This window comes from Bos mutus, chromosome 8 (assembly GCF_027580195.1).
Source record: "Bos mutus isolate GX-2022 chromosome 8, NWIPB_WYAK_1.1, whole genome shotgun sequence".
In the NCBI taxonomy this organism is placed as follows: Eukaryota; Metazoa; Chordata; class Mammalia; order Artiodactyla; family Bovidae; genus Bos; species Bos mutus.
Window position 1 is genome coordinate 54,539,689 of NC_091624.1, and position 288,358 is coordinate 54,828,046.

A 288,358-nucleotide genomic window follows, 5' to 3' on the forward strand; every position below is an offset into this window, starting at 1 on the left:
CAGGAGCACCCAGGGAACATTTTGGGTGCTAGTCCTAAAAGGCAGGGAACAGCAGATTGTCACTCTGTGGACAAGCTTCTGATTGTGTGAGAGGTGAGTTGCTAGCTTGTCTTCAACCGCTTCTCCTTCCTCTCAGGCACACTCAGTTCTTCTTCAGATAAGAAAGGGAAAAGAAACCGGAGTGACGCTGAGACAGGCAAGCTGTATACTTTGCATAATAGAAGGAGGACATGTGTCTAGCTACTTCTAATTCCCAGCAGCATGTGTTGTTCTTCCCTTCAGAAGATCATTCAAGGCAAGTTGGGAGTTGTTGATTAGAAAATATAAATATCAGTGTGTATGTGTATACACACACACACACACACAATGGAATATTAGTCAGCCATTAAAAAGAATGAAATCAGGCGCCCTTTGAAGCAACATAGATGACCCAAGAGATTATCAGTTTATCAGAGAAAGACAAATATCTTATAACATCACTTATTGGTAGAATCTAAAATTTGACACAAATTAACTTGTTCTTGAAACAGACTCACAGACATATAAAACAAACTTATGGTTACCAAAGGGAGAAGAAGGGGATAAACTAGGAGTTTGGGATTAGCAGATACAAACTACTATGTAGAAAATAAACAAAAAGGCCCTACTGTATAACACACGGAACTGTATTCATATATCTTATAATAAACTATAATGGAAAAGAAAAAATGAAAAATCAGTGTCAAGGTACAGAGAACACACTAGTGGTTACCAGTGGAGAGGGCAGCGGGGAGAGGCAAGACAGGGCTTGGGGAGTAAGAAGTACAAACTATTACGTACAAAATAAATCACATACACGGATATACTGTGCAGCACAGGGAATAAAGCCAATATTTTATTATAAATATAAATGGAGTATAACCTTTAAAAGTTGTGAATCACTATGTTGTACACTTGAAACTTACATAATATTGTAAACCAACTGTATGTCAATAAAAAAAGAAAAATGTAAATGTCAGGATGTTGAGGAAAAGGTATGTAGTAGGGGAATGAATAGACATGAAGCAGAGTTCTTTGGATACTGCTAAATGCAAACTCAGACTCAGTGTTGTGCTCAGTCCTCAAACAGTGGCCTCTGGCTGATATTTTTCACACTTCCTGGGCTTTATCATACTGCAGATACTTATTTGGGTACTTGGGCTTCAGTCCTTTTCTAATGATTATTTTTTTTCTTTTTTAAGTATCATTTCATCCAGCTAGAGAACCACAAGCACAGAAAAACTCAAATTGTCTAGAAGTTTAATTGTGTTTTCCTCAAACTTATCACATGTTTATCCCCACCCTGACCTCCATCCTTTTTTAATTTTTCTGATAACTTATTCAAGCATATTTTCCCTGGAACCAACAGTGAATACATCCCTTACAAACCTAGAATTAACTAATGTTGAAAATTTCTCCAGGCAACATTCCTCTGATTCCAACAGTCATATAGCAAACTCCGATTATGAGCAAAGCATCCCGTTACACACTTTGGAGAACATGAACACATGCCAGCCCTACGTTTTAGTTATCTACTGCTGCACAACAAATTATTTCAAAACTTAGCAACCTATTACCTCATAGCTTCTGTGACTTTGGAATGGAGAAGAGGCTGAACTGGGTGGTTCTAGCTCAAGGTCCCTCACAAAACTGAAAATCAAAGTGTCTGTAGGAGCGGCAGTCGCTACAAAGTTCAGCTCGGGGAGGACCCACTTACAAGCTTACTCACAGGCGCCTTCCCACAGGGCTGGCTCTTCACTTCTCCATGTGGCGTCTCATTCTCCAGGGCCTCCCTGGCAGGACAGCCCAGGTTGGAATGAGCTTGTTTGCTGAAAGGGACCCCTTCCAGGGCCCACGAGTGGGCTCTTGTCTAACACTCGCAAATGAATTATCCGAGGAGACATACACACTGACAAAGCCAAAGACTTTGCTGAAAAGAGGCGCTAAATGGGACAGCAACAGACTAATGGAACCCAAAAGAATTGCTCTGCCTCAAGGCTGGCCGTCTTAGGTTTTATGGAGGTGGGGTTAGTTTCACGTTGTCTGGCCAATCATCATGCCTGTGCCCATTCTGGTCCAACTCAGGGCCCTTCTGGTGGAGCACACGTGTCCTCACCCAGGGTGAGGGTTCCTGGGTGGTTGACAGGGCCAACAGGCTGGTGTCTCCACCCTCCTTTTGGCCCACCCTAATTCTTCTGGTCCTTTTTTTGGCGGCGACTTGTCAGTTCCTTGTTCTTTATTGGGACCTCATTATGAGCCAATTTATCACATGGTTCGGCTTCCCAGGTGGCACTAGTTGAAGAACCTGCCTGCCAATGCAGGAGACTTAAGAGATGCAGGTTTGATCCCTGGGTCGGGAAGATCCCCTGGAGGAGGGCACAGAAACCCACTCCAGTGTTCTTGCCTGGAGAATCCCATGGACAGAGGAGCCCGGCAGGCTATGGTCCATGGGGTGGCAAAGAGTCTGGCACGACAGAAGTACTGCAGCATGCCTGCATGCACGTGGTTATTTTCCTGCCTGGCCAGGGTAAGTGGTTTCGCCCTACAGTTCCCTAACATTTACATGGTGGTCAGACTGGGTAGAAGGGGTGATGAGGCAGGAAGAGAGAGGAGAAAGCTGAGAAGAAGAGGAGGGATGGAAGGAGTGAGAGAGAGAAAGAAGAGGGAGGCAAGACAAGAGAATATGACCAAGATGGATACCAGTCATTGTATAACCTTATCTTGGAATTGACATCCCATTGCTTCTGCCTCAGAAATAAGCCTTACTTAGACCAACTCACACTCAAGAGGAGGAAAACAAATGTGTATCATTGAGGGCCATTTTAGAGGCTGCTTACCACACCCTGCCAGACTCCACATCATGGACACACATACAGTTACAGCAGATGAGAAGACATTTGACAGAGGTAGAAGGGAAATGGTCCGAGGCAGTAGGAAAAGGAGAATTTAATTTCATTTGGGGGATGCTGGAAAGGCTTCTAGAAAAAAGAAGTATCTGACCTGGGTCTCAAACAGACCTCAAAAAAAGTCATGTCAGGCAGCTGGGACAGCTACAGCAAGTAAGTGGTCTGGGAACTGAGCAAGCATCAGAATTACTTGGAGGGCTGGTAAAAGTGCAGATCAGTTCAGTTCCGTTCAGTCGTTCAGTTGTGTCTGACTCTTTGCAACCCCATGGACCGCAGCACTCCAGGCGTCCCTGTCCATCACCAACCCCCAGAGTTTACCCAAACATCTCCACTGAGTCAGTGATGCCATCCAACAATCTCATCCTCTGTTGTCCCCTTCTCTTCCTGCCCTCAATCTTTCCCAGCATCAGGGTCTTTTCCAATGAGTCAGCTCTTCTTATCAGGTGGCCAAAGTATTGGAGTTTCAGCTTCAACATCAGTCCTTCCAATGAACACTCAGGACTGATCTTCAGAATGAACTGGTTGGATCTCCTTGCAGACCAAGCAACTCTCAAGAGTCTTCTCCAACACCACAGTTCAAAAGCATCAGTTCTTCAGCGCTCAGCTTTCTTTATAGTCCAACTCTCACATCCATACATGACCACTGGAAAAACCATAGCCTTGACTAGACGGACCTTTGTTGGCAAAGTAATGTCTCTGCTTTTCAATATGCTGTCTAGGTTGGTCATAACTTTCCTTCCAAGGAGCAAGTATCTTTTAATTTCATAGCTGCAGTCACCATCTGCTGTGATTTTGGAGCCCCCAAAAATAAAGTCTCTCACCATTTCCACTGCTTCTCCATCTATTTGCCATGATCTTCATTTTTTGAATGTTGAGATTTAAGCCAACATTTTCACTCTCCTCTTTCACTTTTATCAATAGGCTCTTTAATTCTTCACTTTCTGCCATAAGGGTGGTGTCATTTTCATATCTGAGGTTATTGATATTTCTCCTGGCAATCTTGATCCCAGCTTGTGTTTCATCCAGCCCAGCGTTTCTCATAATGTACTCTGCATATAAGTTAAATAAGCAGGGTGACAAGATACAGCCTTGATGTACTCCTTTTCCTATTTGGAACCAGTCCGTTGTTCCATGTCCAGTTCTAACTGTGCTTCCTGACCTGCATACAGATTTCTCAAGAGGCAGGTCAGGTGGTCTGATATTCCCATCTCTTTCAGAATTTCCCACAGTTTATTGTGATCCACACAGTCAAAGGCTTTGGTATAGTCAATAAAGCAGAAGTAGCTGTTCTTCTGTAACTCTCTTGCTTTTTCAATGATCTTGTGGATGCTGGAAATTTGATCTCTGGTTCCTCTGCCTTTTCTAAAACCAGCTGGAACATCTGGAAGTTCATGGTTCACATATTACTGAAGCCTGGCTTAGAGAATTTTGAGTATTACTTTACTAGCGGGTGATGAGTGCAATTGTGCAGTAGTTTGAGCATTCTTTGGCATTGCCTTTCTTTGGGATTGGAATGAAAACTGACTTTTTCCAGTCCTGTGGCCACTGCTGAGTTTTCCAAATTTGCTGGCATGTTGAGTGCAGCACTTTCACAGCATCATCTTTTAGGATTTGAAATAGCTCCACTGGAATTCCATTACCTCCACTAGCTTTGTTTGTAGTGATACTTCCTACATGCAGTAGGAAGTGCAGATGGCTGAGTCCTATTTCCAGTTTCTAATTCAGTAGGTGATGGAGGAGGCTTGATCATTTGCATTTCAGGTGAGGCTGATGCCCTACGTCCAGAGACCACACTTCAATAAACTCTAGCTTGAGTAAGGCTGGGAAGTGGAGCCTTTTAGGAAAGTAACAAATAGATCTTTTTATTTGTCAATTTGGTCTGATTCAATTAGTTTCAAGATCCTGTTAGAATCAGTAGGAATGAAAGGCATTAGCCTTCCAAAACTATCCACTTTTAGTGCTGAGAGGGATTCAGAGAATATAAAGCCATCATATTATAAATGAGGAAAGTGAGGTTAAGGGATGGGCTCAAACAGATAGTGAGAGTTTTCTTTAAAGTCAAGTGGATTTCTGTGGCTCTCTAATTCAATGGCTCCTGAAAGAAATAGGCTAGAGCCCTCTTCCTTTAGAGTGTGAGTGCTTTCTACATGAAATGAACTAATGAGTTTGTGATCCACTCTCCCAGTAGAATACTCACACTCTATAAAATGCATGTGCCCATACTTTGGTACGGAAGGAAGGCTAAAAGAACTCTCTGAACACCTCTGGGTCCATTATTTCTTGGGCAAAAGGATAATGTAACTCCTGCCTGACTTCTAGCAATGAGATGCCTTCCCCAACTTCTGCCCTCTCTTAGCCTTTGCAGTCCTTTTTCTTTCACAGGGCCACAGGTGTACGCATTTGGTGGCCAAAACTTCTTTGCAAAACTTGGGTTTGGTGTGCTGTTTCTTTTTAAAGGCTAAATAATTAGTTTAAAAAAAAATCTAATGCAAACTGGGATGAATCTATCTCAGTTCTTGAAATATGCTTTCTTTGGAAAGAGGGTAATGAAACCCTGCAGTTTGTTCCATGTAATGTGTGCACAAAATTAGCTTGATGCCTTTGTTCTGCTGTCTGAGCTTTTGTTACCTTTTATTTGACTGTACTTAGGGAACAGTATGAAGACATTTAAAAGAAGGGAATCTCATTTCCACATCCAAACATAAGTGTTTTTTAATCACTATTCCCCTATACCTTCGACTTCCTTTACTCTCACTCTTCTCCCAGTTTCCAGCCCTCCACCCTACTCTGACATACATTCTTGCTCCAGAAGCAGAAACAAAGATCCTAAAGGTAACTGAACTGTAACCTCTTTGCACTTGTGGTTTTTGCACTTGCTTCAGCACAGGTGTCTCTTGAACTGTGACATTCTGAGAAGTCCTAAAGCTCATCAACCACATTTCCTCCTAAGAGTTGGACCTGCCCTCTGCTGTAACCCTGAATGAGAAGGTAATCTACAAAGAGACAGAGGTTAGCCAAAACCTCACAACAGCTTCAGTCACTCAAACTTGGTCTCTGAGCATGTGTTGGTTAACTGGCATCAAGGATACTGTGTAGCTCATGTCTTCTTGCAAAGCTTAGAGGTGAGAATGCAGCAGCTGCTGCTGCTGCTGCTGCTAAGTCGCTTCAGTCATGTCTGACTCTGTGCGACCCCATAGATGGCAGCCCACCAGGCTCCACCGTCCCTGGGATTCTCCAGGCAAGAACACTGGAGTGGGTTGCCATTTCCATCTCCAATGCATGCAAGTGAAAAGTGAAAGTGAAGTCTCTCAGTAGTGCCTGAGTCTTAGCAACCCCATGGACTGCAGCCTACCAGGCTCCTCCGTCCATGGGATTTTCCAGGCAAGAGTACTGGAGTGGGGTGCCATTGCCTTCTCTAAGAGGTGAGAATAGCAAACTGTAAATCCACTTTATTTGTTGCCTTTACCAATTCAACCACAAATTGCTTCCTGTTCTCCCACTGAGCACCGTTTAATGAGCTCTATCAGGTGTACAATGGAAGCAGTCAACCTCAGAGGCAGAGACAGCACATCTCGTGAGCAAGCACATAGGTCCTACCCTGCCTTTCCCACTTCCCAAGTCTTTGGACTTGACCAAGTTATTGAACATCTCCAGGCCTCGGGTTCCTCCACTGGACCTTGGTTTCCTCAACTAAAATGGTGGTGATAAAATGGAGTTTAAAGATCATGGCCACTATGTGAAAATTCTCACTATCTGTGTGTATACTTTAGTCATCTGATACTAAGCAGGTATTCAATAAACAGTAGTCATGATGAACTGGACAGTAAATTAAACACATGATTTTTCTCTCAAAGAAGCTCACAGTCTTCATATACATTGTTATTGAGTAAAAAAAAAAAAAAAGTCAAAAATGGAGTGACTTATGCTACATCCTGCATCACCAAACCAAGATTTATTTACAGTTTTGGTCCCTCCCAGAGATAGAATCTTAAACCAGTCCATCAGGAATCACCTAAATAACCCTAGTGAGGTTACCTGCCTGACAGACCCCTTGTTGTTGTTCAGTCACTAAGTCCTATATAACTCTTTGCAACTGCATGGACTGCAGCACACCAGGCTCCTCTGTCCTCCACTATCTCCTAGAATTTGCTCAGATTCATCCATTGAGTAGGTAATACTATCTAACCACCTCGTCCTGACAGACCCCTGACATCCCCTAAAGGAAAGTGGCCTGGCCACAACCAATCCACTTTTTGTTCCTGCTTCCATCTGCTTACAAAAGTCTTTCATTGTGTGCAGCTCCTTGGAGCTCCTTTCTATCTGCTAGATTAGATGCTGCCCATTCCATAACTTCTTGAATAAATTTTTAAAATTTAATTGCTTAATTTTGTTTTTTTAACACTGGCATGATTTGAGTTTTCGTTGGCTCAGACCCACTTCTATGTATCATATTCTCATTCCAGGTAAACTAGAGAAATCCAAATTTACCAAAACATTACACTCGGGTCAGCCTCTGACGTAAAAAACCTGTGTTGCCCTGAAATACCCCATGTGCTTTTTCCAATCAACACCAAGTTGTTAACAACAACATTATTTTCTAAGTCATTAGTAAGGAACTGTCAGAAAGGAATTACTCCTATTTTCTGGGGGTTGATAGAAAAAAAAAAGAATTAAAAAATGTTGAAGGCTGAAGCATCCGTCACTGATATAAATTCATCTGAAACAAAGATGACTTAAACAAAAAAATCTGTGCTGCACATAGACAAGGAAAGAGACTTTGGCTGCAAAATACCACCCCTCCCCCCACCATCTTCTCTGGGGAGACTCATGCCTCTGCCTGCTGTTCATCAATCAGCCTTGATTTTGATGGTGTGATTTTTAGTCAGCTGCCTTGATCATTTTGGCACAGACAAAAATCCTTTAAAAAATGTTACACTTCATCAAAGTGTATCATGAGACTTCACGGTCATTATCTCAATGGCCGCTCTGATGTGCTACAATTGGCAGAGACACAAACGGTAGGGGGTGTGTGAGAAGAAAGCCAGCATTTCGTGTGGAAAGCTGGCAAGCCTCGCCAAGCTTCTGTCAACAACTCCGCGGTCTGATCCGATGCACTGAGCGTGCTGATGATGCTCTTGTTTCTGGAGGAAGTAAACAAGAAAATGAATTCCACCGTGCAACACAGCCTCTTTGTATCTTCAAAATGGTGTGACTGGACCAGGGCCAACCGCGTTGAAAGTTTGGCCATTTATGTCATCAAGGCCCCGGTACTGATGGAGGCTTTGATTACGAGTTGGACCAGCTCTAAGACCCTTCAGGGGCAGCCACGCAGCAAATAAAGGCATTGATTGGTTGTTGGGTCAATCTAGCCATAAGGGTACAGAGCATAGCTCTTTTGAAAAGCCTAATGGATTAGCTACACAACCAGTCCCACTATAGGCCTTATTTTTCAAGTAACTTCAGGCCAGTTTTCCAGCTTGGCAGGGAACAAACTCTTCCTCTAGAGCAAGCTTCAGGGCTGTTCTTGTTATCAATAGTGGGCTCCAAGGATTAGACACAGCGGGCTTTACAATTTAATGAAAACAGCTGTTGAAACAACAATTAAGGCAAACAATAGTTTGCCTGGAAAACTATTAATTATGTAAAGTTATGCAGAAAGTGGAATACGCTTTTATTCAGGGCCTTCTACAGCCACCGAGCTGCCTTCCATTCCAGGGCTCTCAAGTGTCAGGAAGTGGGGGTGCTGGTAGGAAGCGGCTACACTGCCTGTGGAGTGAAATGTAAGCAGAGTTCCAGGCTGCCAGTTTGCTGCAGAGCAAGTCAAGGGTAAAACATTCAGGCAAAGAGTATCAGTTAAACATATATTACCTTGGGTACCACGGATCTTTTCATATAAACTCAGAGCTGTGTTTTCACAGGTTATCTGAAATTCATTTTGAGCCTTGAGGTTGGGATCTCTACTTTTACTTTAAAACAAAACAAAACAACATATTTCTATCATATGCCTCTTTTGGGGCCTCACCCTGAGGAGTTATGAACAATGGCATTATTTTAAAAGTTGTTAGTAAGGACTGTCAGAAAGGAATCACTCTCCAGGAATTGGTGGAGTTCCTTGTCCTTAGGAAAAAGTAGGTTTTCCTTCCATTAGGATGGTCCAACTTGGACTCTCAATCACTCCCCATCTACCTCCTCCCCCAGAACAGCTCTCCTTCCACTTTCTCTGCTTGCTGGGGCTTTTAAATTCATTGCTTCTCTCTTTGCAATTTCCACCCTTGACTAACAGTGCTGGGAATTGACTTATGGCCCTTCGCCTACCCTGTGTTCCACATCTCACTTTCCTCCCCATACGGGAATCACCAAGCCAAGAAGTCCCATTAAGAAGGTTATTAACTGTACACATAAACATTGCCTCCTGCCTACAGTTAGATTTATTTCTCATCACTTCCAAGTAACTGGCTTTAACACTCTTTCCAGCACGCCCAACACCTTTTATTTGACTATACTGTTTTAGAAAGGCCTTTGGGAATTTGGTTAATTTCATGCTGCAACTTATTAAGAGGGATTTGACACTCTTTGATAATTCCAATAAACCATTAGTCAAGTCTCACTCCCTTCAGGGAAAGAATGAACACTTTATTAGTCAAAGGGTCTCTATTCTAAACATGTCACCTGAATTTAGTAGGGCATCTGTGCTGAAATGAATGCAATTGACTTTGTGATTGAAAAGAACTTTCCTGGAAACTATAAGAAAGTTGTCATTGGCTATTATCAGTAAGATAGCATCTTTTATTTTCCTGAAATTCTCATGAGGTTCCCCTGTGTATTTTGAAACAATCCAGTGAATTTGATTTACTAACCTGTGAATGTTAATAAAATAAACAGCACACACACCAATACACACAAACTTTCTCTAAAGTTCTTGATTTAGCCCTTTCTTCCATCCAGGACAAGAAATAGAATACACAATAATCTCCTTTCCTTCTACAAATAGTTTAAAAAATCTTGAGAGATCTTTATCTCTAAAAGTCCCCAGAACATAATTGAGTGTGCAAATGAAATTCATTACTAGGGTCACAAACAATAATCCAATTAACATGTATTTGCGTAATGCTTTCAAAATCATTCTAAACCCCAAACCACCTTCATCTTCAAAGCAGAACTCAAAACAAGTACCACATCCCAGCATAATCCAGTTCACACGTTTGCACTGGAGAGTACAAAATAGCATCAAGATTGCAAAAATAATTATTCCAGTTATCCAGATGTGATTTTTCAATCATTCTAAGAAATTTTTTTTAGCAGTTCTTATTCCGTGGCACCACTCACAGCTCTCATGCTGGCGCGGGGCTTACATCTCTTCATTATTAATTCAGCTCATGGAGCTTAATTGGACAAGGCTAGAGCGAATTTGACAAACATCACAGCAGCAGAAAAAGCAATCACTCTTTCAAGATGAAAATTTGTTTGATGTCTTACTGTGTAACTCATTTACTCTCCTCAGGAGTCATGTGACCTGAATGTTAATCAGCCATTGATTGGTTTCTCTCCTTGGACAGTCACGTGACTCGAATATTAATGGGCTGGCACTCGCTAGCTGTACTGTTAGGCAACCTTGTGATTGGCTGCCAGGTTAAGATACGGAGATAAGTGGGTGCTTGATGAGCACTTGACAGAACTTCACAGAAAATTAAGGCCCTAAAATAGCATGAGAAAGTCTTGTCAAATCAAGCATGATTATCATTGAATGCTTAAGGAATTCATCATCTGCATGAAATTGATACACTTCAGCACCAGCAGGCCCTGTAGTCAGCAGGGACTCATCAGATTTTTATTTATATGTGTTCACCAAATCACATTAATTCTGAGAGCTAAAACATGCTAAGGATGAAGGTTATTTTCTGTTCAATCTAATTTATCTATGACAATAATCATCACTAATAATGTGTCAAATTGGATTGCAGTCATTTTATGCATGCATGCTGATTTGGAAAATAGTGTTAAACCATCCTGCAGTAATTAACAACCGGTAAAGGTATGCCAGGCCTGAAGTAATCAGCATATCTAGATGGAAAATTAAGTTTTATAGAATGGATTTATAGATACATATCCTTATTTAATTCAGAATATAAATTATTCCTGGTAAAAGCCGACATCATTTTTATAACACCATTAAGACCAATAACGATTGAGGGACTTGCATCCCTAATTTGCTCCATCCTTCATTTTTTCTCTCATTTTCTGTGGTTAACTTTCTAATGGGTGTCACTTCCTTCTTGGCAAGTCCTCATTTTAGTTGGGTTTGGTGGAGCTAAGAGATGAATGAATATGCATTGGTTTAAGTGTTAATCATGGATGAAGGACTCAGCATCATACCTCTTAACACACAAGGCTTTATAATTACTGGCGGGGGGGGGCGGGGTGTGTGGAGGGGTGTTGGGAGGTAGGCGTTAGGGAGAATACAAAGGGGATGGTGGGGAAAGACTTTGGCCTTTTTGCTGTTTCTCTATTATTTCTTCTGGCAAAGGGACAATGGGAAATTTTGCAGATTAACTCATAAGAGATTATTGGTTCTTGGGGAATCATTTAAGCCTAAATTGCTTTTGTGGAAATACCTTTTATGGATCAGAAGTTGTGTTGTTGTTGTTTTAAATAACCCCTTGGTTTATGGAGTATGGGGAGTAATGAAATCTTAAAGAAACATTTAAACCCTTTGATGAGTGTGGCTAAAATGTTTGAGAGAACCATCACACTTCCAAAAGAAGAGCAAAATAAATACAGATAAATTGTTATTTCTTTCCCACCACTGTCCCCAACCCCCATCTTAATCTCCTGAGCGACCAGGACTGCCCTGACTCTCTCCCCCCTCGCTCAGGAGGTCTCTTTATTGATTAAATGAATCTGCTCCAAAGGCTGGCTCCCAGGCTCTTTGATCTAATCCGATCTGATTTTATCCTATCGCTTCAGCAGGACATCGGGGAATTAACAATAAGCAGCTTTACCACAAGTGTTTAATAACTCAACACAATCTCCTTATGGCTCCGAGCTGCTCATGCTCCCATCCAGTCCAGGCAAACAGTGTAACAGATTGGCCATCCCCCCTGAACCTGAGGAATTTTCATGCACTGTGAAACTAATCGCTTCAAGTTCCTTCATAAATCACATAAAGCAGATTTTAGCATCTTAACAAATTGAAAAAAAAAAAAACACAGCCAGTAGAGTGGGGTGGGGGTAGGGTGGCAGAGAGGATAGGCCCTCCAGCTAAAAGAGGGTGGGAGACTGGCAGGCAGTATTACAGTGGGGAAGGGCAGATGTAAAATAACTTGTCTTCTCCTGCAATATGTTTCTCATCTCCTTAAATTTGAACATGAATGAAATAATTTGAGCAGGCTCAACCCTAACAATGCTCCAAGCTCACAGTGACCTTATTACTTTTTTTTTCCCTCTGTGATGGAAACGATGTGGTTTCAACAACAGGCCTCTTATTGTTGTTCCTATGACAGCTCTTGAAGTATGCAAGAAGCACACTATTGAACAAGGATTGTACGTCCTGCGTGATGCAGACAGCTGAGATGTTAGGCTGAAACGGTATGTCCCCTGGCTTTCAAACCAGGGTACGTGCATAAAGGGGCGTCTTAAATGATCATTCAATTACAAAATGCTGTTCTTGAAATGCTTTTTTTTCCCACCCAGGGCTGTCCAGAAATATATCTCTTTCTGTAAATTGTAGCTGCAGAACGGAGCAATATCTTACTCCTCTCAAAAAGAAAAAAAGCATCGTATCACAAGCACAGATAGTAAAGGTGATTCTCTCCTTTTGTAAGGCAGAAATTTTGATTCAAGGGCTCACCCCCATGCCGGCATAGACAGAGCTCGTGAGGAGCTGGGAGGCGAAATGGGCTTGTGAAAGCTGCCAGATTATTAGTGCCATGGGGAAAATATCACTCTAGCAGTAATCTAAAATAAAACATCTTTCAGTTGCTCTATTTAATACCTACCGTACATCAGAATTGCCTATAAAAACATGTTTCATAACAGAGAAACAGCCCTAGCTCTCCACCTCAGTCACTGTTCTCTCCATTACCCTGGCAGTTCTGCGATTTCTCGCTACATCAGCAGAGTAACGAAGTACCCTCTAACTGAACATCTGGGGGCAGCAGGAATTTTATGACTCAGGTTCAGGCCAGCTTACTATTACTACGGTAAGATCTTTTTCCACATCCCCGGGGCCCAGGGTTCTAACACACTCACATACAACTGGATGATTCATTATTGCTTTCCTAAGTAAACGCATCTATTTTTATATACTTCTCCATCCATGCCCATTCATCAGCATTCATACAGATTTTCCCACCATTACATGAGTTCAATATTTTTGAGACACCCCCACCCCTGAAAACAATCTACTCCAATTTCATGATCTACTCAATATGGAATGGAACACTAGCATGAATAGTGTTATTTTTTCCTTTTGGGAAATGACTCTTGTGTTACTTTTTTTTTTTCCAGATAAACTATGTCATAACAGAAAAATCCCTGTGAAGTTCTCCAAAGAATGCTATGCTACTTCCAGACCCTGCAACTATAATTATGCCTTGCATAATTAAGCCAGAAAGAACATCCCCTGCCAACTCTAAGCACCCCTGTTTACATCAAAAAGCAATAGCAAAATGTACTCTAGAAGGTTCTGGCCAAAGTAATTGAGTGGGCTGCCTGAGCCTAGCGCTGCTTTCTAAATATTGTCCCTGGGTTAGGAACTGGAGGGACAAGGAGGGAGGGAAGCACGTAAGAGAATGCGCCAGAGGCCTATTGACTTTTCCTGCCTGGGAATGATGTCATGGAGTTCAGTGACATTGGGGGCTGGTGTTGACTGAAGTCTCATGGCACATTCGCCCAGGTGCTTCTACTGGGGAGCTTCAGACCTGTCGCTCCATTACGTGTTGGCCTTCATATGCTCTGAATCCCTGAACTCACATGAAAAGGTTCAGAGCGTTAGGCCAGGGTGTAGACACATTCTTGACATCGAGGAGTACAAAGAGGATTCTTCTGCTTGCAGTTCAATCAGTCTTTCTTTGGAGCTTTCTTTGTAGGTTGCTGCAGCTGGAACATGAAAAGAGAGACACAGACAAACAGAGAAAGACAGAGAGACAGAGAAAAAGAAAAAAATAGCAAGGCACCGAGGAAAAAGGGGAAAAAAAAACAAACCCAAAACCAAACCAAAGCCACAAACTGAAAAAAAAAATCCCTATAAAATAGAAGTGTATTATGTTTTTGTGTATTTTCGAAATGTAGCCAAACTAAACCATTAAATGAGGATTTTGTTTCACAGAGTCTGCAAACTATTCAACGCTAACCCACTACACCAAGAATGTGGTGCCAACCAAAATATGTCAAGATTAGTAGTACTCAATAAAATCTCAAAACCAAATGACATGCAAGCTGTATTTCATGATTAGAGTGCTTCCTTATGTCAAGAACATACATATTAACTTGTTTAAACACAGCGATGGGCTGTCACTCTGTTTGTCAAAAGCAGAGGAAGGAGAATCTAGCGCTTCCCAAACCCATCCAGATGATGCTTCACACTTCCTGTCTTCCTGGCAGACAGCATGGACCCCATCCAATTAATCTCTACATCTGAGATAAGAGGAACTGAAGGAGAAAAGGGAGAAAGAAGGGGAGAGAGAGAGGGAGAGAGACCACTTCCCACTTTACCAAGTCAGGCAGTAAAAGCAGGATTTGCAATTGCTCTGCTCAAGGCCCTAATACAGTAGAGAACTGGAATTAAAATAAAAAATGCTTACTCTTTTCTGTCAAATCACCAAAATTATAAAATACAAGCACCTTGAAGCTTTTTTTCCTTAATCCAGAGAATAAACATTAGCATAAAGCATTAAGGTCTACCAAGGGCTCTTTTCCCTCACTGAATCCTCAACACTCTCCTAGTCATATATATATTATTATCCCCATTTTGGGCTTTCCAGGGGGCACTCAGTGGTAAAGAATCTACCCATCAATGCAGGAGATGCGGGTTCGATCTCTGGGTTGGGAAGATCCCCTGGAGAAGAAAATGGCAACCCACTCCAGTAACGTTGCCTGAAGAATCCCATGGACAGACAAGTCTGGTGGGCCACAGTACATGGGGTCACAAGTCTGTGACTCTTTGAGCGACTGGACATGCAAGTACATATCCCCATTTTACAAAAGAGAGATGCAGTGATATGACCAAGCAGCTACTCCAGAAACAAAGAAAACCAGAGCCTGCTCACACTCCTGTTTCAAGCCACTAATCCAAATGGGAACTACACAAAACACAGTGTCCCTTTCTGCCTTGAAATGTGTGAGTTTGAGCAGGATTCTCAAATGTAGAGGAGTAATTATCTCATTCTCTGTCACCAGCAACGAACTGCTGTGCGCTTCTACTTGGCAGGAGGATGAAAGGGAAGCTGTTCTCTCATTTACAAAATACAGTAGTAAGATATGTGATTATGTTAGGAACACTTGAGAGGCACCTTTTGGTTGAAAAGGAAACACTAAAGCCTGCTTCATTTGTTATTTGGGTGCTTTTTCACTTGTGTGAGCCTGGCAAACCCCCATCGGTGCTAACACAGCCAAAGGGGCTGCTCCCGCCACAGACTGGAAGCTACACCTGCCTCCATCTTCTGCACTCAGCTGTCCCCCTACACCCACACAGCCTTGTTCTCAGGGGCCCTCTTAGTGCCAGGGTATCGCTGCCACCTTGTACCTGCCTTGGGGCAGGGTGGAAGAGAACTGGAATCCAAACCAGTGTCTCCTCTGACATAACCACAGTCTGGCTCCTTCCAGTAAGTCTGCCCTGCACACTGCAACCTGAAGGGGCCAGGGTCACCGAAATGTGGTGGTGATGCCCATTTCTACGCACTCTGACGTCCTCCTTAGCCTGATGAGAAACCAAGCCTTTCAAGATCTGGGCACTGTCTGACATTCCGGCTTCATTTCCTGACGCTCATTCACATGCACTTGACTCCAGCCATGCTTAACAGATGACTTCTATTATGGGCTGAATTGCATCCCCCCTTCATATGGGGAAGCCCTAACCCCTCAGTGTATGAGAATGTGACTCATGTATTTAGAGACAGGGCCTTGAAAGAGGTAACTAAGGTAAATGAGGTCATATGAGTGGGCCCTAATCCAACATGACTAGTGGCCTTAAAAGAAAAAGAGATAAGGATACAGGGAAAAGACCATATGAGGACACAGTGAGAAGGCACCTGTCAAGCCAAGGAGAGATACCTCAGAAGAAACCAAACCTGCAGACTTCTGGACTTCAGGCCTCCAGAACTGTGAGCATATTAATTTCTGTTTGTTTTAAGCCACCCCATCTGTGGAATTTAGTCATGGCAGCCCTAACTAACTAATAGCTTTTCATTCAAAGCCCTGCCATGATCTCTCATATGGCCCTGGAGTCCTGAACTCAGGTCCCTCTGCCTGGAATGCGTGTCCATTGAATATTGGCCTCATGGACTCCTCTTCATCTCCAATGTTCAATTCAAATGACAGGTCTCCTCCTCCACGAGGCCTTCCCAAATAACCATGGGCACCCAATAAAGAGCTCCTGTGTGATTACACAGAGGCCGTGATGTACCTCTGTTATGTGGCCATCTCCCAAACTTATCTCATGGCTTGTCCCCTAGTAAACAGTGAGTCTCGTGGAAAAAGGACACCCTCTTACTCACCGCCCCAGCCTAGCACAATGCCCATTAGAGAGAAGTCATTCAATTAATGTTTGATGAAAGGACAAAGCAGGGAGTGGAAGGAAGCAGCAACAGCAGTAGCAAAAATAACTAAACCTTATTGAATATTTACTATGTGCTGGATGTTAGTCTAAATGCTACACTTGTATCAACTAGCTTTATCCTCCCAACAAACCTATGAGGTAAATAATACTGATATCCTTATTTTACTGGTAAGGACCAAGGCAGACCAAAATAAGTAACTTGCCCAAGGTCATGCACAGCCGGGGATTTAAAACTATCTGGCTTCAGATACATCTAGAATGTCCAGGGACATTCTTAAGAGAATGTCTTTCAAGGAGAACTGAAAGGAGAAAAGCAAGAAGATAGGAACAAAAGAAGGAAAGAAATCACCAATTGTGTAAACTTGGGCTAGATACTTAAATTCTTTGGAACTCAGTTTCCTCACCTGCTTATCTCAGATAAGTCTCAAGTGAGATAATACAGGAGAATACATTCTAATTGCAGAGAGCTGCAGAACTACACAGCCTCTATTTTCAGTAGCCAGAAGTCAATGAAGTAACCCCACAGGCCTTTGACCTGAGAATTTTCAGGTAGAGACTTCTTCATGGATAATCCTGAAGAGATAAATGCAAGGCAGAGAAGAATGGGGTAGTCAAAGATGAGTGTTGCAAAGAAATACTTCTCTGCCTCCCACCAGGGACCAGAAGTTTCACCGCCTTTTTCCAGACCTCTAGGAGAACTGGTTGGATGAGATGGTTGGATGGCATCACCGACTCAATGGACATGAGTTTGGGTAGACTCCAGGAGTTGGTGATGGACAGGGAGGCCTGGCGTGCTGCAGTCCATGGGGTCACAAAGAATTGGACACAACTGAGCGACTGAACTGAACTGAACTGAAGGACAACTATTCCTCCCTGGTAATCTCTTTGCCTCCAGGGCCATGCATTCCAACTGACCTGGTGGTGGAGGGTGGGGGAATGGGTGTGGTAGCGGGGGGCGGGGGGGTGGGAGGGGGGTGGAATCTCTCAGGATACCCTACAAAGGTGCTGCCTCTGATTCAGAAACCACAGATTACATCCTTGAGAGGCTTACAGATCAATGTTGTGTTGAAATTTCAGTTTAGTAATTTAGTTTGCTGAACTTAGTTTGCTGGATTCTGATGTTACATGTGGGGTGGAAGAAGTTCCTGTTTTATTTTCAAAGTGGACTTTTCCGTTTGGGGTTTGCTTGTTTTTTCAATACTGTCTTCAATGGAGCATCTTCATCTCTCTTTTTTTCTGTGATTTAGAAATGCACTGAGCATGAAATAAGGACAAATACAACCTGGTAAGGAAACAGGTTTTGTTGTTCTTCACCTGCAAAGACTCCTCTTCTTTGGTGGTTTTCAGATGACCTACTTACCTAGGCAGGGAGAAAAATGGTTAAAGCACTAGGAGGAAATCAACTGTAAATAGAAAGTCTATGTTTATAATCCCCTCCAGAAGATTCCGCCTTCTCCAGCCACTGTAATCAACCCTGTAGTATCAAGTGAAGGTTCTTGATTATCTCCCTGTGGCATTATGTCTCACCACATAGCTGATAATAAACGGATAGATTATCAAACAAGATTACAGCTTTAGCAAATAAATCATGTTTTGTGTTGAGAGAAAATGCTTACTATCCCTATCTACCTGGCTAAATATTTACATATTACAGGCTTTCTAGGGTCTCTGTTCTTTCAAATCTGATTTTTTAAAAACAAGACAAAGGTTAAGTTAACAAAAAGAGAACACGCTGTGCTTCAACACCAAGCTACATGCACCTCTGGGAGAAAACAGGTGCTGCCAGAAAAGTAGGAATAAATCCAAGGCCTCAGGGGCTGGTTAGATCAGTGGACACAAGTGATAAAAAACTGACCTGGCTGTGTTAGCACTGAATCACTTCAATCATGTCTGACTGTTTGTGACCCCATGGACTATAACCCATCAGGCTCCTCTGTCCATGGGGATTCTCCACGCAAAAATACTAGAGTGGGTTGCCATGACCTCCTCCAGAGGATCTTCCCAACCCAGGGGTCAAACCTAGGTCTCCCACATTGCAGGCAGATTCTTCACCAGGGACGCCCCTAGGAGGAATTCAGATACCTACTTTAAAGGGAACAGGGAATTCTCTGGTCCAGTGGTTAAGACTTTGCCTTCCAATGGATGGGGTGCCAGTTCGATCCCTGGTCGGGGAGCTAAGATTCCGCATGACTTGCAACCAAAAAAATCAAAGCATAAAACAGAAGCAAAAAAAAAAAAAAAAAAGAATATATAATAGGCTTTATTTTAATCATGCATTTCTGAAGAGACTCTTGAAAACTAAATAATTTTGAATAAACTCATATGAAAGATAAAAAAAAAAAAACAGAATCAATCTTGTAACAAAGCCAAAAGACTTTAAAAATGATCCACATTAAGAAATAAATAAATAAAATAATAAAAGGAACATAAATGAAAGAGAATAGAAATCCAAAGTGTGCTTGCAGCTGTGTGTGTGTGTGTGTGTGTGAAAGAGACAGAGAGAAGGGGAGAAATGGGCTTGTATAAAGTTTCACACTGGCCTGTTGCTTTATACTTTCCAAAGCCCTTTCTCCTTCATTGAATGTATTCTTCCTTTTGTCTCCCCACAACCCAGTTTCTCCCTGTTTTTCCCAATCTCTCCATTTACAACTGACACAAAGAGAGGCCTAGGAGAAGATATACGAGTTGCAAAAGGACCTGGAAAGCAGGCCTCAAACACAAATTTTCTGATTCCTGATTCCGATTTCCTCTCTACTCCAGGGATGTTCTCCTGAAGGACAGAAATAGCAGAGATTTTATTTTTTTTTTAATGCTTTGTGTAGCCATATTGCCAAATCTCAAGTTGAATTACTATTAGGTTTAAGACTTATAGACAGAAATGGATGTAATATAAAATAGGAAACAGGAATTTTAAAATGCCTATCTTTCAAGAGAGGGAGAAAGAAAGAGAAAGTGGCTTGGGAATTGTATACGGGGGTCAGTTTAAATTTGTTACCATGCCAGGGAAGAGGAGAAAGCATGGATAACCAACCTGACTAGTGGTGGAGCAAGTTATTCCAGATAATCTGACTTCCTTCTCTTAATGACAGATCTCACAAACCCAGCAGGGCAATGAGATGGGGCTTTCTGCATGTGAAATTCAGAGAAGTTCTGGGTTTCAGTGTCTTTCACCTGCCACACACAGAATAGCACTGGGCTGACCTTCATTGCAAAGGAATTTCTATTCAGCAGTCTGGGGAGGTCCACAAAAGCACGAGGGCAAGGTTGCTCTGCACATCTCCCACCACGTTGTCATGGGGCCTGTCATCTTCCAGGCAAACGGACCGGAGTGATCCTGGAGTGAGAACGCTGCCTTTCGGGCACTGCCCGGGGAACCAGTGTTCCACACACACACGTTCAATATATACACCGATGCTCCACACACATACATGCTACTAATGAAGATTCTCAAGTGACAAAATAATGAACATAACACAAAATAAAAATATAATAATATATTTCTCTTTTGTAATGGTATGTCATCTATGAAACTTATCAAATAGAAACTAGTGAAATCATGACTTTTCCCTTTTAAAAATTAGAAATGTGAAAGGAGATAGAAGTTTTAAAAATACACGGAATATGATAAACCATACATTTCAAATTATCTAGTTTTATATATAAATATCAACAGTGAAAATACATGTTACATCCCCCACAATCTTCCTTTCCCCATTTCCAGAAGGATTTCCTCTATAGTGTGTGTCTTTCTAGTTCTTTTTCTACTTTATATATATATATATGTGCATGCTCAGTAGTGTCCAGCTCTTTGCAACCCCATGGACTGTAGCCCACCAGGCTCTTCTGTCCATGGAATTCTCCAGGCAAGAATACCAGAGTGGGTTGCCATTCCCTCCTCCAGGGGGTCTTTCTAACCCAGGGATTGAACTTAGGTCTCCCCTATTGCAGGCAGATTCTTCACCATCTGAGCTAGCTAGGGAAGCCCATTCTTGCCTGGAGAATTCAAAGGACAGAGGAGCCTGGGAAACTACAGTCCATAGGGTCATAAAGAGTCAGACACAACTGAGTGACTAACACTTTCACTTTTATTATAAATGTTTAAGTATTACATGTATTTAAGAATAATTAAATAGATATATTTTATACATAGTTTTTGTCACTTTATTATTATTTGTTAATATTAAATATGAACGAGCTTCTCAAGTTAGTAGACAGAAGTCTACTTCATTCTTTCAATCTTAGCATTCGAGAATATGTACCACCATAAATATTAAGTATTCTCCTACTGATGGACATTTAGGTCATTTCCAGTTTGGGGATAATATAATCAACAATGTCATAAACATTCATGTGTGTACTATTTTGTGTACATTGTGGAAATGCTGAATTGAAAGAAATGTCTGGTTTTAACTGCAACTCGTTCAGTTGTTAAGTCATGTCTGACTCTTTGCAAACCCATGGACTGCAGCACACCAGGCTTCCCTGTCCTTCACTATATCCTGGAGATTGCTCAAACTCATGTCCATTGAGTCAGTGATGCCATCCAACCATCTCATCCTCTGTCACCCTTTTAAACTCCTGCCCTCAATCTTTCCCAGCATCAGGGTCTTTTCCAATGAGTCGACTCTTCACCTCAGGTGGCCAAAGGATTGGAGCTTCAGCTTCAGCATCAGTCCTTCTAATAAATATTCAGGACTGATTTCCTTTAGGATTGACTGGTTTGATCTCCTTGAAGTCCATGGGACTCTCAAGAGTCTTCTCCAGCACCACACTTTGAAAGCATCAAAACCTCAGTGATCAGCCTTCCTTATAGGCCAACTCTCACATCCATACATGACTACTGGAAAAACCATAGCTTTCACTATATGGACCTTTGTTGGCAAAGTGATGTCTGTGCTTTTTAATACACTGTCTAGGTTTGTCATAGCTTTTCTTCTAAGGAACAAGTGTCTTTTAATTTCATGGCTACAGTCATCATACTCAGTGATTTTGGAGCCCAGGAAAAGAAAATCTATCACTGATTCCACTTTTTCCCCATCTATTTGCCATGAAGTGATGGGATCAGATGCCATGATCTTCGTTTTTTGAATACTGAGTTTTAAGCCAGCTTTTTCACTCTCCTCTTTCACCTTCAAGAGGCTCTTTAGTTCCTATTTGCTTTCTGCCATTAGAGTGATATCAAATGCACATCTGAGGTGTAAATATTTCTCCTGGCAATTCTGATTCCAGTTTGTGATTCCTTCAGCCCAGCCAGGCTAGTACTGTTGTTCAAATAATTAGCTACTGACAATAGATAATGCTACCAACAAGCGAAACAGAGCATATGTATTTCTACTTCTTTAAACTTTGCTGTAAGGACCCTGCAGTTAATACAATAATTCATCACTAGAAATTATCATATTTTATCATTTAATAGCATTTTTAAAAGAAATATCTGTTTACGTTGAATTTTACCTTAATCTATGTTCTCAGTTACTCTGTTCAATGGAAAACTTAGTCATTGGCATTACAAAACTTAATCCCCAAAATACCATTCACCACATAAGCTTCATGGACTACTGTGATGAAGGAAATAAAAGTCTGAATGACTAGTTTTACACACTGATATCTGTAAGATGACAAGTAATATATTATCCTCTCTACTTTTCTCACCACCATCTCCTTCCCCTTAAAATTCCTTGTCATTGAAAAGGGAGAGAACTAACTTCACAGAATCATATTCAAACCAAGAAGAAGAATTCTTTGTTCATATTTCAAATCTTCTGCAGAAAACGTGTGCTTTTTAGATCACCCACACCATTTCTCACTAGCACAGCCTCTTGAATGACTAACAATATTCAAAATAGAATGTACAGATCGTAGCTGCTAAAAGGCCAAAAAGAAGCAACTGTGTATAGCAAAGTTTTATTAGACAAATTAATCAAAGAATGTTATGTGGGTAGTTATCTTTGTCTATAAAAGGGAGGGGGTGAGAGGGACAATGAATTAAAGGGACTCTACAGCCATTTTCTGTTCATTTGCATACTGTAGAAAACTTTTACACTGAGAATGTGATCATACATGATTGTATAATATTTAAAAATAGGACAAATACCACAAACAAACAAAACAGAATGTTAACAATGAAAGGACCATTAGAGATGATCTAGTCCCAAATTCCTCAGTTGGGGTGAAATTGAAATTTGAGAAAGTAACTGACACACTCAATTGCAGAGAAATTCAGTCTCCAACTCCTGAAAGTGTAAGTGTTAGTCACTTCAGTCATGTCCAACTCTTTGCAACCGCATGGACTGTAGCCTGTCAGGCTCCTCTGTCCGTGGAATTTTCCAGGGAAGAATACTGGAGTGGGTAGCCATTCCCTTCTCAAGAGGATCTTCCTGACCCAGGGATCTAACCCAAGGTCTCCTGCATTGCAGGCAGACTCTTTACCAGCTAAGTCAAGAGGTGGGAAGTAGTGCAGAACTGCTCTGACAGCAGGCAGCCTCTCTTGAAAGAAAAACAAGAGAAAGATGCCAGGGCTTGAAATACGAATTAATCCAGAAACCAAATAGGAAGACTTTTGTTCATATACTGGAGGAAGTAAAGAAATATACCCACTATATTCCTATAACCTAGAAATATTATTTTCATGTGATAGGGACTGAATCCACAAGCAATCTTTCAGTCTGCTGTTTGGCAGAATCCAAAAAGCGTGAGTTGCAGGGGGAACCAAAAGAGATGAAAAAGATATAAGGATGTGAGCATGAACGATTCTGTGTTCACAGACTTCTCTTCGTGTGCCCATACTCTCCTTAGATAAAAATCAAAACGGTATCTAACAGAACAATAACATAATACCATCAAACTATAAATACCAAAGTTAACTAAAGTTTAAGTTTCACATTTACTGAAAATCTAAACAAACTCCTTGATAATTAATCTCCGAAATGTATAGCTCTGCTTCAGATATGGGCACATAAATTATAATAAAGAACGTTGGTATGCAATTTGATTCTAAGTGCTTTTTAGTAAAGTACATAATGATGCATGCTGAGGAGATGCAGGTATATTTAATTGGATATCATTAAAATAATGATGTGTGTTTAAAATAATGATATATTAAAAAATTTTAAATGTAAGTGACTGAAGAACATGTAATAAAAAGTCAAAGCAGTAACTACTTTTTGATTACCTGATTATTCACAGACCTAATACCTTTCACTTTAACAAGTAACACAGTAATGCTGTAATAGTGTCACACTGGAGGGATCCAGGGAGCCTGCCGACAACGTGGGCCTTTGCTTCCCCCACTGCAGAGTGTGCTTCCAGGTCTCTGCTTAGGCCAACTTCCTTCATCAAAAATGATTTCTTCCAAGAAAGGTATAATTGATAATTGGTGAAGCTGGAAAATGGGTTCATAAGGGTCAGTGTATTTCTCCTTTTCTATTTATTTTATCTGCATTGGGTCTTAGTTGTGGCACGTGGGCTCTTCATTGCATCATGTGGGGTCTCTTGCTGTGGTGTAAGGGCTCCCTAGTTGTGGAGTGTGGGCTCAATTCCTACGCAGCATGTGGGATCTTAGTTCCCGGACCAGGGATCAAACCTGCATTCCCTGCATTGCAAAGTGGTTTCCTAAACTCTGGACCACTAGAGAAGTCCTTTCTGAATATATTTGAAATGCTAATTAATGGGGGAAAAAGAAGTTTCTACATTGGAATATAGGTTCTATAATGTTTGATAATTTTGTTCCTTTCCTGATGCAAAGGACATCACTTATTAATGTATCTGTGCATATACTGGTTCTTCTGCATGATACTCCCTTCAAATAAGTGGACAAATGTACATTTCTAACTCTTCAGTTCAGTTCAGTCACTCAGTCATGTCCAACTCTTTGTGACCCCATGAATCGCACCAAGCCAGGCCTCCCTGTCCATCACCAACTCCTGGAATTCACTCAGACTCATGTCCATCGAGTCAGTGATGCCATCCAGCCATCTCATCCTCTGTCGTGCCCTTCTCCTCCTGCCCCCAATCCCTCCCAGCATCAGAGTCTTTTCCAATGAGTCAACTCTTCGCATGAGGTGGCCAAAGTACTCGAGTTTCAGCTTTAGCATCATTCCTTCCAAAGAAATCCCAGGGCTGATCTCCTTCAGAATGGACTGGTTGGATCTCCTTGCAGTCCAAGGGACTCTCAAGAGTCTTCTCCAACACCACAGTTCGAAAGCATCAATTCTTTGGCGCTCAGCCTTCTTCATAGTCCAACTCTCACATCCATACAAGACCACAGGAAAAACCATAGCCTTGACTAGATGAACCTTTGTTGGCAAAGTAATGTCTCTGCTTTTGAATATGCTATCTAGGTTGGTCATAACTTTCCTTCCAAGGAGTAAGCATCTTTCAATTTCATGGCTGCAGTCACCATCTACAGTGATTTTGGAGCCCCCCAAAATAAAGTCTGACACTGTTTCCACTATTTCCCCATCTATTTCCCATAAAGTGATGGAACCAGATGCCATGATCTTAGTTTTCTGAATGTTGAGTTTTAAGCCAACTTTTTCACTCTCCTCTTTCACCTTCATCAAGAGGCTTTTTAGTTCCTCTTCACTTTCTGCCATAAGGGTGGTGTCATCTGCATATCTGAGGTTATTGATATTTCTCCTGGCAATCTTGATTCCAGCTTGTGCTTCTTCCAGCCCAGCATTTCTCATGATGTACTCTGCATATAAGTTAAATAAGCAGGGTGACAATATACAGCCTTGACGTACTACTTTTCCTATTCGGAACCAGTCTGTTGTTCCATGTCCAGTTCTAACTGTTGCTTCCTGACCTGCATACAGATTTCTCCAGAGGCAGGTCTGGTGGTCTGGAATTCCCATCTCTTTCAGAATTTCCCACAGTTTATTGTGATCCACACAGTCAAAGGCTTTGGCATGGTCAATAAAGCAGAAATAGCTGTTTTTCTGGAACTCTCTTGCTTTTTCCATGATCCAGCAGATGTTGGCAATTTGATCTCTGGTTCCTCTGCTTTTTCTAAAACCAGTTTGAACATCTGGAAGTTCACGGTTCACGTATTGCTAAAGCCTGGCTTGGAGAATTTTGAGCATTACTTTACTAGCGTGTGAGATGAGTCCAACTGTACGGTAGTTTGAGCATTCTTTGGCATTGCCTTTCTTTGGGACTGGAATGAAAACTGATCTTTTCCAGTCCTGGGGCCACTGCTGAGTTTTCCAAATTTGCTAGCATATTGAGTGCAGCACTTTCACAGCATCATCTTTAGGATTTGAAATAGCTCAACTGGAATTCCATCACCTCCACTAGTTTTGTTCGTAGTGATGCTTTCTAAGGCCCACTTGACTTCACATTCCAGGATGTCTGGCTGTAGGTGAGTGATCACACCATCATGATTATCTGGGACAAGAAGATCTTTTTTGTACAGTTCTTCTGTGTATTTTTGCCACCTCTGCTTAATATCTTCTGCTTCTGTTAGGTCCATAACATTTCTGTCCTTTATCGAGTCCATCTTTGCATGAAATGTTCCCTTGGTGTCTCTAATTTTCTTGAAGAGATCTCTAGTCTTTCCCATTCTGTTGTTTTTCTCTGTTTCTTTGCATTGATCGCTGAAGAAGGCTTTCTTATCTCTCCTTGCTATTCTTTGGAACTCTGCATTCAGATGCTTATATCTTTCCTTTTCTCCTTTGCTTTTCACTTCTCTTCTTTTCACAGCTATTTGTAAGGCCTCCCCAGACAGCCATTTTGCTTTTTTGCATTTCTTTTCCATGGGGCTGGTCTTGATCCCTGTCTCCTGTACAATGTCACGAACCTCAGTCCATAGCTCATCAGGCACTCTATGTATCAGATCTAGTCCCTTAAATCTAGTTCTCACTTCCACTGTATAATCATAAAGGATTTGATGTAGGTCATACCTGAATGGTCGAGTGGTTTTCCCTACTTTCTTAAATTTAAGTCTCAATTTGGCAATAAGGAGTTCATGATCTGAGCCACAATCAGCTAACTCTTACCCCTGGTTAAATAAGGCCATCCATAAAGATGGATGCTTGTTATTTCGATGTCTCCCACCATCTTGAGTTACTCTTTGATCTCCTTCCTTGATCACCGTGTTTCCTGCATCAGCTCGAACCAATGAGTCACGTGTGCCTCATGCAGGCTTTCTCAGATGAGCAGGTGATGAGCTACCCTACTGCCCAAACATCTCATTACCTTCTGTCCTCCTCATCCCTGCTGTGACCTAAAACTCAGCTCGGTTTAACTCCCTGCAGGATTGTATGGGCAATTAGTGTCCTTGAGCACCCCCTCAACTCTATAATTCATGATCTTGGAAAAGCCAAGTGGCTTGGTTAAACTTTTTTTTATTTCTGCTTACATGACTAAGCTTCTCACATTTAAAAGGGGAAACTACGCTTATGGTGCCATATAACATTTCTGAAAGATAAAAACAATATTATACATGCTCTCTATACTTCTTGCTTTACTTGTTATGTTTAATAATTGATAAATTATAACCATGCTCGTAAATAATGCTCAAAATTCTCCAAGCCAGGCTTCAGCAATACGTGAACCGTGAACTTCCTGACGTTCAAGCTGGTTTTAGAAAAGGCAGAGGAATCAGAGATCAAATTGCCAACATCCACTGGATCATGGAAAGAGCAAGAGAGTTCCAGAAAATCATCTATTTCTGCTTTATTGACTATGACTAGCCTTTGACTGTGTGGATCACAATAAACTGTGGGAAATTCTGAAAGAGATGGGAATTCCAGACCACCAGACCTGCCTCTGGAGAAATCTGTATGCAGGTCAGGAAGCAACAACAGTTAGAACTGGACATGGAACAACAGACTGGTTCCAAATAGGAAAAGGAGTAAGTCAAGGCTGAACATTGTCACCCTGCTTATTTAACTTATATGCAGAGTACATCATGAGAAACGCTGGGCTGGAAGAAGCACAAGCTGGAATCAAGATTGCCAGGAGAAATATCAATAACCTCAGATATGCAGATGACACCACCCTTATGGCAGAAAGCAAAGAGGAACTAAAAAGTCTCTTGATCAAAACGAAAGAGGAGACTGAAAATGTTGGCTTAAAGCTCAACATTCAGAAAATGAAGATCATGGCATCTGGTCCCATCACTTCATGGGAAATAGATGGGGAAAGAGTGGAAACAGTGTCTCACTTTATTTTGGGGGGCTCCAAAACCACTGCAGATGGTGATTGCAGCCATGAAATTAAAAGACGCTTACTCCTTGGAAGGAAAGTTATGACCAACCTAGATAGCATATTGAAAAGCAGAGACATTACTTTGCCAACAAAGGTCCATCTAGTCAAGGCTATGGTTTTTCCAGCAGTCATGTATGGATGTGAGAATTGGACTGTGAAGAAAGCTGAATGCTGAAGAATTAATGCTTTTGAACTGTGGTGTTGGAGAAGACTCTTGAGAGTCTCTTGGACTGAAAGGAGATCCAACCAGTCCATCCTAAAGGAGATCAGTCCTGGGTGTTCATTGGAAGGACTGACGCTAAAGTTGAAACTCCAAGACTTTGGCCACCTCACGCAGAGTTGACTCATTGGAAAAGACTCTGATGCTGGGAGGGATTGGGGGCAGGAGGAGAAGGGGATGACAGAAGATGAGATGGCTGGATGGCATCACCAACTCGATGGACATGAATTTGAGTGAACTCCGGGAGTTGGTGATGGACAGGGAGGCCTGGCGTGCTGCGATTCATGGGGTCGCAAAGAGTTGGACATGACTGAGCGACTGAACTGAACTGAACCATGTTTTCACTAGCTTGACACAGATAATCTGGACTTGGGAAAAATCATTTTCAAAAACGTCAATTCCTCTATCCGTTAAGTTTTATGGCTTCACCACTTGATCTTAAAAGTGACTGTGAGGTAGAAGCATCTTCTTTTCACAAGCTTGTATAGGACATCCAGCGAACAACATACCATGGTAATAAAGATTAGTAAACTTTTGGCATTATTTTGTCTTATAATAACTCAATATCAACTTATATGGACTACAATGTCAAGCTTTTGATTATTTAATGGTGATGATGCAATTTATAAATTGCATTCCCTTATTCCTGTTTTTGTTCACTCATCTTCTCTTTACTTTGTTGCTCAATATCATTATCAATGGGGCTTCCCCGGTGGCTCAGTATTGAAAACAATCCGCCTGCAATGCAGGAGACGTGAGTTCAATTCTTGGGTTGGGAAGATCCCCTGAAGAAGGGAATGGCTATCCACGCAAGTATTCTTGCCTGGGAAATCCCTGGGACAGAGGAGCCTTGCGGGCTACAGTCCATTGGGATGCAAGAGTCAGATAGAACTTAGCAACTAAACCATCACAACCATCATTATCAACTTTAGGAAACAAAAGGCAAAAAAATAAAGGCAGAAAAAAACACAAGCTAACCTATAGTATCCATTTTAGCATCTCTCCAATAAGATTGTTTGAAGGGAAACCTGAAACAATTGACTAAAATAAAATCTCTAGAGTTTGAAAACCCATGCACAATCACCCTTCTTCCGATGCTAAAAGCAATGAGGGAGTTGATTTTATATCCCAAGTTTAACAAGATAGCCACGAAATCCAATTCCCAAATACTGTGACTGAATTTTTATAAGATTTTCCAGCTAACATGCTTATATAAACAAGTACCCTGAGAGTATCCAGGATTTGACTGGATGTCTGAAAAATCAGAGTCTACATCCCACAAGAGTGCTTGCATTTTGAGATCTTACAAAGGACAGTTAAAAATCTAATTAACTAAAACATAATTTTTTATCTTTAAAAATTAAAAATTTAAAAAGACGGAGAAGTCTCCTCTCTGCAAGTTTTAACATTGCCAACTCAGTTGTCTTCATATTTCTCCCTGTTCCTTCACTTCCTTCTTGCGTACCCACTATCACTGACCCAGATCTCCTCCACCAGATTTGTGCATGACAGAGAATGGGGAAACACAAGGAGAGCAACGAAGGGTGAGGATGGATGACAAGAGCCAACAGCAACTTTGAGGGCAGGATTTAGAGATTAAGCCACAGGCTAAACACAATGTGGCCAAACTATTTTGCAGTTAGTGGGATTTTCTTCATTGTCAAGAGGCAGGAGCCAAACTTTGGAACATCACAGTTTTCCCAAGACTTAAAAGAAAGATAGCCTTGATCACACACATTTTCTTGGAATGTTTGTAGGTTAGAACTGATGATCTTCCCCTGGATGGACTTACAGGCCAAAATGCAATCAAGCTTAGGAGCTTCTGGCTCCAGTCACAACTGCAAGTGAGGTAAATACAGATTTCTAAATTACATCTTAGATCTGCCAGTGTATTCTCTGCTCCCCACTTCCTCCTCTGCTCGAACTTTGAGATTCAAATGACAACTCCATATTCTTTGAGGTACTGTAATCTAAGATTTTCTAAATCTCTAAAGCACAAGAGAAAGTATGCATGGGTCAAAATATGTTATATGTTATGCAAAAAAAAAAAAAAAAACCTTTCCATTAGGGAAAGCGATGAGAGGTTTTTAAGCAGGATAATCATAAGACCAGATTTGGTTTAGGAGGATAGTTCTACTGATGGCAAATTCTTCCAAAATAATGTATAAATTTAATACAATTAACATAAAAATCTCAACAAGTGTTTTTGAGACATGATACAATTATGCTCAATTTTATTTGAAAAATAAAATGTGGTGGGGGTCGGGGGGTAGGCAAATCTCTGCTACACAAAAAAGTAAATATATAAATAAAGGAGCCAAGAGGAGGACTTGGCCTGTCAAATATTAAAACTCATTAGAAAGCTACCAGATTCAAACCAACAGAGCATCTTTGCTAAATTTGTAGTCAAATTGAAGGAACAGAATAGAAAGCCCAGAAACAGACCCAAAATTAAATAAAAATTTAGTATATGACAGTGTTGTCACCTCAAATCATTGGAGAAAGGTTGGATTTAAGTATAAATAGTACTGAGGAAAGCTAGCCAACCATTTTAGGAAAAATAAAGTTCAAAACACTGTCTCACACCTCATGCCAAAGATTTTCCTTAAAAACAACTATACAAGAATTCCCAGGTGACCTCGTAGTTAGGATCCCAGGCTTTCACTGCTGCGGCCCAAGGTTCAATCCCTAGTCGGGGAACTGAGATCCTACAAGTCATGTGCCATGGCCCCCCCAAAAACAAACAAGCAAAAAGACACAACTATACATCGTGACGGAGAAGGCAATGGCACCCCACTCCAGTACTCTTGCCTGGAAAATCCCATGGACAGAGGAGCCTGGTAGGCTGCAGTCCATAGGGTCACTGAGAGTCGGACACGACTGAGCAACTTCACTTTCACTTTTCCCTTTCATGCATTGGAGAAGGAAATGGCAACCCACTCCAGTGTTCTTGCCTGGAGAATCCCAGGGACGGGGGAGCATGGTAGGCTGCCGTCTATAGGGTTGCACAGAGTTGGACACGACTGAAGCGACTTAGCAGCAGCAGCAGTATACATCGTGAAACCACAACAATTAAATGATACATGATCAAGGACTTACTTGGCAACTCAGCGGGAAAGAATCTGCGTGCCAATGCAGGAGTCATAATTTCAATCCCCGATGCAGAAAGATCCCACATGCCTTGGAGCAACTAAGCCCCTGCACCACAGCTACTGAGCTTGTACTCAAGAGCCTGGAGCCACAACTACCGAAGCCTGCTCATCCTAGAGCCTGTGCTCCACAACAAGAAAAGCCACAGCAATGAGAAACCTGCCCACCGCAACTAGAGAGTGGCTCCCACTTGCCACAAACTAAAGAAAATGCTGTGTAGCAAGAAAGACCCAGCATAGCCAAAAATAAATAAATAAATACAATGTTTACATAAAAAAATTATATGTGATAGAGAGCCCTATTTCAAGTGAATCCTTCAAAGAAAGTAACACAAAGAGATACAAGTAGAAAAATAATAGAAGGATGTTCAATATAATTTGTGAAAGCAAAATAACTTGAATGGCTTTCAAAAGAAAATTATATAAGCAAATTATAGTACATTCATATAACAGAATAATATAAAACCACCAAAAATGATGTCGCTGTGTATCTATTCATTCAGAAAAATAACATCTATTAAATAAAAAGGGATGTCACCAAACAGGATTATATTATAATCTAATTTGTATATATATGTGCATAATCATAGAAGAATATTTAGAAGGATACACACTGAATTTTCATTTGGTAATAGGATTGGGTTATTTAACAAAAAAGTATTACCTTTGTATTGGGAATAAAATATAAAAGAGTTTGCATTTAGGGATAAAAAAAATAAGATCAGGTCAGTAGTAGTTTGAAATGACACTGGAATAAAGATGACTGATGCTAATTTAGGAAGTTGCTGCAAAATTTTTGGTGATAGCAGATGAAAACCTGAAGAGGGACAAGGATGATGAAACTGAATCTGAGAAATATTTGGGTGGTAGAAGATGTCAGAACATGGTGGTCAACTGGACTTTGTTACTTGGTTGTCATTTAGGATGCCTAGAACTTAGAAAATAAAAAAGGAGAATACCACTGTATGATAGGGTAGGTGGGCAAGTCAACAGATAGACCTAAATCGCAGATCTACATAAATTGCAGGACTCTATGGGTCAGCTGTCCAGCAAACAGTTGGAAATAAGAAGCTGGAAACTGAGACATGGAGTTTTTTAGTATAAGCATACTGGTGGAAACCATAATCAAGGTTTATAAAAGCACCTGTAATTCTCTAGGGAAAAGGACCTCTGGGTCTGCATTGCTTCTAGAGCTCTTATCCTACTAGACTACCTTTTCCATTACGTGGGCTTTTATTTCCTTACATCCTAATCATCCAGTTTTCTGTATCATTAGGATGCTCACTTTGTCACAGTCTGGCTTAAGTAACTGCCCATCTCTGCTCTTTAAATCTTTCATTGGCATCCCATTTCATTTAGAACAAAATCCAAACTCTTGGCCAGGATCTACCATCCTACATATCTAGACTCATGCTATTCCTATCATTTTCCCCACTACTCACTATGATCTTGCCATTCCAACCTTCTTTCTGATCCTTTAATACACTGAGTACTTTCCCATTTCAGAGCTTTGTCCATCATCTTCCCTTTGCCAGGAAGGTTTTTCTTTGCCTTGTCTCACGACTGACTCCCTATATTTCAGACCTCAGCTCAAACGTCATTTCCTCCAAGGGGCATTCCCTGACCTTCAACTCTAAAGAACTACTCTCTTCTACACGTGGTCACTCTACCACACCACCACATTGTATTTCCTTCACAGAACTTACCTCTACTGAACATTATTGTTACTTGTTTATTGTCAATCTTTCCTTCTAGAATGTAAGCTCCATTAGAGAGATCATGTCACTCCATCACCTGTAATAGAGCCCAACACACAGCCACACAGCAGGCTTTCAAGTCTGTGGAATAGCTATAGAATGACATAATGATAAATGAATGAAGGATTGAGGCATTTACAGTAAGTAGCATGTACAGTGGAGAAGGCGATGGCACCCCACTCCAGTACTCTTGCTTGGAAAATCCCATGGATGGAGGAGCTGGTGGGCTGCAGTTCCTGGTGTCGCTAGGAGTCGGAAACGACTGAGCAAATTCACTTTCACTTTTCCCTTTCATGCACTGGAGAAGGAAATGGCAGCCCACTCTAGTGTTCTTGCCTGGAGAATCCCAGGGACGGGGGAGCCTGGTGGGCCGCCGTCTATGGGGTCACGCAGAGTCGGACACGACTGAAGCGACTTAGCAGCAGCAGCAGCACGCACAGTAAGTAGATTTACTATAAATGCTCCGTGGGCACAAAAGCACTGGACACGACTTAGTGACTAAACAACAACAAACAACAAAAGGCACTAGAGCTGCAGTCAGAAGGCAACGTTACTTGGGCTCAGTCAACCTCAATTTCCACATCTCCAAAATGTAGCAACTTCAATTTCCATATCTCTAATACGTTTACCCTGCCTATGCGTTAGTGTTGTCATGAGACTTCAATTCTTCATTCATTCATCAATAAATATTTCCCAAGTACTTTCTACGTGATAAGCACTGTGTCCATCATTGTATTCACAGCTATGAAAAGAAGTTTAGTCTAGTGGCACAGAGAGTTAAGTTTGTAACTTAACTCTCTGTAATTTGTAAGAAAATTACAAATGGTACAGTTCAGTTCAGTTCAGTCCCTCAGTCATGTCCGACTCTTTGCGACCCCATGAATCACAGCATGCTAGGCCTCCCTGTTCATCACCAACTCCCGGAGTTCACTAAACTCATGTCCGTTGAGTCAGTGATGCCATCCAGCCATCTCATCCTCTGTCGTCCCCTTCTCCTCCTGCCCCCAATCCCTCCCAGCATCAGAGTCTTTTCCAATGAGTCAACTCTTTGCATGAAGTGGCCAAAGTCTTGGAGTTTCAACTTTAGCATCAGTCCTTCCAATGAACATCCAGGACTGATCTCCTTTAGGATGGACTGGTTGGATCTCCTTGCAGTCCAAGGGACTCTCCAACACCACAGTTCAAAAGCATCAATTTTTCAGCGCTCAGCCTTCTTCACAGTCCAACTCTCACATCCATACATGACCACTGGAAAAACCATAGCCTTGAATAGATGGACCTTTGTTGGCAGGGTAATGTCTCTGCTTTTCAATATGCTATCTAGGTTGGTCATAACTTTCCTTCCAAGGAGTAAGCATCTTTTAATTTCATGGCTGTAATCACCATCTGCAGTGATTTTGGAGCCCCCCAAAATAAAATCTGACACTGTTTCCACTGTTTCCCCATCTATTTGCCATGAAGTGATGGGACCAGATGCCATGATCTTCATTTTCTGAATATTGAGCTTTAAGCCAACTTTTTCACTCTCCACTTTCACTTTCATCAAGAGGCTTTTGAGTTCCTTTTCACTTTCTGCCATAAGGGTGGTGTCATCTGCATATCTGAGGTTATTGATATTTCTCCCAGCAATCTTGATTCCAGCTTGTGCTTCTTCCAGCCCAGCGTTTCTCATGATGTACTCTGCATAGAAGTTAAATAAGCAGGGTGACAATATACAGCCTTGACGTACTCCTTTTCCTATTTGGAACCAGTCTGTTGTTCCATGTCCAGTTCTAACTGTTGCTTCCTGACCTGCATACAGATTTCTCAAGAGGCAGATCAGGTGGTCTGCTATTCCCAACTCTTTCAGAATTTTCCACAGTTTATTGTGATCCACACAGTCAAAGGCTTTGGCATAGTCAATAAAGCAGAAATAGATGTTTTTCTGGAACTTCTTGCTTTTTCAATGATCCAGCAGATGTTGGCAATTTGATCTCTGGTTCTTCTGCCTTTTCTAAAACCAGCTTGAACATCTGGAAGTTCACAGTTCACGTATTGCTAAAGCCTGGCTTGGAGAATTTTGAGCATTATTTTACTAGCGTGTGAGACGAGTGCAATTGTACGGTAGTTTGAGCATTCTTTGGCATTGCCTTTCTTTGGGATTGGAATGAAAATGGACCTTTTCCAGTCCTGGGGCTACTGCTGAGTTTTCCAAATTTGCTGGCATATTGAGTGCAGCACTTTCACAGCATCATCTTTCAGGATTTGAAATAGCTCAACTGGAATTCCATCACCTCCACTAGCTTTGTTCATAGTGATGCTTTCTAAGGCCCACTTGACTTCACATTCCAGGATGTCCAGCTCTAGGCGAGTGATCACACCATCGTGATTATCTTGGTCGTGAAGAAAGTAGGTAAAACCACTAGACCATTAGGTATGACCTAAATCAGATCCCTTATGATTATACAGTGGAAGTGAGAAATAGATTTAAGGGACTAGATCTGATAAATAGAGTGCCTAATGAACTATGGATGGAGGTTTGTGACATTGTACAGGAGACAGGGATCAAGATCATGAGACAGCAAAAGAGACACAGATGTATAGAACAGTCTTTTGGACTCTGTGGGAGAGGGAGAGGGTGGGATGATTTGGGAGAATGGCATTGAAACATGTATAATATCATATATGAAACAAGTCACCAGTCCAGGTTCGATGCATGATACTGGATGCTTGGGGCTGGTGCACTGGGACGACCCAGAGGGATGGTACGGGAAGGGAGGAGGAGGGGTTTGGGATGGGGAACATGTGTATACCTGTGGTGGATTCATGTTGATGTATGGCAAAACCAATACAATATTGTAAAGTAATTAACCTCCAATTAAAATAAATAAATTTATATTTTAAAAAAAAAAGAAAGAAAAAAAAAAAAGATCATCCCCATGGAAAAGAAATGCAACAAAGCAAAATGGCTGTCTGGGGAGGCCTTACAATTGCTGTGAAAAGAAGAGAAGCAAAAAGCAAAGGAGAAAAGGAAAAATATAAGCATCTGAATGCAGAGTTCCAAAGAATAGCAAGGAGAGATAAAGAAAGCCTTCCTCAGTGATCAGTGCAAAGAAATAGAGGAAAACAACAGAATGGGAAAGACTAGAGATCTCTTCAAGAAAATTAGAGATACTAAGGGAACATTTCATGCAAAGATGGGCTCGATAAAGGACAGAAATGTTATGGACCTAACAGAAGCAGAAGATATTAAGAAGAGGTGGCAAGAATACACAGAAGAACTGTACAAAAAAAGATCTTCACGACCCAGATAATCACGACGGTGTGATCACAAATGTTATAGCTGTTATCAAAAAGACGACGCACAGAGTGCCAAAAGAGCACATGAGAGAGGCACCAAATTCATCCCCAGGTAATCAGAGAAGGGTGAGTATCAGTAGAAATCAACTTGGCAAGGCGAAGGCCAGGGAGATAGGTAGGCAAAGAAAGAGAAAATAGTTCAGAGCAGAAACATTTGCAAAGGCCCAGAGTCAAACAAGGTCAAGGCATATTGATGAACTACATGTCACTCAGGAAGGCTGAGACTAGAAAGTAAGAGCGGTGGCAAAATTCAAGGGTTGAGCTCTAAAGAGAATCTAGATCCTGATGGGCCTCAGCACCAGCATGGAGAATTCGGAGGACTTTGGCAGGACCAACACAAAGAGGTGGTGGTGAAGTGGGGAGGATGATTAGGGCATGCCAGAGATGAGTCTGGAAACAGGGAGAAGCCCAATCAGAGAGGGCTTTGGATGTCATGTTTAGGAGTTAGACTTTTTACTACGGGTGATGTGGAGCTACTAAAGAGCTTTAAGTGGGCCAATGGCCACTCCAGCATGGAGGAAAAATGGAGGAAGACAAAATAAGGGACTCAGAGTTGTTAATGAAACTGAGAGAAATAATGGGTGGCTTGAATTAAGAGTAATGAAGTTGATGAATCAAAGAGATGCTTAGGAGAGAGAACTGATTGAGTGTCAAACCATGTTTGGAGAGGGGCAGGGATCAGCATGTTGAGGGATTCCACTCTTAAGTCTTTAGTAATAGCAGTCTTTCTAACTCAGAAAAAAGAGAATTAATGGGGCAGATTTCCTTAATGGTCTATACATTTTCCCTAAATTTTAGATTCTGTCTCCGATTATTTGTAAATACCTGGCTCAATAGAATTCTATGCTTAGTGATTGTTTGAGATGGGGTTGTCCAGGAAGCAGACTCTAAGACAGTTTAGTGTGCAGGATGTTTATTAAGGAGTTTCCTTGGGATTAACGCCTGTGGAAGGGAAGTGGACTCAGGACTGAATGAGGCAGAAATCAAGCACAGTATAGGCTCCATGACAACCTTGGATAATCTCACAAGGAACTCTGGAGCTAAACTGGCCTGCCAGAGTTGTCCCATGTTGGACTGAAATGGCCAGACCTTTATGTCTGTCTCAATCAGTCACTGGAATGTTTGCTGCAGGTCAGGTAGTCCCTGAAGTGGTTAGTAACTAAGAGTGGGTGCAGCTGAGCAGCTGGGTCAGTAGGTTCTTCATTGAAGGGAGATGTGGGCAGGCACCTGCATGTCACAGGTGATTGTAAGTCTGTTATTTCAATCCATCAAGGCCCTCAGAGGACACCCTGACAGCTCAGAAATATGCCACCCTGAACAAGTATGAGAATTTCTTCCCTTCCTATACTCTTTGAATATGTATTTATTGAAGATACCGTTTGTGTCCGGCACAGTGTTAGGCATCAGTTCAGCAAGTGAAAAACACAGGAACAGCCTTCATGGAAGTGATAATGCAATGAGGGAAACAGTTTTTTAGTAAGAAAAATATTGTACAATTAGTGTACTTTTCCAAAGAGAATGGAAATGAAAGAAAGTGGAAAACATGGGTAACTGGAAGGAGTCTCATTACATGGAGGGGCCAGGGAAAGCCCCTCTACAGGTCACCTACATTCCTTGGTTTGTGGCCCTTTCATCTCAAGTCTCTGGTGTGGCCTTCTTACTTCTCTGACCTCCGCTTCTGTCCTGTTAGCTTCTTACTCTGACTCTATTTCTGTCCCATTCATATAAAGGCCCTGTAATTACCTCTAGCCCACACAGATAACCTTCCCATTGGAAAATCCTTAACCTAATTCCATCTGCAAAGTCTCTTTTGCTATGCAGTGTAACAGATTCACAGGTTCAGGGGTTAGAGTGTGGACAGGCTTGGGTGGGGGGCAGAGGGGGGCATTACTCTGCCTACCATACTCAACTTCCTCACCTTTAAAATGGGTATAATAATAGGACCACTTTAGACAATTGTTGAGGAAATGAAATTCATATCAAATGTTAAGGGCACTGCCTACAACAAAGAAAACTCTCAATAAATGGGAGTGGCTATTTGAATCATGCAGATTTCCTTATCTATGCTACCTTCTTCCTCCCTAGTGTTTCTGCCTTAGTTCAGCCCCTCCTCATTTTTACTTTCCATAATCATTTGCTGTGTTCAGTTCTGCCTTCTTATACATACATCCCAGGCATCCCTTGTGACTCAGACAGTAAATAATCCACCTGCAATGCAGGAGACCTGGGTTCAATACCTGAGTTGAGAAGATCCTCTGGAGGAAGGCATGGCAACCCACTTCAGTATTCTTGCCTGGAGAAGCCCCATAGACAGAGGAGCCTGGGGGGCTACAGTCCATGGGATCGCAAGGAGTCGGGCACGATTGAGCGACCAAGCACAGTATACATACATCACTACACACCCACAAATCCAAGCCATGCTTCAGCAGTACGTGAACTGTGAACTTCCAGATGTTCAAGCTGGATTTAGAAAAGGCAGAGGAACCAGAGATCAAATTGCCAGCATCAGTTGGATCATCAAAAAAGCAAGAGAATTCCAGAAAAACATCTACTTCTGCTTTATTAACTATGCCAAAGCCTTTGACTGTGTGGATCACAATAAACTGTGGAAAATTCCTAAAGAGATGGGAATACTGGACCACCTGACCTGTCTCCTGAGAAATCTGTATGCAGGTCAAGAAGCAACAGTGAGAACTGGACATGGAACAAAGATTGGTTCCAAATCTGGAAAAGGGTACGTCAAGGCTGTATATTGTCACCCTGCTTATTCAACTTACATGCAGAGTATATCATGCGAAATTCTGGCCTGGATGAAGCACAAGCTGGAATCAAGATTGCCGGGAGAAATATCAGTAACCTCAGATACGCAGATGACACCACCCTCATGGCAGAAAGCAAAGAAGAACTAAAGAGCCTCTTGATGAAAGTGAAAGAGGAGAGTGAAAAAGTTGGCTTAAAACTTAACATTCAGAAAACTAAGTTCATGTCATCTGGTCCCATCACTTCACGGCAAATAGATGGGGAAACAACGGAAACAATGAGAGACTTTATTTTTGGGGGCTCCAAAATCACTGTAGATGGTGACTGCAGACATGAAATTAAAAGACACTTGCTCCTTGGAAGAAAAGCTATGACAAGCCTAGACAGCATATTGAAAAGCAGAGACATTACTTTGTCATCAAAGGTCTGTCTAGTCAAAGCTATGGTTTTTCCAGTAATCATGTATGGATGTGAGAGTTGGACTATAAAGAAAGCTGAGTGCCGAAGAATTGATGCTTTTGAACAGTGGTGTTGGAGAAGACTCTTGAGAGTCCCTTGGACTGCAAGGAGACCCAACCAGTCATTCCTAAAGGAAATCAGTCCTGAATATTATTGAAAGGACTGATGTTGAAGCTGAAACTCCAATACTTTGGCCACCTGATGTGAAGAACTGACTCATTGGAAAAGACCCTGATACTAGGAAAGATTGAGGGCAGGAGGAGAAGGGGACAACAGAGGATGAGATGGTTGGTTGGCATCATCAACTCCATGGACATGAGTTTTAGCAGGCTCCGGGAGTTGGTGATGGGCAGGGAACCAAAGCACACTGCAGTCCATTGGGTCACAAAGATTCGGACATGATTGAGTGACTGAACTGAAAACTGACTGACACACCCACACAGACCAGCCTCCATACCACCACCAGAAGAGAACCACAGTGATTGTATTTCATTGACTCATTCACTTAGTAGAGATGTATGGGGTATCCACTAAGAACCATGCACCTACCATCATTGTCTCTATGGCCAATTCCTATGTCAGCAGGACATCTTGAGCCAGGTATTGAGTCCTGTTTACCTATTTAATAGTCCTGGGCTGCCGCAGGTGCTCCCAAAGGCCTGTTGAGTTAATAGGCTCATCTAGTTAAAGCACTCTATAGTTCTATGATTCTTTAAGGATAGAAGTCCTATTAAATTCTCATCAGAGGAACATATTTGAATTATTTTTAAAGCTGTTGAGGTGCTGTAAAAATTTATGACTGTAGCTCAGTGCATCCCCAAGAAGCCTATACCTCCCCACCTCCAGAGGCCTCCTTAGCAGAAATGCACTGGGACAGTGGGGCGGAGAGGGCATGGGTAAACTGTCAGATAAGCAGGCTTCAGAGCAGATGCTTCTCTGCAGCTTTTAGAAAGGAAAATCAAGTGACCCCGTGATGTGGCTACTATTTTGGTTAAGATATATTTTCTTTCTTTCAATGTAATCTCATTTCCTCTCTACCACCAAAGGGGGAAATAAAAACCCACACAAGATACCAAGAAGGGCCCTTCTCTATGCTTCCCATTCAAGAGTGTCTGCCAAACCAATTAATACCTTCTGAATGTTATCTCCCTGCTATGTTAATGTTATGTTAATAAATGCAATTAAGATAACATTCAGGAGGTGTTAATTGGTTTGGCAGATGTACATGAATAAGAAGCACAGATATTTTGCTTTCCCTATTTATGGAGGCAGGAAGTGACACAAAGTTGGACAAAAGGAAACTTAATTTGCCTCCAGTCTCTTCTGATGCCACTTAGGCCTTTTCTGTTAAGTAATATATGGGACTCTTAAAAATGCTAATTTAGATGGCATTACAAAGATGAAGTGATTGTCAAATGTTGCAAAAACACTGAACTTGTCTTTGGCCACAGGAATTAACTACATGGTATTTACTCTCGGTAAAACATTGTATATGCCATATATGTTATATATATATGTATATATACATACTCTTTGTTTCGTGTGTCTATAGCATATATGCAAATAAGCTCTCATGTTAATCTATAAAGCAGATTGCTCCAGAGGACTAATGCCTAGACTATTCTTGATATAATTAGTTATTTAATATATTTCAGTGACTTAATGTTCTTTAATTTACAATAAGATGGTAGCTTTTACTTTCAATATACATATATATACATTAATGTACCTTACTTGGCAAAATAGAGGTTTTCTCTGAAATTTATATTTATATAAATTTATACAAGTATAATCCCTGGTGGCTCAGACCTGGGTTCGATCCCTGGGTTGGGAAGATTCCCTGGAGAAGGAAATAGCAACCCACTCCAGTACTCTTGCCTTGAAAATCCCATGGATGGAGGAGCTTGGTGCAGGCTACTATCCATGGGGTCACAAAGAGTCAGCATGACTGAGCGACTTCACTTTCACTTTCATACAAATATTTATATTTATTTATAAATTTGTACAGTCTTGAAGCAAAGAGATGTTCCCTTGTGTTACATTATATCACCATCAGGGTCTCTGTGTTCATTTCTGGAGCTTGGCATTTGCCAGCGCATCACACGGCCTTTGGCAGACTTAGTCTTCCCAGGACCTTATCAGGACACACCTCAGACAAGAGCCCTCTAAGAGCTGAGATCTGAGAGGATGTCAAAGCACATCAGGGTTTCCATTAGGGTTCCTTCCAGTCCCGAAGGGCAAATTATCAGAGTCTACTTTGTGAACCAATTGGGCAGAACTAAACTAAAACTAGTTTTCAACCTGGACTTCAAAACAAATTGGAGGTACATTACCTCCATTCTAAGGCATCATCTATAAAACGCACCAGCTCGTTAATAAGGATTTTCCAGAGAGGTGGGGAAAGGAAAAGAGGAAAGAAAATAAAAGGAAGAAGAAAGATTCCATAAAATTTTATATTTATTGCAAGACTGAAGTCCAATTCCAGAAATGCTAAAGTGTGCATCTCAAATTAGAGTGTCAGGTAACCTCTAGAAAAACAGATAACAGTAGGTAGCTAGAACATAGCCACTGCTTTGTTTCCAGTGGATTGTTTAGAGCCAATATCTGTTTCATACTTCCATGATTCTTTGCTATATGCCTATCTATAGTCCTTAATTGTCCCTTCATCACTTTTCTCAATGTAATTTTCTTGGATCTTACATATAGAATAATGGGACTGTTTCTAGCTTTCAATCTGTGAGTATGGGTAATTTCTTAAGCAATAAAGGGTCATGACTGTTCTCCAGTGAAAATAACTGAAGATTGTTATGAAATATGCTTCTAACCTGTGTGCATGTTGCAAAAATATGTTTGTGATAGAATCACTGTGGCTCAAATTCTCTAGGTTTTAAAATCTTGCCCCCTACCCCCGTCCTAAGGCTAAGGAGGTGGAGGAATACTCCTGACTGCAGTGACACCGACTCAGTGATTTGGGACAGTCTGGTGAGGGCCTAGGCTTTGGGTGACTCTGGAGTGGCAGTGAAGCCTCGACACAGATTTAACTAAGAAGTGATTTCTAGATGATTCTGCTGTACCTTTAAGGTGAGGGTTGCTCACAGTGGGCACCTTCAGGCACCTTCAGGCCTGAAGAGCTCAGAAGGCCGCTCAAAGATTCGATCCTGCAATAAAATCTCATTCTCAAAGCAGTGTACTCTGGTCCAGGGTTGACAAACATTTTCAGTTAAAAAAATAAAAGCAGATTATACTCACTTTAAATTATTTCTATGTAAAATTATTGCATTTATACTATGTGGCAGAGATTGCAAATACATTCTATCTGAGGATAATAGGCTGGATTGTGTCCTTCCAAAATTCATAGTTTGAAGCCTAACCCCCAATATCTCAAAATGTGACTGTTATTTGAAGATAGGGTCTTTAAAGAGATAATTAAGCTAAAATGAGGCTATTAGGGTAGACCCTAATCCAATCTGACTGGTGTCCCTGTAAAAGAGGAAATCTGAACCCACAAAAGAAGTACCAGGGATGTACATGCACAGATAGAAGGTCACATGAGGACACAGAAAGAAGGTAGCCATATGTGAGCCAAGGCAAGTGGTCTCAGAAGAAACCAAACTTGGACTTCATCTTGGACTTGCATTCTCCAGAACTGTGAGAAATAAACTTCTGTTGCTTAAGTCATGAAGTCAGTGGAACTTGTGATGGCTGCTCTAGCAAACTAACACGCTGAATGATTGCTATTGGCTGCCTTAAGCACAAAGTTAAAAAGGATTCTGGTGTGGCAAACATGGGCATGGGAAAGGGAAGAGTGGAACACATGCTAGATTTTTAGCCATCCTTACTCCATGGGGAGGAATTGAGACATTTGATTACCTGTAAAATACTTATCATCACTCATGACACATAGTAACCAATGAATAATTTTAACTATAATCATTATTATTTTAAGTTTAAACATTTTTTTAATGAATAGGTCATTCAATGAATAGCATGTAAATCTTCAACTCCAAGGCTACTTGGTCAGTGAGAAAAAAAACACACACACAGGCACACACTCATTCCTGCAGGCTGCCTGCTTTAGTCAACCATTCCACCACTAATCCTGAAAAATCACTGCTCTGTTCTCCATCGCTATAGCTTTAGCTTATAGCTTATCCAGAATGACATATATAAATGGAACCACATCATATGTAACTTCTTGAATTTGGCTTCTTTCACTTAGCAAAATGACTGCGATCCATCCAGGTTGTTGCATGTATTGCATGTATCAAATAGTTCATTCTTTTTATGCTCAGTAGTGTTCCATTGCATGAAATGTACCACAGTTTGATTATCCATTCACTCATTAAAGGATATTTGGGTTGTTTTAGATTTGATTAATTTTGAATAAGGCTGCAATAGGTTTTTGTGTGAACTTAAGTCTTCAGTTCTCTAGAGTAAATACCCAGGAGTGGGATAGCTGGATCATATGGTAAGTATATGTTTACTTTTATAAGAAACTGCCAAACTGTGTTTCAGAGGGGCTGTATCATTTTGCATTCTCATAGCAATGCAGGAAAGTTTCAGTTGCTCCATATAAGACCTAGTATTGTTAGTTGTTTGTTTTTAATTTTAGTAATTCTAATAGGTGTGCAGTTTATATCATGATTTTAATTTGTCTTTCTCTAATGACTAATGCCTAGTGATGCTGAGACTCTTTCCCTACACTTACCTGCCACCAATGTGTCTCTCTTCTGAAATATCTGTTGAAGTTTTTTGCTCTTTTGAAAACTAGCTTGCTCCTTTCTTATTGTTGACTTTGGAAAGTTCTTTATATATCCTCAGTCCAAGGTCTTTGTCAGACATATAATTTGCAAATATTTTTCTCCCAACCTGGGACTTGTCTTTTCATTCTCTTAACAGCAATTTGATAATGCATAAGTCTAAATTGTGATAAAGTCTACTTTAACAACTTTTCTTATGAAAATCTTGCTTTTAGTATCATATTTAAGAATTCTCTAGCTACCTTAAGCCTACAAAGATTTTTTTCCTAGGTTTTCTTTAAAAAGTTTTATAACTTTATGATTTGCATTTAGTTTTGTTACCCATTTTGGGTTAATTTTGTACAAAATGTGAAGTTTAGGTCAAGATTCAATTTTTTTGCACATGGGATTTCAGTTGTTCAGCACAATTTTTTGAAGAGACTATCTTTTCTCCATGGAATGGCCTTTGTATCTTTTTCAAAACTCAACTGATTACAATTCTATGAGTTCATTTCCAAAGTCTCTATTCCACTCCACTGATTTGTATATTTATATTTTCATCAACCTCTCATTGTTTTAATAACAGTAGCTTTACAGTAAGTATTGATATGAACGAAGTCTTCCAACTTTGTTCATTTGCAAATTTCACTGAATATGCTCCTTTGCCTTTCCATATAAAATTTAAAATCACTTTGCCAATAAATGCAAACATGCTTGCTAGGATTTTTTATTGGAATTGCTCCAAATATATAGATCAAATTAAGGAGAATTGACATCTTAAGTATATTGAGTCACTGAATCTTCTAATCCATGAATAGTCTTTTTATTCATTTTATCAGTTTTAAGCATACAGATCCTGATAAATTTATATATAAATATTTACTGATTGATTTGGGGTGCTATTCTAAATGGTACTAATTTTCAATTTTTGTTTATTGTCATTACAGGCATACCTCAGCAATATTGTGGGTTTTGTTCCAGACTAACCAAAGCCAATGTCAAAATAAACCAAGTCACATCATGGTTTTTTTTGTTTCCTAGTGTATATAAAAGTTATATTTACATTAAACTGTAATCTATGAGGTTGTCAATAACATTATGTTTAAAAAAAACAAGTATATACCTTAATTTAAAAATACATTTTGCTAAAGAAAGCCAACCATCATCTGCGCCTTCAGCAAGTCTTAACAGTGACATCAAAAATCACTTATCACAGATTGCCCTAACAAATACAATAATGAAAAAGTGTGAAATATTGTGAGAATTACAAAAATGAGACACAGAAACATGAAGTGAGCAAATGTTACTGGAAAATGGAGCTGATAGACTTGCTCAACACAGGGACGCCATAAACCTTCAATCTGTAGAAAACCCATCTGTGAAGCACAATTAAGTGAAGCCCAATAAAACAAAGTATTCCTGAATAGAAATACAATTGTTTTTGTATTTCAATCTCATAGCTTGAGACCTTATCAAATTCACTCTTAAGTTCTAGGAACACTTTTGTAGATTCTTTGAGACCTTCTTCTTAGGTAATAATTTCATCTAAAAAGTTTTATTTTCCATTCTGAATGCATTTTCTTTTTCTTGCCTTGTTACATTGACTAGGAGTTCCGTTATGAATGTTCAGTAGAAGTGGCAAGGCAGACATCCTTACCTCATTAAATATAAAGTTAGCTACAAGAACCTATGGCCCAGGTTAATCCCTCATCAGGGAACTAAGATACTGAAAGCCACGTGGTGCAGGAAAAAATAAATTAAAAAAAAAAAAATTTCCCCTTGAAAAAACAAAATCCTGTATTTTAAGTTATGTAGACAGGAAAAATGTAATTTCTAAAACCTTTCCACTAGTCAAGTTTAGTGTAATAAAAAAAATTTAATCTCCAGCACTGGAGACATCATGCTGCTATGCTGCTGTGTATGTGCTCAGTCATGTCCGACTCTTTGTAACGCTATGGGCTGTAGCCCACCAGGCTCCTCCATTCATGGCATTTTCCAGGCAAGCATACTGGAGTGCATAGCCATTTCCTTCTCCAGGGGATCTTCCTGACCCAGAGATTGAACCTGCATCTCCTGCATTGGCAGGCAGATTCTTGACCACTAGCACCACTGGGAAGCCCTGGAGCCATCATATTTTCATTTTGTAGTCAACTGGATAAATTTTCTTTCATTCCACCTCTCAGAATTTTGTCCTTTTGAAGCAAGCATACAACCCAGGCTTGACAATGTTGTCTCTCATTTAACAATCAATTTCAGACTTATTCTTGGCAGTTAACAATGACCTTGCATTGCTGACACATTTCAGTGTGTGTGGCTGTGTATGAAATATTGCTATTTTCCTATATTGCTCTCCCCTTGATCATCAATCTTGTCTTGTCTCTTGCTCTGCCTTGCGGCTCTGATTGTTTTTACTCCTTTGAAACCAACTGAGAAAAGTAGGTCCTAAAAGAACAGTCTACCTTTCTAGTCCTTGTTGCCAACTTAGAAAATTTCCAGTTTCTTCCTACCTGAATATTTTGTTTTGTTTTGTTAAGATATTATTAATATTTTCTTCTGATCTAGCCTAGACTAATCAAGACAGATCCACCAAATCGTCTTCCAAGAGGAACACCCCAAAGTTTTTGAATGCCATAATGGAAGATAGCGCCTATGAGCTCAGTCATGTCCAATTCTTTGCAACCCCATGGACTATAGCCCGCCAGGTTCCTCTGTCCATGGGATTTTCCAGGCAAGAATACTGGAGTGGTTGCCATTTCCTACTCCAGGGGACCTTCCCAACCCAGGGATCGAAGCTGTCCCTTATGTCTCCTGCACTGACAGGTGGATTCTTTACCACTGTGCCCTGTGCCACCTAGGAAGCCCAATGGAAGAGCATGAGGTTTTAAATAAGAACCACTGCTCAACCCCAGCCCAGCCCACATTTTGCATCTGTCACACTGTGGTAGGCCCTAGAAATGCAAAGAAAAATATCTGGTGTGTGATGGATTTTGCAATGCACTGCCATACTCCCTTTCAGGAAAGGAGGTGCTATCCCAGCTGTAGAAAGTGATGTCAGCAAATGGTCTTCAGCTGCCAGTCTCTGCAAGGACTGCTTCAGTGATGGAGCTGCCTCCTCCAATGTCATGCCCCTTCCTGGGGCAGCCCATGCCCAAAGACTCAAGAATCACCAGCAATTTGCTTCAAATAAAACTTACTAGAACTAAAAGAACCTAAAAGAACTAATAGAACTTAAATTGAAGACTTTTCTTCCTAGCTCTTTGGAACTTGTTCTTTCTTTCCTCCAACAAGGTAAAGGATACTCAGCCACCCCACGCCAATTGAGAACAACTCTGAAAGGGCATTCAGCCCCAGAGCTCTTCACGGTGTTGAATGAGGCAGCTGGGTTTGCAACAGGATTTCTCCCTTGACCCACTCCTGTTTCCTCCTCCTTTCCACAGGTGTTGATCCCAAGGATGCTCCTGAATACACATCTTGTACACTAAAAAGAAGACTCTTGACAGTCCCTTGGACTGCAAGAAGAGCAGACCAGTCAATCCTAAAGGAAATCAATCCTGAATATTCATTGGAAGGACTGATCCTGCAGCTGAAGCTCCAATACTTTGGCCACCTGATGCAAAGAATGGACTCATTGGAAAAGATCCTGATGCTGGGAAAGATTGAGGACAGGAGGAGAAGAGGGTGACAGATGATGAGATGGTTGGATGGCATCATCAACTCAATGGACATGAGTTTGAGCAAACTCCGGGGGATAGTAAAGGACAGGGAAGCCTGGTGTGCTGCAGTCCATGGGGTCACAAAGAGTCAGACACGACTGAGTGACTGAACAACAACAAAACTAAAAAAAGAAGTCTGTCTCAGAATCTGCTTCTTGGAGAATCCAACCTGTAGTACAATTCTTGAAGCCATGAAACAATTTTAAGGTACATTAGGTAGACAGATGATTTCAATATCATATGATAAACACTAGGATAAATATGGGCTTCCCTGGTGGTTCAGTGGTAAATACACCTGCCAGTGCAGGAGACACAGGAGACGTGGATTTGATCCCTGGGTTGGGAAGGTCCCCTGGAGGAGGAAATGGCAATCCATTCCCAGTGTTCTTGCCTGGGAAATTCCATGGAAGAGGAGCCTGGCAGGCTACAGTCCATAGGGTCACAAAGAGTCAGACATGACTTAGTGACTAAACAACACCTACACACAAAAGCTATGGAAAGGAAGGAGGGAAGGGACAGGTAGTTCAACCAAGTGGACTCAAGTCCTACCGGAGAAGAAAATCTCAAGATTATTTCTAAAGGCTAATTAGGCTGTAACCAAATATTGAAGAGGGAACAAATAATCCAGATAGAGAAAGAAAATGCTAAAAGCAAACAGCAGACAGATATCCAAGGAATCTGGATACCCAGGCACCCATGAAGAACCACCAGCAACTTCGATCTAATAAAACTAATAGAACCTAAGAGAACAAACAGAACTTACATTGTGAACTAGGGATTAGCATGAGATAAAGTTAGAGAGAAAGTAATTTAAGAGCTTGGTCTTGATCCAGTAGATAATGGAGATTTTTCTTCCTAGCTCTTTGGAACTTGTTCTATTCCTTCAACAAGCTTTACATGTTGGTCCTTCATGAAACTTACTTTCATTCAGTAGGAATGCCTTGAGAAACCTCGTGTCTTATCATAATTCAGAATCTAGATATGAACATCCAACTCAGCATCTCCACTCCAAATGGCCTACAGGAATCACAAACTCAGTGCGTCCAAAATTAAGTTCCACCTGACATTCTAACACCTCATATTTCTGAATTCTCTACCTTGGTGAATGTTAGCTCTGTCTACCCAGTTGCCCAAACTAGAGTTCTAGGCATCAGTCTTGATTTCTTTCTCTTCTTCATCCTCCTAGTTCAATTCTTCAATGTCTCCTATAAATAATATCACTTTAATACATTTTGGATCATTCTGTATCTACCACTACTTCCTGAGTTCAGTAACAACTGGCTAATCTGTCTCCAATCTTACCCCTTTCAAATCTATTTGCAAACAACTACAAGAGTAATCCTTCCAAAATGCAAATCTGCTCATGCCAATCCTTGGCTTAAAGTTCTCCGGGGTCCCCATAATCTTTGAGATGAAGTTCAAAGTCCTTAAAACTCTTCATCATCTGACCAGTGATTTCACAGTTTCTGCTTCACCCACACTAAGTTACTTTAAATTCTTCCAGCTCTTATACTCCGACTTGCTTTCAGAATGTGCACCGGGTTTCACTCAGAGCCTGTCTCATTTTCCTGTCTGTCTCTCCTCTTCTCCTTCCTTTTACCTGACCATCTTCTATCAGGTTTTTGGGGCTAAGCTAGGTGTTAATTTCTCCATGGACTTTCCTCTGCCACTCTTATTCCTATCATGAGATATGTGCCAGATTCACAATTCTATTAATTTGGTTCACAATTCTATCAACTCATACTTACTTCTCTCTATCACGAGATTATATTGAAGGCAGAGAACACGTTTTATTCATTTCGGAATTCCCAACATTTAGCATAATATATAGCACATAATGGGGCTTCCTGATTCCTAGGTTGGGACGCTCCTCTGGGAAGGGATAGGCTACCCACTCCACTATTCTTGGGCTTCCCTGGTGGCTCAGATGGTAAAGAATATGCCTCCAATGTGGAAGACCTGGGCTCCATCCCTGGGTTAGGAAGATTCCCTGGAGGAGGGCATGGCAACCCACTCCAGTATTCTTGCCTGGAGAATCCCCATGGACAGAGGAGCCTGGCGGCTTACAGTCCATGGGATCACAAAGAGTTGGACCCTACTGAGCCCAGCACAGCACAGCACAGCATGACACATAATAGTTCACAATAAATATTTTTCAAATGAATGAATGAAACAGAATTTGATTTTTAAATACACATTCTGATGGCAATGTGGGTTACAGTTTCAAGAGGGAACTTACTGGAGGCCAGGAGACAGGTTTCAAGAAGTAGTAATGACCTAAACCAGAAAAGTGGGAGCAGAAATTAAGAAAAAAGGAGCTAGAGAGAGAAACACCTTGGAGGCAGAATCAGGAGAATTGGTGATGGGGTGTTGGGGGTGAGAGAAAGAGTATGGTACAAAATGATGTCTAGATTTCTGACGTGGCCATTAAAATAGTGATATGTTAACTGATTTTATAAGATAATAAAGGGCATAAAGATGTGGGTGTGATAAATTCACTCAGGGTATGTTGAGGGTGAGATATCTAGGGGAAATTCAGGTGGAGTGGTGGAGTTATATGGACATCAACCTATAGGATGAGGGGAGGAGTAGAAAGCATACACGGGATGGCACATAGGAACAGTGCAGGCAAGGAGGTGGAGCAGAGTAGGAACTCCCATTTTGCTACAGATTGTGCCGAATCTCTTCCTTTTGCCCTTTCAGATCCACTCTCTGCCCAGTCCCAGGAGACTGACTTATATTGAGGACTCCAGTGGGCTTCTATGTCCTCTGGTTTTGTTTGGATTTAGTCAATATGGGAGCCCACTACTATATACAAGGCGAGAAGAGTGAAGGCTGGATATTCATTCTCCAGCTTGCTCCTTGCTTCATCACTCCACTAAATGTCACAGCAACTTTCAGGTAGCTTCCTTATACAACTACCTCACCAGGATCTAGGAGGTGCCCCTCACCCCATCAGACCCAGGAGTGCTAATAAGTCACATGTTCTTAGCACTGGCCATTCCTAGGCCACACACACTTTGTAAACAGCCCCTTCATTAAATTCTCCTCAATTACCAGCTTGAATGTGTCATCCATTTCCCAAACAGACCCTGAGTGATACACAGGAGATCCTAGGAAAGAAAAGGACAAACGAACTAATCTGATAAACTAACTAAATGCAAGTGATTTAGTGGATTACCTTTCTGAAAGAGTCTTCTCTGAAAACTAAAGGAATAACCCTAATAGCAGAAATTCAGGTACCTAAGGCAAATGAGTAAGTGGTTGGTAGCCAGGATGACTGGAATGGGAAAACAAGTCAGAGTCCCCCAAATTAAATTTCAAGGAGGCACCTTGCAAAAGGCTAAACAGCTGTACAGATGCATCCCTTGTAGGTGTCCCTGGTGACATGGGATCATATTATAATAAACTGTGAGACTTAATAATGGCAGGGGTTACAGATAAATGGATATAAAATGCTGGTGGGTTCAGGAATGGATCTAAATGCACTACATTCTTGCCGACTTAGTGACACCCACCCAACCTGAGTCCAATAGCTGGGCATCAAAATAGAGCAAAAGAAATGTAGAAATTTTAGGAGCAATTCAGTTGTCTACTCCTGTGGAACCACAGATTAATAACACATATACCTTGCATTAAAGAAGGGATTTTGATAAATACATATGGCTTCAACATTATTTTTTTGAAAGCCAGACAATGGCCTTTCTTGAGGCTCCTCAAATGTATAATACAGGCCACTTCCAACTCTGCCTCAGTTCTGTGGCATCTTCTTTCACGTCTGAATTCTCTTGGCCATCTTTACTGCTCCACAGTTCATGAGAACCCTCTGAAGCAATTCCACTTGACTCAAGGCAGCTATTGTCAAAACTGTAACCACTCAGCAGTCCTTACATGGCTAGCTTGTTTACAGAAAGTGGCCAGATTGCAAATTTAATTTTTTTTCTATGGTTTATCCAATCAATCCTGCCAAAATGCAGGGAGAAAGAAATAATGGTGGCTACTCAAGAACAATTAAAACATTAACAGGTTTGGAAAGAGACCTATTAGTAACACAAATATGAAATACTTTTGATATTGACATTCAGGTCGTTAGAACCTAATGTTAATCAGGCCATTAGAACTTTATATCAACTTACCAGTTAGGCAAAGAGGGACAGTAGACCCAGGGCTGTGGGTTGATTATCTCAAATCAACAATCTAAATAAAAAAGAAAAATTCCAAACTCAGCAATAACCCAAGAGTTCATCTCTTCTAAATAGGAAAAGGAGTACGTCAAGGCTGTATATTGTCACCCTGCTTATTTAACTTATATGCAGAGTACATCATGAGAAACGCTGGGCTGGAAGAAGCACAAGCTGGAATCAAGATTGCTGGGAGAAATATCAATAACCTCAGATATGCAGATGATACCATCCTTATGGCAGAAAGTGAAGAGGAACTAAAAAGCCTCTTGATGAAGGTGAAAGAGGAAAGTGAAAAAGTTGGCTTAAAACTCAACATTCAGAAAACGAAGATCATGGCATCTGGTCCCAACACTTCATGGGAAATAGATAGGGAAACAGTGGAAACAGTGTCAGACTTTATTTTTGGGGGCTCCAAAATCACTGCAGATGGTGACTGCAGCCATGAAATTAAAAGACGCTTACTCCTTGGAAAGAAAGTTATGACCAACCTAGATAGCATTTTGAAAAGCAGAGACGTTACTTTGCCAACAAAGGTTCGTCTAGTCAAGGCTATGGTTTTTCCAGTGGTCATGTATGGATGTGAGAGTTGGACTGTGAAGAAAGCTGAGCACTGAAGAATTGATGCTTTTGAACTGTGGTGTTGGAGAAGACTCTTGAGAGTCCCTTGGACTGCAAGGAGATCCAACCAGTCCATCCTAAAGGAGATCAGCCCTGGGATTTCTTTGGAAGGAATGATGCTAAAGCTGAAAGTACTCTAGTACTTTGGCCACCTCATGCGAAGAGTTGACTCATTGGAAAAGACTCTGATGCTGGGAGGGATTGGGGGCAGGAGGAGAAGGGGACGACAGAGGATGAGATGGCTGGATGGCATCACTGACTCTATGGACGTGAGTCTCAGTGAACTCTGGGAGTTGGTGATGGACATGGAGGCCTGGCATGCTGCGATTCATGGGGTTGCAAAGAGTCAGACACGACTGAGCGACTGAACTGAACTGAAACTGCTTCTTAATTCACTAATTTCTTACATGATGTCCCTGACAAAGTCACTTGTTAACACAGTCAACATAAACAAATTGAGCACCTGCCAAGCATCATTTAATTCCAAAGAACTTTGGTTGCTACTTCCGAGGAACTCACAACACGCCTGTTCTTGAATGCTGACTTTCTAACATAAATCGTTAACATCAAGGTCTCTTGAACAGGTGGCGCTAGTGGTAAAGAACCTGCCTGGCAAGGCAGGAGACATAAGAGACACAGGTTTGATCCCTGGGTTGGGAGGCTCTCCTGGAGAAAGAAATGACAACCCCCTCCGGTATTCTTGCCTGGAGAATCCCATGAACTGCGGAGCCCTGCGGCTGTGGTCCATAGGGTCGCAAAGAGTCAGACACGATTGAAGCGACTTAGCACACACTCTTGAACAAATCTGCCTCCATACAAGTTCCAAAAGAGAGAACAGTTCTGTTTTCGAATATTTTTCATAAGTAGTTATACTTCTGTGCCACCCATTTCAATCTAAGTCTCTCTTAGGCAAAATATACCAAGTTTTTCCATCACCTCTATGCCTCAGTGTCCAAACCACTCATGACCCTGGTGATACTCCTCTGTGCACGTGTGTTCATCATATCCCCACTTGGGACTTCCCTGGTAGTCCGGCGGTTAAGAGTCTGTGCTTCCATTGCAGGGAGCATGGGTTCAACCCTTGGTTGGGGAATTAGGATCTCACATACCTCAGGGTTCTGGGAAAAAAAATCCCCTCTAATGTGAAGAGCTCAAACTGGGAGATACTTCCAAGATTTCTTCGGCTACAGCATGGGCACTGTATTTTCACTAATGCAGCTACAACCCCTTGACTTTTAAAAAATTCTCCTGTGATTCTATTATATGAGTATGGCTTTGGAGTCAGACCCCAATTTATATTGATTGATAATTTTGCAATCTTAGATAAGTTACTTCACATCTCTAAACCCTAAAAAAAAAAATCACCTGTGAGACATATACAAGTACTTTTTTGTGGGTGAAAATGTATGACATATGTAAAGTCCCTGGCACGGTATCCAATACCTAATAAATGCTCAAAAACCATTAACTAGCGCTTTTAACATGACTTCTACTTTCACAGATGCATTCACTGTTTTCCTTTTTCCCTAATAAACTGACACCAAATCTAGTACCATCTATCCTGTATTTAACTGATTTTCTTCCTGTAATTTGACTTCACAGTTTCCTATCATAACAATTCATGTTTTCATCTTCTTGTCCCAGTTTATTAAGATTTTCTCTAACTTTTGAATTCTATTGTGTTGCACGCAGATTGGATAAGCCTGACCTTTAAGTCCTCATCCAAGTCACTGATAAAGCTGTGACTAAAGAAGGACCAAGGACAAAGAGCCCTGTGACATGCGAGGAGCCTTTCATCCAGGTTTACATCCATTTCCACTTTTCATCAGTTGTTTAATGAGTTGTGAATAGAGCTTACTGCACTGACATCTGACACACATTCCTTCATCTTTCCACAAGAACATCCTGAGAGAAAAACTGAGCTGATAAATTTGTGCCTGGCATCCCCACATCTATTTGCCGAGTAACTCCATTAAATAAGAAAATGAAATTTGCTATGACTTAGTGAATTATTACTGGCTCTTGATGCTCATTTTCTTTCCCAATTATCTGTAAGTCGTGTCTTTAATAATCCATAATTTTTCTTTTTCTCTTTCTCCCTCTTTGTGGGAGGCCAAATAATGCCCCTCCCCCACAAGTACGTGTGTGCGTGTTGTTACTCAGTGGTGTCAGTTACTCAGCGTTGTCTAGCTCTTTGTGACCGCATGGACTGTAGCCCGCCAGGCTCCTCTGTCCATGGAATTCTCCAGGCTAGAATACTGGAATGGGTAGCCATTCCCCTCTCTAGGGGACCTTCCTGACCCAGGGATCGAAATCAGGTCTCCTGCATTGCAAGCAGATTTTTACCATCTGAGCCACCAGGGAATCCCCTGCCCCCCAACCACCCCCTCCCCCACCCCAATCCCCCAAGTATGTCCATGTCCTAATCCCAGAACCTGTGAATTTGTTACTTTACATGGCAAAGGCGTGATTAAGGTTAAGGATCTTGAGATAAAGAGATAATCCTAGATTGACCTGGGTGTACCCAATCTAATCACATAAGTCCTTAAAAGCAGGGAACCTCTTTTTCTGGGTGTGGTCAGAGGGAGACCAGATTTCCTAATACTTAGATAAAGAGTCAGAGGAGTGCAATGTTGCTGGTTTTGAATATGGAGGAATGGGACCACAAGGCAGGAGAACAAGGCAGCCTCCAGAAGCTAGAAAAAGCAGGAAACAAGTGTTTCTCTGGAGTCTCCAAAAAGGATTTGTAGTTTAGCTAACACCTTGATTTTAGCCCGTTGAGAACTGTGTTGGACTTCAGACCTTGAGAAGTTTAAAACAGTACACTTGGTAAGTCAGATGTGTGTGGGAATTCATTACAGCTACAGTAGGAAGTGAATACCTCCTCCTTCTCTGTTGTAAATGTATACTTTGAGTCAACATAAATTTTTCTTCAAATTCACTTTTGGCCAGTTGGGGCTTAATCTGTCCAAGGCATTGGAGCTCAGTATGTTTGGTGAATTACAGGAAATCATAAATCTCCTAATAATGAACTATCTTTATAGCTTTATTAATGCAGGTAACAATGAAATGTCTCCACATCAAAACTCAGAATGCTTATCATCACCATAACTAGCAACTGTATCTCTTGTTGAAAAAAACCTAAAGTTCTTCTTGTCTTTACTCCCTTACTCCTCTAAAGTAATTTAACAAAATCAGGTGCAGTTTTACTGAACATATTCTATCCTTAAAACATGTATAATAGTGTTATCATGGAAACTACCTTTGTGAGCCCGAGCCCAACTCTCACTTAAGATTTTTGTGACTTTCAGGAAATTCCCTGGTGGTCTGACAGTTAGGACTCCATGCTTTCACTATGGAGGGCCTGGGTTCGATCCCTGGTTGGGAAACTAAGATTCCACAGACCACACCACCTAAAAAGAGTTTTGTAACTTTCAATAGTCACTTCCATCTCTCTGCACTCTGGTTCTCATATCTAGAAAAATAAGGACATTAGACAGGATAGTCTCTGAGGTCTCTTTCTTCCTCTCAATTGCTGTGTTCTATGAGAGTACAGACCCCCCCAAAAAAGAAGTCCCTGTTTCTTTGCTGAGGGATAAACTAATTGAAGTTCAGTACTTCAATCCTTTGTTCATGCCAGTCCTCTACATGAAATGCACTTTTTTCTCCTTTATTTTCTCTTACCATTTATATCTCCAGCTAGTACAATCCTACTCTGCTTTCAAGTTCAAAATCAAATGCCACTTCTCCTGAAGTCTTCCTTGATCACAGCATCAGGAGCTCATCTCGCTCTCCTCTCAAACGCCCCAGCACTCATTGCCTGCCAGCTTATCACAGAGTATTATTCTTTTCTGTTGCAATGTCTTGCCACTCCAACTGGACTGTCGCTTCTTGAGGATGGGGATCATGCTCCTTGTTGTTTCCTCACAGCAGGTGTTGAGTATATATCCTGCCTTCTCTCCTATCAGAACAGAAGCGGTAGCCTACTCTTTCTGAACCCTTTCTCCCCATCTTCCAATTCCACCCCTCTGACTTCTCACAGACTTAGTGACATCCATTATCCTCCATCTCTCTTTTTCCTTCAACTTCTCTTCCAGCCTCAGTCCATTAGCTCAACTATCTTCTACTTTTAAAAAAAAGAAAAAGTTCTTTTCTCAGCTCCATGTCCAACTCTAGTTACATCCTTGCCGAATTTCAGGAAGGAGTTAAGTCATTCACAATTACTGCCTCAGCTTCTTCCTCTCTCATGACTCTCTGTGTCCACTCCAGGCTTGTTTCCATCCCATCATTTCAATGAAGCATACTTCCCCCAAGGTTACCAATGTCCTCCAAGTCATTACAACCATTAGATACTATATTTATCTTCTAGGCAGCATTTATACTATTGACTCTGACCTCCTTTTTAAAACACTATCTTCCAATATCTTCCCATGATTTTATACTCCTCTTTCTGCTTAGATGTTCCTTTGGTCTGCACTGCCAGCTTCCTTCTATTATTCACCTCTTAAATACTTAACTCTCTTAGAGTTATGTCCTACACCCTCTTATGCACTTGGTCTACAAGGTCTCTGTAAATTCTTTCAATCCCCAAGATTCCAAATGTCATGAAAAAGCAAATTATAGAGAAGTAAAGTCTTTGCTCTCCAGAAGTTTATATTCTATTGTGAAAAAAAAAAACAGATAATAGATAAGCAGACTAATAAATTAGAAGATAATTTCATATGGTAAAAAACTAGACATAAAAAATGTTTGCTTACAGAGATCATACAACAATAATTTTGTGTGTGCATGTGTGGCCATGTCCCATGGCTTGTGGGATCATAGTTCCCCCACCAGGGATCAAACCTGGGGCCCTGGAAATGGAAGTATGGAATCCTACCCACTGGACCACCAGGGAATACCCATAAAAAAATAAAATTAAAATTAAGTTGCTAATCAACAAATGTAGGACTCCTAAAATTCAAATCGACAATTTTAATTTAATGGGACATGTACAGATCTCCACTCTATCCCACAACCTGAATGTGTTCTTGTGCAGGCTCCTCTGAGTCCAGTGTGTTGATGACCACATGCTGTGTAATGACTCAGTGCTTCCGCCTCTTGTCTCCATTCAACTACGCAGAGCCTTCCTTCATACATCCTGTGATGAAGTCATTTGGCCTTCACTTGGTGAGAACAATCTTCACATATTAACTGCCTCTATGTGTGTTTTCCAAATCATTTGTCTCCAACAATTAAAGTGGCACTCCCTGGCACCTACAGAAATCTCAAACACAGACAAAAATACAGGCCCTGATAGCACACAGCAGCTCTCTGTTAAGTTGATCATCCAAAGGAATGAAAATATGTTGATAGTCATTTATTATTATTACCAAAATGAAAACACAAAATTAAATTCTTGCAGAGAACTCAAGGCCCCTTGAAAATACAACTGCAGACTTTCAAGGATCTTCAGACCCTAATTTCAGAAATATGAATGATGAGAAAGGTCCTTGACTTAAAATCAAAAATTGCAAATACATATTCCAGCCTTGACATTTATAACGAGTGGGCCTAGGCTATTTACATTACAGATTTGTTAGAAAGATTAAATAAAATCATAGTACTAAGATTATTTGTGAAATCATGTTTACAGCATTTTAGAAAATATCTTAGCCAGGTCTTCTGAAGACAGGATGAGAGTAAGCAGTGGGCTAACACTGTATCGGGAGTGATGGAAAGCAGAGGAGGAAAGTAAAGCAGAAAGGTTATAGCCATTGTTTTGCAATAACTTTAAATAGAGTATCACCTATAAAAATACTGAATCACTATGTTGTACACTTGAAACTAATATAATAGTAAATCAACTATTCTTCAATTTAAAAAAAATAAAGAAAAGCAGAAAGGTCTGTTGTTCAGCAATCACAGATAGGAATCCTGCAACCTTCTTTGCCTTGTTAGCTGTTTAGGTTACAATCAGAAAATATTATACTACATTTTTGCATTTAAATTATTTCTTTATTTTTGGCTGCACTGAGTCTTCGTTGCTGTGTGGGGGTTACTCTCTGGTTTCAGCGCACAGGCTTCTCATTGCAGTGGCTTTTCTTGTTGAGAAGCACAGGCTCTAGAGCTTGATGGCTCTGTAGTTTCATCGCACGGGCTTAACTGCCCAGTGACATGTGGGATCTTCCCAGACCAGGGACTGAACCTGTGTACCCCACATTGGCAGGTGGATTTTTAACCATTGGGCCACCAGGGAAGTCAGCTATATACTCAATTTTATTATTTTAAAAATAAAGCTATTCTCTCCCTCTCCCCAAATTCTTCCTATAAATAGAAAGCATAAAACCTTTTACTCTTAAAGACTATTTGGGGGTTTGTTTTAGTATAGTCTTATATTCCAATTATGGTCATGTGTACACGAAAGTATATTTGCTAGAATTTGTTGCCTGACTTGACAGGCAAACCTTGAGAAATGCAAACATGATGGCACACACGTAATGCAAGACATCTTATGCAAATGGTCCCAATCGAGGCAAAGCCCCATTAAATTAAAGAAATAAAACAGGTTTTGGAAAAAGCTAAAAAATATAACATCTGAAGTGTCTAATTGCCCTGGGTTCACCATGTGTATTAATCTTATTTAACCTGGAAAAGATAACCACAGTGAAAAATATCAAAAGGCCTGCTCTGTGTCCCATCATTTTTTCCACCCAGCCATTTTGCAATTTTCACTTCCAGGCTCTGTGCCTATTTTTAGACATTTAATAACACCTAGTATAAGCCACTGCATGTTAGGCATGAATTAATGAACAGTAATATCTAGCCTGCTGGCAACATATTGTGGCAGGGAGAGTCAGGCAAGATGGGTGGTGGAAAGAAAGGAGTATTTTGTGCAGAAGACTACACCAGAGACCTGCGTAAAGGAGCAATCTCTTAATGTGATTTTCAGACACCAGTCAGGAGAAGAAGGCTCATCCTGCCTAAGGGGCTTAGAACGTTCCACCCACCATCAGCACCTGGAGAGGCAGTCACCTCAGCAGGATGACAATGATGCCCTTGAACCTGTACAGAGGGAACTCCATCAGGCCAGGGGGCCACTGTGAACACAGCTGTCCTAGTGGGTTAGCAGAGGCAACATTCAGAAATAAGAGCTTTAAGGTAAAAAGTGGATGTCTCACACCAAACCAAATAAAATGAAAACAGTGGAGAGTACGCAGAAAAAAATCCAGTCCAGACAAGCACAGAAAATTCCCTTAGACACATGAATTTACAGTGGTCACAGCATCTTCTAGGAGGAACCAGAGGTAAACAAAAAATTCACTAAAATCCCTTACACAATAATGTATATAAATAAGAGTGTAAACTACTATGTATTTGGTTTATTTAAGAATGTGAGTTGAGTCATTCTCAATATTTTGCGTTCTTAGGAGTCCCAAGTTAAAATGAATGAATGAATGAATCCTATGGTTTTTGCCATATATCCATATCTGGATTAGGTTTTTAATTTCTGGCTTATATCAAGACTCTGGTTGCCAAGAATCAGATAAGGATTCTTTTCAGATCTCTGTGGAGTTATATTATATATAATATAATTATATATATTATACGTATATATAATTGTAGGAGGGAGGCAACAGCATGGAAGACCCCTCTGCTGGGTTCCTTCCTGCCTCCCACCACCAAACCCACATATAATTAATTATATTATTGATTATAATAATGTTATATTAATATTATATAATATTAACCTCCCTTCCTCCTTCCAAGAAAGAAACTCCCTTCTTGAAACTGCTGCTTTCCACATTCCAAACATGGGGTTCAAGAGAGCTGAACCATGTTCTTAGCTGATCCCATCCCACTGACACAATTAACTAGACCAGGCTGGGTCCCTGCCTAAAGTCAGGACAATCCTCTCCTTCCCTAAAATATTTCTATCTGGAATTAAGAAATAAAGTCAAGGCCCCTTTCGTGCTCTATCCGACAACAGTGAAGCTCAAGGTCTACTCAGAGAGAGGGATATGGACACAACCACAGGGAGCAGAGAGGAAGGCAGAGGGAGGGAATTCCCATAGCACTTTGGCTCCCAGTTTTATTGTTTTGTTTTGCATTAAATTTGACTGCTTCCTTGTCTTTCCCAAAGGATGACTTTTGATCCTGCCTTCAATTTACTTAAAACACCTCAATATTCTCCCAATAAACCCTTCCTTTCTGCTATACAAGTTCAATTTGGATTTCGGTTGCCAGTAACCAAGGGGATCCTGAGTAACAAGACAATATATTATTATCTCATTCTTCAAAGGATGAACATGAAAATGTACAATAGCTAAAGGACTGGTGGTATTCCCAGTTACACCTTTCTTTTCTCTAACCTTGATAGGTGGCTTGCCGTAAGCTTAATCTCAAGAATTAGGCTGATATCAAAGTGAAAAAAAAAAAAAACCCTTCACATTGTTATACCACACTAATGAAAGGATAATCGCTGTAGGCAATAGCAGGAAACAGTAAGGGCTTTCAGAGGTCTTCTTTCTTTCATTCTTTTTATATCATTATATTTTTAAAAATCCTTTGCTTCTGAACTTTTTGCTCCACAGGCAGTGCAGCTGGGAAGCCATGGGTGGTCCCTTCCCCTCTCCCCAGGACAGCCACAGATGACTTGTCTCTTGGTCAGTGCCCCTAACGAAGCAGGGTCCGAGGCTGGGAGAAATCAAAGGAGCTATTTTTACAAAACAGGGGGTTTTTGTGCATGCTGTGCAGAGACAATCTAGGACTGTCTGGCTGGAGCTGGGACATCTGAAACAATTGTAGGAGGGAGGCAACAGCATGGAAGACCCCTCTGCTGGGTTCCTTCCTGCCTCCCACCACCAAACCCACAAATCAGAGGAGCACAGAGACATCAGTGCCCAGCTGGTTCAGAACAGCCTTTGGATCTTCCCTGGGAGACAGATTTGGGAAGCAGAAAGTTTTTGCTTTATTGGTGGTAGCTGTTACTGTTGCTGTTGTTTTTAGGAAACCTTAAGACAACACAGCACCACTTGACACTCCCCACTGTGTCAGTGCTTGGGAGGTAAGGACAAAGCACCAACCAAGGTGAAAGTGTTAGTTGCTCAGTTGTGTCCAACTCTGACTCCTACGGACTGTGGCCCGCCAGGCTCCTCTGTCCATGGGATTTCCCAGGCTAGAATACTGGGGTGAATAGCCATTCCCTTCTCCAGGGAATCTTCCTGACCAAGGGATTGAACCCAGGTCTTCTGCATTGCAAGCGGATTCTTCACCGTCTGAGCCACCAGGGAAGACTTGGTTGACCTAGCATCCCCTGACCTGGCTCCTAACACAGAGACCCATCCATGGTGAATGGGTCTGTGGGACTAAGTGCCACCCAGCAGGGCAGGCACCACCCTATCTGCTGCTGAGGCCCACACAGCAAACTATTATTTTAAAAAAAAAATCTGAAATCTTCACCACTTCTCTAGCCAAGCCAGTCACATGCACCCCACCTCCTCCTCACAATCTATACCATTGTCCCTCCCTTGCTGTTTGGCGGGGAAGAAGTATAAAGGCATTGCAATTCAGTGCCTGTTCCCCTTTCTTTGTCCTTATTGGTGGGCGTTTTCGGCAGTCTGAAGACTGGCCTGAGGTTAGCCAAGTGAACTCTAGTGGGTGAGATTTCTAGCTGTTGTGTGTGTGTGTGTCGGGGCGGGGTGCGGGGGTGGTGGTTGGGGGTGGGGTGGGGCGGGGTGGTCCTTAACAAATACACACTAAGAATCATGGAAAGAAATGCCCAGAAAGAACCCCTTCACAAGCAGGCCCTCTCTTCTGCACCGTGGCAGAAAGCATGATGCCTACACAGACAGCGTGGCTGGGTTTACAGTTACACAAGCCAGGCTAATTTTACAATGTGTCACTGAGTTAGTAGAGTGAGGATTATGATTATTTTTTATCATTAAAAATACTTTTGCTGAGTATGAAAATCAGTGAAGGTGTTTTATTATTTGAGCTGTAGTTAGATCCACTGTGTATTGCTTTTCACTGCTTTTAAACCCTTAATCAAAGATTTCATAGCCTTTGGGCAGAATCTTGTGGGTTATTTCACAAATGGGCTCCTGGATATGTTAACTGTGACTTTTAAAAGCTGGAATTTATAGTCAGGTGTATATTGTTTCCCTTAAAGCAGTTTCCTGAGGAGACAACAGTAATGCTGAAATTGTTTAAAGTCTTCTGGTTCCTCCCTAAGCACTGCCTAGAGGAAGAGCATGTGCTTTAGAGAGAACTAGACCTAGGTTTGAATTCTCACTTTACCACTCACGTGCTGTCTTATCTGATAATTAACTTTTCAGCCTGTGCTTTCATCTGTAAAACAAGGTTACTAAAACCTACCTTTCAGGGTTGTTGAGAGATTTAAAGAAGATAGTTAATGCAAAGCCCTGGTATAACTTGGGAAACGTATAAAAGCTAAATAAATAGTTACTCTAAAGCTTGCCTTTACAGCTGGCAATGCTTTTAAAAATATCCCCAGTGGATACAACCTTGGTTTTCTGGATTTTGAAATGGACAAAACTTCTTTAAATTTTTTATTTATTTCCAAGTCTGTTCCCATGTGGAAGGTGATCACCCTCCATACCAATTTTGGTCAGACATAAAGTTGACCTCTTATGTAATAACGCTGCCTTGGTTGTATTACTTGAAAATTGGTTCTGAAGAAAACTGCCAAAGAGAATTTCTGAAAGTGGTGGCATGGCCTTCCATGGTGATTATTAGCTTCTACTTCAAGTCTACACAGCTTTATCTGCTATGGCCCCTTGATCCCACCTAGAGTCTCAGATGCACAGTCAGTCCAGTCAAGGCCACTTGGCTTACCATTCATTTGGAGGCCTAACATTCCATTTCCACATTTACAAGGGTTGGATTCCTGAATGGGCCCTGCAGTCACTCTGCTGGCAACCAGATCAGGTGCCCAAGAGTGATAAATGTTCCCTTCTTAAGAAGCTGCTCTTACCTTCCTCTCAACATTGACCCAATTTCAACCAGATTCTTCCCAGTTCCCTGTCCTGAGAACTCAACTTGCTGAGACCTTTCTGTTCCCCCCAGTTCCCTGATCTCCCTCATGCATGTCAATTCTCCTGCCATTTGAAATAGGTCCTGCTATATAGAGGGGAGAATTCCTGCATGGAAATTTACCAAGTTCTTTTTTTGCAAGCAGTAGAATCAAACTCTGGCTTGTTTCAACAGAGTAATTTATTAAAGGATATTGAGACTTGACAGGGGATCAGAGAAGGCTGGACAAACAGGCTCAAGAAATGGGAAAGAATAAGACATTGACCAAGACAGAGTCCTTCTGGTGGGAACACCGCTGCCACCATCACTGAATGCTGGACTTCATGGCTTGAACCCTACCTCAGCACGGAGTATCAGATGCTGACTTGCTCTAAGTGACTGTCACTATACACCCCAGAAGGATCTCCACTGTGCCCAATTCCTTGCATAAATGATTTCAGTCTCAGAGTCTGAAGGGGGGTCAATTTGACAGGTTAATCCCTGATTACAAGCTGATGGCTTAGCTTTGAAGAAGCCCGAGAAGGTATCTTTGGCATTTTCAGGTTTTACCACAGGTGCTGCTGCTGCTGCTAAGTCGCTTCAGTCATGTCCGACTCTGTGCGACCCCATAGACAGCAGCCCACCAGGCTCCCCCGTCCCTGGGATTCTCCAGGCAAGAACACTGGAGTGGGCCGCCATTTCCTTCTCCAATGCATGAAAGTGAAAAGTGAAAGTGAAGTCACTCAGTCGTGTCCGACTCTTAGCAACCCTGTGGACTGCAGCCTATCAGGCTCCTCCATCCATGGGATTTTCCAGGCAAGAGTACTGGAGTGGGGTGCTATTGCCTGCAAAGGACAATTATCCACTATAGGTGTATGGTAACTAATTATCCATAATAACTAAATATCTACAATAAGTAATTACCCATGCACTGTCTGCTTTGAAGAAGACATCCTTTCTAATGCCATAAGCTTTGACACATTGGGATTATTAACATTTGAAACACATTCCTGGAAAGCCTTAAAAGAGTTTATACCTTTAGTCTTAGAATGTTCATTTCTCAGCCACTATAACGAGCACATAATGTGAAACAGACTAAGATTTCTTCAAAATTCAGAAATAGATAAACATAACAGGAAGGTAGTAATGCTCACAATTGGTAGAAGGTAGAAAAGTATTTTTTCATTTCTACTTTCTAGCTTTTTCAGATTATTATTACAAATGAGATGTATTACTATATATTATATATATGTATATATATACATATATAGTCATGTACATATATACATATATATATATATATATGTAACCTTTAAAATATCCATTTCATTTCCTTACGGTCACTCTTGATATAAGAGTATATCAATTAAGTTAGCTCATTCTAGATTTTGAAAGACTAAGAGCCACATAGTCAAATGCAATGACCCACACAGTTATCAAAGTCACCTTAGAAACAACTGTGGGTCTTTGAGTATGGGCTGGGTATTAAATGATATTAGGTGATTATTTGGAGAAATGTATACTGAAGTCACAATGTCTACAATTTAATTTTCAAAGATGAGCAAAAATTGTGTAAAGGAAATATAGTAAAATATTAAGGGGAGACATAAGTGAAGTATTAAAAAGATCAAGAATAAGCAGACAGAAAAGGGAAAAGGATGATATAAAGGATGCAAATATTAACCAGAAGAAACACAGCGTAGCTATATTAGTATCAAAGTAGTCTCTGAAGCTGGAGAAGGAAATGCCAACCCACTCCAGTATTCTTGCCTGGAGAACCCTGTGGACAGAGGAGCCTGGTGGGCTGCTGTCCTTGGGGTCGCACAGAATTGGACACAACTGAAGTGACTTAGCATGCATGCATGCATTGGAGAAGGAAGTGGCAACCCACTCCAGTATTCTTTTTTTTTTTTTTTTTTAGTCAATTAACATTTTATTACATATTTTGCCTGGAGAATAAATTTCTGATAATACTATTCTATGAGTGGAATAAAGCACCGAGAAAATACATACTTTCAAAGACAGAACTTAATATATTGCAAAATTCTAAATTATAGCAGGTAGCTCAGTGTGCTTTCTTAATGAGATGGCATGCATGTCTCTTAATGAAAGCATCAAAAAATAGAACTTTTCAATAAATGTAATTATTACTATTGTCACTGTTATTGTTACTTGTACTACTCCTCTCTGATCTCTTCTATTTCATCACTGGGTACTTCCACCCATATTCTACACTTCAGGCATGCAGCTCTAAAGTTGCTAAAATACCTTTAGTTCAATATCCTTCCCCATCTTAAGTGTTTGCAATATATAGTCTGTACTCTGGTGGGATCCTTCTTCATCTTCTTTCCTTCCTTCATCTATATTTTCAACTTAAATTCTGTTTCCTCAGGGAAGTTCAACCTTAAATGCCTGGAGAATCCCAGGGACAGAGGAGCCTGGTGGGCTGCCATCTATGAGGTCGCACAGAGTTGGACACGACTGAAGCGAACAGCAGCAGCAGCATTCTCTGAAGCAGAAAGAATTCCTAGAGACAAATGACACTTCATTATGAGAAAAAGGTTACATTCACAAAACAGAACAATTCTAAGTTTGTATACACCTAATAACTTTGCCTCCAAAAATATATACATAGCAAAAACTGAAGAGAGAAATGAATCCATACTTTTAGTGAGAGATTTTAGCACACATTTTAACCCTCGGGAAATAACAGGGTAAGCAAACAGTCAAGCCAAAAAAAATCAGCATATCAGCAAATACATATGATTTGAGCAAGATTAACACACAGTGTGACTGATATACAAGGAACATTCCCACCAACAACTACAGAAAACGATTCCTTCTTCAAGTGCACTTGTAGCACTTGTAAAATCAATGAATGCTGGACAGCAAAGCAAGTCTCAGCTGCTTTCCCAAGACTGAAATCTCACAGAATCTGTTCCCTGGATATTGCAAAGTTATGCTAAAACACCAGTAAGACTGTGGACATAGAGGGGGAAGGAGAAAGTGGGACAAATTGAGAGAGTAGCATTGGAATATATACATTACCTCATATAAAATAGATAGCTAGTGGGAAGCTGTTGCATAACGCAGGGAGCTCAGCCCAGTGCTCTGTGATGACCTAGAGGGGTGGGATGGGGGAGGGGGGTGGTGGGATAGAGACTCAAGAGGGAGGGGATATATGTTTACTTACAGCTGATTCATACGTTGTATGGCAGAAACCAATACAACACTGTAAAGTAATTATCCTCCAATAAAAAAAGAAAAACATTAATATGAATAGAAATATAGATACCATTAATAAGTTAACTAGAAAGTCCACAAATATTGGAAATTAAAAAATACAACTCTATCTTGGGATACAAAGAAGAAATCACAAAAGAAACTAGAAAATACCTTGAACTGAATAATAAAGAATAAATCAACTCCTCTAAGATGTTTCATGCTACACTAGGCTGCTAAACAAAAGATAGTCAGTTTTTGTTTAGAACAGTAATATTTCTCTTATCCGAAAGAGAGATATACATGACCAGGTAAAAAATATCAAGGTCAACACTAAGAAACATGAATTCAAACTGCTTCAAAAAACAAGGGCCTAAAATTAAAAAAAAAAAAAATGCCTATCTTTGGACAAGTCCTTAATTTGCCTGATGTCAAACAGTACCAAAGAGCTGGACATGACTTAGTGACTAGACAGCAACGAGACAGTATTAGGAAGGAAATTAGTCTGGCTGAAAGGTTCAAATGCATTTTTAATATGCATCTGATGGTGTTAATTCAGATTCACTAACCAGTACTTCTCTCTGTCAGAGCAAAGAGCAAGGAATAACTAAAGCTCTTTGGCTGAGTAACACATGACAGTACCGGAAATGTCACCCAGTGTAGATAAAATACGACAGAAGAGACGCTGTAAGTCTGAAATAGACTCAGAGAGCTTTAAACTAAGCATTTCAATAACCTGCACCATAAGGAATGAGTCCCTTGGTCAGGAATTTAGAAAAGAGACATTTGGTGTCTGTTTCAGGCTGCACATTTTCAGGGAAGAAGTCTGTTCTACAATCGGAACTCCTAATTTGAGCTCCCCCACAGATTACATGGCTTCCCTTGTGGCTCAGCTGGTAAAGAATCTACCTGCAATGTGGGAGACCTGGGTTCGACCCCTGGGTTGGGAAGATCCCCTGGAGAAGGGAAGGGCTTACCCTCTCCAGTATTCTGCCCTGGAGAATTCTATGGACTACAGTATATGGGGTCGCAAAGAGTTGGACGTGACTGAGCGACTTTCACTTTCACTTTCACAGATTACACTGTGTCCTTGGGCAAAGCATTACACGCAGCTGATCTTCGTGAAAGAGGGTGTACATCAAACATAATAACGCATGTGGATGTGCTTTGTAAACTGTAAAGGGCTGCCTAAATGTTAGTGATTACTCTGTTATAGTACTGTCCCAGCTGAACTTTTATTTAGGTCACTGCACAAGCACAAACATTCTTAGAAAGTTTTTTGAAGTAACCGCTTAGAAACTGAACACTCCTCTCTTCTGTACTATACCACTTCCTGTCCCTTTTCAAATTCTCTCTTCTTTGCAAAGAATTCTCTCTCTCTCTTCTTTGCATTACTTCTGTAATGACACTAACAGTGGTGGGTGAACGGAGCATATAATAATGTGGCAGACTCTGTGCTGTGTACTTTATACATATTATTATCTTTATATACATTAAACATACATAATATTATATATCTCCAACTCTTAAGATAATCTTTCAAGATAGAGACTTCAATTGGTAGCATTTAAGCCTGGGGTAGGGGTGAGAAGGGTGGCCTGAAGAAAAGAGGTGGTATAAACTACTCCTCTTTTTAAAAAAATACCAGGGAGTGGAGAGGTGGGACAAGCACACACATTTCAAGAAGGTTCCTGGAGTGATCTGTCTTCTCTGGTCTTTCATGAAAGGTTAAATTACTAGGTTAGTTAATCTGATCAAACTGCTAGAGAGAATAAAATTTGCACTTATATCCAGGCCCCTGCTAGCAAACTCATGCTTTCTGTACTATATCTTAACAAATCATATAATATAAATTTAAATTTATTTCTACTTCTTCATCATTAGGTAAATGATCTTTGTAGAAAACTTCAACTAGATAGCACAATTCCATCTGTAAAACAAACGTTAAGATCTAACTCCCGAGACACTGATGTATAGAACAGTCTTATGGACTCTGTGGGAGAGGGAGAGGGTGGGAAGATTTGGGAGAATGGCATTGAAACATGTAAAATATCGTGTATGAAACGAGATGCCAGTCCAGGTTCGATGCACGATACTGGATGCCTGGGGCTAGTGCACTGGGACGACCCAGAGGGATGGTATGGGGAGGGAGGAGGGAGGAGGGTTCAGGACGGGGAACACATGTATACCTGTGGCGGATTCATTTTGATATTTGGCAAAACTAATACAATTATGTAAAGTTTAAAAATAAAATAAAATTAAAAAAAAAAGATCTAACTCCCAGATTACAATAAATAGGCAGAATAACAGAAATAAGTTACATGACACCATAAGGAATCAGACAAATCTATCAATAGAATTTTATATGTTCTATAAGATGATGAGCCTGTGCTTTTCAAAAAGTTGATGTCATTAAAAAAGAAAAATTAGGGGAAGAGTTCTATATTAAAAGAGACATGGGGGAATTCTTTGGCGGTCCAGAGGTTAGGACTCCTCACTCTCACTGCCAAGGGCCCAGGCTTACATATACCCTGATGTGGGAACTAAGATCCCACAAGCTGTGCATCGAGGCCAAAAAAAAGAAAGACAAAAATCAAATTAACGTGTGAACCTTTGTCTGGAGAACCAGGATTTGGTGAAGAGGGCATTAAAAGACATTCTTGGGGTAATTAAAGCAACCTGAATGTGAAACAGACATTGTATAATTCTATAGGATTGGTACTAATTTGGGGGCAGCTCAACTAAGTTAGGTGTGATAATGGTATTATGGTACCTATGAGAGTGCACTGATTCTTGGAGATGCACGTTCAGTTACTTAGAGGCGAAGCATGAAGTCTGCAACTTTTAAATGGTGCAGAAAAATGCATGTGTGTATACGTAAACATATGCACATATACACACACAGATATAATCACACAGAACAAAAAATGTTAACAGTTGGTAAATCTAGTAGATATGAATGTTCATGCTACTGTTCATTCATGTTCTATTGTAATTAGCCTCTAATTAAAATAAATAAATTTAAATTTTTTTAAAAAAGGAAAAAATAAATAGACAAAAAGACTATTAGCTTCATCAATGTAGGACTGAAATATGCCAGTGCCCAGGTAGAGTGCCTGGCTCATGGAAGATGCTATAAATAATTGTTGAAAGAAGAAGTAAGTGGGGAAGGAAGGAAAGAAGGGAAGGAGATGGGGAGGGAAGAAAAGAGGGAGAGACGGGGGAAAAAAGAATGCCCTCCCTCCTACCATCACCCTGGCACCCCCAGCATGAGTGTGATGGTATACATCTTTCAGGACTTTCTTCATCCCAGGGATAAATCCATTTTTTAAAGTGCTACATTTGTAGAATCATCAGGTTTTAAAACCCAAAGCACCCTGGGGACCATCCACACCCTAGTACAGTTGAATAAACTGAAGCCTCAAAGCAAAGTCACCAAGGTCACGTGGCAGGGCAGTCACCGAGCCAGAGTCCTTGGTCTCACGACCAAATTCACATTGCGCTGTCTTGCTCCCATCATTGGCAAGACTCTTAATCTGCCTATTACAGTTTAAATGCAAACCCTACAAAGAGCCGTACTTATTTACCTTTCATTTCACTAAAGGAGAAGTTTTACACAGAATAGCAGTTTTGAGGACCTATCAAGCTTGTGGAGGGCTTCCCAGGAAACCCTAATGGTAAAGAACCTGCCTGCTAATGCAGGAAACAAAAGAGACGTAAGTTCGATCCCTGGGTCAGGAAGACCCCCTGGAGGAGGTCATGGCAACTCATTCCTGTATTCTTGCCTAGAGAATCCCACGGACAGAGGAGCCTGGCAGGCCATAGTCCGTAGGGTCTCACAGAGTCAGACACGATGGAAGCAACTTAGCAGGAGCAGCAGCAAGCTTGTGGAAGTACAATTTCTTAAATGTTTAAAAAGTAAAAACTGATGTCATGCAGTGTGCTAAGAGCTTCCATATGCATTTTATTGTGTTTAGTTCTCCTAATCGTGCCATGAGGCAGGCATTATATTTTATAAAATTTATTCCCTATGACCTGCCTCTTAGGTTAAAAGGTAAAGATAATCTCAAAGTAGAAAAAGCAAGAAAAGAGAAGAGAAAGGAAAGAAAGAATAACAAACAATTGGATATGTCCATGAACCTATGAGCATTTAATAACTGTATCTTGGTAAAATAGAATAATTATGCATATAGTCTTGTGATGATGAAAATTAATAAAAAGAAAGGCAAATTCACATGTCCAATAATAAACTGGCTTAGTAAAGTGACAAATCCTATGATAAATTATTTGATATGAAAAGAAGTTTTGAACACCAATTAGAATGTAAGTATTCAGAAGTTAAAATTTTCTAATAGGTAAGCATATATATGCACCATAATTTATTAGATAAAAGATAGCAATGCTAATGTAATTCATTTTAGGCTCAATAATAATATGTGTTTCATTCATTATGTCTAGCACGCCCGTTAAAAAAAAAAAAAGAAAAACTCTCCTCTCGCAAAATGAGCAAAAGGGGAAAAATGACAATAAAAATTGAGAGGAATGCTTTCTAACTGGTTTCCTTTTTTAAAATACAAATATTGGGGCTTCTCTGGAGCGCCAGTGGTTAAGACTCCATGCTTCCACTGCAGGGGGCAGCAGCTGAATCCCTGGTCCGGAAACTAAGATCTTCATGCCATGCAGCATGGCCATGGCCAAAGAGATAATAATAATAAATAAAATAAAATGCAAGCATTCCTAAGAAAGGTAATGCAATGCAATCTTTCCCAAACAACTTTAAGGCAGATGAATTTATCAGAATTTCCTAACTACAGATACTAAAAATCATGGTTACAGTAGGGACTCATAGGACAAGTTACTAAAAGGTGAAGAGAAAGGGGGAGAGGCAGAAACAAAAGATAAATGTTATTTTCTTAGCAAAATTCACCTGGGGGCTCATGGGAGAAATGGTTAATTCCAGGCAGGGGGCAGAGGAAGCACAAGATGAGTCATTTGCTATAGAAAGTAAGGTAGTACTTCAAAGCATCATGAAAACATGTCAACAAAATAAAATAAAAACAGATCGAAGGGGCTGGCCAAATCAGAAAATTTGAGCATCAAAATCCAAAAGGACAGAAATAGATCATAACCCATTGAATACCATAAGAATCCATAAGTTTGGACTTAAATAAGGAAAAAAAGAAAATGTGAAGAAGGAAAGCTCTTCTTTATAGCAAAATGACAACTAATAAATCTAGAAGTAACATCACTAAACAGTGCAAAGTAGTCAAAGAGAAATTTTACAGACAGAATATTGACATAGTCTCAAAATACCTCCCCAAAAAACACTTGTAATTTACCAGGAGAAAAGCTGTAACTTCACAGTGGAGAAAGCACCTGAACCAAGTGATCAAAGTTAATATTAATGGACTTCGGTACCCCTGTTATGGTACATTGACAAGGACAGGGCTTCTTCACCTCAGTGGTATCTCTGCCAAAAATATATAACACAGGTCTAAACATGAAGATAAACCCAGTCAAACCCAGAATGAAGAGCCTTCCCCTGCACCCTGACAAGAAGGACAAAGAAAAATAATGGGGTATTGATCTGCTTTTTTTAAAGTGTCAAGTTAGGAAGACAAAGGCTTAGAAACTTTCCCAGATTACAGGAAACAAAGGAGATATTACAACTCAGTACAATGCACTCTCCTGGACTGGATCTTGGTCTGGGGAAAAAAAAATTAACTTGTAAAAAGTTATTGGGACATCACTGAGATAATTGAGAAAATCTGAATTAAAATTTGGACTATGGCTTTTATCATGTTAAAATATCTTATTTTGATAGCAACCATAGTTGTTAAAGAGAATGTTATTCTTAGACAAATACCAAAATATTTCAGAGTAAAGGGTAGGGTGTCTTCAATTTACTCTCAAATGGGTCAGGAAAGAAACAGAGCGTGCAATGTAAATAGATTTGTAGAAACAGAGGTAGTGAGTGCAGCAAGATGTAAATAAATGTGAATCTCAGTAAAGGGGATTTCTTGTACAATTCTTGAAACTTTTATAGAAATTTGAAACTATGTCAAAATAAAAGTTACCAAAATGCTAAAAGAAAAAGTTTTCTGGGATTGACTTGACCATACACAATTTCCTAAGTCTCAACTTAAGTGACTGATAGGACCAAGTAGGAAGTTGTTGTTGTTTAGTCACTAAGTTGTGTCCAAATCTTTTGTGACCCCATGGACTGTAGCCTGCCAGGTTCTTCTGTCCATAGGCTTTCTCAGGCAAGAATACTGGATGCGTTGCCATTTCCTTCTCTAGGGGATCTTCCTGAACCAGGGATTGAACCTGCATCTCCTGCATTGGCAGGTGGGTTCTTTACCACTGATCCACCAGGGAAGCCCAAGTAGGAAGCACAGGATGTAAAAATAATGTCAGTTCAGTTCAGTCGCTCAGTCGTGTCCGACTCTTTGAGACCCCATGAATCGCAGCACGCCAGGCCTCCCTGTCCATCACCAACTCCTGGAGTTCACTCAGACTCACGTCCATCGAGTCAGTGATGCCATCCAGCCATCTCATCCTCTGTCGTCCCCTTCTCCTCCTGTGCCCAATCCCTCCCAGCATCAGAGTCTTTTCCAAAGAGTCAACTCTTCGCATGAGGTGGCCAAAGTACTGGAGTTTTAGCTTCAGCATCATTCCTTCCAAAGAAATCCCAGGGCTGATCTCCTTCAGAATGGACTGGTTGGATCTCCTTGCAGTCCACCTGCCAAACCAAACGCTGCTTGACAGATAAGGTAAAGCTGATGTTAACAGAAATACTGTTAAAAGTTCTAAGGTAGAACTTTAATAAAGTTAAAAGTTCTGTACTAACTTTTTAGACCCAGGTTTTCTTGACATGAAAGGGAATAACTGTTCCCGAACCATCACAATGAAATGGGTAGGAATAAATTCAGCCATGTTTCTTTTTGGCCTTCTAATTCAAAGTCAATATTTTAATAATTTCTTTGACTCTCCAGTTGGTTGCTCTCAAGCTACAAATGGATCACCACCAATATGTAATTAAAGGAGAATAACAAATAGTTTGAATATAGATCACACAGGTGCTGATTACAAAAGCAAATGTTGTAGCAGAAGATTAAGCTCCCAGGAGGCTGGAGGTGTGCGTCTCTGCTTATTGTCATCATAATTCATTAGTGGTTGAAGTAACACTGAGATCAATATTCCTGCAGTCACAGGAATGAGAAAAAATGATTAGCACCAAAATAAGCAACAAAGACAGTCTCAAAATATTTCTCCTTACATAATTAACTAACCAGTCATTGTCATGAATTTTAAAACTGAGATTTTCTTAGCTGTTCCATGTTTAAGAAGTGGCACAGCTTAAGGGATCTTGAAAAGAACTATTATTCCCCTAGATAAGATCATATGCAAAAAGAATGTGTGAGGTCATCTTTTATCCCTTCATCTTCGTGGTACAGAAGTGGAAGGGAGGATGCTGGGATATGGTAAATAGCACAGAAGGCCATACAGCATGTGATGGTTTCACAAGTTCAGTCCTGAAATACACCTGAAGAAGATGTACAAGTAAGCCTTTGGTAAGATCTGTGTCTCAACCACTGGTTCCAATGCAGATTCCTGGGTCCCAGTTGAGGGGCTCAAGTTCATTAGGACTGTGTTTGGAACGAGGGATTCTGCATTTGTAACAAGTATTGCAGGGACCAGTCCTTGAGAAATATTAAGAGAGACAACTAAAAGGAAAAAGAGAGAGAAAGAGACAACTGTAACTGTTTTTATGAATTTAATTACTGTAAAACAATACTTACCGTGTTAGGGTAGTAAATACACCTTCAATAAATTGACCAGTATAGATAAAACGATACAGAGAAGCTTATGGTGATTCCTAACCCCCACCCCCAATTCCACCTCTTAAGAAAGTTGTTTTAAAGATTTTTAAAAATTAATTAATTTATTTATTTATCTCTTTTTACTTTTGGCTGTGCTAGGTTTTTGTTGCGGTGTGGGCTTTTCATTGCAGTGGCTTCTCTTGTAGCAGAACATAGGCTCTAGGGTGTGGAGCTTCAGTATTTGAGGCATGCAGACTTAGTCGCTCTGTGGTATGTGAAATCTTCCTGGACAAGGGATTGAATATGTGTCCCTTGCATTGGCAGGCGGATTCTTAACCACTGGACCACCATGGAAGTCCTAAAGACTTTTGCTTTTAGTTCCTCTGGTTGTAAACACCCCCCTGACTTCCCCTAATTTAAAAAAGTAAATACTGTTCTTTTACAATATACTCATATTTTAGAAAAATTAGAATAATGCATATTTGAAGTAGTGTAATTGGCCTATTAGGTAAGTACCAATTTTGTGCAAAATTTGAAATAGTTTAAGACTTGCCAAGAGTAATCAAGAATTGCATAATTTAAAGCTAGCAAACAACGTGTATGGCAGCCGTGTTTATCTGTGTGGCCATGTGGCATGCCACTCTAGCCAGTAATCAGAAGAACAGTGGAACTTGTAATTACACACTCCTTGATAATGAAAATTTGTATATGACAATTTTGGTGATTGGCTCCTGTCTTCCTGCAGCCGGCTCACGTTGGTCATTTCATTAACTCTGCACTAAGTTGGTCCCACACATTACATGACGGGATGTTTTGTACCTCAGTTACGAAGTTACAGCAGAGTTTTACTTGCCTCTGCCATGTTTTAACAGGAGCCTGTAAACCATGCTGCTATACAAACGTCTAGAAGTAATTCAAGGGAATTTTATATTATTTTTAAGGATTAATTTAAAAATAGTTTTTATCCTATAACCAGGTCATCTAAGCTTTCATCCAGTGGGAGCAAAATCCCAATTCTGAGAATATATTCTTAGGGAAGAGAAATTAGATATAATAAAATACCATCAAGAGGCCACATGGCCATATACTATGCTATGACTTTTGGAAAGAGTACTCTGTGGAATAATAGAGATAATTCTGAGAAAAAACTTAAAAAGCATTAAAACAGATATGACTTTGTTTGCAAATATAATCTTATAACTGGACATGGATAATGGAATGGGAAAAAATGCCATGACTACAAGATCATCAGCACTATAATGTGTCCTTAAGATTATTGATGCCTATAAAAAATAACTCCTGAATTACTCATTCTTTGAATATATGGGGTGTTTGGAAATTGATTCCTCTTTTCAATTTCTTGGTTATGAATGGCCTTCAGTTACAAAAGGTAAACATTTAGCTCATTCACATTATCTTCTTCTTCCTGCCAACTCCTCCCAGTTTGGGGCAGTTGTCATTATTTTTAAGTTTTGTTTTGGTTACCCTTGTAACTTTAAATATTATGTCATGCCTCAATTTCTCTTTCTAAAAACTTAAATATCTTTGTCTTGTTCCTGATCTTAGGGGGAATGCTTTCAGTTTTTCACCATTAAGAATAAGGTTTGCTCTAGGCTTATCATATATGGCCTTTACTATGTTGAGGTAGGTTCCTCCTACCCTTGTCTTGTTATAGAAGACTTGACTTCTCGTTATAGAAGTTGAGGATGTCAGTGATACTATTCTTCTCTTCATATTTCCTTCAGTTTGCACTTCCCACTTTCTGTGAGCTTCATAGTATAAAGTTTAATGTTTGCATTTTTTTGGCGGCATAACCAAGATCTTCCTTACTCTGTCCTTAGGTTGACTGCAAGGGTTTAAAGCCAAAATACTTACATTAAGATTATGTCAACACCATGCACTGCCAGGCTAAGGAGCATGTTAGAGTTATGAACATTGCCCTCCTGCTCTAAAATGGAAGATTTTGTATTATACTCTAATTCCATTTCCTGTATTAAGACCCTTTCCACCTTCTTTCTTGGATAATGTCCTCATTCTCTTTAATATATATTAAAGTAACTCTTAAGAAAGAAGTCCTGGGAAGTAAACTTTCCAAGTGCTGGTTTATGTGAAATTTCTATATTCTACTCTCACAGTTGAACGACAGGTTGGCTGAATATACAAATTATTTTAAATTCAACTTCCCCCAGAGTTAAAAGGACCACTCTATTGTCTTCTAGCAGCCAGAGATATTAATGAGAATGTGGCTGCTCAATTTTAATTCCTGAGTCGGTGGCCTAATTTTTCTCTCTAGAAACTTTTAGAAATTTAATTTATTCTTAGAGTTCTAAATTTTTACAATGCTGTGTCCGAGTTGGTTATCTTCTCCGTTGGCTGCAGTTGGTCCTCAGTGGGCTCTTTTAATGTAAACATATATGTCCTTTTATGGGAAATTTTTAAATATTTTATCTCTAGTCATTTTCCTGTTATCATTTTCTCCATTCCTGAATCTTATAAATATTTAGCTGCTGTATTTCCTAGACTGGTTTTTGTATCTCCTCTTTCTTTCATACTTCCCCTCTGTAGTGGAGAATGTTATTTGTATCTCAACACCTTCTTTACCACAGTCATCTTCTTTGTCCACATCAGCTGATTAAAATAAGAATACCTGTTACTAACGACTGTGTCAGCCTGGAGCAGAACCTTAGTTTTTACGACTCTGAGTGCCTCATTGGAATCATGTCCACCCAACTGTTGATCTAGGTGGCATCCTCTTGGAGTGTTGATGCTGAAAATGAGGGGATGGAATTTTTAAAAAAAGAAAAAAGAAAACAAACAAATACAAAAAATCTTAGTAAAGTCCAATTGTGGGTATTGCTTTCCCCTCTTCCGACGGGCTCATCACTCTCTGCTGGTAAAATTAAATTGGTCTAACATAATTTGCAGTTCACAAAATCATGTTGATTACTACGCAGAACCTTGTACTCTTCTAGATGTTTGCAAATTGATTGTTTGATGATTTGCTTCTGTATCTTCCCAGGTATCCAAGATAAACTGAATAGTCTATAATTACTACAGTTGTGCTTTTCTCTGTTTAAAAAAAAAAAAACTCCATCTGCAGATTCCACTTGTCAGGACTTTCTCCTGTCCAACCTTCGTTTTCTAAAATAAAGGCTAGTGGTCTTGCAATTACATTTGCCAATTCCTTAAGTGCCCTGGGTTGTAAGTAATCAGGCCCTGCTGATTTGAATGTACTGAGCTTTCTGAAGAGCTCTTCAATCACTTCTTTCCCCTTGTTTGCCTTTGTATCTCCAATAAGATAGCACTTAATCTGGTTTAGTTGTCTTATCATTGCTGATTAAAAAGGAAAAAAAAAAAGACTAAAAGCACAGTGAAAGCCTCTGCTATTACAGTTATTTGTTAATAGATTTTGTTTAGCAGTACTTGTTAATAGTTTCGCTAATAGTTCAGTGGTCCAATTTGCATCCTATACATTCCTCCTGTATTCTTCCTTCCTTTCAACCCTCCCTCCCTTGGTATTTCTTTCCTTCTTTCCTCCCTCTCTCTTCCCACCCTTCCATTAAACTCTCTTTTTCTTAAATTTCTTATAGAGGGTGAGGTAGGGGAAAGGAAAGGGAGGAAAAACAAAAAAGGCAAAGAACTCCACATAACTTTATGACAGAGACATTTACTAATCCCCACATATCCATGTGCTTACCCCAAATTTTCCAGCATCCTTACAGTTCGGGCAAGAGGCATATGACTAGTTCTGGCCACTAGGAACTTAAGAGTCATGAGTTCCCCTTGCCCTCTCTCCTCCTGCCCAGGTGATCTGGAAGCCAAATGTTCCTAATGACAGACCAACAAAACGCAAGTGGCCTATAAGTCATCACTTGGTGACCAAGACCGCTGAGTCATCACTGGAAGGCAGTGGTCCTGGAGAGCCATCAGCCCCCCAGAGGCTCACACATTAAGCTGCTAAGATTTGGGGAGGGGGGAGTATTTTTGCAGCACCATCTACCTTATCTTCACTAATACAGTACCAATTTCTGGATTAGTCAGATTAGGTTTTGCCAAGGGAACAAATTAACCCTGAAATCTAAGTGGCTTAACATAACAAAGGCTTACTTCTTACTTGTGGTATGTGATTAGCTAGTCTCCAAAGAGGGCTCCCACTGACTCTTACCTCCTGGTAGTCACACCCTTATCTTAGTCACCTGCTACTCCATCTCTGCACTGATCCCATGACACACTTTAAGCAAGAAAATGAAGCAGAAGCCTTAGGAAATCTTGACAGCCTCTGCATTTGAAGTCATTCATGATATAAGAACTCTGAGCATCCCACTGCAAAGAGAGGCCATGTGCAGATGGCTGGAGAATGCAACTCAATGTGGAGGTGCACTTAGGTGTTAGACCTTAGCAAGAAGGTCATTCTCAGTTCAATCCCAGTCAAGCTTTCCAAGGATTCCAGCCCTAGTCATCCCAGGTGGCACAGTGGTAAAGAATCCTCCTGCCAATGTAGAAATGCAAGAGATGTGTGTTCTATCCCTGGGCTGGAAAGATCCCCTGGAGTAGGAAATGGCAACCTACTCCAGTAGTCTTGTCTGGAGAATTCCATGGACAGAGGAGCCTGGAAGGCTACAGTCCATAGTCACAAAGAATGAGACACGACAGTGACTGAGCACAGCACACATGAAACCCTAAGTGAGAAGAACAGAACTGCCCACTTGGGAAGAATGGAGGGAAGAGACAGGGAGTTTGGGATGGACATGTATACATTTCTATGTTTAAAACGGATAACCAACAAGGTCCTACTGTATAGCACATGGAACTCTGCTCAATGTTATGTGGCAGCCTGGATCGGAGGGGAGTTTGGGGGAGAATGGATACTTGTATATGTGTGGCTGACTCCCTTTGCCATCCACCTGACGCTATCACAACATTGTTAACTGACTGCAGTGCTCAGTTGCTTGGTTGTGTCCAACTCTTGCAACCCAGGGACTTGTAGCCCACCAGGCTCCTCTGTCCATGGAAATTTCCAGGCAAGAATACTGGAGTGGGTTGCCATTTCCTCCTCCAGGGGATTTTCTGGACCCAGGGATAGAACCCTTGTTTCCTGTGTCTCTTGCATTGGCAGGCCGATATTTTACCACTGAGCCATCTGGGAAGTCCATACTCCAATGCAAAATAAAAAGTTTAAAAAAAAAAAAAACAAGAACTACCCACTGGAGCCCAACCAACTCATAGAAATGTGAGATACAACAATAAATTGTTTTAAGTCATCCTGTATAGGATGGTTTGCTGGGCATTAGTCACTAACAGAAGCAGGGCACACATCCAAGGTTGGTGTACAGGGGTTGAGCTCCACACAGCCCCTCATGGAACCATGTGGATACCAGTTCTACCGTCTTGTATCTGCACCAGTGGGAACATGTGACCTCCTTTACCAGAGAGGTGCACAGGCAAGGGAAGAGAGGACTGGGGGTTGCATACCAACTTTTAAATGCTTCTTCCATCTCTTTTCCCAGTCCATTGGTCAATGAGGAATGTGGGGGAGTAAATGGAGAGTCAAAGGGCATTAAATATCTCTGCTGCAGATCTTACCACCAATATTTTTTAATTGATTTTATTGGAGTATAGTTGATTTACAATGTGTTGGATTCTGCTGTACAGCAAAATGAATCAATTATACATATATATATGTTGTTCTGGAGAAGGCCCTGGCACCCCACTCCACTACTCTTGCCTGGAAAATCCCATGGATGGAGGAGTCTGGTGGGCTACAGTCCATGGGGTCTCTAGGAGTTGGACACGACTGAGCGACTTCACTTTCACTTTTCACTTTCATGCATTGGAGAAGGAAATGGCAGCCCACTCCAGTGTTCTTGCCTGGAGAATCCCAGGGAAGGCGGAGCCTAGTGGGCTGCCGTCTATGGGGTTGCACAGAGTCAGACACGACTGAAGTGACTTTGCATATGTTGTTCTTCAGTCACTAAGTTGTCTCCAATTCTTTGTGACCTCATAGACTGCAGCAAGCCAGGCCTCCCTGTCTATCACCAACTCTCAGAGTTTGCTCAGATTCATGTTCACTGAGTTGGTGATGCTGTCTAACCATCTCATCCTCCGTCACTATCTTTCCCAGCATCAGGGTTTTATCCAGTGAGTCAGCCCTTCTCATCAGGTGGCCAAAGTATTGGAGTTTCAGCTTCAGCATTAGTCCTTCAAATGAATATTCAGGCTTGATTTCCTCTAGCACTGAATGGTTTGATCTCCTTGCTGTCCAAGGGACTCTCAGAATGTACTCCAGCACCACAATTTGAAAGTATCAGTTCTTCAGTGCTCAGCCTTCTTTTCTGTCCAGCTCTCACATCCCTACATGACTAGTGGAGAAACTACTAGTTGTTGACAAAGTGATGTCTCTACTTTTTAAATACACTGTCTAGGTTTGTCATAACATTCCTTCCAAGGAGCAAGTGTCTTTTAATTTCATGGTTTCAGTCACCATTTACAGTGATTTTGGACCCCAGGAAAAGAAAATCTATTACTGCTTCCAGTTTTTTGCCATCTATTTGCCATGAAGTGATGGGACCAGATGCCATGATCTTAGTTTTGTGAATGCTGAGTTTTAAGCCAGCTTTTTCACTCTCCTCTTTCACCATCATCAAGAGGCTGTTTAGTTCCTCCTCACTTTCTGTCATTAGAGTTCTGCATATCTGAGGTTATTGATATTTCTCCCAGCAATCTTTTTTTAATTAATTTTTTTATTGAAGGATAATTGCTTTACAGAATTTTGTCGTTTTCTGTCAAACCTCAACATGGTTCAATTCAGTCGCTCAGTCGTGTCCGACTCTTTGTGACCCCATGAACTGCAGCATGCCAGGCCTCCCTGTCCATCACCAACTCCTGGAGTCCACCCAAACCCATGTCCATTGAGTTGGTGATGCCATCCAACCATCTCATCCTCTGTCATCCCCATCTCCTCCTGCCCTCAATGTTTCCCAGAATCAGGGTCTTTTCAAATGAGTCTGCTCTTCGCATCATGTGGCCCAAGTATTGGAGTTTCAGTTTCAACATCAGTCCTTCCAATGAACACTCAGGGCTGATCTCCTTTAGGATGGACTGGTTGGATCTCTTTGCAGTCCAAGGGACTCTCAGGAGTCTTCTCCAACACCACAGTTCAAAAGCATCAATTCTTCAGCACTCAGCTTTCTTTATAGTCCAACTCTCACATCCATACATGACCACAGGAAAAACCATAGCCTTGACTAGACATACCTTTGTTGACAAACAAATGTCTCTGCTTTTTAATATGTTGTCTAGGTTGGTCATAACTTTCCTTCCAAGGAGTAAGCATCTTCTAATTTCATGGCTGCAGTCACCATGTGCAGTGATTTTGGAGCCCAGAAAAATAAAGTTAGCCACTGTTTCCCCATCTATTTGCCATTAAGTGATGGGACCGGATGCCATGATCTTAGTTTTCTGAATGTTGAGCTTTAAGTCAACTTTTCCACTCTCCTCTTTCACTTTCATCAAGAGGCTCTTTAGTTGTTCTTCACTTTCTGCCATAAGGGTGGTGTCATCTGCATACCTGAGGTTATTGATATTTCTCCCGGCAGACTTATCTCCAGCTTGTGCTTCCTCCAGCCCAGCGTTTCTCATGATGTACTCTGCATTTAAGTTAAATAAGCAGGGTAACAATATACAGCCTTGACGTACTCCTTTTCCTATTTGGAACCAGTCTGTTGTTCCATGTCCAGTTCTAACTGTTGCTTCCTGACCTGCACAGAGGTTTCTCAAGAGGCAGATCAGGTGGTCTGGTATTCCCATCTCTTTCATATGAATTCTATGAATTTTCTTATGATTTTATGAATCAGTCATAGGTATACATATATCCCCTCCCTTTTGAACCTCCCTCCCATCTCCTGCCCCATCCCACCCCTCTAGGTTGATACAGAGCCCCTGTTTGAGTTTCCTGAGCCATACAGCAAACTCCCACGTTACGCTTTTCATATATCTCACCCTCTCATCCCCTCTCCCCATGTTCATAAGTCTGTCCTCTATGTCTGTTTCTCCATTGCTGCCCTGTAAATAAATTCTTCAGTGCCATTTTTCTAGATTCCATATGTGTATGTTAGAATACAATATTTATCTTTCTCTTTCTGACTCACTTCACTCTGTATAATAGGTTCTAGGTTTATCCACCTCATCAGAACTGACACAGGAGTGGGATTGCTGGGTCATATGGTGGTTTATTCCTAGTTTTTAAAGGAATCTCCATACTCTCTTCCATAGGGGCTGTATCAATTTACATTCCCACCAACAGTGCAAAGGCGTTCCCTTTGCTCCACATTGTCTCCAGCATTTATTGTTTGTAGACTTTTTGATGAGGGCCATTCTGACTGGTGAAAGGTGATATCTCATTGTAGTTTTGATTTGCATTTCTAAGCTAGTGGAGGTGATGGAATTCCAGTTGAGCTATTTCAAATCCTGAAAGATGATGCTGTGAAAGTGCTGCACTCAATATGCCAGCAAATTTGGAAAACTCAATAGTGGCCACAGGACTGGAAAAGGTTAGTTTTCATTCCAATCCCAAAGAAAGGCAATGACAAAAAATGCTCAAACTACCACACAATTGCACTCATCTCACATGCTAGTAAAATAATGCTCAAAATTCTCTAAGTCAGGCTTCAGCAATACGTGAACTGTGAACTTCCAGATATTCAAGCTGGTTTTAGAAAAGGCAGAGGAACCAGAGATCAAATTGCCAACATCCGCTGGATCATGGAAAAAGCAAGAGAGTTCCAGAAAAACATCTATTTCTGCTTTACTGACTATGCCAAAGCCTTCGACTGTGTGGATCACAATAAACTGTGGAAAATTCTTCAAGAGATGGGAATACCAGACCACCTAACCTGCCTCTTGAGAAATCTGTATGCAGGTTAGGAAGCAACAGTTAGAACTGGACATGGAACAACAGACTGGTTCCAAATAGGATAAGGAGTACATCAAGGCTGTATATTGTCACCCTGCTTATTTAACTTACATGCAGAGTACATCATGAGAAACGCTGGGCTGGAAGAAGCACAAGCTGGAATCAAGATTGCCAGGAGAAATATCGATAACCTCAGATATGCAGATGACACCACCCTTATGGCAGAAAGTGAAGAGGAACTAAAAAGCCTCTTGATGAAGGTGAAAAAGGAGTGTGAAAAAGTTGGCTTAAAACTCAACATGCAGAAAATTAAGATCATGGCATCTGGTCCCATCACTTCATGGGAAATAGATGGGGAAACAGTGGAAAGACTTTATTTTTCTGGGCTCCAAAATCACTGCAGATGGTGACTGTAGCCATGAAATTAAAAGACGTTTATTCCTTGGAAGAAAAGTTATGAGCAAACTAGATAGCATATTGAAAAGCAGAGACATTACTTTGCCAACAAAGGTCCGTCTAGTCAAGGCTATGGTTTTTCCTGTGGTCATGTATGGATGTGAGAGTTGGACTGTGAAGAAAGCTGAGTGCCGAAGAATTGATGCTTTTGAACTGTGGTGTTGGAGAAGACTCTTGAGAGTCCCTTGGACTGCAAGGAGATCCAACCAGTCCATTCTGAAGGAGATCAGTCCTGGGTGTTCTTTGGAAGGAATGATGCTAAAGCTGAAACTCCAGTACTTTGGCCACCTTATGTGAAGAGTTGGCTCATTGGAAAATACTCTGATGCTGGGAGGGATTGGGGGCAGGAGGAGAAGGGGACGACTGAGGATGAGATGGCTGGATGGCATCACTGATTCGATGGACGTGAGTCTGAGTGAACTCCAGGAGTTGGTGATGGACAGGGAGGCCTTGCATGCTGCGATTCACGGGGTTGCAAAGAATTGGACACAACTGAGTGAACTGAACTGAACTGAATAATGAGAGATGTTGAGCATCTTTTCATGTGTTTATTAGCCATCTGTATGTCTTCTTTGGAGAAATTTCTATATAGGTCTTTTCCCCATTTTTTGACTGGGTTGTTTGTTTTTCTGGCGTTGAGTAGTATGAGCTGCTTGTATATTTTGGAAATTAATCCTTTGTCAGTTGTTTCATTTGCTATTATTTTCTCCCATTCTGAGGGTTGTCCTTTCTGGTCTTACACTTAGGTCTTTAATCCATTTTGAGTTTATCTTTGTGTATGGTGTTAGGAAGTGTTCTAATTTCATTCTTTTACATGTAGCTTTTCAGTTTTCCCAGCACAATTTATTGAAGAGGCTGTCTTTGCCCATTGTATATTCTTGCCTCCTTTATCAAAAGTAATGTACCCATGGGTGCATGGGTCTATTTCTGGGCTTTCTATCTTGTTCCATTGCTCTATATTTGTTTTTGTGCCAGTACTATACTGTCTTGATGACTGTATCTTTGTATTATAATATGAAGTCAGGAAGGTTGATTCCTCTGGCTCCGTTCTTCTTTCTCAAGACTGCTTTGGCTATTCAGGGTCTTTTGTGCTTCCATATGAATTGTGAAATTTTTTGTTCTAGTTCTGTGAACAATGCCATTCGTAATTTGATAGGGGTTATTGACTCTGTAGATCGCTTTTGGTAGTACAGCCTTTCTCACAATATTGATTCTTCATACCCAGAAACATGGAATATCTCTCCATCTGTTTATGTCATCTTTGATTTCTTTCATTAGTGTCATAATTTTCTGTGTACAGTTCTTTTGTTGCCTTAGGTAAGTTTATTCCTACATATTTTATTCTTTTTGTTGCAATGGTGAGTGGGATTGATTCCTTAATTTCTCTTTCTGATTTTTCACTGTTCAGTTCAGTTCAGTCACTCAGTCATGTCTGACTCTTTGTGACCCCATGAATCGCAGCACGCCAGGCCTCCCTGTCCATCACCAACTCCCGGAGTTTCATTGTTAGTTTATAGAAATGCAAGTGATTTGTGTGTATTGATTTTGTATCTTGCAACTTTACTAAATTCACTGATTAGCTCTAATTCTCCCAGCAATCTTGATTCCAGCTTGTGATTCATCCAGGCTGGCATTTCACATGATGTACTCTGCATGATCCATGAAGGGGATATAGACATATAGTCACAATTTTTTTAGATTCTTTTCCCATATAGGTCATTACAGAGTACTGAGTAGAGTTCCCTGTGCTTAACAGTAGGTCCTTATTATCCCCCTAGGATTATAACAAGATTTATCCAGGAGTCAGCCAACTGGCTTTCCCAAAATTGTAACCAAGGGTGTGCAAGACCAGCTCATACAGCTCAGAGTGTGTGCTCACAATTCTGCATTCTGTGATGCCATGTTGGTAGCTTGAAATCAGCCATGGTGGAAATACTTACATCACAGAAATTGGCAAGTGCTATAAGTCAAAACCCTCCTACCCCCTGGATGAGCTGGTTGTTAAATATTTACCAGACCACTGGTCGTACATAATTCAAAATATACCTATTATTCAGGCTGCCCTATATTCACTTGTTATAGGAAGAAGTTTGAAAACTCACCATCAATGGTCTTATCATTTTATTTCACATATCAAATAACAGACTGAACCTATAAAGATTTTTGTACAAACCTCAGTAACCTTCATCAACAATAAAAAAAAGACAGCTTGAAGTTGTCTATACGTAATCAGAATGTGCATATTTTTATAGTTAACTTCATTCTGGTACAGTATTGAAAATGCTGCTATGTAGTAGGCATAGAACATACCTATTTTCAGCTAGCATCAACAAGGATTTTATCATTCCAGTAATTACTGTATCTAATAACACTATCTTAGGTACTGACTCATTCTGGAAGCTTCAGTATCTTTTAGGCTTTAGAGATTATAAAACCAAAATCTTTTCTTTTAAGTCTTGCTGAAAGAGTTGATTCAGCTTCCTGTTCCAGGTCATTGACTCATTCTCTCCCAGCCTTCACCCTGCACACACACAAAGAAAGGCCATCAATAAGGTTCAAGCTTCTATTATGGAATATAAAGCAATAACGTTTGAAATAGCACCTTGGAGGCCTGAAGGAGTTAACACATCTTTCAGTAGTGCCTACTTTACAGCTCTGGAGTATTTTGGACCCTGAAAACCTGGATTATTATTCATTCAAAAAAAAAGAAGAATCCAGTTAGAGGAAAAACCTCATTCACTAAGCAATAAAGGATATGCTTGCAAATAACTTTTGAAAATAAGATGACCGGAAACTTTTTGCTATAAACAGCAGGGATTTGAACTTAATCCTCACCTAATTATGTGGCAAAATAAAAGATAAGATGGTTCCAGAATCAAGGACACAAGTCAACTTCAAAATGCTGTTTCCTGGGCAGAACCCAGTGAGATCCCCTATGGAAAAATTCGATCTTTGCTAATCAGAACAGGAAGAAAAAGAAAGAAGTCTCACTGTATCTACCAACCAGTGTATTTTTCATCACAACCCTGAGAATTTTCTGGGAACTCTGAAACCTTTCTGAGTTTTAGAGATTATTCCATATGTTAATCAAGGTTCTTTTGATTATAGTATGACTGATTTTGTTTTCTAAAAATGTCCACATTAATATGCATTCTGCTAACTGCTAAGTCACTTCAGTCATGTCTGACTCTGTGCGATCCCATAGATGGCAGCCCACCAGGCTTCCCCATCCCTGGGATTCTCCAGGCAAGAACACTGGAGTGGGTTGCCATTTCCTTCTCCAATGCATGAAAGTGAAAAGTGAAAGTGAAGTCACTCAGTTGTGTCCGACTCTAGCGACCTCATTGACTGCAGCCTACCAGGCTTCTCCGCCCATGGGATTTTCTAGGCAAAAGTACTGGAGTCTGGTCACATGTTATTCTCACTATGTGATGGTAACATTCCTTCATTGAGAGGCAGCAGCCTTTTGAGCATGGGTGGATCTTTGTATTGATAACTTCCTCCACAAATATTAATATGATAAGGTGGATATAACACCACATGACTTGGGAAACTAGGTTATAAAAAGTGATACAGCCTCCACCTGGTCCTCTCTCCTTGGGTCTGTGCCTTTGGAGCCCTAAGCCTCGAGGGGAAAGTCCACATACCTTGAAGCTACCATGATAAAGAGACCACAGATGGATAGAGAGATTTCTGCATAGCTCCAACTCTTGTAGTACCCAGCTGCTTGAGTCTTTCTAGGCCAGGCAGTGAAGAGTTCAGGCAATTTTAGCCCCTGGCCTGCAAGCTGCACTCACTGAAACCAAACTGTAGCGGAAACAAGCTGTCCATGCTAAGCTCTGCTCAGAGTGCAGGTTTTTAGGCAAAATAAGTGTTCTTATTGTAAGCCACTAAATTTGGGAATGTTTTTAAATCAATTATGTATTTATTTTTGGCTGTGTTGGGCCTTCATTGCTGCGTGGACTTTTCCCTAGTCGTGGCGAGTGGGGCTGCTCTTCATTACAGTGCGTGACCGTCTTATTGTGGTGGTTTCCCTTGTTGAGGAGCACAGTCTCTAAAGTGCGAGGGCTTCAGCAGTGGCAGCATGTGGGCTCAGCAGCTGTGGCACACGGGTTTTGGTGCTCTGAGGCATGTGGGATCTTCCCAGATTAGGGATCGAACTTGGTGTCTCCTGCAGTGACAGGTAGATTCTTTACCACTGAACCACACGGAAGCCCCTGGGGGGGTTTTTGTTACACAGCCATTGTAGCCAGAACAGCAAGTAAGAGAAGCCCCTCGAGTTAGCATTATCAAAATAGTGGAGGTTAGAGTATAAAGGTTCCAGAGCAGCCAATGGCTGCCCAGAAGAGGCATGGCAGGGTCTCTGGATGGGTTGAATAGGAACTCAATTAGAAAAGCAGCAGAAGCCAATCAGCTACTTTGCTCCAGCGTCATCTCTTTTTCTCCTTCTGTCTTCTTCTCTGGTCTCTTACTTCAGGGCCCTCACCTGTCGCCCAGAACACCTGCTTCCTTCTCTCTGCAGTCAGAGTTCTGACTGCCTAGGGTGCAATAGCACAGCTCTTGAGTTGTGCGTCCTTGATTTAAGAGACCAGCCCATGCTAACTAGCATCCTTTCATTCCAGTGGTAAATTCCTGGGAGAGAGGATCTAATTGGCTGGCCTTGAGTCACATGTCTGCTTCTGGTGCCTTCTGTCAACTGGGCAAGAGCCACATTGTACCAACGTGGCTGCTACTCCCAATCCCCAACCTCCTGGAGAATTCTTAGAAGGGAGGCGCAGAGGTTTCCACATATAATAGGCCTTTTTAAATTCTTGAGTCTTAGAAGGCACTTTGGGTGTTTTTTTGGTTGTTGCTGTTTAGTCACTATTTTTAGCTGTACATAAAACTCTACCATGGACTCCCTTTTAATTGGCTTGTTATTTCTTTACAGACCTGCTTAAACAGCCTCCTCCCCATTCTCATCCCAACCTCATGGTGATCTGAAAGGGTCCTTCCGGATCTCTACAACAACAAAGGAAGTGGAGGAGGTTGATGTGACCTCAAGGAGACGGGATTCAATAATTAATCTTTTCTATTTCATTTTTATTTTTTGAGGCACAATTTCTAATGTGAACTTAACTCCTTGCTTTCCTACTTTTAGCTGTTAGGCCTCTGAGCAACTGGGCTGATTAGACATTATGGAGGCACTCAGGGAAACTGAGGATACTTGATGAACTTTAAAAACTTTCCTTCCGTTAACAATTTCCCTTTACCAACTATGGTGTTAAAAAGTCAGGATAGAGGTTATCCCCCAGGAAAGGAAAGACTCCTTGGAACAGAGCCTGGCCCATAGGACACAATGTTAACTCTTATTGCTATCACTACCATTACTATAAGTGCTATTAGGCTGTAACAAAATAAAACGAAAAAGCATCTCTGTTCCTGCCTTTTACTATTCCATCCACTCCAGCTCAACAGCACCTACAACAATTCAGCAGGCATTGGCTGATGGCCTCTATGAGTCAGATCCACACACAAAGACCCTGGAGGCATATTTCTGGCCATTCTGGGTCCCCTACTGCAGAGACTGACAGTGTCTGATGGCCGCATCCTTGAAAGGTTCTGTGGTTCATTTCTTCCCTGGGTCACTGCTGGTGCTGTTCAGAGTTTTACACATTCCAATCCTGAGCCAGGGCGAACCTAGGGAACTCCCCTGGCTGGGTTTCCTTGGTAGAGCCTGGCCAGGCGGGGAGGTGAAGCAGGACTGATCTGCTCCGTGTTTGTGCTCTGTGGCAGTGGTTGTGTTGTGTTTTCTTTCACCGCGGCAGCAGTCAACTTTACCTGAATAGAAACACCCTGTGCGGCCCTTTGTAACACCAGTATTATTTTAAGGAAACATAAGGAGGTGGGACAAAAGAAAATGGCCATTAATCAGAACTCCAGTCCCACACAGCACTCTCCACAACAAGGTGCCTTTAGAACCATCCATGTTGAACAGTTGTCTAGGGGTCATTTGTAACCAAGGCACTGAGCAGTGGACAGGACCAAAAATGATTAGTTACCTCCTTTGGGATTCATGGTCACTGCCGTCCCCAGTGACTCCTGTTCTGCAGCTTGCTTCTGGCGCTGCACCGACAGACAAGCCAGGAACTCACTGAAATGAAATTGGTGAAAAACGTAAGGGAAACACTGCTTCTATGTAGGCACGCCTAATGCTGTAATGACGGTCTAAGCCCAAAATGAAAACAAAACAAAAACACCATGACACTGAAGCAGTGTTTTTTCATTTATTTTCTCCCTCCCTTCCTGAATAAGCAGCTTCCTGAGACCACCTTGATATATATTCCTCTTCCCTTTCAGATACACAATTGGGTGTTTCACAGCTTGGTTTCCTCCTGTCCTCACCTGGGCAGGTGCACAGCTAGGGAAAAGGACCAGGAGAGCCGGGAGAACAAGGGCTGCAATTTGGTAGGGAGCAGTAGATCCCCCATCCCCTTCCCACTGCACTGCAGCCTTGGCATGTGGGGGGGGAATCTTCCCACTTGGTTACTTCCAGGCAGGGTCATCAAGTGTTTAAGGGCATGAACGCCCAGTCAAAATGCTTGGGTTTGAATCCTGGCTCAGTCACTTTTCTTAAAGTTTGACCCCTCTATTGCCTCAATTTTCCCATCTATAAAATGGGAATAATAATACCACTATTACAAGTACTTCCTAGACTTGTGGTGAGATTAAATGAGTTAATATCTGTAAAACAAAACAGAGTCTTGCACATATTAACCACCCAATAAATGTGAGCTGTTACTATTATTATCACCTTGGAATATCTCCAGATCATGGCACAACATCATTATATTATATTATCTCCAAGCTGCATACCATAAAACCACCAATGGGCAATCATCAGCTTGTCCTTTTGCTAGTTTAGTTCCTAAACACTGTCATGTGATCCAAGGTGAGACACCTTGGGCTGACTTAAGTCAGTGAAGACTAACGTGAGGTTCCAGGATTCTATTTTGCCAGGAATCCTAAGAATACTTCCATGGGAATTTTCAGATACACAACTACAGACACTCACTGTAGCATTATTCATATGGCGGAAAACTGGACACAGGCTACATGCGGGATGATCTGAGGATGATTAGGTCAGGGACAACAAATACTCCAAGTACCACGTGGCCATTAAGAGGGGTGCTTTTGATGAATTTTTATGACAAGCAAATGCTCCTGAAATAAGTATTAAGTAAAAATGCAGGCTTCAAAACTGTGTGCACAGTAGGATCACATTTGGTAACTATATATGCACATTTGCAGAGAAAACAAACGTCTAGGGAAATGCACGAAGACGCTAACAGCGGGCTTCCCACAGGTGGAAGAACTCAGAGCGTGGTTTTTATTTATACTTTTCGGTGTTCCATGTTTTACACACAAATACAAATTATTTTTATATTTGGGGAAAACAGTAAGTCATGAAACCAAAAATTTAATAAAGACTCTTTCAGAAGACACACGGAGGACTAACAGGAACTGAACCCTTGTTTCCTAAACTCCTAATCTATATTATTTTTGTAAGCCCCACACACCACCATATAAAGAGATAGGTGTTGCTAACTCTTTATCTTAGTTTTGCTTTGAAAAGAAGGAAATCGCTCAGTTAAGAAGAGAGAGAGAGGTGGGTAGGAGCAGTTAGGGAGGATAGCAAGGGCCTCTTAAGCTATAGGATACAACCTGGCATTGACTAATCATGACCACTTGTTATCACCACATTGCGTAGAAACATCGTCGGCCCAAAGCAAAATGAGAGAGAGCCATCTATCCTCTTTCGGAAGAAGTTAAAAAGAAAAGAAAGGAAAAAATACCAAACTTCTGGGGTTAAAAAGAAAGAAAGAAAAGGAATACAAATGCAAATAGGACATCAAACAAATCCAAGCAGACGAGTAACAGAATTCCCATGCCTCTGCAGGCAGACTCTTGCCAATAAACTGCCCATTTTGAATCCTACACCTAACGAAAGATTATTAAGAAGAGCCTATTCTGCAAGCACTCAGAAAACATCAGGGAATGCCAGGGCATGGGTACTGCCCTCTGTCTGAGGGACCAGGCCCCCGCAGCTGTATTCCCAGGAGAGAGAGTCTTGCAGGAGCTGTGCCTTGGCCTCAGGGGCAAGATTAATAAAATTAGGATTATTTATGATGCAGTAGTGATTTAATAATATTTTTCAAGAACCTGAAGGATTTATGTAGAGGAACTGCTGTTTTAGTAACTAAACCCTTTTGGATGGACTCCAAGATAAACCAGACTTGTCTGGCTTCCGCCCCGAGTCCCTCCACCTCTCCCAGTTTCTCTTGGCAAATAATCTCTTCTACGTCGCTGGAGGGTGATGGTCAAGGGGATGACCTTCCTGGCTGCTTTATCAACCCTCACCTCCACCTCAAAATATCTCTTAGCTCCTCTTTTTTGTTCCTTCAAATCTCAGAGGAAGAATCAAGAGGGGAGGGGGTGCCTTCTGCATGCCAGGAGCTGGCAGACACATTACCTCATTTAATTCCCACAAACACTTTGTGAGGTAGTCATAATTATCCCTATTTCGCTTGTTAGTGGATAGAAGAAATTTATCCTCTTAGCAGCTGGTAGAATTCCTCTTGGGGACAGAAGCAGCTTTGTGAGGAAATGCCCTTGACTAGCCTCTTTTGGCTGAAGCGGGTGTATAGGGAAATGGGTGGAGAATGGTGGTGGGCAGGGGCACTGTGGGCCCTTCACTCAGAAAGAAGGGAGGTAGATGAGAGGAAGAGGCTTAGAAAAATACTGTGGGGCACAGAATGACCCTATTCCCAAAAGTATAGCTCTTCAAATCTCCAATAAATTTCCTCAATTCATGAAGTGCTTGCTGAAAGAATTTTCTGAATGTGCTGGGTGGCATAGCGTGAAACAGGAGCCCCATGCGTTTCACCTGAGATGGTGACAGGTGGCTCCATAAGGAAATGTTTCCTAAATCAAAGAGTAGGTAGGGCCCACTTGACATCTGAGTTACATAAAGGTTGGGGGAGGGGGTGGGGATGGTGGAACTGAGGCTCAGAGAAGTTAATCAACTTTCCTAGTATCACACAGCAGTAATGCATATATTAGCAGAGACAAAAGTGAACTCAGCTGTTTATCTCCGATGTCTTTTTTTTTTTTTTTTACACTATTCTACAGGCTGCAATGACATGGTTTCTCTTCACCAAAGCCACCTCTTCCACTGATAAAGTCCATCACATGTAGGAAGAGTGTTGTTGTTGTCGTTCAGTTGCTCACTTGTGTTTGACTCTTTTCTGACCTCATGGATGGTAGCCCACCAGGCTCCTCTGTCCTTGGGATTTCCCAGGTAAGAATACTGGAGTAGGTAGTCATCCCCTCCTCTAGGAGATCTTCCTGACCCAGGGACTGAACCCACGTTTCTTGCATTGGCAAGCAGATGCTTTACCACTGAGCCACCAAGGAAGCTCACAGTAAGAGTTGTTGTTGCTGTTCAGTTGCTCAGTCATGTCCAACTCTTTGTGACCCCATGGACTGCAGCAGGCCAGGCTTCCCTGTCCTTCACCATCTCCTGGAGCTTGCTCAAACTCATGTCCGTTGAGTCAGTGATGCCAACCAACCATCTCATCCTCTGTTGTCCCCTTCTCCTCCTGCCTTCAATCTTTCCCAGGATCAGGATGTTTTCTAATGAGTTAGCTCTTTGCATCAGGTGGCCAAAGTACTGGAGTTTCAGCTTCAGCATCAGTCCTTCCCATGAATATTCAGGATTGATTTCCTTTAAGATTGACTGGATGGATCTCCTTGTAGTTCAAGGGACTCTCAAGAGTCTTCTCCAACACCACAGCTCAAAAGCATCCATTATTTGGTGCTCAGCCTTCTTTATGGTCCAACTCTCACATCCATACATGACTACTGGAAAAAAACATAGCTTTGAATATACGGACCTTTGTTGGCAAAGTAATGTCTCTGCTTTTTAATATGCTGTCTAGGTTGGTCATAGCTTTTCTTCCAAGGAGCAAGCGTCTTTTAATATCATGGCAAGAAGTAGTGAGTATTTATTGAGTGTCTACTACATACCAGGCATTGTTGCAGGCATTAGCTCATTTGGTCTTCACCACATCACTGTGCATTTGAGAGTATAATTATTCACATTTTAAAACATGGGAACGGCTGCTTAGAGAAGGTAAGACACTGGCTCAAACTCCTACTATGCTATGTGGTGAAACCAGCCTTCGAACCAGACTGTTGTATTCTCTCATCTCCCATCCCTTCCCACCTCCTTCAGGAACGATTTCTCTAATGAACCCATCTAATTAACCCATTCTCTCCCTGTCACATCCTGGGCTGTACCCTGGGATGGGATCCGGTAGAGTTTGTAGAGGCCGTGCAACACTGAACACAGAAGAGGCTTTGATGAGCTCAAGGTAAAATCACTGTCCACAGCTCAGGCTAATTTCTCTAAAGGGCCAGTCAGTAAACATCCTTGGCTTTACAGTCTCTGATGCCACCTACTCTGCTGCTGTGACGTGAAAAGTAACCATAGATGTAAATAAAACACAGCACAGCTGTGTTCCAGTAAGAATTTATTTATGGACACTGAAATTTGGGTTTCATATACTTTTTATGTATCACAAAATATTCTTCTTTTGATTTTTTCCCCCCAACCATTTAAAAAGGCAAAACCCATTCTTCTTCTCACAGAAGAATGGGAGGCAGGCTGGATTTGGCTCATAGGTGACAGTTTGGTGACCCCCAGTTTTACTAACCCCGCTCCTTTTTGGCTCTGTACCAGCTGGGTCTGTGTTGAGGCTGAACAGCCTGCAGGCTGGGCTTTGATCCCTCCTGCCTCAGAATCACACGGGTTCAGTTCCCGAACCCTGTTCATTGCTCTCATGAGGAGCTCTTCTCCAATCCTACAGCTTCTCCTGCCAAAGCAGAAGAGAAGTTGTCTGCTATCCCTGAAGGAGGAGGCCATAAAATAAGATGAAACTGCCATCACATAGATGACCCTGGTGAAGCTAAGCCCTGGGGACAGATTAAAGGAGGGTCACCCTAAGGCTACAAGGTTTGAGAATAACATGCTTCAAAAAGATGGAACATTGTAGAAGAAAAATCTCTAGGAAGAGTGAAGACATTCCTAAGAATCTGAGACCAAGGAAAGAATCCTGGAGCCAGAAATAGAAGTACATGAGGCAAAAGCCAGAGGGCAAGAGACAGTGGAACTAGGGAAGGACTGGAATGTAACTCAGCCCAGGGCCAGGGGGCAGCTTATAGCCAGACCCCTAGAGAAGACCAACACGCGCTAAGAAAAGACTGAGAATTCATTAACAATCTGGTATGTTTCAGGCACTATTGCTGGGTTCTTTATATTTATTATCCTATTTAACCCTTCCAACACTCTAGTAAAAACAACATTTTTAAAAAATCTCCTTGCGTTTATTGATATTATTTTACTTTTTGGCTGTGCTAGGTCTTCATCACTGCACACAGGCTTTCTCTAGTTGTGTGCTTCTCATTGCAGTGGCTTCTCTTGTTGCAGAGCACAGCCTCTAGCTGTGAAGGCTTCAGTAGCTGTGGCACACAGGCTAAGTTGCCCTGTGGCATGTAGAATCTTCCACACCAGGGATTGAACCTGTGTTCCCCTGCATTGGCAGGCAGATTCTTAACCACTGGACCACCAGAGAAGTTTGCATTTATTATTATTGATTGATCGTGCATCGTTCATGTAACAGACATTGGGCCAGAAGCTGAAGATATGTCACTAAGCAAAAACAGGTCTTGTACCTGCTGTCATGGAGACTCTAGTCAAGTACAGGACTTGGTAAATTTTTCTATGAAGGGCCACAGTAATTAGGCATTTTGAGCCATAAAGGCTGCTGCAACTCAACTCTGTGGCCGCAGATAATATGTAAATAAGTGGGCATGATTGTGCTTCAATAAAACTTAAAAATGTATATATTTATTTATTTCTTTGGCTGTACCAGGTCTTAGTTGAGGCATGCAGGATCTTCGATCTTCATTGCTGCATGAGGGATATTTTTAGTTTTGGCATGCAAATTAATTGTGGCATGCAGGATCTAGGTCCCCCTACCAGGGGTTGAACCTAGGCCCCTGCCCTGGAAGTGCAGAGTCTTAACCACTGGACCACCAGGGTCCCTCGATAAAACTTAATTTACAAAAACAGACTACAGGCCAAAGCTGGAGATAGTTTGCTGACCCCTGGTTTAGGAAAAGAGAAATATTAAGCAAAGAATGACACAAATAACAATATTAAGTGTTATCATATAAGTTCCTCATAGTGGAAAAAAAAAAAAAAAAAAAAACCTATAAACAGGAGGGATTTTTACTTATTTAGAGAGATCAAGGATTTCCTAGAGGGAGTGGACCTTACATCTAGATCTAGGAATTATTGAAGAGGCAGACAAGACTATTCCAGACAGAAGACAGAGTATGTGCAAAGGCCCTGTGGTAGAAGGGAGCATGAAAAACAAATTGAAGCAGATTTATGCAGTTGGAGCAGAAAGAGTAAGATCAGTGGACACAAGATGAAGCTGAAAAAGGCAGGTAGGGGCCGGACTACTAAGACCTATGGATCTCGTCAAGGAATTAGACTCTATTTAAACACAGAAACTATGGCACAAGAAGTTAAGTAACGTGCAGTACACTGTATAGCTAGTGAAAGACAAGCTAGAGGAGTCTGTTTATCTCTAGACCCAAATTCTGTATTCTGTTCACTTTGGTTTTATGTTTGCCTAGTGTCTTTACAAATTTCCCTTTATGAAACTCCAAATGCTCGCAACTAAACTAAAAGGAAAGGAAATTTTGTTCACACATAGACTAGAAAGTTAGCAATTCCTCGACATCAGCTGCAAACCAGAGAAAGCCTCATAGAGAAGTCCTAACTGCAGAGAAAGAAGTACAAAGATTGGGGATATCTGTGTTCTGTACTCTCTTCTCATTTCCGAGGTTCATGGAGACTTATTAAATTGTTCTTTATATTCCATGTCAAATAATGGTCTTTAGAATATCGCCAGACTCCTTACCAACTCTGACGTTCCTTCTTCATCTAGCCCCTGCCTACCTCTGTGGTTGTCATCACCACCTCATCGGCCTCTCTCCCCTCTGAGAAAATCGGACAACTTGAAAATTTCCATGAAAACTCCTTCTTTAATTCCTTCTGCTGGAAAGCCCTCCCTTTGTCTGGATACCTGCCCTTTTTTAAGAGTCAATCCAGCAATTACTCCTCAGGCCTCCCTTTCTGCAGGAAGCCTTCCTAGCCTCTTCCCCACCTAGCCAGAACACTGTGCTCCTGTTTGCTCCCGCAGGTCCCTGTGTTAATGGCTAACATCCTGAACTACTGCTCATGGTCAGCCTTCCCCACTGGACTCTGCCTGACAGCAAAGAACTTATCTGATAGGCATTTAACATTTTCCATGTAGAGGTTAACTTGCTGTTACTCCACTTGTTTCTGCTTCTTAATTATCCTCATATTTCTCCTTTCGAGTTCCTAGAGTCAGCAGTTCTCAAAGTGGGATTCCTGGTCTGACAGCATCAGCATCACCTGGGAACCTGCTAGACATGCAAATTCTCCAGCTTTCCTCCTTCTCACGAATCAGAAACTCTGGAAGGCCAGCAATCTGGGCTTTTCAGAAGCCTGCAGGCAGGTCTGCTGTGCACTAACATTGGAGAATCACTGCCTTGGAGGAAGTTACTGTTCATTAAGCTGCTGCTGGTTCCCTGAGCATGGCACCCAGTTGTTTTCAATCTGGAAAAGAAAAAGCGGAACTGAGGAAATGACAATTTAAGCTTTTATTAGGCTGGTGTTTTAGAGAAGGAACGTTCTGACAGAGCATTTCAAATATGCGACTGGTTGAACGAAGGCTCTCCTTCATACGCCTTTAAAACAAGGCTGATTCTCCTCCAGTCTGGCTCAGTCCAGCCTGGGTGTAATTTTGCTGAAGGGCTGGGGTTTGGATGAGATAACCTCACCACCTACCTTCTAGTGCTCAGGTTCTCTGCTTCTAGGATATTCTATACACTATGAACGATAGACAAGTTAGGAAGCAGAGCATTATTGCTAGGGGACTTTAGGCTTTCAATCCACAAGGAAGTATCTGCTTATTTTTTCCCCCCTCATAAGGTGAGTCTGCCACTCTACACTCGTAAAAAGAGATGACCGGGACCTTTTGAGAAAGGTAATTGTTTGGTGTTAGGTCATAAAAATGAATCCTTGCTTTGTTTTCAAAGGAACACGCTCTTCATGCAACCTGTACAAACTGAATGACAAGCAGGTGAGGTCTAAGATTGGAAAGATAAAACTTCGTTTGTTGATTTTTGGCCTAGAGCTGAAACAATGGGACAAAGGAGCGGCTTGTTGGTATAAGCCCCATAAAACATAATAATATTAGTCATGTAAACAGAAGAAAACAGGAGAGGCTTAATGAGATAAATTACACCAGTCACCACAGTAGGGATTAAAATATTCTGATAAAGCAAACACTAAAAGGTCCAAAAGAAAGGATAAAGGGAAGAGTGATAACTTCGGATTGGCAAAACAATGGATCCTTCTATCTCTCACAAGAGGAGCTTTCAGAGGCTGCCTCGGCTGACTGGGAGTGCCCATTAAGATCCCACTTTTCATCCAAAAAAGAAAAAAAAAATCTCCCTCTACTCAAACCAATGGCAGACAAAGCCAACATGTTCTTTTCTTCTTTTCTATTCTTTTTTTTACCGCTTCACAATTGTGAAGCAATCTATTTTGTTCTGGAAGTCTGTGAACAGAATAAAGGAGCTCACAGGTTTGCAACTCTCTATTAGCATTCTCGAGATTTGCTGGTCTGACTTCCAAAGTGTTCCCCAGCCTAGGGGAAAACAGACAACTTACGGATGCTTAAGACTGCCCATGTACACAAATGCAAGTTTTTCAACTGGTTTCATAAGGACATTTGAACAACTGAAGTACAGTGCATGGATTTGTGCTGTTTAATAGGGCTTGGTGTAGACAGTATATATCTATCTATACCTATTGGTTTGGCATAGATAGTATATATTTGTATAGTTATCTTTTTAAAGTGTATATCTCTATCTATGAAGAAACAGAACTTTTTCAAAAGTTAGAACAAGTAAACTCTCACTGGCTCACACTTCTGTAAATTTCTTGGCAATGGTAATGAACGAACACAAGGTTGCCAAAAGTCAGTGAACATTTTAAAAACAACAACAGCAACAACCAGGCTACCAGACTCAGTTTTAGGTCAAGAGCTGACAATACAACTGCTAGAGGAGGACTCCATCTGTGCTTTTCAGGAACATCCTTCCTGAGTGTCAAAAAACTGAACCTCGGTGTTTTCAAAATAAACTTTTGTGGGTATAGTTTTTAAAAGTAATATGTACTCATTGAAAAAGCCCCCGATGCTGGGAAAGACTGAAAGAAAAAGGAGAACGGGGCAGCAGAGGATGAGATGGTTAGATAGCATCATCAACTCAACAGGCATAAATTTGAGCAAACTCTGGGAGATAGTGAAGGACACAGGAGTCTGGCGTGCTGCAGTCCATGGGGTCGCAGAGGGTCAGACACGACTGAGCAACTGCACAACAACAACATGTACGCATTTGTTATGGAAGATATTGAAAATGCAGAGATATTAAAGAAAAAAATTAAAGCAGCTTTGATTATAAGACCTACATAAAGTCACATTTTGGTTTGTTTCCTTACAGGCTTTGTTCTGTGCATATATTAAGATGTACACACACACATATACACAAATATTATCTAACTCAATATCATACTATGATATACTACATTTACGATTACACATTTATTATATATGTGTATATATATACATTTATTATATATGTATATATTATATATGTATATATATTTATTATATATATTTATTACTATATATTTACTACTACAGAACCTACTTTTTTCATGTAACAACTATAAACATTTTCTTGCCAACAAAAACTTGAAAGCAAAGGTTGTAAATTGGTGGCCAATGAAAACTAAGATCATGGCATCTGGTCCCATCACTTCATGGGAAATAGATGGGGAAACAGTGGAAACAGTGTCAGACTTTATTTTGGGGGGCTCCAAAATCACTGCAGATGGTGACTGCAGCCGTGAAATTAAAAGACGCCTACTCCTTGGAAGAAAAGTTATGACCAACCTAGATAGCATATTGAAAAGCAGAGACATTACTTTGCCAACAAAGGTCTGTCTAGTCAAGGCTATGGTTTTTGGATGTAAGAGTTGGACTGTGAAGAAAGCTGAGTGCTGAAGAATTGCTGCTTTTGAACTGTGGTGTTGGAGAAGACTCTTGCGAGTCCCTTGGACTGCAAGGAGATCCAACCAGTCCATTCTGAAGGAGACCAGTCCTGGGTGTTCATTGGAAGGACTGATGCTAAAGTTGAAACTCCAATACTTTGGCCACCTCATGTGAAGAGTTGACTCATTGGAAAAGACTCTGATGCTGGGAGGGATTGGGGGCAGGAGGAGAAGGGGACAACAGAGGATGAGATGGCTGGATGGCATCACTGACTTGATGGACGTGAGTTTGAGTGAACTCCGGAAGTTGGTGATGCACAGGGAGGCCTGGTGTGCTGTGATTCATGGGGTCGCAAAGAGTTGGACATGACTGAGCGACTGAACTGAACTGAAGTGAAATACATCTGATGGGCTCACAGGGTGTTCAGACATGTGGAACTCGGCTGATCCTGTGTGATAGGACTGTGCTTCCACTTTACTGCAGTTCTCACTGTGCCCTGTGGTTCTCCAACTTAGACTGTCAGTTGCTGTTTACAATTTCTCTTATACTCTTTGAAAAATTAGGAACATGAAATAGTTCTCTTCTCCATGTCTCCATTTTATAGCCAGACTACTTTACTCCTATTACTGTCTGGCATCCAAATGTGGAATCCTTTTACTAAAGGATGCTTTGCAAAGGCTTTTGAAAACACTGCATTATATGACTTCCATAATATATTGATCCAAAATTCTGTTATTGGACATTCAGTTTGTTGATATTACAAAAAATACTAAAAGGGACATCATTTTACATAATTTTGAAAAGATGAGTTCCTAGAAGCAGAATTGTTTTTGAAGGGTAAGAATATTTTCAAACTTTTGATCTATACTTCCAAGAGACTTTTAGAAAAATTGCCCAAATACATTATACTAACAGTGGAAGACTTTTCTTATTTCCCTCTCTATACCAAATCATTACTTTTTTTTTTTTTTTGGCCAATTTGAGTTAAAAATGGCATTTCAAGCAGTATATTAAGTGAAACAAATCAGACAGAGAAAGACAAATGCTACATGATCTCACTTATATAGGAAAACTAAAAAGAAAAAGGCATTTTATTTTTGCTTAATATGTATTTCATATTCATTTTTTCATATGTATTGATAATTGTATTTCCTTTGGGAATTGTCTGTTCATGTGTTTGCTCATTTCTCTACTAAGATAGTCATAGTTTCCTGAACGGATTACATAAAGTTTATATATTAATGACATTACTTGATCATCTGTGCCACAGGATTACCTCATTTCTTTTTTTTTTAAGATTTTTTTAATGTGGATTATTTTTTAACAGTCACCATTGAATTTGTTACAATACCTCTTCTGTTTTATGTTTTAGTGTTTTGGCCACATGGCATATGGGATCTTAGCTCCCAGTTCAGGGGTCGAACCCTCACTCCCTGAATTGGAAGGCGAAGTCTTAACCACTGGACCATGAAGGAAGTCCCTCTACATTTCTTATATTAATGTTTTCTTATGATCTCTTTTGCCTGCTGAAGCATATAACATTCAAATGTGGCAATACTTTGTTTTTTCCCTTTGCTTTTATGCTTACAAAGTGCTCTATCTTGTGATCAGGTAAAATTTCACCTCTATTTTCTTCTGTTCTTTTATGGCTTCTTTTTTTACATTTATGCTTGTAGTAACTCTCTTGCCCTCTCAGCAACATGACACAGGGATCTGCAGTAAAACATTCTGTTTTTTGGTTCTGTGCATTTCATTATCCAGAGATACCTATTACTTCTCTATATTCTCAGACTTATAATGGCTTCTAGCATTTTTGCAATCTTTTAAACAAATATTTCTTACACTGATATGTGCACAAAGGGTAATTTAGAGAATACCTTAACATGCAGTTGTCCTGCTCCCTGAGGTAGGTCCCAGAAATATGCATGTTCACCAAGCATCTGAAAGATTTTTTCTGCAAAGTGGTGTAGGAACTATTCGGCCTTATTATCCATTTGCACATGTCTATATTTATACATGTATGTCTACACAGATCTATCTCCACAACCATGTCTGTGTAGCCTCCACTGAACATCTTCAGCTGTGTATCTCCCAGGTGCCCCAAACTCAAGCCAAAGGAGAATTCATTACCTCTTCATTCAAAACTCTTCATCCTTTGAGCACCATTTTACTTACTGACAGTGAAAGTGAGAGGTTTCCCTGCCCCAAATCTGAATGAGAGATTTTTCCCAGAAGCTCTGGTACCTATCTGTGGATAATAGTATTTAGAAACTAAGACCTGGGCACTAGGTATACTTATAATTATCTTGTCTTCCTTTTAACTCTTTCCTTGACCACCATCCCAGCAGTGGGATTATTGGATTAGAGAAGATGAAATATTTTATGGCTCTTGATTCAATATTGACAAAGGTATAACCAGTCCATTTGTGGGCTCTGTTGGGATACATACCATTGCCTGTCTTCCCCCAGACAGTGTCAGTTGCTAATATTAAAGCCTTAGCATTACCTAACAGTGTCCTCCTGATATTAGAACTTCAGGAAGAGGTTCTGAGGTATAGCTCCTGTCACTGCCCTCTCTATTCCTCCAGGGATCTTTGCCATAAGGGAGAACAGACACACACTGAACAACAGTCAAATGGGGAAAAGGAACCAGCTGGGCAAGTGCCATGTCCAGCTCCCATACCTACCCCCTTCCAAATCAGTGTGTCTCTGATTCATTTGGAGAGAAAGATGGGGCCAAGACCAGGACTCCTAAACAAATCTCCCTACTTTGCTTTGTTTCCTTAGTCTAAACATCCTCAGAAGGCACCGGGAAGGCAAGCCTGGCCCTTCACAATAGCAGGAAGCAAAAAAGAAAAAGGTTAAACAAAGTTTCTTGACTGCAATGAACAGTAACAGAACCCTTCAATAAATGTGTCCTAGATTATCATGTTGGGGGGAATGGAAAACACTGAGGGTGGTGGCCAAGAAAGGGGTAGAAAGGGGGCAGAAGTACAAGGGCAAAAGGGAGCCCCCAGAGTTACCATCTGTGATGAGACGGGGGCTGGGGGCAATCCTGTCTCCTAGAAGTGCCACCAGGCACATTATCCAGCCATGTCTGTCCTCCCTTCCCTGTGATGAAGCCCACATTTGCCCACTCAAACTAACTCTACAGGAGACCCAAGAAGCCCTGAGAAAGAACAAGTCTTACTACAGGCTGTTTCAATTTCCTTAAGGACTATAAGAAAAAAGATGCCAGGGAAGAATCAAAGCAGGTGTGGTTTGTCTTGACAAATCTTACACCAGTTCAAAAACATGCCATTTCTGTGTTGTTGCTGTCTGTGAGTTCAAGAGAGCACTCTTCTAAGACTTTTCTCACGCTCTGGGGTGACAGGAACTCTGACCATTTCCAAACTGGACTTCTCTAGGTCCATCTCCTTCAGTTAAACCCAGAGGTTAGGCTTTGGCTCAAAGTGGTAGTCAGTAACCCACCTGAGGGGTGGCAGCCCCCAGGTTGAGGAATGCTGACTACAGAGTATCTCTGCCACCCACTAGCTAGTGAGATTTGAGGAAAGCCAGCAACTCTCTGACAAACATAGACAATGTATTAAAAAGCAGAGACATTACTTTGCCAACAAAGGTCCATGTAGTCAAAGCTATGGTTTTTCCTGTAGTCTTGCATGCATGTGAGAGTTGGGCCACAAAGAAGGCTGAACACCGAAGAATTGACGCTTTTGAGCTGTGGTTCTGGAGAAGACTCTTGAGAGTCCCTTGGACTGAAAGGAGATCAAATCAGTCAGTCCTAAAGGAAATCAGTCCTGAATATTCATTGGAAGGACTGATGTTGAAGCTGAAACTCCAATACTTTGGCCACCTGATGTGAAGAGCTGACTCACTGGAAAAGACCCTGATGCTGGGAAAGATTGAAGGCAGGAGGAGCAGGGGACGACAGAGGATGAGATGGTTGGATGGCACCATTGACTCAACAGACATGAGTTTGAGCAAGCTCTGGGAGATGGTGAAGGACAGGGAAGCCTGGCATGCTGCAGTCCATGGGGTTGCAAAGAGTCAGACACAACTGAGTGACTGAACAACATCAACAACAAAGCAACTTTCTCTGCCTCATATTCCATATGTGAAATAGAGATCCTCTAGTCAGAGTTCTCTAGAGATAAACAGAGTCAATAGGATGAGTATATGTGTGTGTGTGTGTGTGTGTGTGTGTGTGTGTACAGAGAGAGAGAGAGGAGAGGAGATTTATCAAAGGAACTGGTTCACATGACTGTGGAGGATGAGAAGCCACATGATCTGCAGTCTGCAAGCTGGAGAACCCGTGAAGCCAGTGTGTAGTTCAGTCCAAGTCCTAAGGCCTGAGAACCAGGAGCATGATGTTGGACGGCTTAAGATATTTGTCTCAGCTCAAGCAAAGAGCAAATTTGCCCTTCCACGTTGTTCTATCCATTGGATGATGCTCACCCATATTGGTAAAGACTATCTTTACTTCGTCTACTGATTCAAATGCTAACCTCTTGCAGAATAACCCTCAGATACAGCAGAAATAATGTTTTAACATCTATCTGAGCATCTCATAGCCTTGTCAAGATGACACACAAAATTAACCAGCACAGGAGGTGATAACATACTGACTTTAGAATCATTGTGAAGAATAAATGAATTCATACATAAAGTATTTAGACGAGTGAACTCAGGAATGATGGCTAGAAAATGAAGATAATGATAAGTAGGACTATAAAGCTGCCAAAAGGCATCTTCCTTCAACCTGCCATGGAACCTGAAGATTCCCTTTTGATCACTCTTACAATTTTCAATGGTCCCCAAAGTATGCTTCAGGGGGTGCAAGTATTTCAGGGGCTGGGCCAAAGTAACTCACTGCTAAAACTGAACAATGACAGCCTTCCCTGAACCCATTCTTCACTAGCTGCAGACCAAATTAAGCTAATGGATACAAATTTTAAACTTAAATTTTCATCCTACTTATAAGTTTTTATACCTTTGGTGCTATAAGTGTTTGGAAGGAATTAAGGGGTAGAAAATAAATATTATTGGCAAAACTCAAATGCTTGGTTGCCCAAGCCTAGCTCAATAGCCAGATGACTTTTCATGAAACTATACTCAATGGTTTTTACTTTAGACTGAAGATCTGTGAGTCATTTTTTGCTAGTAATATTAGTTTTTATGTATATGAGAGAATGTATTTGGTTGTGCCCTAGCATGAAATAGAATCAAGGCTCAGTGCCACCTGAAAGAATGAGTCCCTTGGTCAAGTATCAAAGGTCGTCATTGGTACCATCTCCAGGAACATGGCTCCACTAATCCCTACAGGGCTCACTGAGTGTAACAATCATTTGACCCTTAGCATGCAAGGGCGGCAACCGAGACGAGCTACCGCAAGACTGAGGTCAGGGGCGGCGGCCCAGAGGAGCAACCCTACGTCCAAGGAGCGGTGGCTGCGCAGGGCGCAGGAGGGCCGACAGGAGCTACTACACATTCAAGATCAGGAGGGGCGACCTTGTCCAAGGTAAGGAACAGCGCTTGCTTTGCTGGAGCAGCCGTGAAGAGATACCCCATGATCAAGGTAAGAGAAACCCAAGTAAGACGGTAGGTGTCGCAAGAGGGCATCAGAGTGCAGACACACTGAAACCATAATCACAGAAAACTAGCTAATCTGATCACATGGACCACAGCCTTGTCTAACTCAATGAAACTAAGCCATGCTGTGTGGGGCCACCCAAGATGGACAGGTCACGGTGGAGAGGTCTGAAAGAATGTGATCAATTGGAGAAAGGAATGGCAAACCACATCAGTATTCTTGCCTTGAGAACCCCATGAACAGTATGAAAAGGCAAAATGATAGGATACTGAAAGAGGAACTCCCCAGGTTGGTAGGTGCCCAATATGCTACTGGAGATCAGTGGAGAAATAACCCCAGAAAGAATGAAGGGATGGAGCCAAAGCAAAAACAATACCCAGCTGTGGATGTGACTGGTGATTGAAACAAGGTCCGATGCTGTAAACAGCAATATTGCATAGGAACCCGGAATGTCAGGTCCATGAATCAAGGCAAATTGGAAGTGGTCAAACAGGAGATGGCAAGAGTGACTATTGACATTCTAAGAATCAGCGAACTCAAATGGACTGGAATGGGTGAATTTAACTCAGATGACCATTATATCTACTACTGTGGGGAGGAATCCTTTAGAAGAAATGGAGTAGCCATCATGGTCAACAACAGAGTCTGAAATGCAGTACTTGGATGCAATCTCAAAAATGATAGAATGATCTCTGTTCGTTTCCAAGACAAACTATTCAATATCATAGTAATCCAAGTATATGCCTCAACCAGTAACACTGAAGAAGCTGAAGTTGAATGGTTCTATGAAGACCTACAAGACCTTTTAGAACTAACACCCAAAAAAAGATGTCCTTTTCATTACAGGGTACTGGAATGCAAAAGTCAGAAGTCAAGAAACACCTGGAGTAACAAGCAAATTTGGCCTTGGAGTGCAGAAGGAAGCAGGGCAAAGGCTAATAGAGTTTTGCCAAGAGAACACACTGGTCATAGCAAACACCCTCTTCCAGCAACACAAGAGAAGACTCTACACATGGACATCACCAGATGGTCAACACCGAAATCAGATTGATTATATTCTTTGCAGCCAAAGATGGAGAAGCTCTATAGAGTTAGCAAAAACAAGACCAGGAGCTGACTGTGGCTCAGATCATGAACTCCTTATTGCCAAATTCAGACTTAGATTGAACAAAGTAGGGAAAACCACTAGACCATTCAGGTATGACCTAAATCAGATCCCTTATGATTATACAGTGGAAGTGAGAAATAGATTTAAGGGACTAGATCTGATAGACAGAGTGTCTGATGAACTATGGACAGAGGTTTGTGACATTGTACAGGAGACAGGAATCAAGACCATCCTCATGGAAAAGAAATGCAAAAAAGCAAAATGGCTGTCTGAGGAGGCCTTACAATTGCTGTGAAAAGAAGAGAAGTGAAAAGCAAAGGAGAAAAGGAAAGATATAAGCATCTGAATGCAGAGTTCCAAAGAATAGCAAGGAGAGATAAGAAAGCCTTCCTCAGTGATCAATGCAAAGAAATAGAGGAAAACAACAGAATGGGAAAGACTAGAGATCTCTTCAAGAAAATAAGAGATACCAAATAAGAGATAAGATAACATTTCATGCAAAGATGGGCTCGATAAAGGACAGAAATGTTATGGACCTACCAGAAGCAGAAGATATTAAGAAGAGGTGGCAAGAATACACAGAAGGACTGTACAAAAAAGATCTTCACAACCCAGATAATCATGATGATGTGATCACTGACCTAGAGCCAGACATCCTAGAATGTGAAGTCAAGTGGGCCTTAGAAAGTATCACTATGAACAAAGCTAGTGGAGGTTATAGGATTCCAGTTGAGCTATTTCAAATCCTGAAAGATGATGCTGTGCAACTGCTGCGCTCAATATGCCAGCAAATTTGGAAAACTCAGCAGTGGCCACAGGACTGGAAAAGGTCAGTTTTCATTCCAATCCCAAAGGAAGGCAATGCCAAAGAATGCTCAAACTACCGCACAATTGCACTCATCTCACACACTAGTAAAGTAATGCTCAAAATTCTCCAAGCCAGGCTTCAGCAATACATGAACCGTGAACTTCCAGATGTTCAAGCTGGTTTTAGAAAAGGCAGAGGAACCAGAGATCAAATTGCCAACATCCGCTGGATCATCGAAAAAGCAAGAGAGTTCCAGAAAAACATCTATTTCTGCTTTACTGACTATGCCAAAGCCTTTGACTGTGTGGATCACAATAAACTGTGGAAAATTCTGAAGGAGATAGGAATACCAGACCACCTGACCTGCTTCTTGAGAAACCTCTATATAGGTCAGGAAGCAACAGTTAGAACTGGACATGGAACAACAGACTGGTTCCAAATAGGAAAAGGAGTACGTCAAGGCTGTATATTGTCACCCTGCTTATTTAACTTCTATGCAGAGTACATCATGAGAAACGCTGGGCTGGAAGAAGCACAAGCTGGAATCAAGATTGCCGGGAGAAATATCAATAACCTCAGATATGCAGATGACACCACCCTTATAGCAGAAATTGAAGAGGAACTAAAGATCCTCTTGATGAAAGTGAAAGAGGAGAGTGAAAAAGTTGGCTTAAAGCTCAACATTCAGAAAACTAAGATCATGGCATCTGGTCCCATCACTTCATGGCAAATAGATGGGGAAACAGTGGAAACAGTGTCAGACTCTTTTTTTTGGCGGGGGCGGGGGGGCAGTGCTCCAACATCACTGCAGATGGTGATTGCAGCCATGAAATTAAAAGATGCTTACTCCTTGGAAGGAAAGTTATAACCAACCTAGACAGTATATTAAAAAGCAGAGTTATTACTTTGCCAACAAAGGTCCATCTAGTCAAGGCTATGGTTTTTCCAGTGGTCATGTATGGATGTGAGAATTGGACCATAAAGAAGGCTGAGTACCAAAGAATGGATGCTTTTGAGCTGTGGTGTTAGAGAAGACTCTTGAGAGTCCCTTGGACTGCAAGGAGATCCAACCAGTCCACCCTAAAGGAGACTAGTCCTGGGTGTTCATTGGAAGGACTGATGCTGAGGCTGAAACTCCAATACTTTGGCCACCTCATGTGAAGAGTTGGCTCATTTGGAAAAGAATCTGATGTTGGGAGGGATCAGGGGCAGGAGGAGAAGGGGACGACAGAGGATGAGATGGCTGCATGGCATCATTGACTCGATGGATGTGAGTTTGAGTGAACTCCAGGAGTTGGTGATGGACAGGGAGGCCTTGTGTGCTGTGATTCATGGGATCGCATATAGTTGGACACGGCTGTGCGACTGAACTGAACTGATGCACTGTTTTAAAGTTGTTTTTTATTTTTTTTTTATTATTTGTTGTTGTTCATTCGCTAAGTTGTGTCAGACTGTTTGTGACCCCATTGACTGCAGCACACCAGGCTTCCCTGTTCTTCACCATCTCCCTGAGTTTGCTGAAATTCATGTTCTTGAGTCAGTGATGCTATCTAACCATTCATCCTCTGCTGCCCTCTTCTCCTTCTGCCTTCAATACACAGTTTGAAAGCATCAGTTCTTCAGTGCTCAGCGTTCTTTATGGTCCAACTCTCACATCCATACATGACTACTGGGAAAACCATAGGTTTGACTATGTGGACCTTTCTCGGCAAAGGGTTGTCTCTGCTTTTTAATACACTGTCTAGATTTGTCAAAGCTTTCCTTCCAAGGAGCAAGAGTTGTTTAATTTCATGGCTGCAGTCACCATATGCAGCGATCTTGGAGTCCAAGAAAAGAAAATCTATCACTCTTTCCACTTTTTTCCCTTCTGTTTCTCATGAAGTGATGGGACCGGATGCCATGATCTTAGCTTTTTGAATGCTGAGTTTTAAGCAAGCTTTTTCACTCTCCCCTTTCACCCTCATCAAGAGGCTCTCTAGTTCCTCTTCACTTTCTGCCATTAGAGTAGAATCATCTGCATATCTGAGGTTTTTGATATTTCTCCCAGCAATCTTGATTGCAGCTTGTGATTCATCCAGGCCGGCATTTCGCATGATGTACTCCACATATAAGTTAAATAAACAGGCTGACAATATACAGCCTTGTTTTACTCCTTTCCCAATTTTGAACCAGTCCATTGTTCCATGTAAGTGTCTAACTGTTACTTCTTGACCTGCATACAGGTTTCTCGGGAGACAAGTAAGGTATTCCTATCTCTCTAAGAATTTTCCAGTTTCTTGTGCTCCACACAGTCAAAGGCTTTAGCATAGTCAGTAAAGCAGAAGTAGATGTTTTTCTGGAATTCCCTTGCTTTCTCTATGATGCAATGAAAGTTGGCAATTTGACCTCTGGTCCTGTGCCTTTTCTGAACCCAGCATGTACATTTGGAATTTTTTGGTTAACATAATGCTGAAGCCTAGCTTGAAGGATTTTGAGCATAACTTTACTAGTATGTGAGATGAACCCAACTGTACGATAGTTTGAACATTCTTTGGTACTGTCCTTCTTCAGGATTGGAATGAATGAAAAATGATCTTTCCCAGTTCTGTGGCCACTGCTGAGTTTTCCAAATTTGCTGACATACTAAGTGCAGCACACTTTCACAGCATCATCTTTTAGGATTTTAAATAGCTCAAGCTGGAATTCCATCACATCCACTAGCTTTGTTTGTAGTAATGATTCCTAAGGCCCACTTGACTTCACACTCCAGATGTCTGGTTCTAAGTGAGGACCACACTATCTTGGTTATCCTGGTCATTAAGACCTTTTCTGTATAGTTCTTCTTGAATTCTTGCTACCTCTTAATCTCTTCTGCTCCTGTTAGTTCCTTACCATTTCTGTCCTTTATCATGCCCATCCTTGCATGAAATGTTCCCTTGATATTTCCAATTTTCTTGAAGGGATCTCTAGTCCTTTCCATTCTATTGTTTTCCTCTACTTCTTTGCATTGTTCACTTAAGAAGACCTTCTTATCTCTTCTTGCTATGCAACTCTGCATTCAGTTGGGTATATCTTTCCCTTTTTTATTAGTACTCATCATTTAAAATATAAGTTTGTAAAAACAGAGTTGCCATAAGATCCAACAATCCCATTCCTGGGCATATAGGCAGACAAAACTATGATTCAAAAAGATACATGCACGCCTATGTTCACAGCAGTGATATTCACAATAGCCAAGACATGGAAACAATATAAATGTCCATCAACAGGTGAATGAATAAAGAATATGTGATATATATTAATATCTACACATATATATATGCATGTATATATACAATGGACTATTACTCAGCCATTAGTAAGAATGAAATAATGCCATTTGTAGCAACATGGATGGACCTAGAGATTATCTTGCTAAGTGAAGTAAGTCAGAAAGAGAAAGACAATACCATATATCATTTATATGTAGAATATAAAATACAACACAAATGAACATACTTATAAAAGAGAAACCAACTCACAGACATAGAGAACAGACTTGTGGTTGCCAAGGGGCAGGGGGAAAAAGGAGGGGAGAATTGGGATTAACCGAGGCAAACTGTTATATATAGGCTGGATAAACAACAAGGTATATAGTATAGGATGGGGACCTATATCCAATACCTTGTGATACATCATAATAGAAAAGAATATGAAAATAGAATACATATATGTATATGTATTCATATATATTTTTGCTGTATAGCAGAAATTAAACAAAACATTGTAAATCAACTATACTTCAATAAAATTAAAACAAAGTATAAGCTAGATTTCCCAGCTATACTGCATGCTCTCTGAGAGAGGAATTAATGTTTATATAGCTCCTGATGTCCTCAAAGCCTAGGGCAGAAACTGTTTTTGGTATATCCAAATAAACATATTAGCTCATAACTTGTTACCTGGAATGAATTATGCTTCACAACTTTTAATTTTCATTTAATCCTCCGTTGGAATTGGAACATTGGGTAGCTAAGTCTTAATGGTTAAGACAGTAGAAAATGTCCACCTACTGAGGATCAACAGCCCAGTTCAACGGATCTAGATGGATCATGAAAAGGTCCATAACTGGAGCCTCACGAGTAGGGCATTAATCCTTATAAGAGTTATGGCTGGAAAAAACCCACTTCACCACAGAAATTCCATTCGCTTTAAAGGCTTGCTGGGTTGCAAAGGAATTGTACTTTTCTGGTTTCTAAAGTTAATATTTGAAGAAGCTGTTTCCCTACTGATTCCTTTTACATAGAGAAAAACTGTACAGACCACTGAGCTAAACCCAGTGAAACAAAATCCAGCTTGAGATTCCTCCTGGGTATCTGATGAAATTGTAGAACTATGCAGAATCCTTTCAAAACACTTTTCAAGAATATGAATGATAGGGTTCACAGAAGGAACATCTTAGGCTCTTTTTCACACTGGAAATAAAAAATTCCCATCATTAATGTCTTCCATCCACAACCAACACTCACACCCTGGTCTTTCCCCCAATCCATGTTTTTTTTCCATACTCAACCTAAAAGGATGTTGGAAATGAGAATACTTCATTCATTCCTAGAAAAAATTTCCTAATTTTAGCCCAATGTAACTGTGGATCTTCTAATCCATGCTGGTCCTAATGTCTGCTAATCTATTATTATGTGAACATGCTTATTGAAAAAGAGGGCTGTGTTTCCAGGGATTTGTCTGAAGACGGCAAATACGAGTTGACAGACTGCAAATTCTAGATATGCCTCCCAATTGACACTGAAGGAATTCTTACTAAGAAAAATTTAAGAACTAAGTACCACCTACTCCTTGTTCATTATCCCTTCCTCTTCTCCCCTCCCCCACAGCTGGGAACTCTGTACTGTTCACAGCTTTGTTCTTTCTTCCTAAATAGAACTCCTCCTTAAATGGCTGCAGTGGGGGAAGGGTGTAGCAGTGATGTAAAAGCTGCGAGAATTGGTCTATGGACACAGCAATGCTAAACATACAACCCTTTATAAATCATGAGGATTATGTTTTTCTGTTTTGTTTTTTTTAAAGCCTGATTTGGGTAGCCAAGCTTCTTTACCCAATGGTCTAATTGTTCCTTAATGTAAAAAGTGAAATCTAGAAAGAAAAATCCCTTCTCTTTTTCTTTGATTTACTCTCTTCACAAATGAATGTCTTGTATTTCAATTTTTTTATCTTTCTAGGGTAGCCCTGATTTCAAACAAAAGATGTCAAATGAAGAAAGACACATAGAAGAGGTCCTAAAGAGTTCCTTGGTTGACAGAGAATTGTTGGATTTAAAGATATTTGAGATTGACTTCTACCACAGAACAGCAATCCACGGCCATTAGGATTCTTACTTAGCCAGGGCCCATCAATTCTCACTAAACCCTATTCACAGAATGAGAGACCTCAGCCATTGCTAATTAAATAGATGATGTGGAAGGAAAGTGGAAGTTCCCAGTTCAAAAAGAATCCTAGGGCAGATCACATTCCTCAAAAGAATTAAGTTAATATCTAATCGACTTCCTAATTTCTATATGTGTTTCTCAAGGTCTTCTCAACACACAACTTCACATTCATAGGGTGAGATGGTATGACACTCGAGCGTATTTGAGACATAATTCCATTAACCTCTTGCTGGTAAGCCACATTTTTCTTGTTATATTATCTAAATGAGGGAATTCAGGGGATTTAGCCATCCAAAATAACCACTGTATGTAGCTCATGATTTGTTTTCACAGTACTACTCCCACACCAAATTGCATTTTCACTTCCACAAAGATTTATTTACTTATTTAATTTTTTGACTGTGGTGGGTCTTTGTTGCTGTGGGGGCTTTCTTAAGTTGCAGTGAGAAGGGGCTATTCTCTAGCTGCGGTGCGCAGGCTCCTCATTGCAGTGGCTTTCCTGGTTGCCAAGCACAGGCTCTGGGCACAAGGCTCTCAGTAGTTGCGGTTCCTGGGCTCTAGAGTGCAGGTTCAGTAGTTGTGATGCAGGGGCTTAGTTGCTCTGCAGCATGTGGGATCTTCCCAGACCAGGGATTAAACAGTATCCCATCCAGTATCCCTGGCATTGCAAGGCAGATTCTTAACCACTGGGCAACCAGGGAAGCCCCTTCACTTCCAAAAAGATATGTGTACCAGTGGCATTTTTTCTTGAGTATGAAACAGCCTATGAATGGGAGGGCATTCATGATCTATGGCTCCTGCCTTTTACAAGATCCATTTATCCTGCCTCCAAGAAACCCATAGTGATGTATTTCTGGGCTGCAGAGTATTCTTGGGCCCCAGACGTATTTCTTGGGGCCCCCACACAGGCCATGGCTGGACTAGAGTTCCTCAGATCACCCTTTTAGAATCTGTCCTGCTAGCTGATTTTCAAGGATGCATAATAGCAGGGGGGATAATCCCCCAGCTCTTTAGTGACCTAGGTTAGGGCCCTTCTTTCCAGGCAAAAAAGGGAAAGGAACAAGGTTCTTAGGGCCAAGCACTGAGTGGAATAGGATACTGTGTTATCTCAGCTTATCTCTTTCAGTCCAGGCAACCACCTTGAGAGACCTGTGCTTTTATCCTGGTTTTATGGGTGAGGAAACTGATGCTCAGAGAGGGGAGTAGTTTGCCCAGTGTCATACAGTAAGAGGCAGACAGGGATTCCATTTCAGGATCCTCTGTCTCTAGGCTTGGTGCACTTTTTGTTAAACTTCTCTAGGCTTCAGGGTTGGGTGGGGCAGGGAGGAGAATGAAGGATGTCACAGGATGTGGATGGGGATCCTGAGAGGGGAGATGGAAACAAGAGGCAGAAAAGGGCCCTCAAAGAAGAGAAGGACAAAAGAATTATGCAGGAAATTCTCTGAAGGCCTTTGAATCTTACTGATTTGGAACTTTGTAACTGAATGTAGGGCTTCCCTGTTGGCTCAGTGGTAAAGGATCTGCCTGTCGATGTAAGAGATGAATTCCATCCCTGGGTTCATCCCTGAATTGGGAATTTCCCCTAGATAAGGATATGGCAACCCAGTCCAGTATTCTTGCCTGGGAAATCCCATGGACAGAGGAGCCCGGCGGGCTACAGTACAGAGGTTTGCAAAAAGAGTCGGACAGTAGTGACTAAACAAGAACAACTGCATTTAAGGCACGGATTATGATTTATCGTTGCCAAAAGTGTAAAGAAAGGTCCTAATGTTATTGAGCAGACTTGTTTCACCATTTTTCGTGAATATGGTTTTGGGGTTAATGACTTTCCATAAGCTGAAGTTGTTAATAATCAAACTGAAAAATTCTATAGCTGTGATGGTTCATTTCAGGTGTCAACTGGGCTAAGGGATGCTCAAATAGCTGATAAAGCATTTCTGGGTGTGTCTGTGAGAGCGCTTCTGGAGATAAGCATTTGACTCAATAGACTAAATAAAGCTCACCATCACCAATGCCCAATGCAGGCGGGCATCATCCAATCCATGGGGGCTGGGGGGGCCCACACAGGACAAAAAGGAGGAAGGGTGAGCTCTCCACTCTTCTTGAGCTGGGATGTCAAGCTCCTGGTTCTCACACAAGTAGCCCTTGGTTCTCAGGCCTTTGGACTCAAAATGAATTATACCACTGGCTTTCCTGGTTCTCCGACTTACAGATGGCAGATTCACGGCTTCCATAACTTCAGGGGCCAATTCCTTTAATAAATCTCTCCTCTCTTTTTCTCTCCTATTGGTTCTGTTCCTCTGGAGAACCCTGACTAGAACAGTAACAGTAATAATTTAAAGTAATGTTTTAAAATCGTGGTGCAACCTGTTTATATGACCCCTGTGAATGTAAAAGAGAAAAGAACCGGACAGAGATTTTTTTTAATGTATTTCTTAGTGTGGTTCATGGTCAAAGATATTCAAAATCCATTTATTTTAGGAGAATTTGGAGGATAGAAACAATCCATTTACATTCAACAGGTCAAATGTTTCCAAACATATTATCAGGACCCAGACCATATGTCTACCATTACCAGGACACCCCAAACCATTATTAATTACAGAATTCTATATATCTCCCTGCTTTTTTTTTTTTTTTTATCATTTGTGACATTGTAAATCAGGACAGTTGCTTTGCTATCCTAGGTGAAATTAAGACTTGCTATCTTTGGCGTTCTTCTGCTTCATCTGGCTACTGAGTCCATCTTTTTTTTTTAACTGAACTGCAATTTAGGGCATGGATTGGGTGCTTCCAGAAAGCACATAACTGAAGGTAGCTGCCTTTCTCTGCTGGCAATGCACACGGTTCTAGAGCCCAGAGGCAACTCTGCAGGAATATAAGTCCTTAAAGTATCAACCTCACCTCCAAAGTACTAAGACAGCCTACCAAGCTTGTGAGCAAAATACATATAAATGTTTTCTATCAGGAGATCAATGAGGGATTTGATCAATGAAAGAGAACTCACTGTGGCCAGTGGCTGCTAGTGAGTTCTCTGGAGTACCAGGCTTCAAAAACCCAGCTCTCCTACAAGTGACTGAGAAAGTACTGGGCCTTGGGCTTCTGGTCAGTAAAATAGGTATAGTAATACAAATGCTTTGATGGTCAAATGAGGTAATACGAACAATAAAGCACTTAGAACAGTGCCTGACACACAGTAAGTGCTCAATAAACAATGGTATGCACATTCAGGAAATGAATAGGATGAGAATCCACTGTAAAACTGGTACATACCCAAAAAAGAAATCCTACTGACTTTAAACATATAACTAACAACATACACAAAATGTGTCATAAGCATTTTTAAAGGCATAATGCGGTGTCACTAAGTACATTCACACTGTTGTGCTGCCTTCACCACCATCCATCCAAGAACTCTATGCCTCTTGCAAAACTAAAACTCTGTACCTGTTAAGCAATAACTTCCTCTCCCAAGCCCCTGGCAACCTCTGTTCACTTTTCTGTCTATAAATTTGCCCAGTCTAGGTACTTCATATAAGTAGGATCATAAAGTCCTTGTCATTTTGTGTCTGGCTTATTTCACTAGCATAATGTCCTCCATACTATGGTATGTGTTAGAATTTCCTTTGCTTTTAAGGTCCATTGTTGTTATTTTTCAGTGGCTAAGTCATGTCCAACTCTTTTGTGACCCCATGGACTGTATCCCGTTAGGCTCCTCTGTCCATGAGATTTCCCAGGCAAGAATACTGGAGTGGTTGCCATTTCCTCCTCCAGGGGAATCTTCCAGACCCAGGGATCAAACCCGTGTCTCCTGCCTTGGCAAGCGGATTCTTTACCTCTGTGCCACCAGGGAAGCCTAAGGTCCATTGATTATTTAATTGTTTATATATTTTAAAGGTTACACTCCATTTACAATCATTACAAAGTACTGGCTATATTCCCCATGTTGTACAACCCAGCCTTGAGCCTATCTTATACCCAATGCTTTGTACCTCTCATTCCCCCACCCTTATATTGCCACTTTCCCCACCTCGTCTCCTAGCTGGTAACCACTACTTTGTTCTCTGTATCTGGAGTTTGCTTCTTTTTTGTTATATTCACTAGTTTGTTGTATTTTTTTATATTCTACATTAAGTAATAACATACGGTATTTGTCTTTCTCTGATTTATTTCACTTAGCATAATGCCCTCCAAGACCATCCAGGTAGCTGCAAATGGCAAAATTTGTTCTTTTTTATTGAAGCCCACTGACCTGTCAGACGGTAAAGAATCTGCTTGCAATGCAGGAGACCTGGGTTCAATCCCTGTGTCAGGAAGATTCCCTGGAGAAGGAAATGGCAACCCACTCCAGTATTCCTGCCTGGAGAATCCCATGGACAAATGAGCCTAACAGGCTACAGTCCATGGAGGTGCAAAGAGTCCGACACGACTGAGTGACTAACACACACACATACACACACACACACTGATCTTTTAACCTATCAAATTTTTGAAGTTTTCAGAAATTAAAGATATAAATATGAAAATGCCTCCTTTCACTAGCAAAGGCAAATAACTTCTTGAAACACTTCCTGGAGTTACCTAGAGATACCCATCTCCATAGAAATGCTAATTAGAAATCCAGTTTTCTTAAGAAAGGTATTATTCCTTGAGGCAGGCTGTTTACATTAATCAACATTTCTCTAATACTAGTCAGTGTTTTGTAACACTTTTTCAAGTGCCAATTGTAGCTTGCCAGTTCTTCTGAAGTGTGGAGAACGCCAATGGGGGAAATTAGAATGGTTAACTCTGTCCCCAAGGGATTTTTTTCTGTCATCGTGAAGGAGTTATTTTTATCGTTTTCACTTTACATAAGCATTATGTGGATGGTGGCTAGAAATATTGGACACTGTGTAGAAAGTCCTGGTTTTTCTGTATTTTCATATTTGCCTCCCTGTCAGGCACTCAAGTTTTTCAGTGGAAATTGTGGATTTAATCTGTTCACACACAAACTGGAATCTGTTTACTACTGTCACAGAAATGTTTCCTTTCAGTCAACATAATGGCAATGGGGAAAACAAAATTCATGCTAAATGGACACAATTAAAGGGAAAAAACTGATGGATGGGGCATTCCAATAGTCAATGCTCAGATTATGCTTTGTCACTTTTCACAACTTTTTGGAAAACTATTTACTTGCACATCATAAATATGTGCCTCTGTGATTCTAGATGAACATAACATCAGCATCCAAGATTTAGTGCTATTTTCATTCCTTTTCAAGATTAATATTTAAAGCCTAATACACAGAGCAATAATCAGTTTCAGTATTAAATTTAAAAATCTTCAGGAAGTTTCCAAATCAAACTAACAATTTATAAATTTCACTGCTGGGTTCAAGTGATGAAAAGGCCAGCAGAACACCTATTTATAATGGGAATTAAGAAACTGATATAAAATTTATTTGCTACAATCTTATTCTTAATATGTAAGTAGTTTTGTTCCTTATTTTATAGTAGATTTTCTGGTTATTCTGAACCTGATGGTCCACAAAACGATGCATTAGAGGATTGCTAATGTAATGCCCTAATTTGTTTAAAGATTTTCATTTTATGTTAATTGATAACTAAGGGACATTTGAGACAGCGGGGAAAAAATAAAATACCATTAATAATAAAAGAACTAAAAGATCCAGAGAAAAACACTGGGTAATACTTTGGATATTAGTACAAGAGCTTTAACATGATGGGGGGGCACTTTTTTCGTACTTTTAAAAACTGGAAACATCATAAGCCAATCTTTTAACTATGAAGGGAATTTCTATTACCATGTGAAGAAAAAGATGCAGACAATGAACCTAAAATGGCTTTCCCACTTTTTGTCATGAAAAATTTCAAACAGAAAACTTGAAAGGTTAGTAAAATGAAAAACGACAGACTCTGCTCCTAAACTCTACAGTTTCTGTTTACAGATTTGCTTTTCCTTTCTTTTCAGATTTGAAGATTTGGTTTCTCTTTCTCTACCTACACATTTTCTCTGCAGTTGAAGACTTCATTTGAAGTTGCATGCATCAGTTGCAAGCATCTTCTCAGAATATCCTTTGACATGATCACAATTTTTTAAAAAATTAACCATAATCCCATATTACCTAATAACCAGTCCATATTAAAACTTGTGAAGAACATCTTTCACAGATACGTGATGGGTTTTTGTTCTTTGACCTAGGAACCAGTATAGATTCATATATTGCATTCTCATCATGCGTCTTTGCTTTTATGGAATAGTCCTTTCCATTTTTTTTCCCCTCTCATGACACTGAATTTTAGAGCAGAGGCCAGTTGTCTCATGAAATGTTCCAACATTCTGTAATTATGTCACTTGACTTGTTCATCTAGGTCTACACTTAGCATTCTAGAAGCCACGGAAGTATTTGAAATATTCACTTGCTACCTATCCCATTTTTCATCTCCAGGGCTCACCTGCCTTCAACCAGTGAGGAACATCAAGAGATCAGAGATTAGCTGAACTCAGCTTTAACCCTTCAAAGAAACTGTGTAGCTCCAGGAAGAAAAGTTATTTAAATGATACTCCCAAAGAAAAGGCAGAGGAAAAGTGCCCCTGTGTAATTTTTCCTAGTAAGTCCAAGGCCTGTGGTAAAGTGGGTCATTGAAGAGAATTATTAAATCAACAAAGTTTGCTCCTTTATGTGAATCCCTAGGAAGGAGCGTCAAAGGCACTTCCTTTAACTACTTTTTCTTTTGTCTATGAAATACCCTTCAGCTTCTCTTGAGCTAAATGCTAAACTGAAAAGTTAAAAAAAAAAGTGTGTATTATTCCAACTAGTACCAGGCCACATTAACAAATTAACACGTGCTCCATACACGGGCAAGAGATGTAAACAGGCCTAGAAGGGGCAGTGAGATGGAGAAGAACATTTGTATCTGCACTTCTAGGATGACTTATAAACACAGGCTATTTTGGACCTCCACCTCTCTAGAAGTTCAGACTTAAATAAACACAAGTTCGCCCTGGCTGAGGTGGTTTCTTCTGCAGGCGAGTGTTTTTTAAAACATGATTGGCCAGCTAAGAAGTTTATCCGCCTGGTGCCTCAAATTCTCAAACAGTTTATTTGAATACCGTGTGAATGGCTAATCTCCGACAAGTTTTGGGGCTTTAGCAAGGTAAACAAGTGGGTGGGCTCTGAAAGTAAACACTGCATTTCCTCCCAGTCTCATCCTCCTCTTCCAAATTCCGCTCCCTCATTCCTTTCAGCAGCCCCAGCCTCCCCCTTCCAAAGCTTGGTCTCTTGTACCCTGTAAATGTACTGAAATTGCAAAGGAGACATTTTTAATTATAAGTACTACAGTAATGAATTCAAGTACACTCGTTTATCATAAAGGGCTTTTCCATCTGTCTCTAAAGTATACTTAAAAAGACTGTGTATTTGATAACATTAGCACTGAGCATCTTCCACATGTTGATGTTCGGCGTTTTAGATATTCGCTCCCCCCACCCTCAAAGACAGCACGGCGGTGGTTCCAGAAACAGCACATTTATCTCTGTGTTTGGGAGTGCCTGTGTGGTCTCTTCCTAATTTATTTGCACTCCAATCCTCAGGGGTAGCATCGCAATCCCCCTAGGCAAAAGGAGATTAGGGACTGGGCTGTCTGCTTCTCCCCACCCTGACAGAGAAGGGAAAACAACTTCCCCAAGTCCCACAAGTTCTCTGGCCACTGTACAAATTGTTCTTGAGCATGGAGGGTTTCCAAAAGCCCTAATTAGCAACTCACAGCAAACATTTCTTTGCATTAGCTAATGATCCGGCTACACTTGTAAGCAAACAGAACCAACATATCTAATCAATGCTGAAAAACCAACCAAATGCCTATTAAACATCTGGATGTAATTTTCTAGTTAGAACAAAATGAAAACATATGCAGGTTCCTTTGATCTGTGTTTTAACAAAGAAATTGTTGATAAAAAAGCATACTGGTCAGTCAATGTGTCATTTTCATAAAGTCTGCTCATTTCTCTTCAAATGCTCCCAGTTTAATTTAGTTGGTTTCCTGCAATCTCTAATTTTACCATATTGTGTGAAACCGCAAGAGATTCTTTGGATGTGATTTTATTTGAGGTTTTACTGCTTCATGGATTTGCTACTGACTTTTTTTTCCCTTTCCTTCTCTGCTTTCTCCCTTCCAACCCCATGCCCATCCTGTTCTTTTCTTTGGTAAAATGCTGAGGGAAAAAGGTTATAAAGCAATGCTGGGAAGATTTCTTCTGGACCCTACATTCTTAGGTTTAAGAAAACTTCCAGTTTAAAAAAAAAAGTCAAATGAGAAAATGTGTAACAGCTGAAAGGAAGAGAAAATGACAAAAGTGATCTTTTTAAAATGTGTGTAATTAGTATTTATTTCAAATAAAAAAGTGACAGATTTAAAAGATGTATAATTTCCATGACCAGCATTCATAATTTTTCCTATTGTGTCTAGTACCTATACTACAGATAGCACCTAGTTTTTGTAATCACTTATACTATTAGTGAATTGAAAATCTGATAACTCAGCAACAAATGAATGGAAACATACATGCATCAATGATAAAGAGCAATCTTTTTGTTTTCTTGCAGAGGATAAAGAGGGAATTTTTTTCAGAGACAATTTCCTATGGAAGCAGAGTACTTAATATTTCATGTAAAAACATCATCAACATATGAATATGTTAAAGGTAAAGAAGATTATGGTTAACAGACTTTAAACAGAAGACCAAAATTACAGATTTCGTGAGTAGAACTATTTTCCTTTAAATAGGCTGTAGGCAATCTGCACATATATTATTTATTTAAAACATAAGATTAAAGCTACTTGATTGTTTAAACACCATCATTTGTAATGCAGTTTGATGAGAGTTTTGTAGTATAATTATTACAGCATGACAATCACATAGGAAAAATGACCTTGAAAGGGGGCCCAGCCTCCTCTCTCAAGGAGGATGCGCTGTAAGAGAAAGAAGCCATCGAAAACCAACCATCTTTATGCACACAATTGAAGGCCTTTCAATTTTCAAATCAGTATTCTTTCTTTTCGCCAAATACTACATCAGAAGGAAATCAGAAGGCCTGGTGTATCAAACTCTACTGGTAAAGAAGCACGAGTTAAAAGAGAATTTCTTGTTGTTCACCTGAAACTGTCACAACATTGTTAATCAGCTATATCCCAATACAAAATAAAAAATTTAAATAAGCAAATAAAAGAAAATTTCTAATTTTCCCCTTTGGCAGACTAGGAAATATGGTTGAGTAGACATGTTCGCTGTGAAAAGTTATATTAGAGAACATTGGCCTGGCTGCAGTCCATGGGGTCACAAAGAGTCAGACACGATAGAGTGACTGAACTGACTGACTTACTGACTGACAATGTATTAGGGATTTCCACAGTGGTCCAGGGGTAAGACTCTGGGCTCCCAATACAAGGGGCCCAGGTTCCACCCTTGGTCTAGATCCCCATGCTGCAACTAAAGACCCTGCGTACTGCAGCTAAGACCCGACACAGCCAAAACAAATACATATTAAAATTAAAGCAAACAAACAAAAATGTGTTAGAAGACATTTTGAAGGGGATGAGGAAGGGTGAGAAGTAGCAACATTTTTACTCCTGTTTTAACTTCTCTGAAAGTGAAATTGCTCAGTCGTGTCTGACTCTTTGTGACCCCATGGTCTGTAGCCTACTAGGATCCTCTGTCCATGGGATTTTCCAGGCAAGAGTACTGGAGTGGGTTGCCATTTCCTTCTCCAGGGGATCTTCCCAATCTAGGGATTGAACCTGGCCTCCCACATTGTAGGCAGACGCTTTACTGTCTGAGCCACCAGAGAAGTCTTAAACTTAACTACTAGCATGTGCCAGTAAATCAAAGTAAAGTTTGGGTAAAGCCATGAAGTCTTGGTTGCCCTAGTTGTCCCCGCATGCAGAGGCATATTTGTGGAATCCAAGAACTTTCTACACAACCCTGGAGCTGATTACGGGATGAAGCAACCATAGACTGGTATAGGTGACCCAATACTATGTGATTTCAAGGCACATAGGTTGCCAATCCCAACTCAAGGAAGCTATGAACCAAGCCTCGCAGGGCCACGCAAGAAAGACAGGTCATGGTGGAGAGTTCTGACAAAATGTAGTCCACTGGAGAAGGGAATGGCAAACTACTTCAGTATGTTTGCCTCAAGAATCCCACAAACAGTATGAAAAAGCAAAAAGATATGACACTGGAAGATGAGCCCCCCAGGTCAGTAGGTGTCCAGTATGTCACTGGGGAAAAGTGGAGAAACAGCTCCAGAAAGAAAGACTCAATGGACATGAGTTTAAGCAAACTCTGGGAGACAGTGAAGGACAGGGAAACCTGGTGTGCTGCAGTTCATAGGGTTGCAAGACTCAGACACGACTGAGGGACTGAACAACTAACAGGTTGCCAACCCATGGTTGTATGATTCAAAAACTCCTGTATGTGGAGCAAGACTGCTCTCATCACTAAATATAACCAAGAAAAGGGGCAGTGCTTCCTTGCTATTCATTTCCAATGTCAGCAGAAATGAATAATAGAACCCACTCCTTTAACCCCACTTAATGAGCCACAATTCTGAATTTGTTTGAGAATTACTATGGCGTTGTACAGACTGGCTAAAATCGCTCCTTTAATTTTTCATTTATAATTGATATTTGGGATTGATCCAATTATAGACAAATCAATATCATACATATTTAAGAACTCCACCAGTGAAAGGTATTATCTAAAATGATTCTTTTAATATTTCAAGGAAAAGATCTCTGTAAAAGCAAATCTTCGAATAAATTGTATTTCTGTTTAAATAAATGCCTTTCCATAATTCTCTTGAAAGTAAAATAATGGGAACATGGGGGCCATTAACACCAAAAACTGAAGTATATTCCAACATTAGATGAATGCTTGTCAAAGATGTGTCTTTCTCATGGAAGAATTCACCCCTATTTGGCTAAAACAGCATTATTCACTTACCAATCATGTGGAAATAGCTCAACTGAACTGCTCTTTAACGTATAAAAGCAGCAATATTGAAGGTTTTCTGTGGGATGTATTTTAGAAAAACTGACAAAAACTGGAGATTTACGCAGTATGCTCCGTTTATTTAAAATCTTAAAATCCTTTTCAAGTCAAGTTCCAGCTCATAAGAATTTTTTTCGACGTCTTTTCCACAAAGCTTCCCATTTAGCTCCTTACATAGCTTAAGGGCGGGGGGGACCACCCGAACTATGGGGGTGAGGTGGGCAGGACAGGTTTTTCAGGTCTCAATGCTGTTTATCCCATTGTCTCCCTTTGTTTCTAGAAATTGGAAACAGACTCGTGGTCGTGTTCCTGAGAGGCCCCTGGAACTCTCAGTAGCCCTCTTCTACCCAGTACAGCGAAATCGGGACTTTAAAACAGAAGGACCCGAGATTTCTCGCGGCGGGCAAAACATCTCATCCTTGATCGGGACGCGCCAGCCTTACCTGACATCTCCTCGGGTATCCCTCCCGCCCCAACTCAGGTCGATCTTTTTCCAAGGTGGTTTGAAATACTCCAATAAAAAACAATTCCTACCACCTTGAGTGCAAAAGGGGGCGTGGGCATTAGAAGCCTAGTCCTAAGCCGCTAGTGTATCTACGCAGCCAATGAGTTGCCTATTTATGCAGTTTCCATGAAGTGCACAGTCCACTCCTCGGGCATCCGCGTAAAGACAGCTCAAGGGAAAACAATCCTCACAGAAATTTTTTTTTTTTTTCAGAAATTTTGAATATGACCTCACTTTCTAGAGTAGCATCGAACAGGGGCCTCCGAAAGACACCTTTGGCTTGAACTACCAAAAAGCATCCACTCTCCCTCTTAAGAAACTACGCGGTTAGTCTCCGGGTTACTTTCACTGAGATCTGAGGATTTTCATTAAAGGGAAAAGTGAACAAGTGGTAGGATTTCTGCAAACTCGAACCCCCGGCTTCCGAGGCTGCACGCTCGCGTGTCCCTCCTGCTCGCGCGCTCCCGCGCGCTCCCTCGCCGACCCCACGTTACTTTGATTGACAGCCCGGCCCCGCCGCTCTCCTTCCTACCGACCTTCCCATCCACCGTGCCAATCTCCGCGTCTCGCTGCTTCCCATTGGCTGGTTTCGGCATCCCGCGGCTCCTCCAGGAACAGTTCCTCACCGAGCCCGGGAGGACGCGGCTGGCGGAGGAGTGGTGGGGGTGGATGGGAGGGGAGACGGGGGAGACGGCGGAGATGGAAGCAAGTGGGGTGGGAGAGGAGAGGGGGACCGGGTGAGACGGCCTGTCCGGTGCCGCGCTGCCATAGGCTCTGGGGAGGCTTCTCGTCAGCACCCCACGTTGGGCGCGCCGTAAGCGATTGGCTGACGAGGGCCTTCCCCCCACCCCCCTCCACCAGACAGGCTCACGTCCCCCGCCGGCTCCGCGCTCGCGCCCCCCGCCCGCGCGGTGCTGGGCGGGGCCGGCGCTGGTTAGCTCCGGAGTGTGAAACCGCGTGTTAATGTAACCGGCGCGAGAGGCGCGGGCGGCGGCAGCGGCTGGAGCGGCGGCTGCAGGAGCAGCGGCGGCGGCGGCGGGTACCCTGTGTCCTGCGTCCCCGAGGCAGCCGACTGCGCCACTCCCGCCTTCGCAGGACCGGGCGGGAACCGCGCCACCAACCGGGACCTCCGCCTGCCCTCGGCAACTTAACCGCCTCCGCGACTACTCCGGACTTGCCCGCGGAGTTTGCCGGCCCGGGAGGGAGGCCGAGCGGCGGAGCGCACTCTTGGGCTTTTCCTCACCGTCTCTTGGATGTCTTTCTCCGGGTCGTGAGAGAACTTTGGAGCGGGCTGGAGCGTCCTTTGAGGAGAGGCAGACGAAGAGAAGGAAAGAAAGGGGATCAACGGAGAGGCTCTAAGAAAGGGTACGGAGAGGCTCTGAGAAAGGGTCCGGAGAGGTCTGGCCGGCGGTGCAGGACGAGTGCGCGCGGGCCGCGGCGCCCGGATGCGCCCAGGTCTGGAGGAGCAGCGGGCGGCTGCGGGATTGCCCTCGGCGGAGTAGACCCGTCGGCCCAGGAGGGTTTGTGCAACCTCGGAGAACACCCAGAGCCGGCTGCACTGGGCGTGCCAAGCCGCCTCCCGGCGCGCCCTCCGCACTTTCCCCGCCTCGTCGTCATCCCGCGCTCCTCGTCTCGGGTTAAAGCTGCGGAGCGCCGGGCGGGGAGCCTCCGCTGCCACCAGGACCTCGCACCCCGCCGCCTCACGGGAGCCTGCGAGCTCCCGGTCGTGAGCGCTGCCTGGGCCCGAGGGGGTCACCCCTGAACACAGTCAGGTTTGTTTGTGTGGGGTTAGCCGCGGGCGCCGCGCCACCTGCACCTCGCCGGCGGGCGCCTCGGGGAATACCCGAAGAAGAGGCGGGCCGGGAGAAGAGCAAAGGAGAGCAGTCCTTCTCTGGATTTGTTGCCCGGGACCGCTGCGGCGCACGCGGATTGCCGAGGGGAGCACCGAGTCACCGGGCTCGTCATCTCTCAGCCCGGGCGGCCGAGGCCCTCGGGTGGAAGCGCAGCCCCCGCGCCCTCCCCACGAGCACCAGCGGCGTCCCGCAGGTTCTTGGTGCGGCCAGGCCCGGAGTGCCCTGTGATGTGGCCCTGAGCGCGGGAGTCCGCACGGGCGGGAGCAGAGTGGCCTGTGCGTCCCGCCGAGCGCGCCTGCGTGCGTGGCCAGCGCGCTGCCCGCTTCTGCCTGGCTTCCCGGCTTAATTTTCCTCGGCGGGATTAAAGTTGGAAATTGAGCGGAGAATTGAGTTGCCCGGGAACAGAGCCGCGGCCGCCGCCAGAGCGATGTTCCCGCAGAGCCGGCACCCGGTGAGGCGCGGTGGTGGCGGAGTGGGGGGAAGGGAGGTGGCGGAGTGGTAGTTGTTCTTTCTGTGCGGTGAGGAGATGGGTGGCTGCTACAATCTGACCGAGCCCCCTGGCCTCCAAGGGTACAAGACTTGGGAGGTCCCGGGCCCTCTCCTCCTGTGTGGGAAGGGGGCTGAAACTCTCAATTCAACCCCTTTGCTCTAGGCTCCCTCCTACTTGACGTCTAGACTGGGCGGGCGGGGCGCTTGGGGAGACTGGGGTTTCTCCCGCGGCCGTATCCTCTCCCTTCCCCAGGCGGGTAGTGCGCCCCCGCTTTGTTTCTCGTCTCGCCTATTTACATATCAATGAGGCCCCGGTTCCGGCGCGCCTGGAGGTGGCCCCGGCGACTCTGGGAACGGGGAACATCAGGGAGTTTTCTCCTCTGGTCCCCCGGGTCATTATCGCCCCCTGAGGGAGGAGGCGGCGTCGTCGACGACAGTCTGGCCAGGTCCTCCACGGCCGCCGCCGGGAACCCTTGTCCCTTCAACCAGGTGACCCAGGCGCACTTACCGCGTCCCGCCCTGGAGGCTGGAAGAGGCTGCGAGCGTCATTTGAGGAGCTTCGGATCTGGGAAGGTCCACCTTCCCTCTCCCCAAGTGAAGCGCTAATTGGAGTTCGGGACTCCGTTTGGTGCCACTTCTAACTTTATTTTTCGTTTATGTCCCACCCACTCTTTGATACTCCGACTGCTTTATCCAACCGCCCGCATCCCCGTCGCTCGGTCCCCCTCGCTGGTCGCCCTTAGACGCCGCACCAGGCTGCAGGCCAGCCCTTCAAGTTCACTATCCCGGAATCCCTGGACCGGATTAAAGAGGAATTTCAGTTCCTGCAGGCGCAGTATCACAGGTGCGTGTCGCGCCGCGCCCGGTGAGTGGTCGCCCGGGCAGCGCTGTGCCCCGGGTCGCCCATCCTGGTGGTGGCGGCAGCTGTACTTAGTACTTGCGTCCAGGCGGTGGCGCGTGGAGTCACAGTTAAGACCTGTCATTCACGTTACCCCTTTCCCCTGCTCTTCCCGGGCCGCCTCTTCTCTTGTCTCCTCCTCCTCCCATTGTTTCCCCTTTGCCCGTTTGCTCCTGTTCCAAGGAGCCTTTTTTCGTGTATTTAGGAGTTGCATGAGAACTGTCAATATTTGCACTTCATGTATTTATTTTGCAACAGGCTGAGCTTGGTTCAGTCGATGCCCCAGCTCAGGAGTGCAGGTTCAGAGAGGCAAAGCCAGTGTTGAAATCGCTGTTTGCCATATTAGAATGGGTTCTTTGAGGCAAAGTCCATTATGGGAGGGCAGATGCTTTTAGCTGTGCCCATCCTTAGTGGGGGTGCTGTGGATGTGTTTAGGGGATAGCTCACCTGCTTTGGCTTCATTCTGGGTTGGTTTGGGTAGGGCACGGGATTGGAGTCACATTTGTAGTCATCTCACCTTTAGTCTCTTCATCTAATGAAAGCTGCTTCAGAAAATTTATAAAGAAAGCTATTTGTAAAGCACCCAGTCCATAGTAAATTTTCTAGAAATGTTAGTTTGTTCCCGTTTCTATGAAATCTTAGCTGATTAGAGCTAAGAAATAACTGTAATGACAGGTTTTGTTTTTGTCATGCCCCAGAGAAAGCACACAGCTGCTGGGGTGTGAACTTTCTTATTTTTGTCAGAGGCTTTCTGACTATTGACCTTTTGTCTACTTGAAGATAATAGTCTCTAGAGCTTGAAACATCCCTGCCCACACCATGTTTACCAGGAAGGGAGGACTTCAGCCCACTTTAATTGCAGAAGCTATATGACATATTTTGGCAGGGAATTAAAAAACAAAGGTATTAAAAGGGACCAACAATTGTAGAAGTAACTTTACAGGTACAGTTTTCAAACCAAGAGACTGAGTTGGCAGAGGTGACACAGCCTATGCCTGAGACTGAAGGTTATACAAAGGCCAGATTTTGGTTAAGTCCAGGGAAGCAAACTTTGATGCAGTGAAGCAAGTAGGAGTGAACAGATGACCATGAGGAGAAATCAGTCTTCTGAGTAGATCAGAGGTTTTGACAGATCTTTTGGTCTTGGCATCAGAGCAGGTATGCACGAAGGAGGAAAAGCTTAGTTTCTAAGTGGATACCTTGCACTGTTCCTCTTATTCCTTTTCCCCATTTCATGCAAGGACAAAGCTTTTGGGTGTTTACCTAGATAGTTTATGGCTTTTCCAAATTGGTCTGTGTTTTTACTTGAAGTGCAAATATGTGAGGCAGATGTTAAAACAAGTGACATAATGTTTACATTAAGTTGCCTGTTTTGTTTTCGTAGCCTTAAATTGGAATGTGAGAAACTGGCAAGTGAAAAGACAGAAATGCAGAGGCACTATGTGATGGTAGGTATCAAAGATGAGGTTTTTTCCCTTTTCATGTAATAGTAACAAATATGTGTTCTCGGCGTTACAGAACATGAGTTAATGAAATACTTGGTTCTTTTTTCTTTTTACAGTATTATGAAATGTCATATGGATTAAACATAGAAATGCATAAACAGGTAAGCTTTAGTGAAGTCTCAAGTTGAAATGAGAAATAAAGTCATGATTCTATAGTGCTGGCTTTGTCCTCTGTAGTGGGAGGTATCTGCATGCCATGTTTCAGCCGTGGTTTCCCTTCCTGGGAATTGGGGGGCGGTGTTCTGGAGCAAGAGCTGGTTCTTGACAGTTACAGAATGTTTAAGTTCCTAGGTGAGAGGTGCTTTGGAAGTGTAAACTAGCCTGTTTATAGGCAGGTTGGAATCGAGGCTTTGACTTGACTTTACTGCCTGGATACATTTATTCTCCTCTTGGAAGACGTGGATATCCTGTCAAGTTCTGAAGTTCAGAATAGCTAACGTTTTTGTGCTGATTTGGAAAGAAGTGTGGCCCTTTGGGAGAAAGATGGGTATTCAGGAGTTTCTTTACTCAGGTTAAACAAGGTATAAGATGAACTATGGAGTTTTGGGGGCTACATAAAGCGACACTCAGGATTAGTGGCATATTAGCAAACAATTTTTTTAAAAATGTCTCAGTTGATACAGGTTTGGAGGTGAAAAAACCATCCTTATATGTCCACAGCGTATGTTGGGAGTTGCTTCAGTCCTAGTGGTTTTAAAAGCACGAAAAGATTAGTGACTGGAAAGCTCAAGCTATGACTATGAGTTTGCAAGTTCCCATAAAATTCACACTTATGGCTACTATAATGGTGTATAAAAAGAGTATTGAGCTGGAACAAGGCACTAAGGACCTCATAAGAGAAGAAAAGCTAAATGATTGCTCAGCCCAAAGGACCCTCGATTGAGTAGTCATTGTCTGCCAAAGAAAGCATTAATGGCAGGGTGTAAGTATTCTGGAGATATGCTGACATTCACTTTTTCATCAAGACTCTGGTACAATAAGTCTTTTAGAAATCGATTGCCTCTTAAAAAATTATCATCAGATGAAGTTGCACAGTTGGACACATTTCAAAGTGCAACAATACAATTCTTACTTGATGTATATGTGCTATTTCATCTCAAACCCTTGTTTCATTAAATTAAAGAGCATGGCTGACCGGCTGGGGCACAGTGGAGAAATTGATTAGTTCAGCCTTCAGATCTTCCTTATATTCAAAGACTTTCATTAAGCAAGTGTATTTCAGAGTTGAATTCTGCTTTTGTAACTCTGCACTCTTTGATTTTTAATTCATCATAGATTTCATAATGTTATGTTATCATCGTGTACCTTAGATGTGTTCTCAGATACGTGTTTGGAAGGAGATGGTTAAGTTCAAGGCTTTTCATTAGCAGTGTAATGGGCCTTTAAAAATGCCAGTTCTGTTCCGATTTGCAAAGTTGGTAGCCTAGTTTCTGCTGGGTTTGTGTCTTTGTTTCTATGTGCTTAAAGGGGCCAGTGCCTGATTGAGGCAATTGTAACTTATTGATAGTAATTATACTGAGATATATGGTCATTTAAATGAATTATGCAAAAAAACTTGGTGGAGGATTCTAATGTGCCACCTTGTTTTTTTAAAGTTACCCTAAAGGCACATTTTTTTCCCCCAACAAATTTTCTGGAAGGGTAAGGAGGAGATTGAGCTTTCTCTTAAACTCATGAACTCAAAGGATGTATTAACCTCACTGACTCCGTACAGGGGAACGCCACCTCTGTGTGATGTGTATTGGTGCTGGATTTATTGGGGGAGCTACAGGAGGTGTGAAATTCTCCTCGGTTCCTGTAAGTTACTTGGTGGAGGACTTGTATCAAAAGGAAGAAGGGATAAGGAGGATCAGGAACCCCATGGTGTGAAAATAGTTTTCTAATGAGTTTCTGGACTCCATTGGGCATTTGTGGGTATATATTGTCTGTTCATGAGCCAGTGTGCGTTAATAATATGCTGTGTATAATTGGCTCAGTAATTTGAAAAATGTGAAAAGCTGAGAGATGTTGTGTTCTCCATAGTAGGATATTAAGCCCCCTGAAATTTGGTTTGTATTGTAAATGCTGACAGACCCTTAACTAGAGTAGTACGCAAAGCCGTGCTGTAATTCAGTTTAAAGTGGCCTTACATTTGAAAAACATCCTTCTGAATGTCACACATTAATAATAAGTTCTGAGGAGGCATTTGGTGCAGCTAGTAATCATAATTCTTATTAAAACTGGTGACGTCTGGCCCCCAGGGTGTAGCCAGGCTCAAATTGATGCTTTTTGCCGCCTGATCACCAGCATGGCCTAAGTGCTCATTATATTGTAGAGAGGGCCTTTGGAGCTCTCATTAGATTTGACAGGAATTCTCTCTAGGGGGAAACTGGGCATTAGCAAGACTCCTGACAGGCTGAAATTAGTCCTGCTTTATGGCTTATAACCAAATGCTAGCAAGGCATCATCAGGGGACACAAAAAATTGTCATTTCTGACAACATCTTTGTTACTGGAAAAAAAAAAATGCAGTGATGGGGAAACTTTCCATGGAGAGTCCTTTAATGTTGTTAAGATTTGTCTCCAGCGTGACGACCGCTCTCCTCCCCACCTTTCAGCAGCTTTGTTGAGGGGTGAGTTTGAGAGATTTCAGTGTCAAATCTCACCACCACCTTTTGCGTCTGGAAGTTTGAAAGTGGAAGTACATCCAGATCAAGAATGGCATAATTGTGGTTTCCTTAGCTGGTTTGGTGCCCGCAGTCCGTGTGTCAACACTTCCTGATAAGCCTTCCCCTTACTTTCTCTGCTGCCATCTGTGGCCAGTTACCAAAAAGTCAGTGAAATCAGGGTGGTCATGGATATTTAAATCTCTAATTGTAGCATGAAGACAAAATTTTTTTCCTTTGTGCTTTTTATAGCTTCCCACCTGTCTGTCTGTTTTCAGGTAGGTCATGTAAACTCTAGATATCTCTATACAGGAAGGTGGGGACTGTTCATGAAAGCTGGAGCAATTCTGATACCACCAGTGTTCAGGTACATGAAAAAATAGGTTAACGTGAGTCTAGCTGTTTTTGAGGTTAGGACTGTGCCTAGTGTATTTGGCAGCTTGATAAAGTTGTTTTTTTTTTTCCTGTCATGTGGCATGGTATTGTTTCATTTATATTTTGGGGAACAACATGCACTGTAAATCCTTACTTAGGGCTTATTTATCCCACTTGTGTACCTGTTCAGCACACTGATAAAGCCATGCCATAAGTTGTCATTAGTGGCATGAATTTGTACAGCACTTAGTTTTCAAAAGCAAATTGGCCTTGTCCTCTGAAGAAAATTGGCTAGGTGTTAGATTGGGTAGGTGTTGTGCTCTGCCTTGTAATGTGGGGCCAAATGCTCAGAGTCTGCAACTTGTCAGGGCCAAGAATCTACTGAAACTTGAGTTTGGGTCACCTGGTTCCCCATTCAGTGCTGCTTCCGTGTCTCCTCCAACCCTGCTGCCTTTGGAGGATGAGGCCAGTAGTGGAATCACACTTGAGCCTGTGTTTAGCGACCTAAATCTACTTTGCTGCGTGCCTATGTTTGATCTTTATCTGTTTTGACCAATTTCACAATTTGCAAGACAGCTTGGGGCAAGGCACATATTGTAGAAATTAGGAATATCAGCAGTACTGACTGGTGGGTGGAGGCCACAGCTGTGGGCAAGTAGAAAGTTGTAACTAACTGAGCAACACTGTCCACAGGTTAAAATAGGCCTAAGAACCAAAAAAAAAAAACCATGAAACGCGTTATCAGGATTCCTAGTTGAAACCCAGCAATGCAGTGAGTTTGATTGATTACTTTGCCTCTCTGTGCCTGTATTCTTTTGAAGAGCAGGCAGTGCTTAGGGCTCTCCAGGGTGGTGGAAGAATTTAAAAATAAATGAAAGGACTAGTAGGAAGGTTTTCTGCAGTCCTGATTGTGGGGTGGGGAAGGAGAGGAGAAGGAAGGAAAAAAAAAAAGATGAGAGCTGAACATTTCAAAACTCTGTGTGATAATTCAGCAAGCACAGTGTCTCAGACCATATAAATTTTGGAGTTAAAACTGCTTTCACAGTTTTGGTAAGTGCTTTAAAGTTCCTCTCTAGAAAGAAATGTTCTTCAGTAGTGTTTTAAAAGTGTTGTGGTGGAACTTTTAGGGGTTCACTCGTGGGTTAATTCCTTAGATGTGACCCTTATTATTTTGTCTGTACGCTTTACCTTTCTTCCTGCTTTTAAACCATGTGGGTTTTCAGTCTACAGCTTCTCATTTTGAGATCTTTTTCTTTTTTTTCTAAGTCAGCATCTCCGAATGGAACTGATCAGCTGGAGTATAGGCACTTGGAGTTAAACCTCCATCTTGTAATACAAAGAAGACAGCTGTCATCAAGGTTGGAGTGGTCCCTCACTTCATTTCATTAGCCAGGCCTGTCCTTTACAAGTAGGAGTTAAGAGATAAAGCTCCCTGTGTGTAGAACCTAGATTCCGAGGTACAAGATTAGCCTTTGTGTTTTTTTTGTTTGTTTGTTTTTATCCTTCGCTCCTTACACAGCACCCTCCTGACCCCTTCCATAGCTGGGCTCGTTGTGGGTTTCTTTCCAGGGCCATGACTAGGGTAGGTGAGTAAGGCATTTGCCTTGGGCACAGAGTTTAAGGGAGGTATCAGAAAGCCTCATTGTTGTTCAGTCGCTCGGTTGTGTCCCACTCTTTGCAGCTCTATGGACTGCTGCACGCCAGGCTTCCCTGTCCTTTACTGTCTCCCGGAGTTTGCTCAAACTCATGCCCCTTGAGTCGATGATGCCATCCAACCATCAAGCTTTTTAAATATTTTTAAAGTTCGAGATCAAAGCCAAAAAACCCGTGAGGAACAAAATGCCAGCATTTTATGTAGGGGCAGAATCTAACAGGGTTGGGAATAGGGTGAGGTGAGGCCAGGGAGGCACATGTGGGGTCAGAGAGCCGCCCTCCCCTCCTCTTTGCTCTGCATCTCCAGAGGACAGGGCGAGGTGGAATGTCCCAGTGATGTGTGGGATCTATCTTGGTGTAAGATAGAGCTGACTGAAGTCACTTATTAGGGACCCTGTTAGCGATGGGGTGGGTCATTAACAAGTTGCCTGGACCCTGGTTTCCGGCTCTGAGAAGAGGGTGATGAGACTAGACAGACTCTGACGTAGACCTCTGCCCTGCAGAGGGGACTCACTCCTCCAGAGCAAGGAGCATCCTCCACCGGACTTCGAACCCAGCTCCGTGTATATGTCAGCTGAGGAGAATCTGTCTGGAGGCTTCAGAGGTCCCTTCAAACAGTGTTTATTAAGAAACACAGAAAGAAAATCTGTTCCTTTAGCAAATATTTAAATAAGTATCTTGTGTGATAGTTTCACTAAAGATATATTCAGTTACTGGCTCCTGGAACCATTTTGAGTTTCCCTAGATCTGAGTCTTTGACTCGTCTATTATTTAACTTTTGTGGTCTCCAGGCTTGGATTAAATTTGAGGAAACTAAGAAACTGACTGGGCTCTCATTAAGCCTTGACTGACTCAGTCATCTCCTATGCCCCCTGCCCCCTACCCTTCCCTTCCCTGGTACTTAGCTGTTGCTTCAGATTTTTTAAAATTGAAATTCTTAGGACCAGTACGTTTGATGTGGACTATTTGGTTTAATGGTCTTTAATTAAATTTTAGACAGCTGTTCTGGGAGGTTGGCTGATTTGACAAGATTAGGCATTTATAGCTTCAAAAATAGTGTTCGATAATGGAACTGGTGAATTCTGTAGTAAGAAATGTGCCATAGGATTGTTCCATGAATATGGCTTGGTGCTTGAAGTAGAGAGAGAGAGTGAGAGAGAGTGTGTGTGTGTGTAGGCATGAGTCCCTCAAGTGTGGGAGAGATTTTCTAACTTTTTTCTGAGGCATGGTTTGATTGGAAAAATGAAAAAAGTTTACACTGAAATTTTAACATAAATTAAGAGATTCCTGTATTACTATTCACTTGGCTAAAGAAAAAAAAATGGTTTCTAAAATTGTTTGCAAGAGCACAGTGATTACAGAACTGTTCAATTTATAGATCACCCAGTCACCATAATGCTTTTTGTGAAACTACAAGAAATTTTGACACAAAGTTTTACCAACTAACCTGTGATTTCAAACAAGTCTGTATTTCATTATTTTACATTTCAACTTTTGGTACCTAGTAAATTTTTAATTCTATTTGCCTACTTTAAAGCAGCATAACAGTCATAACCATGAGAATATTGTTTACCTTCATCCCCGCCCCACCATGTTTTCATACTAGATATAACAAACACATTTTTCTAGTTTTTCTAGTTGCATTATTTGCTACTTGGTCATTCTTTGACCACAAAATATGTTTGCCGGAAAAGGGAAGGATGAAGGCTATTTTGAGTATAAGGAAAATCAAACCAGAAGAATTCTGTTCATTGAATCAGCTTTTCCACTTGCCAAATAGAGGAAAAATTGCTATTAAGTGTGGTGGGTGTGCATTGCTGTGCATGCTGAAAGGGGTGGTGTACCTATTTTCAGTAGATTCTCATTAGACAGGCGTTATTCATTTGATAGTGGAATCAGTTGTCTTTGAGAACATAGGTACATTTGAACTTGTATGTCCAAATCATGCTACTTGTTAAACCGCTGAAATAAATACAGGTGGTACTAGGTTGGGTTTTTTTTTTTTTCTTTTTTCCCCTCTGCTACATGACTTGAGGAATCTTAGTTCCCCAGCCAGGGATTGAACCTGCACCTTCAGCAATGAAAGCATGGAATCTTAACCATTGGACTTCCAGGAAATTGTCTAGGCTGGGTTTGACTGTACTGTCTTCAGTGATCTAACTAGCTTTGTACAGCCTGTCAGTAAAAAGTTAAAAAATGTATCCCCAGACTTGTTTACTTATGAATTGGTAAGTTCTGTAAATATGTTACTATACTGATTGTTGTATACATGTATAATAAATGGGAATTTTAATTGGAGGGGTTAACAGCAAACTTCTCACAGTCTCTGTGCTCCCTGTTGGCTTGTCCGGTGTGGCCCTTGGGCCCACGGTCAACATTAACCCACATTGTAAACAGTCTTGGAACACTCATCCTGGAAGGGAGCATCTTTAAGGGAGTGAATGGGGGGCTTGGGTCTTTTCGTCTCTTCGGTATGCCCAATTTTTCTAAATTTGACTTCCCACTCGGGTGGTTGCTTCTCTGCCCATCACTCACAGCCTCTGTGTCTGGCTCTGGTCACTGTCCCTGCCAGTCTTACCTGGTCACCTCCATCCTCTTCCCTCCAGGTCATTTAATCCAGCCAAATGGGTCCTTTCTTCATACCTAAAACATGCCTTGTGTTTTTCTGTTTTCTTAAATGTCCAGGCTCTTTTGTCAAAGTTCACATGGCCTTTTTCAGTATCCTTCAAGATCCAGTTCAAATACCAACACTACCTTTCTACTTCAAGGCCTTCCATGGCTACTCCCAACAGGAGGCTGTCACATCACTTATTTTTGCTCTGATTTTTGTAGTGGTGTTTGCATGTGCCTTTTTTCTGATACTTCAACTATGCTGCAGTCTGCTTGAGGCTTGAGTTTGAGATTTGCATCTTTCCCAGTGAGTTTGAGTAGGCATTTAAAAATTAAAAAAGAAAATAAGGAGTATTTATGTATCTATTTGGCTGTGCCAAGTCTTAGTTGTGGCATGCAGGACCTTTTTTCTTTTTTTTAATGCAGTGTGTGGGATCTTTAGTTGTGGCATGTGGGATTTGGTTCCTCAACCAAGAATTGAACCCAGGCCCCCTGCATTAGGATTGTGGCATCTTAGCCACTGGACCACCAGGAAAATCCCTGAGTAGGCATTTAAGAAGCATTTATTGTGCCCCTCAGAGCCTGTAGAGTAACAATTTTGGATCCTGAACCCATATGAAAATCAGGTAAAACCTGCTTGGCAAAAAACCATATGCATTTTGATACACATGCAGCTTTGCCAAACAATTTTGGCTCTTTGTGGACATCTTAAGATCCATCAGCAAGTCCATGGAATCTAGATTAAAAACTTGACTCTAGAGTACCAGTATGAGTCCTTATGATAAAATTAAGAGTGAAATCTGTTTGGTTTCACCAGATGTTTTGTAGGATTACAGTTCTAATCTCATCCAACCACTTTTGCTCAGATGTTTTTCTTTTGAAAAATGATTTATAGTCAAATATCTATAGAGGCTACTTAGAGAAGTTTAATTACAGTAATATATTTCAGTTTGTAGTAAAAAGGTAAAAAGAGAGAAAACAAAAGTAGTATGTTTCTGAGGTCTGGGTTTCCATGTGAATTGAGTGTGTGCATGCTTTACTGCCCTGGGAACCACCATTTATCTCCTAAGGATGACCACAGCCGCTAACAGAGCTGTGGATAAGTTGCATTACAAGCTTCTTCCAGGGCATTAGACTTGACTTAATCACCAGGTTTCTTAATAATTATACGATTGATTATTTACTTATAGAGGCTTCCCAGGTGGCTCAGTGGTAAAGAACCCACTTGCCAATGCAGGAGACGCGGGTTTAGTCCCTAAGTTGGGAAGATCCCCTGGAGAAGGAATGACAACCCACTGCAGTATTCTTGCCTGAAAAATTGCATGAACAGAGGAGCCTGGTGGGCTACAGTCCATGGGGTTGCAGAGAGTCAGACCCAACTGAGCATGGGCATGATTTACTTGTCTTTACAGAGTTCATTCCCCCACACCAAACATTTTGCTATGAAGAGTTTCAAATATACAGAAGAGGAGAAGGAAATGTAAAGTGAACACCCTGTATTATACCCACCTATTTGATCCCAGGAGTCTGTAAAGTAGCATTTTTGTAGTATCTCTGTCCCATATTTTGCATAGAGCGCTTGCCTTCTGCTCACCCTGAAAGATAAATAGGTAATTCAAGCCTTTCTTTAGCAACCTTTGAGTCTGGTGCACATGGAAGGGGAATTTCTCCAAGTATACACCATCTGAATAGGTGTTTATCGCATTTTGTAACATTTTCCTTCTAACTTGCCCTTTGTGTTTTTGGCGTGATTGTATTAGATGATCCACCATTATTTGGTGTTGGGGTGCTTGCTCTTATGCTCTCATCTGAGAGCAGAGGTTGGTACTTAAAAAAGCCCCTTCCCCTTTTGGTGCTTGATAATGCACCTTTCCGATGTGATCAGCAAATTCACCAGGGGAACAGCTTTAGTGTTGATAGGTAGGAAACTGGGAAGGACTCTGATCAGGACTCTGATTTTGAACTTTGTGTGAATGGAAGCTCTCCTGATGGAGAATTTAAGGTGGCCTCTCAGATGCTGTGGGTGTTACTAGGATGTGGATTGCCAGAGACCAAAACCTCTTTGAAGATCCTGGCCTGAGGAGGAGGCTCTCCATCGCTGGAGCCTCTAGGAGCACAGCCTTTGTCCTCTGTGCCCTCTTGATGCCTTGAGCAAATAGCTGGGCAGAGCCTCTTACAAGTAAGGTGACTGGCCAGTGTATTGACACTCACAGACACGATAAAAAACTGCATTAGGAGGTGAGCCACTGGGATTTGCAGTAAATATATTACAGAACACAAGTGACTTGCCGATACTGCTTGTTTAGCAGTTTGCAAGGGCAATGGCAGTATGGATTTTTGAATTAGAAGGGAAGGGCTGTTCTTTCTCTGTGCAGGAACATCTAGTTGATGGCTGGGGAGAAAATTGATTTAGAGAACAAAATGCAGCCGCCTTTATTTGTGCCATTTGAAAGGCTTCTATGGCTTAGTGAGTGTAAATAAAAAGGTTGCTTTTGGTTTAGGAAAGGGGGTCTTAAACATTGATCTGCATCTTGGTCTGGTATGGAAAGAAAAATGGTTGGGCCCCTGGGATGGAGGAAGGGCATCTGGTCCCCATGCAACCTGCAGCTACAGGTGCCCACTCAGTTCTCAGACATTTGTCTGTTTCAGCACTTTGGCTTTCAAAAGTCAGCTTCTTAGGTCTATTATTGTTGTTATTGTTTAGTCGCTAAGTCGTGTCAGACTCTTTGAAACCCCATGGACTGTATCCCTCCTGGCTCCTCTGTCTATGGGATTTCCCAGGCAAAATACTAGAGTGGGTTGCCATTTCCTTCTCCCAGGGATCTTCCCGACTCAGGGTTCGAACCTGTGTATCTTGCATTGGCAGGCAGATTCTTTACTACTGGGCCACCAGGAGTAAGCTTATTTGAGACACGAGAGTAAATATTCTTAGCTCCATGTATTGAGCCACATGTGCCCTAGAAATTGTACAGTATGTTGTTATTGAGTCACTAAGTCATAGCCGACTCCTTTTGCAACTCCATGGATTGTATCCCACCAGACTCTTCCGTTTATGAGATTTCCCAAGCAAGAGTACTGGAGTAGGTAGCCATTTCCTTCTCCCAGGGATCTTCCTGACCCAAGGAACAAACCCTTGTCTCCTGCATTGCAGGCAAATTCTTTACCACTAAGCCACCTAGGAACTCTCTGTAAATCCTTCCAGCCTCCCTTGGGTATTAATTATTCCCCCTTGCAAAGGAAAAAAACAGGCAAGAAGGTTAGGGGATGACAGTAGCATCTACTGTATAGGGTAGTTATCAGGATTGAGCGAGTTTCTGTGTGCAGGAGCCTGTACTTGGGCAGTCTCAGGACAGCTGTTCTCAGAATCTGTTATTGACTCTATTATTGATTCCTTTTAAACTATACACTGTATTTGGAATTCTAGGCCATGCTCCCTATTGTTTTTCCAAGTCCAGTTTCCTTCCTTCCTGCATCTGAACTGTTTGCTTTCCAGTATTTCCCCTCAAAGTTTTTATTGTTTGTTTACTTTTAAGATCAGGAGCATTTATCTGTAGGTTCAAAAGGGCATTTTTTTCCCTCTCTTTTTTTAATCTCCTGTTGGCAGCCTCTATGGTGGCTCAGTGGTAAACGAATCCACCTGGAGTCCAGGAGATGTAGGAGATGAGTGTTTGATCCTTGGGTTGGGAAGATCCCCTGGAGGAGGAAATGTCAACACACTCCAGTATTCTTGCCAGGAAAATCCCATGGACAGAGGAGCCTGGCAGGTTACAGTCTGTAGGGTTGAAAAGAGTCGGACACAACTGAGCACGCACATACGTACACACGCACACATATGTGCTCTAAAGGAATTAAGGTGCCTTATTTAAGTCAAACAGCAAAAGGTGCCCTTGGAAGGCAACAGTGCTAAGTAGTTAATACAGCTACCAGTGAGAATAGTTTTGTGTTGAGTTTTTTCATTTATGGGGATGGGTGAACAACAGAGAACAGATTTGGTTCATTTTTATTGAAGTGAGTTCTGGCAGAATAAAGGATGGGAGGTGTGTTTCCTATATTTTTTTTCTTTTTGATGTAACGTAGAAAATCAAATTTTGAATTGGAAGATAATTTTATTATCCTGAAAAAAAAAAGGTGTGTGGATGAATTAAAGACAGTTGTTGCTTTGTTGGAGAAAGGGAGAAAAAAAACGTGTGTCTTGATGACGTATACATACATACAGTTTTTGGTTTTTTTTTATTGAAGGATAATTGCTTTACAATATTGTGTTGATTTCTGCCATACATCTACATGAATTAGCCACAGTTATACATATGTTCCCTCCCTCCTGAACCACCCCTGCCTTCGCCATCTACCTCCCCATCCCACCCCTCTGCTGCTGCTGCTAAGTCGCTTCAGTCATGCCCAACTCTGTGCAGTTCCATAGATGGCAGCCCACCAGGCTCCCCCGTCCCTGGGATTCTCCAGGCGAGAACACTGGAGTGGGTTGCCATTTCTTTCTCCAGTCCCACCCCTCTAGGTTGTCACAAAGCACTGGGTTGAGCTCCCAGTGTCACACAGCAAATGCCCACTTGCTGTCTGTTTTACATATGGTAATATATGTTTCCATGCTGTTCTCTCAATTTGTGCCACCCTTTCCTTTCCCCACTGTGTCCACAGCCTGTTCTCCGTGTCTCTGTCTCCATTGCTGCCCTGCAAATAGAATCATCAGTACCATCTTTCTAGATTTCATATGCATGCGTTAATATGCAATATTTGTGTTTCTCTTTCTGACTTACTTCACCCTATGTAATAGGCTCTAGGTTCATTCACCTCATTTAGGACTAATTGCCAATGAAACAACTGACGAAGGATTGATCTCCAAAATATACAAGCAACTCATGCAGTGCAATACCAGAAAAACAAACAACCCAGTCAAAAAGTGGGCAAAAGACCTGAACAGACATTTCTCCAAAGAAGACATACAGAGGGCCAACAGACACCTGAAAATATGCCCCTCATCACTCATTGTTAGAGAAATGCAAATCAAAAAAGTGCAGTGAGGTGTCATCTCACACCAGTCAGAATGGCCATCATTAAAAAATCTACAAAATTGCTGGAGAGAAAGTGGAGAAAAGGGAACCCTCTTACACTGTTGGTGGGAATGTAAATTGATATGTATAGTTTTCTTTGGCTATGAAAATTCTGGAGTGCATGCAAAAGTTTGAGTAGATGTGTTGCAGTATTTTCCATGTACTCCATGGGCTTGAGATTTTTGTAGACTGTCAGTTCACAATTGCTACTTAAGTGCTAGTATATGAGGAAGCAGGAAAACACACACACACCCACAAAACCCACAGGAGAGAGAGAAAAGCAGGGCCATTGGGATTAGATGGACTGGAAGTTAGACTGTTGACTCTTACTGCCAGGCATGATGCAGTAGCAACTTTTTGTAAGTATTTGGGTTAAAAGAGGTCACACCTGGACAAATTGTGCCAGTGCCTGCTCTCACGTTTGCTTAAAACCCCTGCTGCCTACTGACTTCAGTGTGCTGAGACGCCCCACGTTGTGGCTCTGTGTTTAGCTCAGGTCCTAAAGTCCTCCGAGTGTCTGTAGGCGAAGCATGAAGTTCTTGACAACCCCTTGGCCTGCCAGTTGGCCGGGGTTGTGGAGCCTTTTCGTTTTCTAAGCTGGCTGGCCCTCTTACAGTGCCTGGGCCCTGTGCTCCCTCGGAGCCAGTGTCCTTGTAGAGCTCCCGAGAAGATTGGAATTGGACCATTGAAATGTGTCCAACTCCTGTCCTTTTTAGCTCACCAAAGGCCAAAATTATACCACTAACTCAAGAGCGGCTGACTTTTGAATCTTACAAAAAAATCTCTATTTCATAATTGATTATTCTGAATGCTGTGACTGTTCTGAATTCATGAATTAAATTAATGGGGTGTCACATTTCAACTGGATTTCTCTAGGGATACAGAGATTTTTGAACTGGTTGCTAAATCTGTATTCATTCTTACTTTTTATAATGTACAGTGTCAGATGTGGCTTACCCAGAAAGAGCCCCGGACAGAGCAGTGGTGGTACACTCCTCTCATCTTGTGCAGCCATTGTTTTGCTCATGATTTTATCACAAGGTCAAGTACCCACCAAAAGCTGAGATTTTTATTTTATTATTACTTTTTCTGATAAACTCATTGGTTTCCCTCAAAATGCTGAAATTGCTCAAGATTAACATGGAATGGGTACCAACTGTTGCTTTGCAAATTAAAATAGTATAAAAGGGAAGGGGCTTTTGGGTAGACTTTGCACAGTGAGGATATTGGTGTTGACATCCTTAGAGTTTGGAGTGTAGTTTGAAGACCAGATTCTACTGTTTGTCGCATACTGGTTAATATGGCCGTAAAGAGGAGATGAATGTGGCTACTTTTCCAAGTCTATTACTCAGGAGGACTGTAAATTTGATTGGCTGTTACAATTCTAGCAGAATCATTCGATTTGAGAGCAATAGAAAGATAAGATATCCAATTACCCAAATGATTTGCAGGGTTAGCCAACGTTGTCATGGAGACACGAGTTGGAACAAATTAAATTTTAAGCAATAAAATAATCTTAAAGCCCGTCTGGGAACAAGAAAATTTGGCAGTGGCACTTACCTGAATTGAATCTTAGCTTGACACGATGTTGTTTGACATTGATATACTGTGGGGGCCTAAACTTACATATGGACCATCATTACCTTCACAAAGGAGCTTGACCAAACCAGGGAAGAGGAGTATTAGCGTAAAGTCAGGGTATTAACATTTATTCCGTGGCTTAAGTGATAATTAGGCTCTGGGTTCCCAGGAATATTTTGTATTTAATGATTGAAATGCTTTAATAATGATTAAGCAGCATTAATTGGACACTTGGAAGAAAAAAGATTCCTCAGCAGCACACAGCTTTTGGAACTGCTGTTCTCCTTTGTGTTAGCAGACGTAATAGAAATCGTGTGGATGTCTTTTGGTGGCGGGGCGGAGGTGTGTGAGCATGCATATATTTGCATGTACAAATAAGGAGATTTTTGGCACATGCCCTTGCACTGCAGACGATTCTCCATATTCGTTAGAATTTCTCCTTTGCAGTACTGCTCGCAGACTGGAAAATTGCTTTCCAAACTTGAGCTGATGCCCTAAAACCTGAGTAAGTGTCAGTCTGGGGCTTAGAAGGTTATTTCCCCTTATTAACGTATTGTTTAACTGGTTCCTGGCTTGTGCGGTGGATTTGAAAACAGCAGAGTGGCCCAGAAGGAGGGAGGCTTTTTATCCACATGTCTATTAGACAGATGGAGATGGAAATTGGTCTGAGGTCAAGCCATTTGCAGCGTTCTCACAGCCTTCGATTTTCCTCTCATCCTCACCACAGATCATCTCAAATGATTCAGTAATGACCAAAAGTGCAACATTGACCTTTATTCCCTGGTGGATTACTGTGTTTCACAGTCCAAATGGCAGGAAGTCTATTCTGTTCTTCCAGAAGAAGCTCGACATTATTGAGCCAGCCCAGCCCTGTGGGAACCATGCGAGTGCAGACCCGTGTAACACAATACGTGGGTTAAATTTGGTTTCTTGTGCTCTGGGAAACAAGAATTGACATGTCTTGAACCCACATAATTAATGGAAGAATATCTAGGATGCTTTCTAAAAACACACGAGCACAAAAATTGATTTGTCCACTTGTAAAATAACTGGTGAATGATAGGAGTGGTAACTTCTGATGACCCCTGGTTTATAAATTGTTCTCGCTTGGATTATCCAGTATTCTTTCAGTATTCTTTCATCCCTTCTTGTTTAATTCTTCCCTGGTAAATGTTAGACAACACATGACATTGATGTGTCATTTTAAAATTACAAGGTGATATGACGGCATAAGGGGGCTTTTCTTTAAATACTTTTAATTATATATATATTTGTGGTCAATCCATGTAGCCCTGACTAAATTATCTTCAGACAGCACACTTTTTACCCCCTGAAAGTAGCTTGATTGTTATGTTGGAGAAGTGATGATTATTTTTCTTACTGCTTAGATTTCTCTGTGGATCGTATTGTGATGCAATGTGATGAACAGGTGCTTTGTTTAAGAATTAACTTGTATTTATTTATGTGTGCTGGGTCTTAGTTGTGGCATGTGGGATCTAGTTCCTCAACCAGGGATTGACCCAGGCCTCCTACATTGGGAGTCTGAACCACTGGGCCACCATGGAAGTCCCTTAATTTGTGTTTAAAATGCTGTTTCTCTTTGCATCCACCTGCATAGCCAAGTTAATATCCTGTGGCTCTTGAGTGTACTAATGAAGTCTGACATCTAGGATCTTTGTGCTTACCATCTTATAAATACTTAAAAGTTTTTCCAAAAGGTGATGCTTTGAACACAATTTTCACCAGCCTATCAGATTTCATTTTTTGTAAATTAATACTGTATTTTTGGCTGCATTAGGTCTTTGTCTCTTTGAGTGGGCTTCCTTTAGTTGTGGTGAGTGGGGGCTACTCTCTAGATGCAGTGCACAGGCTTCTCTTGTGGCTCACAGGCTCTACAGCACTGGCTCATTCGTTGTGGTGCATGGACTTCGTTGTTCCACAGCATGTGGAATCTTTCCAGATCAGGGCTCACACCTGTGTCCCTTGCATTGGCAGGTGGATTCTTAACTACTGGACCACCAGGAAAGTCCCCAGATTTCATTTTAATTATGATCTAAGGTGCTTTTGAGAAAGTAATTTTTTCCTTGACTTTTGATGTCACTGTGCACATTTTTTTTTTTCCCCCTCAAACTTTGATGCTTTTCTGGCACTGCTAGGTTCAGCAGAGGACTGTCCTGAGGCAGAACCCCAACCCCAGTCTGCAATAGAGCCCCTTCCCTTCAGATTCATCCTCTGGCCACTCTAGGGGGTAACTTGCATTCTGGAGTTTGTTGGTACATGATGTTGATGGAAAAGAGAGCCCCAGGTTTCAACTGGGAATGCCAGGAACCTTGTCTTCCTTCCCAAAGGACCACCTCTCCAGCAGTTCAACCTGTGAGGAGTCAGGCCCAGAGATGGGGCTTTCCACCTTAGACTTGAGTTTGGGACTCAAGGATGGCCTTACCAGTGCATACACACACACGTCTTTCTAACTTGGGCCATTCTCCTGCATGTCACATGGCTTTGATGGCGTAGACCTCTTGATGAAGTAGCTGCTTTTCCCAGGAAGTTGCTCTGGAACAAGAGTGGCAGCCATCCTTCATGTGTATGGGTCATTCAGCTGCAGCATGCTTATAAAATTAGTGAACCACTGTTCATGGTCCATTCAGGCAGGAGATTCCTTTCCCACCATCTAGACTGGCTGAAGATTCCAACCTTTTAGGGCAACATTCATACCTATCCAGTGATCTCCAGATAAGATGTGGGGAGAGGGTATGATGAGAAATACTAAAGCTGATGATAAATTGTGCTTTATAGTTGTGTGCACTGGATGTTTGCTTTATCGTGATGGGGGGCAGGGGCACAGTGATGCAGACTGTTGGAAGCCAGTACCATCCAGAAATGGGTTTGTTGTTGTTTAGTCACTAAGTCATGTCCAACTCTTTGTGACCCCATGACCTGTAGCCTGCCAGGCTCTGCTGTCCATAGGATTTCCCAGGCAAGAATACTGGGACCCTTTCCTTCACCAAGGGATCTTCCCAACCTAGGGATAGAACCCTCGTCTCCTAAATGGGCAGCTGGATTCTTCACCACTGAGCCACAGGGAAACAGACCTAAAAGGTTGCTCTGATGAAAAAGAAAGGGTTTAAGTGTTATTACAAAGAAAGTAACTTTCCAAGTTTTGAATCAAGACCATTCTCATAAACCCGGTTTTCAGAGGCTACTTGGTTTTTGCATATTCTTGTGCAGTCTTTGTCTTTACGTAGGTATATTTTATTTTCGTAATTGTAATTTTAGCCTTCGTGCCATGATGATGTAGCCCGTTCTTCCTCCCACTGATCTTCCTGCTGTTGTATGATACTATCTAATTTCTCATGAGCTCCCTAAACGACTAAGCCCTGTGAAGAGGGTGAAAGGTGTAGGCTTGCTCTCTTTCCATTCCCAGAACAATAAGTGATTAATTCATAGTATTGTTCTGTGGTTCACCCCATGGAGTTTGTCTTGAAACCCTTCTTGTGGCACAACAGAGCGCATTTTCCTCTGACACCACCAAATGCTGTCTTTTTGCATCATGGAACGAGTCAGAACGATTTCTTGTGAGCAGCACTTTCTGAACTCCGCAACAAGGGTTTCTGAATAATGGAAATGTGCTGTTTAGGCACTGAAACAGCTGCAATGCTTTTGTCAAGGATGCATCTTTACCAAAATGACAAATTAGAGCCCAAATGCTCTGCTTGGCAACAGTTGGGTCAAAACATTTAAGTCATTAATTAGAAGGAACTGAAGGGGGAAGAATTTACACAAATACACAGCTTTGCAGACTCAACTTCATCTTGGAAAATGCAACTGAATTCTTTAAAAAAAAAAAAAAGAGGGCAGCCTTCAAGTGGGGCCTGCCAAGCTTGTCATTTGCAAATAAATCAGAAAACTGTCATTGCAGGAAGGAGGACCAATGAATAGAGTTGCTTTGTCCTTCTTTGATGGGCCCCACACTCAAGCCTGCTATTAAAAATGAATGCATTCAAGAGGCTCTGCATTAAGGACATAAACAATTAAGGGCACTTGAGTTGCTCTGCTGAGAGCTGCTGCGAAGATCCGAGAGCTTTCTCCGAAGATGCAGGCCCCTGCGATCTGCCTCACAAGGAGCCAGAGAATGGGAGCAATTAGTGTTGCTATCTCCGCCCAGGCAGCCTTCAGCAGGTTTTTCTTTCCCTTTATTTTAACTCCTCCTTGCTCTGAGAGAAACTGTGAGTGTGAAAGGTGAGCAGTGGAAGGAGAGAGTCGGCGCCCTGTTGGAAAGGGCTGGGGTCTAGAATGTGCTTGTAGAAGCTGCCAGATGAGGAGGAGGCAGAACATGAAAGTTATGATCTTCCTGTAATTGGCGACTTTGTATTTTGATTAATTGAGCCACTGAAGGGGTTCTGTCATCTGGCCCTCTTTGTTTTGCTTTAATTATCGGGTTGAAGAAGGGACGAGATTACATTGCCATGGGTGGACTCATTTAAATGAATATAGTTTGAGCTTTCCCACAGTAGGCAAATGGCTTGCTCCAGCCTCGGTTTGTGTTCTTGCCTTGGTCTGATTTTCTAAAAAGGCATGGAGAAAGGCGATTGTCTCTCTCTGTGGCAAGGCTTTGGAGAGAGACAGATCTGATCTCCCGTCCTGCTTAATTCTGACCCTGGGCGAGTTATTTTAACCTTTCCGGTCCAGTCTCCAAGGGTACCTACACTAACTGACATTTAGAGCCTGTATGTAATTGGAGCTCAGGTGTGTTAAGCAGTAGACGCTGCCTCTGTCATGATTATTCAATTTCCAAGGTTCTCAAAGTGTGGTCCCTGGTCCAGAAATCTGCAGAGCACCTGGGACCTTGTTAGAAAGGCAGATGCTGGGGCCCCAGACCTCCTGGCTCAGAAATTCTTTGAGTGGGTCCAGCTGTCTGTTTTATCAAACCCTTCAAGTGAACCTGGGGCACTCTTATTAAACATGATAACCTCATGATCAGTATATCCTCAACTTAAAGAGATCGCAAGTCCTTTTCATTTGGATTTCCCCCAAATCGTGGCTAGTCATTTATCTCCGTCATTATATTTTAAACAGAAAAGCTACTCTGATGCATTAGAATTTCTGATAAAATTCCTCTTTATGAGTGTGCTGGTGAAGCAAGGTGTTAGTCTGATGCGTAGCTATTGTTCTGAAGGCAGTCTCTAGCCCAAGAAGCCTTTTCCCCTCCTAAAGGGGTGGGCAGAGTACTGGAAGATTATTTGCAGAGCTTTGCATAGATGATTTTGGGTATGCACTATCAGGCAAACATCTTGAATTATCTTTAGGTACATCAGAGACAATGTTCAGGAAATGAGAGATGTATTTGTGGCTTTGTTTTCGTGGATTCTGCTTCATTGGTGGGCCAGGTTGTCTGAAGTTAGTGCTGAGGCACTAATTCTCTTTGCCTCTGAAAGGTGAGACAGAGGTGTGTAGTTTGGCTGCTGTTGTTTATTTAAGGTTTGCAGTTTAGGACTGAGGCTCCTTGTGAAATGCCTCCTTTGCCTTGCACTGTACTTCTGCCCAAGGCAGCAGGAGTCCAGTGACCCTGTCACTGACATACGGTGGCCACGTGTTGTGGTCCTGTCGTTGGCTCAGCAGTGACATGGCCTTGTGCTGCTGTGGCCCTGTGTGGGCTCTATTGCTTTGCATACAAAGCTGAGTGTTTAAGCTTTGTTTCTGGTCTAGAGTATGTTCCAATTTCCCACTTCCACTTCCCTGGAGAAAGAGCTAGGCAGTGAACGTGGCTTCTTATCTTTATGATCCTGGGCAAATCGTTTCATTTAGGTGTTTGCTTCCCCATGTGTGATAGGATGTTTGTGAGAGGGCTGGGCACCCAAAGGGTGTCAGGGTTTGTCAGCATCCTTATGACTCAGGGCCAGGGTCCATCACAGGAGTGGGGGGCCTGATCACCCTTCCCCATTGAATAATACATTCAAACGGTAAATCAAGGGCAGGCGACATCTGCAAAGTCACTCTTGGGGGAAACAAGGCATTGATAATGCTGCCATTGCAGGATAATCACTGGTTTTATTTGGGGTATCAAATTACAGTGCTTCGCCACATGCATATGTTGTTAAAAAAAAAACAAAACACAAGCACATGAACACCACAGCTTTGTTCTCCTCCTGGTTCATCTAGTAAATATGTTGGCTATTTAAGCATCATTATCATAAATATGACTTTAAAATGGTTACCTGCCATGCCTTTGGGTTGATGTCGTGTATTTAACCATTCTCCTAGTACTAGACAACTGATTTATCAGGAGGGCAAATGTTAAGTTTTTCAAAAACTCTGCAGATGGTTGTGATGTGTCGAACTACTGTTATATCTTTACCTGACTTTTTCTCTTTTGCTTTGAAACTTATGCTGCAGTGAGCAGCTTCATGCATGGAATGCTTTTCATTTGAACTATTTCCTTAGGATAAATTCTTAGCTGTGGGAAGCCTTACCAAAAGGTTTGAATAATTTCATGCTCTTGAAACACATTGCCCAGTTGCTTTCCAAGATGACTGTACCAATTTACTCTGTCATCAGTAATGTATGATTGCTCCAGTTTCCCAGAAGACTCATCAGCTTTGGATTTCATTAATTTTTTAAAAAATAAGCTAACATAACTGGTGCAGAATGACCCACCTTACTTAGAACTACATTTGCATTTTATTTGGTTGCCGCTGAGGCTGAACATTTTTTCTGGATTGAAGGCTGTCATTTCACAGACTCTGAACCTTCTAGTCAGAAGGGATTTAGAGATTATTTATTTCCTTTTGTGTGCTTTGTTTTCATGTTCTTGCCCGTTTATCTTTTGCCAGATACTTATGACCAGCTCTCCACTGTGTTTTTCTCTTGGCCTCCCGCTTGGTTCGAGGAAACCAAAAGATCAGTTTGCCAGCCCTCAGCATAAGCGGCATTTTTATGATCCATCAATTTGCAATTTAATGGTGGTGGAGTTTCCCCTCCCTAAGCTGACTTTGGGCAGGGTGCCATTGGATTGCTTTGAGACCCATGGGCAATTTACTCTTAAGCAGCCCTCGCCCTGCTTTGAGCCTCCAACAACCCTCATTATATATTACTCGGTGTGTAGTGGAGATCAGTGGGCAGCCGTTGGAAAGCGGGCTGGCTCTTCAGTCTGGTAATTAGATGAGGTGGAAGGAATATGATAAGGTGGAGAGCTGAGCTTTTAGGAATCGTGAAGTCCAAAAATGTAAGTTCAGATGCTCAGAAGATCATATCTTCAGTTTAAAAGTTCGGTTCATTGCTGGCCTTTGAGATATTTGACCTCTTTAACTCTGTTAAAATATACATGTATCTGAATCTTGCAGGCTTCCCAGATGGCTCATTGGTAAAGAGTTCACCTGCAATGCAGGAGATGCAGGTTTGATGCCTGGGTCAGGGAGATCTGCTGGAGAAAGAAATGACAATCCATTCCAGTATACATTCCTGGAAAATCCCATGGATAGAGAGGAGCCTGGCAGGCTACAGTCCATGGGGGTTGCAAAGAGTCAGACACGACAAAGCGGCTAAGCAACAACAGCAACCTGACTCTTGTACTGAGATGTGATTTCTTATTGTAAACAGAGCCTGTTCCTAACACTGGTTAGGAATGGTTTATGTAGTTCCATGTTGGTCATTGAGTTTAGGATGTATGGGGATTCTGTTTTGGTTCTGTAAGGCATTCCTTTGAAAGTTCCAAATGTGGAAAGGGTATCCTGTGGTCAGTTTTGATGGGGAGGGTTCAGCGAGGAGCTGAATCAGGAGTCTTCTCCTGCTTCCCTGTTAGGTTAAGATGCATGATGCCAGCCTTGATGCTGGAAGCTGTAGGAAACTGTCCAGAAGCTTCATGTCAGATGTGATTTTCAACATTTAATCTTAGTTTACTAAATAAAGTTAAATTGCTCTGGAGGATCTTGAAGGGCCTAGAGTTTGTTTATTGGTGTTACAGGGGAAAGGCAGCTTCTATTTGGATTTGAGGTCGTCCTTAAAAGACTGGGATGAGAGCACAGCACTTTATAATAGTGCAGCTGTAGTTTACATATTAGCTTATGTGATTCTGATAAATCACTGAAGTAGATTGGTGATAAGAGACCTGGCGCTCAGCCGTTGAAGTGACTTAACTCAGGACGCCTAGTACTATTTTGCTGAGATGCAAACCCAAGTTCTTGGATTATGAGGGCTGACTCTTATCACCATAAGCAAATCAGTGAGAAAGGAGTTGGCACTGATGAGAATAAAAGCTGGTTCTGGGGACTTCCCTGGTGGTCCAGTGGTTAGGAATCTGCTTGCCAGTGCAGGAGACAGAGGTCCAATCCCTGCTCTGGGAAGATCCCACGTGCTGCAGGGCAGCTAAGCCATGAGTTGCAGCTACCAAAGCATGAGCACAGCAATGAAGACTCAGTGTAGCCAAAAATAAAATAACTCATAATGCACTTTAAAAAAAGCTGGTTCTGAACAGACGAACTCCTGCTGCCTTGGTGGGTGCTTGCCGTCCCTGAGGCAAGGCCTGATGCCGGGGCCTTTACCAAGCTGGGTAAGTTTTTGGGCGCAGTGTTTCCATGCAGATCTGGTTTGGGTCTGGCTCTTGAGTGCTGACTTAGTGTTGTTGCCTTACATGGTGTCAGAAATACAGACACAGGGTAAGTTTACTTATAAACAGTATGTCTGTTAGCAGGTACCAAATACATCTTCATCTTGGGTCAGGAAAATGATTTCTAGGTGGAAAACACAGTTAGCCTGCAGTTTTGTTTTGTTTTTTCTTCCATTGGAGTTGTCTGGTCTTTGGAAGAGGTAGAAAGAAGGCAGTCTGAAAAGGTTATGGGACTTTCTCAACACCTGCTTAAGCAGGGTCAACTATCCAGTCTAACCTGCTTGTAAACTCTGTGGTCAGGAATAGAAGCACAGGTAGAAAACACTACTACTCATTAATTTGTGCTAAGTTCTTGTCAGAATATCCTTATGTTGAAGCAAGAGATGATGCTGGAGGATCGCTGTCAGTTGTCATCCAGACTGTTTGAAGGGCGGCAGTGGTGGTGATGTGTTAGACCTCCCAGAGCACTGTCAGGGAGATCAGATGCGTCCTCACGCTGCCAGGAGCAGGGACTCTACAGCTGGCTCAGAGAATTTCAAGGTAAACCAGAGGTGAGGTTGGAAGCTAGATTTCCTGGCTCAAGTCAAGCTCACTTGTCAGAGGATGGTTTTAAGATTAGGGATTAGAGACCTGGCAGAGGAAGGAGACAGCTGGGACAAGATCCTTCTCTGTTATTCTTGTTTCTGTTTCTTTTCCAAACCGTTTATTTAGAATTCCCAGGACAAATGGTATGGCTTTTGATGTTTCTGCATCAGTTTGAGCTTTGATCTTTAACACTCGTCCTCCTGTTGCAGTCTTAGCTGCTCTAACCCAATTTATGTGGTCTGTGCTCTTAATCCGTACTTCTTTTATTTTCCTCTTAATATTAAAGGATTAATATTAAAGGTTTATGAGTTCGTTTCATTCAGACCAGGTCTTAACTGTCCCCTGACAGTGAAGTTCACTTCTACCTTGAAGCCACTCTGTGTAATAACATATATAATTATTAATTAAAGAGGAGATCATCTTTCCTTCTTAAACTAAAATAAATTCCATGTAGGTCAAGTAATTAAATGTAGAAAGTACAGCTGTAGCAGCACTAGAGGAAAATTAAGAATGGCTTCTTTAATTTGGGAGTGTTCTAATCCTCACCCAAAGGCCAGGAACATAGGAAGGCTATTCTTTAGTCCGACCATGTAAAAATGTAGTTATGTATAGCAAAAAACCCATACTAAGCAAGGCTGAAAGACAGGTGACAAGGTGGAAAGACCGTGGAAAAGTCAGTATTTATCTTATAGAAGGAACTACTACAAGAAGACAAGGGTGAATAAATACCAAAGGAAAAATACAGTGGGCCAATCAATATATGAAAAGATGTTTAACTTCAGGAAGAATCGGAGTAATGCAAATAAAAATGAGATCATTTTTTAATCTATTAGATGGATAAAGATTATAAAAAGGTCAATGAAACGCAGTATTGACACTGGGTGGGGGAGCAAGCACCATCATAGACGGATGCTATAAATTGGTAAGCTTCTCTGCTGGGCAGTTTATCAGCATGCATTACAGTTTAAAATATGCAGACACTTTGACCTAGCAATTTCACTTCTAGAGATTCCTTTTAGAGATCTAGGGAAAGGGTTAGTTGATGTAGAGCGTGTAATTGTGGAATATTAGGTGAAAAATAAATATCCCCTGATGTTGGGAGTGTTCAGACACCTGACTGCTTGTGTAGTGGGATATATTGATGATGTTCTTACTTATATCTGTTTTTATGGAATGGAAGGGTGTCCATAACAGGTTTGAGTGGAAGGAACAAATTGCAGAAGAGCAGTATACCTCAGGGGATCCGTTGATGTCAAGGTGTCTCTCTCCACTCTGGGCTTGTGCACACACAGATAATGAGAGCTTGGGGGGTTGCTTCCCAGGATCACCACAGAGTTGTTGTCTGTGGGTGGCACAACCACAGTTGTGGTTGTCTCTGGGTGGCAGACTTAGTTCTTGTGTATTTCTGTGTAGTATACATCTGTGGATATGTACTCAGAGTGAGCAGATGTCATTTTTAACATAGGAAAACATGAAGAGAATTTTGGAGGCCGGGTAAGAACAGAATGCTGTTGGAATGTATGGCAGGTGGAAAGTGGGGAGCAAGGACCTCAGACCCCACAAAGGGCATCTCTGCCTCTTTATGTCTACCCAAACATACAGGGTAGAACCTTGTTGCAAAGGCAAGGGTAGCTGGCCCATGCTTTCCAGGAGAGCCATGACCTTGTGTTCACTTGAGTGGGTGGCTGTGATCAAACGAGCTAGGTGGGGCTGACCCAGTTTTGTGATTGCACCTGGTACAGCTGTGCCCTTTTTGCATATACGTATCTGTTAGCTCCACTTGTTCAAGCAAGGTCATGGGATTGTTCTCTATACCAGTGATTTCCCTTTCTAGTACATTTCTTCCAGTGCATGGTCTGTAACCCTGTCTCAGTGGTGGTCAGGGAGAATTGAGTTGGATTGGCATAAATCCAATCCCATAAAAGGAAAGGCTTGTTGCTCAGTTAACTGGAATCATCTCAGAGGACAAAAGGCAGCTCTTTTTTATGTACTTGATTATACAGTTCCTGAGGTTTCTACTTTATCTCACTTATTCCATTCTGTCTTTCTCAAGGGCATGGGCTGTGCTCTTCTAATTTTTTTCTCCCCATAGTCCTTTTCATTGCCTAGTTCAGTAATAGAGGTAGCATCAGTAAACATTGACACAGAAATGACGAAATATATACATAAGGTCAACCTGGGACTCTTCAGATGTCTTTCCCCCTCCACCCCCCAAAACAAAACTGTTCTTCAGAGTTAGAGGGAAGCAGGGTTCCTTTGCATAGCTGCAGGGTGTTGGAGGAGGGGTGGGCAGGGGGAGCCTTCCTAGTCTGGGAGCAGAGCACACTGTATTCCCTCCTTTGCCAATTTGTCCCTCTTCCAGAGGGACTCCTTTGCCCTTGGAACTGAGCAGGGACTATTCCTCCTTGCTCTAGAATAGCCTGTGCCACAGACACTCAGGACACATTTTCTTAAACTCAGTGGAACCGTGGGCTCCTGGCATTTGATGCTGAGTTGTGGTAAAACTTTACAGATATCTAGAACCCCTTGGCTTGACTGTCTGGATTTGAGTCTGTTTCAGCGGTGTTTTCTAGGCTTGTTTGAAATTTTGAAACTTGGTGAAGGCTTATTAACATTAAAGTTCAATTTCAGTTGTGCAGGAGTTGAAACAAGTGGAAGGAGGTCTTCCACTCTCACTCTGGACCTCAACTTGAGAGCCAGTCTGCTTTGGCAGTGCTTCTGCTCTCCAGGGTTCTGACTTTGGTTTGAATGAACTTGCTTCATAAAAGTGCTCTGGTATGCCATAATTGAATAAGTGTACAGAAGGGTTTGGAATCACCAGGTTAAGTGATTATGTAGCCTCAAACTGCATAGATTTTCTGACTCAATTAAACTACCCATTATCTCTTATTTAAGTGACCAATAAAACGTGCGATTATGTCTTTCTTTGCAAGTGGGATTAATATCTACTGTTTATCTCAAGATAAATATTGCTAACATAGCCTGGGAAAGCAATTTTATGCCCTTAAGAGTGAGGCAGTAGAGGACTCCACTGTTGTGTATGAAGTTTTATCTTCTGAACTGATTATGAAATATGCTAACCATTTATATGGCTTTGTCTTTATAGACTGAAATCGCCAAGAGATTGAATACGATTTGTGCACAAGTCATCCCATTTCTGTCTCAGGAAGTAAGTAAAACTGTTCAGCTGTTAAAGTGCAATTATGTTGCTTCTCTGTTTGCAAATTAGCTAGTTTTAAGATGTTAATTTTATCACAAGGAACAAGTGTGAAGAACATCTGTTACAGCTGAAGTGTGTAAACCCCCTGCTATTCCATCTCATAGATCTAAGGGCACACTGTGGAAGCAGTGACGATAGCTCAACCTTAAATTAATTCTTTTCTATGGAAAACTGCAAAATGACTATCAAGCATAAAGCTTTTCTTTTCTTCGAGGAGTAGTATAAGCTTGATCGCTTCTGATGATTAATGTGTCCTTTTACTGTTTCTTTTACTGCTTTTTAAAAATGGTTCCATCAGGGTTGACTTGATCATGGGAGCAGGTATTTCATTTGTCCTTGTACCTCAAGGCAGATTGACTTAATGCTGTCTGTGGAGGGAGTGGATGCCAATACTCTTAAGGTTAAGAGCATTCATGTTACATGTTCGTGTTACCTTGGCTTACAGAGTTATATCCATATATGAGCCATTTTATTGTTACAAAGTCATAGATAGTTTAACCTTAATATTTTGAGAGGGGAAAGCTCTTTGTGTGAGTAAACCTATGAAATTGACTCAAAACCAGTATGTTTTAGTTTTGCCTTAAAGTTTACTTTTGGATACAAGCTAATAAATGTAAAACTGTGTTTTAAGTGTGTACAAGATGCATATATCTTGAGACAGAGTGAAAAGCTTATGGGCCTTGGAGCTGGAATGCTGAGTGTCTGCTCTTATTGGCATCTACTGCTCCATGCTGGGTAGCACCATCCCTGCTATTACTATGGCAGCCTTTTCCAGTATAGCATTTACGTGATGTTACCATTTAGATTTGTTGGCCTTTTGAAGCCTGTTGTTAGTTAGACTTTAGTAATTCCGGGTCTCTGCTATATATAGTCTCCTTTCTCCCAAAGAGACGTGCAACTTTGTTTTTATTTGTGAGTGGACCTGGGAGGTGTGTGGGCTATTTCCATATTTCCAGCCTGTGATCTCAGAGTGTGTGTGTGTGTGTGTGTGTGTGTGTGTGTGTGTGTGTGTGTCTTTCCTTTCTCCTGTGGCGGGTGAAACATCTAAGGACTAAAGGAGGAAAGGAATTCCCAGAGTCCAGAACCAACTGGTGGGTTGAGATTTGTTGACCAGAGAAGAGATTGCAGGTTTAATGTTTAAAATTTGAGTATCCAAAGGGGTGTTTTAAATGGTTGTAAATTTCTCCTGCTCAAATCTATCATAGCAAACCCTTTCTGAGAATCAGGATGATCTTCCAAATCCCATACTATTGATTTCTAAGGCTTTACATGAGCATTTTTGATATCTTTTTTTTGCCTTTCTACCATTCTGAACCCCAAATTCCCATCAGAAGTTAACTAGTGCTGTTTAGAAAGATGGGCAGCACCACTGTTTTCCTTTCCCTGGTTGTGTTCTGTGAAATATGTGCTCCAGCAAGTTCACATTTAAACTCATATTACACCTCAGTCTGTACCACGTGCAGCATTTGTCTTGTTGTTGAAAGGTACAGTGAAGTTCTTGGCTGCCTCACTAATACTTTTTCTTCTTGTTTTCAAAGCATCAACAGCAGGTGGCCCAGGCTGTCGAACGTGCCAAACAGGTGACCATGGCAGAGCTGAATGCCATCATCGGGGTACGTGGCCTACCAGGTCTACCTCCTACAGTGTGTATAACCAGCTTTCATTTCTTCTAAATTTGTTGGCTTAATCTATATCTAATCTGTATATAATATGAAGTTAACCTTGACCTTTTTGATAAGTGGGAGAGGGGGAGGCAGTTTCAGGTACAGGGAAGTGGTTTCAGGTACACTGAGGTGTATAAGGGATGAACACTTGGCATAAGGGAGGTAATAGCAACCTTTTTTAGGATGGGAACAAAATAAATCTTCTTTTCAATGGAAAAATAAATATAGTTTATCCCCCTCCCTTAGGTTAAAACTTTAGGTAAAGGTTTTAAATACCTACTTTCCTTACTTCTGTCATATAACTTTAGATCCCAATTGGGGTCAAGACATCACTTGGAATTATTTCATTTTGTTATCTTTTGCTTCTTTTGCCTTTTGCTTTCCCAGGGTATTAGAACCTATGTATAACTGTTTTGATTTTCTTGTGGCTCTTTCATGAAGTTTTAAGTGGCACCCCAACGAAAAGAAAGCCCTCTTGCCGTTGAAGAAGTGATAATTGTCTGCCCTGGTGCCCTCTAGCCTTTCACGAGGTTTCTGCTCTTCTGGGTTGAGTTCAGTTAGTGCTCCTTGCTGGCAACTGGTTGTCAATCACAAGTCATTTGCTCTGCGTTAATGAGCCCGGTGAACCGTGGGGTCATCTCCTGCATGAGTTCATTCCCCACCCCCTGACCACGCCCCCTTCCTTCCCCTCAACTGCAGGATCCAGGACGGTTCTCATGTTTTCTGCCCTTCCAGACTAAGCGAGAGAAGTAGCTGAAACAAGGGACCGTCCTTTCTGATTTTATTCATACGTGAGTGCCTTGAGCGGATTCAAATCACTCATTTATCAATTTATGTTAATTGCTTGTGAGAAGATGCCCTGCTGGTCTTTATAGTTCCCTCAGACACTTTGTAATGATAATTAGACATGCTGCTCTACGGATTAAGAGTGCCATAGTGCAGTGACGGCCACAGACAATGGAACCAGTTAATCCATCAGGGTTTAAAATTACATCCCAACTGGAGATGGAGAAAAACATAAGAGCCAAGGAGGATTAAAGAATGAGCCTCAGCTTGAAAACTCTCCTTTCATCAGTTTCTCAATTGCAGATCTGCAGTCGGGTTGCCTGTGGTAAGCTATTGGCAGTCAATTAGGTGAAATAAACTGGGAGGGTGACCTTCATTTCCTTTTAATAGCTTTTTCCTCCCTGAAATGGGGAGCTTCAGTGGATTTTCAGCTTAAATTTTATTCAAGCTGCTTTATTACACTTGACAGCTTAGCTCTGCATAAACAATTCTCCCTCCTCCCCTTCACCCCAGATCCAGGCTCTGCATCTCTCCCCCTTCGTATCACATTTTTGACTGTTACTTAGTGGGCTCTCTAATCACATTCAACAAAAAACACAATTACATCTGCATTTGTCTGCTGCCTTCTGTACCCTTTTCTTGTGTAATGAATTGCTTTATTTCAGAGATCAAATCAAATATTCACTGGTACTTTTGCATGTACTGTGTTTGATTAGCAAAGACTAATAGCAAATTGTACTTGTAGCTCTAGCGCAGAATTTTTTAACCCAAATGAATGAGGATGGAAAAGCCTGTTTTGATTAAAGGAAAACATATGCAAAGCAGTTCTCAAGTACCCAGTTCAACTTTGTGGAACATGTTTGTTTTCTGATAGGCTCTAAATTTTTACATACCATTTCTTGATGGTAAAACTTTGTACTCTTTATGTCCTCAAAGCCACTGCCCAATTGTACCCATTAGAAAGGAGGAAATTGTGTTAACCACATGTTTATAGGTAATACTCATTTCACGTTGAATCAGAAAATAAAAATAACAGGTTGTTTTGCAAGGGCAGATGAATCGCTAATTTTATGAGTGGCTTTAGTCCAGGAAACATGTTGTTGAGATTATAAAGGCAGATTAGCTCTGATAGCTAGCAACAATAACCCAAATCAGTGAATTGGGCCCAGCACAAGACTTAACGCCAATTGTGAGTCTTCAGCATATTGGCATGTGCGGCTTTTATAATTGTAATGTTTGGATCAGTATATTAATTTATGTCGGCAGGCTCTTTTAAAGTTTGTAGTGATCAATAATTATCCTGCACCATAAGTTTCATGCTCTGGCATATGCTTGATTTTTGCTTGAAAGGAATTGTGTGCGTCCTGGAAAATCGAAGTAGCATTAAATTGGGTTGACAATTCAGTGGACCTTTGCACCCCTTCATTGAACATGCAGTGTGTCAACCTTTCTCCCCAGAGGGGAGGAGGCTCTGGGAGGCTGTCTGTTCCTACAAGCAGCAGCTGCGCGCAGAGTAAATGCAGCCTGGTTTGATAGCAGCTGTCAGTATTGTTCAGGGACCGACTTAGGGTAAAGAACAATGGGAGAGGCCACGGTCTTCGTCTGCATCGACTTTCAGGCTAAGAAAAGAAATAGTAATTTAACGGTTTAGACATCTATTACAAGTGTGAAAGATCATGAAAGAGTACCCTTTAAAATGCAGATGAACCAAAAATTTCTCATCCCCTTTAAGGTACAATCAAGGAACTTACTGCTTGCTTAACAGGGCTAAAGATTTCTCTTTAGCAAACCTGGAAAAAGTTATATCTTCCTAAGGACACCAGGCTTCTAAGTGAGATTAGCTGTGTCCTGGGACTGTGGATGCTCTTTTAGTAGGAAGAGAGAGGTTCTATTATTTTTTTTTCCATTTTTGTGAAGTGAATTAATGATACCTGTTTTGCACTGGCATAAAACACTTAGTTCTCATATCTGATGGGAAATACTGAATTTTAAATCTTTTCCACTGCAGCACCTGCCTTCAACTTACATAGATTACTGGTATTTAAGAAAGATAAACTTCTTAGATATTTGAGATATTTTTGGTTATACTTTTTAAAAATAACTTTGATGGTAAATTTTATAATTGTCAGAATAATAACTGCAACCCTAGATTTTGAATTTTTTTAAGCTCTCTTGCTATTAAACATATGTTCTTGTAACAATAAAAAGTAATAATGCAGAGATCCTAATAGGCACAGGGTTTATTCACTTTGACACAAGCTGACTTGTATTTTAGAAAACAAGTTCATTGTGGGAAGGGAACTTACTTGAACCTTGATTTCCCCACCCCAAACATTGGGATAAACAACACAATTTAATCAGCATTCCTCAAATATTTTTTTAAAATTTGGAATGCTATTAAAAATGCTCAAAATGAAATAGTTTATTGACTTAATGTAACATTTTATTTGTGGAATAGCTAATGGCTACCTGAAGGAAAAGAAAATTGACCAAAGACCTCTTTAAGTTCATTACTCCCCATTGTAGTATTTGGGTAGTTGGAAACTTAGAACTCTCCTTTACCTGCTCTGACACTAAGTAATTGATTCTAAACTGAGATTAGGATTACAAATAATTAGTGTTGTCTTTTAACTGGATTTATTATATCACATATAATTGGTTTTATATCATATAAAATTAATATGTCATACAAATATAGATATGGCTATGTACATACCTGTACACACATGGATTTTTAAAATTTGATGTGTAATTTACACGTGAAATGCACAGTGTCCAGACTGACCCCTGGCACAGGCACACACCCTTTGGGCCACACTCTCTCTCAGGGTACAGATTGTCCCCACCACCATAGAAAGTCCCCTTGTCTTCTTGTCAGTCAAGATTTCCCACTCCCTGAAGAAACATGGTTACTTTTTGATTAAAAAGTGAAAGGATAATTAGCAGAGGGCAATTTCTTTTTTAAAGAAAACAATTGCATAGTTTACCTATTTCTAACCAAATACCTGCTGCCTAACTTCTCAGTGTTTCATTTATGCTCAAAAAGGCCATTTACATCATGTTCTAGAACTAACACCCCGAAAAGATGTCATTTTCATTATAGGGGACTGGAATGCAAAAGTAGGAAGTCAAGAACACCTAGAGTAATGGGCAAATTTGGCCTTGGAGTACAGAATGAAGAAGGGCAAAGGCTAATAGAGTTCTGCCAAGATAACGTACTGGTCATAGCAAACATCCTGTTCCAACAACACAAGAGAAGACTCTACACATGGACATCACCAGATGGTCAACACCAAAATCAGGTTGATTATATTCTTTGCAGCCAAAGACAGAGAAGTCCTATACGATCAGCAAAAACACGACTGGGAGCTGACTGTGGCTCAGAGCATGAACTCTTTATTGCCAAATTCAGACTTAAATTGAAGAAAGTCAGGAAGACCACTAGACCATTTAGATATGATCTAAATCAAATCCCTTATGATTATACAGTGGAAGTGAGAAATAGATTTAAGGGACTAGATCTGATAGGTGGAGTACCTGATGAACTATGGACGGAGGTTCGTGACATTGTACAGGAGACAGGAATCAAGACCATCCCCAAGAAAAAGAAATGCAAAAAAGCAAAATGGCTGTCTGAGGAGGCCTTACAAATAGCTGTGAAAAGAAGAGAAGCAAAAAGCAAAGGAGAAAAGGAAAGATAGATCCATTTGAATACAGAGTTCCAAAGAATAGCAAGGAGAGATAAGAAGGCCTTCCTCAGTGAACAACACAAAGAAATAGAATAAAGAAAATAGAGATCTCTTCAAGAAAATTAGAGATACCAAGGGAACATTTCATGCAAAAGTGAAGTCGCTTAGTCGTGTCCAGCTCTTTGCGACCCTGTGGACCTGTAGCTTACCGGGCTCCTCCAAGATGGGCTCAATAAAGGACAGAAATGGTATGGACCTAACAAGCAGAAGATATTAAGAAGAAGTGGCAAGAATACACAGACTGTACAAAAAAGATCTTCATGACCCAGATAATCACGATGATGCAATCACTCACACTCACCTAAAGCCAGACATCCTAGAATGTGAAGTCAAGTGGGCCTTAGGAAGCATCACTATGAACAAAGTTAGTGGAGGTGATGGAATTCCAGTTGAGCTATTTCAAATCCCAACAGATGATGCTGTGAAAGTGCTGCACTCAATATGCAAGCACATTTGGAAAATTCAGCAGTGGCCACAGGACTGGAAAAGGTCCGTTTTCATTCTAATCCCTAAGAAAGGCAATGCCAAAGAATGCTCAAACTACTGCACAATTGCACTCATCTCATATACTAGTAAGGTAAGGTAAGTCACTTCAGTCGTGTCCGACTCTGTGTGACCCCATAGACGGCAGCCCGCCAGGCTCCCCCATCCCTGGGATTCTCCAGGCAAGAACACTGGAGTGGGTTGCCATTAATCCTTCTCCAGTGCATGCAAGTGAAAAGTGAAAGTGAAGTCGCTCAGTCGTGTCCGACTCCTAGCGACCCCATGGACTGTAGCCTACCAGGCTCCTCCGTCCATGGGATTTTCCAGGCAAGAGTACTGGAGTGGGGTGCCATTGCCTTCTCCGCATATACTAGCAAAGTACTGCTCAAAATTTTCCAAGCCAAGCTTCAGCAATATGTGAACTGTGAACTTCCAGATGTTCTTGCTAGTTTTAGAAAAGGCAGAAGAACCAGAGATCAAATTGCCAACATCTGCTGGATCGTCAAAAAAGCAAGAGAGTTCCAGAAAAACATCTATTTCTGCTTCATTGACTATGCCAAAGCCTTTGACTGTGTGGATCACAATAAACTATGGAAAATTCTGAAGGAGATGGGGATACCAGACCACCTGACCTGCCTCTTGAGAAACCTGTATGCAGATCAGGAAGCAACAGTTAGAACTGGACATGAAACAACAGACTGGTTCCAATAGGAAAAGGAGTACGTCAAGGCTGTATATTTTCACCCTGCATATTTAACTTAAATGCAGAGTACATCATGAGAAATGCTGGGCTGGAGGAATTACAAGCTGGAATCAAGATTGCTGGGAGAAATATCAATAACCTCAGATATGCAGATGACACCACTCTTACGGCAGAAAGTGAAGAAGAACTAAAGAGCATCTGGATAAAAGTGAAAGAGGAGATTGGAAAAGTTGGCTTAAAGCTCAACATTCAGAAAACTAAGATCATGGCATCTGGTCCCATCACTTAATGGCAAATAGATGGGGGAGACAGTGGAAACAGTGACAGACTTTATTTTTGGGGGCTCCAAAATCACTGCAGATGGTGACTGCAGCCATGAAACTAAAAGACGCTTACTCCTTAGAAGGAAAGTTATGACCAACGTAGACAGCATATTAATAAGCAGAGACATTACTTTGTCAACAAAGGTCCGTCTAGTCAAGGCTATGGTTTTTCCAGTGGCCATGTATGGATGTGAGAGTTGGACTGTGGAGAAAGCTGAGCGCTGAAGAATTGATGCTTTTGAACTGTGGTGTTAGAGAAGACTCTTGAGAGTCCTTTGGACTGCAAGGAGATCCAACCAGTCCATCCTAAAGGAGATCAGTGCTGGGTGTTCATTGGAAGGACTGATGTTGAAGCTAAAACTCCAATACTTTGGCCACCTGATGTGAAGAGCTGACTCTTTGGAAAAGACCCTGATGCTGGGAAAGATTGAGGGCAGGAGGAGAAGGGGGCAACAGAGGATGAGATGGTTGGATGGCATCACTGACTCAGTGGACCTGGGTTTGGGTGGACTCCGGGAGTTGGTGATGGACAGGGAGGCCTGGCATGCTGCGGTTCATGGAGTCACAAAGAGTCGGACATGACTGAGTGACTGAACTGAACTGAATCTTGGATAACATGGTGCCCGTGTTGGTACCCATGTTACCTGGTCCTAGGATAAGGCTGGACTTTTTTGGGACACTTGGCACTATTATGCTTTGTGACCTCGTACAGCCAGTTTAGCTCCATCAGCATCCATCTTCAGGTGGACAATGCCATTTACCTTGTATGGCTTTTGTAGAGGGTAAGACTGACCAGCAGCCTTTGCCTGACATGTGGGTGAACTGACTGCCCTGAACTGCAGTTTTGCCTGCCTGGTTTCTCTCGGTGCCTGTAGCACATCTCTGGGTCCAGTTGACCAAGCTTCTTCAAGGGGTGATTACTCCAGGCAGTGGGTCACCTCCTCTTTTGTCTTTTCTGGTGGTTACGTGGATATTGTTATTTGAGATTAGACCCAGCCAGATGCTGTGCTTCTGCCATTAAGTCGTGTGCTTGAATGAGTTTTAATAAGGACACAGCAGTGTAGAAGCATTGCCATTTAACTTTTGGTGAACAAACTTAAAATTCAGAATCGAGGGAAAAGTTAACTTTGGGGAACAGATGGAGAGAAGTTTGAGAAGCAAACGTGTGAGGATCAGGCACTTTTGGCTTCCTTACTCAGCATAAAGCATGAGGGACCAGTTCTTTTGTTGGCACTGAGAAGTGGCAGGGATCCTTGAGATGGAATTAGAAGGAGGGCAGAATTAGAAGAGATGCCCAGATGACCAATTCCCCTACCACAAAATGCCAGATTTCTGATAGCTGCCTCCATGCTGATTGTTGGACATAAGAAAATGTAAACAATTTTCCATAGCAGTATATGAAGGTCAGGAACTCAAGGAAATTTGGAGTTAATATAAGCAACCTTGTTTATCCTTTCTCATTTATTTGGATGTGATCTAACTTACTTTCCCCAAATATAACTTCTGTCAAGGTCTGTGGGGCTCTGGTTTGGGGCTCCAGTTTTGGTCAGGTGTGTGTATTCTTGTTTCATAGGCAAATTTATAATTCTCTATACTTTAAAACAACTTAGTATGTAATAAAAGAAGCCTAGGGTGGTTTGTGGTATCTGACTATGTGTGTTTGTGTAGGTGATGGCTGTGAATACAGACTTCTGATGTGTCAGAAGGAGCCTTTCTGTCCTGAAGAGATTGAGTTGTAGACCTAAAGGACTCCCCATTGTTGCATGAGATGATTGGTTTAAGGATTAGCAAAAATGTTGGATTATTTTTCTCCTCCGGCTGTAGCTGTCAGCCATCTATAGGATTGTAGTGTGTGAAGTTTAAGAGGATGAGGTTAGCCTCTTATTCTTATGAGTATGCAGTTAATCCCTGGAAAGCCCATCAGTAACCCAGCTGTAAGTTTCTTTATAAAACAAAATCACCCTAGGAGAATAATGCATAGCCTGCTACCACAGGAAGTAACTAAAATGACAACAAACATGGATCTTCCAGTTCTACCAGCTTCTATTTTGTGACTTACCTGCCACTTAAATTCCAATAGTTCAGCCCGTTTATTAATTTTCCAAAGGGATGGAGCAATACAGCCAAGAAGTCTTCTCTGCATCTGACTTTTTTTTTTTTTTTTTTTAACTGAGAGTACAGCTAGGTATCTCTAACAAATGCAGGGCTTGGTTTCAGTGTCTGAGTTCCTCTGAATAGGTAGTGTGCTTTTAATTTATTAGGAAACTTGCTGAAGCATTGTTTACTTGTTCATGTCCCCATATATTTTCATATGATTTTTATTTGGATTTATTAGAAGGCATTATAATATTTTCCCTCTTTTCAGGGGAAGAACTCCTCAGAATAGAAAGTAGAGCATCTCATTTTAATTATTAGATCTATGCAGGTTTTTTTAATTGATGGGTGATTTATGTACCGTATCATTCACCCTGCTTTTTTTTTTTAAAGAGTTTTTTAAAATGTGGACCATTTTTAAAGTCTCTACGGAATTTTTCACAATATTGATTCTATTTTATGTTTCTTTGGTTTTCTGGCTGTGACACATGTGGACTTTCAGCTCCCCAACTAGGGTTTGAACCTGCACCCCCCTGCATTGGAAGGCAAAGTCTTAACCACTAGATTGCCAGGGAAGTCCCTCACTCACCCTTTTAAAAGCACAGTGTTTTTAATATATTTACAAACATGTATAACTATCACTAATATGTAATTCTTGAACATTTTCATCACTCCAAAAATAAACCCATATTCATTAGCAGTCAAGACCCCCTTCTCCATCCCTTCAACTCCCTGGCAATGCTTAATCTTTCTATCTCTTATGGATTTTTCTGTTCTAAATATTTCCTGTAAATGGAATCACATAATACGTTCCTTTGTGTCTGGCTTATTTCACTTGGCATAATGTTTTCAAGGTTTTTGAGTCCTTTTTTTGATGAAAAATATTCTATTACGTCAGTATACTGCATTTGTTTATCTGTTCAGTCACTTGCTGGTCATTTAATTGTTTCTTTTTGGCTATTATAAATAATGCTGCTGTACATATTTGTATGAGGATGAGATGGTTGGATGGCATCACTGATTCAATGGACATGAGTTTGAGTAAATTCTGGGAGCTGGTGATGACAGGGAGGGCTAGCGTGCTGCAGTCCATGGGGTCGCAAAGAGTCAGACATGACTGAGAGACTGAACTGAAACATTTGTATAAAAATTTTTCTGTGGACATGTTTTCTTTTATCTGGTATTTATATCTAGGAATGGAGTCTCTGGGTCATATGGTAATTCCATCTAACTTTTTAAACAACCCAGTGGCTGTACGATTTTACATTCCCCCCTAGCAGTGGGTGAGAATTCCAGTTTCTCTGCTTCTTCTCCAACACTTGTTATTGTCCATTGTTTGATTCTAGTCCTCCTAGTGGGTGTGACATGCTGTCTGATTTGTGGTTTTGATTTATATTTCTCTGATGGCTGGTTATGGTGAGCATCTTTATATTGAAAATTATCTGGTTTTAGAAGTGGATCTACTTAAGTGCACATGACTTGTAAAAACTCACTCTAGTTTAGGTCTTTAAGTCATGATGGAAACAGGCACCCAGGGCAGGTAGAATGAGTAAGTCAGGGTGATGATGCAGAACAGGTTGGCCTGTGCAGGTTAGCCGAAAAACAGAAACAGAAGAGTTTCCATCCTTTTCAGAATTTTAGGCCTTCTTCTGGGTGCCTGCCTACATGTAAGTCAGCAGTTTTGTTTCTGTGTGCTCCTGCATCAAAATGGGGCCTTTCAGTGGATTCATTTATTTACTTACTTTTTATTGTCTTCAAGTGGCTTGTGAATTCTTGGCCCCAGCAAGCAGTTCCTGCCTGTTTATCACCCCTGCCCCTCTTCACACGAGAGGCCATCCACGTAATGGGAGGTTTTCAGAGAACTCCCAGAGTAGTGTCCTTGATGTTTCTGCTGCCACACAGCTCTTCCCCACTTCTCCCACTTATTTATCGTAGCGTACCAGTTTTCTTTTTATGCACTCTCCCAAGATAAGAACTGAGCGTTTTAAAGAACAGAGTAATAGCAGAAAATCAAGGAAGAGTGATTTGGAGAAAACTGTCAATAAATGCTACTTTTCACTCCCCCCTTCCCCACCTTTAAAAGTGTTTAAATACAAAGTGCTATAAATGCCACTTACTGTCACACTTTTAGCATTGGAGATGCTGTTTTGGGGCATCGTTTTAGTTCTGTTTGGGTTCAGTTTGTGGTCTGTGTGACAGTTTTCCCAAAGGTTGTAAAGTGGGTTAAATTTCAGAAATTCAAATTGAAAAAAAAAAAAAAAAGAAATTCAAATTGATTCAGTGGTTGGTGATGAGAAACTTACTAACATCTAGTGGGGATGAGGATATTGGTCTTCATTTTTCTGGTTTCCTTTCTACTTGTATAGGCAGCTTTGTGGTGATAAATCTTGTGCTATACCTGTTTTAGAAACAAAAATGTAAAAACCACCTCACTATTACATTAAAGCTCTGAATGTAAACAGCAAAGTCAGTTTCATTATAGCAACATAATTGACCTGGGCTGCACTAGGTAAAATGTGAATTAAAATTCTAAATGCATGGCTGTTGTTTGACATGGATGAGGTTATTTTATTCCTTGTGGGTTTTCAGTATCATTAACTCAGGGTTTGGTGTTTGTTTTCTTCATCTCATTCCCAGCCTATTCAAATTGTTTGGGTAAGAATGAGTGCATTTATCTCCTCATGCCCCAAACTAAACCTTTCCCTAATCATCTCTGCGGCACCAGAACAGTCCATAAAAGTTCCCAGTGTAGCTCTTTCTCCAAATTGTTTTGTAAAATGTGAAGTTTCTGTTTGTTTTAAATTGTTACTGGAGTCAGCATAAGCAGCTGCCCATTTTGGGGGGTCGTGACAAGGTACTTGATGGAGAAAGGACAGTGAAGAGTTGAATGCTGAAAAGTACTTTTGGGTTTTAAACAATTTGGCAAATCCTTTGGCATATAAGAACATGGATTCTAACATAATGGTACAGAATTCTAGCTTAGATCTAGACCAGAATTTCTCTGTTTCAGTGTTACTGACATTTTAGGCTTGTGAATTCTCTGTGATGAGGGCTGTTCTGTGCATTGTACGGCGTTGAACAGCATCCCCGGCCTCTACCTACTGGATGCCAGTAGCACTTCTCCTCCTCTCTGCCTCCCAGCTGTGACAACCATAAATGTCTCTAGATGTTGCCAAATGTCCCTGGGGTAGGGGAAAAGGGTGTCAAAATTGCTTTGTTTGAGAACCACCTGTTTAGATTGATACATATTGCCTCAGCCACCACTGTTCATCAAAAATGCCTTTTCTGATAGCTTTGTAAACTGTTTTGCTTGTGTGTTCTGTGGTTATAAATCTATAGCCAATCACTTAAAAAAAAAGTTTACTAATTAGTGCAAGCTAATGAATGGGTAGAAGGTTGAATTTTTCCAGCCTTGCTGTCATGTTGAGAAACATTTTAGTTTCCCCAATGATTTGGGCAGGTTTGGGTCTATGGAGGACTGATGCATGTAAATTCCCTTAATTGGCAGAGCCATTGGGTGTTTTGAGGTGTTGCTGGCTGTATAGTAGTGTCTTTTGTTCTAACACGTATTTTTGAGTAGCATTCATGTTTTTTTTCTTTTCGTAAAGGTGATGGGTATTAGGCTGTCTCAGATAAACTGGGGGCGGGGGGGACACAAAACAACATGTTCTTTCAAGAACACATGGGACAGGTCAGCTGCTCTTTTGGAGTCAGCTGTTTTAATCTCCTGGATGTGGGCCCTCTATTCATTTCCATGAATATTTTATCTTACAACACTTCTTATTTATTAAGCGTCTTCTGAGAGAAGCCAGACTATCTCTGTTTCAGCTTGATTCTTCCTTATCAACTTCCTTGGAAGAGAGCTAGAGTGAAAGATGTTTTCATTTCTCATATGTAGGGTGTTGGGAAGTGGAGACTGGAGAGATGGCACTTGTGAGTTGTAAATCTCAGAACAAATTCCCATCTGTCACTGCTGCCGAGGCTGCATTGTGGAGATCATTTTATTTCCCAGTAAACATCCGACAGTGAAGTGGATTGTCTCTGGGTGTACAGTGTTGCGTGCCCTCAGGAGTATCTCCTTACCTGGGAAGGGAGAAATGTGAAGTCATCAGTGGAGAAAGAGCTTGTCTTCTTGCTTAGGCTGCTTGGGAACTCTGGGTCTGTCACTGACTCCTTATGAACATGCCTGGGCTGCTGGGGTCACAGGAGAGATGCTGTTGAAGGGAATGAAAGGTTTTCAATCATCATTCTGGCTGAGAACCTATGGCAAGCCACTCTTTCATCTGTGAAATGGGAGCCATGATTCCCACCCTCCCTCCCTCTGGTATGTTCTAAGCTGAGGCCAGATAAGGAAGCTGGAATTATGATCTAGGAGCTCTGCATGGCAGGATAAAGAAGTAGAATGTGAGGCAGCAGTGTTCATGTTTCCTGGGTCTGCAGCATCTTCAGTAGCTGTGATTCATCCTGTTGCTATCTACTTAAGTATTCCTTTCATTTTGTGAGAGAGTTATGCTTTTTTAAAAAAAGGTGGAAGAAGGCACTTTCAAGATGGCCAAGCTCAGGATGGAAGAACCTCATTGCCTCTAATAATAGACTGTCTTCATGGGCCTGAAACTCCAGAGCAGGATAGAGGTGGGGGTTACCTATGGCCAGTGTAAGCTGTTGGAGAGTTCTGTTGAGAGCCATTTGCCTAAATGTTGGGTTTAACCTTTCAGGTCTGCTTCACAGCTAAGGCAAAGCCCCTTTATTTTGTAAGCTTAGTCTTCTTTTTAGTAATGAGAATGCTTTCCAGTTCATCTTTCTAAAAACCAACTTGGCTTTGGCAGAAAATTCCCTTCCTTCTAGCGTCTTCAAATGTCACCTGAGACTGCCTTAACTCTGACATAAAATCCCACGTCTGGAGTCATTTTTTGGTAACTCCATTTGGGGGGGGAATTTTAGGGGGGTAACTGGGAGGGACGGGGTGCAGGGAAGGGTAATAGGTTGTATCCTCCACCCTGTAGTTAAAGTCCTTCCCCTCTGCTTAGCCTCGCTCATCCTCTTTTAATCAGTGCTGCTCTTAATTACCCCACTGCACCCACTTCTGTATGCATCACTGCCTTCCCCCCGCAGCAGCCGGACATAGCTCTCACTCTCCGAGTAATGATAGTAATCGCTGGTAGGGCAGACCTGTTCCTCATCCTTCTCTGAGCACATTTCTTATGGCAGGTGTCTAGTTCCTAATTAAGTGCTAATGAGCATGCCTAGTGGACCGTGATGCCTCTGCCAGCTTCTTCAGTTTTATGTCCTGCTATTGCTGAGCTCTTAAAAGGTGACAGAGCAGGAATTAGTGTCTTTGGGATGACAGGAAGGTGATTTTATGCATAAAGAAATTGTTATTATGATCTCAAATGGTGAATGAGTAGTTTATAAATACTTTCCAAGAATGCTATTAATGTTGCTCTCTGTGACCTCGCTCCCTTTTCCAATTTCCTTCTCATTAGAACTGTGCTCTCTTTGGAAGGAATGGAAGTTTAAAGAGGTTGGCTTCTAAAGATTTTTAAAAAGATACTAGGAGTGGTTGAAAATTCACTGTAAGATAACTGTAGACACTGATTTCTGCCTTTTAGCTGCCGCTTGCTCTTGAGGGCTGGAAACCTGTTTAGTATTCAATCAAATATCAGTAGTTGGGGTGGAAATTACTGAAGATCTGGCATAAAGATCTAATATATTCAGTACACGCAAGGGGGTAATAAATAAAACTAGTAATTGAGTCCCAGGGAAGTGAGCACAAATCAGAATCTTAAGAATTTCCTAACATTACACCTTAGAAATTGAGCTTTAATCGTTTTTACTATCTCATCAAAAATGAGTTTTATGTTGGACAGCTGAAATGCAGCCAGATTTATGGTGGAGGGGCCATTTCTGGGATACTTTTTCATTTCCTGTAGTGTGTCTTAAATATAATATATGAGAGCAATGGTACTTTTTAATATGAACCGATTTATAACTTCTGGAATGGGTTAAGCGATAGAGGTGAAGGCATTTAGGAACGAGGGACTTGGTCATCAAGAGTGTTTTCCTCAGCAGGCTTCTTAGCCTCACTGTATCCCGGTGTCTTCCTCTGTGACATGGAGAGGGGCTGGTTTGGGGCATGAAGCTCAGGAGAAAGGAAGGGATAATCAAAGTTCTGCCTCTGGTTTCTTTGAGTTGTCACATACATGTCTCCCTGAGGCCTCCCTCTGTGTGTGGTAGTACCATGACGGCCCTTCCTATGTTGACTTCACTCCCCTCCCACCTGGTGGGAGAAACTCAGTGCCTTGAACCTGGCCCCCTGTGAAATGGGAATATCAGTACTTCCTCATTTCTGTGAGGGTTTGATGAAGTAGAACTGACTTAAGATGAAGATAAACCTTGATGAAGTAAGGGCACACCAGTGCATAAGAGATGCTAGTTCTTCCTTCTTTCTGGGTATGTTAATATTTGGTTTTGTCTCATCCTACCATTGTGTTAGGTTAACACAAGAATGCTGGGGTAGAATGGAATCGCCTAGTAACCTGTGACTCGTTGAGAATATAGGTACTATATTGTAGGATGTATATCTGTGCCTCCCCTGTTGTAACCTTTCTGAAATCAGAATGAACCCAAAATCTGTGGCATCTTAGATTCAGTGACAGCACTGGATTTCAACCCTGGAGCTGCCTAGAGATGGGACTAATATGTGAGGGCTTACTTACCTATCCAAGCTTGCACAGCTATGCTCTCAGGGTGTGAGTTAGGCCAGAAAGTGACAATGTTAGTCTGAAGATTATGTTTTGGGAAGATTATATGATATCAGGTAACTAAGCAGATGCAGGCTTTTGATGGACTGAACGTACTAACCACATTTTTTTTTCCTTTCCTCCCTCTCTCTCTCTCTCTTTGCTGTGTGTGTGTGTAACCTCCTGATCTGTCTCCTCCATCCTCTCATGTCATGTCTGGTTTCTACCCGGATGCCACCACCACCGCCGCCACCACCACTCTTTGTTTCTCTCTCCCTCTTCCTCTCAACCACCACCTCCAACAGCAGCAGCAGTTGCAAGCTCAGCATCTTTCTCACGGCCACGGACCTCCAGTGCCCCTCACCCCTCACCCTTCGGGACTTCAGCCTCCTGGAATCCCGCCCCTCGGCGGCAGTGCCGGCCTCCTGGCGCTGTCTAGTGCTCTGAGTGGCCAGTCTCACTTGGCAATTAAAGATGACAAGAAGCACCACGATGCAGAGCACCACAGAGGTGAGAGGCCGGGCAAGCCAGATTAGGACCTTGTCCTAACACTCTTACAGTGCTGCAAAGTTTGTGCACCGCTAAAGAAAGCCCCAACCCATACCGAGCGCAAACAATGAGCTAAGAGGAACTGTCTGTTGCAAAGCTTGGCCACTGAAACACAGTTCACCCTGGAGGTTTTCAGGGTTTAACGTGGGCATCTGTAGATTTCTCCATCTCTTTAGATGGCAGGCATCTTGACATCTTGGCAACTGCCTCGTTAATGCCAGTGGCCTGTACCATATTATGGAAAACTGTTAACTGCTTAATTGGGTAATTTTCAAAGAAAGTAATGTTGTTAAATGGGGCGAAATAAGAAGTTAAATTTGAAAGTGAATGTGTTCAAATGAAAGGTTTGATAATTGCATCTGTTACTACTTAGTTTCATAGGCTTTAATTCTAGTATGCATTAAATATTGGGCAAAATTGCACTTGACTAATTTTTTGAAAAAAAAAAAAGAGTAATTTATTCTGTCAAGAAATTTTAAAAAAATAGGCTTTTGTGTATGGTTAAACTGTAAATCTTATGTTTACAAAATACTGTAATTTTCAGGAAATCACTGTATTAGGAATGTGCAATGACTTATATAAATAAAAGCCATTTTTAAAACTGTTTGGGGCTTGTGTTCTAATTATTCCCCCCTTTTTTTTATTTCTGTTCTTGCCTCTGTGTCTGAACGGGCATGTCTGTGCGTTTCTTGGTAACCTCGGGAGCAGACAGAGAACCAGGCACAGTAAGTACCCCGACTTTATGTGCCTGCTGCACATAAAAACACGTTCCTCCTCCCACCCCCACGGTGCACCCCAGCCGCCTTTCTGTACATATAGGCACAGACACGTGTATTCTACTCTATCTCTCTCAGCAACTTGTTTTTTTTTTTTTTTTTTAGTATGTCTGTTCTCTCCCCCACCCCCCATCTTTTGTATAAAACTTTTTATCAGATGAGAGGGAGGCAAAGCTAAGATTACTCACTTGAAAATACACTTTGATCCTTATGTGCCCCATTTTAAAAATGTGTTTATCATTGCACTTCGAGTCCAGGTTTACCTCTAATGTAAGAGAGTATTCATTTTTTTCTTAAGTCAGTTCTGCAGGCAAGAGGTCATAATCCATATATGAAATTGGTTAGTGTTGTGTTATTTCTACCTAAACCATCATTATCCTCTGCAAATGCATCTTAGTTGCTAGGTTTCTATATCTGGTTTTCTTTTCATAATCGTCCTTGGAGTGTGAACTTGAACTTTATTTTAGTCCAAAGAACTGAGTCTTTGAGTAATCTCTCAAAACCAAGAAAATTGAGTTCACGGAGCTCTGTGCTTTTTGAGTTCATTTTTTCACCAGCCTAAATCTCAGTATATATTGAGTTTCCTGCATAATTATTATAGAAAACTCATGGTAATGGTTATATAAAATGGAGAAACCCACTTTATGTACTATTTGATCTGTTCACATATCTGCCAGTTACTTGTGGGGTTGCCTGTCTCTAGAATGCACCTCTCATGTTGTGGAGCAAACAGTGAGAAACTGGCCCCTTTTCAGCTAAGATAACCTGAAGTTTTTACCCCTTCCCTCCTTCCTTTTAACTTTCTGAACATGACAGTATTTTGATGATCTTCAATCTAAATATGGTTTAAAAATGAGATGAAGTGAAGTGAAGTGAGCTCGCTCAGTCGTGTCTGACTCTTTGCCACCCCATGGACTGTAGCCCACCAGGCTCTTCCATCCATGGGATTCTCCAGGCAAGAATACTGGAGTGGGTTGCCATTTCCTTCTCCAGGGGAACTTCTCGACCCAGGGATCGAACCCGGGTCTCCCACATTGCAGGCAGGCGCTTTACCCTCTGAGCCACCGGGGAAGCCCTACTGAACTTTTAAATCACTCTGATACTTTCTTATGAATCTGGGGGGAAGATATGTAATTTTTTTCAGTTTGAAAAGTTTAGGTCCCCTCTCCCTCCACCTTCTGGGTAGAATAGTAACTGTTTTAAGAATTTTCTTTGGGACTAAGCTTGGTATACTTTATGTGTCAGAGTATATTAGGGGAATAGATAATGGTGAAAGGATGAGAAAGCTGGTTTTGAAATTCTTGTTCTGTAAGTTTTCTTTGGAAAATGTTAGGGGAGAAAAAATTAGACCTAGGGAATAAAATCACCTTCTCCCAAAGTACAGACCTAAGTAAACTGATACATGGAGGAACTAACTTGATTGATGGGGAAGTTGTACCTTAAAGAAGTACAAAATAGTTCTTCAGTTTCAGGCAGCTGTGGATTGTTTTTAAGTCCAGCTAGTTTGGTTATTAGTAAGTCCATGTTGAGTTAGCAGTCAGTGAACTTTGAAGTCCAAATGTGGTAGATACATTGCATAAACCAATGTATGATAAAATACATAGTTACTTAATGTTTTGTTTGCATGTCTCCTTTTTTACACCAAACTTCTGTCAAGTCTTAATTATAATTTCAACATTTTCAGAAGTATATATACTGAGTTTCCTGCATAATTATTATAGAAAACTCATGGTAATGATTGTATAAAATGGAGAAACTAGATTACTTTGTAACCTAAACATTTAATTCAGTCTGTAGAGAGGAATTAAATTGTTCACTGTCCATATAAGTGGGATTTTGCTGCAGTTATGTAAAATTAACTAACTCTCTTCAAACTTTATGTAAAATTAAATATGAGACTCAGTGGGTAATGAGATGATGTGTACTATTAACATCTAAAATATTATAATACTTAACTATTTAATAAAGTGGTTTGAATTATGAAGTTGAATTTTACTTGGCAGATAAAGTCAATTGATTATACAGGTGTTTTGTTTTTTCACTCAATGAGGGGTTAAGAGCAGTGGCTATCTAGGGCAATGATTTTCACACCTTGTGGTCTCAGAACCTTCATATCCTTAAAGTAATTGATGACCCCAGAGAACTTTTGTTTATGTATGTCACATATTTTGAAAATCTCTGGGTTAGAAATAAAACAGATTTTTAAATTACTTAAACAGATAGTTACTTAATTGTGTTAAATAACATTTTTAGTGAAAAATAACTAATTTCCAAAATAAAAAATTAGAGTGGGAAGAATGTCTTTGTTTTTTGCACATTTGCAAATGTCTTTATTGCCTGGTTTAAAGAGGGTAGCTGAGTTCTTGTCAATTTTTTGCATTCTGTTTGTTGACATATATTGTTTTGGTTTAAGTATTAAAATCTGCCCACAAAGAGACACCCTTGAGGTCCTTGGACCAAACTCTTGAGAATCTCTGCCATAAATAAGACCAAGGAGTTCTGAGAAATTCTAGGCTGGCATATAGTTTTATTTTTTTCCTACTCTTCTTTCTATGTTGAACAGACATTTTTTATATCCAGTGCAAAAATCAAGGACTTACAATAGATCCAGAGGGAACTGTTGAGTGTGTATGTATTGTTATCTGAGTCTAAACTATTCCATTCGCTAGTTGAAGGTTTTATGGTGGGAAAACAAATGAATTATAATGTAACCTGTTTTATGTAAAACCCAGGAAAGGAGAGAGCTAAGAGCAGAGAGGACACAATTTTTTAAGTTTCTCATTTCTGAAAGGGATGAGTGGTAAAGCTAGTAACTTAAGAGAGGTGTAATTTGCTGTTTGGCTATTGATTTTAAATTAAGATTTGACTACTGTTTTTCTAATTCACAAACCTTTTTTTATTTTAACATAAGCCTATTTATCAGAATGCTACTACTGAGCAAAGAAATGACCTGACAAAAGCCTTTATTTCTTCAAGAGTAATAAAATTTAGATACTCAAGTTAATTTAAAGATGAATTGCACCAAATTCATTTTGGCTGAAGAAAATCTCCTTTAAATTAAGTCTGCTTGAAAGACTTGGAGTTAGAGAATTGACAAGGAGCTGTATGGCTTTTAAGAAAATGTGATAGGATGTTTATTTAAGTACTCATTCATTAAACAAATATTTATTGACCGTTTACTATCTGCCAGGCACTGGCTGAGAGCACTGCATATACTTGCTGCCATTTTACAGTGATGTCTTGTGATGTCAGAGTCAAATTATGTGTTGAATGAAAAGCACTGAAATACCTCACTCGTGTGATCATTATTTGGAACATCTAGAAAAGGGAGGAGACTTGAGCAGGCTGTCTGGGAGAGACTCTAGAATGGGACGGTCTGTAAACTTAGGCAGGCTCCTGAGTGGACTTCAGAAGGCCCTTGAATACCCCTAAGATTGTATGTAGAGTACTGTGGGTGAGTGCTCTTATGTAATGCTGGGAAAAGATCATAACTCTCACTAAATTCTCCATGGGGGGGTTCCTGGCTCTGAAAAGTCTTAAGCACTTTTCACCTGCTTTAGGTCAGAATAGTGCATCACCATCATTTTCTTCCTAGGTGGTACTAGTAGTAAAGAACCCACTTGCAGGAAACATAAAAGATCCAGTTCAGTCCCTGGGTCCGGAAGATCTCCTGGAGGAGGGCACGGCAACCCACTCCAGTATTCTTGCCTGAAGAATCCCATGGACAGAGGAACCTGGCAGGCTACAGTCCATGGGGTCGCAAAGAGTCAGACATGACAGAAGTGACAGCACACATCTCTTTTCTCACACGCAAAGCACAAGGAGGTTGGGTGCTTCTGTTCATACAGATCATCTTTCTGAGGGACTCTATTACCACTCCTGTAACTGATTTCTACAGTTACCATGCTCACATTTAGAACTTATAATCAAGTGGTTATGACAACCATCACTTGATGTTAAGATGGTGTCTTTATTTTTTTCTTCTCTAGCTGTTGTACTTGACTAGTTAATTGGCAGAGGCAGGACCAGAGCCTAGTTCTGGACCACCCACCCCTTCCCTTTTTCTGAAATGACACTGTGCAGAATAAAGGGCAAAGAGGGAATAAGCTACGAGGCTTGCTTTGGGAAGTACTTCACCCTTGGCTGTTTCTGAAATTTTATTTTTTTGAATGTCACATTGTCTCCTCATGGCTTTTTATGACCATGGCAGTGTGGGGGTGTGTGGGGGGGAAAGGAGCAGTGATAGAAAGAAGGTAGGTTTTGGACTAAGGCAGACCCAGTGGAATTCTGGCTGCACAGGCAGTATTCCTCATCCTTTTGGACCTTCTTGTCTCCTCTGTAAAATGGCGATGGTGGCTGCCTGCAGGGTAAGGGTTCAGGACCCACAAATGGAAAGTCGTCAGACCTGCCATTGCAGGCCTTTAGGCAGGTCCTCCCTGCATCTGCCTGCAGGGGAGCCAGACAACAGGAAACATGTCGTTGGTCACCTTCAGCATAGTTACTTGTGGTTTCCTTTCCTTCTCACACAATGTGTGAGGCTTCTGTGGCGATGAGGGCCCACTTGACTGAGCGGCTGGTCCTGATTATCTGTGTGTCAGCATCACGAAACACACCCCAGTCTCTTAGGAACTTGATCAGTTGAATGATGCTGGAATCCATCAAAGGTAAATGGGGGCTCAGAGGAGGTGTTTTCACCTAAACATTGATGACTTTATCTTGGCCTATGCCAAGGAATTGTGTGGAGACAAAGGATAAAACTAAGATGAATTACCTGAAATCTCTATATTTAAGGCACAGTAGGAAACACTTACATTTTCTGAAGCAGTGGCCTCAGTAGATTTTTCTTTTGGCAGAACTTAAAACACTGTACTTAAAAAAATAAAATAAATCCTCTGGGAAAACCAGCATCACTGCCGTGAGAAGGGTGAACCCCCAAGGGAAGGAGGACCCTGGCGGTTTCTTGCTTGTTGGGAATGGTGTGTTCCTGTGCCAGGTGAGGTGTCTGCTTATCATTTTCAACATCCCCTCCTTAACATAGTACAGCAAACTGTATCTTTTCGATGAGGAGAGATGGGTGTAAGTGCCGTCAGATACTAGATACCACAGTCCAGTCCTGACCCATTGCTTTCTAGTTTCAGGACCTTTTTCTTTGCAGTAGAAGCTTCTCACCAGGGGCTGGCAAATGAAGAGGGGCAGTAGCACCTAAGAGCGCTTTACAAACATGCTTCTAGAAAAGGTTTGAGATATAGCTTGATTTTTGCTGTGACCAAGGTCCTGATTAGGGGAATAAAGGTGTTATGAGGTCATTTAAAGATTATTTTTAAGTAGTTATGTTTCTTTTCAGCTTCATAGTTTTTATTGAAAACGTTTTATTTTGTTTTACCTGGAGAAGGAGGGTGGAAAAGCAAACTGTGGACCTAGAGAGTGACGCTGAAGGCATTTCATGGTTTAGCACTTTCAGCCCAGATGTCACTGGGTGTGTGTCTATAGCTCTTTTATCTTGAACATCCTCTCGAGTCACCCATCTGCATCCAACAGTGCTGAGTTCCTAAATGCAGGTGCACGAACATGTATTTTCTTTTAATTTTTTTTTATTGTTCTCCCCATATTTTGCCTTCAAACCATGTGAAAAATAGATGTTTACCCTTCAGACCTGCTTCACAGCCAATCTTCTGAGACATGTTTTCTATGTTTCCACACATCTCTATTTGCTTCCACATTTTGCCATTGACAAGTGGGGATTCTGTTAGTTTTATACGTTAAAAGTGCATTTGTCACACAGAATGCATGAATGACCAACTGGACCGCAGCACAAAGTACGCACAGAGTGACGGCTTAATTGGTACCAGGTGTGGATGAGGCGGTGCACAGATGTGATGGGGTGTGTCGTTACCTAATTGTTTTAATGTTCACTGAGAAGTTAATTGTCAGCGTAGAGTGTGCTAGCAAATTAGGTTCCCACTGCCTTAGTGTAACTGAGGATAAATGAGGTGTCATGAGTTTCCAATCTGTACCTCTGACACAAACACTTTTCCTGTGAGGAGGAGACTGTTCCCAAGGGGAATCAGCATGGCAGCTAAAGAAATCCATTTGAATAATGTGCATTATTTTCACATTAGGGAAACCTGTCTAGCTTTTGCTGTCTCCATAAACGGGTTTTCCTTTCACATTTGCTGCTGGTGGCTTCAAGCTTTAGATTTGGCTGGCAAAAGAATTGCTTTGAGGTCTCAGAGTAGATGAAGGTAGATGTGAATGCTCTTACAAAGTGTTCTGGCAACACTAACAGTGTAAACCAGCTCTCTTTCATATATCTGGAGTTTACCTTCCAAAATACCTCAGTGTATATGAACAGCCATTCTTGTTAAATTGCCCAAGAAAAGTAAAATTCTCAAAACAAGACTATAAAGACTGTTTATTATTCATATTAAAGCAGCTAAGTCTATGTTGGTCTTGAGTAGGTGGGTGTTCAGAGCATGAAATAGAAACATTATTTTCCAGAATGGTCAGAATAAAGGTAACACAAAGTCCAAATCTTGGCATTTTTTTCTGATTCGACTGAATGCTCTTTGAAATTCAAAAGATTCTTCTATTTAAATTGTAAGTTCTTATAGGAAGGTATGGTTTGTTATTTACATGTATGGATTTTAGTTTTACTTTAAGAGATTACATTGTCCACTTCTACCCACTAGTTCAAATACCACCAACTCTCTAGTTAACTTGGGCCCACTCATCTTGAGCAGGGAATGATCTGGTGTGTTTTTATGCAACATGTTTCCCCTATTTGGGAAATTGTGCTCTGAATCTGACCACAGGTTATAACATTTGAAGGCTTCCTATGCTTTCTGGGTAGCTTTTTTTGCTCACTCTCATTTCTGTTCTTAACCATCACATCACTGTTAGTGCAAGAAGGGACTCTCGGGAAGCACAGGGTAACCATAGTGAACAGTTCACCTGTTGTCAGTTCACATGCCCAATGAGGTTTTAGGTTCTCAGATATTCCAGATTTTAGAAGGGATGGGTCCCTTCTTGTGGTTCGTACCTTTTCTCTGTTCTTAGACCTCATCTAATCATTTCATGAGTAGTTTCTTTATATAGATGGAGAGAAAAGCATGCCAGTTGGGATAACGGGTCTTTTAGACACTCTGTCTCTGGGCTGAACATTCCAGGGGGATCTTGTTTTCTTTAGAGACTTGTTTCATCTGCCTCTCCCTTTATTGTTTTACTTGGCTCTATTCCCACCAGTGTGTGTAACTTGAAAGGTGCAGAAAATCACCACGGTTTTCAAATTTTAGCTTATTTTGAAAACAGTGTGTTTTTAGATCTTGATTTGCTCAGATTTGTAATATCCCCCGTGGGCTGTATGAAACTTCTATTTTTGAGTTCTTGTAGGAAAGACATAAGGTAAATAAGATGATTTTGTTTGGTTCTTAAGAAAATTTTTAAACAAACGAAAACTTATATACAGTCTGGAAATCCCAGCTCTCGGAACATTTGTAGTAGAAGTCTGCCCAGTAATTATAGTGTTTGAAAAATTCTGGCAGATAATTAAATTTTACCAGCTGCAAGGTGAAATAAAACATCAAGTTTCTTGGCTAGAATTCGAGTCTATCATTCAGTGTGGTAACACTAGTTTTCATGTTGATTAAAAAACTCTGATTCACAATTAAATATTTATTTGGCAAATAAATATTTGAAAAGTGAATTTTACTTGATGAATGCTGTTTGGGAGATAAATACCTTTCAAAATACAGACTCTAGGGGGAGAAGCAGTAAATAAGTATATGGAACCACTGTTGGCAGTAATTGATGGGGCATGAAACTGGGGCTGTGGATACCTGGGCTATTTTGTTGCTGTCTGCTGGGGTGTTTCTTTAGTGTGATTCTTGGGTTATAAATGGCAGGAATCGTGAGTGGAAAGCCAGGAATTTGGGATTGTTTTCAGGTCATTTAAAACTAAGCTGTAAAATGTTTTTGGTGTTTGATATTATGTTCACAATTTTGTTACGGTGGGCATATACCAAGTAAGGCAAGATGTGTCTGTGTTTAGGAGGTGGTGGAAATCCAAGAGAGCGTACATTAGTAGCTATTATATCACATTAGAATTTCAGGCTCACTAGGTTAAAGAGCCAATATGACTTTTAAGTGAGAGGTATTTGGGGGGGTCAAGTATTTGGGTACAAGTATTCAATGTACATAAACTGAGTTTAAAAATCACTCTTTTGGGAGTGCAACACTTTGACTTAATGGACAGAAGCTTCTTGACTTCAGGAAAATCACCTCCCCTTCTGGACGTCCTCTAGATAAAACAAGGGGGATAAAGACAATGAATATGTGTTAAGGTTGCTTTAACCTCATCAGAGGTTTGGTCCTAACTGTCTTCAGTAACTTGAAGCAACCTCAGTTTTATTCTTTTACAAACAGGCTCTTCTTAAATGTTGATTGAATATTAAACTTTAATGTTAAATATGATTCTCTCTTGTCCTCTTTCAAATCTAACAAATCAAAATAGAACCATAAATTTTGAAGGACCCAAAGGATATTCAGTCAGCACCCAGGTATAGTCTCTTCATTCTTAAAATGTGTGTAAAATGTCTCAGAACAGCCATCAGAATGACTATTCTGCTGCTGAGCCCTGAGGAACGTAAGACAATGTGTGAGAACAAAACATAGCACCAGGGAAGAAGACTTACGGTATCAGGAGACATCCAGCACTACCCATGTGGTCACTTGCGGGTTCTGAGGATCAAGTGAGGGAATTGTGAAAGATGAAGGTCACCTAGGCAGTAGTTAAGCAAAACTGTTGCTGCCAACAGTGCATTGAAGTTCATTAGGCTGGAACTATTTGCTTAAGTCAAGAACAACAATGAAAGCAGTGTCAGAGCTCGAAGATGCTGGGGACAATTACAGCAAACAGGGCACATGGGAACCACAAGAAAGTGGTTTGTCACAGGTGGGGCTGCAGCGGGGGCCAGGCACCCCCTGGCTCCAGACTGCGGCTGTCCCAGGCCTCTCCAGCCCGCACTCCTTGCTGCCGTGTTTTGAATCAATTTTATACCATCAAAGGTATGATGAGACATTTCATTTCGTAACTTGTCTCAATCTTCCATCTGAATGGAGCCAATTTTCAGATAAGCAGGAGTGCTAATTACCAACCCCATCTAAATTTAGAAGTACTTTCAGAGCTTTGCAGAACTCATTCAGATTATAGGCCTCACTTAAGCTGCTCAAACAGGAATGAGAATTTAACTTCTGACATGGAAATGCAGAAGCCTCACAGCTCGCCAGGGTCCAGCCAGAGGAATGTTATTGTTTCTAGCAAAAATTGCGTTGTTCCTAGAAGGTACGTCATTTACTTTCATGATCACAGTCCCATTTGACGAGAAAAATCAGATCATTAGAAAGCTGTCTTTGAGTAGCTGAGTGGTTTGGATGCCCAGTGCTAGTTATAGCAGGAGAGCTGCTCAGGAGACCCTGGAGAAAGAGACTTTAAAATTGCCAGTGGACACCAACACTGCTGTGTTCTGCTGGGCGCATGCGTAGGTGTCCGGTTGAGAATGATGCAGCCTGGCCCTCACTGCTTCTGGTCAGAGTCTGGAGGAAGAGACTTGGGGGCTGATATAATCTAGAACACAGACAAGCGTGTTTGGACACTTTTTCCACGTGAGCACAAGCTGCTGCTCCCCTCCCCAGTGCGTGTGTTAGCTCTTCACAGGAGTTTTGTTAAGTCTCCTGCGTCCTGTCAGGCAATGGGTCTGGGTCAGAGGGGTTAGTTTTTAGCAGACGTTTGCCAAGGTAATTAGTTCAGGGATCCAGCCGGCTCACCTTTCAGCCCCACACTGTGCTCGCGACATTATTCTGAGCTTCTCTATATTGAATGGTGTTGGTTCCTACCACTGCTTTTATGTAAGCCTCCCGGCATTTGTGGAGCTTGAACAGTCATGAATGAAAGCTCAGCTGCTTCAGAGGCAGCCTCTGAAGTGGGCAGAGGGGCTTCAGCATGCCTTTTGATTTCCTCCTGAGTGTGGTTGAGCTGAGAATGTTCCCATGGTGGGGTCCCCAGTTTTCACAGGGCACAGAAGGGGGGTGGTTTGAGAGCAAGCCACCTGGCTAATTTCCTTGGGCTGGTTAGGACGGAAAACCCATCCACGGCCTCTAAAAATGGACCTTTATTTAAAGATTTGCTCCTAGTTTTTATTGCATTAGAGGTGGTCTTACTTCAAGGTTTTCCCAGGCCCCTTTGTATTTTAAATTGCAGCTTAGAAAGGTAGCATCACTGTTTGTTGGCCGCGGACTGAGTTCTCCAGCATTTTTCAGAAATTGGGGTTATCTGGGCTTTGAGAAAGGAAGTTTTTGCACAGCCAGTTCAGCATTGTTCAAGGCAGTAACACATCACTGAACAAATTGCCCTCTTGCATATGCTAATCCCACACTTAAAAGAACTCATTGTAACATGTTCTGATGCTTTAGCCCAAGGGGAGATGGGAATTGAAGGGATGTCAGATCGTGTCATGTGACCCTCAAATATCTAAAATGCCTGTTTTCTTTGGGTCAGCAGTTCATACTCAGCACATGTGAAGGAAAGTATCCTGTGTGGTTTGTGGAAAAGATTAGTCCTTGTTCCTGCTTTTGTGTGTGGGAGCTGGCCTTGCTGTTGAAGATTCACTGGCTGGAATTCCTGCTTTGGGTCTTAAATTTCAGTGCTCTTGGCAAGGAACACCAAATCTTATTTTCAACAATAAATTAAAAGAATTCAAAAGAGTTCCTTCATTGTGACTGTGGAAAATGTGATTTGCCTTTTAGGAAAGCATGCTGTTAATCCCACCCGCTCTCTTTGTGTCTTTTTAGAAAGGCCCACATTGACTCTTACAGTGACAGAATACGTCTAATAGAGTGATCTCAGGTTTTGCTCATAGACCATTCGTATTCCAGACCAGGGAGTCTCAGTGGGAAAGAATAAAAACACATCCACATATAAACAGCAGGTTCCCATTTCTCTTAAGAACAAACAGAACAGAGGAGCATTTTAAGTGAGTAGGGCCAGAAGGATCCACGAGGCTTTGGATGGCTTGATTGCATAATCAGGGTCTCCCTTTTAAGTGCTTAAATCTCTATAAATGTTTGCCATCTACGTCCTCAGATGAGATGAATTAAATGGAATGAAAGGCTATGTAGGTATCACTTTTCCAAATCGGCTGTCACATCCAGGTTGGGTTTTCATGTGTACAGAAAGACTTGGGAAGAAATCTTTGATTAATTTTTTTTTTTGGTCTTGCAGAGTAATTCCCTCTTGGTCCCAGACAGTCTAAGAGGCACAGATAAACGCAGAAATGGACCCGAGTTTTCTAATGACATCAAAAAAAGAAAGGTGGACGATAAGGACTCCAGCCACTATGTAAGTAAATAAAGGGCTTGAAATAATATTTTGTTTGTCTTCTTGCTCACCTTCTAAGTGAGTCTATAAAAGATCTGATAATTTCACATACCTTAAAATAATGTATCAAGAGGATAGATTCTTACATTGTAGGATATTATTTCCCTCTAGAGCTGTAAATTATGTATCTTCTAGGCTCAGTATTAAATTTTGGGCTTTCTTCTGCAGTTATTCATAAGAGGGGATACAGAAATGTAGGACTAGCTTCATGGTGTGTGGTCTGAGCCAGCTGCGCTGGCCCTGCTCTTAAAAGGAACCTGTCTCACCCTTAGTTTCATCCTCTGCTCTCCACCATCTTTAAATGCTCAATTTTTGAGCCAGGGCCTGTATTTTCATTTTGTCCCAGGCCTTGCAAAATTTGGTACCCTGTCGTGCTGAGATAATGAGGATGAGAATTTGGTGTCACCAGCTGCCTTCTTGGATGCCACTGTGGTAATAGATTCAGGTCCAAATTAGGCCTTAAGTCAGAGTCTGTCCTCTGCTGCAGCGTGTGGTGCAGTGATAAAAGTCCGTGGTAAAAATGGAAGAAACACTGGGGGCATCTTGTTCAAACCCTACAGATGAGACCACACAGCTCGATATGAGGACTCTTGATTCAGATCTGGCTAAAACCACATTCATGAGGAGAGCAAACCAAGCCAAATGGCCATTGACTGTGGTCTCGGGGTCATAAACATTGCATCTGACAGATACCTTGTCATTCCCTTGTGTGTCCGTGAGTTTCTATTTCAGGATGGACACATTATCAGAAGTGTGAGAGCAGAGGGTGAGTTGAGCCATTCCCGGTTGCCCCTGGAGGAGAACGTGTCCACCTCCAGCTGGCTGCTGTGCAGAGGTTTCCACGCTAGGCCTCTGTCTCCTGCTAGCTGGCACAAGCTGAGGGCTAATGTAGTGTTTAGAAATGGGTAACAGTTCTTGAGCAGCACCTCAAGGTAGTGCCAGGTACCGTATCCTTCTGTGTGGCTTGTTTCACTTAACTCTCAAAACCACCCTGTGTATTTGGTACCATCCCTCCATTTCATAGATAAAGGAACTGCAGCACAGAGCTTTTAAGTGATTGGCCCAAGGCCAGCGTTAGTAGCAGAGCCTGGAGACAGCCTGACTCTAGAATCCATGCTCTTGGTAACCATGCTAGGATTCCCAAAGCAAGAGCCTAGGATTGGATGTTTTGGCGCAGAATATTGGTACCTACTTTGTTCCATAATAATACTCTAAGAACCCAAATTGCTGATCTCCCCACCCCAGCCCAAGCCTTTTTAGTATGTATTTGCCCCTTATCTTTTGCCCAGCACTTGTGTTGCACACAGATACTTTTATATATGACATTGATTGTTCGTCAGCCATGACATACTTGCACACTTGCCAATGATACAATTCTAAGTTGCTCTGTGCAAGGCTCGTGTGGATAAATTATTTAGTAGTGAGTGATGTAGAATCCATGGCTCTACATGACTTTTTCGTAACCTGCTGCTATTAGCTGTGTCTAGTTGTATTGGTAGTTGAGGGCAATGTATTGAGATGATGTTGGAGAAGGTGGAGCAAAGGACTCAGACCTTAGATGTTTGATGACAGATATGTACTGTACTGTGAAGGTTTATATTTGGGGGATGATCCGATACAAAGCTAACATTTACATTTCAGACTACTTAGGGATGCACTTCACAGTTCCATTTTAAATAAATGAATTGTCTGCTACTTCTTACCAGTTGGTCTGTACATTACATTAACCTTTTTTATTTTCCTACTTTTTTTTCCTAAAGGGAAACCCCTTCAGCTTGTATTTTGTCACTGTCACCTGGGTTCCTTTCTTTCTTTCTTTTAATCAGTGTTTTTTGTTGTTGTTGTTGTTTTGGTTGGCCGTACTGTGCAGCATGCGAATCTTAGTTCCCTGAAGAGGGATCAAATCCGTGCCCCCTGCAGTGAAAGGGTGGAGTACTAACTGCTGGACCACCAGGGAATTCCCATACCTTGGGTTTCTTAGTACCTGAAAACGTTTGTGATTTTCTGTGGGCTTTGTTAAGAGAAAGCAAATTTTTTTTAGTATTTTTTCTTTTATTGCATGAAAAAATACTTCTTTCAACAGACTTATTTTAAATTACCCAGGCTTCCTCATTGGTTGTAATTTCTTGATATTGCTAGTGAATTGCATGGGATTTTTATAACTATGACTAAAGCATATCTAGTCACACATTATTGAAGAAAGTCAATTGGGTCTCCCTCGTATAACACTTTAGGTATGACTAGATAAAACATTTAAGATGTGAATTTAGAGTTGGGGGTGTCTTTCTAGCTGGACTTGGGGTCCACAGAAAGTTAATGGGTTTGCACTTATACTGATATTTCTCAGGCATTATTAGTGTATTCTTATTTGACAATGACATCAGTATAAGAACTGTGTAGATCATAAACCGGGGGCCTGCTCCTTTTTGAGAATTAGGGCCCATTTGCGATAACCTGTTTTTTTGTATGTTGATTGTATGACTGTGAACTAAAGAGCATAGGCCTTTTGGCTAAGAAAGCTTCTTAACCTTAGTTCAGGGCTTCTTCAGCCTGCCCTGAACTTGATGTAAGAGTGATCACGTTATTAAATTGAACAGCTTTTTTCTGAAGCTTTTTCAAATTCAGTGCAACCATGGAGTTTCCTCTGATGAGCCAATTTTATGGCTTCATGTCAAGACCATAAAAGCTCTACTGTAGGATGCCAGTGCCCTCCAGATACTGCCATCCTATCTTCCTTCCATCACAAGAATATTCCAAGTTGATTGCTAAAGAGCCAATGTGAGGTTAGATTAGATCTAGGTAGTTATTTCAGCCAGTACTTAGCTTTGTTGTTTGTACTTTATTTTTGCTTTATTTATTTTTTTGCTTTATATAACTTTTTTTGCAGTAATTAGTAACCCCATGGGAACAAGGTCCAAATTTGTCTTTGTAATTATGAATTGCCCATGAACACTAGAATTGTTGACAGCCTTCAAGGTGATACATATAAAAGCAATGGTATGAAATTGTGTTCTTAGTTTGAAATCCGTTGGGGAAAGATCTCTTAAAGAGGGACATGTAGTTTTTGGATTATAAGAGATTCAGCTGTTGCAAACATTTATTGAGTCTTTACTGTGTGCCAAGTTTTACAGGATGCCATCACCTGTATACACACTGTGACTGTATGGCTGGTGTGCTATTGCAACAGAGTTCCTGCCCGGGGCTCTGCACCTCCCTGGGTCAGATGAGAAGGGTAGAAGGTGATCTTAGTTACCAGGGCGGGCATTCTGTAAGGGAACCTGTAGGCATGTCCCAGGTCATTTTCTAGTCTGTCTGCTACCAAGAACTATAGGTATTTCATTGAGCCTCAATCCCTTTAGTAAATGGCATTAAAATCTTTTTTTTTTTTTTCAGGATAGCGATGGTGACAAAAGCGATGACAACTTAGTTGTGGATGTTTCTAATGAGGTAACCATTCTCTTCATCAAACTTTATTTTTAGAGCAACTTGTGAGAGAAAGGACGTGGAGCCAACGTATGTTGGTCTTTTGCAACTTTACACATTAAGAATTTACTGAGTGTTCATAGAGCAGTAATGGTCTAAAAGCAACACAAACTGGTTTCTTTAAAAAAATAATCGGTCTCCCTAACCATTTTGGATTCCTAAGTTGGTGTCTGGTGCTCCTTTCTATCCTGTGCCCTCTGGGCAAAGTAGGTGAGCATGAGGGGAGACACAGTTGTTTCTAGATTTTTTTCTTTACAGTGTCTCCACCGGTGTGCTTGCAGACACCATCCTGTTCATTGTAACAACAATATTAGGTGCATGCCCTCAAATCGCCCAAATCTCAAGGACTTTGAGCACTCTCCTTTAATTTGGAGAATTGGTATGGAAACAGAGTGTGTAAAGGGAAAGATCCATCTGTTGTGAGTGAAATCATGAGACCTTTGCTTGTGCTTCTGGAGGACCCCTCATCTCCCCGCGCAAGCCCCGCCCATTCACCCAGGGAAAATGGGATTGACAAAACCCGCCTGCTGAAGAAAGACGCCTCCAGCAGCCCGGCGTCCACTGCCTCCTCGGGAAGTTCCACTTCTTTGAAATCCAAAGAAATGAGCTTGGTAGGTCATAAGAACTGTCACTTGCCTATTTAGCAGTTCGGTTTTCTTGGGGAACCAGAGGTTCCCTAATGTATTTGAAATATGGGGTTTTTAATGACTGAGTTATATTTTTAAGGGTTTTAAAGTGAAACTCATGGTTCTGTTCTCTGTCCCTGGGTGATTCCTTTTTCCCACTGGGTCATCTCTTCTGGGCCATGGTTAAGCAAGATAAGCTTCCGTGCCTATTGCCTGCTTTCTTGGGGGATGTGTCTGTGGCACAGACTCTCTGAAACTTCTTACTTGACAAATGGTTTGAATGCCTTAGGTCCTATGAAGTCCTTCACTTTCTTAAGCGGTGCATTTCCCCTGGTTTTAGACTGACCCGTCCTGTCAGGTCATGTTGTGACCGGGTTACTGGGCAAATGGTGATGTACTCAAGGTGGCACCAGAGGTAACCTGGACGTGGGGAGGGATGAGGGTGGTATCAGGCCCATTCATGCTCTCAGTCATTCACCAGACATTGTGGAGTGTCTCATCTCTCCACTCACCATAACTGCACCATAACAACCCTGCAGTTAATCCCTGTGTGGTCCCTCAAGGCATTATCCCGTTTCACTGATGGGGGGGCAGGCCTCAAGTTGGCAAGCTTGAGGAGCCTGCCAAGTTTATACAGCACATGGACTCCCAGGCCAGAAAGAGCTGGGGTCTGTCTAGCCTATGTTCTTTGCTATCCCAGAGCACTTCTCAGACTGGCTAAAAGGACACGAAGGGTTGAGATGCAGAAGAAGGTGCCCTGTGACCCTGTTACCATCTTGACTGCCGAAGGCCTCTTATACTAGTGGGTCCGCACTGTTTATGTAGGCAAATGGGTGCTGCTGCTGAATGCGAAAGAGTTATTTTTTTAGGTACATCTCTTAAAATGATAGGGCTAGTTCTAGGGCTTTTGCCTCTGAAATGCTAGTTTGCTTCTCATCAAGCTGATGGCTCAGCTGTCTCTCTCTGTCAGTCTCAATCCCACTGCTACTAAAAGGCAAGGGTGGAAAGGTTGGTAAGGGGGTTCCTCCCTCTGATATTCTCGGTGATGGAGGCATTTGTTTCTGAGTGACCGAGAACTTTCCTCTGGGTGGTCATCATTCTTACTTGGACTAGATCCAAAGTCCACAAGCCTGATGGAAAAATACTTTTTAAAATAAAATCTGCGGAGGAAGGCGTGTGATCATGTTCTGTGTCTCTAGCTAGAGTTTTAATTCTGGCAGGAAGAGGAAAGGTCAACATTTCTCACTCACAAGTTAATGCTGTCAACATTGTGTGGATTTATGAAAATTGGCCGAGGGAGTAGCTAGAAGGTGCCCAGTGTTCCAGCTGCTGTTGTGATAAATTGTGTAATATGGCTTGGATTAAAAATAATACTCATTTAATTTGTTTAATGATACCAGCATGAGAAAGCCAGCACGCCTGTGCTGAAATCCAGCACACCGACGCCTCGGAGTGACATGCCAACGCCGGGCACCAGCGCCACTCCAGGACTCCGTCCAGGCCTCGGCAAGCCTCCAGCCATGGACCCCCTCGTCAACCAGGCGGGTAAGGCATTGCCTCTCGTGGGCTGTGTTTTGTTTTTCTCTTTCCCAACTTGATTTGTCTGTTCATCTCATTGTGCATTTCCCCGTGAATATGAGAGGTGCTTTCTGCCTGCCTCCCTCCTGCTTATCTCTGAAAAGCTGTGATAAGAAACAGATGTTTGTCCTTGGGTTTCAGCAGCTGTACCCTGTTCAGTCTCCGACTGTTTACATTTGGCTTTTCTTTTATTTCCAAATAATCCAAATCCCAAGGACTTCAATAAAGTTTCTGATAATTATTCCGCGCGTAAGCTCCTTACCAAACTATCATTGTGTGTCTGAGATTGCTAATGTTGACTGAAACAGCCGGTCTGGCCGGCCCAAGTGTGTTTCTTGTGTGCTTTAGTTGGCCAGTGTTCTGCTGGTACATCCCTTAGGAATCAGTGGTCTCTCTTCCAGGAGAAATTGGGAGGGTTTCACTGAGACTCCAGCCCCTGAGCAAACTCATAACTTTTAACTATATCTTCCTCCCTGGGAAAGGGAGAATGTAATACCCTGGACCAGGCGGTAAAGAGGCCCCAGAATATTCCTCCTAAACCTGTGCTCTTGTTTACATAAATCTAGGATCAGGTTTTTATTTGAAATTGGTACCAGAAATGGAAAGTTCAAGCTGAAGGAAGAATTATGGATTTTTATCAGGAAAACGTTCTGAGTTTAAGTCAGAAGGTGGTGCTTTCTGTCAATTAGGTACAATAATGCTGCTTAATTCCCCTGGTTTCCCAGTGTTGTCAAGTGGAGGTACAGGGGGAAATGTGTGGGCAGTGCTCCCCTTGGAGTCCATTCTCTCCTGGAGAGGAGTTCAGCTGTAGGGAAGAAGGGACCAGGACCCTATGTAGGAATTGGAGGTGATACCTTCCCCTCCCAACAGCCCCCTAGACCCCCACACCCCACCCCTCACCCCCCACACCCCCAGCCTTCCCTCCATCTCTATAACAGGAGGCACTGAAGAGGGCCCTGAAATTGATGATCAGGCTGCTTTGAGTGGCCAGGTGAGTCACTGTGGCTTGTGCTTCCTTGCAGCAGCTGGCCTGAGGACACCCCTGGCGGTGCCCGGCCCATACCCCGCACCATTTGGGATGGTGCCCCACGCAGGCATGAATGGTGAGCTGACCAGCCCCAGCGCCGCCTACGCCAGCCTCCACAACATGTCACCGCAGATGAGTGCAGCTGCGGCCGCTGCCGCCGTGGTGGCTTATGGGCGCTCCCCAATGGTGAGGATAGCAGGGACTGAGGAAGGGTGTGGGTGGGGACCTGCGGAGCGCCAGCGGCTGGCAGCCCCCACACCTGCAGACAAAGACCCAGTGTCTTCACTGCTTCTTCTTGTCCACCTTCATCAACGTGCCGCTTCATTAAGTTAAGGCCAAACACTTTTTGTTTTACTGTTTTTGTGGATGAAAAAAGGCAGTGTTTAGGAGCTCCTTCCGTGGTTCAGGGGACATCTGGTTTTCTCCCACCAAGGTAGATTTTTTTTTCCTCTGGAAGGCGATGAAATGACTCAAGTAGCTCACAGAAGCCTTTTCATTCGTTTCTTGACATTTTTTTTTTCTCCTCTTTAATTCTTAGGAAAAAATATTTGAGAAGCCGTTATTTTCTCTTTCCGTGCTTATATTATTCTTTAAACCCAATTGCATGACTTTGGCGTAAGCGGTTATCTCAGCTCAACAGGGAGAAACACAGAGGGACTGAAGTTGTGGGGCAGGGTCTCCTTCTCGTCTGCCTTCTCCCACCCTGTAAATGAGTCCTGCTTGACCAGGAAGAGATAGAACTTTGAGTAAAGGAAAAAGTTGACCGTGTGGTCCTTGATTGCATCAGGAAAAGGGACTAAATTATAACTCATAGCAAATGAAAGTCCCCAAATCATTTCTGTTGACTGTTTGAAATATGGCATGTGCATTTCTCTCCTCTCCCTTCTTCATTACCTCCAATAACTGGAGATGATATTAAAGTGCATCGTTTTCCCCTTCCTTTTCACTCCTAGGAAAGGCTGTGTAGTGGAGGGCAAGATCATTTAAAGCAAAGGGGGCAGCCGAGGGACTAGGTGCACAAAAAAGAGAGTCCATGTGTGAATTTCTAAGCATTGACTTAGACCAGTGGCATGAAACTGGAGGTGATTTTGCCTCCTTGGGACATTCGATTGTATCTGGAGACACTTTTGTTCATCAGAACTGGGGGGTTGCTATGGGCACTTAGAGGGTAGAGGCCAGTGATGCTGCTAATTATCCTGCCATTCCAGGCCAGCCCCCAGCCAAGAATTATCTGGCCCAAAACGTCAATAGTGCTGAAGTTGATAGTCACGTTGTCCTGGCTCAGACAGCGTATGTTCTTTGTACTTGTTTGAACAGGCAGAACATCCTAAGTCCACAGGACGTATTTACCATGGGAAGCTGGTTCTCAATACACAGATGGATCCTGTGCCATCCTACCTCCCAAAAAAGAAGTGTGTCTTGTGGTATTTAGTGAAGGCTGTATTATTTCTTGCATTATAATTTTTCTTTTGGGAAATGTTAACACGTGTCCCTGTTTCTGTTGCTTTGGGGATTTCTGAGTTTCTAGTAAAAAGTTTTTAGTGGTGTCACAAAGTGCCTACCCTGCATAAACTGAGTCTTATGCCTTATTCTGTTCCCAGGTTGGGTTTGATCCTCCCCCTCACATGCGTGTACCAACGATCCCTCCAAACCTGGCAGGAATCCCCGGGGGGAAGCCGTAAGTACCTCTAATTCTTGGGTTCTGTTTTAAAGGCGGTTATTTAGTCACAGGTATCAGTGCACTAGAATTCCAAAGGGAGCACAGGCTTGGGCGTTTCCAAGGAGATTTCCACTGTCTTTTCCTGAGGAGTGTTAACACTTTCTATAAATAGACACTGGGTAGGTGTCATGCCTCTGTCTTCTCACTGTGGGTGATCTCATGCATTTAGTTATTTCTGGAGAGAAGCTGTTGGAGACAGGGCCAAGGAGGGAGGTGAGAACCAGGGATGGTCGGTCCCCCTTGCTTGACCCGTCCTCAGAAAGCTGCTCTGCCTTGCCCCTGGGTTAGAGGGTGCCTGTTGGAGGTTTCCCACAGAACTGTGTTGTGGGCAGTAAGCTGTCACAGACTTGAAGTCTCAGAAAAATGAAATGTGCTATTTCTTTACCCAGCTCAGTGCTACCTCTTCCTTATTTTGGTGGAAGCAAGAGTTGTGTGAAAGGTGGGGGAGTTCCGCCCCCCACCCCCACCCCCCCGGCGCTCCAGTAAAGTTTTGCTGGGTGCCTTCCTCTGGGAGAGCCAGGATTATAAAGTGTAATATGGCATGATGGGAAGCAGTGAGAGGTAGGTTAAAGGGCAAAAGAGCATTCAGAATTTGAAAAGCCCTGTGGGTTATTCTTCCAGGGTCACTGAAAACCACCTGTTTTCCATAATATGTTAGTAATTAGAAATGTGATTTCAAATAATTCCTAAAGTTCTTCATTTTTGTACAAAGCAAGCTTGAAGTACCAGAGTCTGTCTGTCTTCTCAGCAAACATTCTTGTTTCCCTAGGTAGAAGATGGCAGAAAGCTGGTTCCAATTCACTGATTTTTTTTTTTTCCTCCCAAAAGAGGTGCATGTCACAGGCCTTCAGTTTTTTTTGTTTTTGTTTTTGTTTTGCTTATACCCTTCACTTTCGAACGGTTGCATTCAGCTGTTACTTACATGTCTGTTGCATACTGCATTATTTTGAGTGGTCCGTTCGACTATTTGGTCATCCTTGTGTGGTTTTTATTGCAGCCTTGCTTCAGAAGACGGGAATCCTTACTCTATCACCTGCTTTTAGAAGGCAGATTCACACTGCTCCTCTTTTCCTGCATTTTGATATCTATTTCATGATAATTTGACTCATGATGAACTGAAGCTTTGGTTTGTATTAGGAACTAGTAGAGACGTTAAGAATTTACAGTGACATCTTGGCCCAGGGAAGAGCAGAACTGGGAAGCGGGGCAGTGTTGCAAATACTTTCTTGGCTGGTAGATCTCTTCTGACTGAAAGGCTTCAGTGAACTACTGACCTGTGAACTACTATGTTGTGCTTTCTTAGGAAGGCCTCAGGGTGCCCATCGGTATTTCTTACCTGTGGTTGCTGGCAGAGTAGCTAGCTGTCATGTGTCCTTCTGCCTGGTGAGTGGATAAGGGGCACATGAGTACTGTTGAGCTAAGAGACAGTCATTAATAGTAACTGATAAATCTTCAGAGAAATATTAGGTAACTAAGGCCAAGTTCAACTAACCATTAGGGAAAGCCAGTTTCTGCAGTCAGAGCTGTGGAGGGTGTGCCCAAGACCCCACCCTGGATGTGAAATGTGAGGAAGGAGACTGGAGGTGGGCAGAGCTGACAGCCATAGAGTTGGTCCTGAAGGCTGGTATGAGGGATGGTTAACTCAGACCCAGTTCCTAACAGTTGTGTGTGCAGTTAGACACCAAGTTTATACTTTCAGTGAACATGCTTCTTAGAGCCAAAAGAGTCATGTTCTTGACTTGCCAGCACCTTGGACTTCCCCGTGTTCACGGCTCAGACCGCAACAGCGGACTGAGAGGCAAAGCTGTGAGACTCATGTAACAGTGGTTTTCTCCCCTTGATCAAAAAGGGCACTGGTCTGTGGATCAGAGGTGTCACTGCTTTCTAAAACAGTTAAGATATTTTTTGGATTCTCTTTCAAGATTAAGGTATTCTCTTTTAAGATATTATGGGAGGAAGATCAAATTAATTGGTAGCAGAGGGAAAAATGAACTTGCCCACTGTCCAGGATCTGGGCTATGCAGTCTTACTCCATGTATTAATCCATTAATTAGTTTGAGAAGACATACTGTTCTCATCGTTTAGTAAAGTCATACTGCCCGAGGCAGTGCTGTTCAAACCAGCTATGATGACAGACCAGTTTTTCCCTGAAATGACAAAGATTGAGACTCCTGTAAAAGATAGATAAAGATGAGTAAGGAGGAAAAGATACAAAATACCAGTCCCAGGGTTTTATTACAAGAGACAGCAGTCGTGAGTTGACTTGAGTTGCTGTGTAAAAGTCTCTGGGAGAGTGGGCACCTCACCAGGGGCAGCAGTGAATGTTTGCCAACCACACTGAGCAGTGCCGTCTGAGGCTCATAAGAGTAATGGTGACAAGCCACCATGTCTAGGGGAGGGTGAACAAAGTGGTAAAAATTTTCCAGTGTCTTTCTCTGAGAAATTCCAATGGAAATAATAATTGGAATGGGCAAATGGAAGCTCTTTGTAGATGTTTGATGGAGAACTGTGTGTTAGGTACCCAGCAGGCTCCAGGAAAGACAGTGTTGGTCATCCCATCTCTGGGGGTGGCTACTGATGTTGGGTGGACCTTAAAGAAACAGTAAATACTTGAGTTACGTTTGTGACAAGTGCTGAGTGCTGTGAAGGCAGAACAATGGTGATAGACAGACAGGTAAAGAGTGACAGAGTTGGTAACGGCTTCCTTGGGGTAGGGTAGATATGCAGAAAGCTGAAGTTCACGCAAGAGGATAGGGCAGAGCTGGGCAGAGGGGGCTGGGAGGGTGGGCTGTTGTAGGTATAGGGGACAGCAGGCTCCCAGCACAGAGAAGCAGCTTGACAATTCACGGGCAGGTGGATGAGTGTCTGAGAAGTGTGGTACAGCCGGGAGAGTTCATTTAGGGTTGGAGGGACCTTAGAAGTGCCTCTAGTGTGAATGCTCATCTGTGGTTCAAGTTTCCTATAATGGCCTCACCAAGTGTCTGAGCATCTCTGACTGATTCTCTAGTGATATCAGCTCATTTTCCCTGGCCCTTTGAAAACTCTTTGAGCCCTTGAGTTGAACTCTGTCTCCCTGGAGCTTTTACCTGTCAATCCTGTTCTTATCCACTCCCTGGGACCACACAGTGCTCCACTAATCCAGCCTTCTCAAGACAGACAGCTCTTGAGATCTTTGGAGACCACCATCTCTCCACCACGTGTGTCTTCCAGCTGAGTGTGTCTGTAGCTTCAGCCTTGATTTATGGGATATGATTTCAGGTTCCTAGGCCATCTGTCAGTCACTCCACTTCCTTTCCTGTCTTCTACAGATGTCATCCAAATTTGCTGAATAGGCTAGAGGACCCTATTGGGAGCTCACAGCCTGATGATGGGGAGATGGTTTTAATCAAGTAATCACAAAAATAAATGTGTAATTAAATTGAGGTAGCTGTGACCATACCATACCAGTCAGGTATGACCTAAGTCAAATCCCTTATGATTATACAGTGGAGATGACAAATAGTTTCAAGGGATTAGATCTGGTAGATGGAGTGCCTAAAGAACTATGGACAGAGGTTCATGACATTGTACAGAAATCAGTGACCAAAATCATCCGAAAGAAAAAGAAATGCAAGAAGGCAAAGTGGTTGTCTGAGGAGGCTTTACAAATAGCTGAGAAAAGAAGAGATGTGAAAGGCAAGGGAGACAGGGAAAGATATACCAACTGAATGCAGAGTTCCAGAGAGTAGCAGGGAGAGATAAGAAAGGCTTCTTAAATGAACAGTGCAAAGAAATAGAGGAAAACAATAGAATGGGAAAGGCTAGAGATCTCTTCAAGAAAATTGGAACTATAAAGGGAACATTTCATGCAAAGATGGGCACAGTAAAGGACAGGAATGGCAAGAATCGAACAGAAGCAGAAGAGATTATGAAGAAGTAGGAAGAATACACAGAAAAAAAACTACACAAAAAAGGTCTTAATGACCTGAATAGCCACAATGGTGTGGTCACTTACCTAGAGCCAGATACCCTGGAGTGTGAAGTCAAGTGGGCCTTAGGAAGCATTACTATGAACAAAGCTAGTGAAAGTGATGGAATTCCATCTGAGCTATTTAAAATCCTAAAAGATGATGCTGCGAAAGTGCGGCACTCAATATTTGCTCAGCAAATTTGGAAAACTCAACCGTGACCACAGGACTGGAAAAGGTCAGTTTTCATTCCAGTCCCAAAGAAAGACAGTGCCAAAGAATATTCAAACTACCATACAATTATGCTCATTTCATGCTACCAAGGTTATACTCAAAATCCTTCAAGCTAGGCTTCAGCAGTACTTGAATCAAGAACTTCCATTTCTAGTAGCTGAGTTTAAAAAAGTCAGAGGAACCATAGATCAAATTGCCAGTATTCATTGGGTCATAGAAAAAGCAAGGGAATTCCAGAAAAATATCTACTTCTGCTTCATTGAGTACACTAAATCCTTTGACTGTGTGGATCACAACAAACTGGAAAATTCTTAAAGGGATGGGAGTACCAGACTGCTTTACCTATCTCTTGAGAAACCTGTATGCAGGTCAAATAGCCAACAGTTAGAAACTTACATGGAAGAACTGGCTGGTTCAAAATTGGGAAAGGAGGTACAACAAGGCTGTATATTGTCATCGTGCTTATTTAACTTCTATGCAGAGTACATCATGCGAAATGTTGGGCAGGATGAATCACAAGCTGGGATCAAGATTGCCGGGAGAAATATCAACAACCTCAGATATGCAGATGATACCACTCTAGTGGCAGAAAGTGAAGAGGAACTAAATTGCCTCTTGCTGAAGTTAAAAGAGGCTTGAAACTCAACATTCAAAAAATTAAGATCAGGGCAGCCAGTCCCGTTACTTCATGACAAATAGAAGGGGAAAAAGTGGAAACAGTGACAGATTTTATTTTCTTGGGCTCCAAAATCACTGTGGATGGTGACCGCAGCCATGAAATTAAAAGATGCTTGCTCCTTGGAAGGAAAGCTATGACAAACCTAGAGTGCATTTGAAAAAGCAGGGACATCACTTTGCCAACAAAGGTCCATATAGTCAAAACTATAGTTTTTCCAGTAGTCATGTATGAATGTGAGAGTTGGACCATAAAGAAAGCTGAGTGCCAAAGAATTGATACTTTTGGATTGTGGTGCTGGAGAGGACTCTTGAGAGTCATTTGGACTGCAAGGAGATCAAACCAGTCTATCCTAAGGAAATCAACCCTGAATATTCATTGGAAGGACTGATGCTGAAGCTGAAGCTCCAGTACTTTGGCCACCTGGTGCTAAGGGCTGACTCATTGGAAAAGACTCTGATGCTGGGAAAGATGGAATGCAAAAGGAAAAGGGGGTGGCAGAGGATAAGATTAGATAGCATCACCAACTCATTGGACATGAATCTGAGCAAACTCAGGGAGATAGTGAAGGACTGAGGAGCCTGTTGTGCTATAGTCAATAGTCCATGGGGTCTCGAAGAGTCAGACATGACTTAGCAACTGAACAACAATAACAAGAACTGTGATAGAGGAGTATTGTTTTCTGAAACTCTGAAAGCCTGATCCCATTTGGAGGGTTAAGGGAAAATTCTTGAAGAGTTTGAAGGGGAAGGGCAGAAGCCTCTAGGTGGAGAAACCAGCATATGCAAAGGCCCTGTGGCCTTTCATTGTTTCTTATCAAAGAGCATGACATTGCCACTATTCTGTACTTGTTCTGGTGTCAGCGTGATCTAAGATCTCAGTAGCTTTCCCAACCAACCTGGACATTTTTCTCTCTCTCCCACTTCTGACTTCTCTTGACTTCTTTTTGTTGAAGGCATCATCCCATTTCTTACATCTGTACTCAGACTTTAGGTTTGATGCTTTCCATTTTACCCAGTCTTATTATTTTTTAAAATCCTCACCAAGATTGTGGCAAGAGTTTTCTGTAATGAAATATTTATCTGATCTTATCTGTTTCTTGCTCAGAAATCTGCAAAAGGTGCATATAATCTCCTGATGTAATCCCTCTGATAGAGTCACCTCAGCTTGTTTTTCCAGCCTCATGTCCCATATGCATTGCATCTCATGCTCTGGCTGAATGGGATAACCTTGTATTCCGTGAATGGCTCTCCTCCTACTTGGAGCAACTTCCTCTCTAACTTGTCTCTACCTGTTCCTACAGAAATATTTTCTTTAATTTAAAGACCACTTCAGGCTGCTGCCACCTCCCAGAAGCCTTTGCTGATGCCTGTCCCACATATGATCTCTCTCCACCAGCCCCTTGTAAGTCTTGTGACACTTTCCACACTTTGGCCTTGAATTATAACCATGTGTACAAGTCCTGTCTCTATTTGCTTCTTCCCCACTACAATTAAAGCTTCTGAAGTCCTCTTGTCCCCTTGAGCCTTGATAGCCAGTAAACAAATACTTGCCGCGTTGACAAGGTGGGGGATGAGCCCAGGATTGTGTAAGGCCGTATGATTCATCCTTTTCCAAGGGAGAATGCAGTTTGCATTTTAGAGACATGCAATGCTGATTTATAAGCGGTTGCTCTCACTGTGTTTCCAAATCCTCAAGGCGAAATTTAATTGTTGCGTTTTGTTGACTTAATTTGAACTTACTTTGAGTTTTAGGAAATTTATTCCCTGAACTCTGTGGAGCTCACTGATAAAAAAAGAAACCTAGAAGAAGTTTAGACAGATTGACATCTTTGTTATACTTTGTGCCTCCCTCCTCTCAAGATGTTTTTTTCCTGGCCTAAGGGCACCGCTTTCCTCCCCACAAATACTTGGGGCCAAGGTCTACTTGCCTCATACAGTAACATCTAGAGGTCAGTTGTAACTCACACTAATAATAGTTTGACTCAAGATTCCAGCTAAGTTCCAAGTTCCCTCACCCTGTGTTTTAATGCTAGACGTGTAATTGAGAAATCTTCCACCCACTTGTTTAGTGTTTAAATAAACCTTCTAAACTACCTTTCTGGAGTTGCAGCCTAATGGGAAGAGAAAATCTAAACTACATTTGGGGTAAAATTGCCTCTTAAGAAAATATGTTTTGCAGCATTGAAAAAGGCCATCCAGCTTCTAGCTGAGAAAACGTTTTTGTGGCCAGTCCCCTCTCCCTCCTGTCCATTCCTGATCTTGCTTCTGATCCCTGTGCTGACCATGTCTAGATTCCACACTTGGTTTATTTAGTGGATTTGGAAATCAATTCAGCCCCTGCCCTTTTTTACTTATTATGATATTTGGTGGTTTTTTTTTTTTGTCTATTAAGTGCATAAAGGAACATGCTTATTTTGTGCTATATTGTCACCATGTGTGTTTGAGTTTAACTTCTCTTTTTCTACCTTTGAATGGTCTAGGACTGTGTCCCTAATTTCTTAGGTTTATACTGAAGTGTAAGTCCTTTCCTTTTGATCTGAGTTATGTTTAGCTGCTGGACAATCGTCCCTTCCTTTTCTCTCCCTTTTTACCTCTTCAGAAATGGCTTTCAGCTTACTAGACATAGCTTGTCTTATCTCTTAAGTGAATGCTGCTATTTACCTGCAGTGATTGGTTCCTTTGCTAGGACTTTTAAATGGAGCTTTGAAGTGGCTGTATTTTAAACTTGTCTTTGTCTTACTTTTTGTCCACGTGTCTCTTGGTTTGTATCTTGTCCTGCATAGGAGCCCTGTTGCTGCCCCAGCACATTTACAGTTTGGAAAAATTTAATTGATGGAGAAAGTAGGGCCTTAGAATCATAAATGCAGACTTTGATCAGGGAACTTCTGGTGTATCAGCTAGACCATCTCTTCTTCATTACTTTGTCTAGTAATTTTTTTTTATATCTATTTTAAGAAGTTCTGCATTCCCCTTTTTAAAATATGAGGATAGCTGTGTATTCAACTAAATAAGGGAAAAAGTCTCCCATCTTAATAGTTTAATGTCCTCTATTTGTATTTTGTTACTAAAGCCCTCCATTGATGTAGAAATGCTATCTTCAAGTGGGGTGAGGACTGCACCTTGATCTGCATGTTTACTGTTTGGGAGGATGCTCAGAGGCCAAACTGAGAAAATCCTGTGAAAGAAGTAAAGGATTTAACAGATGTTATAAGCTAGGCATGCAGACCCTAAAAAAAAAATTAAAGGTAGAGCTTGTTAGATTGGCAAAGAAAGATTTTTATCATTAGTAGATGAATTATATACCTGAGGACTTCCCCCCCTCTGAATCTTAGAATAATATGGCTCTGATTTTCTTATGAGTCCACATCCCAACAGCCCCAGCCACCACCTTCACTCTACTAGTTCTTGTGGCTGGGAGCATCATCCAAAATCATAACTTAACATTGTTCTCATCTGTCTTAGAATGAGCTAGATGCCACAGCCCTCAGCCCTCAGGGCTCCTTCATGAAGCACGTGGATGATGCCTGGTGTTCTCTTTTTGTGTAAGGAAGGTGTCTCCATCCTGGTGGGCCCCACAATCCCTCTTGAGGCGAGAGTGTCAAAGGTGGTGACTTGGAAGTGAAGTAGAGGTTAGAGCCCCACTTCTGTGATTGGCTGGCCCGTCCTTTGTATGAGCTGAGTTGAACCTGTTATGCATGCTCTCTTGTCCTGCTTTCCCTCCTCTGTAAATAAGAAGGGATGGCGAGCTGTCTCCTGTGACATGGGAACCAAAGGTTGAATCTATATAATGCTTCCTACTTTCCTGCAAGTACTTTCCCACATGACATCATTCCCCCCACACCTCAGCAGTCACATTTACAGGGTATGTTTTGTCACAGCACGCTGTAAAAATAGGGAAATGCAACCCAGATAACTTCTATATGGTCTCCACATCTCACTAGTGACTAAACTGAAACTCTGGCCTGGGTCCCCTCACTTCCTAAGCTTCACCGTATGCTCTTCAGTACCCAGACTCAGGAACCAGCTTGTCACACGTGACCCACGGCAACTTCCGCCACAGCTGATGTCTGAGGGGTCTCTCATCCACCGGGTTCTGCTGATGGGGTGGCCTGTGGATTTCACAGTTACTGTTGTTCTCATTGCCTCTTGTTCTGCTCTTCATCAGCTCTGTATCTCTGGGACTACCTCTCCCCTTTGAGAAACCACCTCCTAGGCACATTTGGTATAAGTTTTATGGGAAAGTTGGCTGGCAGAGCCCAAGTGGACTCCCCACCTTTCTGTAGCTCACTTTCCTTACTGGAGCAGTCTTTCATGCCTCGATTCGTAAGTGATTAGGTAGCAATTAATGATTTGAGACATTCGGATTCTTCTACTGAGCACCAGCTGTATGCTCGCTGGTGCAGTCATCCCGCCTGTCCCCAGAGGACTCGGGAATGAGACAGATATAACTGTGGGCAGTCGTCCTCAGCATGATACCGATTTATATTGAATCAGGGCACTGGGAAGGACTCATGGCACCTGGGGAGTCGAGGCAAGCCGCGAGAGTGGGGAGGAGACATGCACTGAAGGGGAGGCAGTGCTATTCCAAGCAGGAGGGAACAGTTTGTGCACTATGTGGGGATGTGACAGTGTGCGATATTTTAGGGGAATGGCCTGTTGTGCCACACGGCTAGGAATTTAGGCTACAAGATGGTCATATGAACTGAAGCTCATAGGCACTCAATTGTGAAGGCTTGGTGAGCCATAAAAAGTGAGTGAAGGTTTTGATCTGATCAGATTTTTTTTTGATACCTGTTAATACAGCAAGAAATTCTCGCTCAGGAGGGCCAAGTCCACAGGCAGCAGGGTCTTGGCCACAGCCTTCATCGCCAGGGTCCCTGGTTCTTCATTACTGTGTGCTGGACCCTGCCTACTTCCAGCAAGCCCACAACTCTAGCACTGACCACGGAACACAGTGTAGTTTTATGAACAGGGGCCAGTCTGCTAGGGAAACCACCTGCTTCCCGGAAACGCGCTGCCATTTCCCAGTTTGCAGCACCTGCAGGGACTCAGGGTGCCTCCATCTCTGCTGTGTGCCCCAGGAGTAAAGAGTCCCTGGTTCCAAAAGAGTTCAGTTTCATTCAGGTTTTAAATCTGTGATGTCCAGTGGGCCTTTTTCTGTTCAGTTCTGCCACCAGATTTCAGAATTAGATCCTGATCTGCAAGTGCTTGATTCAGACAGCCGGGTCTGGGGACTCAGCTCTGAGGCTCTGGGGTGTGGGTAGATGGCCCCTAACCGGGCCCCACCACCCAAGGCTCCTCATTTCCACCCCGCAGTTGGCCACAGTGCTTTCTCCAAACATCCTCCACTCGTCTTTGCCTGTGCTGTCTCCCCACATAGCCTTTTAGGATTTATGGGTATCCTGGTTTTCCTGGCCTCGCCATCACCACAAGCTTTCCTGGCTCCCACCCCACGCCTTCCTCCCTTTCCGCATTCCTGGCTGTCACACTTGTCCTCTGGTCAAGATAAGAGCCCTGGATTCAACATCGCCTCACTTTCCTCTTTTTAAGTCATGGGTATTTAGTATCTACGCTGTCATTTCCCGAAGGCCCCTGCAGGTGTCAAGCACAGTGTTAAGTGTTTTGCACTTTTGCAGCTGCTGGCCCTTTTTTTCCTTACTACCATCCCTGAGGCCCTTATGTTTCATTATTATTTCTATCTTGTCGATCAGGAAACAGATACGTAATAGGCTGCAGGTAGTTAAGCCCCTTAGGAAGACCATAGTCTGTGAGGCTGTGAACTGGGGCCCCTGAAGCTCATGTCCCTTTAAATCCAGGGTCTGGGCTCTCAACCTGGCTGTGGACCCAGCCTACAGTGGTCAGGAGTCCTCCTCTTCCCTCTTTCTTTCTTTTTAAAGATTTCTTTCTTCGTTTTTGGCTGTGCTGGATCTTCGTTGGTGTGTGTGGGCCTTCTTCAGTTGTGGCGAGTGGGGGCTGCTGTCTAGTTTCCGTGTTCAGGCTTCTCATTGCAGTGGTTTTTCTTGTCACTGAGCACAGCCTCTAGGTGCTCATGTTCAGGTAGTTCGGGCTCACGGGCTTGGTTGTGCTGCGGCACATAGGCTCTTCCTGTGTCCCCTGCATCAGCAGGTGGATTCTTTGCCACTGAGCCACCAGGAAAGCCCCTCCTCTTTTTCTTGAATAAACAAATCCAAGTTATTTTTTTTTTAATTTTATTTTTAATTGGAGGATAATTACAATATTGTGTTGGTTTCTGCCACAGGTCCCCTCCCTCTTGAGCCTCCCTCCCATGAATCCAAGCATTAAAAATAGAGGCACATGTATAGGAAAGTACACAAATCACGTGTGTATAGCCCAGTGACTTGCACAAAGAGCACCCAAGAAACCTTATCTATGCCTCTTCCAGTCTCAAGGGGAGCCACCACCCCAACTTCTAATACCAGAGGTAAATCCTGCCTGTGTGTGAACTTCTATAAATGCGGTCATGCCATATGCATTCTTTTGTGGCTGGTCTCTTTCTAAATTCAGGCATGAGAAGTATTTATAAATGTACACTATCTATTTATAAATACCCACTCCTAATTGATCTTACTTTTCCTAGTTTCTCAGTCAGTAAAAGGCAAAGTTTACTTCTGGGACCTTGTCAACATTGTTAGGATGTGCCATTGAAGTGGGCTTTCTCAAAGACACTCATGTTCTTCCTGGAGGTGAATAACAGATTCCAAGCTGTTTCATTTGCTTCCCTGGTTTTTCCTTTCCATCTTTCCCTCTGTGAGCCACACCTGCTCTGTGCCTCGTTGGGGTCTGTTCATTTGATTAGGCTCTCCAGCACAGCGGGCAGCGCCAGCTTCCTCTGAGGCCCCCTGTGACTGATGTATTAACATCCGTATGGGTTTCCCCTGGGATGGACGAATGTTCACAGCTTCTGGCAGCAGTTTACTGCACTGTGAATCAGTTTTAAAACTGCCTAAGTATGATGATCACAGACCTCCTGTGTGGTTTAAAGAAGAGGACACCTGGGAGAGAGGTGGGTATCTTCCAAAGATAAGCATACAGCTCTCCGTCTGTACTTTGTGCATCTGTTTTAATCTGGAACATTTAACTCTATAATAAGCCGAGTTCCAGGGGAAGCAGATAAAATTTCCTTCCCCTAAAAATCCAGATTACTGGGAGAAATATCAATAACCTCAGATATGCAGATTGGCACCACCCTTATGACAGAAACTGAAGAGGAACTAAAAAGCCTCTTGATGAAAGTGAAAAAGGAGAGTGAAAAAGTTGGCTTAAAGCTCAACATTCAGAAAACTAAGATCATGGCATCTGGTTCCATTACTTCATGGGAAATAGATGGGGAAACAGTGTCAGACTTTTTTTTTCTGGGCTCCAAAATCACTACAGATGGTGACTGCAACCATGAAATTAAAAGACGCTTACTCCTTGGAAGGAAAGTTATGACCAACCTAGATAGCATATTCAAAAGCAGAGACGTTACTTTGCCAACAAAGGTCCACCTAGTCAAGGCTATGGTTTTTCCAGTGGTCATGTATGGATGTGAGAGTTGGACTGTGAAGAAAGCTGAGCGCTGAAGAATTGATGCCTTTGAACTGTGGTATTGGAGAAGACTCTTGAGAGTCCCTTGGACTGCAAGGAGATCCAACCAGTCCATTCTAAAGGAGATCAGCCCTGGGATTTCTTTGGAAGAAATGATGCTAAAGCTGAAACTCCAGTACTTTGGCCATCTGATGCGAAGAGTTGACTCATTGGAAAAGATTCTGATGCTGGGAGGGATTGGGAGCAGGAGGAGAAGGGGACAACAGAGGATGAGATGGCTGGATGGCATCACCGACTTGATAGATGTGAGTCTGAGTGAACCCCGGGAGTTGGTGATGGACAGGGAGGCCTGGTGTGCTGCAATTCATGGGGTTGCAAAGAGTTAGACACGACTGAGCAACTGAACTGAGCTGAACTGAACTGAAAAATCCAGAATTGCTAAAATGGCACCTGATAGAAACTGCCTACCTGGAAGTGCCCACCTTGATTTATGGCAAAAAGAAAAGCTAACCCTCACATCTGCCGTAACTCTTTAGAAATTACAGAAAGCTCTAAGAAGCAAGTTTTCTCCCCATGTTGACCACCGTTCATGTGTCATCTTCAGACCTAGATTGTGGTGCCTGGTATTTGGGTCACATAAGTTGGAATGTAGATAGACTTCAACCCCAGCTCTTGTGGTCTTATCTTCAAGGGCAGTAATACAATGCTTTTTGATTTCAACCCCAAATACCCTGTAATAAATGGCATGCTGCTGCTAAGTCGCTTCAGTCGTGTCCAACTCTGTGCGACGCCATAGACAGCAGCCCACCAGGCTCCCCTGTCCCTGGGATTCTCCAGGTAAGAACACTGGAGTGGGTTGCCATTTCCTTCTCCAATGCATGAAAGTGAAAAGTGAAAGTGAAGTCACTCAGTCGTGTCCGACTCTTAGTGACCCCATGGACTGCAGTCTACCAGGCTCCTCCGTCCATGGGATTTTCCAGGCAAGAGTACTGGAGTGGGGTGCCATTGCCTTCTCCAGAATAAATGGCATAGGTTCAACTAATTCTAACGTGCATGTATTGAAACATCATGTGGACCTGATAAGGACTAACAACACCAAAGGATACTGTGGGCTAAAAAATAGAAGATTTAATAATAAAAAAGAAACAGACTGACTGATGTAGGAACAAACTAGTGGTTATCAGTGGGGGAGAAAGCGAGGAGGGACAAATGGGGTAGGGAGACACAACTATTATGTGTAAAATAAGCTACGAGGATATTTTGTACAACACAGAATATAGCCAATATTTTACAATAACTATAAATGAACTATAACCTTTAAAAGTTGTGACTCATTATGTTATATGCCTGTAACTTACATAATGCTATATTAGATTTCAATTAAAAAATACAGATTTAGTGGTCTAGTGACATAAGTGCCTTGATCTATAATTGTTTTATTTGCATATTTATTTCCTATGACATTCTGTGCAGTTCCCATCATGTGTATTCTGTCATTCAAATTAAGGGTAATGTTAAGGATTTGGGCCAAATAGCCATTTAATATTAGTTATTGGAACCAGTTTGCCAGGAGATAACATATCTAAGATTCCTTTTGCCTTTTTGTACTCTAAGATTCTTAGAGTCTAAGGAGAAATCTTTTCATATATTTGATACTTTGTTTTTATAGAAGAAAAATAAGGACAGATATTTTATTTTCAAGCTTTCATAACTTTCAAGGAAGTTATATGGGTTTTATGTGCAAGCAGGTAGAAACCTGATATCTTGTATCAGTTTTCAGTTTTGTGCATGCTTAGTTATTTTTCAAACTTTGAGTTAGCATTGAAATGAAAATTTAAGTTCTATATTTAATACCCATGGTCTTTAGAATCTGTTAAGGGACTTCAAGGTGCCAATGATAAGTTCCAGAAGGAGCCCAGACTTACCCCAGAGCGTTATGGGAAGGAGAAAACCCTAATACTTCGTTTGTTGTTTATGTGTTCGGACTTATAGAGGTTTAATGTTGCACTTCTAGATTACCAAGTGATGCTCTGAATAAGAAGAAAGTGAAAGCGGTGGGCTTCAAAGTGCCTAGTTCAGATGTGGGTGGGAAATATTATCACTCCTATTTCTTCCATCCCCTACAGGGTCTTTACTTTGTAGAGATTTTATAGTATCTGTAATATATTAGTGCTTGGAGTTTAAGAGATTAGATTGTTAAAGAAAAAATATGCTTTAAGATTTTGGTTTAGAAACAAGTGTACATTGGGATTAGTGAAAGTGAAAGTGAAGTCGCTCGGTCGTGTCCAACCCTCAGCGACCCCACGGACTGCAGCCTTCCAGGCTCCTCTGTCCATGGGATTCTCCAGGCAAGAGTACTGGAGTGGGGTGCCAACATTGGGATTAGGTATTAACTAAATACAGGTATTTGTCTGTTTTTAACAGGGAAGAAAATAATAGCCAAAAAAACATAGAAGTTCATTTCCCTCTCCCATAAAACATACTGGCTGTCAGCCCAGGGCAGGTGTCACAGCCCCATAGTGTCATCAGGGTTTGTGCACCCTATCATTTTGTTTTGTGCCCCTCAGCAACTGATTTCCATCTTCAAAGTCATGTTGTGACCCAAAAAGGCTACGGAAGCTCCAGTCATCATGCTTATAGTTCAGTTAGCAGAAAAGAGGGAAAGAAGAGAGAAGGCACACTCCCTTCCCTCTTTTTAAATTCTTTTTCTTTCTTTTTTTTTTAATTAATAAACTTATTTTTTAGAGCAATTTTAGGCTAACAGCAAAATTGTATGGAAAGTACAGACAGTTTCCATATCCCCCAGATTCCCTTTCTTTTAGGTTATGAACTAAGTGCTACCCAGCAGCTTCTGCCTACATCTCATCAGACAGAACGTGGGCATACCTGGCCAGAGCAAAGCTGAGAGGAGTCATCTTTTACTGGGAGCTTTGCTACCTTTGATAAAACTGTGTTTTGTGGCCAAAGTAGACAGGGAGGTAGTTGAGGAGGAAACTTGAAGTCTTTATTTAACTTAAGACATTCTCTTTTATTATTTTATGTCAATTATGCAGAAGAGTTTTAAGTCCAAACATTAAACTGGTACATTTAGAAAGCTGTTTTTGTTTGTTGATTTTGAAATATACTGTACCATGTGTAATTATTATGAGCTCGTAAGGGCTTCATCTTAAGCATCAAAAATAATCATTTTAAATTGTACTAAGAAATCATACAATTATACTAGGTACATAGAAGGAGGAATTTTATGGTAATTTGGAAATACATTTAGTGTTCTTTTGAAGGAATTTATTTTATGAAATAAAGCACAATTTAAAAATCTTTATAAAATTTTAAAATATTATTCAATATATATATTTTTTAAACCCTAGACTTTGGCTATTATTTATTTCATTTGTTCCATCAATAAACACTTCAACTTCTATTGCTTTCAAAAGGAAAGCAGAGCAAGAATCTTTCCTTTGTCTTTTTCATAGAAGTATACTGTGGTAATGATTAATTGCTTTATGATAAATATTTTTTCTGTCTTCTCTCATGTTCTTCTCCCTAATCATCCCATCTCCAAAAGCGCATACTCCTTCCACGTTACCGCAGATGGTCAGATGCAGCCCGTCCCCTTCCCCCCAGATGCCCTCATCGGCCCTGGCATCCCCCGACACGCTCGCCAGATCAACACCCTGAGCCATGGAGAGGTGGTGTGTGCGGTGACCATCAGCAACCCCACGCGACACGTGTACACGGGTGGGAAGGGCTGCGTCAAGGTCTGGGACATCAGCCACCCCGGCAACAAGAGCCCCGTCTCTCAGCTCGATTGTCTGGTGAGTGAGAAGGAACCGGTGCACCAGGGTAATTTCCCCCTGGAGACGCAATAAGGAAATCGCTGTCGGGGCCTGGGTTTTATTCCCATTATGAGGAAATGGAAGCCCATTCTGTTTCCTGTGTTAGCCATTTAGCTCTCCCCACCCTCTCCCCTCAGCGTGAAGGTTTCATTTGTTGCTATTTCAGTGGTTAAATCCCAGAGTTGATGGATTTCTCTTAAAAAAATATTTCAACGGTAGTTTACAGAAGCTGTTCTTGTTTGAATGTGTGTTCAGAAGGGGGTGTCCCGTTTAATGGATGGAGTGCAGCTAGGCCTGGACTCTGAGCCCTGTACTCCACTCCACTTTTAATTTCCCTGCAGCCTTTGGATAAATATTGAAGAGTAAACATTTGATAACATGACATAGAACCATTCTGAACAGGGGCTGTGTTTTCAGGGAGATCTGGCTGAGTTTTATGACCTTAACTTCAGGAAAGAGTTAATAGATCACACTGCACGAAATCAGGGCAGCCATCAGCAGAATGGGGGTGGTGGGGTGGGAGGGAGTGCTCCCTTCAAGCACCTATGCCACCTCCCCACCCCCACTCCCACAGTAAGAGAATACCATGTTGCATTTTTAGGGATCATAGAACATGTTGGAACATGTCCTTTACAGAGTACCCATGTACAGTACCCATTCATAGACCACGTACCATTGGCCTTGGGCAGACTATAGGCTACCTTGTGGTCCTTGACCCACAGCCTGCAGGGCACACAGCAAGGATTCTGGAGAGGGTGTTTCCAAAAAGAAGACAGACTATGGTTTTGAGATGAAAAGGATCTTTGGGATAGTCCTTGATTTATTTTTGTAATCAAATAACTTAAACATATATCTATTAATGAAACATGAGGAAACATACTTAAACAACTTAACATTCTGTGGTAGTAGGAGAGTTCTGTAACACTCATTTTTTTGAAATCACACTGGTTACAGTTTCTCTCCTCTTTGAACAATAGGCCATGGTTAAAGCACAGTAAAGACTTTGGCTGTTTCTGTTGGGGATGCGGTTACTTCTTTGTTGGTGGTGGCAGAGGCAGGGGGGTCATTTTAGGTTTCACCTTCCTTTCTAATGTATTGGTTTTGATAGATAGATGCCTTCTTTTGTTGATTTCTTTGGCCTCTGGATTGAAAGGCTTAAATATGACAGCAGCCAGGTTACAACTGGAGAAAGCAGCTGTGTTAAATTCCCAGACAAGGATACATCTGGCTAATGAAGACACGGTACAAGCCTTAGGCAGAGAGACTTAAGAGTAATGAAAACCAAAACCCAGGCAGCAAGTCTGCATTTTGCAAATAGTAAATAACAGGGTAATGAGGTCAAAGATTTCTAAACTAGCTTTGAAAAGTGGTTTTTTTCATAGAGAAGTACATGTATACCCACCTTCCATGTACTGATGGTCTCAGTTTCGTCTCTTCAGCAGGAAACTAGGCAGCAGTGGGAGTTATATGTGAGCCTTCACATGCACTGAGCAGTCCTTTGAGGTTGTTTTGTTTACTACTCTGAAGGAGCCAGTGGCCATCAGACCCGGATCTTTACTATAGACTGCTTGCTTTGCTAGTGTCCGTGAAATACCACTTTTTAAGTCAACAACCAAGATAGCCGTTAGAGAACATAGCATTGTTACTGCTTGGTCATGCATTATAACAATTGAATTATGTTTATTTCACAGAACAGGGATAACTACATCCGTTCCTGCAAATTGCTCCCTGATGGCTGCACTCTCATAGTGGGAGGGGAAGCTAGTACCCTGTCCATCTGGGACCTGGCGGCTCCCACCCCGCGCATCAAGGCAGAGCTGACGTCCTCGGCCCCCGCCTGCTACGCCCTGGCCATCAGCCCGGACTCCAAGGTCTGCTTCTCGTGCTGCAGCGATGGCAACATTGCTGTGTGGGACCTGCACAACCAGACGCTGGTGAGGTGAGTGGGGGTGGTTTCCTAAGTTGGGGCTCCTTGGGTCAGAAAGGCCCCCTCCCCCCATTTCTCCTACTTCTCTGCCTGCCCCCAAGTTCTCAGCCCACACAGGCCAGGCTTGGAACGGGGTGTCAGGACCGTGTCGCTGCCCTCAGGGGCTTACACTCTTGCTGCCATGCTTGGGTGTCACCCAGACTTTGTATTTACCTCCCTAATGTTCCTATTCTTCATGCCAGATTTGTTTAAAAAACATCCCTGGCCTTTGCCAAGGGGCAGAATACCATGGATTAGATGGAGGTACAAAAGGTCCTCAACGCTAGATGTTTTTGGCTTTGCCTGGAACCTCATATGTGCAAACAGGAACCAACTGATACAGGATAACAGAAAATCAACAAAAGAACATTAGAAGAGATTCCACGAATTTAACCCACAAAATGGTTTTAAAGTAGCAGTGTTTCTCAATAACTAAATAAGCCCTGTCCAGGGGTCATTTCCCCCAGGAACAAGCCTAGCTGCCTGGAATCTGCCACCTTTGTGTCCCTCCTCGGCTCTGGCCAGCTCCCTCCCTCTGGCCAAGTTGATGCTCATGTCAGAGATGTTAGAGAAAAGCCTTTTGAAAAGGAAGCACCGGACTTCCCTGGTGGTCCAGTGGTTAAGAATCTGACTGCCATTGCAGGGAACATGGGTTCAATCCCTGGTCTGGGAAGATCCCACACGCCATGGGGCAGCTAATAAGCCCATGCGCCACAACTACCGATCCTGTGCTCCGCAACAAGAGGTCACCACAATGAGAAGCCCATGCACCACAGCTAGGGAGTAGCCCCCAACTCACCCAAAAAATAAATGAATAAATAAATAAAGGAAGCAGTGATTAAACATCTAAAGCAGAATGGGCCTATGTTTTGCCCTTTCATGTCACAGTTCATCTTCACTTAGAAACATTGCGTGTGGTACATTTTTAGACTCATAGGTTACTTAAGCAGAACTCCCTCCATGCTTCCAGGCCACGGGCTGGAGGGAAGGAAGAGAGCATGAAACTCATTAAAGCGGCTCACTCTTCAAGCCTTTTCTGTAGAAATCTACCAAGTCTTACCACACCAGGCTCTGTCCCTGCATGTGGGTGACAGTCTGCAGTTATTTTATTTTATTTTTGTCACTCTGGGCAGCTCAGAATGAGCAAAGTGAACAACTGGAGCCAGAGCCAACAGCCACTTCAAACTTCTAGCCTAATGATTGTTAGTTATTTTTTCTTTGTTTTCTGCTTTTTTTTTTAACTTAATAAATACACTTTCAAAATATTCATTTGAAGTGCTTTTCAAGTATTCATCTGTTTAACCCCTGTCACTTGTGCACTGCTTTATCCTGATGTTATCATGGAGGCGCTGCAAAGGGGTTTGGGCACCCTGCCCTCTCGTGTGCTCTGAACTCCTGCTCTGTGCCAGCCCCTGGGGCTTAAGTACCTGTTGGATATGATGGGGTCATGCCTCACACATCTCTCTGTTTGGACTGGCCACATGCAGCTGGTGGCCACCCTGTGTGACAGGGCAGTGCAGAGTCTGTTGAATATCTGTGTATGTCTGTGACCCAGCACGTTCTGAACAGCCCTAAAAGCTGCTTTCTAGGAGCCTTAGTGCAGAGCTGAGATGGGTGGATGGAGGGATGGAGAAATGAGCACCAGCTACGTGCTTAGGTCCCCAGAGAAACAGTTGTTCTCAAGGAGTACAGGTATTTCATGAGTTCCAGAGATAAGAATTCAGAGGCTGAAATGAAAAGGAGGTCCTTGGGTTTCACAAGGTTTTTGAAGATGGAAAAGCAGCACTTTGGAAAGGTGGGGTAGGACTACAGTAGGCCTGGGGGACCAGTGGGGACACCTTGGATGCAGGCTGGGACTTTGAGGGACAGAGTTGGGGTGCATGGGGGAGAAGACCATGGTGGAAGTTCTGAGTAGTTTTCAGAAGAGAGACTTTTGAAATACTGCTTTGTATCTTGTCTCAGAATTCAGGGCAGCAGTGGAGCTCACATCCTCTCCTCCATGCCCTTTACATTCCAAGCTCAGCTTTAAAGTGTGAAGCTCTGTGGGAATAATAAGGTAACAGGAAGAAGAGGCAGTGGAAACTCTGCTCTGCGTGTTGAGTTCCCAAGCAGTTCTCTCATGGATTCTGCCTGGTTTGCCATCGTGATCGAGCCTTGGAGCACCTCTCACCTATTCCAGTCACTCCCCTGCCTGCTCCCTCTTGGTCTGCAAAACCAGGCCCATGACCCCCCACACCATCAGCCCTGTGGTGGGTTACATCACCCTCCCTTCAGCAAGCCCCACTTGAGGCCTGGCAGAGCGTCTGTGCTCAGCAAACCCCTGTTGGTTGGTTATTCTTGGTGGTGATTCATTGTGTGTGTGTGTGTGTGTGTGTGTGTGTGTGTTTAAGTATAGTTGATTTACAATGTTGTGCTAATTTCTGCTGTACAGCAGAATGACTCAGTTAGATACATATATACATTTTTTTTAATATTCTTTTCCATTATGGTTTATCTCAGGAGATTGGATGAAGCTCCCTGTGCTGCAGAGTATGACCTTGTTGTTTATTCATTCTAAATGTAATAATTTGCATCTACTAACCCCAAACTCCCAGTCCATCCCTCTCCCTCCGCCCCATCCTATCCTTGGCAACCACAAATGTGTTCTCTGGGTCTGTGGTGGTGGTTATTGACTGAGGCATGAGATTCCCCTTCAAGAGAACAAAGGCCTTGTGCTGGAATTCCAGGCAGGACCATGCCCAGGGGTCAGTCAGCAATCAGCTCTCTCTGCCCCGTGCGTTTGAGTCAGGAGGCTGGCGTGCCCATTTGTCTCTGGGAGTCCAGATTTCCTAATGCAGGGCTTTTTCTAATAGAGAACGCGAGGTTGAGTCAATACATGAGCTCATGCTTTGCTGGCACGAAGGGCATCTCGGTGCTACTCACTCATGGAAATGGGTGTGCTCCTGGGCCCCGAGTCTGTGGTGTGGTGATACAGGCCTTTGCGGTTAGAGGCAAGGCCTGCTTCTTGTAAGGAATACACTTGGGATTCTGTGTGTTTGTCTTTTTTTTTCCCCCTTCTTTTCACACTTAAACACTTTTCCAGACCTGGGAGGAATTTCACCTTCCAGACAGATTTGTAAAAATAGCTCTTGGAGCGTATTTAACTTCTCCTGTGTGGTGACCTAAAACAGCATTCCATTTCTTCAGCACTTGGATCATGAAAAAAGGAAAAGAAAATCTGCAGGTGCCGTTTCCTCTCCTCCTCGAGGGAAGAAGGTTGGTTTGATCTTGCACATCAGCAGACACCGAGGAGATGACACACGCCCGGCGAGTCCAAAACTAACAACACAACAGTGTTTACCTTGAGCTCTGGCAGGAAATCATTATTCAATCTGGTTTGTTTTATCAGGCAATTCCAGGGCCACACGGACGGGGCCAGCTGTATTGACATTTCTAACGATGGCACCAAGCTCTGGACGGGCGGCTTGGACAACACGGTCCGGTCCTGGGACCTGCGCGAGGGGCGGCAGCTGCAGCAGCACGACTTCACCTCCCAGGTGTGTGCTCGTCCCTCCCCGGGACCCACACAGTGCTCGGTGTGTGGCACCCTGCCCCCACCCTCACCCCCAGGAGAGTGGACGCTAGACAAACAGACCAGACTTTCATTTGAGGTACACACACACACACACACCCCAAATCACCCTGAAACACTTAGACTGGCTTTTAAAATGCTGTAGGTAAAGACTTGTTAGTTGTTTTGTTTATCGGTGAATTCATTGCAGGAATTTGTGCCGTGAAGAAAGTACAGGGTCTGATGTGTTGTCCATCTTCTCACCATCTGATGTAGGGGTGAGAGATGATTTGATTCTCATATAAATAGACCTTTAAAAATATGCAGGGATGTCACAAGGAGTAGAGAAAAATCACAACAGCTCTACAAGTTAATTCATTTCACTTACATCAGGGAGCTTAAAAAATACAGTGGTATCTCAGTGGATGCCTGTTTTATTAGTCATCCCTTAGAAATTGGACTCATGGCTGACTAGATTTATGGAGTTTTGAAATGATAGGAAAATGGCAACTTTGATTGTGCATTGGGGAGATTATTTAGATGTCAAGTGTCTGAATCTAGGCCTGTTTGGGGAAAGACAGTGCATGCCATGTTAACTGTTTTCTGATGGTGGAATTGTTTTATTTTGTCATGACTTATTTACTTTTTTTTTTTTTTGGTAATAAAAATAATTCGACTCAGAAAAGTAGGACAGAAATGGAAAGCAACTATACGTTCAACTAAATTTCATGTCCCTGTCAAAATTTTGTTGAGTTCCTTATAGTCTTCCCTGTTCCCTTCCAGCCCTGTTTCCGTTATGGTTAGGATTCTATTTTCCGTCTACATTTTTTTATTAAAAAAAAAAATTCTTATGAAAAATTTCAAATATATATGAGAACAGAGAATGTTCAAGCATATATGAAAGCACAGAGAATTATATGATAAACTCCATATGCCCATCATCCAACTTCAGTTCCTAACACATAACCCTTCTCATCTGTCATCCCTGCCTCCAAACACTGGATTATGTTTATTAAAGTAAATCCCAGACATTGTATCATTTCATCCATAAGTATTTCAGTTAGTATCTATAAAAGACAGGCTTTCAAGAATCCACGTGCAGTACAGGAGACATGGAGTTTGATCCCTGGGTCATTAAGATCCCCTGGAGGAGGAAATGGCAACCCACTCCAGTATTCTTCCCTGAAAAATCCCATGAATAGAGAAACCTGGAGGGCTATCGTCCATGGGGTCGCAAGAGTTGGTTATGACTTAGTGACTAAACCACCACCACTAACTATAAAAGACAACCCTTTCAGACAACACACATGAATACCTTTATTAGTTCCTGGGAATTTACTTCTTGGTTTTATCACACATGGAGTAAGTGTTGTTTTTCTTTCTCTCAAGTTGTTCCTTCAAGGTCTTTAACACTTGACTTATCTGGGTTGGGTTGCTTGTCCTGTAGACTTGGCCACAGCCTGCGCTTTACTTAATACATCCTCCTGTTCTTGCTAGTTTTCCCCTTTGTTGTCTGTTCACTTCCCAGGTCTATATGGGCAAACTACTCAGTGAGCCTCTCTGCTTCTTGTAGATATTCTCCCTTGGGTATTGCCCAACTGGGGAGTGGCTGGCTGTGGGCATGGAGAGCAGCAACGTGGAAGTCCTCCACGTGAACAAACCTGACAAGTACCAGCTGCATCTCCACGAGAGCTGTGTGCTGTCCCTAAAATTCGCTTATTGTGGTGAGTTCAGCTGAAAGGAAACTGGAGGATGCCGGTGGCTGAAATGGAAAATACTTCTAAAAAAATACAGTGGAGATCATATCTGGAAAAAATGTTGTTCTCTGAGCAGCTGGATGCAATCATTCTATTGTCTTAAAATTGTCCCTCAGAGCATAGTGATGTCTGTTTCGGTCTGTTTCCCTAATTTGAGAAAAGTCAGCAGGCGATAAAATTGCCTAATACAAGGTTTTGACGCATGTTTGTTTTTAGTAAAGAGAATCAGAAGTGTGGGTGGAGGGCAGTTAGGTACCCCTCTGAGGGGGATGGGTGGGAATTTGTAGGAGAATGGGGCAGGTCATTGTAGACTGACCAGGATGAGGAGCCCATGGTCAGAGAAGGGAGCATTTCAGGCGCCCAGACCATTACAGTCTGCAGTGAGGAATATGAGAGAAGTTCATGGGGAATACTTATTCATGAGATGAAGGGTGGATTAATAGCTATCACATTATACTGACCACATTCTATGTGCCATATATCCTATCTGCCATTTAACTTAGATTCCTCATTCAATCCTTTCTAGTCCCATTTATCATAAGGAGACTAACAGAAAACAACTTCATTGATTGACAGAGGACCCACTGTGTGCTGGGTGTAAAGCTACTTGTCATGTTTCCAGTGGCTAATGGGACTGAAATGGTCCCTGCCACCGCTTTGATTAAACCCAAGATCACAGGTGGTTCACAATGGAGCCCATATTTAAAACCTGCCTTCTCTACTTATGTCACACCCTTGGGCATGATAGCTCATAATTAAACAATGCTCTGAGTTTGATTAAGTTCAGGTAGCTAATATATACCAGGAATTTTGATCTTATTACCTATTCCTTTGCTAATTCTAGGTAAATGGTTTGTGAGTACTGGAAAAGATAACCTCCTCAATGCTTGGAGGACCCCCTATGGAGCTAGTATATTCCAGGTAAGTCAGTGCTCCTCACCCAGAATGGCAACAGTTGGACTACAGTGTTCCTGATGATGCTGGAAGTGAAGGTGCCTTGGAGGGACAGGGCCTGGAGCATCTCTATTCCACACCAAACACACGTCCATTGTTTTCTCTTCCAGTCCAAAGAGTCCTCATCTGTGCTCAGCTGTGACATCTCTGTGGATGACAAATACATTGTCACTGGCTCAGGGGACAAGAAGGCTACAGTCTATGAAGTCATCTACTGAAAACATTATGTGGTTTAATGTTTATAGTTGAATTGGGCCAAAATGTTTTGAATTTGTAGAAATAGAAAAGTCGTAACTTTAAAAACACAAAAACCTGTTTCCAAACCTTGACACAAAACTACTTTGCGTCTACAAAGAGGAGGCAACGAGCACATCAAGAGAAGGTCACCTATCTACCTAGACCAAATGGAGCACCGAGGCAACGTGGACAGAGGGGTGAGGGTTGGAGGCTCCAGGAACAGAGCCTGCCGGCCCAGGCAGAGTTCATCCTTTTCTTTCTGTGAGGTCTGCCGAGATTACCTTTCTGTTCCTTGTGGTTTCCCTCCTATCTGTCCTTGGTAGATCAGTGGTGTCTCCAATGAACTTGTTTCCTGGTTTTGCATCTTGTGAAATGTTTTTTTTGTATTTTTGTTGAAGGTTAAACATTTGTATAAATTGTAAATATATTTGGTTTATTACAGTAAAGGCTTTAGTACCAATAAGTGGTTTTTCCTTCTCCTCCATTATTGTTTTTAATCATTGGTGTGGGTTCTATAAGCAAAGTTCAGAAATTTGTACAGGAAGTTTTAAAATGCGCTTCTCGTTTTATAAATATATTTGGTCACAGACTCCTGCTGCACTAGGACCTAATTACCTCTTCTGAGTTAATCAGGAAGTCAAGAGGAAGAATAATAAGTAACCAAAGGTTTATTAATGATGATTTTATTTGGGAAGCTAACATAACATGACTTAAGCCAAGATTCATTCTTTTGTTTGGATACTCTTGTGATTCGAGGTTGTCAATTAAAACTTTACTTTTTCTTGGTGATTCACTGGGAGACAGAATACTCTTTTTTTATAGGAAAGCCTGGCACTTTCAAATCTATAGTCTCCCTTTACAGGCTTTACATTTCAAGAAATGAAGGTGACTTGGGTTTAGTGCTAAGACTGATGATATCCACAAAGCTGTGGAGTTCATTAAACTGTAGAAGAAAGGTGAGGTGCCCGCTGGTTTTATCTCATTAATACTTATTTGATCTATTATATTAATTGACTTAAGCCAACCACACCCAGCACTTTGCTCCATCCTTCTCATTAAGGCTTTCCCTACAGCTGCAGCCCTTCCTGCCTGTCATTAGTCTGGTCTTTATCTTCGTGGACAAGCTTCTACTAATTTGATTAGATGGAACCTGTAACCCTGGGCTTTTAATAAGTTGCCATGCATGATTCCTCCTGAAAAGGCCACATGGCTCATTCTTTATATACCTATTATTTACTGCTATATTTTAAAAAATCATGGTTAATAATTTCAAGCCAGGTTTTCTGGCTGTTTAAAAATAGCACCTAAGGAATTTTATAATGTCCTTATTTTCTTATGATCCAGCAAATTGTTGGCAATTTGTCTTAATATTTTTTATTTGTTATCCAGACCATTTTGTTTTTATATACTTAACAGTATTTTGTTTACTTTTTGCCAAAATAGTGTTTATGTACAGTTTGTTAAATATTTTCTCTTCTCATTAAGTGGATGGCAAAGGCCTAATTACTGAAGCTGATTTCTCTCTCATCCCTTCCCTGTATAATGAAGTAGGTTTCTATACTACAGACTCTGATGGGTTCATAACATACTGTTTACCTTTTCTGGTCTCTCTCCTTCCTGCCTCACCTTCCCTGTTTTCTGTAATAGTAGAGTAGAGGTTAAGTTGCTATAACAGCACCCAACAATACAGTGGCTCTGAGACCACAAAGGGTTTGTGTCTTACCCACTTATGACCCAGAGACCCAGGCCATTAGTCAGCTCTGGGCATCCACAGTTACTCCTGTGGTCTCTAGTCCCAGCCTCCAGAGGGACTGGAGTCCTCCTTCCCAGAGGGAAAGAGTGGGAGTCCAGGGGAAGGGTGTCCTCCCAGGCAGGTGACTAGGAATTTCTCTGTCATTTCCATTACCAATCCATTGGTGGAGACCTAGACACGGGGGAGTCTGGGGGTTATGGTCTCTTCCTGTGCAGTGGGTACCCATGGAGAAGGGAGAATATATTTGGAGGGATTCTGGGTTAAGGAAATAGTCCCATTTTCTGTTAGTGCATTTTCTCCCTTCATGCTTTATGGTTTCCCAAGCTCCCAATATTCTTTCTCTCATGGGATTTTCTGAGGGTCTAGATCTTTATCAGTTCATCAATTATCTTCAATTTGATGAAACCACTTCCATTTGCTTTTGGTTGAGACTCTAGTCTGGTCCCAGAAGAGGTGTTCTGTAGAGCTCATCCCTCTGTTCAAGGTTCGGAATCTTGGGGGACTGCCCAGTTGATTGTTTCTCCACTCGCAAAATGGGAATGATAAAATAGTCATGCCTATATCTCAGGGTCTTGAAGATCAGAATCTGGTGTGTGAAGCATGACTGGGAGCACCATCTATGAGTGGGAGATTTGCTCCCCAACTATGAAGTTAGGAGGCCCCACCCCTTTTCCCCAGGAAACATGGAATCATGTGATTGTTAAAATCTGGGTAAGCCAAATGGTTATGTACCTCTTGCTTTGAAAAATGGATTGTGAATTAGGATTCAACAGATTCAGATCCATCTAGAGAGCCATGCAAGGCAGGTTTGCATATAAAAATATCAAGAGATGATTGTCATTATCCCTATAGAAGTAACCAAGGTTCAGGGAAGCTGTGTCCTCCTGACCTCATGGGAGATAGAACCAAATTCAGGCTTATTCTTTTGAGTTTCATAAAGTGGCCTGTGATATTTCCAAGCTCTCCAAATTTCCTTTTCATTTCATTTGAAATATTTACAACTTGCACATTTCTCTGGTGTATATAGGTGTATGAAAGTGAAAGTGTTAGTTGCTCACTCATGTCTGACTCCTTGCAACCCCATGGACTGTAGCCCACCAGGCTGCTCTGTCCATGAAATTCTCCAGGCAAGAATACTGGAGTGAGTAGCCATTTCCTACTCCAGGGGATCTTCCTGACCGAGGGATCAAACCCACACTGTTTGTCTCAGTCTCCCACACTGCAGGCAGATTCTTTACTGTCTGAGCCACCAGGATTTATGACTAAATTTAAGCAAATGATTGTTTTCCCTATTCTTTTTAATAGGTTTTATTTAATATTTATTTAATCTTTTTTTTTTTCCTATCACTCACAGTCTTAACCTTGAATGTAGGTTTCTGTCATGTTCTCTTTCATGGCATTGAAGTTTGCTGGATAATAATTGAAGGCCTAGTAAGATTGGTTTTGTAATACCTTTTTCATTACCAGATGTTTCTAGTACTACTTATTTCATAATAACAAAATATTTCATCAATATGATAATTAAAAATTTCAAAGTTTCTGTTATTTGACAGATGATAGGGAACTGTTTTATAAATTGTAAAAATCCTCACAGTGGCCTAAGAGATGGGACTTTCTTTTTTTCTTGGCTGCATGGCATATGGAACTTCCCTGGCCAGGGATCAAATGCATGACCCCTGCATTGGAAGCATGGAGTCTTAGCCACTGGATCACCAGGGAAGTCCTGAGAGATTTTTCCATCTTTGAAGATTCTTTGAAGAGTTCATGACTGGTAAGTAGCAGCTGGCTCCAAAGCATTCATACAGGGATTTTAAAAATTGCAGTTTTGCTAATGGCACAATGAGGTAGTGACTTTCCCAAAAGTTTCCCAGCAAATCAGACAGAGGGGATCAAATTCTTAATTTCAGCATGCTGTTTAATTCCATCAAGGGACTGTTGCCTCTGCCATCAGCTTGAGCATGAGGAAGGATATTTCATACTTTCCACTGCTGTAGATCATGGCTTGTTTGTTTCTCAAGGATGTCTTCTCTGTACTCTTCCTTTGGCAATGAAATCATCAAATCACCACAGTTTCAGGCTTCCCTGAGCAAGATGAAGCTTGTGTGAGGCGCATTTTCTGCCCCAGGAAACTTACTCTCCAGATAGCCAAGGCTTCTCTGGCTATATAGTTGTCCTAGTACTTAAAGAGTTATATGGTTTGGTGTTAGTTGGATTCCTGTTTTTAGACACATTGTTTTCAAACTTTAGTCTGCATCAGAATCACTAGAGGACTAGTTAAAATTCAGATTTCTGGGCCCCAGTCTCAGAGTTTTTGATTCACTAGGTCAGGGTAGGACCTGAGAATCAGCATTTATGACAAGTTCTAGTTGGTCTTGAGGCTGCTGGTCTGGAGACCACACTTTGAGCAGAGCTAATCTAGAATAATTACACATAACTGACAGAATGTGATCCACTGGAGAAGGGACTGGCAAACCACTTCAGTATTCTTGCCTTGAGAACCCCATGAAAGGTATGAAAAGGCAAAATGATAGGATGCTGAAAGGGGAACTCCCCAGGTTGGTAGGTGCCCAACATGCTACTGGAGATCAGTGGAGAAATAACTCCAGAAAGAATGAAGGGATGAGCCAAAGCAAAAACAATACGCAGTTGTGGATGTGACTGGTGATAGAAGCAAGGTCTGATGCTGTAAAGCAATATTGCATAGGAACCTGGAATGTTAGGTCCATGAATCAAGGCAAATTGGAATTGGTCAAACAGGAGATGGCAAGAGTGAACATTGACATTCTAGGAATCAGTGAACTGAAATGGACTGGAATGGGTGAATTTAACTCAGATGACCATTATATCTACTACTGTGGGTAGGAATCCCTTAGAAGAAATGGAGTAGCCATCATGGTCAACGAAAGAGTCTGAAATGCAGTACTTGGATGCAATCTCAAAAACAACAGAATGATCTGTGTTCATTCCCAAGGCAAACCATTCAATATCACAGTAATCCAAGTGTATACCCCAACCAGTAACGCTGAAGAAGCTGAAGTTGAACGGTCCTATGAAGACCTACAAGACCTTTTAGACCTAACACCCAAAAAAGATGTATTTTTCATTATAGGGGACTGGAATGCAAAAGTAGGAAGTCAAGAAACACCTGGGGTAACAGGCAAATTGGGCCTTGGAATACAGAATGAAGCAGGGCAAAGGCTAATAGAGTTTTGCCAAGAGAACACACTGGTCATAACAAACACCCTCTTCCAACAACACGAGAAGACTCTACACATGGAAATCACCAGATGGTCAACACTGAAATAAGACTGATTATATTCATTGCAGCCAAAGGTGGAGAAGCTCTATAGAGTTAGCAAAAACAAGACCAGGAGCTGACTGTGGCTCAGATCATGAACTCCTTATTGCCAAATTCAGACTGAAATTGAAGAAAGTAGGGGAAACCACTAGACCATTCAGGTATGACCTAAATCAAATCCCTTATGATTATACAGTGGAAGTGAGAAATAGATTTAAGGGACTAGATCTGATAGAGTGTCTGATGAACTATGGACGGAGGTTCGTGACATTGTACAGGAGACAGGGATCAAGACCATCCCCATGGAAAAGAAATGCAAAAAAGCAAAATGGCTGTCTGGGGAGGCCTTACAAACAGCTGTGAATAGAAGAGAAGAGAAAAGCAAAGGAGAAAAGGAAAGATATAAGCATCTGAATGCAGAGTTCCAAAGAAAAGCAAAGAGAGATAAGAAAGATTTCCTCAGCAATCAATGCAAAGAAATAGAGGAAAACAACAGAATGGGAAAGACTAGAGATCTCTTCAAGAAAATTAGAGATACCAAAGGAATATTTCATGCAAAGATGGGCTCGATAAAGGACAGAAATGGTATGGACCTAACAGAAGCAGAAGATACGAAGAAGAGGTGGCAAGAATGCACAAAAACTACACAAAAAAGATCTTCATGACCAAGATAATCACAATGGTGTGATCACTGACCTAGAGCCAGACATCCTGGAATGTGAAGTCAAGTGAGCCTTAGAAAGCATCACTATGAACAAAGCTAGTGGAGGTGATGGAATTCCAGTTGAGCTATTTCAAATCCTGAAAGATGATGCTGTGCAACTGCTGCGCTCAATATGCCAGCAAATTTGGAAAACTCAGCAGTGGCCACAGGACTGGAAAAGGTCATTTTCATTCCAGTCCCAAAGAAAGGCAATGGCAAAGAATGCTCAAACTACTGCACAATTGCACTCATCTCACATGCTAGTAAAGTAATGCTCAAAATTCTCCAAGCCAGGCTTCAGCAACACGTGAACCGTGAACTTCCTGATGTTCAAGCTGGTTTTAGAAAAGGCAGAAGAACCAGAGATCAAATTGCCAACATCCGCTGGATGATGGAAAAAGCAAGAAAGTTCCAGAAAAACATCTATTTCTGCTTTATTGACTATGCCAAAGCCTTTGACTGTGTGGATCACAATAAACTGTGGAAAATTCTGAAAGAGATGGGAATACGAGACCACCTGACCTGCCTCTTGAGAAACCTGTATGCAGGCTAGGAAGCAACAGTTAGAACTGGACATGGAACAACAGACTGGTTCCAAATAGGAAAAGGAGTACGTCAAGGCTGTATATTGTCACCCTGCTTATTTAACTTATGCAGAGTACATAATGAGAAACGCTGGGCTGGAAGAAGCACAAGCTGGAATCAAGATTGCTGGGAGAAATATCAATAACCTCAGATATGCAGATGACACCACCCTCATGGCAGAAAGTGAAGAGGAACTAAAAAGCCTCTTGATGAAAATGAAAGAGGAGAGTGAAAAACTTGGCTTAAAAGCTCAACATTCAGAAAACGAGATCATGGCATCTGGTCCCATTACTTCATGGGAAATAGATGGGGAAACAGTGTCAGACTTTATTTTTTGGGCTCCAGAATCACTGTAGATGGTGATTGCAACCATGAAATTAAAAGACGCTTACTCCTTGGAAGGAAAGTTATGACCAACCTAGATAGCATATTCAAAAGCAGAGACATTATTTTGCCAACAAAGGTCCATCTAGTCAAGGCTATGGTTTTTCCTGTGGTCATGTATTTATGTGAGAGTTGGACTGTGAAGAAAGCTGAGCGCTGAAGAATTGATGCCTTTGAACTGTGGTGTTGGAGAAGACTCGTGGGAGTCCCTTGGACTGCAAGGAGATCCAACCAGTCCATTCTAAAGGAGATCAGCCCTGGGTGTTCTTTGGAAGAACTGATGCTAAAGCTGAAACTCCAGTACTTTGGCCACCTGATGCAAAGAGTTAACTCATTGGAAAAGACTCTGATGCTGGGAGGAATTGGAGGGAGGAGGAGAACGGGACAACAGAGGATGAGATGGCTGGATGGCATCACCAAGTCGATGGACATGAGTTTGAGTGAACTCCGGGAGTTGGTGATGGACAGGGAGGCCTGGCGTGCTGCAGTTCATGCGGTCGCAAAGAGTCGGACATGACTGAGTGGCTGAACTGAACTGAATCTAGATTAATAATCTTTACAATAGAGCTGTCAGTGTTTATCTAGAGAGCTATCAACTATTGGAGTATATTCATATTCTCTCATAATGCTGTATTTTTAACTTTGGGCTGAGAATTAAAAGCAAAATGGCATAAAATGTAGACATACTGTGGTGAAGTTGCTGTTTCATTAGTCTCTGTTCCCAAAACTAACTTTTGAAGTTGACTATTATAATAGGTCTAAACCAAAATTGAGCCCTTAAAGTTTTTTTTTTTTTAACAACTTACCCATTTTTCAATGTGAACTGTGTGAGTGTTGTAAGGCTTGGAAAACCTACCATGATGACCTCATATAGTAGAAGAAGCCTTGAGAATGTACACAGTGTTTGATGGAAGTGGTGATGCATAATTAAGAGTTAGAAATCATTCTTTGAAAACTGGAATACTTACTATATGTAGGACAATAAGCTGCTGACTTTATCAAATGTCTTCATTCTTCAAATTATCATACTAGATTCAGTGAATCAGCAGTATTTATTGAATAGGTGACCTCAGCATGTGGCAAGGTGGTCACTGGGCTGACTAAGGTGAAATTATTCCATTAGGGGGCGCTGGAGAAGAATCTACTGGTGGTAATGGAGCAGGATGTGGGAGAGGCTTTGCCCTAAGGAGACCCACAGTAGGATGGGCAGGCAGCTTGCGGCAGTCTTGGATGTGAATTACTCATTTGACATTAGCTGGCGAGGGTAGCCAGTGGGTACCATTCCAGCAAGCATTTGGAAGAACATCCATGTGCCAGGCACTGGGCCAGATGTTTTCTCAGAAAAAAGTTTTTTATTCATGAGAGTATCCTGCATCTCTGACTTGGAAAATAGGGCAAGGTACAAAGAAGAAAATAAAAAATAAAAATAAAATACCACCTAGAAATAATACATTATCGTTTTTATGTCAATTATGTCAACTATAATATAGATGATTAATAATGGTGAGCAATTTGTTGAGTGTTTTCTATGTGCCAAGGACAGTTGAATATTTTGTATTATCTCACTGAATTTTCACGGAAGTCCAATGAACTAGTTACTGGTTTCATACTCATTTAACCAGTGAAGAAACTGAGATTCAATAACCAACTTGAGATCACACAGCTAATTGTTGGCAGAGTAAGATTTAACCCAGGCAGTCAGATTCCAAAGCCCATTGTCTTAATTCTACAGTTTAACCTCCTTGCCCAAGTGGTTTTGGAACCTGGTGCTCAGTTTTTCGTTTTCAGCTCGAGGTATAATTGACAAGTAAAACAGTAGGTATTTTTATTGTAAAGTAATTAGCCTCTAATTTAAATAAATAAATTTAAAAAAAAGTATTCGTTGCTGTTTTGATTGTTACTGTTTTCCCTTGAGATGGACGTGGGCCTTCTCAGCCTGAAGAGAGCTGGTTGCTTTAGAGCTATAGTTCTGTGTTGGCTAACTGAGGTTGCCCTGTACACACATTATTAAAATTATTTCCAGTTATGGATAGTTTAGCTCTTCAAAAAAAATAAAGAATAAAGTGTCCAACATGATGATATATGTATACACTGTGAGAGGATTCTCCACATCCAATTAATTAACCTGGGCTCTTTTTTTTTTCCACATACTTTCTTTTTTTTTTTAAGTGAGAACACAAGTTTATTTTCCTAGCAAATTTCAGTAATATGATACATTATTATTATCCTCAATGTTGTTCATCTTATATCTGTAAATCTGTACCTTTTACCAACCTCTCCCTATTTCTCTCACCCTCTTCAGCCTCTGGCAACTATTCAACTCTGAGTGACTTTTTTTTAAGATTTCACATATAAATGATACCATGCAATATTTGTTTTTCTCTGTCTGGCTTATCTCACTTCACTTAATGCCCTCTAAGTTATTCTATGTTATCACAAATGCCAAGGTTTCCTTTTTAAATGCTGAATAATATTGTTTTATATATATGTATGTATATATATATTGGAGAAGGCAATGGCACTCCACTCCAGTACTCTTGCCTGGAAAATGCCATGGACGGAGGAGCCTGGTAGGCTGCAGACCATGGGGTCTCAAAGAGTCGGACACGACTGAGCGACTTCACTTTCACTTTTCCCTTTCATGCATTGGAGAAGGAAATGGCAACCCACTCTAGTGTTCTTGCCTGGAGAATCCCAGGGACGAGGGAGCCTGGTGGGCCACTGTCTATGGGGTCGCGCAGAGTCAGACACGACTGAAGCGACTTGGCAGCGGTAGCAGCAGCATGTATATATATACCCATATACATACATATGTCACATTTCCTTTAGCCATTTGTTGATGAACACAAGGTAGAATGTTTTTGTTATACCTTGGCTATTGTGGATGATGCTGCAGTGGGGGTGCACATATTTCTTTAAGATGATTTCATTTCCTTTGGATGTCTACAAAGAAGCAGGGTTGCTAGATCACACGGTAATTTTTATTTTTAAGATCTTGAGAAACCTCTATCGTATTTTCTGTAGTGGCTGAGCCAATTTACATTCCCACCAAGAGTTCCCTTTCTTCATGTTCTGGCCAGTGTTTGTCAGCTCTTGTCTTTTGGTTATTCTAACAGATATGAGATGGTACCTCCTTGTGGTTTTGATTTGCATATTCTGATAGTCAGTGATGTTGAAAACTTTTTCATGTATTTGTTGGCCTTTTGTATGTCTTTTGGGAAAATGGCTATTCAGGTCTTTTGCTCATTTTAAGAAAATTAGGTTATTTGAAGATTTTTTGTATTCAGTTAACTTTATTAAAATTTATTCACAAACAACTTACAGTGCTGAATTTACTATAACTTGCCCTACCACTTATTAGGCATATAAGCTATTCCAAACACTAAGATACAATTCTTATAAAGCAAATGTTTGTATATCATATTCTCACCTTATTTCTGTTCCTTTCCTTAAAATTAATCCCAACAAATGGAATTACTGCATCAAAAGATAGAATGATGTTTCAAATCTTTGATATTATTCACTGCCAAATTGCCTTCCAGAAATATTACTACTCCCAGCAAAGCATGGCAGTGGTAACTTGTTTCATGGCAAATAGATGGGGGAAAGTGGAAACAGTGATAGACTTTATTTTCATGGGCTTAAAGTCACTGTGGACAGTGACTGCAGCCATCAAAAGAGGCTTGCTCCTTGGAAGAAAAGCTATGGCAAAGTTAGTGTATTTAAAAGCAGAGACATCACTTTGATGACAAAGGTGCATCTTGTCAAAGCTATGGTTTTTCCAGTAGTCATGTATGGATGTGAGAGTTGGACTATAAAGAAAAGCTGAGCACTGAAGAATTGATGCTTTTGAACTGTGGTGTTGGAGAAGACTCTTGAGAGTGCTTTGGACTGCAAGAAGATCAAACTAGTCAATCCTAAAGGAAATCAACTCTGAATATTCATTGGAAGTTGTGATGCTGAAGCTCCAATACTTTGGTCACCTGATGTGAAGAGCTGACTCATCTGAAAAGACCCTGATGCTAGGAAAGATTGAGGGCAGGAGGAGAAGGAGGCAACAGAGGATGAGATGGTTGGATGGCATCATCAACTCAATGGAAATGAGTTTGAGCAAACTTGGGGAGATGGTGAAGGACAGGGAAGCCTGGCATGCTGCAGTCCATGGGGTAGCAAAGAGTTGGACACGACTGAGTGACTGAACAACAATATTGTTCTTATTCTAAAAAATATTTGCTAATAATAGGCCATAAATGACATTTCGTTTTCCCGTTTAGTTTTGTTCTAACTTAGATTCATTCTTTGAAAGGATCCTGAAGAGCTTCAGTCAGTTCAGTTCAGTTCAGTCACTCAGTCATGTCATTGATATCCTATCCCCATACTTAAGATGTCTGTTCTGTTAACGATTCCTAGAAAACCTTTCATAGACTCTGGAGAGTTTCTTTTGGCCATTTAAAGTAGATGTCCAGCTTTTTCAAGGTAGCTTTCTCTTGTATAAACTTGTAGGTTTTAGTTTTGATATTAAGGATCAATAGTTTTTAATAATTAACTGTGTTAATATTTTCCATCATTATTCTTTGCTGGCCTCAAGGAATGCATTTAGAAACCACAATGATGGTAAACCTTAGTAATGAATTAAAAGCAGGGGACTAGGATGTACTTCTGTACCATTTTTGTTGTTTTTGTTCTGTTGTTTCTGTAGTTGCATGAGTAATATCCCACTTGTAATGAGGACATAAACCTGGTACTGTTACCAGTATAACGCATTTGGAATCAACTCCCATCAGGTAAGGATCCCAGGGGTGATTCATAGTTATCATTTGTGTATGGCCTTGGGCAAGCTTCTCAGTCCCTCAGGGTCTTTCTTCAACTGTCAAATTGGAATAAAAACGCCTATGTCATAGGACTGTTGAAGAAATTAAATAAGTTGCCTTTTCTTTTTTTTTTATAAGAATTCAACATTGAACAATTTTAAGAAATTTGAGATTTTTAAAACAAAGTTTAAGAATTTTTATCAATTTTTGAGACTTTATGTTGAGAATTTAATATGATGCTGGTCACATTTTCTTTGAGAAACTGCCATTTGAATCTGAGTTGTGCTAACCACTGAAGTCACCTGCTAGTTATTACTTGTGATTACCTTGGGCAATGAAGAGGTGGTCTCAGAGTGAACTAAAGCTTGCACATCAGTGATTGGCATGGTCAGCAACCCCAGTTTAGTCTGTTCAAGTGCATCTGTGGATCTTGTAAAGTCAGGCCTTTGCATCCAGGATGCTCTGAACTGACATCTTTCCATAGAAATAACCAGACTGGAGTGTCAACTTTTGTAAAGGCAATTTCTTTTTTTTTTTTTTTTTTTACTTAAAAAAAAATTAATTTATTTTGATTGGAGGCTAATTACTTTACAGTATTATGGTTTTTGCCATACATTGACATGAATCAGCCAATGGTGTACATGTGTCCTCCATCCTGAACCCCCCTCCCACCTCCCTCCCCATCCCATCCCTCAGGGTTGTCCCAGTGCCCTGGCTTTGAGTGCCCTGTTTCATGCATTGAACTTGGACTCATCATCTATTTCACATATGGTAATATACATGTTTCAGTGCTATTCTCTCAAATCATCCCACCCTTGCCTTCTCCCACAGAGTCCAAAAGTCTGTTCTTTTGCTGTCTTGCATATAGGGTCATTGTTACCATCTTTCTAAATTCCATATATGTGTGTTAATATACTGTATTGGTGTTTTTCTTTCTGACTTACTTCACTCTGTATAATAGGCTCCAGTTTCATCCACCTCATTAGAACTGATTCAAATGCATTCTTTCTAATAGCTGAGTAATATTCCATTGTGTATATGTACCACAGCTTTTTTATCCAGCCATCTGCCAATGGACATCTAGGTTGCTTCCATGTCCTAGTTATTGTAAACAGTGCTATGATGAACATTGGGGTACACATATCTCTTTCAATTCTGGTTTCCTCTGTGTATATGCCCAGCAGTGGGATTGCTGGATCATATGGCAGTTCTGTTTCCAGTTTTTTAAGGAATCTCCACACTGTTCTCCATAGTGGCTGTACTAGTTTGTATTCCCACCAAAAGTGTGAGAGGGTTCCCTTTTCTCCACACCCTCTCCAGCATTTATTGTTTGTAGACTTTTTGATAGCAGCCATTCTGACCAGCATGAGATGGTACCTCACTGTGGTTTTGATTTGCATTTCTCTGGTAATGAGTGATGTTGAGCATCTTTTCATGTGTTTGTTAGCCATCTGTATGTCTTCTTTGGAGAAATGTCCATTTAGTTCTTTGGCCCATTTTTTGATTGGGTCATTTATTTTTCTGGTATTGAGCTGCATAAGCTGTTTGTATATTTTCAAGATTAGTATGTCAGTTGCTTCGTTTGCTATTATTTTCTCCCATTCTGAAGGCTGTCTTTTCACCTTGCTTATAGTTTCCTTCATTGTGCAAAAGCTTTTAAGTTTAATTAGGTCCCATTTGTTTATTTTTGCTTTTATTTCCATTACTCTGGAAGGTAGGTCATAGAGGATCCTGCTGTGATTTATGTCAGAAAGTTTTTTGCCTATGTTTTCCTCTAGGAGTTTTAGTTTCTGGTCTTACGTTTAGATCTTTAATGCATTTTGAGTTTATTTTTGTGTACAGTGTTAGAAAGTGTTCAGAAGTGAAGTGAAGTCACTCAGTCGTGTCCGACTCTTTGCAACCCCATGGACTGTAGCCTACCATGCTCCTCCATCCATGGGATTTTCCAGGCAAGAGTACTGGAATGCATTGCCATTTCCTTCTCCAGAGGATCTTCCAGACCCAGGGATTGAACCCAGGTCTCCTGCATTGCAGGCAAACACTTTACCGTCTGAGCCACCAGGGATGTCCTGAAACACAATGAAACAAGAAAGTGTTCTAGTTTACAGGTGGTTGACCAGTTTTCCCAGCACCACTTGTTAAAGAGATTGTCTTTTCTCCATTGTATATTCTTGCCTCCTATGTCAAAGATAAGGTGTTCACAGGTGCGTGGATTTATCTCTGGGCTTTCTATTTTGTTCCATTGATCTATATTTCTGTCTTTTTGCCAGTACCATATTGTCTTGATGACTGTAGCTTTGTAGTATAGTCTGAAGTCAGGCAGGTTGATTCCTCCTCCAGTTCCATTCTTCTTTCTCAAGATTGCTTCAGCTATTTGATGTTTTTTTTTTATTTCCGTACAAATTTTGAAATTATTTGTTCTAGTTCTGTGAAAAATACTGCTGGTAGCTTGATAGGGATTGCATTGAATCTATAGATTGCTTTGGATAGTATACTCATTTTCACTATATTGATTCTTCCAATCCATGAACATGGTATATTTATCTATCTATTTGTGTCATCTTTGATTTCTTTCATCACTGTTTTATAGTTTTCTATATATAGGTCTTTTGTTTCTTTAGGTAGATTTATTCCTAGGTATTTTATTCTTTTCATTGCAATGGTGAATGGAATTGTTTCCTTAATTTCTCTTTCTGTTTTCTCATTGTTAGTGTGTAGAAATGCAAGGGGTTTCTGTGTATTAATTTTATATCCTGCAACTTCACTATATTCATTGATTAGCTCTAGTAATTTTTCTGGTGGTATCTTTAGGGTTTTCTATGTAGAGGATTATGCCATCTGCAAACACTGAGAGTTTTACTTCTTCTTTTCCAATCTGGATTCCTTTTATTTCTTTTTCTTCTCTGATTGCTGTGGCTAAAACTTCCAAAACTATGTTGAATAGTAGTGGTGAGAGTGGGCACCCTTGTCTTGTTCCTGACTTTAGGGGAAATGCTTTCAATTTTTCACCATTGAGGATAATGTTTGCTGTGGGTTTGTCATATATGGCTTTTATTTATGTTGACGTATGTTCCTTCTATGCCTGCTTTCTGGGGGGTTCTTATCATAAATGGATGTTGAATTTTGTCAAAGGCTTTCTCTGCAGCTCTTGAGATAACCATATGGTTTTTATCTTTCAATTTGTTAATGTGGTATATCACATTGATTGAGTTGGAAATATTGAAGAATCCTTGCATCCCTGGGATAAAGCCCACTTGGTCATGATGTATGATCTTTTTAATGTTGTTGCATTCTGTTTGCTATAATTTTGTTGAGGATTTTTGAAATGGTAATTTCTAAAGAGACTTGGAATTGCTTAGCAATTCTCGTAGGGGTGCTGCAGACTTGTTTCAGTCCTGACACCATCTGCTGGCAACTGGCATACATCTACTCTACATAGCATCTCTCAGCTCTGGGAAAAAGATGCTGACAGTGCCAATAAGTGGATTTCACCTTAACAGGTTAGATTGGGAGGATACTGTTCATCTCTTACAACAGGGGTACCCAACCTCTGGGATCTAATACCTGATGATCTGAGGTGGAGCTGATGTAATAATAATAGAAATAAAGTACACAATAAATGCGCTTAAATCGTCCTGAAACCATCCTCTCCCCCATCACCTCCCCAGTCTTTGGAAAAATTGTCTTCCATGAAACCAGTCCCTGGTGCCAAAAAGTTTGGGGATCAGTGTAACACTGATTATTCAGACTGTTCTCTCTAGGAAGAAAATGTGTGTTTCAGTATCCCTTAGAGTTTGGGTGGTGTATATCTCTTGCAATTTTAAAGGCTGTATTATGCATTTTACCCAAAAGGGAGTGTGCTATAAGGCTTGCACAATTTCCACCTGTTCTGTTAATTGTCAGTGTTAGCATTTTTTGGATGCATGTGGCCATTGCCCTTGCTGTGAGCAAAGCATTATACTATTTCTTTATTTTATTCACTCTGTGTCTAGATGGAGAGGTAACCAGTGTAACAACCCAGCTTTACTGTATGCTATGGAACTGATAAGTAAGCAAGAGCCAACATGCAAAGCCACTTACAAAAGTGAGGCTGGAAGGTCCAGGAATCAAATTACTGTCTTATTTTATACATACAAATATCTTTATAGATCTATGTCATTAAGGGCTATAAAGCTTAAAAGAAACAACAACAACAAAGACGCTGCAAACCTCTTCATTCTAATATTTCTATTTTTGGTGTATTTCCGTTAAGTCTCTTTCTGAGTATATTCACATGTGAGCACAGCACTCATTTGACTCTAGTGTATTCCACTCTTCACATTTATCTATCACAAGTTCTTTCTCCCCACCTGCATAGTCTTCATTTATTTTTATTGGTTCCATCAAATGATACACCACCATTTATTAGACTACTTCTGCAATGTTGCATGGTTATTGTTTTAACCACATTGTCACTAATAACTACTACTGTATTAAGTATTTCTATAGGCAGAACCTTTTTCTTCTTTTGAACTATTTATTTGGTATAACCTTAAGGATAGGATTGTTAGATCATAGGGTGTGAATGTATTATAATTCTGTTTTTCACGTCTGTAATTGACTTTCTTATTTACATAAAAGTAAAATCTGTTCCCTCCACCCAACACAAGCATCTCAACCAAGAGTTTTATTTTTATCAAGCATTTCAGGTGTAATATTTCCTGAGAATGTTTTATATGGCAAAATGAAAGAAAGGAACACACTGTTTCCCTTTTCGTAATATGAACCATCAGCACTCAAGTGAGGCCTATGTGCCGAAACCTATGCCCTTCTGGTTTTCTTTCTGATATTGTATGAAGTGACCCGTATCTCACTTCTGCGTAAAAGACAGTTGATGAGAAAGACAAAGCTCTTGTTCTTTAGGTGAGTGATTCATTGGTTGATTGCCTAGAGTTTTCCACTTGGGAGCAAATTCCTTCGGTGGTTTCCAGAGCTTGAAGAGACATTAGTTTGCTTTTCAATTTATATGACCATTCTACTGAATCCAGTGAGCAGCACTCTGCAATTGTAATAGCTCTGATACATAACTTCACATTTGGAATGTAAAGTGCAACCATTCTTAATAGTTTGGTTTAATGGCCACTCTTTTCTTTTTCCTATGGTTTCTTGTATATTATTTTTTTTTAAGCAGACAGCCATTCCAATACCACCACCTTCTCCATTTAATGTACTCTCTACAGTGAAAATCCTTTTAAAAACAACTATAGTCCCTTGGAAAACAAATCACTCAGTATGAAAAAACATTGATCTATGGGAAAAAATGATCCAGTGAGCCCTAGTCTGGAATTTTTGTTTTGTTTTTTTTTTCTCCTCTAAGAAAAGTGAGCATGATGTATAAGAAAATGCATGAGTGAACGATCTGAGCCATCGGGGAAAGCTGTTGTGACCTCCAGGATGGCTGTTTGTAAGGTCCCTGGCAGACCATCACCTGTATATTTGTTTTACTTGAATGACTAGATTTTGAATTAAAAAAAAAAAAAAAAAACCCTTGTTTTATATTTTTTAATCCTTATGAAGTTTCAGGTCACTTCTAATTCCTTTTCGTCCTTCACCCCTTTGGCTCATCCCACGAACCATACCCTTCCTGAATCGCTCCTTCAGTGCTATCTAACAAGATCAGTAAAGTAAGAGTTCTTACTGTCAGCTCTTGGGGTAGAGGGGCAGCATCCCTGATTCTGTTACCAGGGAAACCAGTATCAGCTGGGTGCGAAAGGTAAAAGGTTCAAACATTTTATTTGAAATAATGAAATAACCAAACCCATTACTCCCCCTCCTCCCCCCACCACCTATCTAATGTCAATTTCCATGGAAACAGGAACAGAAAAGCCAGCAACTGACAGTAAACTCACATGTCTGTCAGTGGCAGACATCCTTTGATATCCTCAAATGTCAATTTGCACAATCCCATGACATATCCTTGGGCTGGAAAGACTTTTATTTGAAGAGTGAATAAAATAGAATTCACTCAGCCAAGATGTCTGTTCTTCTAACCTTTTATCAAACAAATGATAATTCAGGAATATGGTTCAATTGATTATTATATTATTGCTTTCCATCATTGCCACTTTGACAACGTGCACACCTTGTCTACCATGTTTATCTTCCTAATTTCTGGACTAATGCTTAGCAGCAATGATGACTATCTCTAGTGGCTGTCATTTATTTTACCAGATATTTTGGCACTCAGAATATATGAGCTTTTCATACCCTCAGTACATACAGTGTAAATCTTAGTGTTGTTTTTAACTTTTGTCTGTACATTTGGTCATGCATACATTCATGCTCAGTCGCTTCCATCATGTCTGACTCTTTGAGAACCCATGGACTGTAGCCTGCCAAGCTCCTCTGTCCATGGGATTCTCCAGGCAAGAATACTGGAGTGGGTTGCCATGCCCTTCTCCAGGGGATCTTCCTGACTCAGGGATTGAACCTGTGTCTCCTGTATTGCAGGTGGATTCTTTACTACTGAGCTACCTGGGAAGTGCACATTTGATCATATTATCTACTAATTAATTCATATATATTTTAGATGTTTTCCCTTCTAGAAGATGTGGGCTCTTAGAATGAAGTAGTTGGAAATCTTAACATACACATCTAAATAATTGAAAAGTTCTAAGTTGTCCCTAACATCTGTGGAGCTGAATCCCCAGCAAGTAAGGGAACTACTGTTAAAAAAAAAAAATGCCTCATCACGGCTGCAGTTGGAGAAGGCAATGGCACCCCACTCCAGTATTCTTGCCTGGAAAATCCCATGGACAGAGGAGCCTGGTTGGCTGCAGTCCATGGGGTCGCTAAGAGTCAGACAGGACTGAGCGAATTCACTTTCACTTTTCACTTTCATGCATTGGAGAAGGAAATGGCAACCCACTCCAGTGTTCTTGCCTGGAGAATCCCAGGGACAGGGAAGCCTGGTGGGCTGCCGTCTATGGCATCACACAGAGTCGGACACGACTGAAGTGACTTAGCAGCAGCACCAGCAACACGGCTGCAGTTCAATTGAACATTTCAGCAGAGGATGGTTATTTGTTAGTAATGTGAAAAAATTAGTAGAAGGGACTCTTTAAAAGGAACAGTGCTTCAAAGTGATTTCAGCTCTCACTGTTGCCGTATAGAAATGTTGGATCACTCACAATATGAGTTTTTGCCTCTCCAGTTGGCTTTTGTTAAAAATATGCTTTAGTATCCCATCAACTCCAGGCTTCTCTACAAACATTGGTGGTGGTGGTGTAGTCACTGCGAACATTAGACTTACATTATTTAGATTAAATCGACTAGATGTTCACTATTTAAACTTTAAACCTCAACAGATTTTGTACTTGGTAAATATCAATTGCTACCTATTAATGGTGATATGAAATATGTAAACTTAAAATTCTTTAGCACAAACCTGCCTTATTTATAAAATGCATCTGCAGAGCAGTAACCCTTTACGACAAGTTCTGCTGGAGACCACTCTGCCCTCATCAGCCACGTTCCTCTCAGCATCCATGGCTGGGGGAAGCTTTCCTTCCTGTTAGCCACAACTCAACACGTTTTCTAGGGTAAGGTGTTGAAGAGTTGGTTGGTTGTTGGTTGAATGACTCACACAAGAAAAGTGCTGAAATGGATTTTGGTGCTGGCCCTCCACCCCCTCCTGAGGGCAGAGAAACATGAAGATAAATCACCAGTTACCCAATATTTTCACAAGCTAAAAGACATTAAACTTAACATTTTCTCTGCTCCTCCTTCTCTTCTTTCCTCAAATCGACTGTGCAGTGGGCGAGGATGACGTCCTACCTGGCTTGTCTAAAGCCCTTTAGATGCAATTACAACTTCTTTGAGGTAGACTGGGAGATACAGAGATGTGTATAAATAAGTCTTTGATTTGATTTAAACAGAAATTTCATTGTGTGTAGTGTGTGGTTCCTTATGTCGGCTCTTGACAGCCGTTCAGAAGCAGGTTATTAAATGTCTTGCCTTGCGTAAGTGCAAGAACTTTTGGAATAGCTTCTTGGCACAGTCACAAAAATATCAGTGACTATCCTGTTAGAATGGGAAAATTTTCTCCCGGTGTTTCCATAGGCTGTTTCACAAGATTTTCCTGTCATCACTGTCTGTATTCTGAACAACTCTAGTTTACGACTACTTTTGTTTTAGGAATTACAATTCTATAATTTGCCAGTGATTAAAATCCTTAGAGTCATTCAGATCCCCATGTCAAAGATTCTGGCATGTGAGGAAAATCATAGAAGAAATGAATGCTGATCAAACTCTAGTTGATAAAAATAAACATTAGAGTAAACCCTAAAGTCAGTAGTGAGTTATACTTTATTTTCTGAACTTTAGGAAAAAACACAGAGGCATGTAGTCATGTGTAAGCGACACTGCCTGGTGCACTTTTTATTGAATCGTAATGTTATTTTAATCACCAGTAAAATCCCAGAGCAAATGCATATCTGCATCACACTCCATAACAAGAGGGGCAAAGGAAACCAGCTTTCTTTTTTTTTCCCCCAGTTTGATTAGAAAGTTTTTCTCCATCCAGGCTTCAGTGGAAGCATTTGCTACCTAAAAGCACTAGACTTTTTAAAATGCAATGTTTGAAATATCAAAGGTGAAAATAAACATATGGACAGGCCCCCAAACTCCAAATTTGCTCAGCCTGACAAAACAGATAATAATGTGCCTTTTAAATATGTGAAAAGTAAGAGGATATTTGTAAAAAGCTATTTACTTCATTCAACAAACATTTACTATGTACAGGTCACTGAGGTGCTATTTGAGGGACATAACTGCACTATGGATAACATTTATTGAGGACATTTATTGACATACAGTGGTATGTCAGGTACTTCTTACTCTATTTGCCATATTTTATTTTAAAATAATAATAAGACATGGTATCTGTCCTGATGGAACTGCATCAAGGGCCAGGTTTAGGGTGAGGTGAAGACTGAAAGTTTAAGGTGATGCCAGAAATCTCAGTGATCAAGATAAGTCACACTTTACTACAGTATTTAAAATATCAAAATTGGAAGCAGCTTAAATGTCCATAAACAGGGGAATGGATAAGGAAGATGTGGTACATATATACAATGGACTATCACCCATAAAAAAGAATGAAATTGTGCCATTTGCAGAGATGTGGATGGACCTAGAAAGTGTCATACAGAGTGAAGTAAGTCGGAAAGAGAAAAATTATTATAGATTAATGCATATATGTGGAATCTAGAAAAATGGTATAGATGAAATTTGCAAGACAGAAATAGAGACACCTGAAACCTAACAGCTGTATGCTAATTACAGAATACTTGGTGCTGATTCAGATAACATTTGGAGGATTTACAGAATCTAGAATATGTACTCCTGATTGGGGTTCTTTGATTCCTAATTAACTGCTTCTGGATTAAGGGTTCTGAAGTAGAGTTCATGCTAACTCAGCAACCAGGGAGACTGACATTAACCTACATGCACATATGGAACACTGATTTTCTTGAAGTCTCTTCCTTCACCTCTTTAACCAGGCAGCAACCTTAAGCCCAAGTAGAACCCTGTTCTTTACAAGGTGCTATGTTGAAAGAGGGTAGGAGTCTCCAAGGGAGAAGGGCAGGGTTGACACTTGAGCTTGGGTGGACAACAGGGGCCCATCCAGGAGGAGTCAGGAAAAAAGCAAGAAGGCCTGCACTGACTTTTGACTCCCACTAAGTGTTTTTAAATCAGTATTTCCCAATCTTCCTCAGGTTGTGGCACATACAGAAAAGGAAAAATTCATTAGATGTAATGGGGGAACACAGAAGACTCTTGAGAGTCCCTTGGACAGCAAGGAGATTCAACCAGTCAGTCCTAAAGGAAATCACTGAAGCTCCAATACTTAGGCTACCTGATTCAAAGAGCCAGCTCATTGGAAAAGATCCTGATGCTGGGAAAAATTGAAGGTGGGAGAAAGGGACAACAGAGGATGAAGTGGTTGGATACCATTACTGACTCAATGAACATGGGTTTAAGCCAACTCTGGGAGACAGTGAAGGACAGGGAAGCCTTGCATGCTGCAGTCCATAGGGTCGCAAAGAATCAGACACGACTTAGCGACTGAACAATAGGGGTGCTGCTCCATTTGCCTTCTTATCACATCAGTTCTTTTCAGAATAATTTCATGCCAGTTGCCTCTGTTTCTTCACCTTCAGACTCAGCAGGCTTTTAATCCCAGCCACACCATAGAAACTGCTTTTGATGAGGTCACTGATACCCTCCTCACCAAATCCATTGGCCAATTCTTCATGTTTTTCTTGTTTGACCTCTCAGCAGCTTTTTAAGCCCATTGATTACTCTGTCCTAGAAACACTCTCTTGACTTTGGAGACAGACAAACAGGTTGCTTCCTGCCTCTCTGGAAGCCAGCTTCTCCTCACTGGCACTCCCTGTTCCTTTACTCCCTCCAGCCACACTTGCCTTCTTTCTGTTTCTGACACATGCCAAATGTGTTCCAGTTTATCCAGTGCCTTTGTGCCAAACCATTCTGCCTCCTTGGTTGCCACATGCAGAATCCTGATCATCCAGTTCACATATCACTATCTCAGAGAGTCTCTGAGCTCATGATCTAAAGTTATCCTCCACCTCATCTACTTCTGTTAATTTTTTTATGCATGTATTTTTGTCTTCCTTAAGACTGTGAACTCCTTAAAAGCAAACTCAATATCTGCCAAACTGAAGATACCTGTGAAGGACTTCCCTGGTGGTCCAGTGGTTAAGAATCTGCCTTCCAGTGCAGGGGATGCAGGTTTGATCCCTGATCGGGGAACTAAGATCCCACAGGCTATTAAGCCTGTGTTCACCCTAACTACTGAGACTGTGAGCTCTGGAGCCCACACACCACAACAAGAGAAGCCTGGGTGCCCCACTGAAAGACCCTGTGTGCTGCAACTAAGACCTGACAGCCAAATAAATAAATATGAATATACAAGTGTGACAACTAGCCCCCACGATGGCTTCCAGTTATCTTTGCCTCCTGGTACTCAGGCCCTTGTGTTGCCAGGACTAACTTGTGTGACCAATAGAATACTAAGAAAGTGACAGTATGGGACTTCCTGCCTTGGCCTTTTGAGTGGCTTCCTTTGGCGGAAAGAGTTGGACACGACTGAGTGACTTCACTTTCACTTTCCACTTTCATGCATTGGAGAAGGAAATGGCAACCCACTCCAGTGTTCTTGCCTGGAGAATCCCAGAGAAGGGGGAGCCTGGTGGGCTGCCGTCTATGGGGTCGCACAGAGTCAGACACGACTGAAGCGACTTAGCAGCAGCAGCAGCAGCAGCAGCTGCCATGTTGTGAGGTCACTCAAGTAGCCACCCCATGGAGTAATACTGAAGCTTCTTCTAACAACCAGCATCAGTTTGCTAGCCATGTGAGTGAGTCATCGTAGAAGCAGATCCATAAGGCCCAGTCCAACCTTTGGTTGACTTCAGCCTGCCAGTATCTGACTACAACCTCGTCAGAGACCCATATACCAAGCCAGAACTGCCCTGCGAAAAGAAAGAAAAGAAAGAAAGTGAAGTTGCTCAGTCATGTCCGACTCTTTGTGACCCCATTGAAGATAGACATCCATGGGATTTTCCAGGCAAGAATACTAGAGTGGGTTGCCATTTCCTTCTCCAGGGTATCTTCCCAACTCAGGGATCAAACCCAGGTCTCCCACATTGCAGGTAGACTCTACCATCTGAGTCTCCAGGTAAATAGTCAAGCCCCAAATTCCCAAAAAAACAATGAGAGATAATAAATGAGTATTGTTGTTTAAAAGCCATTACTTTTAAACAAAACATTTGGGGTAGTTTTTTATGCAGCATTAGATAATTAATGCAAATACTTATATTTTGGTTACTTGAGGAGCCTGCTCAACCTAGCAACTAAATTCCTGCTCCTCACTTAACCAAATTTGACTTCACTGTGAATCCACAAAACATCACCAGCCTGTCAACAAGTGTTTATTGATCACATGCTATATAGCAAACACTGCTAAAGCAGCTAGAGATGCAGAACTGAGCAAGTTATGTCCCGGCTCTCATAGCTCTTGGTATAGTTTGGAAGACAAAACCTCTTGATATAACTTAGGAGACAAATAAAAGCATGTGAAAAGTCAAGGACATAAAACAGATTTCAAGATGATGATTTCAGAGAAAAGCAATGGATCTCAGGGTCTGCTGACCATGAGAACTTTTCATGGTAGAGATGGTGGGGGACCTACATGAAAATATGGCCTAGATTTAGAATACTTGTGGTTCTCAAATGTGAGAGTGCATCAGAACCACCTGGAGAGCTTGTTAAAAACTCAGATTTCTATTCCCAGAGCCTCTAATTCAGTCAGTCTGGGATGGGGTCCACAAATTTACATTTCTAACCAGTTCTCAGATGCTGCTGCTGATGCCCGTCCAGGGACCACACACTTTGAGAAGCCATATTCCTCTAGATGCCTGCTACTCAGAGTGTGGTCCACACACCAGCAGCATCAGTATCTCCTGGGAGCTTGTTAGAAATATAGATTCTCAGACCCCACCCCATTCCTACTGAATCCGAATCCGCATGTTAACATGCTCCCCAGGTGTCTTGTGTGTACACTGAAGTTTAAGAAGCACTGCTGCAGAGGAAAGGTCATATTCCCTTCAACAAGCTGGGCGAGGGCTATATTTGCTGAGCACATGAGGTCGGGCACAGCCTGTGTATATGAGAGAATTCTTCTCTACGGTCAGCCCATTTTGGTTTCATTGATTTTCTCAGGCAGACCCTTTTTTTCACTCATTGATTTTTGCCGCAGCTGGAGTCTTCCTCATCAGTTCTCTGCAGATAATTTCAATTCATTTTGAGTCATTTCCTCACCAGCTTGGCATTTCTCCCTTGGCACTAGGCAGTGCAACTAATTGTGATTGCCTGAGACTGACTGGTTGTGAGACTACCGTGGAAAACTGCAAAAGGTCACAGGAATACTGCCCTGTGCAGAAGCCGAGAGGTTTGGATGCCTTCTGGAAAGCCAGGGAATTTGAACTTAGCAAGGCTTTGGGGCCCAGTGATATTCCTGCTGTTTGCTAAGTGAGAAGCTGGTGACAAAATGAGCATGTCTATGGCAATGCTTTAAACACAACTGAAAAATTCCATGCTAACTTGTAGAAGAATGGCTGTTTTCCACTGGTGATTATGAGATAGAGATGTGGTGACATCAGCTCCTCTAATGTTCAGCCCAAGAATTTTATCTTGTGCCTTGTGTGCTCACACTAAGGCCAAGCTGCTCCCACGAACTTAGGAGGCTGCTGTGTCTGCATTGTCATGCCAAGACACGAGAAAAAATGCTGCTCCTCAAATCTTCTGATACCAAAGTTTCCTCTTTTCTTCTGTTTTTTGTGGGTTTTCACATTTTATTCTATTAACTGAAATCACTTGTTAGCTTTATTCTTCTGGGAGTAACACGCTCTCTTTTATGAAGCTTGCTTTCCCCCTTTTGGTCTTGATGGTTTCCAAACTCATCAAATTGTATACTTTAAATATGTACAGCTCTTTATATGTCAATCTTATTTCAATAAAAGTGGCTTTAAAAATAAGCCTTTAAATCACAACAGTCATTTAGCAAACATTCTTTGTCTTTAGGTAGACAAACATGATCTCTTTAAGGAGGAGAGACACACTTATTTTCAAAAAATAAAACAGTGTGATGTGTTACATATAAATAGTGCTGAACTTATACAATCATTCAATTCTTTTAGGCAGAGCTTCCCAAATTTTCTCTGTTCACAGCACCACAGCCCCAAAAGAAATAAGAAATATCTAACATTTAAAGGCCACCTACTCCAGTATTCTGGCCTGGAGAATTCCATGAATTGTATAGTCCATGGGGTCACAAAGAGTCGGACATGACTGAGCAACTTTCACTTCACTTCCATTTATTTAATAGTTAGGATCAAACAACTTAATAATACTGTGTCCTATAGACTTGGCAGCCATTTAAACAAATACACATAAAAAAAAGAAAAAATTTTCCTTAGACGACCACACTTACTAGTGGGATGTGTACACCAGTGGGGAACTTCACAACTTCTTGTGTTTTGGAAGCAAGTTGAACATCACCACCCTTCATTTCCTATTCCATAGTGATTTTTCTGATCTAAAGTTAAAAACTATAAATGAGCTCAAGCTGGTAGTTCATACAATGTTTGAAAGTTGCTGGGTACCTCTGTTTTTCCCTTGAAAATGTAAAATATCTCATGGCATCCCAGTGATTTTGTTGGAGCACCCCAGGAGCCACAGCCATGAAGTCTTATATAAATGTGAAATATGCAACTCAAATAACCCTGGAGCCCCACATTGGCCAATTTCCTCAAGGACTCATAATTTAGGGACTCAAACTCCAATGAAAAAATATAGTTAAAAATAGAAAGTTTTTTCTGATGTTGTTGAGAGGCACTATCCCATTCAAACTTTCACTGATTTTAAAGTTTCTAATATCACAGATAAATAATTTTTATTTTTGTCATAAATGTATTGTGACATACAGTAAAGAGAACGTTATCAGTGAAGTCAGCTTGCTGATTCTTCACAAAGATGAACACTATTGACATTCATCTTTGGGCTGGATGATTCTTTGTCATGGGGACTTCCCTGTGCCATGTAGGATGTTTGGCAGCATCCCTGGCCTCTGCCTTCTAGGTACCAGTATCGAGGCCATCCAAGTCATGACAGCTGAAAAATGTCACCATATTTGTCTGCTGGGGCTAAATTACCCCCATTGGAGAAACACTGGTCTATACTTATGTAACTACCACCTTAGCATGGTCAGATTTAGCAAATACAAACACAAGACACACAGTTAAATGTGAATTTCAGATAACCTTTTTTTCTGATATGCATTGTCCCAAATATTTAACCTAGTTCTCTGTATTTTATCTGGCAAGCTTACACCCCCTCGATTAAGATATGGAATGTTTCCAGAACCCCAGAAGGCCCCTTTGTTCTCTTTCCCAGTCAATACCCACACCCACTGGCCAGCACTATTTTAACTGAAGTCAGCTCTCCTGAGATCCGCAGTCACACCTGCCTGCCGCCTTCAGCGACCAACCTGTGTAGCTTTTCAGTTTCCCTCACCCTCCGCGACCCGCCAGCTCCTCCTTTAGCTCCCTTTCTGCCTTGCACGGCCCCCCTGCGCCCCCAGAAACGAGGTGCTGAAGGAGGGGCAGCAAGCGAATGGCATCTACTTTCCTCTCACCTTTCTCACCCTGTTCCTGCTGTAATATTCCTGCTACATGTTTTCTGGATTCTTCATCACCACTGAAGGCACAACTAGGCTGACAAAGACTTCTCTGGAGGGAAGAGAGGGGTTTGGAAGTCGTATTAGGACCAGAAGTAGACAAGCACTCCTTGCCAGTTGACCCAGTGGCTTTTGCGGCTGACTTCACCTCTAGAATCTTCTCAGTTCCTCCTAAGGCGGCCCCTTTGGGCTCTTGCATCTAACTATGGGATGAAAGCAAAACACAAAGCCTGTGTCTCATTCTGGCAAGGGGAATAAATGCGAGTCTCCTCCATGGTTTTGCTTCTCTCTACCATGCTCATTTTTCTTTTCTTTTTGTAGTGTTTGTTCTCGTACAGGATTATTTTGTTTTTCTGTACTTAATACATAAGTGTCACATCAGTCACATTTTACAGCTGACTAATAGAACAATTTAGGTAGGGTTGAATTTGCAGAAATTGAGTGACTATTACTGGGAGCTGATACCATGAAAGGGGTAAGGTGTTTTTTTTTAAATTGAACTACAGTTGATTTACAATGTTAATTTCTGCTGTATAGCAAAGTGACTTAGTTACACATACATCAATATACAGTCTTTTTCATACTTTATTCCATTATGGTTTATCACAGGATATTGAACATAGTTCTTATACAGGAGAACCTTGTTGTTTATACATTTTGTATATAATAGTTTGCATCTGCTAATCCCAAACTTTCAAACCATCCCTTCCCACGTCTACCTTGCCAATCACAGGTCTGTTCTCTATAAATCTGTTTCTGTTTCATGGCTAAGTTCATTTATATCATATTTTAGTTTCCACATTAAGTGAGGTCATGTGATATTTCTCTTTCTGACTTCACTTAGTATGATAATCCCTAGGTCCATCCATGTTGCTTCAGATGGCATTATTTCCTTCTTTTTTTTTAATGGCTGAGTAGAACTCCATTGTATATCTACACCATATCTTCTTTATCATTTCATCTGTCAGTGGACATTTCGGTTGTTTCCATATCTTGGCTATTATGAACAGCACTGCTATGAACATAGGGGAGCATTGTGTCTTTCTGAGTTCAAGTTTTGTCTGGATATATGCCCAGGATTGGGATTGCTAGATCATATGGCAACTGTATTTTTTAGGGTTTTGTTTTGTTTTAGCTCACATCTTTTTAAAAATTTTATTTTTAATTGGAGTAGAATTGCTTTACAATGCTATGTTAGTTTCTGCTGTACAACAATGTGAATCAGTACAGGTATACATATATCTCCATCCTCTTGAGCCTCCTTCCCATCCCTATTTTTAGTCTTTTGAGGAACCTCCATACTGTTTTCCATTGTGGCTACACTATTTACATTCCCACCAACAGTGTAAGAGGGTTCCCTTTTCTCCATACCCTGTCCACATTTGTTGTTTGTAGATTTCTTAATGATGACCATTCTGACCAGTGTGAGGTGGTACGAGTTAAGATTCTGACACCAAGAAGTGAGCCATGACCTTTGTTGTGTGGATGTTAGTCAGGGAAGTTTCCAGAGAAGGTAAAGGTTTAACTCAGATTTTGCTAAATGGTTATAACTGAAGAAGTGTGTTCTGGGTTGAATTAAGAAAGTTCAGAGGAAAGTATGATTCTGTAATGGGAAGAGGGTGGAGCAAGGTTATCCTTGACTGAAACGGTGGGTATTTGGGTAGAATGGAGATGCGATGGAGTGAGGGTGAGAGCTTCCACATTTTCTGTGGATCACAGGGGAACAACACAACCTGGTCCAGTTTTTGTTTTAGACAGCTCTGTTTAGGTGGACTAGAGAGAAGGGTCAGTTTGGAGACTTACAATTTAGGTCAAAGGGGTCAGCTTTTCACCTCAAAGTATAAATTTGTGTACACCCATTGTTGTTGTTCAGTCACTAAGTTGTGTCCAACTCTTTGCCACCCCATGAACCGCAGCATGCCAGGCCTCCCTGTCTCTCACTATCTCCCAGAGTTTGCCCAAGTTCATGTCTATTGAATTGGTAATGCTATCCAACAATCTCATCCTCTGCAGCCCTCTTCTCCTTTTGCCTTCTGTCTTTCCCAGCATCAGGGTCTTTTCCAGTGACTTGGTTCTTCACAGCAGGTGGCCAAAGTATTGGAGCTTCACCATCACCCAAAGCTCTAGTTGGCATTAGCTGTGTCGAGATAGGAGTTTTACTGAGGCAGTGAGGAAACAGCCTGACATTTTGAGGTAGTGGGTACTGCCAGGGAGTTCAGGCTTATTGGAAGGGGTGTGTGCCTCACAGCAGCGGGGTGGTGGGGGCTGCCTTTGGCAGCTTTCGGCCACTGAACACATGAAGTTGGAGCAGGGAGGCACGAGTGGGATTAAAGAAAGGGTGGAGAGGACAAAGATGGCTCACATCATGAATCAGCCTGGGGTTGGTGGCAGCCATATTGATGGGGGTTGTGCTACCGTGGGATTGTTGGGTAGTCTCAGAAACCAGAGTTACAAAGGTGTGACATCTCCTGAACATTTGTCCTTGTTCTTATTCTCGTCAACGTGTCCAGGAAGGAGTCTGAGATTGAGAGAACAACTAGTTTGGAGATTAAGTAATCAAGCATTTATGATGGCAGTCCCCTGTGGTGCCTCGTTTGATTATAGAAGCAAGAGGCAGTAGTTTACAATCGCAAAGCACAAGGCTTCACTCCCAGAAAGGCCTGACTTCCTGGTAGGGGGAAAATGAGCTAGCAGGTTAGAGAGGTCACAAGGGAAGTTACCCCATAGCATGGAAAACTGAAAAATGGCTTGTTATATCCCTTGTCATAGGTCTAATTTGTTAAAAATCAAATCCATCTGTTCACTTCACACCCTTTGTCCTACCTCCTTGCTGCAGTCCATAGTGGATTACGCCATTACTTTAAAAACTGGCTGCCCTTACGACAAGCTAATAACTTATTTTGTGGTTAACTGTATCAGGATATTCTGGAACATGACCAATACTTATTTTCTCTCTCTCTGTCTCTCAGATGAACTTCTTGGTTCATTTAGTGTGGCACATTGGCTGAGAAAAAAGTTTTACATCTCCTTCACAAAGCACACTGTTTACAGGTTCTGAAGTGACGCAGGTAGGGGGAAAGATTTCTGTCACTCTACTGGCCTTCCTCTCCTGGTGTAACTACAGACGTTCATTTGCCTCCCACATGCCATACATTACAAAAGACTTCCTGGCTCAATTGATTCCATTTATGATCTCCAAATCTTAATTTCAAATGAAGCTTGCTCCTTTTCAGAAAAGAATTATCTTCTATGCAATAAACCAGAGTCCCCTGAGGCATGCATTTGAGATGTATTGATTCCCTTAAGGTCTTCTAACCCATTAAAATATGTACAGTATTTCTGGTTAACTAATGGATCATTGGAAAAATGGGATTGCATGCAAGACATAATTCAAAGAAATGAACTGGGGGTGGTTGGCCAATCCATTCATGGAACATTTGCTGATTGGGAAAATATTTTATTTTTTTTGGCTTAATCCTTTGCCAGACCACACAAACTAGTGAAAGTTGTTATTTTTGATTTGTTGGACCTAATTCTGAAGACACAGCAGCAATGGAATTTGTGATTTTGTCACTGCTCCTGATTAAGAAATGACTGGCTGGTATTTAAACTCAGTTGGATCTGCACAGTTTGTGGATATTCCTTCCTTGTTGAGTGCAAGCTATTGCTAGATGTTATCTTGCATTCACTCCTATCTTCTGAACGGCCAAACATTTTAGAAATGTAATATTTATGAAATCGGATATTAAAATGGCAAGTGGTTTAAAGCTAAGGAATGGGTGTTGAAAGATCCCAGCACAGACGCTCACAGTAATTTTAACATTTTTCATTACTGAGGTAATTAAAAAATTCCTTAGGGCTGAATTATAGTAAAATTTTATGTATCTTTCTACTAAGCATAAACTAATTTTCTTTCCCACTGGACAGCCTTAATTTAAGTAGGAAATATTTTTAATCCTATCTCATTTATTCATATTATGAAAAATTACAAGCCTTACTAATTTTATTCAACATTATTTCTTTCTAAATATTCTTAGATTCAGTAACTGATATGCATTTAGTATTAAAGTTTAAGCAGAAATGAAAGATGGAATTTTTGTCTCACCAGTGACCTTTCCTAGTTCGTTTCTAATTCTTGGGTATTCTCAGAAAAGTCATAGGTCTGAACACTGTATTTAAGTCCCTGAAAGTCATGAAAATATTTCCATACATTTTTAACTTTGTAATTGAGGAATATATGAAATTCTGTGTGATCTTGGACAAGTCCTTAACTTATCTAAAAAATTTAATGAACTATATTCTCTTCCTTACTTAATTCCTGAAGAAGCAAGTGAAATGCTGGGTCAAGCCCTTTGACTCTTTCAAGCCACAAGGTGCCATTTTGTATCTTATGGTTCTAGTGGTATGAATTTTAGGGTTCACTTTTCTCATACTTACGAAAACAGAGAAGTGAATGTAGCATACAAGAATTGGTGCAGAATCTGATTAAAAGCTGTTATGTCTGGCTCAGGTGGTAGAGAATCTGCCTGCAATGCATGAGACCAGGGTTCAATCCATTTTCAGGAAGATCCCCTGGAGAAGGGAATGGCAACCCACTCCAGTATTCTAGCCTGGAAAAACCCATGAACAGAGGAGGTTGGCAGGGTACAGTCCATGGGGTCGCAAAGAGTCAGACACGACTGAGTGACTAATACAATAACAATATGTCTAGAAATGACAAGAAGGAACGGAAGATATTCACTCATGGAGCAATAATATTCCATTTATCCATTTGAAATTTATGCCCAAGAGAAGTGCAATGACAGAAGTAGGAAAGAGGGAGGTTGAAGAGAAAACACTATTCTCAGTGCTTGGGCTGAATCTTTGTGGAAACTTGAGACCTGGGAGAAGCTTTGAACTTCTGAGGTGGCTTGGGCAGCAGGGAATATAACATCCATTGCCAGCTTAGGAGGAGAAGGAAGAGCTGCCATTTCTTCCAAGCCTCCCCACTGCAAGGTGCTGGCCATTATGGGATGGGGGGGATGTTTTACAAGCATTACCTCCTGTGACTTCTACAATTGCTTGCACTACAACAGATAAGGAGATAGAGTGTTCTGACTAGGTTGCATGGTTCAGTTCCTATTGCTCATAAGATGTAAAGTGTGGTTATAAATGAAAGACCCTTTCTCTTGCTTTTTCCACTATGTATCATTGCTGTCCTTAGAGATTTGCTGTGGGTATGCATGTGGTGTCCATTCCACCCTTCTCACCCCATAACTATCCCAGGGGGTTTCAAAATTAGCTCTGCAGAATCTAATTAGCAGATGCTGGGGTCTTTGCTCATACCTGTTCAGTTGGAAACTTCTCTGGTGGGAACACATGGGTAATGTCTGGTTTCTACAAGGGGTTATTTGTATTTCATTTAAGGGGCCGAAGTCAATCAGTATATATGGAGGATTATTATGGGCTCACTCTGAATCCTTGAGATTAAAAACACATTCTGTCTTTAAGGCTCATGGTCATTGAAACAAGCCTTGGGGATAGGAACAAACACAGATAATGAAGTTTACAATTGCACAATCAGCAAGTGAAAGAGACAATTTAAAGCAGAGATCTTGCTTGAACCTTTCTGATTTCTATTTGGTGAATCTCTCCTTCCTGTCCTCCAGTACCATAGACTGTGTTCTGCTTAAATCAAATCCGAAAATCCCAGAATCCCAAAAGTTGCACACCAAAGAATATTCCTTTTCCCCATTAGAGGTCTTTCTTTTTGCTTACCTTTATGTATACCTGATGTGCTAATGAGCTGAAAAAGAAAGCATCATAACACTACTTCTGGAGGCACTGTGAAATTTTGTAGAGACTACACAGTCCTTCCAGCCTTAGCTAGCCCAGAGAAGTGGGAGGTGTTTCTGCTTCAGTTTTACTGATCTGTGAAGAGCAGGTGCTTCCTAATCTTTAGGAAGTGATTGGCAATTAGCCTTCCTGGAATATATTTTTTAAAACCATACCTAGCTTAAGCGTTTGGCAATAACTATCATTTAGGAATGAGATTCATTAACTGGGAATTCTGCTTGTGTCTCTGGCACTTACTCTGCTCAACACCCTTTGCTGTGTGGGCCCCTGTAACCCTAAGGCTGGTCCCAACCTTCTTAAGCTGAGGTGAGGCTGTAATGACCCTGATATTATGGTGCTATCAGTTTAATCATTACAATCTAGACTGTGTTGTCCAAGAATTTATACTTTCTGTCATTTTTTTTTCTGGGGTAGAGGGGCAGCTTATCCGATTTTAGTTCCCTGACCAGGAATGGAACCTAGACCCTTAGCCGTGAGAGTGCGGAGTCCTAAACACTGGACCACCAGGGAATTCCCTGTATCTTTTTCAAGTGATAGTCTCTAGATACAAGTGACAAGAGTACCCTGGTTCCTATTTCCATACTGATCTTCTCAATAGAACCACTTTTAGAAAGCAGAGCTGACTCTGACTCTCTGCTGTTTATCCACCTGCACTATTTAATTCCAACTGAGTTTTTCTGCTTCTCACCTCAGCTTACTTTTGCAGGCAGTCTGTTCCTCCTTTCTTCAAAAGTGCCATTCAGACAGCTGTGGAAAATTGTCTTCCAGTTTATCTGTTTGCATGTCTGGTTGCTAGACTATGAAATCCCCAGCAGCAAGGGATTTGCTGAGCAGTGGTCTCACTCACTTTTGTGCCACGCCTGGCACAGAGTAGGTCTTTTGTAAATTAATAAAAACAAAAATGTGTGAGTGGGTACAGTAACTAGTTGTTTCTCTAATCAGACTTTTAATTTCCTTCTCTTGTCTTTTCTCTTTTAGGTTGAACCTGTATGACTTAGTAATAAGGAAAAAAATATTTAAATTAAAATATGGGTGTTTATGTTTAATTCTATGAAAGTGTCAGGGGAAGCACACTGATTGAAACCTCCCACCCTGGCCAGGCACCATAGTAACCATTTGCATGAGTTGTTTTACAACAGGAGATCCTGGTAAGGAACATGGAACTAATAAGCCTCCACCAACTGGAAGAGTTCAGGAAAGGTCAAAATGAGACACCACGTGTCTGACCACCTCCCAGAATTCTCCTATCTGGATCCATCTTGGCTGAACAAGGCGTGCACCACGAGGAAGGACTCTGAGTCAGAATGATTGGCTAATGACAACCCAGAAACTAATCCCATCACCATAAACCCAAGACTGTAAGCCACATGGCAGAGCTGTTCTCCTGGGTTCCCTCACCCTACTGCTCTCCACCCGGGTGCCCTTTCCCAATAAAATCTCTTGCTTTGTCAGCACATGTGTCTCCTCTGACAATTCATTTCTGAGTGATAGACAAGAGCCCAGTTTCGGGCCCTGGAACGGGGTCCTCCTTCCTACAAAAAAAGCATTTCCACTGCTATATTAAACTACTAACTTTTTAAAAAGCAGTCTAGACAAAGCATAAAGCAGCCTTGTGGGCATGTTTTACAGATGTTTATATTATTTGTTGAAATACATTTGACTGTGCACAAGCACATGGGCCTGTTTGAAAGAAGAAATAGTCTCTCTCTGCTCGCCCAAAGATTTCAACCTGTTACCCATTCCTTTTTGATTTTTCTTTCCAACTTTCCTATCCCATCACTTAAAACTGTTTGGTGTAGCCCTAAACCCTTAAACAGAAATTACTGAATGCTAATAATTTCTGGTAAGAAATTTAGAAGACGTTTAAGTCACTAATATATATATGATTCCCCTTTTTATTGCAATTTCCAGGGCAAGTGCTACAGAGTGATATGTGGCAATAACAAATTCAGAAGGAAGGGAATATGAAATTCAGCGAGCAGCGTGAATGATTTGCTGTTAGCATGGGGCCCAATAACACTACAAAGCTATAAACTCTGTCGATCTAGATTGCCCAGTTAGGTGGCAGAGATGCAATTTGTCTTTTCTGAAGCCGCCTGCTGTTTGCTAGCTCCATCTCCTGTCACAGCCTATTAGCTCCCCAAGAAAATTGGTGGGAAATTGCCTGCAGATTGTAGGAAATTGCATCTCCAGGCCCTGGAAAAAATGTAGGATAGCACAACACTGACCCTCCCAGAGCAGCTATTAATACAGCAAAGAGTGACCTTTGACTCGCCGGGAAACGACTTTGCTATTTGCTGAATAAAGTCTGTATTATGTGTGGCTGAAGGAAGGTGCAAATGATTATCCTGGGGAGGCTTGCAACCAACCTGCTTTTAAAAGTCTAACTATTAGTTAGAAGATTTGTTTTTTGTTTGTTTATTTGTTTGTTTTAGGTGCGGAGGGTTTGAGTGCTGTGGCTCTGCGGGGAGGAAACGGTCTAGTTGGCTTGTTTTTGAAAGCACCTTTTCCCTGAGTTAAAAAGAAGTAAATCATCTCCAGGAAATGCTCATGAAGCTCTCAGGCAAGAATCCAGGAAGTGAATCTTTCAAAGATAAGATTAAAAGACAAAGATGAGCCCATCAGGGCCCTGGTTTGTTTTCCCCTTGGTGCTGCTGCACATACACCTGGGGCTTCCCTGCCCCTCTTCCTAATTGCGTTTTACAGTTCCATCTATTTCCACTCACTTCTGAATTATTTTCTTTATAGACCATCCCCAGAAGTTCAGACATCAAGATAATTCAGTGTTCCACAGGGGTACATATTGTGCATATTTTAAGCATCATTAACGTTATGTTACAAAAAAAAAAATCAAGATCCTGACATGGTATTTACAGGCTTGCAGTTCTACCTAGAAGGATCTGAGCTCCCATTTACAAGCCATAGTTTTGGAGAGGAAGAACAGCAGGTTAGCTGCTTGGAGTGAGTCAGATCCCCTCACTACCTCCGAATCCTAAACATTGTCCCCTATTCCCACCCTCTCCCTCATCGCTGGGTTGGTCACATTTAGTGCCCTTGGGAGCAAAATGAGATGGCCCGACACAGATCATCATCGCTATAAAGATCTAAGCCATATTGACAAAGAGAAACCCCATACAGGGAGAAAGAACACCAATGATAACTCCAAACTTTTACATGACATAACGCATTGCCCATTCACTCATGTGCTTTTAATTTAAGATCAAAATTGCTGTTTGACACCTTAGCTTCTCTTTCTTTGTAAACTGCATTGTTACTCCCTTTATGATTTGTGCAGATTAAAAAAAAAAGAGTCTCCTCTCATCTCTTTGCAGGGTTGAAAGGTATTTTTTAGATCTGCTGCCTTTTTACATTTGGTTCTTACTTTTAGAGAGAAAAGTATTGAACACTAGGTCGTATCAGAGTGCACTGAATTTAGACTGAAAATTTCTGAGCATTTGAATGGGCTCTGATGCTCTACCTGTATGGGCTTGGGTGATTGTTTTTTAAGCTTCTTGGGCCTGAGTTTCACGATCTAAAAAACAACGGATGTTCTTTAAGAACCCTTTGAGGGTTCTTGAAATTTGAGATTTAAATTCTGTGGTAAAGGGTAAAGAACTGGAGATTGAAAACTGAGCTGCTGCTCTTCTTCCTGCCTACTTGTGGGCTTTTCTTTGACTGATTGTTCTTGAAGAAGGGGTTCTGCTTGGACAAAGAATATATTTTGGAGTCTACTACTACTACTAAGTCACTTCAGTCATGTCCGACTCTGTGTGACCCCATAGATGGCAGCCCACCAGGCTCTCCCGTCCCTGGGATTCTCCAGGCAAGAACACTGGAGTGGGTTGCCATTTCCTTCTCCAATGCAAGAAAGTGAAAAGTGAAAGTGAAGTTGCTCAGTTGTGTCCAACCCTCAGCGACCCCATGGACTGCAGCCTTCCAGGCTCCTCCATGGGATTTTCCAGGCAAGAGCACTGGAGTGGGGTGCCATTACCTTCTCCGATTTTGGAGTCTACAAGCACCTAATATACAACTGGCTAGCTTATCAAACATTGTATGTCAAGTGAATGCTTGCTATGACTATTAGAAGAGCCTGAAGAAGTTCTTAAGACATGATCCCTGGGGGCATACTGACTACCAGGGTGAGTGGATATTACGTGGCAGAAGGCCCATCACAGGACAACTGCTAGACAGTGGAACTTAGGTATAGAGTCCTTATGTATGTAGCCCCACATTATAGGATATGGGAAGGAATATCAACTGAAGTCCTGTTAACTTGAAAATATTACATTAAGTAAAAAAAAGAAAAGTTACATACTATAATACCATTTGTATGATGTATTTCATACATCCATAAAGACAAAAGCAGATTAGTGGTTGCCAGACACTTGATGATATGCAGGATGGGATAACAGGAGTGGCTGTGTAATGGTTTTGGGTTTTCACTTTAGGGAGATGAGCATGTTTTAGAACTAGATAGAGGTGATGGTTGAACAACTTTGTGAATGTACTTGGTAACACTGAATTGTGCATTTTTAAATGGTTGATTTTACGTTGTGTGAATTTTACCTCAATCAAAGAAAAAAGTCTATCTAAATTGAGAAATAAAGGAGCAAATGCAAGAGTATATAATTACTTAAAATTTAAAAGAGAGATTTTAGACCAGACAATATCTTGCCACAACACAAATCACCCTATAACCCTTCTTATTGGCCTTTTCCCACTCTAATCTTTGATCATAATGATGATTTGAGAAATGACTGGAAGTTCTGATGTACCAGAACTCTAAATAACCCCATACTTCAAAAGCCAATGCTAGGACTGTGCAATATTTCCACTCAGATAATTTGTGAACATCATTTTTCCTACATATTCTGTCAAACGAAATCCAATTCAGGTGCCATGACTTTTTTAAAAGGTTTCCATTTTGAGCTGAAAGAGATCTCTGCCTCCTCTGATGAATGGCATCTGCCAACCTTTTTAGGGCTTTACTCACTTCCTAGCTTGGATTATGATTGCTTATTTTTCCAACATGCTTTACCTCCCTTACTGGAGGCCAGAATCATAGCTCCCTCACCTTTATGTCCTCCCAGACAGCAGGGCAGTACGTACTCAGCAAACATTTGGGCTCTGGCTCTTATTTTCTTCTCTACCTGGAATGTGCTTTGTAGAATTCCACAGCAGTCTCTTCCTTCCTTCTACTTATCTGCTGGGTTTTTTAAGGGAGGCTCCCATTCCCTAGTCTCAGTTGAGATTCAGAGTGGGTGAAATGCCTTCTGGTATGATGCCACCCCTCCAGCCAGCTTCATGGGTGGTCCTATCTGCATATTCCATATCTGAGAATCCTTCTACAGAGATGGCAGATTTGGGCCCATGTAAACCTGAAGCCAAGGGCTTCCCAGGTGGCTCAGTGGTAAAGAATCCACCTGCCAAACAGGAGATGTGGGTTTAATCTCTGGGTAGGGAAGATCCCCTGGAGAAGGAAATGGCAACACCCACTCCAGTATTTTTGCCTGAAAAAATCCCATGGACAGAGAGAGGAGCCTGGAAGGGTAAATCCCATGGGGTCGTAAAGAGTCAGACATGACTGAGTGACTAAACAACAAGACCTGAAGCTGAAGGTGACCATTTGCCATGATGTGGGGAGAACTTGCCTGGGAATAAAGCTAACAAGAAGAAAAAGCAGGCCGGGCAGTGGAGAGAGACTGATTCGGGGAATGTTGTTTGGATACCAGGATTCCAGCAATGGGGAGCCAATTTTACCCCTGGACTTTTCAGTTCAATTAGCCAACTTTCCCCTCTTTTTTTGCTGAGACCATTAGAGTTGGGTTTCTTCCTCTTGTCTTTGAAAGACTCTTGTCTGATACATTCTTGGTATTTCTTCACTGTGTTCAAACCATCTTGCAAGGCTTGGGTAAAATCAGATGTTCTCTGGGAAGCCCTCACATCTCTTCTTCTATTTTTATTTATTAACCCTGCTATTTATTATACTACTTTGAACAGAGATTTATTGAACATTAGAACAAAAGTAGATATGTAAAAGAATAAGATTGTTTTTGCTTTTAGGGAGTGATATTTAAAGACAATCTTATATTTAGGCAATTTTATGTAGTTTATATCTCCCTTAACCCTTATATTAGTCTTTGGAGGTGTATACTGCCACCTGTATTTTATAGATGGTAAAACTGGGAATCAGAGGTTATACAATTACTTAGTTGCATAAGCCCATGGTTTGAACATTTAGACTCCAACTTGAAATTCTGTTTCCTTTGTCCTTCCAATGCAGTTTGTCTTACATTATGTATTTTTTGTCTTCTCCACTAGACTCTGGGTCCTGTAAGGGCAGGGACTGCGGCTTCCTTATTTTTCACCCATAAATTTTAGCAGAGTCTCTTGATGATAGAATTCAGTTTTGTTTTGTTTTTTTTGGTGTCTTGATGGATAGCTGAGTGAATAACGTGTGTTCTCTGAAACCCAAACCAGAATTCACATCTCCAGTTTCAAAGGAGCTGGAAATGCCATACTGCTGTTTCTGAAGCTCATCTATTTCCTCTGAGCAGTCACCCCCAACAACACAACCATCTGTGGAGCCACTAGGACTCACAATCAATGAAGATTTACCATTTTAACTTCAGGGCCATTCACTTGCAAAGTCATAGCTATAAAATTTTCAAAATGAAATATTTTAAACATATTGTTTGAGATTATGGTCCATTTCCATGCAAACATTCTTTCCACTGTTCTTTCTCTTGCATAGGGTCACATTGGAAAGGCCATAAGTGTTGTGGATCCAGCTAAGAGGAAGTTGAGTTGGGGGTAGAATTTAGTGAGATATATTTATTTGTTTCACAGTCACTTCCAGAAGTGTATAGTGGGTGTTTATTTAGAAGGAGAATTAGCCTAGGTGTTCAGCTGTGGGAAGCCTTCCAGGAACTCTCCTATTGCCAGTTGGCTACTTAGTGTTGTGCTGTGAAGGTGTGGGGAAGGAGCTACCTTGCAACAAGAATGCATTTCATAGCCCAGCACTGTAAGAATATGAGAAGTGGAGGAAAAAGAAAATCGGAAGCATATAGAGTCAGAAATTGGTATGGAAAATGTGTCTCATCGTCAGCTCTTAATAGAAAATTTTATTCTCATCAGAGTCTAGTAATTTTTATGCAGGTCAAGAAGCAACAGTTAGAACTGGACATAGAACAATGGACTGGTTCCAAATTGGGAAAGGAATACGTCAAGGCTGTATATTGTCACCCTGCTTATTTAACTTATATGCAGAGTACATCATGCGAAATGCCAAGCTGGATGAAGCACAAGCTGGAATCAAGATTGCTGGGAGATACATCATTAACCTCAGATATGCAGATGACACCACCCTTATGGCAGAAAGCAAAGAGGAACTAAAGAGCCTCTTGATTAAAGTGAAAGAGAAGAGTGAAAAAGCTGGCTTAAAACTCAACATTCAGAAAACTAAGATCATGGTATCCGGTCCCATCATTTCATGGCACATAGATGGGGAAACAATGGAAACAGTGACAGATTTTATTTTCTTGGGCTCCAAAATCACTGCAGATGGTCACTGCAGTCATGAAATTAAAAGATGCTTGCTCCTTGGAACAAAAGCTATGACCAACCTCAGTTCAGTCCAGTTCAATCGCTCAGTCATGTCCGACTTTTTGAGACCCCATGGACTGCAGCATGCCAGCCCTCCTTATCCATCACCAACTCCCAGAGTTTACCCAAACTCATGTCCATTGAGTCGGTGATACCATCCAACCATCTCTGTGGTCCCCTTCTCCTCCTGCCATCAATCTTTCCCAGGATCAAGGTCTTTTCAAATGAGCCAGCTCTTCGCATCAGGTGGCCAAAGTATTGGAGTTTCAGTTTCAACATCAGTCCTTCCAATGAACACTCAGGACTGATTTCCTTAAGGATAGACTGGTTGGATCTCCTTGCAGTCCAAGGGACTCTCAAGAGTCTTCTCCAACACCACAGTTCAAAAGAATCAATTCTTCGGTGCTCAGCTTTCTTCACAGTCCAACTTTTGCATCCATACATGACTACTGGAAAAATGACAAACCTAGACACCATATTAAAAAACAGAGACATTACTTTGCCAACAAAGGTCTGTAGAGTCAAAGCTATGGTTTTTCCAGTAGTTGTGTATGGATGTGAGAGTTGGACTATAAAGAAAGCTGAGCGCTGAAGAATTGATGCTTTTGAACTGTGGTGTTGGGGAAGATTCTTGAGAATCCCTTGGACTGCATGGAGATCAAACTAGTCAATCCTAAAGGAGATCAGTCCTGAATATTCATTGGAAGGACTGATGCTGAAGCTGAACTCCAATACTTTGGCCACCTGATGTGAAGAGCTGACTCATTGGAAAAGACCCTGATTCTGGGAAAGATTGAAGGCAGGAGAAGAAGGGGACAACAGAGGATGAGATAGTTGAATAGCATTACCAACTCAATGGACATGAGTTTGAGCAAGCTCCGGGAGTTGGTGAAGGACAGGGAAGCCTGGCGTGCTGCAGTCCACGGGGTCACAAAGAGTGGGACACAACTGAGCGACTGAACTGACTGAAATCCTAGTAAATGGAAGTTCTTTCCTCTCAGGAATAACTGGATAATATAACATGCACAGTTACAAAGACATTGTAATTTTTTTTTCTTTTGTGAAGGGAACTGAGGAGAACACAAAATTGGTATAGGCCCTTGCAAGGGACCCATGGGAGTGAGGGACCTAAAGCTAAAGCTTCATTCCTTTCATGGTAAATCTGCCTCAGAAAATGCCTTTCAATATTGTTGTTGTGTGAACAGATGGTCAAGGGTGCAGACAAAAAATGTGGGAAAAAATATTATGGAAGTGTGGCATATAGGTTAAAATGTCAGTATTTTATGTGTTTTGTGACTTTGTGATGTTTTCCATTAAAAAATTAGCAATGTGTTGTGACCTTTTTTCATTCTAAAGAAATATGAAGTATGCCTTTTATTAAAGAGCACCATCTTCTCCCTGACAAAAATATTTTAAAATCTCCTGAGCTCCCCCAAATCTGAATTTGCCACTCCTGAGATTAACTATCCCAGTTTCTTTGGGTCAGTCATTTCCCTTGACTTTCATGAAATTCACCTCATAGTGTTTCACATCGATCTGGAGAGGCATTCACGTTCAGTTTTCTTCAGGAGACAGGGGATGTGGTCTCTTTGTGATTTCCGTGTTTGTAAATTCTAAAGCAACAAGATCCTCTTGCTTTCCAATTGTGCAGCAGTCATTTTGGGCTCTGTAGTAACCTAAGCTTCTGGATCTGGGAGAACATCGTTTCTTGCCAATAAGTAGTACACAAGGCAAGATGTTTTGGCTTAGCATAGAATAGGGTTGAATTGCATATGGTGGTAGAGTACCAGTTAACTACCATTTATGTGCAAACAGGCCAAAGCCTAGGGGGAAAAAATGTTCTACCCAAGTTCATGGAATAATGAATATCAGAGCTGCAATTATAATTTTCCAACTCCCCAACTGTATATGCAATCTGCAGGTTTACAATCCTGCACAAAAAACTGACAGAGAACACAGATGGGCTTCTAACCCCTGCTAATGAGAGCATCACTCTTCATTGCTGGGATAATTAAGCAAATATTTAGTGGTCAGAAACCCACCCAGACTTTAAATAAAATCAATCAAACCCCAACCCCTTGGGAGGTGTTGATTTTGGATTTTTTTTTAACATTGAAATGTAACTCCGTGTGTGTTTGTGTGTGTGTGTGTGGTTCTTATTTTCATAATTTAAAGCAGAGGAGAGTTAATCCAATTGCATTATGCCTATTGAAGAGCCACATTCCCCAGAAAGGCCCTGCTCTGACATTCAAAAGGCACCAGGTCAGAAGAGTGTTTTGTCCTTGGTAATTGCTCTTTTCATCCTCAGAATTTTCCTTCTTTCTTATGGAATTAGGGGCTTTAAGTAAATTGCAAACAGTTTCCCCCGTGTGAGGCAATGTCTAGCCCACCATACTACATGACACAATCATCGACATTTCTTGTGTAAATAACAGCAGTTGGATTCAGCACTTTCAAGGATGGGAGCTGAAAAAAATAATGGATGGTTTTTTCCAAGATAAAATATACTGTATGTTCCAGAAATTCGAAGGGTCTTAGGAATGGAAGGAACAAATTAATACATAATTCCTGTGTTATTTTTGTTACAACTCATCCACTCCACCTATCTCTCCTAATTCTCTTTACTCAGCTATATTTTTTTTTTTTTCTGTAGAATTTATCACTCTTGAACAAACTGCAGACTTTTATTTATTTATTTTGACTATAGTTTATTATCTGTCTGTGCCTGCTAGAATGTAAGATCTAAGGGGACAAGAATTTGTATCTGGGTGTATCCCAGGCACCTAAAATAGCACCTGGCATACAATAGGAGCTCAAGAAATAGTTGCTGGATGACCGTGGGCTGTGTGTCAGCACTTGGAGAGTAAAAAGTGAATATGATATTATACTTTCCTTTGAGGCACTTAATTGCTTTCTCTGTGGATTGAATTCTAGAATTTTGGCATTAAATATTTATACCATTCTTTCTTATCCTTCCTAGTAGAACCCTGATTTGTTTGAGGTGGAAACATGTCTAGTAAAAACACTCTATTATGTAGCCTGCCTTGCAGCTTTTCTTTTAATTCTGGCCAACGTGACACAAATCAAATTCTGTTAGGAATGCCTTGGAAAGTTTTGCTTTCCTGATGTAGACGTTTTCTTTTCCTCTTTGACACTTGTTTCTTCTTGTCTGGAATGTGGATGTGATGCCTGGAGGTATAGAGGCCATAATGAGGCCAGGAGGATGAAAGTAAAATGCTAAAGATGGCATAGTGATAAGATAGAAAAGGATATCTGGTTAAGCTTTTTTTTTTTTAAATGTGAATCTATATTACATTGAATCAAAGACAATCCTACAAAATATACCCATCTCAAATTGTGACTTAGCTAAATATCTTTCATAGTTTTCATGATCCCAGTCTTTGAGAGAGTTAAGCTTTTTGGATAAATTCTACATTTTCGTGCCTTTACTATCATGGACCCAGAGAGTCTCAGAGATAGAGGGGAAGGAAGATGACAGGAGGGCAGAAGATTCCTACTACAAGGAATACACTTACCAAATAAACCGAGTCATTTAAAGTGTTAGAGGGCAAAATATCTCTACTGTAACTGCTCTTCAGAAAATAACCACTTTTTAGCAGAGGCTTTATGTTTTTTTCCTTCCCTCTTGGGTCACTAGATTACAGTAAATTTATTGCTATCCATGTACAGGGACTAAGTAGAGATATTGAAAATAGGATATTGGATAGGACTGCTGAATCATCTGGAAAACCTTTGCACTAACACAGTGGTTACTGTGACTCACACACAACTGGATGCGTATAGGCATATGAACATGCATAATGTGTAAGCATGTCCTCCTTGCATCCCCAAACCAATCCAGTTTAGTTCTCTCTTTAGTTCTTTTAGCCAGAATAGCCATTCTTACCAGTTGCTGCCATTTTGATACTTGCAAAACAATAAATTTTATTTCATTTTTGGTAGATTAGCTGGCAGCACCATACAAAAAATAAAATATCTCCCTTATTTCTGGGACCTTTCACATGCCTCTATTATGAATTTTCAGATTTGTTGCTGTGATTTTTATTTAATTTTTATGTAAAGCTAATCCTACAAAGGGAAATTACAATTCTCTTCTGCAATGAACACTTAGAAACATTAGCTGTGTGTTTTTTTTTTAAAGATGCTATATTATTATAGAAAATATATCTTTTTAAACCTTTTAAAGATGCTGCTGCTGCTAAGTCGCTTCAGTCGTGTCCGACTCTGTGCGATCCCATAGACGGCAGCCCACCAGGCTCCTCCATCCCTGGGATTCTCCAGGCAAGAACACTGGAGTGGGTCGCCATTGCCTTCTCCTTTTAAAGATGAAAAAACCTAAAACAAACAAAAAGCCTTAAGACATTCTACCAAAAGGAAACCATCTATTCCCCTTTTTCTAGCTCTCCAGGAGGGCTTTGCTTCTATGCTATTTTGAAGAAATTTGCATTATGAGGAGCAAAATGAAAGCAAATAGGTATGAAATAAGTCCACTTCAGTTCTGAGCAGTTTTGTCTATCCTAGGAACTTCAATCTCCCTGAGAAAAAGAACTTTAATTGCAGTTTATATGATTTCATGCTCTTGGATTCTTCTTCCCTTTATTATTTAAGAAATTGATTTCCAATTTCAAATATATTTTTTTACCTAGTTATCTTTTTTTTTAATGAAAATTTGAAGACAAGCAAAACCAATTTATTCTACAGTGAGACTGAAAAAACTCCATCTATTACTAAGCAGTAAGTCCAAGGATCATGTATTACCTTAATTGTCTCTTGGGAGTTGTCTCAGTATTTGAAGATAGAGGCAGGGCTCCCTACCTCCAGTATTTATTCATTCATTTCTCTCCATCAGTAGAAACTTGGAACCCAGAATAAAGACAGCATATACAGCTCGGTGTCGTCATATGAGTAAGCTGTGGCCAGAATTGGTGTGTACAGCTTCTGGGAAATGGAGGTGGCTTTGTTTCTCTTTTCTTCTTAGCATGTGGATATGATGTGGCTTGACCATTTAAAGAAATATTTTTTCTGTATGTATTTTTCTGGGAGTCACACAGACAGAGGGAATTCTTACATCCCACCCACACAAATGGGACTTGTGATTAGAAATTCTCAAGGCTTAATTTTCTTTTGACTTTTTCCAAATCTAAGGCCAAAGCCCAGTGAGGCATATATGCCCAATATCTCCCTCTGTAAATTGTAAGGAATGTTTTTTCCCCCTATTCTCTGAGACTATATATATTTGGGTTTAGGAGGGCACTTTGTGTCAGAGCTTTTTAATCTGACCCGCTTGCTTGCTGGAGCCCCAAGTTTTACTGGGTGCAGCCAAGTAAAAAATGAGCTATGGGCCTCTTGAGGATTTTTAGATAGTCCTAAGATAAGTGCTTTCTCTACTGCTTGCTTAGTTCTGAGATTCACATTCTTCATTTCTGGCCTCCGATCCATCCCTATATTTCCCTGCCAGCCATGCCATGCATTCAAATGACATTTTAAATATTTTATTCAGCATTTTAGCTATGCCTGAAGGGATTAGTCTGCCATGTTGCTGGAAATAGAATTCAAAATTCTGTTTTGTTTCATCTTTGAAAAATAGTGCTTACTTGATCACTTTACATTCATCAGCATTACTTCTTTTATTAGCCTGTCCTTCCTTATGTTAGATTCAGAGTTATGGGTTTTCCTTCATTTTTTCCTTTCCTTTGTTCTTCTGCTCCTTGCTTTTTATCTTTGATTTTATTTTCTTTCCTTCTCTCTCATTCTTTCCTTTTCCTCCTCCTCCTCCTCCCCTCTTCCCTCTCCTCCTTCTTCATCTTCTCTCATTTTTAAAAGGAGTCTGGGATCCGAGAGCCCAAGATATCAGTGGGTTCTAAGGAAGAAGTAACAGAATCACTGTCCACTTCCACATTTATTGAGTACCTACTGTGTGTCAAGCACTGTGCTGGGCACTGGTGCTCTATGTATGCACTAAGATCTATAGATGAATCTATGGATCCTTTCCTCAGATAACCAGCTGTGTGGGTGATTGTACAATGTTGAATACTATGACAAGGGGAAGTATAAGATGCTAAGTTGATACAGGAGAGGCCAGATGTAGAAAGTTTTCTGTGGGAGCCTATCATAAAAAGTGATCTATATATGGGAATTCCCTCTTAAGAGATCCACATGAGTAAATCAGGAGTGAGTGACTAATGTAGTACAGCCCCTGGAATTAGAATTTTATCTGGGAAACAAATACTATATTATTATTGCTTATATGACACAGGTATGAGTGTTTTTAGCCTCAGAAAAATCACAAACAATTTTTTCCATGGCAATGTAGTTAAACTTTCACACCCAGGAAGCACAGGAGGAGTCCTTTGCTCTTGAAAAGGTAGATAAAACAATCCAAGCTCCAAGTTCAAGAAACAGACCCTCAATAGTCAGACTGCAGACGTCAATCTCATAGGCTAACAGAACTGCCCGTGGTTTTTCTCCAACCACAGCATGGTGGCCTGAGATAATCCTTTGCAAAGAGTTGGCACAAACCATTACAAAAAGCATTATATTGCACTTCAATATTTGAACCTCCTAACTGAGATGGGTGAAATAATGACCTGCAGATAGGATTGTTTCCACAGGCTTATTTTCCAATTTCCATAATGTAAAGTGGAAATAATCACTTTGTTAAAATCCAGTTTATTAAGGTCATGTTTTACACCAGAATCCCCAGACATGTGGTTTTTATTAGTACAAAAGTGCAAAGTGAGAAAACAGACAATTCAAGGAACTGTAGGCTGCTGGGCATTTCTTTGTATGTAGTACCACCTGTTTTCTTGGTTACACCCATTGGCTAGAGTGGGACCCAGTGGATGACAGACTGCATGTACTCTTGGTTGTAGATCACAGCTGAACAAATTGCTCTGGAGTGTGAAAGGTCAGCGCACTGTAAACAGAAATCAGCAGTGACCTATAGAGTCGTCGCGAGACATAATAAATACCGTCTTCATGACCCCTCCCGTCTTCTGCTGATTCAGGTCTTCTCCAGCGTCATGGGGCTTGACTCCGGAACAGTATTTCAAAGCCAGCAGATCATTGTATTTGGAGCAGATTTTCTAACTGTGCTTTAAACTTGGGGAAAATAGCTTTTAGCTCCTTCTGAAAATGTCATCATACACGTGGAACTTCATTGAGAAAGAGTAAAATACTTTTTAGAACACTCCATTAGCTTTAGCTACCATTAATTTTGCTATTCTGAAAGAATTTCTCCTAGGTTTAAGGGCTAAAAATAGGGTTCTTTTTTCAACCCAGAATATAATTTTGTGGCAGAATCGTTAACTTTTTGTATCCTTAAAATCCCCCCAGTGACCATTTAGTCCTTCTGTATGCCTTTATGAGGGCTATCCAGGCCAGTGCAACCTCTTGCCAAAGTAAGGTTGGGCCCATACTCATCCTGTTCCTTTCCCTGGGACAACTGTGAATTAGTCAGGAGGGCCTATGCTAGTCGCTGCCCATGTTGGGCAAAAAGACCCTCTCAGATTCTGCTTTGCTATCAGCTGGCTCATACTCTCCTATGGAGGTATTTTAAGACAATATTACTCACCTGTGATTGGATCTGGTGAGAGTGGATCTTACAGTGTGTTCCCTGTGCACTCCAGGGAGGAAGAGAAATAACTTCAGGAGGCTGTATGAACATCCAGGAGAATGCTTTCCAATTTCCATCCTGTGCAAGATTCACATAGACTTGTTTGTCCAATGGGGTAGCCTTGCAGAAAACTTAAAGCCACTCATAGAATAATATCTGACTCTGTGTTGCTCGGCAAAAGTGTAAAACAGTGATAGGAGGGAAACTTTCCCACACTAAGCCAAACCAAACAGAAAGCTCAGTCTATAACTTAACCCAGATGGTCCTGTTTTCTTTAGGCTGCAAACTACTTCCAGTGAATTCACTAGTTTTAGTGTTTCTTGTTTTCTATTCTTACAGTTAAGGTTTGGCTTGCCAAGTTCTAGCCATCCAAGTAGAGGAGAGATGAGATGCTTAAGATTAAGCAGTTCAAAGTTAATGATATTTGGTTAAAATAAACAAATGGAATGAAACAGACTGCAGACTCACTGGTTCAAAAGTTAAAACTTGTTGATTCAGACTATGCTATGAGATGGTGGGTTTTATCTGAAAAGGAGGTGCTCATGAAAGATACATTTAATAACTGTGTCACCAAAGAGAAAAGAGGACTATTATGTTGAAGAAATGGTCCAGGCCCACCTGTTGTGTGGCCCCATTTTAAGTCCCAGCAAAATTTCCCAGTGAAATAAAATGACAAAAACAAGAAACTGAAATAGTGGGCTAGAATATTTTGGTCATTATCCTCTTCAACTTGGAGGCCTAGGATGACTCAGGGTGGGAAATCTGATGAGAAGAAACAAAATTAAAAGTTCAAAAGAACAAGAACCCAAAGAAATTTGACTTAGAGAATTATGTGCATGCATTTTTATTTTAGCATTTCTTCATCTTGTGTTGGATGCATTTAAAAATTAAAAGCAAGGGCTTATGACTGGCTAAAAATAACTTCAAGGCCTTTCATCAGTCATTTTTACCCATCATCTCTTGGTTTCCAAACATACGGCTTTGCTTGGCAAATAAATATGTTCCTAGTCTATTTGAATATTATTTCTTTCATGGCCTTTGTGTCCACAATGTATACATGACATTTTCCATGCTCAATCTCCTCTTTCTTCTTCATAGCACTGCTGAAGTCTGGCACCTGCCTAAAATTTTGCAAGGGCAAGATCCAGGTCTTTTGAAAGTTTGCATGGTTCCTACTCGTGTGTTGTGACCCATATGGGCATTCAATAAATGTTGAATTGAAGTGAATAGCTTCCCAGCGCATTTATTGGCACATGTACTTTGGTAGGTCAAGATCCATCTCTTTTTGCAGTGCTCAGTGGTTTTCTTTTTGAATGCATTCCCAACCAGGCCAGAGTTGTTGGATGTCTCTGAACACTGTTCACAGCTTCCTATACAAGGAAGCAGCATGACTGCATTGTTGTATTGTAGCTATGGCCCAGGTTTACAAATCAATTATATTGTACAAATGGTTGTGCTTTTCTCTCTTGTTCTTTACTTTTCTCCCTCCCTCCCTTCTTTCCTTCCTTTCTTCCTTCATCTCTCCCTCTTTCCTCCCCTCTCTTTTACTTTCCGTCTATCAAAGCTCTCTTGTGAAGCTCAAACACTGATAACAGGATCAACAGCCTTGAAGGGCTGTCTTTTTCAGCCTAGCCAAGCTAGACAAATGTAACTCCAGAAGCCTGGCCTCATACCTCCATTGAGGAAGGTGTCAGCAAGAATGAGCTGAATCAAGCCTGGCCCTGCTCTCTGCCTGGGGATGGCACAGGCCTCACCAGCGGGAACACTGAGTTTCTAGCTTCAGGCATTGAGTTCTCTCTATAGCTTAATGGCTCACAACCCTTTTATGAGACAGCTGGATAACAATGTGCCTTTATGACTGGCTGACTCTTTTTTCCCCTTTCAAATCTTAAACTGTACTGTATAAAACATTCTGTCTCCTATCGTTCCATCAACAAGACCTGAATAGCCGAGCCAACAGCACTCATTTATTCCCTTGGATTTTTTTTTTTTTTAACAATAAAAGACTGAAGGGAAAAGAAGGCCCAAGATGTAAGAAGTGGCTGGTAAAGGCCTCTGTGTGAGGTCCTTGGTGAGATAATCTCATTCTAAAGATCTGGGTGACTGGAATTTCCCTTCCTCCCATCCCCCACAGAAATCCCCTCCCCAACATCTTTCTAATACAAATCCTTAAGCATTAAGTCAGGCGGAAAATGAGTCTACTCTACATTTATCTTCCTGAATGACAGTCAACTCCCGCTTAATCTTTCAACATATATTTGTTCAATGGATCAACAGATTGTGTAAGCAGCATGACGGTTGGGTTTAGAAATGTGTCTGCTCATGTTTGGTTTGTTCTGAACCATTGACCATTTTGTTTGTGAATCCATCATAAATTATATCTGTGAGTTACCCAGCACTAGGGATTGGGGACAGAGGAGAGAGCACATACAGGCTGAAAGACTTTTTTAGGCATTGTCATTTTCCGGCCTCGAGAATGCTGACTTGTTTTGGAGTGCTTTTTAATCTTTCAAACTAGGAAACTTCAAAGTTAATTCCTTCCTTATTTCCCCAAGATGTCTCCTACATATTCTTCTGCAATCCTTTCCCCATGAAAACAAAGTAGGCTCTGAAGATACCGAGGAAGTAATAAAATAGTATAATGTATCAATAATAAAGAATATAAAATCTTATAACTCTCCAATGTCTTATATGAACATATTGGTTCAAATCACCACTCCCTAAAAAAGATGAAAGTTTGTTTGGGTATTAGAATATTAGGATCAGTCAACTCATGACAAAACTGATTTGATTAAAAAAAAAAATTAAACTGTCAGTTTGTTTCACTCAATTTTCAAGTTATCATTCAACCAGTCAACCAACATTTATTGAGCATCTACCTCATTGAAGGCAATGGAGAGAATACAAAAAGGGAAAGACAAATTTCCTGAATTCAATAACAGGTCAAGTTGAAAGAGTGAAAGTGTTTTGAGAATTTCTGAGTATAAGTGAAGGGAAGAGAGAATTTGGATTATCATAGTATAGTTTGTGCATAAGAAGGAATAGGTTTTGAAGAAATTTTATTCATTTATTTGAAAACTGTTCAACAGTGTTTATTGAACACCTAGTATGTTTTGAGCACTAAGCATATAATGCAAAGTGAGATGGATTTATTTGATATGTTTATGATGCTTAAGTTAGAAATAGGGAGAGTGGAAGTATGGTGCAGATGAGGATGGAAAGTTGATGTCAGCCGTGATGTCCAGGGCAGGCCCAACTCATGTCCCAGTCAGGCCAAGGTCAGGAACGGCAGGAAGATTTCACGAGCTGGTTCTCCTAAGTATATTTTGGACATCATAGTGGAGATTTGTTAGATAAAAGGACATTTACTTGTTAGATATTTTGAATATCATATTCTTCCATTTCAAAATAGAAGTATAATCGTTACTTTGAAATTATCAAGGCAGAATTTTATAACATACTATTTAATAATATATTGATAGATAACATTTTTAATAGTATGTATTGTTTTTTAAAACCTACTGTTGATGTAGCATTCTAGCTATTCCATCACCTCTGTGCAAATGTTGCCTTATTGACTCCCAGTAACAACTCTATCAGCTTGGGAAAGTGTTGTTGTCATCTTTAAAAAGATAAGAAAACTTCAAGTTCTCGTGGACAAATACTGTATGATATCACTTTATATGTGGAATCTAAAAATAACAACAAACTAGTGAATATAATAAAAAAGAAGCAGCCCAGATATAGGAAATAAACTAGTGGTTACCAGTGGGAAGAAAGAAGAGAGGAGAGGCAATATAGAGACGAGGGAGTAAGAGTTATAAACTATTGGGTATGAAATAAGCCACAGGGATACATTGTACAACAGGGAATATAGCCAATATTTTATAATAACTCTCAATGGAGTATAACTTTTAAAAATTATAAATCACTATATTGTACACCTGCAATTTACATAATATACAGCAGCTATACTTCAATAAGGGAGAAGGTGATGGCACCCCACTCCAGTACCCTTGCCTGGAAAATCCCATGGATGGAGGAGCCTGGTAAGCTGCAATCCATGGGGTCACTAAGAGTCAGACACGACTGATCGACTTCACTTTCACTTTCATGCATTGGAGTAGGAAATGGCAACCCACTCCAGTGTTCTTGCCTGGAGAATCCCAGGGACGGGGGAGCCTGGTAGGCTGCCGTCTGTGGGGTCGCACAGAGTCGGACACGACTGAAGTGACTTAGCAGCATACTTCAATAAAAACTAAAACAAATGAAACAAAAAAGTTCTGGTGGACAAGTGCCTAAGGTTATAGAACTAGTTAGTGGGAGATTTTGACATCAGTGTCTAGGGCTCTTGAGTCCTAGCTCTGGGAATTTAAAACTCATCTATTGATTTTTTTTCCTGCTGAGAAACATTAACCAATGTTTTGTTGCTTTTGTTTTGCTTTTTTTTTTTTTGCTCAAGATATGTTTTAATATTTATAGGTGAATTTGTCTTTAGTTCCCAAGACAAATTCTTTGTAAATGGTGATATCCTACTATGGTGATTCAATACCAACTGACTCATATCGCCACACACTTTGAATATGGTGTAACAGTAATAGAATAAGGACACATAACATCTAATAAGCAAAATACCAACAAAAAGTCCTTTAGGAGCTGTTAGATGAAGAGACATTCAGGCTTTGGAGGGTTTTTCTAGATTTAGGGGCATTGAAAGGCATAGAAAAGCTGCAGTCTTAGATCCAAAATCAGTAGTGATGTTTCCCTTGATTGCAGAACAGAAGCTCACCCAAGCCAGCCCATGAAAGGAGAATGGTTTCTCATAAGGTTTCAGGAGGTTTATTAGGAAAAAGAGCTAAAAGATGGGCTTTAAGGGCCCTGTTGCTGGGAAGGCATGGGAACCATGGCCTTTCCTTAACTAATACAGATTTAGGCAATTTTGGGTTCAGTGTCCACCCTGGGTCCAGTGACCTGATCCCAGGGTGTTGCACACCACTGTGTCCATTCCAGAGATGGTATGGGCAGAGCTAGCAATGGTCTGTGTCTTTCATTAGGAATATTCTATTTATTCTGTTTATCTTACACCACAGCTAATGGATTCAGTAGACTCTAAATGTTCCTCCAATTTGATTAGGGTTGATCTGGTTATTTATAATTGCTGAGAAGCATAACATAGTTTTGTTTGGACTGTAGTTTATTATGCAATATTTGATTTCCTCTAAAAATAGAGGGAAATTTTAATATTCAAAATGACCATATCAGTCAATGGCAGGGACAGAAATTAGAATTCTGCATATTCTGGTCATATGGACAATGGTTATTCCAATGTTTCCTAATACAAGAGAAGAATAAAATTATACATTATTTGATTATCTCTTATAAATATAGAATCTTTGCTAATAAGGGCCTGAGAAAATATAAAAGCTCAGTTTTCTTTTTCACAGAGATGTTCCTGAAACAATGCTGCCTTGATTTGCCTTCTTTTTCTCCTCTCACCTTCTTTGTACATTTCAGTGCAGGAACTTCCGTCATGGAGTATGAAAACTGCGAATCCTTGAAATTTTTCAAGGGAGGGGTTACAGGGGACTGGATTTATTGATGTGTTGAATCCCTAAACCTCAATGTGACCTTGTAGAGACAGGGCCTTTAAGAAGGTAATTAAGGTTAAGTGAGGTCCTAAGGGTAGAGCGTAAAATGATGAGGCTCGTGTCCTTATAAGAAGAGAAGACACAAGAGAACTCTCTAAAGTTCACACAGAGGAAAGGCCACATGAAGACAATATCAATAAAGCAACCATCTCCAAGTCAGGAAGTGAGGGCTCACCAAAATCAAACCTGCCAGCACCTTGACTGTGGACTTCCGGCCAACAGAACTGTGAGAAAATAATTTTTTTTTGTTTATCTTACCCAGTCTGTATTCTGTTACAGCAGCCTGAGGTGACTAATAGAGATACTTTCATATATGAGGAAGCTGAAATGCTCTAGAGGTGAAGTAACATAAGGCATGAAATAGGAGAAACCAGAATTTGAAAACTGAGTGTTCTAAATTCCATGATGATGGTCTGTCTCCTACCTGGTCTGCCTGCTTATTTCTCCCAAAGTCTTAGTGTCGAAAAGCCTTACTGTTGTCAAATTTACAGGTGGGTCCAAAAGTTTGCTAATTGTGAAACTCTGGACAGTCCCCTCTAGTAATTAAATAGGAGGTTGGCTGTGATGGGGAGCAAAGCAAAAGCCCTGGAGATGTGCTCCAGGTCAATACAAGATGCTGAGTTACACTAAGGAAGTCCATTCTTCCAAGGGAAGCGGAGCAACGGGTCTATTGTAATTATCAGCTGGAAAGGGAATTGGGGAAGATGAAAGGACACTGGCCAATCTGTAGGCTACCTCTTTGGATTAAGGCTGGGTGGAACTGAGACCACTTTAACAGTCCAGGAAAGCAGATCTCACATAGAGGGGGTTTGATCTGTATAGAACTGGCAGCAACATTCATTGCTAAGGGATTTCGAAATGCTGCCAGTTAATTTAACAACAGTCTGCCTCAAAAAAAAAAAAAAAAAATCACATGGATTTACACAGCCTTCATTTGTATTTGCCATGCAAAGCCTATCATCATACTTTCCTCTTAATTTTTTATCTTCCTCATACAATGTTCAATGTTGAATATCATCAGTATTTTCTTTTTATCTTTGGATGATGGAAACCCCTGATTTTTTCCCATTTCCTCTTTACTTTAGAGAGAAGAGGCACACTTAGAATTTGCCCTGGAGATACAATGTCTTCCAAATATTAGCTCAGGGAATAGAAAGGCTCTGAGTTGCCGTGTGCTGTTGTTTGCTGGAATAAATAATCATACAAAGGCCTTGCGCTTTCTGCTCCTATCTCTTTCAGCAGAGTTCAAACCTGGGTTATTTGCAGGTATCCTTTTGAATCCAATTGAAACACTCTGAATATCTTGGCTTTTCAATCTTGTTTTTGCTTTTCCATCCCTCATTCCTTTTTATTTCTTTATAGGTTCTTGACATTATTTCTTTGTCTCAAACAATAGAAGCTGTTCTGCGTATGAGTGTACATGTGTGTGTTGTGTGCATGCCTTTGTGTCTGGGTGTAGATGTTTATGTATGTGCATGTAGATGTGTGCTATCTATGTGACTGTGGGTGTACGTGTGTGGGGGGATGGATATATGGTGTTTCTTTCCTCTAAGAGGAACGCTGATTGAACCATTGTTGAATTCCCAAGGCTCTGCCATCCATAATTATAATTGCTAAGTATTGATAGACTGAAAGTCACATAAATGGATGAACTATCACATGTGTATCTAATACAAATAAAGATCTTAAATGTCCACTTGCCACATCTATTGCTATTTAGAAAGTTAAACATACAAAATGACTTGAGGAATAAGGGTTATGATGACACTCTGGGCTAAGTTTTCGCCAATGTTCTCTGGTGCACCTGCTTTTAAAAACAGGTGTTTCCTTTCTGTTTTGAAAGAGTAAACACAAGCTGAAAGTATTCAAAATTCTACCTTTCCCTATTCATCATACATTACATTTGCCAAGTACAGATTAAGGCAGATTATTAACCTACTCAATTACAGTGGAACTCCTATGGAAATGTCTATTACAACTGCATTAATATCTCATTAGTTCATCATGTTAATGTTATTACAATGGTTATCAAAGGAATTGGCACTGATTGTTACCTAATTTTGAAGGGTTTTTGCCCCGAGCATCACTAGAGAGGGAGGCTCAATAGTAAAGATTAAAATCTGCTTTCTGTCTTCTCTGAAACAGAAAAGAAGAGAAAGAAGAACAAATGAATACTCCTGGCAAAAACATGCTATAGAGGCTGTCTGAGGCTCAAGATATAAATCTATTTTGACAGGCGTAGTCATGATTCTTCTCATCTAGGATAGCATTATTTTTTTTGTTTTAATGACAAGATAACAGGAAGACAAAATGCCTTCATGTGAATGCATAAAAATGTAATAACAATTAGCTAATATAATTAAATTATTACTAATAATACCATGTCTGTGTTTTCACAATGAACGTGTAGCTCTGCTTATTTACATCTTTCCCCAAAGGAGTTCAAATAGATTTACAGAAAAGTTCAACCACTCCCACTTCCCCATTCATTTGCATGCATTAAAGGAAATTTAGCATAGAAGCTGATGGTGCCATTTTATAAGGAAAATGAGCTCTCTGCAGTTTCATGTCTTTAACTGAGTTGGCAATCCTTCCTGTTTGTGCAGGAAGTTTTGTGCAGCTGTAAAGTGGGTGGAACCAAGACTGGAGCGGGGGTTCCAAGACTGGACTGGATTCCATGACTTGGGGGGAGTGTTCATCTCCATATGCCCAGGGTCTCCGGCTGGTGGGTCCCACACAAAATCCAAAGCTAGCTTTTCAAGCAAATATAAAGAAGATAAAGTCTGTTGCTGATGTTGTCTTATTTACTAGACTTTTCCTACTCTTCTGTCAGAATCCACGGCTCTCATGGTCTTTTCAGCGCAATTCTGGGGTAGGTTGTCACAGCAGTTAACCTCTTAGTTTGTTTCTGTTTTCTTAGCAAAAAAGGAAAAAAGCCAGCTGAACATGACTAGGGAGGATCTGTTGGAGATGTGCAGAGAAAAGAGAAATTGTGCAATGGGCCTCCTAAGGAGGAGTGGGAAAGCAAATTATGTCCAAAATGTTGACTAAGACTTTCTGGCAGTGCTGAGGCCCCACTTGAAGTTTGCACAGACATTGAATGATGAGCCATCAGAGTGACTGTGAGCTTTCTCCTGCAGTGTTCAGTGGCTTGGAGGCAGGCGTTTGATCGAACTGGGATCCTGCTGGGTGTGTAGCAGGCATATGCAAGGAAAACATTATAATAATGGATTGTGAAATCTAACCAGGCTGAAGAGGCATATAAGAATGTACAACAGACAATGAAATGTGGTAGGGGGAGTCAAAGGAAGTCCCAAAGTGGTTGAAGAATTAGTGGATCAAAACTGTTGGAGGGATGCAAGAAGAATAGTGATGATGACCTAAATGGAAAATTTGGAGGCAGTATATTTGTTGGTAATGACAAGGTCTAGAACATTAATATGGGAGCCAGTAGAAGGTAGATTATTGCAGCAAGGGCAGGTGGCTCGGTGGTAAAGAATCTACCTGCCAATGTAGGAGACATGGCTTCCATCCCTGGGTCAGGAAGATCCCCTTGAGAAGGAAATGGCAACCCACTCCAGTATTCTTGCCTGAGAAATCCCATGGACAGAGAAGCCTGGCAGGCTACAGTCCATGGTGTTACAAAGAGCTGGACATGACCAAGTGACTAAACAACAAACAACAATGTGATAACCCATGTTTCCTTGTAACTGAAGGATTTTATTTATTTATTTATTTTTTTGATTATAACTGAAGGATTTTAGACATTGGGGGAAACAATAGTTTAGAAATAAAGATAAGGAGCAAGGGGGAATCCCTGCCCATTTCAAACTTTGTTGAATATTGGGTATGAGAATAAAAACAACCTCTACCTAAAAGCGCTGCTCTTGAAGTGGTCTCTGAGAGCTCCAGCTGGAGCACGAAGGTGAAGGCAGCTTTCCAGAGGCAAGGTCACAGCTCAAGGGATTTCAAGTTGCAGAGGGGACAGAGCAAGGTGTTAGGGAGTCAGGAGGGGTGGGAAATTGAGTCAGATTAGAGGAGGCACACACCCACACAGAGGTCAGTTTTAAGTGGTGAGAGATGATCAATATGTGGAGTGGAGGGAGAGAGAAAAGTAAATGTTGTAAGCATCTCGGAATTTGGAGTTTGTTGTCACAGCGTAATCTAGCATAACTTCATCAATGTAGTTCTTTAAAAGAAATGGCACATTCTTCTGTCCACCACTTTCTTCTTTGTGCTGTTTGGAATGTGGACAAGGAGACTGATGCTCTTAACTAGCATGGACCATGAGTACATGCTGAAGATCCCCGAAATGTAAGAGAAAAGACACTTGAGTCCTTGGTGACAGTGAAGCTGTATCTACTATGGGATAGCTATCTCTGGACTTCTTTTTTTGGATAAAGAAACTTCTATTAAATTTAACACAGTGAATAAAACAGTAACAGTCCTTCCTTAGACTTGTAGTCAAAGGGGAAGAGAGAGCCACAGTGAGCAAAAAGATTGTTAAAAGAAGCACCCTCTTGCTGTAAATGCATGCTTTTCTTTAAATTATATTGCACCATATTAAAAAAGAACTTGTAAATGAGATTGTTGAGTAATCTTGGCAAATGAGGTACATTGGAAGATCAGATACGGGCAAATATCTTTTTGCCATTCCAGTTTTCAAAAAGAGGAAGAGAGATTCTGCAAACTATTGAATTATGAGCTTTATTTTATTTCCTGGAGTTCCAAGAAGAGGAAGTGTTTGGGTCATCATTACAGTAACCTCATTTCCTTCTTTGACAGATATATTGGACTATAGTACCAGGGAAAATGTGGCAGAGTGTACTTTTGAACTAAAGCAAGGCATCTTAAGGGCTTTCAAAATGTCCTCATAGATCAATTAGAGGAATATTGGTTGAATCAGAGATGGAAAGAGTGTATTAAGGGTAGTTCCTTTGAAACAACCTACATAGTTCCTACTTTGGCTCCACTATTATGTCAGCGACGTCATAAGGGTTGGCTCCCCCTTGTGGTTAAAGGTGGCTTCACTGATGCTTGCTATGAAAAGGGAGAGGGTTCCTTCGTCTTCCTTCTGAGGAGTCAGGAAGCTTCTTTCCTGGGTTGTGACAATGAACCCATTCTTATATTTTATTGACTCCAACTGGATCAGGAGTCTATCTCTGAACTAATTACTCTGCCCAGAGAAAGGGGCACTCTGCTTGGTTTAGGGTTGACTGGGTAGGGGTGGGGTTGCCTTCCTTCAAAAGCACATTGGCTTCATGAGGCAGGAAGGGTGTGATTATGTACGGATATAGATATCTAAAGAGAATTGAATAGTTAACAAAAGAAGAGGGAGTGGATTATTTTTTAGGCAAACACAATATTTGCTATTCTTGGAAGATTTTGAGGGCACAGTTCTTCAGTTCTATAATGTGGAAGTTTAAATTTTGATAAGAGAGGCATTCTGATAGATCTGTCAGGATTACATTAGCCACAGAATACACTCTGATTAATCAGATGAGTAAACCCAAGCAGCAGAATTGTTCATCATGATTCATCTTGTGGCAGAGACATGTTGGCCAAAAATTATGAAAATGAAAGTCATTCAGTCATGTCTAGCTCTTTGCAACCCCATGGACTATAGCCCACCAGATTCTTCTGTCCATGAAATTATCCAGGCAAGAATACTGGAGTGGGTTACCATTCCCTTCTCCAGGAGATCTTTCCAACCCAGGGATCAAACCCAGGTCTCTTGCATTGCAGGTGGATTCTTCACCAGCTGAGCCACCAGGGAAGCCCAAGAATACTGGAGTGGGTAGCCTATCCTGTCTCCAGCAGATTTTCTTGACCCAGGAATTGAACCAGGATCTCCTGCATTGCAGGCAGATCCTTTACCAACTGAGCTACTAGGGAAGCCCCCAAATTATGATTTTGGTTTAATTATAATCAAGGTTAATGCTTCTACCTGATTATAATTAACTGATATTTTTACCTTCTTTAGAACATTACAGTAGTATTATGTTCTCCGAATGGATAAGAATAACAACCCATTCTTTTTTTTTTTTTAATTGCAGGGAGCATGTATCTAAAGATTTGCATAAAATTGTTCAGATATAAATTAAAAAGGAAGTGGCTGGAACATAGTCTTTTTCCCCCCATGCTATTTGAAATAGTGGTTTGAAATACTTAAACTTTGTTGTAATTTTAAAGGTGATATTGTAAAAAAAAAAAAAAGTCTCTCACAAGATCCTTAAGTGTCTTGGGTCACTTTATTGAGAGCACAGAGACAGATTTTTATTTTAAAAATGTTTAGAATGTCTAATACTTGCTGCTGTTTTCAATCAGTTCCTCTGTTAAGTGAAACAACATAAATCAAAGCTCCATGGTAAAAAGTTCATCCAGAAGCTAGTTTATTGGTTATGCTGCATAGTTATATGAGAAATCAATGTGTGCAATGTATTGAGGGGAAAATGGACCCCAGATTTTGGGTATACATTTGGTGACATGATAGGTCTGTAATTTGGGGGAGTTTAGAGGAATTCTTTTTAGTAGGAAATCATTCCATAGGGTATGTTCTGCAGGATATAAATCCAAGGTCTTTAAGAAAATTAAATAATTTTTAAAATGAGATCTTGTCATTCAAAACAATTTGATTGCCACCAGCAGACAATTGTCCCCGAAGACCATCTTCAGTTGAAAAGAGTTAAATATTCTATAACTCCTTGTTACTTAAACTGTGGTCCATGGACCAGCAAGATCATTATTGTGGGGAACTTGTTAGAGCTGCAGTCTCACCTCCACCTTAAACCAGCTGAATCTGAATCTGCCTTTTAATAAGATCCCCAGAGATTCATGTGCTCATTAAAATGTGATTATGGATTACTAAATCTCAATTAGGGAGATTTCCACAGTCCACAGTGTATTTGTAGGGGTTCATAGGTCAAAGAATTGATGCTTTTTTACAAGCTTTCTCATAAAAGGCTTTCATATATATCACAGAATTTCCATTTCCATTTACTGTGATGGCTACATATGATGCTTCCTAGTATAGTCTATATTACTTTTTAAAAATGTATTTCAAATGAGCTGTCTAGTACTAAAACTTTGAAGTTGAGCAACCTAGGTTTGAAATCTGGATCTCCCACTTTCCAACCATCTGAGATTGTTTGTTACTTTAAGAGTCAAAGCCTAGTTTTCTCACCTCTAGAATCCTTTCAGTTCAGTTCAGTCACTCAGTTGTGTCCGACTCTTCGCGACCCCATGAATCGCAGCACACCAGGCCTCCCTGTCCATCACCAACTCCCGGAGTTCACTCAGACTCACGTCCATCGAGTCGGTGATACCATCCAGCCATCTCATCCTCTGTCATCCCCTTCTCCTCCTGCCCGCAATCCCTCCCAGCATCAGAGTCTTTTCCAATAAGTCAACTCTTCACATGATGTGGGCAAAGTACTGGAGTTTCAGCTTTAGCATCATTCCCTCCAAAGAACACCCAGGGCTGATCTCCTTCAGAACGGACTGGTTGGATCTCCTTGCAGTCCAAGGGACTTTCAGGAGTCTTCTCCAACACCACAGTTCAAAAGCATCAATTCTTTGGCGCTCAGCTTTCTTCACAGTCCAACTCTCATATCCATACATGACCACTGGAAAAACCATAGCCTTGACTAGATGGACCTTTGTTGGCAAAGTAATGTCTCTGCTTTTCAATATGCTATCTAGGTTGGTCATAATCTTCCTTCCAAGGAGTAAGCGTCTTTTAATTTCATGGCTGCAGTCACCATCTGCAGTGATTTTGGAGCCCCAAAAATAAAGTCTGACACTGTTTCCACTGTTTCCCCATCTATTTCCCATGAAGTGATGGGACCAGATGCCATGATCTTCGTTTTCTGAATGTTGAGCTCTCTAGAATAATCTCTACATGATACTGATGTTCTACTGTAATATACTTAAAGATACCAGCCTGGGCCATGGTACATACAAAGAACTCTTAATGTCAGTTCCTGTACTTCTTGCTGGAACATACAGCCCATTAAAATCTTAGAATTGTTTACTACAAATGATGCAAAGACTACAGAAAAGTCTTCTTCTATGTAGCAAAACTGTAATGTGGTTCCTATACAACATTAGATTTTAAACAGTTCTACTTGCCAAGTTAAGTGATTCTCAAAATGATATTTAAATAATTAAATAGAATTGCATTGTTTAGTATGATCCATCTGGATGCCAAATTGCACTCACTAAAAGATAATTTGGATTTTAACATTATTGATACTTTGCCATTCTTCCTGAGTCTGATTTATCAACAGGCTTTGCTACTTCTATGCTACTTATTTTCTATTAATGACTGCTTCTGCCTTCCATGAAAGTTCTTCACTTGTCAAGTTTTCTTGACTTCTCTGCATTCTTTGTCTAGTGATGCGTCAGAGTAGTCCATTCCCTGACACTTGGAAGTGTGGCTGGATGGTTTCTAATGGGTTATTGAATGATTGTTGCAGAAGCTGCTCCTGAAAGACAAACTGGGCTGAGAGCTGTCAGCTTTGTAGACCACCAGTAGTTCTTTACAGTGAAACAATTACTCTGCATAAACTCCCTGATCACACCATCCCAGGATGAGTGAAACTGAAATGATAGCTAGATTGTAGGGCAGTGGTTAAGACATGGAGAGAGCTAAGGACAGGCTACAAGAAAATCCATGTGACGATAGCATGGTAGCCATCATGGATTTTCTCTCCATTGTGGGCTGCAGGTCTCCACACATCCCACCCAGAGAACTTCATGATAGGTTATCATTTATTTTAAAATGTTTTTTATTAAAAAAAAATAAGCATAAAAGAGAATATAACAAACACTCCTATTCCCATCACCCAGAATTAACTGTTAATATCCCATTTAACTATCATTTTATGTCCCATTTTCTTCCCAACATCTTCAAAGGCAGCCACCATTAATAGTTTGGTGCATGTCATTATAAACCTGTATAAAAACTCTACTTTGTATCTATATATTCATCTATCTCTCCATATCCAGTAGACTTCCCTGCTGGCTCAGACAGTAAAGAATCCGCCTGCAATGTGGGAGACCTGGGTTTGATCCCTGGGTTGGGAAGATCTCCTGGAGAAGGGAATGGTAACCCACTCCAGTCTTCTTGCCTGGAGAATTCCATGGAGAGAGGAGCCTGGTGGGCTACAGTCCATGGTGTTGCAAAGAGTCAGACATGACTGAGCAACTAACACTTCTACTTCTCCATATCCATACCCAATGTATAGTGTTATTTTGTGAGTTACTTCTAAAATGTACATAAGGATTATTACTTTTGAACATTGCTCATCTAGCTTCAACATGTTTTTGAGACCCTGCCATGCTGATAGACTGGTTTATTCCTTTTGTTTTTTTGCTTTTCTTTTTTCTTTTTTAAATTGAAAATATGATAACACATTTATAGACTTGGAAAATACAGAACAAAATTATGTATAGTTCCACTGTATATTACAATTGTTCATTTTAAGTAGATAAATAAAGATTTTTGGTTGGAGTTTCAGTGTAAAACTCTCAGAAATTAATTGAATAAATATACAGAGAAGTAGAAGAATATAGTAGACCTGAAAAGCATTATGAACCAATTTGATATAATTAAGATTTATGCAATTTTCACACAGCAGAAGGATACAAATTCTATTCAAGTTCCAGGAGACTCCTGCATTGGCAGACAGATTCTCTACCACTGAGCCACCAGGGAAGCTGGTGGCTTCCTTTTAATATAGATGTAATCAATTTATTTAACAGCAATAGAGCTTTCAGTCTTAGACCACATTTTACTAAACTGTTTTCAGGATTTGTAGGTTGTAGATGATATCTAACAACAATCAGTAGATCTGTGATTGGACTGACATTTCTGCTCCTATCCTAATGGTTTGCTTATTTAACTAATGACTGCTGTCTTCATTAGAGATTAGCACATTAATTGAAACAGTACTTATCCCTTCTGGTAAAGTGATGAGTTTGCTTTATTCCTTTGTCTTCAAGGCTGAAAGGTGATGTGTATACACTTTGGTAAGCTCAGAAACCCTGAATAAAGGACAGTGCATTAAATAATTCACTTGGTAATAATAGGAGTCTGCTCAAGTGTCCGCCTCTAATTTCTTCACTATTGTTAGACACAGACCAAAGAATAGATTCCTTCTGTGTTTAGGCAGGTCCAGGCTTACCTCAGCATGCACAACTTGCCTCTCTAATTAGTGGCCAGAGAAGGGACTTTCGGCGGCTTCTGCCTGTCAAGGAAAATGTGTTTGCCCTTATTAGCCATGTCAACAGAGTAATGACACTTAGGTCTTTGAGGTCATCCTCCTGCCACACTGAATGGAGCAGTTATTTAAGTGGGAACATTATCTTCCATAGCAACTGTATTTTCTAGTAAGCTCAAGACTCTTATTTCTGATACCCTTTATTAAGAACTTAGTCCAAATTGTGAAATAAAAATGTAGCTCTATAAAGTTGTACACTGATATGAAGTATAGTACACAGAAGTTAAAAACCCTAGAAGTTGAGCTATGGTTTGTTATGTTAATGTTAAGTCGCTTCAGTCATGTCCGACTCTGTGCGACCCCATAGACGGCAGCCCTCCAGGCTCCACCATCCCTGGGATTCTCCAGGCAAGAATACTGGAGTGGGTTGCCATTTCCTTCTCCAATGCATGAAAGAGAAAAGTGAAAGTGAAGTCGCTCAGTCATGTCCGACTCTTAGTGACCCCATGGACTGCAGCCCACCAGGCTCCTCTGTCCATGGATTTTCCAGGCAAGAGTACTGGAGTGGGGTGCCATTGCCTTCTCCGGAGTTATGGTTTAACTCAGAGGAAATGAACCTGTAAGCAAGACTATGAGAGACATGGCAGGTGGCGGGGATTGAGTGTGCCCGCAATTGTGTGCATGCGTGCGTTATGCTTTTTGGTTGGTGGTGTAAACAAACATAAAGGATTGTATTTGGACCATCCTCACTGATCTACTCCAGTCAGGTTTTCTGCCAACCACTCTACTGTAATCCGTCAGTAAACTATGCACTGCCGAATTCTGTAGTTAATTCTCAGTTTTCGTCTCACTCTGCTCCTAGGAGTATGTGATTCATTTCATCACTCCCCCCTTGAATCACTTTCTTCACTTGACTGTCAGGGATCAACATTCTTCTCCCTTGATTATCCACTCTTTTTCAGTCTCTTTTGTCACATATCCCCATCTTCCAGGCGTCTACATGCCAGTGTATACAATGGTTCTCTTTTTCCATATCTTTGTTTTTTCCTATATACTGTTAGATGTCATCACAGTATGTCACATCAGACTTTTAAGTACCATCTAGGGGCTTCCCTCATAGCTCAGTTGGTAAAGAACCTGCCTGCAATGCAGGAGACCCCTGTTCGATTCCCGGGTTGGGAAGATCCCCTGGAGAAGGGATAGTCTACCCACTTCGGCATTCTTGGGCTTCCCTTGCAGCTCAGCTGGTAAAGAATCCGCCTGCAATGCAGGAGACCTGGGTTCGATCCCTGTGATCCCTGGGTTGGGAAGATCCCCTGAAGAAGGGAAAGGCTGCCCCCTAGAGTATTCTGGCATGGAGAATTTCATGGACTATATGTATAGTCCATGGGATCACAGAGATGACTGAGCGACTTTCACTTTCAGAATGTGATTATTCACAAATTTATATCTCCAGTCCAGATCTCTTCCTTAATCTTTCAACTCTCCTGTCCAGCCTGCCTCGTTGGCAATGCCTCTTGGAGAATAAATTCTTAGTACTCCTTAAAATATGTAAAACAAAATCTTAATTTCATACCCCAAAACTTTGTGACCCCAATATTCCCCACTTCAATAAATGGCTCTTCTAATTATTCACTTTCCAGGCACAAACCAGGGAGCTATTCCTGACTCTTTCTCACCTTTGAGCTCCACATCCATTCTTCAGCAAATCTGTTGTTTTACCTAAAAAAAAATATATATATATATACGGATAGTGACCATTTACCACCACTGAAGTCCAAGTTTCTACAGACTCTGGGTTGTACTATGGCAATAGCCTCCACTAGCCTGTCTTTTCCAGTCATGTCACTTTACAGACTGGTCACTTCATAGCAGCTAGAATGATTTTCTTGAAACATAAATTTGATTGTGTTATTATTTTACTTGAAACCTTCAGATGATGTCCCAATTTCACTTGGAATGGAATAGAAAGTTCTTACATTTCCAAGCAAGCCCTTTAAGATCTGGCCTCTCTTAAAGCCTTTGCACTTGCTATTTTCTCAGCCTGGAGTATTCTTTGAAGATGTCTTCATGGTTTATGTCCTCACTTCACTCACCTTTCTGCACAGATGCTAATTCATCAGCTGATGACTTTCCTGACCTCCATATCTAAAGAGAACGTTTCTTCTGCTATCCTCTTTCCCCTTAGTTTGCTTCATTTTCTTCCCTTTTATTTATGCAGTGCCTGTCTTTGTCCACTAGAACATAGGGTTCAAGTGTACAGGGACTCTCTAAGTGATGTATCGTCAGACCTGAGAATAATGCCTGGCCCATAAAGGAAATCAATCCTCAATACTCATTGGAAGGATTAATGATGAAGTTGGAGCTCCAATACTTTGGCCATCTGATGCAAAGAGCCTACTCGTTGAAAAAGTTCCTGATGCTGGGAAAGATTGAGGGCAAAAGGAGAAGGGGGAAGCAGAGGATGAGATGGTTAGATAGCATTGCTGGCTCAATGGACATGAATTTGAGCCAACTTTGGGAGACAGTGAATAACAGGGGAGCCTGGCATCCTACAGTCCATGGGGTTGCAGGATTGGATATGACTACAACTGAACAACAACAACAACATGCTTTTATAGCTTTTCATTTTAAGCCCAACAATTGTCATTTTAGCAAATTACCTTAAAAATCATTGAAAAGAGGCCTCAGAGGCCTCTCTCTTAGGCAGACCCATCCATTTAGAAATTTATTTCTCTCTGGTTACCATCTCCAATGTTATTACTGTTGTTCTTGCTTTCTCTCCTTCCTGGTTCTGTTGTTAGGGTCATGGAGGGTGTAAGGTGATGGAAAACACCTTTATGGGATCTGGCTTGGCCATGAATACTGATCACAAAAGCAATCAGACATCCTGCACTCTGCAGCTTTATTGTACCACTAAGATATCTAGGTTTTGTTATATTAATAGAGTGTCTGTCTCTTTCCTAGACATGGGGTTCTTGAGAACCCCATGAACAGTATGAAAAAGCAGAAAGATATGACACTGAAAGATGAACTCCTCAGGTCACTAGGTACCCAATATATACTGGACAAGAGCAGAGAAATAGCTCCAGGAGGAACTGAAGAGGCTGAGCCAAAGTGGAAACAACTCCCAGTTGTGGGTGTGTCTGGTGGTAAAAGTAAAGTCTGATGCTGTAACGAACAATATTGAATAGGAATGTTAGGTCCATAAAACAAGGTAAATTGGAAGTGGTCAAACTAGGAGATGGCAAGCATGAACATAGACATTTTAGGAATCAATGAACTAAAATGGACTGGAATGGGAAAATTTAATTCAGATGAATATTTTATCTACTACTTTGGGAAGGAATCCCTTAGATGAAGTGGAGTAGCCTTCACAGTCAACCAAAAAATCTGAAATTCAGTACTTGGGTGCAATCTCAAAAATGAAAGAATGATCTCTGTTCATCTCCAATGCAAACCATTCAACATCACAGTAATCCCAAGTCTATGCCCCAACCACTAATGCTGAAGAAGCTGAAGTTGAATGGTTCTGTGAAGACCTATAAGACCTTCTAGAACTAACACCCAAAATAGATGTCCTTTCATTGTAGGGGACTGTAATGCAAAAGTAGGAAGTCAAGAGATGCCTGGAGTAACAGGCAAGTTTGGCCTTGGAGTACAAAATGAAGCAGGGCAAAGGCTAACAGAGTTTTGCCAAAAGAATGCATTGGTCATAACAAAAACCCTTTTCCAACATCATGAGAGATGACTCTACACGTGGACATTATGAGCTGATCAATACCGAAATCAGATTGATCATATTCTTTGCAGCCGAAGATGGAGAAGCTCTATATAGTCAGCAAAAACAAGACTGGGAGCTGACTGTGGATCAGATCATGAACTACATTGCCAAATTCAGGCTTAAATTGAAGAAAGTAGGGAAAACCACTAGACCATTCAGGTATGACCTAAATTAACTCCCTTAAGATTATACAGTGGAAGTACAAATATATTCAAGGGATTAGATCTGATAGAGTGCCTGAAGAGCTATGGACTGAGGTTCATAACATTGTACAGGAGGCAATGATCAAAACCATGCACAAGAAAAAGAAATGCAAAAAGCCGAAATGGTTGTCTGAGGAGGACAACAAATAGCTGAGAAAAGAAGAGAAGCTAAAGGCAAAGGAGAAAAGGAAAGATATATCCATCTGAATGCAGAGTTCCAAAGAATAGCAAAGAGAGATAAGAAAGACTTCCAAGTGGTCAATGCAAAGAAATAGAGGAAAACAATAGAATGGGAAAGACGAGAGCTCTTCAAGAAAATTAGAGATACCAAGGGAACGTTTCATGCAAAAATAGGCACAATAAAGGACAGAAATGGTATGGACCTAAAAGAAGCAGAAGATATTAAGAAGAGGTGACAAGAATACACAGAAGAACTGTACAAAAAAAATCTTAATGACCCAGATAACCACGATGGTGTGATCACTCACCTAGAGCCAGACATCTTGGAGTGTGAAGTCAAGTGGGCCTCAGGAAGCATCACTACAAACAAAGCTAGTGAAAGTAATGGAATTCCAGCTGAGCTATTTCATATCCTAAAAGATGACGCTGTTAAAGTGCTGCACTCATTATGCCAGCAAATTTAGAAAACTCAGCAGTGGTCACAGGACTGGAAAAGGTCAGTTTTCATTCCAATCCCAAAGAAAGACAATGCCAAAGAATGCTCACATTACCACACAATTGCACTCACCTCACACGCTAGCAAAGTAATGCTCAAAATTCTCCAAGCCAGGGTTCAGCAGTATGTGAACCAAGAACTTGCAGACGTTCAAGTTGGATTTAGAAAAGCAAGAGAATTTCAGAAGAACATCTACTTCTGCTTCATTGACTACATTAAAGCCTTTGACTGCGGAACATCACAACAAATTGTAGAATATTTTTAAAAAGATGGGAATATCAGATCACTTTACCTGCCTCCTGCAAAACCTGTATGCAAGTCAAGAAGCAACAGTTAGAACTGGATATGGAACAATGGACTGTTTCCAAATTGGGAAAGGAGTACGTCAAGGCTGTATATTGTCACCCTGCTTATTTAACTTATATGCAGAGTACATCATGAGAAATGCTGGGCTGGAAGAAGCACAAGCTGGAATCAAGATTGCTGGGAGAAGTATCAATAACCTCAGATATGTAGATGACACCACCCTTATGATAGAAAGTAAAGAGGAACTTAAGAACCTCTTGATGAAGGTGAAAAAGGAGAGTGAAAAAGCTGGCTTGAAACTCAACATTCAAAAAACAAAGATCATGCATTAAGTCCCATCACTTCATGCATGGTAAATAGATGGGGAAACAATAGAAACAGTGACCCACTTAATTTTCTTGGGCTTCAAAATTACTGCAGATGGTGACTGCAGCCATGATATTAAAAGATGCTTGCTCCTTGGAAGAAAAGCTGTGACCAACCTAGACAGCGTATTAAAAAGCAGAGACATTACTTTGCCAACAAAGTTCCGACTACTCAAAGCTATCGTTTTTCCAGCAGTCATGTATAGGTGTGAGAGTTGAACCATAAAGAAGGCTGAGTGCTGAAGAACTGATGCTTTTTAAACTGTATTGTTGAAGAAGACACTTGAGAGTCCCTTGGACTTCAAGGAGATCAGATTAGTCAATTCTAAAGGAAATCAATTCTGAATATTCATTGGAAGGACTGATGATGAAGCTCCAATACTTTGGCCACCTTGTGTGAAGAGCTGACTCATTAGAAAAGACCCTGATGGTTGGAAAGATAGAAGGCAGGAGGAGAAGGGAATGACAGAGGATGAGAGGATGAGATTTTTGGGTGGCATCACCAACTCAATGGACGTGAGTTTGAACAAGCTCTGGGAGAGGATGAAGGACAGGGAAACCTGGGGTGCTGCAGTCCATGGGGTTGCAAAGAGTTGGACATGACTGAGCAACTGAACAACAACAGCAAACTCCTTCCTAGGAAAGAAGTTACATTCACAGAAGGCCTCTTCTCTTATCATACACTTAGGAAATGCCTGAAACCAACAAAACGGTTAGTGGTCA

The 288,358-nt window shown here is 41.4% G+C and overlaps 1 protein-coding gene and 1 long non-coding RNA gene across 10 annotated transcripts; one reads left to right on the top strand and one right to left on the bottom strand.

The window, feature by feature from the left end:
* Positions 1–86,388: 86,388 nt before the first annotated feature.
* LOC138988893 (uncharacterized) lies at positions 86,389–128,077 on the bottom strand. Its single transcript, XR_011465129.1, has 3 exons — positions 127,853–128,077; positions 90,314–90,405; positions 86,389–86,793 (listed from the first exon to the last, which is right to left on the bottom strand). It is a non-coding gene; the product is annotated as an uncharacterized lncRNA (long non-coding RNA).
* On the top strand, positions 127,165–218,985 carry LOC102268380 (TLE family member 1, transcriptional corepressor). Of its 9 annotated transcripts, none has more exons than XM_014481859.2 (20): positions 127,165–127,306; positions 128,088–128,188; positions 129,627–129,690; positions 129,804–129,848; positions 155,970–156,032; positions 157,622–157,726; positions 172,931–173,135; positions 173,883–173,899; positions 185,226–185,342; positions 188,775–188,828; positions 189,323–189,475; positions 190,891–191,035; positions 192,091–192,281; positions 193,697–193,773; positions 209,788–210,037; positions 211,750–211,997; positions 215,413–215,560; positions 217,148–217,298; positions 218,176–218,252; positions 218,396–218,985. In XM_014481859.2, the coding sequence occupies exons 1-20, from the start codon at positions 127,283–127,285 to the stop codon at positions 218,501–218,503; spliced, it is 2,343 nt and encodes a 780-aa protein (XP_014337345.1). In that variant the 5' UTR covers positions 127,165–127,282; the 3' UTR covers positions 218,504–218,985. The 9 variants fall into 9 exon arrangements, with proteins under 9 accessions (XP_014337345.1, XP_070231818.1, XP_070231817.1 ...); XM_070375717.1 differs by having other exon boundaries at positions 192,094–192,281; XM_070375716.1 differs by having other exon boundaries at positions 172,934–173,135.
* The last annotated feature ends 69,373 nt before the right edge of the window (positions 218,986–288,358 follow it).

What these genes read in the sequence shown, in the direction of transcription:
- LOC102268380 (XM_014481859.2), top strand. Translation starts at nt 127,283, where the DNA reads ATGTTCCCGCAGAGCCGGCACCCG. An exon ending in ATAAGGACTCCAGCCACTAT is followed by an intron (nt 185,343 to 188,774) that starts GTAAGTAAATAA and finishes TTTTTTTTTCAG; the next exon opens with GATAGCGATGGTGACAAAAG. An exon ending in AGCACGACTTCACCTCCCAG is followed by an intron (nt 215,561 to 217,147) that starts GTGTGTGCTCGT and finishes TGCTTCTTGTAG; the next exon opens with ATATTCTCCCTTGGGTATTG.